Genomic DNA, 288,358 nt, shown 5'->3' with positions numbered 1-288,358 from the left:
GAACCCCCCATTTATTAGACACCCACTGGATTACTCCATTTATTAGACACTCATTAGAGCCCCTATTTATTAGACACCCATTAGATTCCTCTATTTATTAGACACCCATTAGATTCCCCCATTTATTAGACACCCATTAGATCCGCCATTTATTAGACATCCATTAGATTCCCCCATTTATTAGACACCCATTAGATTCCCTCATTTATTAGACAACCACTAGAGCCCCCATTTATTAGACACCCATTAGAGTCCCGTGCATTTATTAGACACCCATTAGAACCCCCCATTTATTAGACACCCATTAGATTTCCCATTTATTAGACACCCATTAGAGCCCCCATTTATTAGACACCCATTAGATTCCTCCATTTATTAGACACCCATTAGATTCCCCCATTTATTAGACACCCATTAGAGCCCCTCATTTATTAGACACTCATTAGATTCCCTCTTTTATTAGACACCCATTAGAGCCCCCCCATTTATTAGACACACATTAGAGCCCCCCATTTATTACACACCCATTAGATTCCTCCTTTTATTAGACACCCATTAGAGCCCCCCATGTGGCAGCTCCACATTCACCTCCTCTGGGGGCACAGATCCCACTAGGTGATCAGATTGTTCTGCAGCAATTTCAGCTCATCTGGACACGATACCTATAATGGAGGACCTACGATCTGACAAGAAATCCTTCCCTCCTATAAATAATTTCTCCTTCTCCACCAGCCTGATAGAAGGGGGCCACTTGTCCGCAGATAACAGAGGAGTCTGGGTGCCAAAAAAAATAAACTACTTTCCCCAAATTGTTACTCCACCACCTCGAAAGGAAGGATTACATTTTTTCTATTTTGCCCTCAAGAGTGGCCTTTCTGTTTCGATAAGGCCCCGCCACACATCCGTGTCTCCAGTACGTCTTTCACACATAGTGGAGACAGCTCGCACGCATGCTCACTAAAATATCTATTGATCTTCACACCTCCGTGTTTTCACACGTGTGTCCCAGTGAGCCACACCAAGACATGTCTGTTTTTTAGATAGATTTTACAGCTGTTTGTCAAATAAATATAATTATTTGGAAAAAGCGGTGTCACGTTTCTCTTATTTTTGATTACTAGCCAAGGTAAAGCAGACAGCTGGAGGCTGGTATTATCAGGCTGGAAAGGTCCATGGATATTTGGCCCTTCCCAGCCTAAAAATTGCAGTCGGCAGCCACCTCAGAAGTGGGTCATCCAGTAGATGCTCTGGTCTGGTGGAAGTTGGTGTAGTGATTTATGGGGCTGATGTCAGCTATGTAATGTCAGCTGTGTAATGTCAGCTGGTATCAAGCCCAGGTGTTAGTAATGGAAAGACGTCTATCAGACACCCTCATTACTAACCCAGTTATCTAAAAAAAAAGACACACACACGAAAAACTAATTTATATCAATAAACACTGCCCAAAACTTTCCCTTGTTTATCATTTTATTTAAAAAAAGGAAAAAAAATATGGAGCTCTGCTGTGGCCCATTGGATTCACCATAGTCTAAAAAAGGATATTGAAAATAATACAACCATACACAGAATAATAGGCAAGACACTGACTCTCGTTCACCACTTTATTCAAAATAAAAAATAAATTTGCAGTTGGTCCGACATAGTCCAGAGTAAATCCGATGAACAGTCTATAGAGCCTCGTTGTGACACTCCATAGACTTTGCTTATTTGATTACAGGCTGCGCCGCGGGAGACCCGAAGCATGTGAAGAGCGGTGACATCAGTAACGTTACCGCTCATCAGAGCCGCCGACTCACGCACAGCACAGAATATTTTTTCCAGTGGATCGTTGCTGGATCCGGTGTAACAGTAACGGACAATTACTGGACGTGTGACCTCAGCCTTACGCTGGATCTCCTGCCTCCGATTGTCATTGTCATCTGATTATGTGGCTACAGGTTTTGGATAGCGTCACTTTAAAGAGGCTGTGAGGGTTTAGAAAAACAAGGAAGCCTCTTTCCAGATACAGCGCCCCCAGCTGTCCAGTGACTGTGACTGGTATTGCACTATTGCTCAGTGGAAGTGAATAGAGCTGAGATGTAATGCCACAATAAACCTGCACATGTGGGGGGCGCTGTTCAGGTACAAAGCTAAATGCATAACTGTTGCTGCACAGACAGTAAAGTCTTCACCTTGTTGCAGGTATCAGTCTATCTCACTTTCATTACAGATAATTGTATTTTCTACACCAGATTCTCGCAGATCTATTTCTCTGAATATGGAACTGATCGCTGTAGGGGAAAATTTCCTTCTTTGCTTAGAAATGGAGCAGAGGAAGTGTCAGATCAGTGCGATCAGCGGCGGCTGCAGTACAAACAGACAATCTGCCATGTGTATATTACGAGAACACACAAGAATGGCGTCGCTGGTGGCTGTAATTTAAAGCAGATTATATCTATAGCATTAAAGGGAATATGATGGCAGCAGAACGCCGCGATGGATTTAATACGCCGGCTACCGGAAAACTGAAAAGTTTTATTATTACGACTCAAAAATAACTAATATTATAATAAAGCAGGTATAAAATCTCCAAACGTGGCCTATGGAGAAACGTCCGTGGCCGGATCGTGGCAGCCTTCACCGTCCACCATGGGGGAAGGCAGTCCTGAAAGACTGACTGATGAGGTGTCAATCAAAAGTCAAAACGGTCTTATTACTTGGGTGAGGGGCCAGATGTTGGGACTGAATGAATGAATGAATGAATGAATAAATGAAGAGAGAGAGAGAGAAAAAAAACCCCAAAAATAAACAGATCCGGATCGTGCGCCCCGGATCCCAGGTACTGGTCGGACTCGGATCGGAACCTCGAACCGTGCGGATCCGGATTTTTCAGATCCGGGTCCGCTCAACACTAGTCCTTATGGTTTCAATCCCGATGTTCTCCTGAATCCGGCAAGGGGTTTTTTTTGTGTTTGCTCCTCTCCATTCCTGAGATATGGCCGTCTCTTCCCTTTATATAAATCTCATCTTGTTAGCCAAGTGGGTGTGGTCATTGAGAAGACACCCAAATAAAATAATTGAGGCCACACCCACTTGCGGAAGAGGAAGGCAGTAGAGGCCATATCTCAGAAACATAAAGGCACAGGAAAAAAAAGAAAAACAATTTCAGATTTACAAGAAGAGCAACATTTGTAACAGGTAAAAGAATCAATATTTATAGTAAGGTTCTCTTTAAGAGGGCGGGTCTCTGCAGACAAGCAAGATGGGCTCTCAGTGATAGGCTGAACACAGCGGAATCAGGACCAAACTCCCTGCAGCGCCCCCCACAGGTGAAAGGATGCATTGCACCGCTCCTGCTCTCAGTGATAGGCTGAACACAGCAAAATCAGGACCAAGCTCCCTGCAGCACCTCCACAGGTGAAACGAAGCATTGCACCGCTCCTGCTCTCAGTGATAGGTTGAACATAGGTAAATCAGGACCAAACTCCCTGCAGCGCCCCCCACAGTTGAAAGGATGCATTGCACCGCTGCTGCTCTCAGTGATAGGCTGAGCACAACAAAATCAGGACCAAGCTCCCTGCAGCGCCTCCACAGGTGAAAGGATGCATTGCACTGCTCCTGCTCTCAGTGATAGGCTGAACATAGGTAAATCAGGAACAAACTCCCTGCAGCGCCCCTGTGTAGCCCCATTACCTTCAGGTCTTCAGGGACTTCACGTGTTGGGATTCTTCTGGCCACAGGTAGGTCAGGTTGACCTCAATGGGAATCGTGACGCCACTCTCGGTATTTGCGGTCAGGGGGTGACCGCCACTGCAGTTTAGGGAGCTTCTGGGGCTGATGGTAATGCAGTCTGGTGTTATGGCCTCCCGAGAGTGAGGCTGGACCCAGGGCTCAGTGTAAGTGTGTAGTACCACAGGTCACAGAAAAACTCACACACAAGCAGCAATGTCTTTCGGGTTTTTACTGATTTTCAGGTGGCAGGGGTGAGTTAACCCGGGCGATGCTATGATGAACCAGGTGGAACCAGGTATCCCTCCGGCTGATGTAGGGGTGACTGCTGACTCGCCTTCCTAACCCTTCTTGTTTTGAGGTGACCCCAACTTGGAGTACTGTGGGGGGTCACCCAGGGAAGTCGCAACTGCCGTTCTCCCCTTTCTGGCCCGTTTGCTGGCAGCGTGGACTAAGGTAAACATGGCTCCTGGCTCAATCCTCCATATGGGCCCCCTTGTTGCTGTTGATGCTGCGGACTCTGTGTAGGTTGGTGAGGCACATTCAGCACCCTCACCAGCAGGTTTAGCAGGCTGAGTAAATGGGTTCCTGCTCTGGGGACCTGTTTCCCCGTCCGGGCTCGGTCTACCGGCAGTCTCCTTACTCAGCCACCTCTGCACCAGGTGGATTTCAGGCAGCACTACACGGTAGCCGCTCTCCCCCGCCAGCAGCCACTACAGGTGCAGGGTCTGACAGTGTCCTGTTCCTCACCACACCTCAGACGCAGCTGCTCCACTACTTCTCCTCTGACTGCCACTGCACAACTCCTCGTCTCCAGTCCCACCACCCACCACTAGCTGGGATGCGAGGGCTACGCCCCCTACCTGGGTCTGCTCAGGGGTCCCCTCTAAGCTGTGTGTGTGTCCTGTTTACTAGTGTCTGTGTGTCCACACCCTAGTCAGCCTTTGGGATTGCCTGTATTGTACTGACCCAGCATGGGTGCAGTACTCAGTGGTTCCTGACCAGGTCAGGGGCGCCACACCCCCAGAGATGAAAGGAAGCATTGCACCGCTCCTGCTCTCAGTGATAGGCCGATCATAGTGGAATCAGGACCAAGCTCCCTGCAGTGCCCCCACAGGTGAAACGAAGTATTGCACCGCTCCAGCTCTCAGTGATAGACCGAACACAGTGGACTCCGGAAGTAAGCCCCCTGCTGCGCCCCCACAAGTGAAAGGGAGCATTACACCACTCCTGCTCTCAGTGATAGGCCGATCACAGTGGAATCAGGACTAAGCTCCCTGCAGCACCTCCACAGGCGAAACAAAGCATTGCACCACTCCTGCTCTCAGTGATAGGTCGAACACAGCGGAATCAGGAAGCAAGCTACCTGCAGCGCATCCACAAACAAAAACGAAGCATTGCACTGCTCCTGCTATCATTGATAGGCCGATCACAGCAGAATCAGGACCAAGCTCCCTGCAGCGCCTCCACAGGCGTAATGAAGCATTGCACTGCTCCTGCTATCATTGATAAGCCGATCACAGCAGAATCAGGACCAAGCTCGCTGCAGCGGCCCCAAAGGCGGAACGAAGCATTGCACTGCTCCTGCTCTCAGTGGCAGACCGAAAACGGCGGAATCAGGCAGCAAGCTCCCTGCAGCGCCCCCACAGGCGAAACGAAGCATTGCACCACTCCTGCTTTCAGTGATAGGCTGAACACGGCGGAATCAGGACCAAGCTCCCTACAGAGCCCCCACAGGCGAAATAAAGCATTACACCGCTACTGCTCTCAGTGTGCTGTTTCTATTTGTCTTAGTTAAAACTGTTATTTAATGTTTTTCATGCCTGTCTCTGCTGCCATCTACTGGTCAGACCTTTCGGCTCCTCTGTTTCTTTTGTCCAGCCCATGGGAGTGTCTGATGACCCTCTTGCATCACTTCCTGGCTTGTTCATTCCAGCCAGAGTTTTGTGAGAGCAACATCCCTTATTGGAGCTACTAGGAGCAAAGTCTTCTGACCACGTAGTAGCTTCAGAGGCAAGCATCGCAGGAGAATTACAATGCCAAGTACTTGGATTACTGCACTCTGCATGTCCTAACCTTTGGAGAAAATAAACCACCATTGTTTCATCTCAGCATGTGCATGTTTCACTCTGGAGTGCTCTGGTCCTGTCTGCCCTACCTATAGGAAAAACGAAGGTAAGATTCTCACAACCTCTCACAACTACGCACCTTCCATCGCCTTTAAGTGGGGACAGAACAGTCAGAAGACTGCTTAAGAGCTCAATACCCCGGCTACAGATCCCCAAGAACCCTGTAACTTCCCATATAATCTGCCTAGCAACAAGCCTTGTGCACTAGTCTGCCTGCACAGTGCATGCCTGGACAAGCCTAAGGGGAAACTCTCCCATCTGCCACGTCCTGTGTCACCTCTGCTTGCATTGTAAAAGGACAGTTTATGCACCTGCTGTTTCTCTCTTGCTATACTCCTTCTATAGACTTGCAGTACATTATACCTCATTACTGCACATTGCTGGACTGCGAACCCCAAGTTTTGGTAAAGACATCTTGGGAATCTCATCAGGGAGTCCTTGCAGAGCTGCACAACAATTTTTGGACCCCTATTCAAAAGTCAAGTTTCTTAAAGAGACAGTACACCTTAAATCAAAATGGCCGAAAAAGACCTTGGACAGTCCCCCACTGCTGAAACAGAGCAAATACAACCTGATACTGTCCATTATGAAGCCCAGGAGGCAGAGCCCACACTTTCAGCAGACCAACTTGTCCGACCGAAGCGCTCTTCCAAACCCACGATAAAAGTCACTGAAAACTATCACACTATGAAAGATGAGTCATGTGAACACCTGGAAGAACAGTGGGAACGAGTCACCTATTACATGTCAAGACTTGAATCCTCATCAGGTGATGCCACATGCTTACAAGCCGCTCTGGAACGGCTGAACACAGCTCATGAAAGATACAAGAGACTGTCAACAAGGTACATTACCTTTCTAAAAGACTCTAAAATTGATGAAGCTCTTTCAGACCTGAGCAAGGCAGAAGAGGTAGACAAGGAAAGAGATACCAAGGTGCAAGATGCCATAGACAAGGCCGAACACCGTATCTCTCACCAGCAAGAAACCAGATCACACCGATCAACCTCATCTAGACGTTCCTCTCGGTCATCCGGGTCATCATCCTCAAGAAGCTCAGCCCTGAGCGACAGGATACTAGAGGTCCGCATAAGAGCAGAGGAATCCAAGGTGAGACGTTCCTTCACAGAAAGAGAAGTAGAGGAAGAAGCCAAAAGGGCAGAAGCCAAAAGGACAGAAGCAGAAGCCCTTGCAAAAGCAGAAGCCGCTAAAGCAGAAGCCACAAGGGCAGAAGCGGAGGCTCGGATAAAGATTCTTCGGTCACAGATGGAAGAGGAAGTTGCGCTAGCTAAAGTGAGACTACTTGAGCAAGCATTGATCCAAGGTCCTGATTCAGCTGACTCGCCACCACTGGAAGCAGACAATCCAGTTGATCGCACAAGAGACTATGTACTGAATCAGTTACCTGTAGCAACCCCAGTTTGCAGTACCGTCCAAGCCGACAACACCGAAACCTCCAACTTACCTCTACCAGTGCCAGTGCCACCTAAAGCACCCGAGCAAATTAATAACAGTCACCAAAAGGTGCCCTCTCAAACACAGTCACCATGGCAAGATGGCAACCAACTGTTTCCTGACCCACTTCCACAGCTCAAGCAGCGGTCATCAGAATCTACAGAGGCTAAACCACAGCTCAACCCTGCAGCAACGTCATTTTACCCAGGAACATCTCATCCATTCACGCCAGGCAGCCCATACACCCCAGGGGCATCACGAGTCGTCGTGGCAACAAGTGGTGGGAAATCAGATATGTCTGAGTTTGCCAGGTTCATGGTGAGCAGAGAGCTAATCAACACTAGCCTCACGAAATTTGATGATCGTACAGAGAGCTACAGGGCCTGGAAAGCAACTTTCAAGGCAGCCATCGCCAATCTCAACTTCACTGCAGAACAGGAGCTCGACCTCCTGATCAAGTGGTTGGGCCCAGGCTCTACAAACCGTATCAAGAGCCTCAGAACCGTCTATGTGGGACAAGCAGAAGCAGGTCTCGCTGCTGCATGGCAGAGACTGGAACGCACCTTTGGCAGCGCAGAAGCAATAGAGAAAGCCCTATTCAAGAGACTGCAGGACATCCCAAAGATCAACCTTAAAGAAGTCCACAAGCTTCAAGACCTAAGTGATCTGCTCATGGAGCTGGAGCTCGCCAAAAGAGATCCTCGTCTGTCTGGGCTGTGCTACCTGGATACAGCCCATGGAGTGAACCCAATCGTGGTGAAGCTGCCATACAGTCTGCAGGAGAAATGGGCAACGTCAGTCTCAAGGTACAAAAGAATGCATGACGTCACCTTTCCCCCATTTATTCAGTTCTGCAAGTTCATCGACAAGCAGGCCCAGATGAGGAACGACCCCAGCCTCGACTTCCTAGAGTTCAACACTTCGGCAGCTGCAACATCATCATCATCAAGGTATGAAGGTGCCATACACAAACGCAGAGACATTAAGAACACTGTGAGTGTCAGGAAGACTGAGCTACCATCACCTGCAGCACGCACAGATAAACAGAACACCATCTCATCACAAGATAAGTCTTTCAATCAAGAATGTCCCATCCATAAAAAAACGCATTCACTGAACAAGTGCAGAGGGTTTAGATCCAAAACCCTACAGGAGCGCAAGAAAGTCCTCACAGAGCTTGGGATCTGTTTCAAATGCTGTGCATCACTTGAGCACATGGCCAAGGACTGTAAATCCATTGTCAAGTGTGAGGAGTGTCATAGTGAAAAACACGTTTCAGCCATGCACCCAACCCAGCTAGCTAGAGACACACCGGCTGCAGTCACCACCACTCCCACTCCAAGTCATGGCGGGGAGCCCAAGAATCAGACTGACACCACCACAGCCGTCTCCTGCTCATGCTCAGAGGTATGTGGAGAGGGCCAAACACAGAAATGTTGTGCCCGAATATGCCTCATCAAGGTTTATCCCGAGGGAGATCCAGAAAAGGCAATGAAGGTGTATGTCATCATGGACGACCAAAGCAACCGGTCCCTAGCAGGAACCAAATTCTTTGAAGCCTTCGGAATTAATGGACCATCAGAACCCTACACCTTGAACACCTGCTCGGGTCGCATAGAGACTAGCGGCAGAAGAGCATAGGGATTCATTGCTTCTCCTATCAATGGGAAGACTGAAATACCTCTACCAACGCTCGTTGAATGTGACCAAATACCCAGCCACAGGAATGAAATTCCTACCCCAGAAGCTGCATTTCATCAACCACACCTAAGACACCTCGCTAGTGTTATCCCACCTCTGGACAATAACGCAGAGATTCTACTCCTGCTCGGCAGAGACAATCTAAGGGTACACAAGGTGCGACAGCAGCGTAATGGGCCTGACTATGCACCATACGCCCAGAGACTGGACTTGGGATGGGTAGTCATAGGAAATGTGTGCGTTGATCGATCAGAAATTGATTCCTTCAAGACTTATGTGCATGGAGATGGGCGCACAACCTGCTTAAAGCCATGTCCTCATCACTATGGAGTGAAAGAGAAGTCTCCAGACACAATACAGCTACCTGACATCGCTTCTTCTCTGCATATCGACAACTTCGGAAGATCAGTCTTTCACACACCAAGAACGACGATAAAGTAGTCTTGTCAGTAGAGGACAGAGAATTCATCGGAATAATGGACTGTGAGTTTTCTAAAGACAAAACCAACCATTGGGTCTCTCCATTACCCTCCCGATCTACCAGGGGAAGACTCCCAAACAACCGAGATCAAGCTCAGACTAGGTGTAACTCTCTTCAGCGTTCCATGAACAGCAAGCCTGAAATGAGAGAACATAGCGTTGCCTTTATGGACAAGGAGGTCCGCAACAACCTAGCAGAACCCGTACCAGCTGAACTGAATCCAGCAGATCACGCAACTAGACCTACGTCTATAAGTTCTTTTGCTAACTCTTCTTGGCTTACAGGTCCAGAGTTCCTGCTGAGACAGTCAGAAGAAGGTGTCCAGGAAGCCTTCAGCATCCTAGATCCAGACAACGATCCAGATGTCCGAGCTGAAGTCAAAACCCTGGCCACCAGTGCAGAAAAAACTTCCAACCTCGGTTGCAAACGTTTTGAACATTTCTCCATCTGGATGAGGCTCGTCAGGACTGTCGCTAGGTTAGTGCATATCGCCAGATGCTGTCGTACTGACCTTAAAAACAAAGACTGTCATCGCTGGCATGTCTGCCACAAAGCCCTTTCTGCTGAGGACACCTCCCATAGCGAGTCCCTCATAATAAGCCACCTCCAACAGAGTGAATTCGCCATAGAATGGAAGTGTTTATACAACAAACAGCAGATTCCATTAAGAAGTCCTCTCGCCAATTTAAACCCAGTCATCGACAGTTTCGGCTTACTGAGAGTTGGCGGTCGTTTGAACTAGGCTCATCTTGGACTTGCAGAACAAAATCCTCTCATCATTCCCAACAAACACCATGTTACAGTCTTGCTGATCCGACACCACCATAAAAAGACTGAACACCAAGGCAGGCAAATTACAGAAGGTGCTTTACGGTCTGCAGGCCTCTGGATTGTTGGAATGAAGAGACGTGTAGCACAAATACTACATGATTGTGTGCACTGTCGTAAAGCGAGAGGAAAACAACTGTACCAGCAAATGGCTGACTTGCCTACAGACAGACTTTCTACAGAGCCACCTTTCACCTACGTGGGCCTAGACGTTTTCGGACCATGGATGGTGTCCACACGCAGAACTCGCGGAGGCCAAGCAAACAGCAAGCGGTGGACTGTGTAATTCACCTGCATGAGTGTTCGAGCCGTTCACATTGAGGTGTTAGAGTCCATGGATACCTCCAGCCTAATCAACGCCTTGAGAAGGTTCCTTGCCATCAGAGGACCAGTGAAACAGCTGAGGTCTGACCGTGGAAGCAACTTCGTCGGTGCATGTAGAGAACTGAACATCGACACCAAACCTATCCAAGATCAGCTGGCAGAGAAAGGTTGCACCTGGATCTTCAATCCCCCTCACAGTTCTCACATGGGAGGCTCCTGGGAGAGGATGATCGGGATTTCACGCAACATCTTGAACTCCATGCTAATGGACGTCAATTCCTCAAGACTCACACATGAGACTCTAGTCACTCTTTTAGCTGAAGTCTCAGCCATTATCAATTCAAGACCCCTTGTGCCGGTGACCATGGATCCAGAAACACCAACCATATTAACTCCTACAATTCTCATTACCCAAAAAACTGACAACGCGGTAATGCCCAGCAGAGAGTTCACCCACGCGAACACTTATCAAAAACACTGGAAACGGGTTCAATACTTGGCTGACTACTTCTGGAACCGATGGAGGAAGGAATACCTCACCATTCTTCAAGGAAGAAAAAAGTGGCGACATCCCAAGCCGAACCTCAAGGAAGGAGACCTAGTCCTCATGAAAGATCAGACCACAGAAAGGACTGACTGGCCTATGGGACTAATTACTAGGATACTGCCTAGTCAGGACGACAATGTTCGGAAGGTGGAGCTAAAGGTCATCAGGAAAGGTGAGACGAAGACCTTTGCAAGGCCAATCCACGAACTTGTTCTGCTTTTGCCCATAGAGAGCGTCCCTACAGGATGAACGCTACCGGACCTGAACTTTGAGCCATCCTTCTTGTTTTGGACTCAATTGAGCTTGTTTTTGCATTTAACATGCCTTTCCTTTCAGGTTGTATTATGTACTCAATAGTGAAATCCCCAAAGTGAATTTCAGACGGGGAGTGTGCTGTTTCTATTTGTCTTAGTTAAAACTGTTATTTAATGTTTTTCATGCTTGACTCTGCTGCCATCTACTGGTCAGACCTTTCGGCTCCTCTGTTTCTTTTGTCCAGCCCATGGGAGTGTCTGATGACCCTCTTGCATCACTTCCTGGCTTGTTCATTCCAGCGAGAGTTTTGTGAGAGCAACATCCCTTATTGGAGCTACTAGGAGCAAAGTCTTCTGACCACGTAGTAGCTTCAGAGGCAAGCATCGCAGGAGAATTACAATGCCAAGTACTTGGATTACTGCACTCTGCATGTCCTAACCTTTGGAGAAAATAAACCACCATTGTTTCATCTCAGCATGTGCATGTTTCACTCTGGAGCGCTCTGGTCCTGTCTGCCCTACCTATAGGAAAAACGAAAGTAAGATTCTCACAACCTCTCACAACTACGCACCTTCCATCGCCTTTAAGTGGGGACAGAACACTCAGTGATAGGCTGAACACAGCGGAATCAGGACCAAGCTCCCTACAGAGCCCCCACAAGTGAAACGAAGCATTACACCGCTCTTGCTCTCAATAATAGGCCGATCACAGCAGAATCGGGACCAAGCTCCCTGCAGTGCCTCCACAGGCGGAACGAAGCATTGCACCGCTCCTGCTCTCAGTGGCTGACCGAACACGGCGGAATCAGGCAGCAAGCTCCGTGCAGCGCCTCCACAGGCGAAAGGAAGCATTGCACCGCACCTGCGATCATCTATGATCTCTCCAGGTAATGCACAACATGTTGGGTCCTCCAGAGAAAGCAGCGGTCTGTGTAGGTTTTGATCCCATACTAGACAGGGACCCCACTGAAATGAGCTTAATAAGTGGCCACAATCAAGGAGGCTCGTCAGCTGAAGTCACAGGAAAGAAGATAACATTTTCAGCTAAAACTATAATTGCTGAATAAACGTCTAAATTCATTACCTTATACCACTTCTGCTTCAAAGCTCCAGAGCGTAATTCAAAATTCTGCTGCATGCAGCCTGGATGAGTCAACAACACAGACAAGAAGCAGAGATCTTAGTGCAATATTCTCTGAATTCACAAGTTTAGTATAAAGTGGAATTACTGCATCTCCTGCAAAGAAGTTAGTCTGGAGTAAAAATAAATTTATTTATTCAATTATTTTATTCACTTATTTAGCGCCATTACTTCCGCAGCGCTTTACAGGCGTGTTGTTCCGGTTCTTATAATAACTTTTATTATTTCATTTTTCCGTTTTCTTAAGGTAACTTTTGAGTTCCTCTCTTTTATTTTTTTTGCTCGCCATTATGGGTGCGGATTTTTTATCCAGATACCTTAAATAATTGCAACTTCTCAAAATATTGCAACATTTTTATTCCAGTTTGTTCCAGTATCTTACAAAATCAGTCTGGTCATATATTGTTATATTTATATATATTGTGCAACATTTTGCTTTAAAAATGCACAAAAACCATAGAACTAATCAAAGAGCATGTTTCATCCTACCTGAAATTCATCACCGTGCGTGCAGCAAAAAAAAAAACAAAATCAGTCTGGTCATATATTGTTATATTTATATATATTGTGCAACATTTTGCTTTAAAAATGCACAAAAACCATAGAACTAATCAAAGAGCATGTTTCATCCTACCTGAAATTCATCACCGTGCGTGCAGCAAAAAAAAAAACAGCAATAATAACTCAAGATAAAAAAGGACACTTGGAAAAAAAAACACGAACCGGAAACAGTTTTTTTCTTTTACCTTTTTATACGCCTTTTTAGAGTATAAAGCTGCTTGATCCTGTAAAATGTTACACGTTAGTTCTCAGCTACCCAAAAATATAAATATACTGATTTTCTAAGGATAAAATTTTGTAACATTTTAAAGATTTGCAACAACTGGATAAGGAAAACCACGAGGAAAACTAAATAAATGTATCTATGTACTGTATATACAGTGTGTCCACCCATATCCTGTCCACCGCCATTAACTTGAGAACGGCGACAGCTATAGGCATAGAAGTGGTGTCTAGGTATAGTAAAGTATCCATGCGCTACGCAATGAAACCACCTATAGCACCACCTGGTGGAAAACAATGGAGTTTGCATTTTTATCTCGAAAACGGAATGAGATAGAGAAAAAAAGTGAATTACAAAGTTGTAGGGCATCATCAAATGAATACGAATCGACACCTTGCATACAGAAATGCTATGATTAGAATTTGTAAAACTCACAAGGCTGCGGACGTGAAGCGATACCTCATGAAGACCTTTCTACAAGTCATTGGGTATGGTGGCTGTGTGGAGTGGCCTCCATGCTCACCTGACCTGACCCCATTGGACTTCTTTCTGTGAGGTCACATCAAACAGTAGGTGTATGCGACCCCTCCACCAACATTGCAGAACCTACGACGACGTATCACAGATGCTTGTGCAAACGCGTCACCTACCATATTGCACAACGTGCAGCAAGATACAGTATGCTGCCCAGAGTGCAGATGTGCATTGCAGCTGACGGGGGCCGCTTTGAGCATCAAAGATAAATGAGCGCCATATGCGTGACCAGCATTCAATGTTTTGGGGGGGTCATGGGTTTCATATCATAGCATTTCTGTATGCAAGGTATCGATTCGTATTGAATTGATGATGCCCTACAATTTTTAATTAATTTTTTTTGTCTATCTCATTCCGTTTTCGAGATAAAAATGCTAACTCCGTTGTTTTCCACCAGGTGGCGATATAGGTGGTTTCATTGCGTAGCACATGGTTACTTTACTATACCTAGACACCACTTCTATGCCTATAGCTGCCATTGTTTTCAAGTTAATTGCAGTGGACAGTATATGGGTGGACACACTGTACACACTGCACAATGTATATACGCTGTACATAGTCCGTTCCATGCTTATCCTCTCTCTCCCCTCTCGATGTCTTGCAGAATCTCACGGTGCACGGTGCATTTTCCGTCCACATTACGGCTTCTTTCCATTTGATCTTAGTACTTGTGTAGCTTCGGGACTGAGAAATAATCACCATCTGTTTTCCTTTAGAGAGGATGAATTCAGTGACAAGATGGACGGTAATTTGTAAGCCACATATGTAAAAGTTAAAAGAAAGACTTTGAGGATTTGAGGACAGCGGCCCCGGCCGATGAATGTGGGGCTTTAAGTTGTGTCATACTAATGGGGCCACCAGCACAGCGTAAGAAGAGGTGATTAATGCACAAGTCCTCCGTCATTAAAAATTAACCAACATATTGAATACATTTGAAGGATCAGCTCGGAGCCCTGGGATATTAGAAGTTACAGGAAGTTTCAGGTCCTGTTGGCAGGCGGCGTGTAAGCCGTATACAAGGAGCTGCCGGGATATAAAACCTATTTTCCCGTCCTTTGTTCGGGGATTCTGAGCTCATTTTACTGCACAATCCTCATCTACTCCATACCCTTACTTGTTTCTGAGTATGATGGACCCATAAGGCTTAGGCTACTTTCACACATAAGGTTTTTTCCATCAGGCACAATCCGGAAAAAAACGGGTAAAACGGATCCGGTACCGCATCCGTTTTATCCCTATAGATTTGCATTGTTACCGGATTGTGCCTGATGGCTTTGCGTTGCATCCAGTTTTTTCTGGATGCGGCAAAATTAATTAAAGCGACGGCCGAAGGCAACGTATCTTGTAACGTTTTTTTGTCCGGCAAAAAATACGCATTGCGCCGGATCCGACGAGTTTTACAATTGAAGCCTATAGACGCCAGATCCAGTGCAATGCGGAAAAAAACGGATGCGGCTGCCGGATCCGTTTTTGTAAACTGAGCATGCTCCAATGTTTTGAAAAAACGGATCCAGCAAAAAAAACGGACAAAACGGATGCAAAACGGCTCCAATGGATCCGTTTTTTTTACGCATCCGGCATAAAGGATCCGTTAAAAACCGGATCCGGTGGATACGGTTTTTACATTTTTTGCCAGATCCGTTGGATCAGGAAAAAAAAGGATTGTGCCTGAATGCAGAAAACTGATGTGTGAAAGTAGCCTTAGAAATAATGAGGAAATCCCATTGATTTTAATAGGAAATATGTAATACCCCTTTTTCCCTATGGAGGCGCCGCAGGGAAATGAATCACTTCTTTATGGATTCCCTGGTGATGTTTGGGAGCTCGTGAGAACAGAATGCTCCGATATCAGCAATGGTCAGAATACTCACCAAGCACAATCCCAGCACTCACATACGAGGGGCATAAAGACGAGGGGGGCTATATGTGTTGCCCCCATCCAAAGGCACCAGGGCACAAAGTCACCGACCGCTTCACATATCTTGCAGAATAAAACCGTAGTGTGAACATCTCCCTGATTCCAGCTTATGAGTTGGTAAACAAATTTACCAACACTACTGTAGGCAATGTAGGGCCATTAAAGTCCTGCCCGAAAATGCCCCTCACCACACACGGGAATCCCCTAATTACAAAGAAACCACTCACTTTTGGATGGGAGGGAGCAGTGACCAAGAACTCACAGGAAAGCAGAATCTTTCTTCTGTGGCCCATCTGCTATATATGTACCCTATTATGTGTGTGTGTGTGTGTATCTCACTTAGGGCAAATTTTCCATTCTCCATCGGAGTCCTATAAGTAAACACATAAGGTTGACCCCCAGTGGCGTATCTAGAGTTTGATGGGCCCTGATGCAAATTTTGGACCTGGGACCCCTCCCCCACCAACACTCTGGGTACGGGATAATGACGCTGACACTTGGCTCTTTCCCTCAGCACCCAGGTTTCCCATGATCTGAAATCCCTCTTTCTATCAGCACCCACCTTATCAGAGTGTAGCACCCCTGAGACCCTCAGGGTACTACAGGGAACTGCATCCTCTTGGGGATGCAGGACCTACCCCCTGGGACCTGGAGTACCAGTGCCGATTGCATCAAAACAAGACCAAAATTCTAGTTCTCCACTCCACACTGGGCACAGAGGGTTAACCATGTAAGGGGATGGTCGCAATGGGAACAAATCCCTGGGTATAGTCAGCCTGGTGGGAGGGGTCAGTCAGTCGGTAGTGAGTAGTGAGTCGAGTAGCACAGAGGAGAGGTGTGCGGACGTGCCTAAGCTGAGTCCATGTAACAGTGACCCCGGGGGCACAGAAGAGAGGTCGCCAGGACGGGTACCGGAGATACCGCTGGGACCGGAGCACGCACAGGGCACAGGGCCCTAGGTCAAGCGTCAGTTTCAAACGGTTTGATAAATACCTGCCCGGTGAGGACACCTTCACGGACTTCACCGAACCAAATAATATGGGGGCATCAGCAGTAAACTAGGATCGGGGTTCGGACATTTACCTCCCCGCAGGGTCCGCTCTGCACACTGTACGGAGGAGACTGTACCCCAAAGGGACAGTCAGGGCCCCCAAACGCTCTACACTACGGGGACCCAATCAACTGAGAGTGTCAGGGACAGAGCAACCATGGGTCACTACATTGGCACTGGTCCTCCAAGGCACCTGAACCAGCAACCCCTGGGTCCACAGTGAGTAGAGACTGTTAAAGACAACCTGGTGTGATCTCTGTTATTGCCCCCGTTACATCTCCCAAGCACAGCCCTACCTGCGGAGGGCATACCATCACAGCTGCTACTACCACCAGCCCTGGGAGTACCCACATTTAGCAGCGGCGGTTCTTCATCCTTAACCGCAACCAGCAGGTGGCGTCACATGACAAAAACTCTTAACTCCCCTGTAAATACCCCCCATTACAAAAGGGGCCCAGGGCATGGAACCGGGCAACGGCCACCAGAGTGACATTCCCATTTGTTACTGCCCAGGACCGAGTACCCCATATCCCTGGGCGCTACAAGAGCATGGGAAAGCTGGGTGTTGAGGGAAAGAAATGCTACTACCATCCGCCCCGGAGTACAGCGACAGCTAAATCACTGGCCGCATACCACAGGTGGCGTCACGACATTCATCCTACTACTATCCCCACCATCTTCCCTTCTTATTAGTGTACACCTCGGGGTACGAAGCCGGGTAGGCCACTGCGACATCCCAGATCATCACACCAGCCCGGTGATGAGTAACGCAGGTACGAGACACCCCGTGGCTGACAACCCCTGCCCTCTGGGTGCTACATCTACACTTTGGGGTTACTGATCTGTGAGTCTACACTTTGGGGTTACTGAGCTGTGAGTCTACACTTTGGGGATTCTGACCTGTGAGTCTACACTTTGGGTTGGGGTTACTGAACTGTGAGTCTACACTTTGTGGTTTCTGAGCTGTGAGTCTACACTTTGTGGTTTCTGAGCTGTGAGTCTACACTTTGTGGTTTCTGAGCTGTGAGTCTACACTTTGGCACACAGCTTCTTTTGTGAAGCTGGGAAGGCAGAATCCTACAACATGTATCACTCCTCCCTGTCGAGATGCCACTTGTCACCCCAAGACCATGGACAACACAAATATGACGTAGGCTGCAGGACACAATTGCCAACAAAATGCTTTGAAGGATCCGTTCTCTTCTCTTCGCCGTCTTGACAAGGAAATACTTATATAAACTCCATCACCAATTGCTTATTTGGGACGAATCCAAGAAAACTGTATGGTTTATTCCAAAATCATAAACATGGAATTTACCTCATTGCTTCCAACAGAAATAGATGCCTTTCTTGCTTTTTTTTTTACATGTGTTGTGGATAGTTCCAAGCTTCATGGCCGGTTAACAGGTCAGCGGAGATCAATGAAAAGCAGCTAACCTAAAGCCAAGCGCTGCGTGTGTGTGGCCTCAGCAAACCCAACCCGGTATACAAGACTTATGGGCCCTGCTTTACGAGCTTCAGTATGTACATACAAGACTCACAAAGACAGAGGAAAATGGGGTACAAAACGAAAACTGATTAGTGGAAAAGTTGGGTCCGTGAATTGTAATAATATTGTGATATTGTAAACAGGTTGCGAGGAAGGAACGGCACAGAAAGGACGATTCAGTGCAGCGTAAACAACAGGAATTTATGCTACAGAAAGAGAGAGTGCCTAAAAGATTCAACCAAGGCACAGCACAGCCGGTGATGCTAGAACAGGCTATTTCACAATAAGACATTCAGTTCCACAGATACACAATGTATAGATGCACTATAGTTTATACTTTATCACATACTACTAAATAACAGGTATCGTCAGCTTTAACTCAGTATTAGTCTCTCTGTCAAGGACATGTCAGTGTTATCTCTAGCAAGCAATACAAACAAACAGCATGCAGGCCCTAATGGTGTAGCAGCCATAACCCCCTAGACCATAAGTCCAACTTTAACTTTAGTGATTCATTTTCCCACTTAGTACCATACGCCTGGACAGGAAGCAATGGCCTGGCTCACATGGATCTTCTTCTGAATACAGTTTCACGGTATCTTCTTCTAATATCAGTGTTATGTCTCCGTATGGAACCAGTAAACAGTCTTCTTTTGGAGTTTGCATTCGGTCCTTTTCTGGAATCGGCGTACGGTCTTCTTTTGGAACTGGTCTATTGCCTTCTTGTGGAACCGGTGTATGGTCTTCTTCTAGAACTTGTGTTTTGTCTTCTTCTGGAGTTGGTATTCAGTATTCTTTCTTTTGGAGTCAGTATTCATTCTTCTGGGGTTGATATTTGGTCTTCTTCTGGAGTTGGTATTCGGTATTCATTCTTTTGGAGTCAGTATTCATTCTTCTGGGGTTGATATTTGGTCTTCTTCTGGAGTTGGTATTTGGTATTCAGTCTTCTTCTGGAGTTTGATCGCTCGCGGACCCTTCTATGGCAATGGTAGATGTAATCCCAATACATTATTAGTATTATCTGAAGAACTCGTCTAATGGAAAGGGCCACTGAAAGTGCGTGTAGCGGCATATGTTGCTTATAGTTCCTCGTAAAGAGCAGAACCATGTGATATAAATTCTTACTGTACGTCACAGAATAGCATTATCCACTATGTCGAGAAAGACACTTGTTCAGAAGATGTAGGGTGAATGGAGTCTCCTGGATACATTCAGCTCAATCGCTTTGAGCTTTCCAGTGGTGTCCGTGGTCTTCATACCAGCCTAGGTGGTCCATGCTTTGACTTTACGTAACCTCTTGATGCCTCTATGAATCCATTGGTCTCTGTGTTATCCACCATGACTGTAACCGACTGTACATTTCGATCTTCCTTAACAAGTCATTACCCGATGTGAAAGCTCATGGGAACAGTAGATATGACCATCACTTTGAAGATGAGTTAATGGATGTCTCTGTCATTGACTAGTCAGATGTCGAAGATTTACTCCGCAGCCCGCTGTGCAAATTCACCTTCCCTCCAACAACCCTGATGTATTGTCCAATAAATTATGGTCTAATGATTTTATCCACATAACATAGCGATTCATGACGATACGAGGGGGAACTTTTCAATAATTGTCCCACTCTCTTTCCCGCTGAGCTTCATTGTTGTTCGTTGAATGTTGTCAATCATGGCGGTTATCGGAGGCTGACAGCCCTTCATGGATCTAATGCGTCTGGTGGAATTAACAGCAGGACGGCAGCATCTTCTAAGAATGAGTTATTCTCTCCAAGAAAATTGAAATCAACCAAACCGGAGTTAGTAAGATTGTTTCACTCGGTTGATAGACAAAAACATTTCGGGTGACTGGATGTATTTTCTTTAAAACCCAATCGCCAAGACTTTTATTAATCCCAAATGAGGAAACGGAAGGACTAAAAATACAAATATATAGACTGGCTCCAAAGCCGCAGGTAAATTGACTGATTCGTATTCAGTTTTCTTTTTTTACATTTTTATTTATGGCTTAAAATCCGACGTAATATACTATGCATAGGAAAAATAGCACTTAGGTTCCGATATTATGTTTATATAACAGGTCCCCTACTGCACATTGCATATGGAATGATCTACCACCTTCTGTGCGTTATCTGAATATTCTGTCAACCCTGCAGTAAAAACACACGCCTGCAAGTCAAATTTTTATTAAGAGGGATCTAAGTTGCTATGGGTTATGTAAAATGTTTCGCAAGCAACAAAGTTCATGTTTAATTACACAAACTTTTTTTATAAAATGACAAAAATGTAAGTTACCTAGACGAGAGCGCGATTTAAGGGGACTTATCATCCGGACAGTGTCTTCATGTTAGGGAACGTGTATGATGTGCAATCAATGAATAACTACTAGGCATTATCATCATCATAGACAGTAAATTACATCCTGGACTCTGAAAGGGTCCATCAGGACAGTGAAAAAACAAGCCCTGCCCTATCCTGCCCACATACCCTACCCCTTCCTGTCCACAAGCCCTGCCCTTTCCTGTGCATAAGCCATATCCATTCCTACCCACAGGCCATGCCCCTTCCTGCCCACACAACCTGCCCCCTTCCTGCCCCATCCTGCCTACAAGTCCTGCCCTTCCTGTCCACAAGCCATATCCATTCCTACCCACAAGCTATGCCCCTTCCTGCCCACACAACCTGCCTCCTTCCTGCCCCATCCTGCCTACAAGTCCTGCCCCTTCCTGTCCACAAGCCATATCCATTCCTACCCACAGGCCATGCCCCTTCCTGCCCACACAACCTGCCCCCTTCCTGCCCCATCCTGCCTACAAGTCCTGGCCCTTCCTGTCCACAAGCCATATCTATTCCTACCCACAAGCTATGCCCCTTCCTGCCCACACAACCTGTTCCATCCTGCCCCATGACCTGCCCCTTTCTGTCCACAAGCCATATCCATTCCTACCCACAAGCCCTGCCCCTTCCTGCCCACACAACCTGCCCCATCCTGCCCACACAACCTGCCCCTTCCTGCCCACAAGCCATGCCCCTTCCTGCCCACATGACCTACCCTTGCTGTCCACAAGCCATGATCCTTCCCGCACACAATCCCAGCTTCTTCCTGCCCACAAGCCATTCCTCTTCCTGCCCATAGCCATGCCCCTTCCTGCCTACATGACCTGCCCCTTCCTGCCTACAAGCCCTGCCCCTTGCTGTCCACAAGCCATCTTCATGCTAGGGTCTTGGTCTACCCAAGGATCCTTTGGTAATCTCATGGAGCAGTTCGACCATGACTTAATAGGTATTTCCCACTTTGAAGGATATGCCCTAAATGACAGAGAGCTGCAGGTGGTAAATGGGTCCGTCAACATAACGGGTAAGTTGGAAAATATGCGAAAATGTGATGTGACTGCAGGTTTCCATTCATGACTATGGAAGTTGTCGAAAAAAAAACAAGCAATAGTGTTTCTTGAGGTGGCACCTGCCTCACCACTGAGGGACCAAGGTTCTCCACATTCGCTTCAGGTCCTAGAGGTGCGAATACATTTTTAAATCACCAGATTTTGGGTTAAACCCCTTACAAGCCTCCATCAGATGTTTAACTTTACATAGTAATGATCAGGCGCTCGAGATCCTAAGGTTGAGCTCTGGAATCTATTTTTGGCTAATCACTAGATGCAGATCAGCCATTTTACGTGTTGAGATCTACGGATGTAGTATGAAATAAACCCATATCTTCTGCAATGAGGTCCAGAGTAAAACAAATTGTATTCATCAGGCTGTACGCCACTTTCTGTTCGGATCAGACAGGCCGCTGATCTATTGATTGTTCTCATGAATTTTTCATATGGAAACAAAGTTCTGTTCATAGTTGAAGAGTTTAAGGACGCAGACGGTGATTTTCTGCTCGGATGAAATTAAGAGGATTGAAGGAGAATTAAACTGTTAATAAATCTGGGATCTGTGAAGTGGATATAGTCTGTGCGGCTGATTAATGTTCACCAAGGCACAGTTCATTATCGATTGCCACCAAAGAACATTTACAATATGGACACTGGATGTTGACTTCTGCGTCAGTCCAGGATTTTACAAATATCAGATCCTGAGGCTGCAAAAACTGAGATTATAAATTGTAGGTTGTAGAAAAAGATGGTTTACGAGTCACATCAAGCTCCATCACGACTTCCCCTCCTCCAGCGATAGTGAACAATGGTCCGTCCATTAATGAGAGCAGTCTAAATTCTGATTTTCACATACAGGGCATGATACAGATTGTAAGTGATATATGTATCCACTCCAAAAAGTGGCAAATAACAGCAAAAAGTGGTAACTGAAGGAGACAACTGGTGTGAGACTTTATTGGTTCTGGTCATCTGGATTTCTGGTCCTTGTGGAGTTTTTTAGTATGATAAAACTATGGGTAAAGGTGCTGTCACGGGGAGTATGGGGAGTACCAAGCGAACAGCAAAAATGAAGGCAAACCCTGCATCTAGGGAAGAGGGAGATGGTGACCCCTGACCAAACCTACTGCTGACCCTTGGGGTCCCTCACCACCCTACATGGGTTCCGCACCTATGCACCGAGCCGGGTACCTAACCCTAGGATGACCGTAGAGATGGACCTAGATAGGGACAGGGTGGGATGAGCTCTTTGTCAACGCCACTAAACACTAAAGAAGACAAGGAGGACACACGGAGGAAAAAGCATGAACTACTTATCCACAGATGTCTCAGGAGAAAGTTCAGCAAAGAGCAGCAATGATCCTACAGATGAGTGCAAGCCACCTGCTTGCATCCAGAACTTGTGATGGAACTGAGTATCACCAGCACAAGTCCAGGGAAAATGAGGGTATTTAAATCCAAGGGAGAATGCAGATGATTAGCAGCTGAAGGGAAGAGGAGCTCCGCAGGGTCCTAGAGGGAAAAGGATGAAAACGCAGCAGAGGATATACCTAGTACAATGAATACTAACAGGAATAATAGAAAGTCAGGGAACATTTTGCGCAGCCAAACACTGTGACCTTCTATTGCTGAACATCACAAGACTGTCTGTCACCTGTGACACACGACAGGTGCTTGTGCAGATGAAAAAAATGTAACGCGCTGCATGTATCTCGCCTCCCATCATTACTCTCTATTCCAGTGAAATCAGCCGCTTGAGTGTAAATCTTCACACTTGTGCAGATTACTAGGTAGGGAGGGAGGAAGGAAGTTAACAAGCTGAATAGACCTGCGCCAGAGAACAGTGGGAACGGAAGCGCAAGTGACTTGCCGGCACCAGCACAGAAGGCACTGGATGCTCATAGAAAGTAGAAGACTGGAGGAAGGAAGAGAATAGTAATCCACAAGCGAGATTTCTTCTCAAGCAGCCGATGTCATGTGTACGGAGTACTGCTGAAGGGGGGCGAGATACAGTTATGTCCAGAAATTTTTGGCCAGTGACCAAATCTTCATGATTTCAGCTCTGCAGGTCTCTATTTTTCATTTAAAATGAAACAACTGAAATGAAATTGAATTGGAGACTTTTAGAATTAATTAAAGGGGTTGAACAAAAATCTCCTGTGAAATGTTCAGGAATTGCAGCCATTTTTCTAAAAAGTCTCCTCATTTCAGAGGCTCAGAAGTAACTGGACAAATTAATTTTCCCATAAAAAATGTCCATGTTTAACCCTTTGTAGAGAATCCTTTGCAGCAATAACTGAAGTCTCCTGGCCGTGGACGTCTCGCTGTTATGTCTATTATGAATTTGGTCTTACCCCAAGAGGTAGCAATCTAACTTGAGGCACGGTGCTTTCAGAGAACTAAAAATTCTAAAGAGGAGAAACCTTTCTGGTGAATCCTCATCTCCTCGCGCCTCTTCTCCTGTCCAATTCATCCTTATTTCCAGCCTGTCTGAGCCTGTAATAAGATATATCCGTTCTTCATACTCCCGCCATGTTCACAATAGCGAACTTCACTTCCATTTCTCACAGGCCGGGAGTGATATTGACATTTTGGTGTCTACAGAATTTTCAGCCTCAGATATCATCTCCCTCTTCCTAATTTTAGCAACTTCTCATTCTTTAAAGTAGAGCAGTGGCCTAATGTGCGGATGCCGGACTTGATGTGAGATAGACGCGTCTCTGCAGCTTTCTTCACAGGCTGTCGGCTCAGCACCGGCGATATTAAAGCCATTCACACCTCTCTCGGAGGCCGCCTCTCACAATGGCTTAGTGTCCTGGGGCTCCACAAAGCTCCGAAAAGCTCTTGGAAAACATGACATCATGGAGTGACAGTTTAGATTCCTCTATGTATAGAGACACTGGAGACTTCAAGTAAAGATGGACCATCCTCCGGGGATAACGTCTCAAATGAGGCTTTGAAAAGAAATCTGAAAGCCTGAAAGTCGAACGTTTCTGTATTATATTTCATCGAGATAAAACACATTTCCCTCTGAACCCTAAGAGATTCAATGCTCCCTGGATAAAGGCCGGGGCAAAAAATAGGCCCAGAAGATTTTATCTCCCCATGATAAGAGGCCCAGAAGGTTTCATCTCCCCATGATGAGAGGCGAAGAAGGTTTTATCTCCCCTCATATGAGGCCCGGAAGGTTTCATCTCCTCATGATAAGAGGCCCAGAAGGTTTCATCTCACCATGATGAGGCCAAAAAAGTTTCATCTTTCCATGATAAGAGGCCCAGAAGGTTTCATCTCCCCCAATGAGAGGCTCAGGCTTCATTTCCCCATGATAAAAGGCCCGGAAGGTTTCAGCTCCCTATGATAGAAGGCTAAGAAGGTTTAATCTCCCCTTGATAAGCGACCCAGAAGGTTTCATCTCCCCATAGTAAAAAGCCCATAAGGTTTAATCTCAACATGATAAGAGGCCCAAAAGGTTTTATCTTCCCATGATAAGAAGCCCAGAAGGTTTCATCTCCCCATGATAAGAGGCCCAGAAGGATTTATCTCCCCATAAGGGCCCCAAAAGGTTTGATCTCCCCATGATAAGAGGCCCAAAAGGTTTAATCTCAACATAAGAGGCCCAGAAGATATCATCTCCCCATAGTAAGAATCCCAGAAAGTTTCATCTTTCCATGATAAGAGGCCCAGAAGGTTTCATCTCCCCCAATGAGAGGCCCAGGCTTCATCTTCTCATGATAGGAGGCCCAGTAGGTTTCATCGCTCCATCATAAGAGGCCCAGAAGGTTTCAGCTCCCCATGATAAGAGGCCCAAAATGTTTAATCTCCCCATGATAAGCGACCCAGAAGGTTTAATCTGCCCATGATAAGAGGCCCAGAAGATTTAATCTCTCCATAGTAAGAATCCCAGAAAGTTTCATCTTTCCATGATAAGAGGCCCAAAATGTTTCATCTCCCACAATGAAAGGCCCAGGCTTCATCTTCCCCATGATAAGAGGCCCGGAAGGTTTCATCTTTCCATGATACGAGGCCCAGAAGGTTTCATCGCCCCATCATAAGAGGCCCAGAAGGTTTCAGCTCCCCATTATAAGAGGCCCAGAAGGTTTAATCTCACCATGATAAGAGGCCCAGAAGGTTTTATCTTCCCATGATAAGTAGCCCAGAAGATTTCATCTCCCCATGATAAGAGGCCCAGAAGGTTTTATTTCCCCATAAGAGGCCCAAAAGGTTTAATCTCCCTATGATAAGAGACCCAGAAGGTTTCATCTCAAGATAAGATGCCCAGAAGGTTTCATCTCCCCATAAGAGGCCCAGAAGGTTTCATCTCCCCATGATAAGAGGCCCAGAAGGTTTCATCTCCCAAGATAAGAGTTTCAGAAGGTTTCATCTCCCAATGATAAGAGGCCCAGAAGGTTTCATCTCCCCATGATGAGATTTTCACCGCGGGAAATAAACTTTATAAAAAACATATTACACTTGCAAAAAAAATCATTTTTGAAATATTCTAATTTAAGAGAATTTATTATATTTTAATTCAGTCAGATATAGGGCTGTAGAAAAAAGAGCTTTTTAACTTATAAAAGAATATATATATATATATATATATATATATATATATATATATATATAATTTATTTATTTATTCATTTAAGAAAAAACGAAAAACTCTTTCGGGGCAGCCATATTGGATGTACGTGTCCTTCCCGTAGTGTTATTTAGCATAATAGTAACTGAAAAAAATGCTAATTACATACTTACCATAATTGCTGTGTGTAGTTTAGGACCTTTTAAATCCTGCCCCAGTCCTGCCCAGAAATGTCCAGGACCTGCCCAGGAACATGCTCCACCCACCTGGGAGCGCCCACTTTTGGGCAGGTATTACACAAACTCCGCCTCTATTTGGCCTGAGATAAACTTACTTGAACTGAATCTGAAAAATTGTAAATTCATGATTGTTAACATCTATGTAAATATGAACAAATTCCACCAGTGTCCAATAATCAATATATGTGTATATATATATATATATATATATATATATATATATATATATATATATATATATATATACATGCATATATATAAATATATATACATACATATATATATATATATATATACATACATACATACATATACATCCATATATATATATATATATATATATACATACATATATATATATATATATACATATACATACATACATACTTACATATATATATATATTGTGATAACACGCTACGGGATCGCCTTTGCTGGGTTCAAAGGGCACGTATTCACCTCAGGCAGACAGCCGAATTCAAGGTGTAACTGACGCTTGGTCAGGTTTATTGCAGTGAAGCATAAACAAAAAGAAAAAAAAACACCAACAAAATAAATCCTTGCCTGTCCGGCACTAACTATACACGGTGTTATCCTAACTACCAACTGGAGGGCTTCTCCCTTCCAGCTAAACAATACAAACATCAGGCACTGCTCCTCACAAGTGTCTCCTACACAGACAGGCTTACTGTGTTCCCAGATGGAGACCCTCCCCCAACTTCCCAGATTCCTTTTACCTCCGTCCTTCACCTCCCATTAATCCATTAGTAGCCAGGTGATCCTGGCCAGGCGAAGTCACATAGGACCGATACCGGGGTGAGATATACCTGCCCTCATCCACTAATCCCATATGAGTCTCACATATCCCCCCCCTCTGCTCAGACCACTGCAGCTGAGCAACAGCACCCACAAAACAGTGCACACGAGACAGGGCATCAGCATTCCCCATCCGCACCCCCGGGCGGTGCTCCACTGTAAAACGGTAGGCCTGAAGTGCAAGGAACCACCGGGTTACTCGGCCATTCCGTTCCCTATTCAAGTGCATCCACTTGAGAGGGGCATGGTCAGTGATCAGCCGGAACTTCCTTCCAATCAAGTAATATTTAAGGGACTCTAGAGCCCACTTAATGGCTAAGCATTCTTTTTCCACTATGGCATAGTTGCGTTCATGCTTATTAAGTTTCCGACTAAGATAAAGGACCGGATGTTCCTCTCCCTCCTTCAGTTGTGACAATACGGCCCCTATACCGGCATCAGAAGCGTCCGTTTGGACCACGAACTCGCTGCGGAAGTCAGGAGTCATTAGCACAGGTTGAGAGCAAAGAGCTAGTTTTAAGTTATGGAAGGCTTCTTCGGCTGCCGAGGTCCATTTGATCATGACAGAGTCTTTCCCTTTGGTAAGGTCCGTCAGGGGAACAGCGGTAGCCGCAAAATTGGGAATGAACCGTCGGTAGTAGCCGGCTATTCCCAAAAACGCTCTCACCTGCTTCTTGTTGACTGGTTGCGGCCATTTCTGAATGGCTTGTATCTTGTCAATCTGGGGTTTAACAATTCCCCTCCCAATTACGTATCCCAAATACCGGGCTTCTTCCAGCCCGATATGACATTTCTTGGGGTTTGCTGTTAGACCCGCCTCCCGCAGGTCCTCAATCACAGCCTCTAGTTTCTGGAGGTGCGTCTCCCAGTCCAGGCTGTAAATGACTATGTCATCCAAATACGCAGAAGCATACTGCCTATGGGGCATCAGGACTCGGTCCATCCAGGGTTTTATCAGATTCACGTGATAAATCTGTTCAGGCTTCCTTTTACCAGCCTGGTACACTTTGTAGTTTACCTCACCCACCCGTTCCTTAATTTCAAAGGGGCCTTGCCACTTTGCCAGAAATTTGCTTTCTGCCGTGGGGACCAGGATCAACACCCTATCTCCGGGTGCAAAAGTACGGATCTTGGCCCCCCTATCATAAATCCTTTTCTGTGCTCCTTGAGCCTGTATCATATGCTCTTTAACGATGGGCATCACCGCCGCAATACGGTCCTGCATTTGGGTTACATGGTCTATTACGCTTTTGAACGGGGTGACCTGTCCCTCCCAGGTTTCTTTAGCGACATCTAACAGTCCACGGGGACGTCGGGCGTACAGAAGCTCGAAAGGAGAGAACCCGGTGGAAGACTGGGGCACCTCCCGGATGGCAAAAAGCAAATACGGGAGTAAGTAGTCCCAGTTCTTCCCGTCCTTGTCTATCGCCTTACGGAGCATCTGTTTCAAAGTTTTGTTAAACCGTTCGACCAGTCCGTCCGTTTGAGGGTGATACACGGAGGTGCGTAACTGTGCTATTTGTAACAGCCTGCAGAGTTCTTTCATTACTTTAGACATAAAGGGGGTTCCTTGGTCTGTGAGTATTTGTTTTGGGACACCAACCCGACTAAACACATGGACCAGCTCCTTGGCAATGGTCTTGGTGGCCGTGTTACGCAAAGGGATGGCCTCGGGGTAACGAGTGGCATAATCCAAGATGACAAGGATGTGCTGGTGTCCTCGTGCAGACTTGGGGAGGGGTCCAACTAAATCCATCCCAATTCTCTCAAATGGGATCTCGATGATAGGCAGAGGTACTAAGGGGCTACAGAAACGGGGCCTAGGCACAGAGATTTGGCAGTCGGGACAAGACTCGCAATAGGTGCGAATATCGTGATGCATGCCGGGCCAAACAAAACAGTGTAATATCCTTTCGGTAGTTTTCTGGACCCCCAGGTGTCCCCCCATCATGTGTCCGTGTGCCAGGTCCAGCACTCTCCGCCTGTAGGCTCTCGGCACAACCAATCGTTGCACTGTGTCGTCCCCCTTCTTCTCTATCTGATAGAGAAAGTCATTCTCCAGTGCCATGTAGGGGTAAGACAGCCTAGTACCTGCATCCACCTGCACCCCGTTTATTATTTTAACATTTTTTATAGCCTGAGAAAGGGTAGGATCTCTCATTTGCTCACTTTGGAAGTCATCTTTCTGGACTTCCAAATTCAGCCAAGAGGAAGGGGGACAGCCACCCGTGTCCGCCTCTGCCCCGGGTTCATCGGAATCACCCGCCAGAACTGAAAAGGGGAACTGGGGGTTGTTTTCAGCGGATTCCTCCTCTGAACCCTCTTGTGGGGCATCCTCTAGTGGCTCCGGGCCCACACAAGGTGTGCGAGAAGGATCATCCGTGCGGCTACCCTGGGGTACTAATTGGTTCTCCCACAACTGCCAGAAGTGGGGAAAATCCCTGCCCAAAATGATATCATGCAATAGTGCTGGTACTAGTCCCACCTTATGATGCACAGACCCATAGGGCGTAGTAATGCAGGAGACCGTTGTGAGGTACGAGCAGGTGTCTCCATGCACACATGTCACAGAAAATTTATCTGACGGTCCCATCGGGACTGCTACCAGACTGGCCTTTACCAGAGTCACCACACTTCCCGAGTCTAATAGTGCAACAACAGTATTGCCATCAATGGACACTTCACACAGGTGTTTTTTCATATCGCCTTGACATGCAGCAACACACACTACCCGTGCAACCATAGCCCTGCGTTTTTCAAAGTCCGTGACATCACACTGCATCGGTTCTGCAGTTACTGGACAGTTTGCAGCAATGTGGCCCGCCTCCTGGCAGCGGAAACACCTCACGGGCCTCTTGCTAAGACCATAGTTTGGCACCTTAGCCCTCACAGGGCCAGCAGTCCTGTTTTCCTCCTCCACTGCCTTAGGATATTTTCCTCCTCCCCATGACCCTGGAACAGTCTTACCAGATCCTCGTCGAGAAGGGGAAGAGCGAGGATGTGTAGCATCGTCCATAAGTCCTTCTGCCAAGGAATAACGCTCCACTAGATCCACTAGCTGATCCGCTGTCGTGGGGTTTCCATGGCTTACCCACCTCTTCAGAGATGGCGGTAGAGCTCTTAGGTATTTATCAAGAACGATTCTTTGCACCATCTCTGGCGCCGTCAAAACCTCGGGCTGTAGCCATTTCTTGGTCAAGTGAATGAGGTCAAACATCTGTGACCGCGGTGGTTTATCGGGCTGATAAGTTCATTGATGAACTCTCTGTGCTCGCACGGCCGTCGTCACTCCCAGCCGGGCAAGGATCTCGGCTTTTAGTTTATCAAAGTCATGCGCTGCTTCAGGCTCAAGATCAAAGTAGGCTTTTTGGGCCTCACCTGCCAGAAACGGTGCAAGCAAGTCGGCCCATCGCTCCTTTGGCCACTTTTCCCGCTCCGCCGTCCGTTCAAACGTGGTCAGGTAAGCTTCCACATCGTCCTCTGTGGTTAATTTCTGCCAGCACCGACTCACATGAATCACCCTCTGGTCAGCCTCCGCATTACTCTCCGGTACGGTCGCCAGACGCTGCGCCACCTGCTGCAAAAGTTGGCGGTCTTTAACCGTCGATTCCACCAGTTCCTTCAACTGTGCCGACATCAAGCGATTAGCCTCCTGCTGCACAGCTGCGGATTGTACCAGCGCTTTCACCACGTCATCCATTATGATGCGCTGTAACGTGCTGCCCGCGTTCTCCACCACAATGTGATAACACGCTACGGGATCGCCTTTGCTGGGTTCAAAGGGCACGTATTCACCTCAGGCAGACAGCCGAATTCAAGGTGTAACTGACGCTTGGTCAGGTTTATTGCAGTGAAGCATAAACAAAAAGAAAAAAAAACACCAACAAAATAAATCCTTGCCTGTCCGGCACTAACTATACACGGTGTTATCCTAACTACCAACTGGAGGGCTTCTCCCTTCCAGCTAAACAATACAAACATCAGGCACTGCTCCTCACAAGTGTCTCCTACACAGACAGGCTTACTGTGTTCCCAGATGGAGACCCTCCCCCAACTTCCCAGATTCCTTTTACCTCCGTCCTTCACCTCCCATTAATCCATTAGTAGCCAGGTGATCCTGGCCAGGCTAAGTCACATAGGACCGATACCGGGGTGAGATATACCTGCCCTCATCCACTAATCCCATATGAGTCTCACAATATATATATATATATATATATATATATATACTCCATGCTAGATACACGGACGAGCAAAAGAGTAACAATGTTTCGCACTTTCGCTTTTCAGGCTCCATATATCACCGTCCTCTACAGCTTTGATCGTGAGACGACCTTCATTTTATAGACAATCATCCTGGCTATCTCATACATAAATGTGACTTGCAACAAATTTGTATATGATTAGTTATTCAGATTCTAGTCATTATTATTAATTATTATTATTATTATTATTATTATTATTATTATTGCGCCATCAATTCCATGGCGCTTTACATGTGAAAGGGGTATACATAATAGGGACAAGTACAATAATCATAAACAATACAAGACACAGACAGGTACACGAGGATAGAGGTCCCTGCCCGCGAAGGCTCACAGTCTACAAGGGATAGGTGAGGATACAGTAGGTTAGGGTAGAGCTGGTTGTGCGGCGCTGTATCAGACTCCAGAGATGTCTCTGCATTGTTACCGTTTTACTCTTAAAAATCAAATTTTTACTTTTTATCATTTGTTAGTATTTTGTAAATCCACCTTTGGCTTTCACCTCTGCTTGAATTCTTCTGGACTCCATCAGATTCCAGCATGTCTCCACCGATATCTGATCCCAGGTCTCTTCTCCACGTTCCCAGTTTTGGTGTATACTGGTCAGGTCTCTTCTCCACGTTCCCAGTGTTGGTGTATACTGGTCAGGTCTCTTCTCCACGTTCCCAGTGTTGGTGTATACTGGTCAGGTCTCTTCTCCACGTTCCCAGTGTTGGTGTATACTGGTCAGGTCTCTTCTCCACATTCCCAGTGTTGGTGTATACTGGTCAGGTCTCTTCTCCACGTTCCCAGTGTTGGTGTATACTAGTCAGGTTTCTTCTCCATGTTCCCAGTGTTGGTGTATACTGGTCAGGTCTCTTCTCCACGTTCCCAGTGTTGGTGTATACTGGTCAGGTCTCTTCTTCACGTTCCCAGTGTTGGTGTATACTGGTCAGGTCTCTTCTCCACATTCCCAGTGTTGGTGTATACTGGTCAGGTCTCTTCTCCACATTCCCAGTGTTGGTGTATACTGGTCAGATCTCTTCTTCGCGTTCCCAGTGTTGGTGTATACTGGTCAGGTCTCTTCTTCACGTTCCCAGTGTTGGTGTATACTGGTCAGGTCTCTTCTCCACATTCCCAGTGTTGGTGTATATGTGACACCCTGGGCAAGCCAGGGGTCACAGGTCACAACACCATACGCACCCCACATTCCCTGCAGGTACACACAAGGTCAAAACTAAAATCCTTGTTGCCTTCCTCCAGGGGCTGGTGTCCACACCAGGGGGTGGGCCAGGCGGGTGGCTCCGCCCACCGAGGAGTTCACAGCCCTGGAGGCGGGAGAACCAGGCAGATAGAGTTTGGACAGGAAGAAGAACAGAGTTAAGCTAGGGAAGTGAAGGAGTAAAAGTGCAGTTTAGGAGGAAGAGGTAGAAGGAAGTGAAGTGGTAGTGGAGCAAAGGAAAGGAGTTTGTAAGAAGAGTAAAGAAGTAAAAAGAAACAGTTAAGCAAGCCTGAAGTTGGTCCAGGTGTGTGCCCCGGACTGAGACAGCAAGTTGGCAGACGGCGGTGACCGTCTGCAGGCGAGACTGATTGGAGGTTGCCGAAAGGACCGTGGACGGGTGGTGACCCGGCGGTACCGGAGCGGTATACGAAGATTAGTCAGCACCAGGGCAGGGGCCTTTCGGATCCCGGCAAGGCTTGGAGTCGCCGAATTTGCCAAATCCGTCAGTAAAGGGGACGACTGTCTCCCAACAACCAAGTCCCGTTTGAAGGCAACAGTCCAACCGTTAAGGGGAGACACCGCCACCGCCAAGGCACCAGTTTCCCAGGGTCAGCGCCTGCGGGCAAGAGTGGAGCTCCTCCGGCTCATATCCAAGCTGGGGAGCGGGTTACCAGTGGGGACCCATCGCTACCAAAGAGACTTTCATAGGTGCAGGGAAGAGACCGTCACCGCTAACTGCAGGGAACATCAGCACCGTGAATCGTCCGAGGGACCCGTCCAACCAGCCGTTTGTTTACCGAGAACTGTGTCGTGTTTACTGGCTGAGTGAGTACCTCCGTGCCGTGCGGCACAGCGCTGCCCCTGCGCCCCTGCACCTCCACAGGCCCCATACTCACCTGTCCACCATCCCAACCCCATCACTGGGCCCCGGGATCACCAACCCCTACCCACGGAGGGGCAACACAACAACTGGCTCCTCCACACCATCACTCCCGGGATCCCCAGCCAGAGCAGCGGTGGTGTACATTCAATCACCACAACCGTGGGTGGCGTCACGGACAATAAACTATCCCAAATCCCAATCCCCTTTCACTCATGGGCGAGGAGCGCCGCTCGAGTCCCCGGGATCCGGTCCATCGCTCGAGCCACCGAGCAACAGAGGCCGCAGCAGCAGCGGCAGCCGGACCCGAGCAGTAGGGAGAGCGCGGCGTCCCCTCCTCCGCCCGCGACATATACTGGTCAGGTTTCTTCTACATGTTCCCAGTGTTGGTGTATACTGGTCAGGTCTCTTCTCCACGTTCCCAGTGTTGGTGTATACTGGTCAGGTCTCTTCTTCACGTTCCCAGTGTTGGTGTATACTGGTCAGGTCTCTTCTCCACATTCCCAGTATTGGTGTATACTGGTCAGGTCTCTTCTCCACGTTCCCAGTGTTGGTGTATACTGGTCTGGTCTCTTCTCCACATTCTCAGTGTTGGTGTATACTGGTCAGGTCTCTTCTCCACATTCCCAGTATTGGTGTATACTGGTCAGGTCTCTTCTCCACGTTCCCAGTGTTGGTGTATACTGGTCAGGTCTCTTCTCCACATTCCCAGTGTTGGTGTATACTAGTCAGGTCTCTTCTACATGTTCCCACTGTTGGTGTATACTGGTCAGGTCTCTTCTCCACATTCCCAATGTTGGTGTATACTGGTCAGGTCTTTTATCCACGTTCCAGTGTTGGTGTATACTGGTCTGGTCTTTTATCCACATTCCCAGTTTTGGTGTATACTGGTCAGGTCTCTTCTCCACATTCCCAGTGTTGGTGTATACTGGTCGGGTCTCTTCTCCACGTTCCCAGTGTTGGTGTATACTGGTCAGGTCTTTTATCCATGTTCCCAGTGTTGGTGTATACTGGTCAGGTCTCTTCTCCACATTCCCAGTGTTGGTGTATACTGGTCGGGTCTCTTCTCCACGTTCCCAGTGTTGGTGTATACTGGTCAGGTCTTTTATCCACGTTCCCAGTGTTGGTGTATACTGGTCAGGTCTTTTATCCACGTTCCCAGTGTTGGTGTATACTGGTCAGGTCTCTTCTCCACGTTCCCAGTGTTGATGTATACTGGTCAGGTCTCTTCTTCACGTTCCCAGTGTTGGTATATACTGGTCAGGTCTCTTCTCCACATTCCCAATGTTGGTGTATACTGGTCTGGTCTCTTCTCCACATTCTCAGTGTTGGTGTATACTGGTCAGGTCTCTTCTCCACATTCCCAGTATTGGTGTATACTGGTCAGGTCTCTTCTCCACGTTCCCAGTGTTGGTGTATACTGGTCAGGTCTTTTATCCACGTTCCCAGTGTTGGTGTATACTGGTCAGGTCTCTTCTCCACGTTCCCAGTGTTGGTGTATACTGGTCAGGTCTCTTCTTCACGTTCCCAGTGTTGGTGTATACTGGTCAGGTCTCTTCTCCATGTTCCCAGTGTTGGTGTATACTGGTCAGGTCTCTTCTACATGTTCCCAGTGTTGGTGTATACTGGTCAGGTCTCTTCTCCACGTTCCCAGTGTTGGTGTATACTGGTCAGGTCTCTTCTTCACGTTCCCAGTGTTGGTGTATACTGGTCAGGTCTCTTCTCCACATTCCCAGTATTGGTGTATACTGGTCAGGTCTCTTCTCCACGTTCCCAGTGTTGGTGTATACTGGTCAGGTCTCTTCTCCACATTCCCAGTGTTGGTGTATACTGGTCAGGTCTCTTCTACATGTTCCCACTGTTGGTGTATACTGGTCAGGTCTCTTCTCCACATTCCCAATGTTGGTGTATACTGGTCAGGTCTTTTATCCACGTTCCAGTGTTGGTGTATACTGGTCTGGTCTTTTATCCACATTCCCAGTTTTGGTGTATACTGGTCAGGTCTCTTCTCCACATTCCCAGTGTTGGTGTATACTGGTCGGGTCTCTTCTCCACGTTCCCAGTGTTGGTGTATACTGGTCAGGTCTTTTATCCATGTTCCCAGTGTTGGTGTATACTGGTCAGGTCTCTTCTCCACATTCCCAGTGTTGGTGTATACTGGTCGGGTCTCTTCTCCACGTTCCCAGTGTTGGTGTATACTGGTCAGGTCTTTTATCCACGTTCCCAGTGTTGGTGTATACTGGTCAGGTCTTTTATCCACGTTCCCAGTGTTGGTGTATACTGGTCAGGTCTCTTCTCCACGTTCCCAGTGTTGATGTATACTGGTCAGGTCTCTTCTTCACGTTCCCAGTGTTGGTATATACTGGTCAGGTCTCTTCTCCACATTCCCAATGTTGGTGTATACTGGTCTGGTCTCTTCTCCACATTCTCAGTGTTGGTGTATACTGGTCAGGTCTCTTCTCCACATTCCCAGTATTGGTGTATACTGGTCAGGTCTCTTCTCCATGTTCCCAGTGTTGGTGTATACTGGTCAGATCTCTTCTCCACATTCCTAGTGTTGGTGTATACTGGTCAGGTCTCTTCTCCACGTTCCCAGTGTTGGTGTATACTGGTCAGGTCTTTTATCCACGTTCCCAGTGTTGGTGTATACTGGTCAGGGCTCTTCTCCACGTTCCCAGTGTTGGTGTATACTGGTCAGGTCTCTTCTTCACGTTCCCAGTGTTGGTGTATACTGGTCAGGTCTCTTCTCCATGTTCCCAGTGTTGGTGTATACTGGTCAGGTCTCTTCTACATGTTCCCAGTGTTGGTGTATACTGGTCAGGTCTCTTCTCCACGTTCCCAGTGTTGGTGTATACTGGTCAGGTCTCTTCTTCACGTTCCCAGTGTTGGTGTATACTGGTCAGGTCTCTTCTCCACATTCCCAGTATTGGTGTATACTGGTCAGGTCTCTTCTCCACGTTCCCAGTGTTGGTGTATACTGGTCTGGTCTCTTCTCCACATTCTCAGTGTTGGTGTATACTGGTCAGGTCTCTTCTCCACATTCCCAGTATTGGTGTATTCTGGTCAGGTCTCTTCTCCACGTTCCCAGTGTTGGTGTATACTGGTCAGGTCTCTTCTCCACATTCCCAGTGTTGGTGTATACTGGTCAGGTCTCTTCTACATGTTCCCACTGTTGGTGTATACTGGTCAGGTCTCTTCTCCACATTCCCAATTTTGGTGTATACTGGTCAGGTCTTTTATCCACGTTCCAGTGTTGGTGTATACTGGTCTGGTCTTTTATCCACATTCCCAGTTTTGGTGTATACTGGTCAGGTCTCTTCTCCACATTCCCAGTGTTGGTGTATACTGGTCGGGTCTCTTCTCCACGTTCCCAGTGTTGGTGTATACTGGTCAGGTCTTTTATCCATGTTCCCAGTGTTGGTGTATACTGGTCAGGTCTCTTCTCCACATTCCCAGTGTTGGTGTATACTGGTCGGGTCTCTTCTCCACGTTCCCAGTGTTGGTGTATACTGGTCAGGTCTTTTATCCACGTTCCCAGTGTTGGTGGATACTGGTCAGGTCTTTTATCCACGTTCCCAGTGTTGGTGTATACTGGTCAGGTCTCTTCTCCACGTTCCCAGTGTTGATGTATACTGGTCAGGTCTCTTCTTCACGTTCCCAGTGTTGGTATATACTGGTCAGGTCTCTTCTCCACATTCCCAATGTTGGTGTATACTGGTCTGGTCTCTTCTCCACATTCTCAGTGTTGGTGTATACTGGTCAGGTCTCTTCTCCAGATTCCCAGTATTGGTGTATACTGGTCAGGTCTCTTCTCCATGTTCCCAGTGTTGGTGTATACTGGTCAGATCTCTTCTCCACATTCCTAGTGTTGGTGTATACTGGTCAGGTCTCTTCTCCACGTTCCCAGTGTTGGTGTATACTGGTCAGGTCTTTTATCCACGTTCCCAGTGTTGGTGTATACTGGTCAGGTCTCTTCTCCACGTTCCCAGTGTTGGTGTATACTGGTCAGGTCTCTTCTTCACGTTCCCAGTGTTGGTGTATACTGGTCAGGTCTCTTCTCCATGTTCCCAGTGTTGGTGTATACTGGTCAGGTCTCTTCTCCACGTTCCCAGTGTTGGTGTATACTGGTCAGGTCTCTTCTCCATGTTCCCAGTATTGGTGTATACTGGTCAGGTCTCTTCTCCATGTTCCCAGTGTTGGTGTATACTGGTCAGGTCTCTTCTTCACGTTCCCAGTGTTGGTGTATACTGGTCAGGTCTCTTCTCCACGTTCCCAGTGTTGGTGTATACTGGTCAGGTCTCTTCTCCATGTTCCCAGTGTTGGTGTATACTGGTCAGGTCTCTTCTCCACGTTCCCAGTGTTGGTGTATAGTGGTCGTCTCTCTTGTGGATGTATACAGCTTTTTCTTCTCCCCCAAGTGTTGGGTTGGCTTTCATCTCATTGCTCCAGATCACCTGTTTCCAATCTTCCACTTTTCGTCCTTCTTTGTAATCTGGAGCTGACGCTTCTTATGATGATATTCCAGTCGAGGCTTTTTCACCTTTTTTTCGGGCCACCATTCCAGACTTGTGTAATGTGAGTCACTCGGTGCTGGCATGGATGTCTGTGATCTCACTATTATGAGGCAGACAAGCCGCCTCCACTGCCGGGTGTCACCAGAACTGATAGACCTTGTGATGAGCGACTTGTTGACGCTGATATTTTGCCTGGACTACTGTATCTGTGCTGGTTATCAAAAATAGGGGGGACCCACATCATTTTTTTCATTTAATTCTGTATTTATCTGGCTAAATAGCTGTACAAGCTATGTATGTATCTATCTATTATCTATCTATTATCTATCTATTTATTTTCTATCTATCTATTATCTATCCTTCTATCTAGCTATCTATTATCTATCTAACATCTATCTCTTTATCATCTATTTATTTATCTATTATCTATCTATCTATCTATTATCTATCTATTATCTATATATCAATAATTCTATCTATCCTATCTATTATCTATCTATCTATTATCTATCTATATATCCTTCTATCTATCTATCTATTATCTATCTATCCTATCTATTATCTATCTATCCTATCTATTATCTATCTATCCTATCTATCCTATCTATTATCTATCTATCCTATCTATCCTATCTATTATCTATCTATCGTTTACCTATCTACGGTATCATCTATTTATTATCTATCTATCTATTATCTATCTACCTATCTATCTATCTATCTATCTATCTATCTATTATCTATCTATTATCTATCTATCTATTATCTATCTATTATCTATCTATCTATTATCTATCTATCTATCTATTATCTATCTATTATCTATCTATCTATCTATTATCTATCTATTATCTATCTATCTATTATCTATCTATCTATCTATCTATCTATCTATCTATCATCTATGTATATATTTATCTATTATCTCTCTATCTATTATCTATCTATCTATCTATCTATTATCTATCTATTATCTATCTATCTATCTATCTATTATCTATCTATTATCTATCTATCTATCTATCTATCTATCTATCTATCTATCTATCTATCTATTATCTATCTATCTATCTATCTATTATCTATCTATTATCTATCTATCTATCTATCTATCTATCTATTATCTATCTATCTATCTATTATCTATCTATCTATCTATTATCTATCTATTATCTATCTATTATCTATCTATCTATTATCTATCTATCTATCTATTATCTATCTATCCTTCTATCTATTATCTATTATCTATTATCTATCTATTATCTATCAATCTATTATCTATCTATTATCTATCCATCCATCTATTATCTATTTATTATCTATCTACCGTATTTATCTATTATTTCTCCCTCTTTACAAATTTTAACATATAACAGAACATTCATTTCAGTGTCGTGTTTTTTTCCAGAAGGTGTTTTTTCCACTGACGTGTGACATCTAACACAAATAAGTTTATGATAAAAATTGCATTTAAATAATGTGATACTTTTTATAGATTTCATTTAAGATGTGGATTTCCCGGTTCTGTGGAGTGAAGTGCAGTCTGTGTCTCCTGGGACTCAGGGGAGAGAACTGGATGAAGGGATTCCTGGTAAGTCTGTTCATACTGTGAGCATTGTACCTCAGGATCAAGGTAAAATCCGATCCTACACACCGCCGCCTCCGCTGCCGCCGCTCGCTGACTGGTGCTGGTGGCCGGATGCATCGCTACAGAGTATCTGCAGTTCATCTCTTAACCTTTCCTTGCTGAACCCCTGATGAGTCACAGCAGGAGGAAACGCGTAGGAGCGGTCCGAGGGCTTGAAGATAGACGCCGCAGTCATAGGCAGGTCAGAAAGTGTCTCTTTCTTGTTATTACAATCGTCGCTATCAGGAATTTCTCCCTGATTTATATAGAAAAGAAGAATATATAAAAAAGTGAGAATGTTTGGATCTGGATTATTTGGATCTGGATTGTTTGGATCTGGATTTTTTGGATCTGGATTGTTTGAAACTGGATTATTTGGGTCTGGATTGTTTGAGTCTGGATTGTTTGGGTCTGCATTGTTTGGGTCTGGATTGTTTGGGTCTGGATTGTTTGAGTCTGGATTGTTTGGATCTGGATTATTTGGATCTGGATTGTTTGAATTTGGATTATTTGGGTCTGGATTATTTGAGTCTGGATTGTTTGGATCTGGATTGTTTGGATCTGGATTTTTTGGATCTGGATTGTTTGAAACTGGATTATTTGGGTCTGGATTGTTTGAGTCTGGATTGTTTGAGTCTGGATTGTTTGGGTCTGGATTGTTTGAGTCTGGATTGTTTGAGTCTGGATTATTTGGATCTGGATTGTTTGAATTTGGATTATTTGGGTCTGGATTATTTGAGTCTGGATTGTTTGGATCTGGATTGTTTGGATCTGGATTGTTTGGATCTGGATTTTTTGGATCTGGATTGTTTGAAACTGGATTATTTGGGTCTGGATTGTTTGAGTCTGGATTGTTTGGGTCTGGATTGTTTGGGTCTGGATTGTTTGAGTCTGGATTGTTTGAGTCTGGATTGTTTGGGTCTGGATTGTTTGAGTCTGGATTGTTTGGATCTGGATTATTTGGATCTGGATTGTTTGAATTTGGATTATTTGGGTCTGGATTATTTGAGTCTGGATTGTTTGGATCTGGATTGTTTAGATCTGGATTGTTTGGGTCTGGATTGTTTGGGTTTGGATTGTTTGAGTCTGGATTGTTTGAGTCTGGATTGTTTGGGTCTGGATTGTTTGAGTCTGGATTGTTTGGATCTGGATTGTTTGGATCTGGATTGTTTGGGTCTGGATTATTTGAGTCTGGATTGTTTGGATCTGGATTGTTTGGATCTGGATTGTTTGGATCTGGATTGTTTGGATCTGGATTGTTTGGATCTGGATTGTTTGGGTCTGGATTGTTTGAGTCTGGATTGTTTGGGTCTGGATTGTTTGGATCTGGATTATTTGGATCTGGATTGTTTGAATTTGGATTATTTGGGTCTGGATTGTTTGGGTCTGGATTATTTGAGTCTGGATTGTTTGGATCTGGATTGTTTGGATCTGGATTGTTTGGGTCTGGATTGTTTGGGTCTGGATTGTTTGAGTCTGGATTGTTTGAGTCTGGATTGTTTGAGTCTGTTTTGTTTGGATCTGGATTGTTTGGATCTGGATTATTTGGATCTGGATTGTTTGGATCTGGATTATTTGGATCTGGAATGTTTGGATCTGGATTATTTAGATCTGGATTGTTTGGATCTGGATTATTTGGATCTGGATTGTTTGGATCTTAATTATTTGAGTCTGGATTGTTTGGATCTGGATTATTTGAGTCTGGATTGGTTGGATCTGGATTATTTGGATCTGGATATTTGCATCAGGCGTATAACCTAAGGATGGGCCGACAATAATAAACTCCCAGAAGCCCCTTTATCTCTGTTTATTTACTAATCCCGCCTGATACAGGTAAATCCAGGAAAGGAGGAAATACGAGTTTTTATAGTGCAAGCAATACATAATTTATTAATGACTATGGTGACAGAGACTTGAAAGGGTTAATATGAAAATTTAAAAGACCGGATCAAACAAGATATTAAATGCACCTGATAAGATGGGCCCAATGTATCCACAATGGATGTCCCTCTGTTTACAATGTATCTATACTTTAGAAGCAATAGTGCAACCAATAGAACATACATAAATGCACTCAGATATAATACAGAGAGAGCAATAGTAAAACACAAATGGATGATGGTTATATCAGGGCCAGTGGCAAGTCCAAGGGTATATAGCCAAAGCGTGTCACTATATTGCTATAATTCATGGTAAGTCCAGGGTTTTTGCAAGTATAATGTGAAGATCATGCCAAGGCAGGAATCATACCCTTTGTTTGCCAAAACAACGTTCCGATGACAGGTGCTGGAGTACAGCTTTGGTCCGGAGAGGAGGTCCCAAGACTGCCCGACGTACGTTTCGATGAGGATATTCAATCTTCTTCAGGGGATGGGATGCCATGAAGTGCGTACCAGGAGTGCCGGTATTTAAATGGTGGCGGTAATTTTCCGAACCCGGAAATCATGTAGTGGTGCATGCGCAGATCCTTCCGAGAAGTCTCGCGCGATGTACCGCCGTCACGCCATCTTGCGCATGCGCGGGAGCGGGGACGCGTCACCATAGCTCCCGCGCATGCGCGAAGCACAAGACGGCAGCGACGATCGCGGAGACAAGGCAGAGGACCTGGGCATGCGCACATGAAAGCCGGGAATGGATACAACATACAAAAGGTGCATGTGCATTAAAGTATTCAGGCCACGGCATGAAAGAGTTTTCCAAAAGGGTCCATAGTAACATCATTAGGTGAACAGGATGCCTATATGGAAAAAGGACCAGATAAAACCAGCATTAGAATAATGGGACCACGAAAACAATTAAAAGAATAAAAATCACACTAACAGTGACAAGAATTGCAGTAAGGCAAAGGGTGGTAACTCTGAGGAGATCAAAGCTAACTTGAATGAAAAATAAAAGAAATAATGGCTAAATTTTAATGATGACAATAATAGCTATATTATATAAAGGGAGCGTAGCTAATGGACTCATTAAGTCCCTTAGGGACCATGGTGTTCAATGTGAGGATCCATTTGACTTCACATTGTGCCAAGCGCTTTTTAAGGTCACCACCCCTGATCCCCTCGTCTATCATATTGATACCTCTGATTTTCAATTTGGAGGGGTCACAGGAGTGGTGAATCTTAAAATGCCTTGGCAAGGTTTTCAAGAGTGTAACGTCGGTTACTGTCCTAGCTGCAGCAATGTCCCTCACATGTTCTCTAACCCTGATGCGGAGCTCACGTGAAGTGAGCCCCACATATATCAGGGGGCAGGTACAAGTTGCAAAATGTAAAAACATCGTTAGGGCCACTACTTTCTGCTCTGCTGATGGCCTGAAAGAGTATTCGATCCGGGTTTATATTTCTTGCAACACATCTGGCGTAATTTATTACGCCACATGTGGTTGTGACAAGATATACATCGGATTAACCTCTCGGGAACTCCGTATCCGTACAAGGGAACATGTACGTGATATTTTGGCCGCCAAAGAGGCTATCAACCCGGAGACCCTCAAGACGATCCCCCGTCACTTCAGGGAGATTCACAACTGTGATCCAACCTCCCTGAAGGTCCGTGGGATCGACCGTGTGCATCTTGGTATCCGTGGCGGAGATTTGAAAAAACGCCTGGCACAGGTGGAGTGCCGATGGATATTTACCCTTGGTACCATGTCCCCACGAGGACTTAATGAACGTCTTACTTTTGCTCCTTTTTTGTAGTCCTCTTGGTTACTTAGGATAGTAATGACTCTTTGTCTTGTGCTGTCCGGATTTTCGGACTTGAACTTTTGGCTTTTAAAGGTATCTACTGGCAGCTGTCTTCATGAGTCTTAGACTTTTTAATAGGTTGATTGGTTCGGTTCTACTGCGTGGTTCTGTTTCTCGATTTTAACAGTGTTTTTTGTCTTTTCCAGTCTTGGTCCTACCCCTATTATGTCTTAGCCCCTACAGTTTTGGGACACCTGCTGTGGAAGATGGCAACTTCTCTTCTTATAAGTCACTTGAGACATGGAGTCTTTTGACGTCGGATCAATTTAAATACATGCATGTCTTACCATAATTATGAAATTGATAGATTTCTATTTATGTATATATGTGCTCATTATATATGTGATGCTTTATTTTTGTATATATAGTCTCACTATTTATGCATGTATGCGTATTATATATATTATGCCTTATTTCTGTACATGTGGTTTTGAACATGTGGTTTTGGAAGTGGCCGATATCATTCCCCTCCGTTTCTCTCTAATGTACCTTCTTCTTCTTCTTCTTTTTCTCTTATGTCCCATCTGTATTCATCCCCACTGGTGGTATATTGAGATCTTTTTACGGAACGTTCTCATAATATACTTCCCGTTCTTATTACAACTGTGGGCACTGTTGCCCTGTTTATTAATGGACGGGTTCGCGCCTTCTACCAAGGCGGACTTACCCGATGACGCATCAGAGGGAAGTTCCCACCTCCTGACGCGGCCGCGGCTGGCGTCCTTAGCAGCGGAATACCGGAAGTGCTGTGACGTCACAGGAAGTTTTCTTCCCCCCGGCTTCTGCTGCTGAGGATCCATTGCGGCGCGGTCCGGTATACCCTGTTTCTCAGGATTAACTTAATGAGGGGGCGTTTTTCATTGGGGTTGTACCCCCTATATAAGATCCACACTCTGCACTATTTTAGTCGTCCCCCGACGAAGCACACGGAGCGAAACACGTGTTGGGACGTTGGTCCCCTCGTGTTATCCTGGCCCTCGGCGACATATTCTCCTGGTAGGTTGCTCTGCCTTTGGCTACTATTTGTCTTGGTCTCTTTGGCCGCATTTACTCTTTTGAGCCCTGTCTGCCTGGAGTTACTAATTATGGTATGTCTGCCGTTACTCAGTAGAGACTTGTTCCTCTGAATGAATGCCTGGGACACGTGGGGTTTTCCCCTCCAGCACCAATTCCCTTGGTCCTATATTTATGTATGTATGCCTACAATTGATTTCCCTACAGCATTTATAATAAAATAATTTATATTTTCATAATATGGCTTGTGTGGGTACATTTGCTATTTGGCAAGTTTAAAGACTCTTTTTCCTTGGTGTCATACAAAAGGTGCATGTGCATTAAAGTATTCAGGCCACGGCATGAAGAGTTTTCCAAAAGGGTCCATAGTAACATCATTAGGTGAACAGGATGCCTATATGGAAAAAGGACCAGATAGAACCAGCATTAGAATAATGGGACCACGAAAACAATTAAAAGAATAAAAATCACACTAACAGTGACAAGAATTGCAGTAAGGCAAAGGGTGGTAACTCTGAGGAGATCAAAGCTAACTTGAATGAAAAATAAAAGAAATAATGGCTAAATTTTAATGATGACAATAATAGCTATATTATATAAAGGGAGCGTAGCTAATGGACTCATTAAGTCCCTTAGGGACCATGGTGTTCAATGTGAGGATCCATTTGACTTCACATTGTGCCAAGCGCTTTTTAAGGTCACCACCCCTGATCCCCTCGTCTATCATATCGATACCTCTGATTTTCAATTTGGAGGGGTCACAGGAGTGGTGAATCTTAAAATGCCTTGGCAAGGTTTTCAAGAGTGTAACGTCAGTTACTGTCCTAGCTGCAGCAATGTCCCTCACATGTTCTCTAACCCTGATGCGGAGCTCACGTGAAGTGAGCCCCACATATATCAGGGGGCAGGTACAAGTTGCAAAATACACCACATGTGTAGAGCCACACGTGATGTATTGCCGAATATTGTAATTTTTCCTGCCATCCGAAGAACAAAATTGTGTACTGCGGAGGACATTGCTGCAAGCCAGGCAATGTCCACAGGGAAAACATCCCTGTAATGGACCTCGCATGTGTACTTTAATGCACATGCACCTTTTGTATGTTGTATCCATTCCCGGCTTTCATGCGCGCATGCCCAGGTCCTCTGCCTTGTCTCCGGGATCGTCTCTGCCGTCTTGTGCTTCGCGCATGCGCGGGAGCTATGGTGACGCGTCCCCGCTCCCGCGCATGCGCGAGATGGCGGTACATCGTGCGAGACTTCTCGGATGGATCTGCGCATGCGCCACTACGTGATTTCCGGGTTCGGAAATTACCGCCACCATTTAAATACCGGCACTCCTGGTACGCACTTCATGGCATCCCATCCCCTGAAGAAGATTGAATATCCTCATCGAAACGTACGTCGGGCAGTCTTGGGACCTCCTCTCCGGACCAAAGCTGTACTCCAGCACCTGTCATCGGAACGTTGTTTTGGCAAACAAAGGGTATGATTCCTGCCTTGGCATGATCTTCACATTATACTTGCAAAAACCCTGGACTTACCATGAATTATAGCAATATAGTGACACGCTTTGGCTATATACCCTTGGACTTGCCACTGGCCCTGATATAACCATCATCCATTTGTGTTTTACTATTGCTCTCTCTGTATTATATCTGAGTGCATTTATGTATGTTCTATTGGTTGCACTATTGCTTCTAAAGTATAGATACGTTGTAAACAGAGGGACATCCATTGTGGATACATTGGGCCCATCTTATCAGGTGCATTTAATATCTTGTTTGATCCGGTCTTTTAAATTTTCATATTAACCCTTTCAAGTCTCTGTCACCATAGTCATTAATAAATTATGTATTGCTTGCACTATAAAAACTCGTATTTCCTCCTTTCCTGGATATGATCAGAAGTTTGTGCTACCCGTGTGGTTCCTGGGCATACAGGGACGCCGGGTATATTTCTAGTATGGTTCTCTGGAAATTTGTTATAAATACTGATACAGGTAAATGTAGGTGTTGAGGGGGTGGATGGACCCTGGACACCATCTATTCAAGACCTCATTCATTAGATGTGGGCTGCACCTGTAAGAACTGCATTTACCTCCAGAACCATCAGGTGCGGCTTCCTCTATTCATAAACTGCTGAAAAATGTTTAAAAAAAAAGTATACTTTATTTTTTTTCATAATACATAATACAGAATCTCCCCTGCATTATCTTGGCGGGGTGAAGAAGAGCAGCATTGTTATAGGAGTTAAAACTTTATTGCACGGCCATAGTTTTTCTACGGGAATCCGCAATCTTTCCGTGTGTGGGGCCTCGTCTTCTTGTCTTCTCCTCTTCAGTTTATTCCATGTGTCTGCTGAAATCCTAGGAAACTGTTCGTCCTTCACCAAAGACCCAGGAAAGTTTCCCATCTGCTTCTGATAAGTGTTACTCAGTGAGTGAGCTTTCCATTCGCCGGTATCTTCCCTTTCAGAAAATTAGCTGCCAATAATATAAATGTGGAGGCTCTTTCTACGCCAAACTCAGCCAGGAGGTGACCGAGCGCTCGCCGCGTCCAGCTGGATAAGGATCACCAGGAGACGACTACAAGGATGGCAGTATTCCTGGATCGGCACGGCCAGACTCACATGCCGAATGTTACCGGAGCCGTAATAAGAAGTGACACATCCAATCCATCCTTATTCCACTTTTCTGTTATTCTTTAGTAGAACTTTCTAGGGAAATAAGAACCTTCTGGAGAAGTTTAAGTTTCTCTTAAACTTAAACTCCAGTCAATGAGAAATATTTTTTAAAGTGTTCAGAGTAATCTGGTCTTTTCTTTACATGATTTATCATGTGATTTATACCTGTTTCAATTTCGGGTATTGGTGCCCTGGAAGTCTTTATCAGTAGATGCAGATTCTGTTACATAAACGCTGACTCCACCTATACACCGCTGCTACTAAATGAGGCATTTCTGTGCGAAACGTGCGTCGGGTGCGATGGGGCCCCGTATATATATCACCCGTCGTCCCGGTGTCTGTTACTTTCATAGATCATATCTAGCCTTTTACCACACATTTATTATTGTTACAGCCATGGCATATTTTCAGGCTTACATTGGCCTTGCATTTTCCCATAACATCTTATTTTATGGCTATTTTTTCCTTCCTTATTTCCTGTATGTATTTTCCTACAGGCGCTTATTTTGGCATTTTCATCCTTACTACTAATTTAACTATATACTAATTTGTACTCTTCACTTATGATATATTTACCATTTCTAACATATATATTTGTGCTATACTGTAAGGCCGGGGCCACATGGGGACTAATACGATCCTCTCATGACACTCGGCTCACGCTGGCAGCACAGCAGGAGCCGAGTGTCATGCGAGTGTCACTGCGACTGAGGTCCGATCATGCAACCGGACCTTAGCTGCGGGGGACGGGCCAGCCCTGAGGAGGGGCGGGCCAGCGCTGAGGAGGGGCGAGCCAGCACGGAGGAGGAGAGGTAGGGATTTATCTCCCTCTCTCCTTCATTACTGGCTATTGCCATTCTCGCCCTTCACTCGCGGTACACCGGTGTACTGCGAGTGCAGTGCGATCTTTCTCTCGCCCCGTAGACTTGAATGGGTGTGAGAGAAAGAGTCTCACATTACAGTTGCAGCATGCTGCGATTGTTTTCTCGGTCCGATTGGGGCTGAGAATATAATCGCTCATGGGTGCACTGCTGACACATAGATTAATATTGGTCCGAGCGGAATGCGATGTTTTATCGCATTCCACTTGGTCCGATTTTCATGCCGTGTGTCTTAGGCCTAATAGGGTGTCTAGTGCCTTACTGCCCCCAGACCGAAGTGGTGACTAGGGAAACTGCAATGTAAATGTTTGTGACTATTGTATGGAATGCTTGTGTTAATGTAATGCATTCTCCTGTAATATGGCCAGCTGCCAGCAGGTGTCACTGGTTCCCAGGCCCCTAAGTGAGAAGGGATGGATAGGGAGTGACAGGGCAGCAGGGGTTAAGCAAGGAGGTGGTTCACCAGCACAGGAAAAGGTATAGGGAGGAGTAACTTCCTGTTTTGTGAGATAGGGAGATGCAGAGCCAGAGAGCAGAACAAGAGAGAGAGGACCTACAGGGTCAGGACGGAGCGGAGTGGTGTGGATAGTGTGAAGGTGACAAGAAGCAAGACTGGAGCAGTGAGCAAAGAAAAGAATACAAAAAGAAGGGGGCTCATCTGCAGTGAAGGGTAAGTCCAGGGAACAGAGAAAGAAGTTGGACGCCCCTACATTAGGCCAGCACCTGCTAGTACTTGAGGGAACGCAGTCGCAGCGGGAGGGCATCAAATGAGTCCGACCCGAGCCGAACGAACCACCATCATGTTGAGAGACTAGGTCAGAAGCAGGAGGATAAGTCGCCCCATGGTGGCCATCACAGTAGAGCCGAGTCGGGTACAGAGATGAATTGTTAAAAGTGATGATGATGATGATGATGATGACGTCTCTGCCCTAAGAAAATGGAAAGCAATTGCAAACTGTTTTTGTAGTAAGTTTTGCAAGTTTTACCTTACTGGTCGTACAGGGCGCGAGGCCTATGGAAGTGAGCGGGACTCAGAAGTACAGTAGCATCCAGGTAGCACCTCCACACTCACTCCAAACACCACTCTGGCTCCCGTGTCTGTACTGTGCCGGGGTGGGTTGAGGATCACCATCGCCCTCGCTCACGAATGCCCCTCTCCGGCACTTTACAGTACAATAATCAGTTTACACATTAAATCCATTTTTTAGCACTACTTATTGCAGGTGCCCCCCGTTCCTCTTGTTGTCATTTCCTTTATGTGTCTCTTTACTTTGTATTTTATGAAATTGTCAGTAATAATAAAAACTGAATATTTACTTAATTTGGGGGTGTATTTTTTTCTCTTTGTTTTTTCTTTCTAATATAAACGAGTAAAATAATCGCTATTCACCCTCTCCGATCCCCTGCTGGTGAACATCCATGTCCACATGTCTTCAGTGGCCGGGAAGCTAAAGGCTGCTTTACACGAGTCGATCCATCGTGCGATTTATTTTGCAAAGTCTTTTTTTTTTTTTTTGTTTGTATCGCTGATAGGTAGTTGTCCATGTGTCACACGTTGAGTGTTGTCAAACGACCACAAAACGCTCATCGATATATTGATTGGCCATGGCGGACGTCCAAAAGGCTTCACACATGTTTTCCTTTGGTCAATCTGTCTTTTGCATGGGCGTAATTAGGCAAACTATACAGCCCTCCGTGACGTTGTCTGGATTGTTGCACGCCCTGAATTCTTCTGACCTGCTCAATCCAGTTCTGCTAATGTGGTTGATTGGTTAGATCCCATATATATAGTTTCTCTTCTGCGTCTGTCTTTGTTGCCTCGTGTGTCCTTAGCATCATTCTTGTTTGTTGTTTGTGGTCTGGTTAATGTCGATTTTGATCCAAAAAGGAAAGATTGGCATATAACAACTTACCACAAAAAAGGGATAACAAGGAGTGAGGGCGGAAAATCCAGCGAACAAACAAACGTAAGAAAAATTAGGAGTAATGCACTATAAAACACTGTGCATGACGCCAAGGCTGAATGTTCACACATCATGACTACAGCTCCGTATTTTATAACAGTAATAACCAATCAAAACGCATCTGCTACAACCAATCCGATTAGATTAGGCGTGATTATTTAAAACCACAAATACGCCCTGAACGTTTACTGACGTCACAAACAACTACGAGGATGGCCGATTACACGGTGTCACACTTTGCAATGTGTCGTTCATTAAGACTAAACTGACCGATTTTATGGAATTAAACGATGAGTACACGATGGCCGAATTTCAAACGATTAGGCATCGGTTGGACTCGCAAGGAGCTGTCACATGAGGAGATGTCGTTACGAATGACGGAAGTGCATCACAAAATCCGTGACCCCAACGATGCATCGCACAATATATCGACTCGTGTAAAGCAACCTTTAGACCAGCAGGGACTGGGCAATCATCAAAATGAAAACTGTGGAGGATAATGGAAAGAAAGGGTTGTTTATATTGTTTTGTGGGGGTTTTTTTGCACCCACTGAACGTTCCCTTTAAAAGATAGGGACAGTCCTCAGCCCTGTGTCCTATTACAGTATGTGGATTTTGTAGAGAGCACTCGATGACTTAAATAATTCTGGACAACATACTGTCATCTACGAGAGATTGTCTGAGACTTTGCTTAGGATGATCCATCAGTGTATAAGGACCTGTGCCCACGGGAGAGCGTACCAGCAGACTTTTCTGCAGGTATTTCCGCAGGTTCATACAGCTGCTCCACGGAATCCGCAGCTATCCATTGCTGCGGTATTTCTGCGGAATTGTTGCGGTAAACCTGCGAAAACAGTGCGGATTTCATGCAAAATTCCTGCGGAATTCCCACCCTGTATCTCCATAGTGGAAAGGCAGGAACTCCGCAGATAATTCCACATGAATAATTGACATGCAGTTATGTCGCGGGCGGAGGGGACGCGCTCGCCACGCTCGGGTCCGGGGCTTCCGCTGCTGCTGCTCGGTGGCTCGAGCGATGGGCCGGATCCGGCAGCGCTCCACACCCGTGAGTGAAATGGGGATGGTATGGTTAGGGAGATTGTTCGTGACGCCACCCACGGGACGTGGTGATGATGGCACCACCGCTGCTGGTAACGGGGTTCCCGGGAGAGATGGTAGGGAGCAGCGAGGATGTTGCCCCCTCCGTGGGTGGGGGGGTGGGGGGTTGGTGATCCCGGGGCCCGGTGATGTAACGGGGAGGCTGGATGCATGGGGTGCAGGGTTGCAGGGACAGCGCGGCGCGGTGCCGGATGGCACTGGTGTACTCACTCAGACAATCAATGACAGAGTCTCTGGTAAACCAAAACGGCCGGAGTCCCGCAGCTGGCTGCAGTGTTGTTGTTGTGCTCTCCCCGGACGGCTGATGGTGGCTGTCTTTCCCTGCACCTGTTAGAATGTTCTGACTCCTGTGGTTGCCCACCGGTAGACCGCTGCCCAGAGTATAGGTGCCGTAGGAGCCCGTTTTGCCCGCAGGCGCTGGCCCTTGGATCTCTAGCCTGTGGTGTGGGCTGTATATCCTCTCTGGGTGGACGGTTGCCTTCAATCGGGACTTGGTTGTTAGGAAACCCCTGGGGTTCCTGTCACCCTCGGATTTGACTATTGTCGGCGGCTCCAAGCCTGGTCGGGGTCCGATGGCCCTGCCTGTGTGCTTAGCTTCACTCCGCTTCCCGGCTCGGTACCGGCGGGCCAATGCCCAACCCCAGTCCTACGGCTCTGCAGAGTTCCGCTAACTCCTGCAGACGACCACCACCGTCTGCCAACCTTGCTGTCAGTGCCTGGGCTCCAACCCAGACACTTGCAGTTACTGTCCTCTCACTTCCACCTCTCAAACTACTCTGACTGCTTTTCCCGCCTCCAGGCCTGTGAACTCCTCGGTGGGTGGGGCCAACCGCCTGGCTCCGCCCCACCTGGTGTGGACATCAGACCCTGGAGGGAGGCAACAAGGGTTTTTGGTTGACTGTTGTAACTGTCTAGGGTGGGGGTGTGTATGTTGGTATGTATGTGACTACCTGGCTAGTCCAGGGCATCACAGATTCGGCTGTGGGAAATCCGCAGCATTTTCCGCAGCCGCAAATACCGTAGCATTGATACAGCACTCCCCAAATCCCATAGGATAACATGGGGAGTGTCTGTACTTGGGTAAACCCGCAGATTTATCTGGAAAATCTAGAAAATTTGCGGATGTTCCGCAGTAAAATCCGCAATTATTTTCTCCCGTGGGCACATGGCCTAATGGTGCATACGCTAGTCTAGAACAGGCTGAGCTGCAATACCTGTAGCAGCCACTACTGTGTATGGCACTGTGCTGGGATAAACAACACCTGGCGCCTTACGACTGATTGTCGGGAATCTCAGGGGCGGACATATCATTGGTGCAGCCTGTGCAGCCGCTCAGGGGCCCAAGGGGTGAGGGGGCCACAACTATCTCCAAAGCAGGTGGGACTGTGCAATATTATGAGCAATTGGACTGCAAAGGGCACATTTCGTATTCCAGCACGGGGCCCTTTTCCGTCTGTGTCCGGCAGTGGTCGGGATTCCATTGATTGGCGATGTCTGAGCGTGAGCCGCACTGCACAGAAGTTTGCAACATGTAGCACCGTGGACAGTGTTGGTGCCATACTAATAAGAAACAAACTTTCTGGCCATCGTCCACAATCCTCCATCCTCCACATAAGAGCTGAGATGATCCCGGGACGTGCGATCTGCACGCATAGAACTCCCGGCCTGTGAAAACAATCTAATCCAATTTTCCTGTTTTCAGACAATGGGAAGTTAATCAATAGCACATTGCGCAGTTCAGCAGATGTTCAGTGAGTCCACTGCTCGCCACCAAGTCAGTAAATTACTGTCATAGGCGATTCATCATCACTAAGTACAAATGAACCATGTCAGCATTTTCCAGGCTAATGACCGATGTAAACTCCGCTCTGCAAAAGTGAAATCCCGGCCCTGCGACTCGGGTCCTCTGCGAGGAGCGTCCAATGAGTCAGTGTCAATAGCTTGGTTGCTTTTTCCATTTCTTCTAGATCTTTGAGCAAAATCGTAATTATGTAGAGCTGAGGATTAGAGTCAGAAACCGAAAAATAGGAGACATAGGATACATTCCTAAAATCGAACTGCGGGGGCAGCGTGGGCCGCCAGCACCCGGGGCGAAGGACGTATCCTGCACCCCTCAACCCATGGACTGTCAGACATAAAACTTGATAACTAAACTTATACATTTTTATATTTCCTTAGTTTATATTGCGTTTTTGTGTTTTGTTATGTAGCTGTTCTATTATCCGATCACTGACACTAGCTGTATCCCTAACCTTTGTCCTGTCCTTACCCTTAGCCCTCAGGGGAATTTATTTTCCAGGGGTAAAATTACAAATTCAGCTGAAATCCAGAGAGCTGGAGGAGAGCACAGTGCAGCCTTCATAATCTCAGTCGCTACCTATGCAGAGCGCTGCAGTCATGTTGTTTCTTATCAGCGTTTTCACTCTGCATAGGCAACAACCACGATGACAAAGCTCACTTCAAAATATTGAGATCTTTGTCACCTTGTTGGCTTCCTATGCAGAGCACAACAGCCTATCACAAACTCCTTTTGACTGCTGCTCTTTGTATAGGAATTTTAGCAAAGAAGCCACTGACCGCTTTCATCAATTAGCTTTACCAGACATCCACTGCTTCTCAAACAAGAAGTTTCAATGGGGATAGGGTAAAAGTTTCCACACCCATAGAATTTGGCGCCCAGGGCAGCCGCCCCTGTGCCCCCCATACTATACCACTGCTAGAGCTATATGGACTCAATGGTAAACCAAGGTATCATAGCCTGGCTCCATACAGGTTCTTTGGGGACAATGGAGTGAGGCGTGTTCCTTTGGAAGTTGGTCTTATCCCCAAACTAATAAATGGTGAGAAATTGTAGCGAGAAGTTGTATCAACAAGTACCACAATGTTAGTAAAGTGTTAATGTACTACCACCTTTGGAGGTTCGGAGCATGCTAGTGTCCAGCAGCACCTGGAAAGCCCCGTATTTTTATAATTGCTGTATCCTCTATATCATACATCAAGGAGATTTCCTGGAAACTACAAATGTCCCGAGCACTGTTGAGGAGGTTTTTCCATTCGGGAAGGTGGGGAATGAGGCACAGAGGAGTTAAGCACAAGTGTGGCAGCGAAAAATGGCATGGGCGATTTTTACTGGCAGTTCACATACTGAACACTCTGAACTTACAGCGGGTGAAATAAGTGCTGAAGACGTCACCAACTTTCTAAATAAATATAGTTAATGACATGAATTTCTCACCATATGTCGGTAACAACCCATCCAATGCAAACAAGCAAAGAACTCAAACCGTAGATCTCCATAAATAAAGTTATGTGTAATAATGAGAAATTATACAAGGAAAAATTATTGAACACATGCAGAAAGAGAGATGCAAAAAAGCCACGGAATGTCCTGACACCCGCTGAAATCTATCAGTAATTAGAAAGCAATCTTGCCACTTTGTGAAAAATAATATCAACTGGTTCAACTGATGGCCGATAAAAAGGAGTTTCATTACCAAGGTGCCACACAAGAAACATCTCATGATGGGTAAAACCAGTGAGCTGTCTCAAGACCTTCACTACTTATTGTTGTAAAATATACTTATGGCATTGGGTACAGAAGAACTTCTAAACTATTGAAGGCTCCAGTGACTGTTGGGGCCATAATCCCAAAGTGGAAAGAATACAATTTCACTATAAACCAGCCACGACCAGGTGCTTTCCACAACACTTCAGAGGAGTGAACAAAACTATGAGAAGAGTTATCCAAGAGCCAAGGACAACTGTGGAGAGCTACAAAAAGACCTGGAATCAGCAGGTACAATTGTAATACACTCCCCCTCCATGACCTGTATGCACGCTCCTGTATGCAGGCTCACCATGCAAGATTTCATTGCTGAACAAAAAGCAAGTACAGAAGCCTTTAAAGTTTGCTCAACAACATTTAGTCAAGTCTGTGAAATTTTGAACTCTTTGGATGCCATAATACGCCATGTTTGGAGGTCAAAAGGCAAATCACCCCAAAAACTCCAACACCAGTGAAGTGTGGAGGTGGGAACATCATGGTGTGGGGCTGTTTTTCAGCAGACGACACTGGCAAACTTCATATAATTGTAGGAAGGATGAATGGACAAATGTACTGAGGCATTCCTGATAAAAATCTGCTGCCATCTACCAGGATGATGATGATGATGATGATGATGATGATGAAATGAGGGAGGACATTTCATAAGACAATGCTACCAAGTACACAGCCAAAATAACTCCCAATTGGAAATAAAGCTGCTAGAATGGCCGAGCTGATCACTGGTGCTGAATCTAATAGAAAATGTATGGAAGAAACTAAAGCTCAGAGTTCAAGAAGTAGCCAAGACCTGCAGGATGTGAGAAGTATGTGTGGAAAAATGGGCCAAAATCCACCTGAGCAATGCAGGCGACTAGTGTCTCCATACAGGAGGCGTCTGGAGCTTCATCACCAGCACTAATGTAACAAGACATGTTATTCCATCCATGTTTATACCCCCTTTACTAATGATACCCAAGATGAACCAGTTGTACTTCTTTTTCACTGTGAAACATCCACTAGGGGGCAGAATTACACATGGCTTTCATGCAGACCCGCTTCCTAACTTTCCACAAACTTTAGATGCCTAAAACAACATATAAACTGTCCATCTCTGATGGAAATTCGCTTGTTAATGACATTTATAGTATGATATTAGGATGTGTTACTGGTTCCAGCCAATATCATCAGTGTCTTTTCTATTCATTCTTATTATTTCTACCCAAATATCAAATATCCATTGACACCGTGCTGACTGCGATAACAGGCAAGGAAACCAAAATCGCATTATTCCCAAGCTACATTCAGAGATTTGTGATGATATTACATGATTCTGCAGAACGCTTTGTGTATAATCATTGAGAATATCTAGATTATGCATTTCCACAGCGCCGCGCCACCATCTCTAATTAATAATTACCGTCTAAACATTCCTGAGGAAATCTCCAGGATGATGGATCATGCAGGGTCTTCTCTTCACCATTTTATATTTTTAGGGGGCACCGAGCAGATCGTAGATCAAGGCTTAGATTATTCCACCACAGAATCCAGGATATGACATGAATCTGGCGCCACCCACGAGAATCTTCAGATCATCCCAATCCAATCAAAGTTCATTGACATATATATCATATACATCTGTCCCCACCCACAAGGATCTTCAGATCATCCCAATCAAAGCTCATTGACCTGTATATCACATGAATCTGTCCCCACCCATGAGGATCTTCTGATCATCCCAATCAAAGCTCAATGACTTATATATCACATGAATCTGTCCCTACCCAAGAGGATCTTCAGAACATCCCAATCAAAGCTCATTGACCTGTATATCACATTAATCTTGCCCCAAATATGAGGATCTTCAGATCAATCCAATAAAAGCTCATTGACCTGTATATCACATTAATCTTGCCCCACCCATGAGGATCTTCAGATCAATCCAATCAAAGCTCAATGACTTATATATCACATGAATCTGTCCCCACCCATGAGGATCTTCAGATCATCCCAATAAAATCTCATTGACCTGTATATCACAATAATTTGCCCCCACCCATGAGGATCTTCAGATCAGCCCATTCTAAATTCATTGACCTGTATATGACATGAATCTGGCTTCACTCATGAGGTTATTCAGAAAACCCTCCTATTCTAAGCTCATTGGCCTATATTTGACAAGCATCTGGCCCCACCCATGAGGATATTCAAATCAGCCCATTCAAAGCTCCTTGGGTTTTATGTAAAAACTAAACCTGAGGAACTGTAGCCCTTTTCTTTGTAGAGATATACCTCCATACAGTGTATAGGTGCTAGCAGATCCCTATGAATAATGCCAATGGGAATTCACAATGAACAGTGGCCATGAACACTGGCATCTAAACACAGTGCCAGAGTGACCCCTGAATAGTGTCTGGTGGAGAAGCCGCATTCATAAGGAAAAACTACGCACCGTCCCTTAAATAATGGCAGCCAGAGTGGTCCCACAAATATTACCAGCAGGGTATTTCATAAATTAGATGGCTCAGCTGAGTCTCGGCTCATATCTGCATCATTACTTCCAGTTTTCTATTCTATTATATGATACAACACACATCGATCACCAACCGCACCCCGAGGATCCCACTAATAGTATTCCATGCTCCAGTCTACAGCTGCCTTATCTTCTGTATATTAGAAATTGATGTTCCGAACACTTCTCACAACTGAGGATTTGTTACAATTGCATCAAATCTAGGCAATACTCTATGAGATACTCTCACTCTTGTCCTCCATGTTTGCTACAATGTAGAGGTGCAGGAAAAATATATTAGTCTGGAGTCCAGGCTGTTTAGTCTGATAAGGTACGATTGTTGCAAAACTTCAGCTGTGAGAAGTGTCAGGGGGTTGTCAGCTGGGTGACCGGCATTAAATATGTCGTCTGAAATCAGTTCATGAACGGATTGTAAAACCCTCCATGTTTTCTGTAGCCACAAAGAAGATAATGTAAAATCTATAACCTGGCAGCTAGAGGGGCCGGAGCAGACACATCTGTTATCTGCACCCCCAGAGCGACCCCCTAAAGATGACATCAAAATCTGTGAGGTTGGAACAAGAGGATATATATATATATATATATATATATATATATATATATCTATATCTATATACATAGATATATATATATATATGTATATATATATGTGAGCAAGGATGGTTGACCTTAGGGAGATCAACATGTGGATGGATACCATGTTTGGCATAGGTGGTCTCCTTGACTGGAGACTGCCCTTCCCGTGGTTGTTCCTTCCCGGTGAAAGACCTGGCTAGTTTCCTGCCAGCGTTGAGAAACATGTGATGGTGTCTCCGCAGGCCTTCTTGCTTTGAATATTTCCCAGGGGGCATTGCTCTAGAATCACTGCGTTGAGAAACACGTGATGGTGTCTCCGCAGTGGTGGATGTTGATCTCCCTAAGGTCAACCATCCTTGCTCACATAGTCTTTTACTAGGCAATGTCCCACTAGCCAGATTCCTACTCCACACTGATGAGGGGCAAATACCCCGAAACGGCTGTCTGTGGATGGATACCATGTTTGGCATAGGTGGTCTCCTTGACTGGAGTCTGCCCTTCCCGTGGTTGTTCCTTCCCGGTGAAAGACCTGGCTAGTTTCCTGCCAGCGTTGAGAAACATGTGATGGTGTCTCCGCAGGCCTTCTTGCTTTGTGTATATATATATATATATATATATATATATATATATATATATATATAGTATTATGTATAGTAACCGGCAGGCAGGAATAATACTGGACGGAGTATACACTGTGTGCAGAATTATTAGGCAAATGAGTATTTTGGTCACATGATACTTGTTATACATGTTGTCCTACTCCAAGCTGTATAGGCTTGAGAGCCAACTACTAATTAAGTAAATCAGGTGATGTGCATCTCTGTAATGAGGAGGGGTGCGGTGTAATGACATCAACACCCTATATAAGGTGTACTTAATTATTAGGCAACTTCCTTTCCTTTGGCAAAATGGGTCAGAAGAGATTTGACGGGCTCTGAAAAGTCTAAAAATTGTGAGATGTCTTGCAGAGTGATGCAGCAGCCTTGAAATTGCCAAACTTTTGAAGCGTGATCACCGAAAAACCAAGCGTTTCATGGCAAATAGCCAACAGGGTTGCAAGAAGCGTGTTGGGCATAAAAGGCGCAAAATAACTGCCCATGAAATGAGGAAACTCAAGTGTGAAGCTGCCAAGATGCCATTTGCCACCAGTTTGGTCATATTTCAGAGCTGCAACGTTACTGGAGTATCAAAAAGCACAAGGTGTGCCATACTCAGGGGCATGGCCAAGGTAAGGAAGGCTGAAAAACCACCCCCTCTGAACAAGAAACATAAGATAAAACGTCAAGACTGGGCCAAGAAATATCTTAAGACTGATTTTTCAAAGGTTTTATGGACTGATGAAATGAGAGTGACTCTTGATGGGCCAGATGGATGGGCCAGAGGCTGGATCAATAAAGGGCAGAGAGCTCCACTCCGACTCAGACTCCAGCAAGGTGCAGGTGGGGTACTGGTATGGGCTGGTGTCATCAAAGATGAACTTGTGGGACCATTTCGGGTTGAGGATGGAGTGAAGCTCAACTCCCAGACCTACTGCCAGTTTCTGGAAGACAACTTCTTCAAGCAGTAGTACAGGAAGAAGTCGGTATCGTTTAAGAAAAACGTGATTTTCATGCAGGACAATGCTCCATCACATGCATCCAACTACTCCACAACGTGGGCTGGCCACTAAAGGTCTAAAAGATGAAAAAATAATGACATGGCCCCCTTGTTTACCTGATCTGAACCCCATAGAGAACTTGTGGTCCCTCATAAAATGTAAGATCTACAGGGAGGGAAAACAGTACACCCCTGGGAGCAGTGTCTGGAGGCTGTGGTGGCTGCTGCACGCAATGTGGATCGTAAACAGATCAAGCAATGACAGAATCTATGGATGGTCGGCTGCTGAGTGTCATCATAAAGAAAAATGGCTATATTGGTAATTAATTTTTTTGGGTTTTGTTTTTGCATGTCAGAAATGTTTATGTCTAAATTTTGTGTAGTTATATTGGTTTACCTGGTGAAAATAAACAAGTGAGATGGGAATATATTTGGTTTTTATTAAGTTGCCTAATAATTCTGCACAGTAATAGTTACCTGCACAATCAGATATCCTCCTAAGATAGCCAAATCTAAAAAAAACCTACTCCAACTTCCAAAAATATTAAGCTTTTGGGTTGACTGAGAACATAGTTGTTGATCAATAATAAAAAAAATCCTCTAAAATATAACTTGCCTAATAATTCTGCACACAGTGTATATCTCTCCCAAAGACGTAACCTGGGCGAGATATTGCTGTAGTAGCCTAGCTCCTGGGCCAGCTCAGCTGAGGGAGTTTGCCTAATCACAGCCACATAAAAGGCTGAGGAAATCCTTCAGTAGAGTGGAGACGGCCTGAGGAGTAAGGCTGGTTTCACACTACGTTTATTTAACATCCGTTCAAAACGTTATTTTAGCGGAAATACGGATCCTGCTTTTACAGCAAAAAACGTATGCAAACGCATCTGTTATTTTGCAGGATCCTGCACTGGATGTTTAGGGGCGGGCATTGGAGTCATGTGATCGGGAGTGAGGGGAACTAGACTGGGAGGAGGCTTCTGACAGCTGCAGACGCTGGTAACCAAGGTAAACATCGGGCTTGGATACCCGATATTTATCTTGGTTACGAGTGTCTGCAGCTGCTAGGAGCAGGGCTGCCTGCACACGTTACCAACGTAAACATCGGGTAACTAAGAGAAGTGGTTACGCGATATTTACCTTGGTTACGAGTGTCCGCAGCTCTCAGGTGGGAGAGAGAAGAAGGGGAGGAAGGGGGAAAGACAGAGATAGAGAGAGAGAGGGTGAGGGAGGGAGGAGGAGAGTGAGACAGATCACGCGAGACTGGTTCTGGGCATGCTCAGTACTTTCTGGGCATGCTCAGTACAAAAGCAGGATCCTGTCTATCAGCACGCCAGCGTTCACCTGCATTTGCGTGCTGTTTAGTCAGGATCCGGTGACTTGCAGTATTTGGACGCAGCTCAAAAACGCTACAAGTAGCGTTTTTGAAACATGTTAAAAAACTGCAAGTCACCGGATCCGCACTATAACGCACGCAAACGCAGGTGAACGCATGTTAACGCGAGTCCATTGCAAATGCATTGAAATGAAAACGCATTTGCACTGGATCCGCTTTTCCGCTAAAAAAACGTTATGGACGGATGTTAAATAAACGTAGTGTGAAACCAGCCTAACATGTTCTGTTGTGAGCTGGAAATGGATGTCAGTGCCAACTAAAGACCAGTGGCTGGAGATTCAAGCCCCCTGATAGTGTGAGTCAGGGATACTGTATCTTAGTAAGTGCCCAGATGAGCAAGTGTTTATTGTTTTCTGCTGCATGTTTGTTTGCTGTTCTCTAGCTGAAAATAAAAGCCGCATTTACTTTATATGGACTGTTTTTTTATCTGTCATTGTCGTGCCGCCCTATAAAGCCGACAGTGTGTTACTGTTACATCACCACCGGAGTCCGCTCCATCGACTTCTACTCCGATCGCCAGGCGACGCCGTGTTCCTGCTGTGGATAGTGCTGTTGATAGCAGAGGAGTCGATGCCAGCGGCGCCGGTGGGCGCAGGCTCCGCTCATCCACTGGTCTGGATTTCCTGGGGATCTGCAGTACCACTGGCTGACTGTAGGTGGCGGGTGTCTCCCAGCTGAAGTACCATCATTCAGCTACAGCCTATGGGAAGACACCACACCCTTTTTAATGCCCCTCCTGTCTGCTGACCTCTGGCAGAGATAGTTCTGAAAATTCTGGTCCCTGTTCCGTCCTGTTCTGTGATTTCGTGTGCTGATTACCACTTGTTTCCTGACTACCCTTCTGCCTGCTGTTTTTGTACCTCGCTGCCCGATCCGGTTTTGACCTCTGCATGTTTCTGATTACGTCCTTGCCTGCCGATTCTGTCCCTGTTCTGCTTTTCCTGGTTTGACCCTGCCTGACTACTACTCTCTCGGACTGCAACCTGCCACAGGTAGTGATCACCTTGGCCCTGTGTAATTCCAAATCCCTGTATAGGGGTTAAAGACTTTCAGGGTTCTGTGGGTCCTGTTTGGTGAGTGGCTTCCCTCTAGCCTGTCCATTACAGCCCATCTGAGTCTGTGGATCCAGGCAGGCATTACAGTTACAGTATATAAACTGTGTGCGCATATACAGTATATCACAAAAGTGAGTACACCCTCCTTCACATTAATGTAAATATTTTATTATACCTTTTCATGGGACAAGACTGAAGATCTGACCCTGTGATACAATGTGCAGTGTCAGTGTGCAGATCCACTGTAGTTGTGCCCTTGGTGTGAATATTTTGTGTGGCCACCATTATTTCCAGCACGGTCTTAACTCTTTTGCCTGGAAGTCATTAGAGCTTCACAGGAGCTGTTGGATCCTCTTCATCCTCCATGATGACATTCCGGAGCTGGTGGATGTGAGACCTTGCGCTCCTCCACCTTCTGTTTGAAGAGTCCCCACACATGCTCCATAATGTTTAGGTCTGGAGATGCTTGGCTGGTGCAGCACCTTTACCCTCTGTTTCTTTTGCAAGGCAGTGATGGTCTTGGAGGTGTTTGTGGTCATTATCATGTTACATAAGTCGAAAAAAGCCCCCGCTCCATCTAGTTCAAACTTCACAATTTCTACATTTTGTCATTAAATCACTTATAACTGACAATGTTGTGCACTGAGGAAATTATCCGGCCCTGATGTAAAGCTGTTATCGTGCCGGCCATTACTGCCTCTTGTGGTAGAGCATTCCACAGTCTGACGACTGCTCTAACTGTAAAGAACCCTTTCCTATATAGCTATCGGAATTGCTTTTCTTCCACTCGCAAGGAATGCCCCCTGGTCCTTAGTATTGTCTTTAGAAGGAATAAGTCCTGTGCCGTCCTTTATATTGACCACACATGTATTTATACATATAATGTGATCTCCTCTGAAACGTGTTTTCCACCTCTCAATATACGGACGGCCTCCATTCCTTGTAAAAATCTAGTTGCCGCCTTTTTAACTGACTAACTTCTGAATATCCTTTTTTAAATGTGGAGCCCAAAACTGGATCCCATATTCCAGATGTGGCCTTACAAGTGATTTATAGAGTTAACAATACGTTGGAATTACGGGATCTTGTCTCTCTTTTCCTCCTCCCTTTTGCAGCGGCTGCTTGACATTGAGTGCTGCTGTTCAGTTACTTGTACCCAGAATCCCCCGCTCTTTCTCCTGTTCTGTAGTCCGGAGGTTACTTCCATTTAATGTATATGCAGCTGTAGGATTACTCTGCCCTAGGTGCATTACTCCACATTTATAACCATTACATCTCCTCTGTCCAGTGTCTTCCCATTCTGACATCTTATCCAGATAATTCTGTAATATTGTATCAAGGTCAGTTTTTAATATCCTACATAGTTTGCTGTCAAAAACAAAAAGCCGATAACGGAAAACAGTAGAGAGGGGTTTCACACCGCGCCAATGACCGACAACTCCTGAAATTTCAGATCAATGCTTCTTTATTTCACGCACAGGTCAAGTCAACGCGTTTCAAGAGTCTTGGCTCTCTTCATCAGGACAAGCTCCCACTGGCTCCCATGTGTTCACATATGGGAGCCAGTGGGAGCTTGTCCTGATGAAGAGAGCTAAGACTCTTGAAACGCGTTGACTTGACCTGTGCGTGAAATAAAGAAGCATTGATCTGAAATTTCAGGAGTTGTCGGTCATTGGCGCGGTGTGAAACCCCTCTCTACTGTTTTCCGTTATCTGCCAACCGGGGACTGCTGCCGTGACCTGGAGTTACATGCTTGCATAGGAGTTGTGACTTTCACAACCTGATCTGGTGAGTAGGATTACTTATCTTAAGACCCCTTATATACCGGGGTAAGACCCTATTGCGCTTCTTTTTCCACAGAAATTATTTTAAAAACAAAAAGCCAGCACTAAATGTGCACTTCAGCACTAAAAATTCCAAACTGTACTTATTATAAAAAATTTTATAGGCTATTTACTTCATGCAGCATTTGCTTGGACCTGTCCCGTCCACAGCCATGACTCAGTCATGGGTACGGGATTGAAATAGACCAGGTGAGTGCTGCTAAGAGCAGTTCTACTATTCATATGTGAGGCCGTATGGCACATTTTATAAAAATATTTTAGTGTAGGACTGCCTCAAATGAGATTTGCCGTAACGTGGCGAGGCAGCTCAAGAAATTGCAATTTTTTGCCAAAAATCTCAAAACATTTTTATAAGTACAGTTTGGAATTTGTAGTGCTGAAGTGCACATTTAGTGCTGGCTTTTTGTTTTTCATAGTTTGGTGTCATCAGCAAAGACTACACTTTACTCTCGATCCCATCGATAAGGTCGTTTATAAAGACCTTAAAAAGAATCAGTCCTAGCACAGATCCCGGCGGTCCCCACTGCTCACAGTACAACATGTTGGTTAGACACAACTTATCTTTCTTGAATCCATGCTGGTTATCAGTTAATATATTATTCTCTCTAATATATGTCATATCTTAAAATGCCCTAAAAAATCTTGCACACAACTGTCAGACTTACCGGACGGTATTTGCCAGGATCCACCCTCTTATCTATCTTAAATACCTGTGCCCTATCAGCTATTCTACAATCCTGAGGCACCAACCCTGTTACAAGAGAGTCTAAGAAGATGAGATGCAGCGGTCTGTTAATTACTGATCTCAATATCCATGGATGAATGCCACCTAGCATGGGGGATTTGTCAAAGTGTAATTTACTCAGATGCAGATGTACTTCTTGTGTTATATTACTTATATCAGGGGGGAATTTGACTTTTACCTTGTCGAATGATCCCTGAAAGTGTCAGTTCCTTAGTGAACACTAATGAAAATGGCCTTTTTAATATCTCACAATTTTCTTTGTCTTCTTTAATTACCCTGTTTTATGGAGCTGATACCATCATTTGGTTTGCTTTTGGCATTGATGTATTTATTACATTTTGGGGGGTTTATTTTAATGTCTTTGGCGATTTTTGTTCATTAGCTAGTTTTGGTGGCTTGATTTCTTTTTACATGTCCTGGGAAATTCATACTCCTGAAATGCTATTTCTGTATTCTGAGCCTTCAATATATTGAATGCCCTTTGTTTTTGGTTTATTATACTTTGTACTGTCTTATTTATCCATAGTGGTTTCTTTTTATTCCTCGACATTTCATTATCAGAGGGTATATGTTTTTTACAGGACTCTAGTAGTATATACTCATACATGGCCCATTTATGTTTGGTATCCTGTTACCATGTTGGAATATGAAGGAAGGGGATCATGCTCTGCTTCAGTATGTCACAGGACATGTTAGCATTCATGGATCCCTCAATGTCCATGACCCTCCACCATCATGCCGGACTATAGGCAAGATACACTTGTTTTTGTGCGCCTCACTTGGTGGCCACCACACATGCTTCACACCATCTGAGACAAATAAGTTTATGTTGGTCTCATCAGACCACAGGATGTTTCCAGTAATCCATGTCCTTAGTCTGATCTTCTTCAGCAACTGTTTGTGGTTTTTCTTGTGCATCATCTTTAGGGGAGGCATTTTTCTGGGACGATAGCCATGCAAAGCAATGTGTAGCATATGGTCTGAGCACTGACAGGCAAACCCTACATCCCTGTAACCTCTGCAGTGTGCGGTGAATGGTCTGAGCACTGACAGGCAGACACAACCCCCACCCCTCATCTCTGCAATGATGCTGGCTGTACTGATACGTCTAGTCTGAAAAGATGACTTCTGGATGTGACGCTGAGCTCGTGCACTCAGCTTCGTGGTTGGTCATGGCGAGGCCTGTTCTGAGTGGATCCTGTCTGGTTATACCGCTGTATGGTCTTGGCCACCGTGCTGCTGCTGAGATTCAGGCTGACAATCTTCTTATAGCCTTGGCCATCTTTATGTAGGGCAATTTATTTTTTTTAAATTTTTTTTTTCTTTCAGATACTCAGAGAATTCTTTGCCATTAACAGCCATGCTGAACTTCCAGTGACCAGTATGAGAGAGTGTGAGCGATATCACCGAATGTAACACTCCTTCCCCCATCCTCACCTGAGACCTTATAACACTAATGAGCTACATGACACTGGGGAGGAAAAATGGGTAATTGGGCACAATTTGGTCATTTTTAATTTGGCCATTTCTATGTGTGTGTTAGTGCAGAGTTTTCCCTTTACTTTTGCTTCTGTCTGTTAAACCATGGTGTGGAGTGTAATGCTAACCAAGAAAGCTTGCAAAAGAACAGCAGTGGTGCTCAGTTACCAAGTCCATAAAAAAAAGTCATTATGAAAAAGATGTAGTGGCGCTCATCATCTGAAGTATCAGTCTTTATTCCTTTTAACATTAATCCAGCATTTTTATTTTTTTTCAGAGCTGCAGTGTCGCTTTAAATCGAAGTCCACTGCCCCCTAAGATTATACTCACCTTACAGGGGTTTAATACTTTTTCAACGCCATCTTGTGCCTGTAACTTCTGAGTGGCTGGAAGTCAGAAGTTACGTCACAAGCTCCTAAAGCATCTCTAATAGATCCTGAACGAGACTCACATAGTTACATTTATTACTACTCTCAATCCATACACTGGAGCTGCCGGCAAGTCACAAATTGCTGGAAAAAGATGAAGATGGTGGCAGGTGAGTATAAGGCCAGGGGCAGGGACTTTTATTGCACCACTGGAGTGGTGCTATAAATTTAAGAAAATGTTGGAGTGTTGTTTTTAAGTCAGGGAGCTTGCAGAGTGCAGCCGGACGACGGCCGCATTCAGGTGTGAACACTGCATTTGGGACATACGATGACTTTGGTGCCATTCCCATTACGTTTACTAAATCATTGATTCTGCTTGTTAGGTTCGGAGCATCTTTGTGTTGTTGTCGCTCGCTACGTCACATTGTATCAGTTTAATCCACAGAAGTTTCTTTTTTCCATTCCATTCTGCAGAGCGCAGAGGAGGCGCGAGTTGCTGTAGGGATGAAACATCCATCGAGCTGCTTAAGGTTCACTATAGCTTCCCTCCGTGGGTGCGCCATCCAAATGCCAACAAAGAGCGGAGAGAAAGACAAGGCACTTCAGTAATCAGGAGCTAAAAGTTTCCAGCAGAACTTTCTGCACGTTGATGCTTCTTGTTAAAAAAAAATGGATTTCATTATGTGTCCGCGATGGGGACATCAGCATCACAAGAGGTGGAAGGGAGAACGGATGGGAGAGCACAACAACGTATGGGCTCCTGTGAGAATGGATGGGAGAACTGCTCAAAAGACAACTTCCTCAGATCCCCAGACCATTAGAGATGCTGGCATTAACCATTACACTACCCTAGACCACCAGGGGTGTTGACAGTATTAACCCCTGCACTACCCAGACTGAGGTGCGGGGCGGTAGCCATGGGTGAGCTAGTCATCTTTTGCACTCCAAAATAAATCACACAAAAATCTGTTATAGGTATACAGATATTAAAGAAGCTCAAAGAAGCCAAAAATTGTAAAATATAATTTTTTTATTCATTATTTATTAAAATTCATATATGAAAAAACTCCACTATATAATACCCTAGGACAAGGTAAAACAGGTCAGAAGGTTCAGCCAATGGTTCTACATTTAACATAGGGATTTAAGGATTCATAGTGCCCCATAGTTGAATACACATATACAAGGCTACAATGAAAATTCAATCTACTCTTTTCCAAGTGCAGAACCCATTACATAAACATCATCACGGTAACATACTATATGGTAACCAATAGCTAGGTGCCACATACCATAACTAATTTTAAGTCAATGAGGGATTCCAGGTAACATTGTTATATAACCTGCTATGTGGACATGTAACCGGAGTACCATAAACATATGGTTACCACATAATACACCACATAGCTTGATCGGTAGGAAGGTAACCCTCAACCCCTCAGGGAAACCATTAGTATGCAATTTACCTGTTAAAGACCTGATAACCACGTCCTGCGACCCCAACACGTGTTTCGCCTTTTTCTTCTTCAGGGGGCGTGTGTTGGGGTAGGGGGACTCGGTCTTTATATAGTACGCTGCCTGATTACGTGGATTGCACTCACCCGTGTTGTTTTGCGCGGCGTCGGGAGGCCGGAGTGCCGGAAATGAAAGGAACTTCCGCCCGGCGGCTCTGACCCGCATACTGCGTTCCATCTGTCACGTGACAACGGAAGCAGCGCCTGGTCAATTCTAGCCGCCGGGCCAAAGTTGCAGTCCAAGCCTCTCCAGACCCGCGCATCACACTGTGAGGGCAGTGCACATAAAAATACAAGACAGCACCGATTTTAACACGAGGGGACGACCCTCTTCATATGCAACACGTACATCAATATCTCTATGGGCTCTTAACGAATATAATGCATCACGAATTGTCAGAAAAACAATGTCAGAAGGCATCAATATGCATATATAAATAAATAGGTGCATATATAGAAAGTGCACATATAAAATAGTTGAATGCATGTACATAATAAATAGATGATACAATATACAAAAATGTATATATATAAATACATAATGAAGATGAAAAAGTGATAAGATGTGAAATTTACATGAAAATATGCACGTGAAAAAATATATATATACAAGAATATGTGACAGTGCTACTACATGCATAAATAAATTTTACATGAACCTTCATTATTAAATAAGTGCATATATAAAAATAGTGCACATATAAAATAGTTGATTACATATACATAACAATAAATAGATGGTACAATATACAGATATATAAATACATAATGAATATGAAAAAATAAATAAAAAATGTGAAATATTACATGAAGATATACATGTGAAAAAATATATATATACAAGAATATATGACAGTGCTACTTCATAAACATACATTAATATATATAATACATTGACCCTCATTATTCATCTGACCATAAATTCAAATCTAGATATCCTCACATAAAAATATAATTATCATAAGGGAGTATTTTTCCTATATCTATAGGTATAGCAATTTCATCATATACATTCCAAGTAAACCATACCCTCCGAAAAATGGTGAAGAAGGGTGATCCGCCTCCATCATCCCCAAAGGAAGATGATGGAAGCGGGTCAGCCAACCCACCCTACCTCATACACAATGAAGGTGCTGCTTCCGTTGTCACGTGACAGATGGAACGCAGTATGCGGGTCAGAGCCGCCGGGCGGAAGTTCCTTTCATTTCCGGCACTCCGGCCTCCCGACGCCGCGCAAAACAACACGGGTGAGTGCAATCCACGTAATCAGGCAGCGTACTATATAAAGACCGAGTCCCCCTACCCCAACACACGCCCCCTGAAGAAGAAAAAGGCGAAACACGTGTTGGGGTCGCAGGACATGGTTATCAGGTCTTTAACAGGTAAATTGCATACTAATGGTTTCCCTGAGGGGTTGAGGGTTACCTTCCTACCGATCAAGCTATGTGGTGTATTATGTGGTAACCATATGTTTATGGTACTCCGGTTACATGTCCACATAGCAGGTTATATAACAATGTTACCTGGAATCCCTCATTGACTTAAAATTAGTTATGGTATGTGGCACCTAGCTATTGGTTACCATATAGTATGTTACCGTGATGATGTTTATGTAATGGGTTCTGCACTTGGAAAAGAGTAGATTGAATTTTCATTGTAGCCTTGTATATGTGTATTCAACTATGGGGCACTATGAATCCTTAAATCCCTATGTTAAATGTAGAACCATTGGCTGAACCTTCTGACCTGTTTTACCTTGTCCTAGGGTATTATATAGTGGAGTTTTTTCATATATGAATTTTAATAAATAATGAATAAAAAAATTATATTTTACAATTTTTGGCTTCTTTGAGCTTCTTTAATATCTGTATACCTATAACAGATTTTTGTGTGATTTAACTTGAATAGAAGCTTTACCACTGTGGTGGTGGAAGTATGTTATAGTAGGCAAAACGTGTGAATTATTGATCTTTTCCTGTTTTTATAACAGATTGCCGTTATTTAAATGGATCTTCAGGCCAAACTTACGTCTTGGCAATCCAAAGCCACTAATATTTTTTGCAAAAACTCCACGTTTGTAACCCAAAGTACATCTATCTCAACTAGAGAACTTACAAAAAAATATAAAAACTTGATTTTTAAACAAACCAAACTATGGTGGACTAAGACGTCGATGGATAACTATCTGGACCAAAAAATCATACCCAGAGGACTCAGAATTCAGATATATCCTACCTTCGACCTTGAGGATGAGTCCCTTGTGCGTAGGTGGATGGATGCAGCTAATACCTGTTCCCTTGAATTTATAAAAATTATAATTGAAAAAAATTCCATAATGCTGAAAAAAATGGAGGAAGAAATCAAAATCTTATATGACAGCATTAAAAAGGAATTAGATGATGATACATTCAATGAATTTTCTATTGCGGTGGATAAGGAGTCTGAGAAGTGGGAGAAAAATATAAGTGCCAACAAAGCTCTGAAATATCAAAGGGATATAACAGACTTTGAAAAGAATAACATCTTTCATTGGCAAAATAGAAAAATGAGAGAAGGAACTAAAAGAGGCTCTATCACCTCAGCTTCATCAGTGTCGGATAATGAAAACCCGTCTGGCTCTACAGAATTTTCAAAAAAGCGTAAGATTCAAGGGAAGCTACCATCCAATAATAATAATAAAAAACAGTACAACATTTTTGACAAGGATGGTGGACCAAATCTTCGAGATCGGACTAAGGTAATTAATCTTTCTACACATGCATTGAATGACACCCATATAGCACTGTTGGAGAGAGGACTATCATTTTCTCCATCTATTCCCCCAGATCTCTTCACAATAATAAAAGATCTACATTTGTTTGGTAGAAAAATTCTACTCAAAAGATATCATTTCAAACCAGAAGAATTGACAATGTTTGATACAAAAGAAGAATTGGAGGCTATTGAAATTTTGCAACAGCTATCTGATGAAAATCAAGACACCACTACAAGTAAGTTTCCCCTTTCTCTTGTAACTAAATCCAAAAAATTTCCTTCACTCAATACAGTTCCAGCCATTGATGTTTTCATCAAAGTGGTGGAGGAGGAACTCAAAAAACAGTATAAATATAGAGGAAGGTCTAATTTAAACTTGAAAGAAAGGAAAGCTCTTGAGGAGCTGCAAACCTGGCAGGATGTGCAGTTTAAACCTGCAGATAAAGGGGGTAACCTGGTGGTGTGGCCTAATGAGCTTTATCTTAAACAGGCCCATAAACAACTAAACGATAGAAACTGTTATGCCAAATTAAGATATAACCCCATGTTGGAATTTCAGGACCAACTCGTTTCCATCTTGACACAAGCCTTTGATGATGGCATAATCCCTAAAAAAATGGTGGATGTTATTGCTGAATTACACCCGAAATTACCAACTCTCTACCTGATACCTAAAATCCATAAAAATATACAGGATCCACCAGGTAGACCAATAGTATCAGGTAAAGGAGGATTATGCGAGATCATTTGCTCTGTGATTGATTATTTTTTGAAACCCCTGGTAGCAGAACTGCCATCATATATTAGGGACACCACATCTGTCTTATGTAAGCTTGACAACCTTGAATTGGATGAAAATATGATCTTGGTCACGGCAGATGTGGAGTCCCTTTATACTTCTATAAAACATTCTGATGGCATAAAAGCAGCCGAATTCTTTCTTAACAACAGTAATATTGAGAGTCCTATGATCAAACTTTTGATTACTCTGTTAGATTTCATACTGACCCATAATATTTTTACGTTTGATCAAAATATATACATACAAACGCAAGGAAAAGCCATGGGGGCATCTTGTGCCCCCTCGTATGCGAATCTATTTATGGGAGCATGGGAGAGAGAGATTTTTTTCAACAGCGACATCCCGGGTATCAGCAATGTACACAATTGGATGCGGTACATTGACGATGTGCTGTTTATCTGGGATGGAACAACTTCAGAACTGTGTGATTTTATGGAATCTCTCAATAAGAATAATCGAAATATTAAGTTAACGTATAAATTTGGTCACAAAATTGAATTTCTTGATGTTCTTATTGACACTCTCCCCAGTGGTAGACTTTCGACCACTGTTTTCAGAAAGGAAACGGCTACAAACACTCTTCTGCACGCCAGTTCATCTCATCCTCAGAATACTATTAGAGGCATACCTATAGGGCAATTTCTGAGAGTTAAAAGAATTTGCTCTGATGATATTCAATTTTTTCATCAATCACAGAATTTGTCACAGAGACTATTAGAACGTGGATACAGCAAAAGATGGATAAAAAGAGGCTTTCAAAGAGCCGGGAATACCACCAGGAATCAACTTTTGTATAATCCTGCCTCCAAAAAAGGACAAAAACCAAATGATCAGGTACGTTTTATTACAAATTATCATAATCAATGGCTACCCATGATGAATATTCTTCAAAAACATTGGAAGATTCTTCAAGCAGATCCTATTCTGAAGAGATTTATTTCTGAAAAACCATCTATTGTGGCTAGGAGATCACCTAATTTACGGGATAATTTGGTCCATAGCCACTTTCAAAGAAAAAGGGAGAGCGGTGATAGATCCTTAACTCCGGGCTTTTTTCCTTGTGGCCTTTGCAAAGCTTGTGCAAATACAGTTAAAACGAAGACATTCCCCAATCATGATGGGTCCCGTATCTATGATATCAGGAAAAACATCACGTGTTCGACAAAGGGTATAATTTATCATGCCCAATGCCCTTGTAACAAGGTATATGTGGGCCTAACAACCCGAGAATTTAAGATCAGAATACGTGAACATTGCCGGGATATAATTAAAGCAAAAACCATTGAAGATGAGTCTCAATTAAAAACAATACCGAGACACTTCAAGAGAGAACACAATTGTAATCCTCATCTACTTAGATTTAGAGGCATAGATTCAGTGGATTTGGGATTCAGGGGGGGTGATTTGGCGAAAGCATTGGCCCGTGTAGAAAGCAGATGGATTTTTAGATTAGGTTCTCTGAGTCCCCAGGGTCTCAATGAAACCATGGGGTTTGGTGCATTTTTGTAAGTTCGAAGGGATTAAGAACCAGTGTCTTAGGGGTGGGTGGTCAGGTTTTTAAATATGTTTTAATTGTTATATTTTAACACGTTTTCTTCTCTCTTTTATGTAGAGTATCCATATTTATGAAAACCATATTGGATGAGAGAAGAATCGATATTTGATGAAGCTTTTTTATGTGCAATAAAGTTTATTTATGTGTATGAGGTAGGGTGGGTTGGCTGACCCGCTTCCATCATCTTCCTTTGGGGATGATGGAGGCGGATCACCCTTCTTCACCATTTTTCGGAGGGTATGGTTTACTTGGAATGTATATGATGAAATTGCTATACCTATAGATATAGGAAAAATACTCCCTTATGATAATTATATTTTTATGTGAGGATATCTAGATTTGAATTTATGGTCAGATGAATAATGAGGGTCAATGTATTATATATATTAATGTATGTTTATGAAGTAGCACTGTCATATATTCTTGTATATATATATTTTTTCACATGTATATCTTCATGTAATATTTCACATTTTTTATTTATTTTTTCATATTCATTATGTATTTATATATCTGTATATTGTACCATCTATTTATTGTTATGTATATGTAATCAACTATTTTATATGTGCACTATTTTTATATATGCACTTATTTAATAATGAAGGTTCATGTAAAATTTATTTATGCATGTAGTAGCACTGTCACATATTCTTGTATATATATATTTTTTCACGTGCATATTTTCATGTAAATTTCACATCTTATCACTTTTTCATCTTCATTATGTATTTATATATATACATTTTTGTATATTGTATCATCTATTTATTATGTACATGCATTCAACTATTTTATATGTGCACTTTCTATATATGCACCTATTTATTTATATATGCATATTGATGCCTTCTGACATTGTTTTTCTGACAATTCGTGATGCATTATATTCGTTAAGAGCCCATAGAGATATTGATGTACGTGTTGCATATGAAGAGGGTCGTCCCCTCGTGTTAAAATCGGTGCTGTCTTGTAGTTTTATGTGCACTGCCCTCACAGTGTGATGCGCGGGTCTGGAGAGGCTTGGACTGCAACTTTGGCCCGGCGGCTAGAATTGACCAGGCGTTGCTTCCGTTGTCACGTGACAGATGGAACGCAGTATGCGGGTCAGAGCCGCCGGGCGGAAGTTCCTTTAATTTCCGGCACTCCGGCCTCCCGACGCCGCGCAAAACAACACGGGTGAGTGCAATCCACGTAATCAGGCAGCGTACTATATAAAGACCGAGTCCCCCTACCCCAACACACGCCCCCTGAAGAAGAAAAAGGCGAAACACGTGTTGGGGTCGCAGGACGTGGTTATCAGGTCTTTAACAGGTAAATTGCATACTAATGGTTTCCCTGAGGGGTTGAGGGTTACCTTCCTACCGATCAAGCTATGTGGTGTATTATGTGGTAACCATATGTTTATGGTACTCCGGTTACATGTCCACATAGCAGGTTATATAACAATGTTACCTGGAATCCCTCATTGACTTAAAATTAGTTATGGTATGTGGCACCTAGCTATTGGTTACCATATAGTATGTTACCGTGATGATGTTTATGTAATGGGTTCTGCACTTGGAAAAGAGTAATTGAATTTTCATTGTAGCCTTGTATATGTGTATTCAACTATGGGGCACTATGAATCCTTAAATCCCTATGTTAAATGTAGAACCATTGGCTGAACCTTCTGACCTGTTTTACCTTGTCCTAGGGTATTATATAGTGGAGTTTTTTCATATATGAATTTTAATAAATAATGAATAAAAAAATTATATTTTACAATTTTTGGCTTCTTTGAGCTTCTTTAATATCTCTATACCTATAACAGATTTTTGTGTGATTTAACTTGAATAGAAGCTTTACCACTGTGGTGGTGGAAGTATGTTATAGTAGGCAAAACGTGTGAATTATTGATCTTTTGCACTCCGATGCGTTACATGAAAGAGGGGGGTCCTGGCTGGGTGTGTAGACTAGTGCTAGGGGGCCAATATAGGGAGGCGGTACACCTTTGCAGGCTGCATGTTGCCGATGACTCTGGCTGGCCAGGACCAGATGTTAGACCACCAGTTAAAAACAAACCTAATTTTACTATACAACCGCATGACGGTAACTATGTACAATAGATAGCGGGGTACACAACGTCTCAGATGTTTCTTCCTCAACACAGAGCGTCTCAATACACAGTCTATTTACCTCTTCCACCTCCGTTGTTTCTGCCTCCACTAGTTTTTCTTCCTTCATCACAACCCGGCTTAGTATCACAGTCCAGTCTGTGAAAGTCATTTTCTCCTCCCATGGTTCTGCATCTTCTCCCTCTTGAAGGGATAACTTCGTCCCGGGTGGGAGCAAGCTACGTACCGGCCATTAGTGGCAATCTCTTCATCTCACATTTCGTTCCGTCCCGTTCCCTCTCTGAGTTATTAACTCCAGGCTGTACTGCTCGGTGTCCCTTTCCAGGACCCATCTTCACTAGGTCACTTATAGTCCAGTCAAAATAAGGTTTGACCCGGAACAAATTCCAAGAAAGCGTTTTATGATTTTTTTTATTACTATTATATGTGATGAACAACATATTAAAAGTTTTCCAAAAATTGATCACCACAAAAGGTCCTAACTATGACGTCATAAGACGATGACAGCCATCACACTAAAAATAATGAATATTTCCCTATTTCAAAGCTGTAGCTGTAGGTTACAGAAGAGTTTGCATTTTTTTATATTATATATTTTCATATAACAATTTTTATACAAAGTTTTATACTAACTTCATGGACAGGCGAGGTCATGACGTCATCAATGATGTCATGACATACATGTAGATTTCTAGAAATTATAGAATTTATACACAGTGCATTTTAAGACCTACTTCATCACTGAATAACCGTGTCAGGTCAATAGTCACTATTTTCATCATCAGACACTGCTTCCTCACTCATATTGTCACAATGCCCTTCTTGACATGGTCCACGGAAGTGGTATCGCAACCCGTGAATGCATGCAGGAACAGAAAACTGCTGCAGAAATGGTTTCCCAGGAACTTCTTCATAACCTTAATGTCGTATACTGTTGCAGGACTCCCTCTATCCGAGTAGAAATAAAGCTTGTTGCCATTGCTGGTTGACGCGTGATGAAGTAACAACACCAAAACATCTGTATCTTCGCCAATGAGACTAGTACTTTTGTTGGATGACATTGACACTGCTGCCTTAACAATCACCACATCCGCATCCCCCTCTGATTGCATTACGTGGTAACCTCTGTCATTCATGCGCTGTGAAACGAGATTGATAAGAGACTGTTTGTTCTCCACATTCGAAAAGGAAGTCCTCCTTTTTACCGACAAATTTCGTTCCTTCAGCAATGTTCACTTTGTTACTTGTTCGATTTTTGCGCCGTTGCTGATGGGTAATGTCCTTAGTGTTTGGTCCTCCAATGTAACCATCAAATACTATTGTAGCCTTACCATAGTGCTTTACTGTGAAAGATGCATAGTCTTCAGCGATTGAACAATATGTCTTTCCTTCTGACCACTTCAGTCGATGGAGAAGAGAACATCCGTCAAGAACATAATGTTCCACTTCGGGTACATCCTTGAGTACTGCGTCATCTGAACTCTGTTCTTTTATAGCAGCCATCAGTTATGCTTTGTTTGGTTGGCGTAAGAGATGTTTTGCCTCAAAGAGGGATGGTGGGTATGGTGAAAGTTCATAGGGCATCACCTCATCAAGGGAAAGATCAGCAGTTTGAGACACCACAAGAAACCTCTGGTACAAAAGAGCAGGGTCTATTGTTTTGTCCTTAGCAACGTCAATTGCCTCACTGGATGCCAGGGTCTTGGCTTTCATTGACCGCTTGTACTTAACTGAAAACAGTGATTGACCCTCCATTGTTGCCACTATTTCTCTGCCAATGGTGAACAGGTTATGGACATTCACATCCTTATTTGCACTGACTCCGGTGATAATGTTGCGAAGAGACACTTCATCAGAGAAAGGTGAAAAGGTCTCGAGTTTATTTGCATTTTTCTCCAGGTCTTCACGATCTCTTCTTGTCCTTGACGTTCTTGCCTCCTTGTGTTGTTCACTGGTGACAAAGCTCTGGCGAGTGAAACCCTGCATTGCATCACTGTAGGAAGAGGACACTGGCACAGACAGAGTAAACAAGGCCCTCTGATGTTCGGACATTCCACTTCCTCTGGTAAAAGAAATATGATAGACACTGAAAGGTGAGTCACCTTTAACATTTTACAGTTTTGGCGGCCATATTTTTTGACGTCACATTTGGACCCTTTGTGGTAACCCTATCTTGGTAAACCTTTAGTATGTTTTTCCCTACATGTAATACTACAAAAAAAAACCAATAAAACGCTTTCTTGGAATTTGGGCTTTTTTTCGTATTTTGACTGGACTATTAGTTTTTCAGGCAGTCCTCTGACCCGGCTCGAATAAATCACTCTGTAACTCGGTCTCTCGCTTTCTTCGTTTTCTGGATCTCGCTACCTTCTGTTTTTGGTTTCCTCTCACTTCAGGAATACCCATGTCTTGCGGTCTCACCAACTACGAGACCTTAGGTCTGTCTCTGTCACACGTTGGGCCCTATCTGACCTCCTGATAGGAAAAATCCCTGGCCCTGCACTAATTTCCCTCCTACTCTGGCCCAGTGCCAAATAGTAACTGCTTGATGCTCTGCTGTCGCCATAACACAATACAACATTACGAACACATGTCACAATTCACATTACCAACACATCACATTATACATCACAACAATAAACATTGGCGTCTTCAAGGGGGAAGTGGGCAGCAATATGTCCATCTCCTTACAAAACCACCAAGGATGCTGGCATTAACCCTCTTATACTACCCTACACCACCAAGGATTCTGATATTCACACCTTCACTGCCTTAGACAACCAGGGATGCCGACATGCACAACTTTACTATCCTAGAGAACTAGGGATGCCGACATGCACCACTATACTACCCTAGACAACCAGGAATGCCGACATTACCCCTTCACTGCCTTAGACCACCAAGCATGCCATCATTAACTTCTTCACTATAGTAGATTATCAAGGCTAATGACGATAACGTCTGCAATTCTCAGACCACCAAAAGTGCTGGCATTGACACTGTATCTGCTCTGGCCCACTCAGTGTGTTGATATGACTTTTATCCTCTAGACCCAATATCGCATAGCATTTTTATTTGGTCTTTTTTGGGGGGTAAGGCACTGACTCTACTTACAGATGCCTAGCTCACATTGAATGGTAATTGCCCCCACATACAGTAAGCAGCTTGTAATGCCCGTGCCATGAAAATAGTCTGTTATATAAACCTTACAGTAATACCATAGCTGGGGCCCAAAAGACCTGTCTGTATGCAGCCTGGTCCCTGGTCTGGGGCCTACTTCTCGCCCACTGACTGGCACTTCATCAATGGCATGGCGGCACCCACAGTTTAGCGCAGAATTGTTGGCACTTGTGCCCTGCTGTACTTTGATCTATTACAGATTTTGAGGCTGGGTCTCCTCCATCGTGTCTGTATGTAGTCATTACTGGCCCAGTGCACAGATGCAGAGCCCCCGGCCTCATGTAGGTGGGCAATTCCCCCGCTGGGCTGTTCTGTGCCATACATTAGGGATAATAACATTACTGTGAATCGACCCTTTCAAAACACCAGAACTAAAAGCCAAAGAAATTTGAAACTCAGGATAATTTAGGAGAAATTCCGTGAATATTTGTTTGCTGAGACTTCGGCTATTTCCAGGACTGTGGCGGGTGCGGCGCTGCCGTCCGATAATGGCCGGCCTTCCCAAACAAAGTCATTTCCTTGTTTGCATTACAGTCCCAACCAATCAGTAAAAAAAAAATGGCCTGCTTCCATTTTAACAAAATAATTAAAGTGACCTCACTGTAATTACAGCAGAGGGGGTCCTGGAAATCTGAAGACATTGTGTAAGAGCTCCAACATTCCCACAAAAAAAATGAAAAAGAAGTAGCTGCGGGGCACAAGCCGTCTCCTACAATATATGATTGATCCCCCAATCACCGCAAGTCAACCAGACGGATTAATCATCTTTTTGTTAAGGCCGCTTGTCAGACGCTCTGGTAATGGTCCTTGTAAACATGCCTTCAGTAAACGACAGGAACGGAGACAGATGTAGTAGAGCTGAGAGCGCAGTGCGGTGCAATACGGGAGATTTATCAAAACTGGAACAGTTGAGCAGAGCGCGCGACCACCAACCTGTGGAGAAATCATTATTAAGGACCATGGAGCAGAAATCCGAGTGGTTTTACATAGGACTGTCATGGGACGGTGCTGCATTGTCACATCGCATCTAATGATTGCAACCTGTCACCAACACGACCCGGCTCGGATTATTAATTTACCCCCATAGATTGTAATGTGAGCCGCGTGCAACATGTCTGAAGCTTTGCTTCTATTTTTACAGAAAAAAATCACAGCCCTAAAAAGTTTTTTGTTTGTGTAACTTTTCTGAAAATTACCACGAGATCCATGTCACCCTGCAGCCCGAGACGTAAGGGGCAGTCCTATGCGGCAATATTGAGCTGCAGACAGGTAAAAAATGGTTAATTGGTGTAATGTTGACCCCTGGGACCCTCATCTATCTCGGGAACATTAGTGTAAGCAGAACTGTGGAAACAACAGGCGCAAATAGGGTCTTACCAGGTATAAAAGGGTGGTGTAGATGCGGGAGAAAGACTCACCTTATCAGGTTGTGCAAGTCACAACCCCTCAACTAGTATGATAGTAACGTGGTCGGCAGTAGTCCCGTAGTGTTGAGCTGGTTTGCAGAGTAGGAAGAAGAACGGGTTTGAATACCGTGCCAAAACCACAGATCCACCGAGAGTTTGGAAGAATCCCTTTATTTACATGTCTACGCGTTTCAGGGAAATTTCCGTCCCTTTCATCAGGACAAATATAATATTTGTCCTGATGAAGGGGACGGAAATGTCCCTGAAACGCGTAGACCTATGTAAATGGATTCTTCCAAACTCTCGGTGGATCTGTGGTTTTGGCGCGTTATTCAAACCCGTTCTTCTTCCTACTCTGCAAACCGTCTCGGGAACATTGTAAGGGATGATGTTGCATTAGAGTTTCGAAAATTGCCACCCATGGGGGCCCCATTCCCAAGGATATTGTACATTTACAGTACTATCTGTGGGACATATCGTTGGGTAATGCCACATTAACATTGGCTCTCCTACATCACCGGTAGCACCCTCCCCTGTCATTCGTGCGACATTTAGTGATCGCTGTCGTAGCGAACAATATCGCTACGACAGCGTCACACGCACATACCTGTTCAGCGACCTCGCTGTGACCGCCGAACAATCCCTCCTTCAAGGGGGAGGTGTGTTCGTCGTCACAGTGACGTCACAGAGGCGTCACAAAACGGCCACCCAATAGAAGAGGAGGGGAGGAGATGAGCTGCCGGAACATCCCGCCCACCTCCTTCCTTCCTCATTACCGGTGGACGCAGGTAAGGAGATGTTCGTCGTTCCTGCGGTGTCCCACATAGAGATGTGTGATGCTGCAGGAACGACGAACAACCAGCAGCATGCACCACCAACAATATTATGAAAAGGAGCGACATGTCAACGATCAACGATTTTTGTCGTTTTTGCGATCGTTGATCGTCACTCCTTGGTTTTACACGCTGCGATGTCGCTAACGACGCCGGATGTGATTCACAAACACCATGACCCCGACGATATATCGTTAGCGATGTTGCAGCGTGTAAAGCACCCTTTACACCTGCATCATTTATTCCTCTGTTACTCTCCCTGGAAATGTGCAAATATGTAAAAAGATGATGTCCCTCAGCTATTTTGTGGATAGACGATGACTAGGGATAAGCAGACCCGAGGAAGTTCAGGTTAGGACAAACTTTAGTTAAAAGTTTGGTTCAGGATCTGAACTTTACCCGAACTTGACCCCAGACCCCATATAAGTCAATGGAGACCCAAACTTTTGTGCTGTAGAAAGGAATAGTGGAATGCAAAAGGAAGCAAAGTGGGGGTAAGAGCAGGACAATTACCCTGCAGACAAATCTGGAGAGGGAATAAATAAAAGATTTACATGTGGTGCCGCCTATTTATGATAATCAGCCAAGTTAAAGCAGACAGCTAGGGACTGGTAATATCAGGCAGGGAAGGTCCATGGTTATTTACCCCTTCCCAGCCTAAAAAAAAAAAAAAGCAGCCCACAGCCGCCCCAGAAGAGGCGCTCTGATGCCATACACGACTCTTTCCAATTGTCCTGGTGCGGTGGTAATTGGGGAAATACTTTTGGAGTTTATGTCAGCTGACATCAAGCCCCGTGGTTAGTAATGAATAGGCATCTATCACTTCACCCCCATTACTAACCTGGCAAGTATTGAGTTAAAAACCACACAATGGAAAAAAAATATTTATCTGAAAAAAGACTCTGCCACACGCCCTCACTAACCAAGTTATTGAATTAAAAAAATCCTTGAAGTTCCAACGTAATTCAATGGTGTAATGATCGACAACATCCACTGATTCCTACGCAGCCTCGTCAGCTCCAAAAGAATCGACGGGCGTCATAGGACATTACTCTTTGGATTACGTCCGAACTTCGAGGATTTATTTTGAGGGAATAAACTGGTGAACAAGGGCATGTTGAGGAATCATTATTCAAGTAATTTTTTTCCTGGGTGTGTTTTTTTTAACTTTACACTTGCCAAGTTAGTAATGGGGGTGTCTCATGGATGCCTCTCCATTACTAACCCTGAGGCTTGATGCTAGCTGTCAATTCACAACTCACATTAACTCCAAAAGTATTACCCCGATTGCCACTGTTCCACCGCAATCGGAAAGAGCCGAGGGAAAGCGACAAAATTAGCACATCTAATGAATCCGCCAATTTTGAGGGTGGTTGCGTGTTGCTTTTTTTAGGCTGGGAAGGGCCCAATATCCATGGATCTTCCCAGCCTGATAACACCAGACCCCAGATGTCTGCATTACAGTGGCTGGTTATCAAAAATAAGCGGGAGCACGCTACGTTTTTTTAAAATTATTTATTTTAATAATTTAACAAAACCGAGTGGGGTCCCCTCCATTTTTGATAACCAGCCAAGGTAAAGGTGACAGCTAAGGGTTGCAGCTTGTAGTTGTCTACTTTACCGGTGCTGGTTATTAAAAATAGGCGATAGCCCAGGTAACTTTTTTTTCTTTATTGTTCACAACAGCGGTACATGCAAGTTCTGCATGCAGTAAAAGCTTGTTGATTGGTTGTGCTGCAGCCTTTCAACAAACTTTATTAGCAAACGAACAGCACCCGAACTCCAACTTCAGACCAATTCAAGACCCGGACACCCGGTACGAAATCCGAACTTTACCGTTCGGGTTCACTCGTGATGAGTTGTTTTCACTGGAGAAGGCCTTTAAAAAAATACATGGGATTTAAGGTTCTGGCGCTTATTGTATAAAATACACCAACCATCAATATTTTATTTTTTTTCATTATATTTCTCAGTCCCCATAATTTTTACTGAGCTCATGTCATATCTGTCCAGGCCAGTATGGCTACTTGTGCTCTCCATAGGAGACAAGGCATACCCAAAAAATAGGGAAGAGACCAGGATAATATTAGTGCTCGTGTTTTCTTAAAGATTTGTAGAAGACTGGTTCAGGCCCGGCAAAAAGTCCTGGAGACTGAGGCAGGTGTTTCTTAGGTGTGGTGCGGGCTCAGACGTGACGGCACCTGGTGAGAAGTCGCCTTGTGTGCGACAAGTGGAGGCCATTGCTAAAATCTGACACAGACAAGCAATACAGGAGCAGGCAGGATAAGTAGCACTAATTTTTATTTCGGAGTTTCTGATTACAGTGGCTATGATACAAAAGTCCCGGTAATCCTGAGGATGTTCTACTCTACAATGACAACTTTCTGATCAAGATCAATTTTTTGGCAAAAGAACAAGACAATCAAATCTTCCATAATACATAATAAAACCGAGCATCTGTGCCGTGACCCCCGACTGAGACGGCGGTTCAGTGGTTAGCACCATATCCTTGAGGTTTGCAACCAATGAGGGTGCAACATCTGCATTTTGTCCCTTCGGTGTCTCCTGCACATAGTGATACTTAGATCGGCCTTATGTATGAGTGCATCAAGGAGGGCTGATACGTCAGACCATCGGAAGGAGTAACACGTCCTACTGGGCACTCCGGGACTGAGAACTGAGCTCCATGGACTTTTCTTATGTGGTACCCCATCGCCATGTTCAGGTGTTTTGTCTGCAGGTGACACCTCAGGGACGAGGCAGGGAGACGGATAAACCAAAGCCAAAAGTGGCGCAAAATTAGTTATTCTGAAAAGATGACTGCATTCATTCAATTTTACCCACAAAGCAGGGATTAGATTATACAGGAAGGTCGCCACATATGAGGGGTCACGACACGTAGCATCACTTGGGCCTTTGCTGCCCCTAACTGGCACTTTTTTGGATGCAATTGGTGCATTTGCCCTCACTAGTTCCTCTCAAATAATGAATCAGACTGTGTCCCTGATCTGATTGTTCCTACATCCAGTGATAGGTTATTCCATCCAAAATCTATAATGGATGTATGGAGAATGCAGTGTCACAATCTGAGGTCTCAGCCTGTGAGCGCAGCCACATCCCGCTGTATGGAAGTCATGGCACAAGCCACGCAGCCCCATGTGAGTGCAGCCACCTCCCACTGTATGGAGAATGCACCGTCACAATCTGTGGGTCTCAGCCTGTGCGCACAGCCACCTACCGCTGTACGGAGAATGCAGCGTCACAATCTATGGGTCTCAGCCTGTGCGTGCAGCCACCTCCCGCTGTATGGAGAATGCACTTAAGGCCGCTTTACACGCAACGACATCGCTAACGATGTCGTTGGGGTTACGGAATTTGTGACGCACATCAGGCCTAGTTAGCGACGTCGTTGCGTGTGAAACACACGAACGACCGTTACCGAGCAGTTTTACTTACCTTATCGTTGATCGTTGACACGCTGTCCATTTCCCAAATATCGTTGCTGTAGCGGGACGCAGGTTGTTCGTCGTTCCTGCGGCAGCACACATCGCTACGTGTGACACCGCAGGAACGAGGAACATCACCGTACCTGCGTCCGCCCGCAATGAGGAAGTAAGTAGGTGGGCGGGATGTTCGTCCCGCTCATCTACGCCCCTCCGCTTCTCTTGGGTGGCCGCTTAGTGATGTCGCTGTGACGTCGAACGAACCGCCCTCTTAGAAAGGAGGCGGTTCGCTGGCAACAGCGACGTCCTAGGCAGGTAAGTAGTGTGACGGGTGTTAGCGATGTTGTGCGCCACAGGCAGCGATTTGCCCGTGACGCACAACCGACGGGGGCGGGTACGCACGCTAGCGATATCGATAGCAATATCGCTGAGTGTAAAGCGGCCTTTAGTCAATAGTAACTTTCCACTAAAAAATGTTGCAAAATTTTAGCTCAAAAATTTCAATAGGACATTTGTGCAAAATGTTTTAAAAAGATGATTCAATCAATCACATTTGGAAAACCCGAACTTCACCCATGGAAGAACATAAAAATAAACCATTGGACACATAAAATGGAATATGAAATGCAAAGTGAAAAGAAAAATAAGGCGCAAATGAAAAGCACCAAAAAGGCACAAATGCAATAAAGAATCGGGCCCAAAAATGGAAATCAGCGGGGAGGATATTAGGCTCCATAGTGATCACATCTGCTGTACGTACAAGAGACTGTGTGTGAGGCGAAGTCCTGTGCCACCTGAGATCCGAGCAGCTCCGGGGTGGCACAGTCTGGATCGATGGATATTTATGGGGGGGCCTATTCTGAATCGTGATCCGATGTGGCAGTCATATGGCAGTGCGTCACCTGCTGTACCATCATGGGCATGACCCCAGATGCCAATTATGGCAGGCGCCATATAATCATGGCCATGTGAGGCGCCTCAGGCTGGAATGGGAGGCACATGGCGGATTTCTTGACATGTATCTTGTGTGTGGTATTTCGGGTGCCGCTATCCTCCCATCTATGAAGGGTACAGCACCATGTCAGGCACACAAAAGGCCCTCTGGCGGTAATATGGATATGTATACCCTGCAGGCTCCGCACCCACTGCTTGTATGTCACGCTTTATTGAAGTTTTTTGGCCTATACAAAGAAATAAGAAGTAGAGTTGAGCGGACTGGTAATAATCAGGTTTCCGCGGATCCGCGGCGGGTTAACAAAGCAGTCCGGATCCAATCCGGAATCCGGCCCCATATATGTCAATGGGGGAGCGGAATCCGGGAGGGGGAGGAGAGAGAGAGACAGAGATAGAGAGAGAGAGAGAGAAAAAAAAAAAGGATCCAGATCGTGCACCCGGAATCCCGCGTCCGGGTCGGACTCGGATCTGCCGCTCAAACCGCGCGGATCCGGATTTTGCCGGTCGGGGTCCACTCAACACTAATAAGAAGTCATTTTGTAACTCAAATCGCTGGTATCACAGTATTGCCCTAAAAAAACGACTCCACCCACAAAATGGTGGCCTCTGTTTGGCGGACAGGAATCTCGAGTACGTGAATAAGCAGATTTTAACAGTAATACAGAATTTCCTGAGGTAAAAAATGGCAAATGGACATTGAAACAATCCTATAGTTATGGGGTCTGGTCCTCAGCTACTGAGGAATTGCATGAGCCGATTCTGATAACATGATCCTGGTTTAAGGTCCAGGAAAATTCCTTTAAATCAGGCATCCAATAATCCAAATTTCTGAGAGTCAGAAACAAAAACTGAATTACGGTAATTAAATAATTTCTCTCATAAAAACAGCGCCCCCGAGGTGCACATCAAACGCTTCTCCCTCAGCCAACTGAGGAGGAGCAGGAACACCAAAACAGCGACCCCAGACGGAGGCCACTTGCTGATATCTTGAACATGATTCTAGGGTCGGACATGGACTTACACAGCGACCTATAGGGGGCATAAGAGGGCGCTTTCTTCTCGGGGGAGCTCATTTACACGATTGGTGAAGTCCCCGTATCACTGCCATCTTGGTACTTCCGTGAAGCCCAGTAATGTGAAAAAGTACACACACAAAAAAAAAAAAAAAGAAAAATGTTTATGAAAATGTAGAGGAAAGTATAAAACTATAAAAATTATAATAATTATAATATAAAAATGTTCCTCTTTATAAATAAATAAAACAAACATTTGGTATCAGCACGTCCACAAAAGTCGGATTTACTAAAACAAAATCATTTAAGCCGTAAAGCAAGAAAATAGAACTCGAATTGAAACTGCAGAGTCGCAGTTTTTCAGCTACAACATTTCTCTAAAAACTGCAATAACCATATGTGTCACAAAATGGTGGCAATAAACACGGCCGCTCAGGGATCAGACCACCGTACATACCACAGAATGGTGGCAAAAAACATGGCTGCTCAGGGATCAAACCACTGTACATGCCACAGAATGATGGCAAAAACATGGCCACTCAGGAGGGATAAAACCACTGTACATGCCACAGAATGGTGGTAAAAACATGGCCGCTCAGGGATCAAGCCACTGTACGTGCCAAAGAATGGTGGCAAAAAACACGGCCACTCAGGGCACAATGAATGAGTTCTCCATCAGCTCCATCATGAGTAAATGTTTAATGTCGCAACTTAAACCTAATTTATTTAATTTTTGAATATTAAAATAGTATTCAATTCTATACACATATATATTATATATATATATATATATATATATATATATATATATATATATATATATATATATATATATATATTGAGGTTGGTATCGTCATTCATTGCACTGACCGGAGAACCATACTGCCTGGTCACTTTTAGCACAACTGCTTATTTTTCACGGTATTTGTATAGTTTTTTCCCAGTTTTTCAGTGATAATACACAGCTGCGTACAGTTTATCGCCCCTTCCCGGCGTCTGTGACGTAGGGCTCAGATGTGATGTGCGCAGGGCCTATAACTACTGTTTAGGCTCTTCCCTCCTTTACCAATACTTTGTAGTCTGATAATCCAGAACATTTGATAATCTGGTATTACAGATTCCACTGAGAAAGATTAAAGGGAATTTACTCAATTCTGTGTAACATTTATCTAGACATTTATCAGAGGCGTTGAATGCCGCATTAAAGAAATCGTTACTATATTTTATAAATGTCTCTTGACTGGTGAGGTGATAAATGGGGGCTTTATCTTCAGGGGGTCTGTGAAACAAATGAGAAGCAACCAATCAGGTCGCTGATCTCAGTCTCCAACAAGCTTCTGATAAATGAGAGTTGAATTCTGATTGGACAAGTCTTCCTACACAGCTTTCATTTCAGCAGGGCTCTGAGATGTTGCTACGGGCAACTGCTGAGTTGTTTTTATCCCTCAGGGCTTGAAAATGTACAAAATGGCTGATAATTGTGTTTTCTCACAAACAGATGAACTGACAATTGTTCTTCTGTTACGATTAATGCTACTCATCTACTTTAGACTTCTTTTGCCAGCATTTCAGCATGGTAAAGTGCACCTGTCACTTCACTGAGGTGACGGCGGCCATTTTGTGTGATGCGGAGGCTGGTCCATAAAAATGGATGCCTTTTTACAGCACACAAAATGGTGGCCGCTTCCATACTTACATACCGGTCGCATTTAATGTATTCAAAGGCAATATATAATAATACATAGCACGTCATTCCTATACGAGCAAAAAAATAAGTTAGCATTCTACGTTTTACACGCAGCAAAAGGCGCTAATTCGGTATCTAGACATTCAAGGATCCTGTAAACCACAAGCTTCCACCTGTTGTCAAACTACAACTCCCAGCATGCCCTGACAGCTAGGTTGAAAGCCGCCGGTTTACAGGATTCGCTCTATATGCCATCGGCGCTGCGTGATAGCTGTGCTTAGCACCGTGTGAAGGAAACTTGTACATTGTAACGCTATTATTTACAGGGCAAGAAATAAAAAAAAAACTATCCATGGCGACATTCTGGATCCGGTTCTTCAGTACTGCGGCGTGTATCGTGAGGTAAACACAAAGCTGGAGCGAGGCAGTCCGGACGAGCCAACGCTGGAAGACGCCATCTTAACACTGAACTGAGGGACCACCGGCAGTAGATACCTGCAACGATCAAACAGAAAACAACCAGTCAGAGAAAGACACAGAGTGAAATTCTGCAAGTTTCTGGAAAGATGGGTGACAACCATCATGGCGGCTATTAATGAGGCCACATTCTCAAATATCCAAATGCAGATTGGCTTCCCACAGACCATAGATTTTCCTGCAGATTCCCTTTTCAACGATCAGACTCGCCTCCAGAAGTAACCTGACTGCAGGGGTCTCTGGGCATGCTGGAGGTTGTTGTCCCACAGCGTCAAGAGGGTCACAGCGGAGAGACCACAGTCCCAGTGCATTATCTTCACCTGAAATACTCTCAGAACCAATTAAACTCTGCTACATCTGCTACACGGCAGTAACACACAAAGCTGCGGCCATACGGCGACTTTGGCTGAGACACCTGTTGCTATATCCCCGTGTACAATGAATGGGATCGGATTGCAACGGTGCTGTGACCGTGAAAAGCAATCCGGATTGGATCTTGTGTAACCTCGGATCACAATCTGACTCCATGTACTTGTACTGTACAGTAATCTAGCACCTAAAACACCAAAAAATCGTTGGTCATGCGACAGGTGTCGAGGCCAGAGTCGCCGGCATTTTCATATTATTTGGATGGGTCTGGTGTTTACTTTGATGATATCGAATGTGCTTATTTTTTAAAAAAATTCTATAATTTTTAATTGGGAAAAAGAGGTTATCTAAACCTTTACATAAATCTATGGGTTTTTTAGATTTTTTTTTAGAAGCATTTTTACATTATTTTGTGTTAAAATTTTTTGCTCTCATTACACTATTTGCCTGTCTACATAATGGCCGCCACAGCCTGGGACTCCAATGCACAGCAGGACGTTTTAGACCCGCTCTGATGGCTGTCTATCCTGGCCATGTCTTCTCTGGTCTGATGGTCAGGGGGAGGCTCAGCCTTCATGCTGTGCACTAGGTAGTCTGAGGAAGCGACAGCCATTTTGTAGACAGACAAATAGTATAAACGAGGGCAACAGTTTTTGAAAACAAAATAATGTAGCAATGCCTTAAAAGCAGAGTGCCAGGTATGAGCACTCTACACACCATACATTGTACGTGCAGTTTACACACATACAGTGTACAGTCTGTACAGTGCACATACAGTGTAAGTGCACTGTACACACAGTACACTGTGCACTGTACACACCATACACTGTATGTGCACTGTACACACCGTACACTGTATGTGCACTGTACACACTATACATTTTATGTGCGCTAATGATAAAAAAATAGATTCATAATTCAACACTATCCCCACAAATATTCCCTATTTGTGGTGATAGTGTTGAATTGTGAGCCTATTTTTTATATATATATATATATATATATATATATATATATATACACACACACATATATATATATATATATATATATATACTAGAAGGTGGCCCGATTCTACGCATCGGGTATTCTAGAATTTACGTATTGTGTAGTTCATGTATGATTTTTGTTATATATATGTGCGGTATGTGCGTATATTTGTGTGTGCAGCGTTGTCTGTGTGTGGGTGTCTGTGTAGGGCAGTTGTTTGTGGTTTCCAGTGTGTGTGTGTGGTGTGTTGTGCAGTGCGCGCGCGCGCGTGTGTGTGTGTTGGGGGGAGGTGTGCACTCTCCATCGTGCTCCATCCCCTATGCTGCGCACCCCCCATCGTGCTACATCTCCCATCCTGCGCACTCCCAAACGTGCTCCATCCGCCATGCTGCGCACTCCCAAACGTGCTCCATCCGCCATGCTGCGCACTCCCCATCGTGCTCCATTCCCTATGCTGCGCACTCCCCATCGTGCTCCATCCGCCACGCTGCGCACTCCCCATCGTGCTCCATCTCCTATGCTGCGCACTCCTAAACGTGCTCCATCCGCCATGCTGCGCACTCCCAAATGTGCTCCATCCACCATGCTGCGCACTCCCAAACGTGCTCCATCCGCCATACTCCACACTCCCCATCGTGCTCCATGCCCCATGCAGCGCACTCCACATCGTGCTCTATCCCCTATGCTGCGCACCCCCCATCGTGCTCCATCATCCATGCTGCGCACTCCCAAACGTGCTCCATCCGCCATGCCGCGCACTCCCAAACGTGCTCCATCCGCCATGCTGCGCACTTCCAAACGTGCTCCATCCGCCATGCTGGGCACTCCCCATTGTGCTCCATCCCCCATGCAGTGCACTCCCTATCGTGCTCCATCCCCTATGCTGCGCACCCCCCATCGTGCTCCATCTCCCATGCTGCGCACTCTCAAACGTGCTCCATCCGCCATGCTGCGCACTCCCAAACGTGGTCCATCCGCCATGCTGCGCACTCCCAAACATGCTCCATCCGCCATACTCCGCACTCGCCATCGTGCTGCATCCGCCATGCTGCGCACTCCCAAACGTGCTCCATCCGCCATGCTGCGCACTCCCAAACGTGCTCCATCCGCCATGCTGCGCACTCCCAAACGTACTCCATCCGCCATGCTGCGCACTCCCAAACGTGCTCCATTCGCCATGCTGCGCATTACCAAACGTGCTCCATCCGCCATGCTGCGCCAGCATCAGCCTCTCTACCCGCATCATCAGCCTCTCTGCCCGCAGCATCAGCCTCTCTCCTCCCAGCATCAGCGTCTCTGTCTCTAGCATCAGGCTCTTTCCTTCCAGCCTCCCTCAGCATCAGCCTCCCTTTCCCAGCCTTCCCAAGGATCAGCCTCTCTCTTCCCAGCCTCCTTCCTCCCAGCCTCCCCCTCCCAGCCTCCCTCAGCATCAGCCTTCCTCTCCCAGTCTCCCCCAGCATCAGCCTCCCAAAGCATCAGCCTCCACCAGCATCAGCCTCTGTTCTTCCAGCCTCCTCCAGCATCAGCTTCCCTAAGCATCAGCCTCCCTCGTCCCAGCCTCCCTCAGCATCAGCCTCTCTCCTTCCAGCCTCCCTCAGCATCAGCCTCCTCTCCCCAGCCTTCCCTAGGATCAGCCTCTCTCCTCCCAGCCTCCTTCTTCCCAGCCTTCCCATCCCAGCCTCCTTCAGCATCAGCATTTCCCTCTTCCCCATGATCAGCCTCTCTGCTCCCAGCCTTCTCCAGCACGCCCTGCTCCTCTGCCGACACTCACACACCCGATCGCATGCACTCACACACACACCCGATCGCATCCACTCACACACACACCCGATCGCATCCACTCACACACACACCCGATCGCATTCACTCACACACACACCCGATCGCATCCACTCACACACACACCCGATCGCATCCACTCACACACACACCCGATCGCATCCACTCACACACACACCCGATCGCATCCACTCACACACACCCGATCGCATCCACTCACACACACCCGATCGCATCCACTCACACACACCCGATCGCATCCACTCACACACACCCGATCGCATCCACTCACACACACAGACACTGACGATATCGCACTTACGCGCTCATACTCACAACATCCGGGGATATCACATGCTTCTGGCCATGTGATCCTCCGTCAGGTCCTGGAAGATCACAACAGCACATTTTCGCCGCCGAGAAGCAAGCGATATCCCAGGATGTCGTGAGTATGTGGATGCGATGTGAGGTGTGTGTGAGGTGTGTATGAGAGTGAGTGTGAGTGTGATCTGATGTGTGTGTATGTTTGTGTGTGTGCGTGTGGACCTTCCGGCGCAGCAGGACCTTGATGGGCTTGTAACCATGCGAGCATGGTTACCAACGTATCCACACCACTCCCACCACTGCCGTGGGAGCGGGGGCCGGGGGAGGGGGAGGGAGTACAGTACTCACCTCCGTGACAGCGCTTGTAACCATGCGAGTATCCACACCACCCCTTTGGGAGCGGGGGCCGGGTGGGGGGGGGGGGGGGGGGGGTTGGGGGGGGATAGGGAGTACCGTACTCACCTCCGTGACAGCCGTGTCAGGTAGAGAAATGCGCGGGGGGAGGGAGGGGGTGGGGCCAGAGCTAACGTGCATTGCGTGAGGGGGGCGGGGCGTGGCGTGGCTGAATTGCCAATGCCTGCAGGGTGCCGGGGCGAGAGGCCAATCTGTGGGGGGGCGGAGCCTGGGCGAGCGGCTGGCCAATCCGTGTGGGGGCGCAGCCTGGGCGAGCGGCCAATCCGTGTGGGGGGGCGGGGCCATGGCGAGCCCAGCGGCCAATCAGCTTTGTGTCACCGTAAGGACACAATTTTGGAGCATGACAGACAGACAGACAGACAGACAGACAGAATAAGGCAATTATATATATAGATTTATATATATATATATATATATATATATATATATATATATATAAAAGAGATTTTGATTACATTGTATGTGCACTGTACACACTGTACATTGGTGGCGGATTCTGATATTTCTACCTTAGATTTCTTGGTTGCCTTAAGAGATCACATAGATTGGCTGGTAAGTCTACTCTCACGTGGAGTTTTGGAGGTGGACATGTTCCATTTTTTGGAAGTTTTGGGGGTTTTATAGATTAAATTTATTTTTACAGCATTAGGCTGCGTGCCCACAATCAAGGTTTACAGTGTTTTGGACGCTCCATGTATTTGCTGCGTTGTACAGTACAAACACAGTAAATGGATTTATAGAAATCTCCGGGTCTCTGTGCTTGTTTTTCCCGCAGCGTAAACTGATCTGCGGTGCGGATTCCTGAGCTGCAGCATGTCAATTTATTGCTGCGGAGACCCGAGTGTTCTCTGCAGGGAAAACAGAGAGAAAGATATTCCAGTGATCCGGTCTCTAAAATCCGGTTCTGGGCCGGATTCCGGTCCCCATATAAGACCTGATCAATATCTGGAATCCCAGGCCAGGGTCTAGCACCCTGGCACCTTTGAAATCGCGCAGATCTGGACTTTTATAGTCCAGGTCCGGGAATCACTAATCAGGACCATTCATATGAGGAGTTTTTGCTTTCTTCCTTGTCTTATCCTGAAGTTTTGAAAAATACCTGGTGGAAAAGTGGAATAAAATAAAATGCATCTCACTTTTTTTATGTGGACCCTGAAGGAAACCTCTCCAAACTAGGTGCTGTCCAATCAAAAAAATGAAAAGGGAAAAAAAAATCCCCCAAAATCGAGCATTTCCTAAGTTTCCACTTTAAAAAACAAAACAGGTTTAGAATATTTCGAAACCCTCTGAGTATATCTAAAGTGGCACGAGCTTTTTATCTCCCACCAGGCGTTTATCAAAATCTCTTCAAGGTAAAAAAGCAAAGTTGAGAAGACGTCGTATATGAACGGCAAAGTTGAGGTCTCATAGAAGGAACAGGCATTTCTTTAAGAGGATTTTGGAGTGGATATGCTGAAAAACGCTCCATGTGAACATAGCCCTACCCAACTGTAGTGGTTTCCAAGCATACTAGGGAGTTGTGGTCTCCTAATTCCAAGAGAGTTGTGAGGTGGCCCCTATTATATTCGGTGCACAATCGCTCGCAGTGACCACGTCTTGCTCCACTGGACGATTACACACATAATTGACTCTTATGCTGACGCCCCCACATCCAAATTACTTCTGAAATGTTTCTAAGGATCCAGTCAAATCCACCCACTGAAATGAGGGGTTTATCTAAGAAAAAGCAGAGAGGCGGAGAGGCCGGTGGAGAATGGCCACGACGCCGGGACTTGCTGACTGCAAGGTGCGAACGAGACTGTAAATAACAGAGCACGGAAACTGCAGAAGAAAAGAGGAAAGTGAGGATTGTAAACAGAAATGGAGGCAAATCCAGAGACATGCTGGGGGTTAGGCTAGGGCCCCACTTTGCGTTTATCTACTTGCAGTTCAGAACGCACGTTTTGGGCTTAATTGATTTGACCAAAGTTGCCTTTTTCAGAAATTTAGCGCTGAAAACGCATGCGTATTTACCGCGTTTTAGATGCGTTTTCAGCGCTTTTTACCTGCTTTTCCACCGGCGTTTTGATAACTGCGTTTTGAACATCATGACACTGCTAAATAAAGTTTAACTAGTCAAACTCAATGAAAAAATTGGAAAACAAGTAACAAATCTATATTTTTGTGAAAAATAATGAAAATAGATTAATTTAATGAAATTATAGCGGTAATATGATATTTAATAATAATTTATTAAAAATCTTATTTTTAATTGTCGGACTATGTGTGTGTGTGTAAAGGGACATATGAAATCATTATTTTGAAGTCCAAAACGCATGTTTTCTGGACTGGAGAAGCAGGTAAAACGCAGGAATTTTCTGGAATCTTGGTTTTTGCCATTTCTCATAGACTTCAATGTTAGCAAAACGCACCCAAAATGGCAAAAACAATTGACATGCTGCTTCTTTGAACGCATGGTTTTTGCCACAAAATATGCAAATTAAACGCAGCGCTTTAAAACGCAAAGTGGGGTCAGAAATTTCACAATTTCCATAGGATAACATGGAAAAACAAAACGCAAGCCATTTGGCCATAAAACGCTGCAGAAACGCAGGTTCAAAACGCAAAGTGGGGCCCTAGCCTTATAGTTCTACGGTCCGACATTTCCGCCAGCATGGCAGACCGCAGCCTATTCACCTTACTGAACCATATTTTTATTGTAGAGGATTGCCACTAAAACCACAGAAAACATTCTGCAATCACTGATGCTTTTACACGCAGCGCTTTTACGAAAATTTCCCCTCTTTGCAGCGTTTTGAGCCCTTTTCTTGCAGGAAATAAGGATATAAGTCATTAGTGAACATTAAACGTAGTTTTATTCTGCAATATTTTCTTTTAGTCAGTGCAAAATGCTGTGGGTTTCGCATTTTTTTAGTTAGTGATGTTTTTTTCCCCCAAAAGACTATATAAGAATATCTTGGTTTTTTTTTTTAAGTTTTTCACATTAGTGCTTTTATGGTTTCTCAGGTATGTTCACACATAGTTTGTTTGCTCCTTTTTTTTTTTTTAGGCAAGAATTCTGGACCAAAATTGCCATTAAAATATCTCAAGTCTAAAAAAAAAAAAAAAAATAAAAAAAATAAAAATAAATATCTCAAGTCTGCTGGGAAACAGCTGCCTATTCATTGAAACCCTCCTACAGTTGCAGGATTTTTTTCAGTGGGTTTTTATTGTTAGAAAAAGCGTCATGTCCATTCTCTGGTGCAATCTCTATATCAGAATGATGGAACAATATGCATTTTTTGCTAGTTTTTTTTATTGAGGGTTTTATGTTCAATCTATTTTTATTGAAATTATTAAAGAAAATAACAGAAATAAAGGCAAAGACAAAATCATTTGAATAGAGCAATAAGCAGATATCCAAAATCATGTATGGAACCGGTCAATTATCATCATATCTTCTGATGCATGTGTTAATAATCAAACAAATCTCTCCGTTACTACAAAACAAATACTCATACTTTATTGAGGGTTTTAATGTGTTTTTGCACACAAAACTTTTTGAGTAGGTTTTGAAGTGTGGACAGAGCCTAAGATCCACTCTATTGCTGCACGCCAATTTATAATTAAAAATACTTAAAAATAATAAAAAAAACACATAAAAAAAACGTGTTCTTGTAAAAATTCCTGTTTTTTAGTACTTTTTTATGTGGATTTTTCTACCTGAATAAACTCTATGTGAACATACTATAGATGAGCGCAGAGATTTGTGGCCACCAGATCGGAGCTCTACAACTCCCTTCCTGGCCGCCGGCATCCTCTTCTGATTATCAGACCAGGCGGAACGTTATGACATCGCACCCAACTAACAAATCAAAGAGGAGGATCGAGTGGTTTCCATCTGGGAGCCGCAAAGTCCAGGGTCCACTCCACACCTCCTCCTCCTCTGCAGGGATTTTTCTTCTTGGCTTCATTGTGAATTGAGTGAAATCACAATCTAAAACCCGACAGAAGACAGAATTGGAGCTGCAGGAATTCTATGATCTGTGAGACCTGAATGTCCGTGGTAGAGAATTGCATGAATGGCGATCCCTCAGTAGAGCACTACGCTACATACATGCAGGGATGGTCGAGAAAAAGATGAAAAACGTCCAGTAAAGTGAAGCAAAACAATTCGCAGGGTCCACGTCAACACTCCGTGGCAGCCAGACCAGGACGGTCACAACTTCCTCCTCTGCCACTGCCAGCATCCTGGCCACCTCTTTTGGCTACTAATAATCCCTCCAGAGTTCAAATATTTTTGGAACAACTTTACGTGCAGGTTATTTAGCGTGCAGCTGTTGGGACAGTCATCCTGGACAGAAACCGCCATAAAGTGCAGCTTGTATTCTGCGGAGAGGTCTGAAGGCAGAAATGGGAAATCACTGACTCCAGAGCCGATGCATAAAATATGGCACTGAGGTGAAATCATGGCAAATGCAGAAGCTGCCAGCAGGACAGACCCCAGATCTACTAAAAAAAAAAAATGTGAATTAAGTGACCGCTATGTAAACTGGGAAAGTATCAGTCCTGCTGGCGGCTTCGAAAAGCATCGAGATGATTTATGGCTGATTGCATGTCTGACTCAGCAGAAGTAATGACGTAGAAATAGACGGAGCTTTCAAAGCAGAAGTGGACAGAAAACTACATGTCACAGGAGGGTGTACAAGAGCTGAGCCTCCTGCAACTGCCACAGGAGGGAGCACAAGAGCTGGCCTCCTACAACTGCCACAAGAGGGAGCACAAGAGCTGAGCCTCCTGCAACTGCCACAGGAGGGAGCACAAGAGCTGGCCTCCTACAACTGCCACAAGAGGGAGCACAAGAGCTGGCTGCCTGCAACTGCCACAGGAGGGAGCACAAGAGCTGAGCCTCCTGCAACTGCCACAAGAGGGAGCACAAGAGCTGAGTCTCCTGCAACTGCCACAGGAGGGCGTACAAGAGCTGAGCCTCCTGCAACTGCCACAGGAGGGAGCACAAGAGCTGGCCTCCTACAACTGCCACAAGAGGGAGCACAAGAGCTGAGCCTCCTGCAACTGCCACAGGAGGGAGCACAAGAGCTGGCTGCCTGCAACTGCCACAGGAGGGAGCACAAGAGTTGGCTGCCTGCAACTGCCACAGGAGGGAGCACAAGAGCTGAGCCTCCTGCAACTGCCACAGGAGGGAGCACAAGAGCTGGCTGCCTGAAACTGCCACAAGAGGGAGCACAAGAGCTGGCCTCCTACAACTGCCACAAGAGGGAGCACAAGAGCTGAGTCTCCTGCAACTGACACAGGAGGGAGCACAAGAGCTGGCTGCCTGCAACTGCCACAGGAGGACGCACAAGAGCTGAGTCTCCTGCAACTGACACAGGAGGGAGCACAAGAGCTGGCTGCCTGCAACTGCCACAAGAGGGAGCACAAAAGCTGGCTGCCTGCAACTGCCACAGGAGGGTGCATAAGAGCTGGCCTCCTACAACTGCCACAAGAGGGAGCACAAGAGCTGAGTCTCCTGCAACTGACACAGGAGGGAGCACAAGAGCTGGCTGCCTGCAACTGCCACAGGAGGACGCACAAGAGCTGAGTCTCCTGCAACTGACACAGGAGGGAGCACAAGAGCTGTCCGCCTGCAACTGCCACAGGAGGGTGCACAAGAGCTGGCCGCCTGCAACTGCCACAGGAGGGTGTACAAGAGCTGAGCCTCCTGCAACTGCTACAGGAGGGTGCACAAGAGCTGAGCCTCCTGCAACGGCCACAGGAGGGAGTACAAGAGCTGAGCCTCCTGCAACTGCCACAGGAGGGAGTACAAGAGCTGAGCCTCCTGCAACGGCCACAGGAGGGAGTACAAGAGCTGGCCGCCTGCAACTGCCACAGGAGGGAGTACAAGAGCTGAGCCTCCTGCAACTGCCACAGAAGGGTGCACAAGAGCTGAGCCTCCTGCAACGGCCACAGGAGGGAGCACAAGAGCTGGCCGCCTGCAACTGCCACAGGAGGGAGCACAAGAGCTGAGCCTCCTGCAACTGCCACAGGAGGGTGCACAAGAGCTGGCCGCCTGCAATTGCCACAGGAGGGCATACAAGAGCTGGCCGCCTGCAACTGCCACAGGAGGGTGTACAAGAGCTGGCCGCCTGCAACTACCATAGGAGGATGGACAAGAGCTGGCTGCCTGCAACTGCCACAGGAGGGAGCACAAGAGCTGAGCCTCCTGCAACTGCCACAGGAGGGCGCACAAGAGCTGGCCGCCTGCAACTGCCATAGGAGGATGGACAAGAGCTGGCTGCCTGCAACTGCCACAGGAGGGAGCACAAGAGCTGAGCCTCCTGCAACGGCCACAGGAGGGAGCACAAGAGCTAACCGCCTACAACTGCCACAGGAGGGAGCAGAAGAGCTGGCTGCCTGCAACTGCCACAGGAGGGCGCACAAGAGCTAACCGCCTACAACTGCCACAGGAGGGAGCAGAAGAGCTGGCTGCCTGCAACTGCCACAGGAGGGCGCACAAGAGCTAACCAAATGCAACTGCTACAGGAGGGAGCACAAGAGCTGACTGCCTGCAACTGCAACAGGAGGGAGCACAAGAGCTGACTGCCTGCAACTGCAACAGGAAAATGATATGTAGCTTTGTGGGAAAGGGTTGTGCAAAAACTTAACATAAAATCCTTGTTTATTCGATCGGCAATATGATATACGATTCTCAAGTTTCTGGGATGGAAGTAACAGGTAAGGAACGCCGTTCTTAGCAGAGGAGACAAATGGGGGGCACCAGGTAGGAGGACTATACAGGAAAATGGTCAGCTCAAGGGTGGAGGGTCACTTTAAATCTGTCTTTGCGGTGGATTTGGAGCGCTGATCACTATAAGTGGCAATATACATATGTACAGAGTGTAGATCGTGCAGCACTGCCCCCGCTGCCCGCAGCCTGTAAAACACAGGGATGGTCATACTGTGCACTATCAGGAGGGACAGCGAGATCTTCCTGGAATGCAGATTTCGTACAGATCTGTTTCTCATTAGCATCGTGTAACTTACAGCTCTGGACAAGACCCGTCTCTAATGTCTGAAATCTTTTATACAAGATATAAATGTGGTTTATTAGGGAGGAAGCTCTTCTTGCATTTTTTCACTTTGGGGAGAGGGCTGCACTTGCTTTCCAGGCGGTGGTTTTTCGGCCGCGGCGCAAGTATCTGTAAAATGATTTTAACACATGTTGGCGGTGTCCTGAGAGACGCGCTCCTCCGGACAGTGCGGTGCGTAAGCAGGGCAGCGCGGTATTTCCATCACCGAGACCCCGGCTGCGGCAGGATTTACAGGGAAGATATTTACGGTTATAATCAATACCTTGTGTCGCTCCCATCCGGACTTGCGCCCACCGCGGAGCCTCGAGAATCGCTTGCATATTTGTAAACCACGAGCAGGCAGTTTTTGCAGAGCTGGACCAGCCGATGACAACACTGGAGCTGATCAGGTGTCACGACCTCGGTGCTTTTGCTGAAGATCGTCTCCCACGAGGTGCTGCTGGCAAAGAAAACACAAATGACCTCATGTTCCCGGACACAAATGCCAAAACATGAGCGTTATACGAAACAGAAGGTTTAGCCGAGCGAGGGGAGGAATATGACGTGTGACCTCTCCGCGATCTGCTGGAACAGACCCATAGACACGAAGCCAAAGGCGACAGATGGAGAAAAGCTGCGAAAAAAACAATAAACATCACTAATTCAGCGCAGACTGGTCCGCTCCTAGGAAAGCTGAGTGACCACCAATATGGCCACAACGAGGGAGCTGCGGCATCCAGCTTTCCTATAGATATACACATGGTTGCCAACGGCGCCAAACCGTGGGCTGAAAAGAAGCAGGGCTCACGTAACACCCATCCAAAAGTGGAGGCCCTGCCCGATATTGGGGAATCCCAGGATAGGACTTAAATGGTCAATGTTATTTCAACAAGCTGCAGAAATCAATAGCAGAAGTGAAGAAACTGTGAATCCAAGATGAATTGGGTACTGACGGCTCAATGAGAGAGCAGATTACAGCTGTGTATGAAAAAGAAGGGTGAGAGAGATAAAGAGAGGGCAGCTGTGCTCTAGTAAGTGTTTATTGCACCCCAATGATGGGAAAGAGAGTACAGCTGTTCTCTAGTAAGTGTTTATCACACCACAATGATGGATTCACAACTACACTGCTCAGTACTGAGGTATATTGTCCTTCATGCTGATGATGATGATTTCTAGTAAGAATTTTTTTCAATCCAGATTAAAGGGGTTGTCCACTACTTGGACAACCCCTAGTCACTCCCCTTGTTCACCCTGTAAAAATAAATAAGAGTATACTCACCTTTGGTGCGGACGCAGTTCCAGAGATTACTCACCTCTAGTGCAGCCGCGGTTCTAGAGATTACTCACCTCCAGTGCAGCTGCGGTTTCTAGAGATTACTCACCTCCAGTGCAGCTGCGGTTTTCTGAGATTACTTACCTCCAGTGCAGCCGCGGTTCCAGAGATTACTCACCTCCAGTGCAGCCGCGGTTCCAGAGATTACTCACCTCTGGTGTGGCTGCGGTTCCAGAGATTACTCGCCTCTGGTGCGGCCATGGATCCAGAGATTACTCACCTCCAGTGCAGCCACGGTTTCAGAGATTACTCACCTCCAGTGCAGTCGCAGTTCCAGAGATTACTCACCTCCACTGCAGCCGCGGTTCCAGAGATTACTCACTTCCAGTGCAGCCGCGGTTCCAGAGATTACTCACCTCCAGTGCAGCCGCGGTTCCAGCGATGTCTGAAGTTGCGCCTATGTGATATTTGTATGACACGCGGGCCCCATGGCCAATCAGTCCTGGCTTTCTTCTCCCCGCCATCTGACATTTGAGAGCGCAGCGCTTACATCCTACTCAAACGTCTGAAGGTGAGGAAAGGAAGCCAAGACTGATTGGTCCCTGGGTTCACGAGTCATTACATTGTCACATGGGCCCCGAGAACGCGACTTCAGATATCACTAAAATCGCAGCCAATACTCACCTCTGGTGCGGCCTATTTATTTATTTTTACGGGGGTGAACAAGGGGAATGAGTAGGGTTTGTCCAAGTAGTTGTCATCCTGTTTAATGCTGAGTTCCCAACATCCTTGCTTAGAACTGCTGTATAATGGTTTTTATTCTGCTTTTTTCTAGTAAATGTTTTATCTCACACAAGAGCTGAGTTCACAGCTACACTGCTCAGTATTGCTAATAAGCGCACAATTTATTCTGAACAGTCACCTGAAATGACCGGTACACATTAAAGATCCCTATTTTGGAGGAGAGAGGACCCTGCCTGCAAGGGATCATATAGTCTAAAGGGGATGGGTGAGGGTACAGGAGGAGAGAGGACCCTGCCCACGAGGTCTCACAGTCTACAGGGGATGGATGAGGATACAGGAGGAGAGAGGACCCTGCCCACGAGGGCTCACAGTCTACAGGGGATGGGTGAGGGTACAGGAGGAGAGAGGACCCTGGCTGTGAGGGCTTACAGTCTACAGCGGATGGGAGAGGATACAGTAGGTGAGGGCAAAGCTGGTTGTGCAGTGGTGTACTGGTCTGAGGGTGACTGCAGGTTGTAGGCTTATCGGAAGAGGTGGGTTTTCAGGTTCCTTTCAAAGGTTTCCAAAGTAGGCGAGAGTCTGATATGTTGGGGGGTAGAACATTCCAGAGTATGGGGGAGACACGGGAGAAATCTTGTATACATTTGTGAGAAGAGGAGATAAGAGAGGAGTAGAGAAGAAGGTCTTGTGAGTATCTGAGGTTGCCTGCAGGTAAATACAGGGAGACTAGGTCACAGATGTATGAAGGAGACAGGGTGTGGATGGCTTTGTAGGTCATGGTTAGTGAACTGAAGTCTTTTGGCAATAGGAAGCCAGTGGAGGGATTGGCAGTGAGGAGAGGCTGGGGAATAGTGGGGGGACAGGTGGGTGAGTCGGGCAGCAAAATTTAGGACAGATTGGATAGGTGTGAGAGTGTTGATAGGGAGGCCACAAAGCAGGAGGCTGCAGTAGTCGAGGCGGGAGATGATGAGGGCATGCACTAATGTTTTTGTTGGTTCTTGGTTACGGAATGCACAAATCCAGGATATGTTGCCATATACTGTATATTAATTTTATACATATTATATGACTCAACAACAGTTGATCACAAATTGCTCGTCTGTTTTAGGCATCAGTGATCTGCAGTGATTTGCTTAGGGATCCATCAACAAGTGTTGAGTCTCACTGCAGCACCCGCACAGGAGAACTGAAGTATTACGTGACTCCAATGGAAATCAAGAGGCTCACTAATATATAGTCCTCCCAGAGGCTCTATAGCTAATATATTGGGGTCCTAAACAGACCCCTCTTTATAAATTCTGCATAAAATGGGGTTCCGGAAGCACACAGCCCTTTAGGATTCGTCGCAGCTTCGTTATTCACGTGTCCCCTGAAGCTCAGTGCACGGCGGCCATTCACAGCGATCACTCGGAGAGCAATTGTCAAAAGCTTTTAGTAGTTATGAAATATGACGAGAGAAAATCTAGATTGATTCCAAGTAAACTTCAGAATCCAGCGCGGCGTAATCACGGCAAAACTAATAACAAATATGTAACCGAAGAAAATTCAATTGTCCGATGTCGAGCGCTGATCAAAAGAGCGTAAAAGGAACAGAAAAAAAACATTTAAGTAAATAAATTTGGCGACTCCGGCCTGTTTCCAGTGTAATGAAAACTTAATGATTTCCATTTTCTTCTGACTGCCGGACCGGCTCCCAAATCTCACGTGTGTAAGAACATTTATGTACTCGAAATGACTCTGATTGAAGGGAAGTGCGCACCGCCGTCCCCACGGATCAATTTGCTTCTTCTCTATTTGATGTGTGTCAACAAAAACAAAAGAAATACTCTGTAAAATAAAACGAAAAAAAAAATCAACCTGATAGATCTGAGCCGCTTCTATCATAACTGAATTGTCAGAAGGTAAAAATCATCACTGATGAAGGCGCCGGTGTCTGGAAATTGGGAAATATGGCACCACCGGGCACAACGGAACCGGAAACAGTCTGCTCTATAGTGGTGCATGCAATCTTTTGCTTTCTGTTTTCAGCCATTTCTGTCTTGGGTGCCAGTATAATCGAGCGTCTAATAAGTCAGAAAACCTGAGAACCATCCAGGATGAGCGGAGTGGTTGGGCACAGGCACAGCATTGCCAGAAATCGTAGCCGTGCTGATGGCCCACTGCAGAGCACGGCGTCTCCACCTGTTCTCCGGCCCTCAGTGACTCTGTTACCACCTCCCCAAGGAGATGAACCACAAGAAACCTTCTGGAATCACTGTTTTTCTTAATGCTTTCAATGGGGCACAGGAAATTTGCCCACTCCTATGGGACTCAGAGATGACACCATTTTCTGGAGACTCCTGAGTTGAGAAGTTTAAAGGGGGCTTTACACGCTACGATATCGTTAATGTTTTATCGTCGGGGTCACATTGTTAGTGACGCACATCCGGCGTCATTAACAATATCGCAGTGTGTAATACTTACCAGCGACCTTAGGCGACCTCAAAAATGGTTCACCATGGAGAGGTCGTCCCAAACTCAATAATCGGTAAGGGTTGTTTATCCATGTTGTCCTTACCTGCCGCCGGCCGCAATGCAGAAGGAAGAGGTGGGCGGGATGTTTACATCACGCTCAGCTCCGCCCCTCCGCTTTCATTGGCCAGCCGCTTAGTGACGTTGCGGTGACGTCGCTGTGATGCCGAACGTCCCTCCCCCTTGAAGGAGGGATTGTTCGGCAGTCACAGCAACGACGACGACCAGGTAAGTATGTGTGACGCTGCGTAGCGATAATGTTCGCTACGGCAGCGATCACAAACAATCGCATGCGCGACGGGGGCGGGTACTTACACGCTCGCTATCGCTAGAAATTGCTAGCGATATCGATTCCGTGTAAAGCCCCCTTAAGTATACGGATTGCTATGACCATCTCATAATCCAGGACATCTGGTCATTTGGTAGTCATAAACGTTCATTCATTCTAGATATCTATGGATGGATGTAATCCAGATCTAATGATGCAGATACTAATCTGGTGTCCCCACCTCAAGAGACTATTCTGACTCCACACTTAACATCTGTAGACATTTAAATGGAGTTGGGCCTTTTTGCCCTTCATCCAGGTGAGCATTTGTGAGGTCAGACCCTGATGATGGGGAGAGGCCAGGCTTACAGTCTTCACTTTAGTTCATCTGTGATCTGTCACTGCGCAGAACACATCTCCTCCAGAGACCGGTGATGACGGCTTCACTTGGCATTGTGCTTGGTGATGTACGGCTGCTGCAGCTTCTTGGCTATGAAGCTCCCAGCGGGCGCAGTGTTTGTGCTGATGTTACCAGAAATCTGAACTCTGCAGTTTTGGGATCAGCATATTGGTGGTGACTTCTGCTCCTCAGCACTCGGCCCGCAGCTCTGTAGCATTACGGGGCATCCAGTTTGTGTCTGCTGACATCGCGCTACCACTCTAAAAGGCTATCCTGATGTAGAGCAAGATGGCAATGGAGGTTGGAGTTGACGTTTGTTTTCTTCAGCGATGAGTCCCACTTTTGTCTTAGAATTCAATGACCACCGGAGATTTGTCTGGAGACCACATAGGCAACGCCATTAAGAAGCCTTCAGGAGGGAATGTGAAAGTGTCCAAGGATCTTTTTTTTTTCTCTCAAAACACCAGACTACATGTTTCGTGTACTACTGTGAGCAGCCTGCGGTGCCTAATCATTCAACGATGGCTGCAGCGTCTCTAGACTTGTCTCCCATGGCTGCAGTGTCTCCGGACTTGTCTCTTGTGGCTGCAGTGTCTCCGGACTAGTCTCCTCCAGTTGCAGCCTCTCTGGACTTGTCTTCCATGGCTGCAGGGTCCCCAGACTTGTCTGCATCAAGCACAACAGGGGACATAATTGGTTGGTGATAACACAGGAGCTGCTGGCAGCATATCCTGGTAATTTGTACATTCAGTGGAAGAACCTTCTTCAGCCGACCATTAATGATCTCAGAGATAGCAGTCAAGGCCAAGTGCTGAGATTTCTGACAAGGCTCAGACTGGAGAAATCTACATGATTTGATAACATCACTTCCACTTTTTCATCACTTGCAGATCAGTAACGTCTCCATCCTGTGACTTCCATCACTCCACCACTTTAATTTCAATGTTGATCAGTTTGTGTGTGTGTATATACACTGTATATACATATATATATATATATATATATATATATATATATATATATTTAGATATCTTTTATTTTATATATATATATATATATATATATATATATATATATATATATATATATCTATATTTATTTATTTATTTAATATTTAATTCACTCATAGCGTTCCTCATCACTGTCCACATTGGCGAGCACAATCTAAATTCCCTATCAGTATGTCTTTGGAGTATGGACTTTATTAGCCCATACGACGTGGTGATGCTTCGGCTATGACCGTCTTTTATCGAGCACTATTGTGAGATACCAGGGATTATTTATAGGGGTGATACATAATTAGATTGAAATGTATCATTAAGACACAAATTCATTAATACATCATACTAATAAAGTCCACTTTTTCACTTTATTTTTGGATGCTGCCTTCCTTGTTTTGCTCAGATTTTGCTAAAGGAATTAATGTTTGTTGGGATTTTGCACCTGATATAATTTTTCTGTTTTTTATGTGCTGTTTTTATTATTAATAATAATAATAATAATAATAATAATATAAATAATATATATCTATATAGTGTATATATTTTATATATATATACAGTATGTTACAGGCAATGTATGAAAACCTGGCATTCTATTGAATACCTAGGCAATGTATACAATCCTTGTCATTTTCAGGGAAGGTATGAAATATCTGCGTTGTTTTTCTATATATATTTTTATTATAGATTTTATTTATTTATATATATATATATATATATATATATATATTTTTTACACGGGAGCAGTAAATTATTCCCGCATAGTGTCCCTCTGTGGCGGGTCCGGCTCCTGTAACACATAGCTGGGATCAGGCTCGGTGACTCGCTGTGATGTGACCTTGTTGGTGGCACCAGCGCGGCAGCCTGGCACGCTGACAGCCCGCAGCACAGAGAGGACAGATGGTACAATGGGAGGTTGGAGTTCAGTTCAGTGATCAGCATTGAGATAAAGACGCGCCGGGCACGGGGAATATTAAACACCCAAATCTGCCAGACAAATAAAAGGTCAATATGTTAAACTCCTTCTAAACACAGATTTACTGGTGGCCCAACGCACTGTTGACCAGGAGCTGGCGCATGTCTCAGCCATGTACACAGGATCATTCCGGGTGAAGATTGCTGCATCTCGGGAGATGGCGGCGGTGGTGGGGGAGTCTTATCCGGGGCTCGGGTTATTAGCTCATACATTGAAGACCTTCTTTACTGTGATTGGCATTTCCACTTTGGATTACCGGCGCCAGCCGCGGGCTTTCTTCTCCTCGGCTCGGGATTCTTAGCATTAGACTGAAGAATGTTTTCAAGCCCTTAATAATCCAATCAGAAAGTGAAAATACAGAACCATCTTGTCTGTCAGACACTTTTGTCCGGATACATCTGCCCCTTCACCGAGCCGGCTGTTGGCGTTTCCATTGGCTGATGACTTGCAGTAAGCCGCTGTCGTGTGCAATTTATTCAGACATTTCAATAGTCGCGGTTACAGCAGTTTATTCTATTTTCATTATTTTTGTCATTTCGTTTCTATATTTTTATATTTTTTTTTTTCTTCACACCGAAGCCTAAAAGATGAACTTATCTCTTCTCGAAAATGGACTTCAGGTCTGAATGTAGATCATGGCTGGCTTTCTTTTTCTTTTCTTTCTGCCTCTGATAAAAAGCCAATTCTTTAATATTCCCTCCTCCACATATTTGCCAAATCGCTCCACAAAGAAAAGAGTCATTGGAAGGAAAGTTTCACATAAAAAAAAATGCAGCGTATTATGCAGCGTGATATAAGTAAGGTAATTTTCTGGGCAACTTCCAATAGTCTCTAATGGAAAAATGTCATGACAGCCAAGATGGGAGGCAAGAAAATGTTCCGGGTGCTGAGTACGCAGCCGGCATCACAAACAAGAGGAAAGACGCTCAAAGTAAACAGTTTTCTCTTAAAGAAAAAAAAATATAATAAAATTGCCTGGAGGTTTAAAGCCATCGCAAGTGTCTCGGAAAGAAAAAGATTAAATGTACAAAAACTTCTGCAGAACTTGACAAAAAAAATTAGTAAAGTAAAACTTGTGAACTTTCCGAGCAGAGTAATCGCATTTGATCAATCTGACATATTGTAAAATAACCTCATAGTCCAAATTTACTGAGGGTCAATACGGGACCTCACCAAAAGCCAGAGAAGAAAGGGCCACACAGCAGTGAATCCTACTCTGGCAGGCACAGCCTGTCATACCACATTTCTACCCATAGTGGCCGCTGAACGGTGGGATGAAGTAGTGCGATCACTGGGGGACGATCCGCGGATCACCTGTATCAATCCTAAAAAAGAGCGTCTTGGTGCACAAACATCATGAAGATATTTACCGATACCCATGGTCTCTGTCATGATTCTCTGGTGGCTCTGCTTTCATGCAGAGCCAATATGTTTTGTGTGTGTTGTATTTTCTGGTTCTAGGCCCGGTGGGAGGAGCCTATTTGGTCGTGCCTCATTCCGAGTGATCGCTCTGCCCTATCTTGGAGCCTTTTCACCTGGAACGCTGCCGCCTGCTTCACAGTATGTGTTTCTGGTTCCCGTGAGTGGTTCTGATCTTGTCCTACTACCTTAGTTCTGTTCCCCATTCCCTCTCCTCCCCCTCCTTCTGACTGCACTCCCTGCTTCCCTGACCTTCGACTTTCTGTGATTCCGGCTCTGCGTGCTCCATGGTCCCTGACAAGTCCTCTTGGCCTCTGACTCCGGCTCATACCCTGACCTTGTTTCTGTTCCCCTCCGGTTATTGATGCGCCTTCCTGGCTACTGACCCCGAGTTCTCATGTGACTTCGGCTTCTCTCGCTCCCTCTGTATTGACGTTACCTCCTGGCTTCTGACTCAGTTTGATCAACTACTCTGCAGACCTCTCATACTAGGGTACTTATGGCCTCTAGCGGTCATACACCTCATTACACCTAGGTGCCTGACATCCTTCTTGCACATTTGTGCCCCCTAGTGCTTTAGCGTCACAGTCTCGCTATCAATGCAGGTCTACAATTACGGGGAGTGTGTTAGCTGCATGCTGGGACTCAGCACAAGGCATGGTGAATTTTAGGTGTGCACAAGGATAGAGTCGATCGCTACCCACTAAAATCAGAGAATGGTCTCCAATGAACCATTCCCCATCCCTCCAAACCAGAAGGCTGCAATGGGGATCAGGGATCGGTGGCCTTTCCTCCCCAAAGCTTGGGGCGAGCCTGTCGTGCTCCAGCTTCCACTTAGTGAAACTAGGGGCTCAGTCTAAATCGGCACTCCTCCCAGAGAAGAGCAAGAGGTTTGGAAACCTGATGACCATGCACTCCTCCCTCCTCCGATCCGACAAGGAGGGAACCACATGCAGAAACGTTCTTGTGATGGACACGCAGTAAAACCATTCAGCATAAACTGAAGGTGATCTCCATATTATACTGACCGGACCTTCAGCCTTAAGACTGTCCATCAGAGCCAAAAGCACCAGATTAAGAGAGTGCGCTGCTTAAAAGTATGAAAAGGCAACTTTGTGCATAGGTGCTGAAAATGCAAGTGAGGTCCCACATCCAGTGTGCTCAGACACCGCATGGTCAGCACTAGCCAACCCATGGATATACAAGGCAGCTGGAGAACATCCAGAAGCTTCCTTCAGTTTGCAGTAGAGTATCTGCTCTTCATCAGCAGAGAGCAAGACCTACACATGATCTCAGTCAAACGGTCATAGTTGCCGTCCAGTCTCCTGGGCTACGACTCTTGGGTCTTAGCCTATGTGGTGGTAAGAAGAAGGGAAGTGCCAGCGTACGGGCAATGCTCCATGGGAGAAACCTATGTAAATGGGATCTCTTACCAAACTCTTCATGTTTCGGGTGTTTGCCCCTCTTTAGTGTAGAGCAGATTTTGGCTGGCTGAGTCTGGAGCAATCTATATCTTGGCATTTATCTCTGTTCATGCTGCAAGGCCCGGACATTGCCTTATAGCGCAGTCACCTCTCCTAGGTTTGTTTATTGTGAGAGCGCTAATTGCAAATATATGAAACGACAGAAAAGCGGGAAGCAAAGGCGCCATCACAGGACAAGCGGCCGAATCACATCACTTATGAGAATGGAAGTCTGACTTGTCAAGCTGAATGCACGACACTAACTAATCTGAGTGTCCCCTAGACTCCACGCTCTCATGTACGTGGCATGTGGTCTCCCCTCATGCTGGACATGTGGATATCCACGAGCATGCACTACTGACCGCACCTTTGGCCTCACCTGCTCTCCTCCTCCTCAGTGACTCGCCTCTCTGGTCTTGCAAGAAGTGATTGATGCTTAGTCCACGTGGCCAGAGATAGAAGTATCAATCATTAGACAATGACAATAGAAGAAATGGTGTTGGATGCAGATGGAAGCCGTCACGGCACATGTCCACTTCATGTCACATGATCACCTCCCAGGATGGCAGAATGTAGAGATTACAGGGCTAAACCATAAGATAACTTCTCGAAAGGCAGGGGCCCCACACCAATCCTGGGAGTCAGACTCTGAAATGTCCCACCGGCCAGTGCCAGGCACCAATGCCTCACTGATTCCTTATGGGCCCGGAGATGATAGCGGAGCAATGCCATTGGCTGCATCTGGAAGACCCATAGAGTAAGGGGTACCTTACACGTTGCGACATCGCATCCGAAATATCGTTGGGGTCACGTCGTTAGTGACGCACATCTGGCGCCGGTAACGACATCGCAACGTGTAAATCCTTTGTGCGACGATAAACTATCGCCAATGCGTCGAAAATCAGTGATCTGTGTAGCGTCGGTCATTTTCATAATGTCGGGTCGACCGCAGGTACGATGTTGTTTGTCGTTCCTGCAGGTCCACACATCGCTGTGTGTAAACCTGCAGGAGCGACAAACATCTCTTTACCTGCGTCCCGACGGCAATGCAGAAGGGAGAAGGTGGGCGGGATGTTATGTCCCGCTCATCTCCGCCCTTCCGCTTCTATTCGTGACGTCGCCGAGCAGGTATGTGCGTGTGAAGCTGCCGTAGCGATAATGTTCGCTACGGCAGCAATCACCACATATCGCATGTGCGACGGGGGCGGGTACTATCACGCTTGGCATCGCAACGTGTAAAGTACCCCTAAGACTGGGACGGTGGCACTCGTGAGCAGCCACCACACCATTATTTTTGTTTTCTCATGCAGGTGGTATAATCCATGAAAGATCCGTACTCTCCATCCAATGTGTGCCATTCATTTTCAGCTCAAAACACAATAAGAATGAATAGAGATGAGAGACCGCACCTAAACCAGGTGTGCAGAGAACAGAACCGTGCAACGCCCGAGTCTGTGCAGCATTACTGGGGTCCGACTGTTTACATTTGGCGTTCACACAAATGCCACATCCATAAATTCAGACTAACATATATATACAGCTTGTGAAATAAGTATTGAACACGTCACACATTTTCTAAGCAAATACATTTGTAGAGGTGCTATTCACATGAATTTCTCACCAGATGTTGGTAACAACCCATCCAATCCACACAGGCAAAGAAATCAAACCATAGATGTATATACATAATGTTATGCATAATAATGAGAAATGACACAGGGAAAAAGTATTGAATACATTACTGAAATGTATTTCATACTTGGTACATTCAGCTTTGTTCATGATATATCTCCAGACGTCTCCTGTATGGAGACACTAGTTGCCTGCATTGCTCAAATGGATTTTGGCCCATTCTTCCACACACACTCCTCACATCCTGTATAGAGACACTACAACCCCTGGCAAAAATTATGGAATCCCTTGGCTCTGAGGATGTTCATTCAGTTGCTTACTTTTATTTAAAAAAAAGCAGATCACAGACATGGCACAAGACTAAAGTCATTTCAAATGGCAACTTTCTGGCTTTAAAAAAACACTAAAAAAAATAAATCATGAAAACATAATGTGCTAGCCAGTAACGGTTACTTTTCAAGACCAAACAGGTGGAAAAAAATATGGAATCACTGAATTATGAGGAAAAAATTATTGTATCACCTTGTAAATTTTCATTCCCAAAACTAACACTTGCATCAAATAAGATCTGCTCATTAATCTGCATCTAAAAAGGAGTGATCACACCTTGGCGAGCTGTTGCACCAAGTGGACTGACATGAATTATAGCTCCAACACGAGAGATGTCAATTGAAACAAAGAAGAGGATTATCAAACTCTTAAAAGAGGGTAAATCAAAACGCAATGTTGCAAAAGATGTTGGTTGTTCACAGTCAGCTGTGTCTAAAATCTGGACCAAATACAAACAATATGGGAAGGTTGTTAAAGGCAAACATACTGGTAGACCAAGGAAGACATCAAAGCGTCAAGATAGGAAACTTAATGCAAAATGTCTCCAAAACAGGAAATGCACAACAAAACAAATGAGGAACAAATGGGAGGAAACTGCAGTCAATGTCTGTGACCGAACTGTAAGAAACCGCCTAAAGGAAATAGGATTTACATACAGAAAAGCTAAACAATAAAAAGATGACTGCCTGAAGAGAACATGTAAATTTACTACAGTCATTGATGATATGGGGCTGCATGTCAGGTAAAGGCACTGGGGAGATGGCTGTCATTACATCTTCAATAAATGCCCAAGTTTACATTGAAATTTTGGACACTTTTCTTATCCCATCAATTGATGTTTGGGGATGATGAAATCATTTATCAAGATGATAATGCATCCTGCCATAGAGCAAAAACTGTGAAAACATTCCCTGAAAGAAGACACATCAGGTCAATGACAAATAGTCCGAATCTAACTCCAATTGAAAATCTTTGGTGGAAGTTGAAGAAAATGGTCAATGACAAGGCTCCAACCTGCAAAGCTGATCTGGCAACAGCAATCAGAGAAAGTTGGAGCCAGATTGATGAAGAGTACTGTTTGTCACTCATTAAGTCCATGCCTCAGAGACTACAAGCTGTTATAAAAGCCAGAGGTGGTGCCACAAAACACTAGTGATTTATTGGAGGGTTCTTTTGTTTGTTTGTTTTTCATGATTCCATAATTTTTTCCTCATAGTTGAGTGATTCCATAATTTTTCCCCCTGTTTGGTTTTGAATAGTAACCGTTACTGGCTGCACATTATATTTTCATGATTTTTTTTGTAGTGTTTCTTAAAGCCAGAAAGTTGCCATTTGAAATTACTTTAGTTTTGTGCCATGTCTGTGATCTGCTTTTTTTTTTTTTTTTTTAACAAAAGTAAACAACTGAATGAACATCCTCAGAGCCAGGGGAGTCCATAATTTTTGCCAGGGGTGATCCCCGACATCTGGCCTGTAGTCACCGTGTACATCCCTGCAGAGAAGAGAGTGGGCCGAGCGTACCTGGAGTCACAAAAGCAGCTCCACAATCCCTGGCCGTGACTCCACAGGAGACGATTGAACACACGGTTAAAACTCCGGTATAAGTGTAAACACTCCACGTCCGACACCCGCCAGACCCGCTGAAGAACCGAGCGAATATTCGACCTCACGATGTCCAAAATCTAAGGGGGAAAAAAAGAAAAAGTATCAGTCGTACCAAACAAATCCTAGAGATGACCGGCGAACAGAGCAGCTACTACCAGCAGGGGGCGCCACATAATAAAATACAAGAAAACCCAGGATTTTCCATGATATCACCCGTGGGCCCCTGTACATAAAGCCGTCACAGGGGCCCCTGCACTGCGGAAAAACAATCTCACTCCCGATTACAGGGTGTTGTCAGAATCTGGGCTCACAGGGGTTGTCATACTCACAAAATAAGATCTCTGCTTGCTTTCAGTGACTGAAATTCTTATTAATAGATGAAATCTAAAAAAAAAACCCTCAGAAATCTAACATTTCTCAGGCCCGAGACGTTGACACTTGTTTCAGTCAGTGCGGTCCTCTGTGAGCTGGCTACAGCAGCTTTACTGCCCTGTTTGCTACAATGTGTCGGTGCGGACGGTTCGGTGACAAATGATTGTCTAGACCAGTAGTTCTCAAACTCCAGTCCTCATGACCCCCAACAGGTCATGTTTTCAGGATTTCCTTAATATAGCACAGGTGATGCCTTGATAATGATACCATCATCTGTTCAATAGTAAGGAAATCCTGAAAACATGACTTGTTGGGGGCCATGAGGACTGGAGTTTAGGAAACACTGGTCTAGACTTTGTGCATTGCAGCAAAAGCTCAGCTGCGAGAAGTCTGACCGCCTGCGTGTATTCAGCCCTTGGATATTTGTATTTACTGACAGAAGGCAGAGCGTAGCAGGTTACTGGTATCTGACAGTCACTATATCTGCACTCCTGGACTTATTTACATTCATGATTTTTGCTGTTACTGAAGAGAATCCTGAAATAAGATTTGGCCAGAACTGTGGTATCGCAAAGAGCCGATACAGAAAATCCTCAGCGCAAAGTCCACTTTTCTTCCAAAGCCGGGTGGCGGAAGACGAGGGGCCTGGACCGGAGCTCGGAGCGTGAATGTTCAGAACAGGGCTTAGGTAGGTGGCACTTCTCTCATTATTTTGGGTCACTCTAAGGCTTCTTGCGGTTGTCTGGCTGCTCCTCTCGCCTAAAACTTCAAGTAAAAAACAGCAGAAGACTCATCGAGGCGGGCCAGCATGGTAAAGAAGGGAATTTTGTTTACTTACCGTAAATTCCTTTTCTTCTAGCTCCAATTGGGAGACCCAGACAATTGGGTGTATAGCTACTGCCTCCGGAGGCCACACAAAGTACTACACTTAAAAGTGTAAGGCCCCTCCCCTTCTGGCTATACACCCCCCCGTGGGATCACGGGCTCCTCAGTTTTAGTGCAAAAGCAAGAAGGAGGAAAGCCAATAACTGTTTTAAATACAAATTCAACCCGAGAAACAACCTCGGAGAACTGAACTGTTCAACATGAACAACATGTGCACCCGAAAAAAACAAACTTCCTAAGAAAACAGGGCGGGTGCTGGGTCTCCCAATTGGAGCTAGAAGAAAAGGAATTTACGGTAAGTAAACAAAATTCCCTTCTTCTTTGTCGCTCCTAATTGGGAGACCCAGACAATTGGGACGTCCAAAAGCAGTCCCTGGGTGGGTAAAAGAATACCTCGTGATAGGGCCGTCAAACAGCCCTTTCCTACAGGTGAGCCACCGCCGCCTGAAGGACTTGTCTACCTAGGCCGGCATCCGCCGAAGCGTAGGTATGCACCTGATAATGCTTGGTAAAAGTGTGCAGACTCGACCAGGTAGCCGCCTGGCACACCTGCTGAGCCGTAGCCTGGTGCCGTAATGCCCAGGACGCACCCACGGCTCTGGTAGAATGGGCCTTCAGTCCTGATGGAATCGGAAGCCCAGCAGAACGGTAGGTGTGAAGAATTGGTTCCTTGATCCAACGCGCAAGGGTGGATTTGGAAGCTTGCGACCCTTTACGCTGACCAGCGACAAGGACAAAGAGTGCATCCGAGCGGCGCAGAGGCGCCGTGCGGGAAATGTAGATCCTGAGTGCTCTCACCAGATCCAATAAATGCAAACCTTTTTCAAATTGGTGAACTGGATGCGGACACAAAGACGGTAAAGTGATATCTTGATTGAGATGAAAGGAAGATACCACCTTGGGAAGAAATTCTGGAATTGGACGCAGAACTACCTTGTCCTGGTGAAACACCAGGAATGGAGATCTGCATGATAACGCCGCCAGCTCGGACACTCTCCGAAGAGACGTGACCGCCACTAGAAAGGCCACTTTCTGTGAAAGACGAGAAAGGGAAACCTCCTTCATAGGCTCGAAAGGCGGCTTTTGGAGAGCAATTAGAACCTTGTTCAGGTCCCAGGGCTCCAACGGCCGCTTGTAAGGGGGGACGATATGACAAACCCCTTGCAGGAACGTGCGTACCTGAGGAAGTCGCGCCAGGCGTTTCTGAAAAATACGGATAGCGCGGAGACTTGACCCTTAAGGGAGCCAAGCGACAAACCTTTTTCCAACCCAGACTGCAGGAAGGAAAGAAAAGTAGGCAATGCAAAAGGCCAGGGAGAAACTCCCTGAGCAGAGCACCAAGATAGGAATATCCTCCACGTCCTGTGGTAGATCTTGGCGGAGGATGGCTTCCTAGCCTGTCTCATGGTGGCAACCACTTCATGAGATAAACCTGAGGCCGCTAGGATCCAGGACTCAATGGCCACACAGTCAGGTTCAGGGCCGCAGAATTCAGATGGAAAAACGGCCCTTGAGACAGCAAGTCTGGACGGTCTGGTAGTGCCCACGGATGGCCTACCATGAGGTGCCACAGATCCGGGTACCACGACCTCCTTGGCCAGTCTGGAGCGACGAGAATGGCGCGGCGGCAGTCGGACCTGATTTTGCGGAGCACTCTGGGCAACAATGCCAGAGGTGGGAACACATACGGTAGCCGGAACTGCGACCAATCTTGAACTAAGGCGTCTGCCGCCAGAGCTCGGTGATCGTGAGACCGTGCCATGAAAACCGGGACCTTGTTGTTGTGCCGTGACGCCATCAGGTCGACGTCCGGCATCCCCCAGCGGCGACAGATCTCCTGAAACACGTCCGGGTGAAGAGACCATTCCCCTGCGTCCATGCCCTGGCGACTGAGAAAGTCTGCTTCCCAGTTTTCTACGCCTGGGATGTGAACTGCGGATATGGTGGATGCCGTGTCTTCCACCCACGTCAGAATCCGCCGGACTTCCTAGAAGGCTTGCCGACTGCGTGTTCCCCCTTGGTGGTTGATGTATGCCACCGCTGTGGAGTTGTCCGACTGAATTCGGATCTGCTTGCCTTCCAGCCACTGTTGGAAGGCTTGTAGGGCAAGATAGACTGCTCTGATCTCCAGAACATTGATCTGAAGGGTGGACTCTTTCCGAGTCCACGTACCTTGAGCCCTGTGGTGGAGAAACACTGCTCCCCACCCTGATAGACTCGCATCTGTCGTGACCACCGCCCAGGATGGGGGTAGGAATGACTTTCCTTTTGACAATGAGGTGGGAAGAAGCCACCACCGGAGAGATTCCTTGGCTGCCTGAGAGAGGGAGACCTCCCTGTCGAGGGACGTCGACTTCCCGTCCCATTGGCGGAGAATGTCCCATTGTAGTGGACGCAGATGAAACTGCGCAAAAGGAACTGCTTCCATTGCTGCTACCATCTTCCCTAGGAAGTGCATGAGGCGCCTCAAGGGGTGCGACTGGCCCTGAAGGAGAGATTGCACCCCTATCTGTAGCGAGCACTGTTTGTCCAGTGGAAGTTTCACTATCGCTGAGAGAGTATGAAACTCCATGCCAAGATATGTTAGTGATTGGGTCGGGGTTAGATTTGACTTTGAAAAGTTGACAATCCACCCGAACCTCTGGAGAGTCTTCAGTGCCACGTTCAGGCTGTGTTGGCATGCCTCTTGAGAGGGTGCCTTGATAAGTAGATCGTCCAAATACGGGATCACGGAGTGACCTTGCGAGTGCAGGACTGCTACTACTGCTGCCATGACCTTGGTGAAGACCCGAGGGGCTGTCGCCAGCCCGAAAGGTAGAGCTACGAACTGCAGGTGTTCGCTTCCTATAACGAAGCGTAGAAAACGCTGATGCTCTGGCGCAATTGGCACGTGGAGATAAGCATCCTTGATGTCTATTGATGCTAGGAAATCTCCTTGAGACATTGAGGCGATAACGGAGCGGAGAGATTCCATCCGGAACCTCCTGGTTTTTACGTGTTTGTTGAGCAGCTTTAGATCCAGGACGGGACGGAACGACCCGTCTTTCTTTGGCACCACAAACAAATTGGAGTAAAAACCGTGACCTTGTTCCTGAAGAGGAACAGAAGTCACCACTCCTTCCGCCTTTAGAGCGGACACCGCTTGTAGCAGAGCATCGGCTCGGTCGGGCGGTGGGGAAGTTCTGAAGAAGCGAGTTGGAGGACGAGAGCTGAACTCTATCCTGTACCCGTGAGACAGAATGTCTCTCACCCAACGGTCTTTGACCTGTGACAGCCAAATGTCGCCAAAGCGGGAGAGCCTGCCACCGACCAAGGATGCGGAGAGAGGAGGCTGAGAGTCATGAGGAAGCCGTCTTGGTAACGGTTCTTCCGGCTGGCTTTTTTGGGCGTGATTGAGTCCGCCAAGAATCTGAGCCCCTCTGATCCTTTTGAGTCCTTTTGGACGAGTAGAATTGGGACCTGCCTGAGCCTCGAAAGGACCGAAAACCAGACTGTCCCCTCCTCTGTTGGGGTTTGTTTTGTCTGGGCTGCGGTAAGGATGAATCCTTACCCTTGGAGTGTTTAATGATTTCATCCAAACGCTCCCCAAACAATCGGTCACGAGAAAAAGGCAAACTGGTTAAGCACTTCTTGGAAGAAGAATCTGCCTTCCATTCTCTCAACCACAGGGCTCTGCGTAAAACCACAGAGTTGGCTGACGCCACCGCCATACGGCTCGTAGAGTCTAGGACAGCATTAATCGCGTAAGACGCGAATGCAGACATTTGAGAGGTCAAGGGTGCCACCTGCGGAGCAGATGTACGTGTGACCGTGTCGACCTGTGTAAGCCCAGCTGAAATAGCTTGGAGTGCCCATACGGCTGCGAATGCTGGCGCCAACGACGCTCCAATCGCTTCATAGATGGATTTTAACCAGAGCTCCATCTGTCTGTCAGTGGCATCTTTAAGTGCCGCCCCATCTTCCACTGCAACTAGAGATCTGGCTGCAAGCCTGGAGATTGGAGGGTCCACCTTGGGACACTGTGTCCAGCCCTTGACCACGTCAGGGGGAAAAGGATAGCGTGTATCTTTAAGCCGTTTGGAAAAACGCTTATCTGGATAAGCGTGGTGTTTCTGGATTGCGTCTCTAAAGTCAGAGTGGTCCAGAAAAGTGCTTAATTTACGCTTGGGATACCTGAAATGGAATTTCTCCTGCTGTGAAGCTGCCTCCTCCGCAAGAGGAGCTGGTGGAGAAATATCTAACATCCTATTGATGGACGCTATAAGATCATTCACTATGGCGTCACCATCCGGGGTATCTAGATTGAGAGCAGCCCCAGCATCAGACTCCTGATCAGTTACATCCGCCTCATCACACAGAGAGTCGTCCCGCTGGGACCCTGACCAGTGTGATGAAGTTGAGGGTCGCTCATAGCGAGCCCGCTTAGGTTGTCTGGGACTGTCGTCCGAGTCAGAGCCGTCACCCTGGGGTGCATGTGACACCCCCGGAGCTAGGAAGTGGTCCAGCTGAGGGGGACAAGGTGGCAATGAATCAACAGTGCCCATGGTCTGAGTTACTGGTCTAGACTGCAATGTTTCAAGAATTTTAGACATAGTCATAGACAATCTGTCAGCAAAAGCTGCAAACTCCGTCCCTGTCACCTGGACAGCATTCACAGGTGGTTCTCCCTGGGTCACCTCTAGCAGCGGCCCCGGCTGAGCAATTGCCACAGGGGCCGAGCACTGCACACAATGGGGGTCAGTGGAACCTGCCGGTAGAGTAGCCCCACATGCGGTACAAGCAGCATATAAAGTCCGTGCCTTGGCACTTTTGCTTTTTGCGGACGACATGCTGTTGTCTCCTTGAGAAATCTAAGGAGGGTATATAGCAGAAAATCACCAGCGACTGTACAGTGCAAAGTATTGCCAGCACAAAATACAAAGTACACTATGGCACAAGTGGGGGAGAGCCCTTGAGGGCTGCTTACCGCCCGCTGAAAAGCGGGTGTGAGGTCGTAGAATCCCTTGTCTGAGTCTCCCCGTCTCCCCTCTGCAGCTCAGCGTGCAGGCAGGAATGGCTGCCGGCGTCCTGTGAAGAGGGGCGGACCGTGGGCGTCACAAACAAAAGTGCGGGAAACTGCGTCCCACTGTGCCTAGTGTGAGGGCTGGAGTATGTAAAACAGACTCCAGCTCTTAGCGCTGCTGGTCTGTACAGCGTCCCGCCCTCCGCCTGACTGGCAGGTCTGGGGGCGGGAACGATACGAACTAGGCCGCAAAAGCCGGGGACTGTAGTAATCTAGCGCGGCCGTCATATATGCACGGCCAGCGCGGAAGTCCCCGGCGCACCACAAATCCCAGCCGCGACGCAGTAAAAACTGACCCCCGCGGCCGGATCGGCCGATCGTACTAAGTCACCTCACTCAGCAGAGCTGTAGTGAGTAACGGCACAAGCGCAGCAGCGCTGTTTACCCCGGCGCACTAACACACCCAGCAATGCTGCAGTGTGCGTGCGATAAGCACGGGGACACGGAGTACCTTGATGGAGCAGGGTCCTGTCCCTGAGGAAACTCCGCTCCGTATCCAGCAGATCCTCCAGGGGCTGTGGATGGAGCACGGCCTCAGTGCCCGGAGACCGGTAAAGTCCCACTTCACCCAGAGCCCTAATGGGGATGGGGAAGGAATCAGCATGTGGGCTCCAGCCTCCGTACCCGCAATGGGTACCTCAACCTTAACAAACACCGCCGACAGAAAGTGGGGTGAGAAGGGAGCATGCTGGGGGCCCTCGTATGGGCCCTCTTTTCTTCCATCCGACATAGTCAGCAGCTGCTGCTGACTAAACAGTGGAGCTATGCGTGGATGTCTGGCCTCCTTCGCACAAAGCATAAAACTGAGGAGCCCGTGATCCCACGGGGGGGTGTATAGCCAGAAGGGGAGGGGCCTTACACTTTTAAGTGTAGTACTTTGTGTGGCCTCCGGAGGCAGTAGCTATACACCCAATTGTCTGGGTCTCCCAATTAGGAGCGACAAAGAAAAACCCATGCATCCTCAGTAATCTGTAAAGCCATAATCTATCCTGTATACCTCCAGTTTTCCACATGATGGAGATATCCTACACTATGCTCACAGCACATGTCGCAGCATGGTGGGAGTTGTAGTTCTCCAACAGCTGGAGAGCAGCTTGGGATTACAGCTACATGGATTATCTCTGGGTGGTATTTGGTATGTGAGTGGCCTTCCTGTGCTCCGTCCTGTCATGTAGACCATTGTATATGACATTGACCTCTATGGGAAAGGGCAGATGACGGCCACATAACAGTACCACCTGTACATGTGGCGCCCGAGGCTTCCGTCACCACAGGAACATTGCACCCCAGCCAGAGTTGTGATGTCCCATCCTGGGTAAGGAAAGGAGTAAACGCCGGTCCACAAGCAAATCTGCAATATACCCATTGTTAGAAACACACAGGGACCAGGGACAGTGGCAGTAACCCCCCCAGGCTGCATGCTGGGGGCCGTAAGACCCATCCCTGCTCCCATAGGCTAGGTTTAAATAGTCAGTCTGCGGGAGGCAGAGGAGGCAGAGTGAGTGTGAGTTGAGAGGAGTTGAAGTAAGGAGGAGAGCTGAGACGAGTAGAAGAGAAGTGCTCTTGTCAGTCAGGAGCAAGAAGGAGAAAGTGACGCTTCCTGGTGAACACCCTGGGACTCAGCTAGGTCCAGGTGACACCACACCAGAGAAATACAGAAAGGATTCCAGGGCCACTGTAAAGCTTTTAAGCTGGTGGCCTGTTCCACAAAGTCATTCGGTGGAGGGATCAAGCTGCACACAGGGGACGGTCCCTAGAAACTGGAGGAAGAGAAGTCAATTCCAAAAGTAAAAACCGAGGCCCAGGGTGGTTGCAAGCCCCCAGGGCCACAGCCCACTGCAGAACCCCTGGGAAGAGGGTGAAGTTCCAACAGGCGAGCCCTCTTGTCCAGAACCTGTAGTGGAGGCCAAGCCAGGTTCATCCAGCAAAGGCAAGGCTTAGAAGACAGCTGAAGAGAGGAACACAATAGAGGGGTGCACCGGCTTTTATTCCCAGATCTACCAGGGATCGGCGGAGGTCCCTGACAGTGGGTTCCAGCTGTCCAAAGGCACCAGTGCACTACAATCCAGGAACTGTGAGTAAATATCTTGAAACTGCACCCCCTGGTGTCGCCTTTATTATTTCATCTGCACTGCACCATCTACAACACCCTCATTGTTACGGTTGCTGCGAGCACTGGAGACTATGTCCAGATTTCTTGCTACTGCACATGTGCGAGCGCTGGAGACTAAGTCCAGATTTCTTGCTACTGCACATGTGCGAGCGCTGGAGACTAAGTCCAGATTTCTTGCTACTGCACATGTGCGAGCGCCGGAGACTAAGTCCAATCTTGGAGCCATTGCACATGTGCGGGTGACATCATCGCTGACACGAGGTCACATGTCTCTGACACCTTCTATGCCGATTGGTCGCTGGTCATGTGCTTGTGACGTCTTGCTCGGTGATAGGCCAGCATGACGTCACTCCTGTCGTTCTGGCAGCGGATTGGCTCTGGTGTCCTCCATCTTGGATGGGGCACAGAGTCTATATGAGACCCTGACGCACGCCGCATGGTGCTCAGTCCTCTTGGTTCATGCATATGAGTAGACGCTCTGTGCGCGTTCCTCTAGGCATTCCTCTGTCTATGCTAGGTGAGCGCTACCGGCAGGGTAGCGTTCTTATACCTTACAGCTTCGGCTGCTGTCCGTATCCTTACCTCTTAGGGGAGCGGACATAGGCAGGTGCCTGAGGCACATGGTCTGGCTGGGCCTTGTGATTCTACTCGTAGGTGGACGTTGCCGCTAGGGTAACGTTCCTTATACTGCGTCTGGCAGTTGTTCGTATCCTCGCACACTAGGGGAGCGAACAGAGGTAGGAGCTTTGTGCGGCTTACGCTGCTGTTCGTCTCTTTTGCACCACTAGAAGAGCGGACCTAGGCAGGTGCCATATTTAGTGGTTCGTGTCCTCGCACACTAGTGGAGCGAACGCAGGTAGGAGCTTTGTGCGGCTTACGCTGCTGTTCGTCTCTTTTGCACCACTAGAAGAGCGGACCTAGGTAGGTGCCATTTCGCACACATTGCCTTTGTCTCTGTGATTATTAACAGAGATCATTCCACACACCCTCCAAGTAAGGGAGGAATTGCTTTACTTACTTATTATATCCTTCTGTGAGTTAACAGAGGTATTGCACTCTGCCATAGTCTGCAGCAAAGTCTTTGCACGGTGGACCCTGACTGTCTGATACTCCTTTCGGTTATTATCAGACAGCCCCCCGTAACATTAGGACTGAGCCAAGGGTCTGGCAGTTATGGCAGAATATCAGCAGTTACACCGTTACATACAAGTACTTGAGTCACGGCTCAAGAGTATAGAGGATAAACCTCAGACCATGGTGACATCTGCACATGATCCTCGACTTGCTCTGCCAAACAGATATTCTGGCGATGCCAGATCATGTCGTGGTTTCATTAGTCAGTGTCAGATACACCTAGAGGTCAACTCTTCTCGCTTCTCTACGGAGAGGTCCAGAGTAGGCTTTATCATCTCCTTACTTCAGGACAAAGCCTTAGAATGGGCGACTCCCCTATGGGAGCGCTCTGATGTGGTTACTCTGAGACATCAAGACTTTCTTGATGCTCTTAAGGCGGTATTCATGGGTCCGCAGGTATCCCATGATGCGGCCCTGAGACTGTTAGATCTATCTCAGGGTTCGTTATCCACTAGTTCTTATGCCATTGCTTTTAGAACTCTGGTGGCAGAACTAGATTGGCCAGAGAAGGTGTTGATTCCTATCTTCTGGAGAGGGTTGGCAGGCTATGTCAAGGATGCTCTTGCTACTCGTGAGGTCCCTGCTTCTCTGGAGGACTTGATCACAGTAGCAACGAGAATCGATGTACACCATAAGGAACGTAGACTCGAGGTCTCTTCCTCACGCCCTAAGCATCGGGCTATTCCAGTTGTTGAGGGTCCACTATCATCTTCCTCAGCATCTGAAACATCTCCCACTCCTATGGAGTTAGGTCATACGTTCTCCAGACTACGCAAATCTGGTCCTCCTATATGTTACGTATGTCGTCAGGCTGGGCACTATGCCAACAAGTGTCCTAGTCGTCAGGGAAACTCCCTGGCCTAGTAACCATTAGAGGGGGGTTACTAGAGACGTCTTCTGCACCCTCTAAGTGTTGTATCCCAGGTCAGCTCTCGTTATCTGAGAATACATGGCCTATTATGGCTTTTGTGGATTACGGAGCTGACGGGATTTTTGTGTCCTCAGGATTTGTAAAGGGACACAATATTCCCTCTATCATGTTAGAGGCGCCTATTCCTGTCCGTGTTGTTAATGGAACTATGTTGTCTGACTCCATTACATTGAGGACAGTTCCCTTGCGCCTTTCCCTGTCTCAGGGTCACATAGAGGAGATTTCTTTTCTTGTTTTGCCTGAGGGTATAGACGACGTCCTTCTGGGTCTTCCATGGCTTCGGACTCATGCTCCTCACATTGACTGGGAGTCTGACAGCATTATTAGTTGGGGTTCGAAATGTCAGTCCCGATGTCTTCCCTTACCACCTAAGGTCGTTGCGGTTGCATCCACTGATCTCTCTCCCATACCTACACCATATTTGGATTTCGCTGACGTGTTCTCCAAACAGGGTGCTGAGGTTCTTCCACCCCATAGGCCGTATGAATGTGCCATAGACCTTATCCCAGGTTCGGTTCCACCTAAAGGCAGGGTTTACCCCCTGTCGATACCTGAGTCGGAGGCCATGTCGACCTATATAAGAGAGAGTTTAAAGAAGGGGTTCATTCGTAAGTCTGTCTCTCCCGCGGGAGCTGGGTTTTTCTTTGTTCGGAAGAAAGAGGGTGATTTGCGTCCCTGCATAGATTACCGGGGTCTCAACGCAATCACAATAAAGAACAAATACCCATTACCTTTAATTTCGGAGCTCTTTGACAGACTGAGAGGAGCTCAAGTTTTTACGAAGTTGGATCTGCGGGGTGCGTATAACTTGGTACGAATTCGAAAGGGTGACGAATGGAAGACCGCTTTTAACACCCGAGACGGTCACTATGAATACCTCGTCATGCCTTTTGGGTTATGTAATGCACCCGCAGTATTTCAGGACTTCGTAAACGATGTGTTCAGGGATTTACTGTTATCCTCAGTAGTGGTGTATCTGGACGACATCCTGATTTTTTCTCCTGATCTGGAGACTCATCGTCAGGATGTCGTTCGTGTCCTTTCCCGTTTAAGGGAGCACTCATTGTTTGCTAAACTCGAGAAATGTGTATTCGAGCAATCCTCATTGCCTTTTTTGGGTTACATTATCTCACAAGAGGGTCTGGCTATGGATCCTGCGAAGGTCTCTGCTGTCCTGCAATGGTCCGAACCTCATTCCTTGAAGGCGGTGCAACGCTTCTTAGGATTCATAAATTATTACAGGCAGTTCATACCCCATTTTTCTACTTTGGTGGCCCCTTTGGTGGCCTTGACTAAGAAAGGTGCTAATCCCAAAGCCTGGTCTACTGAGACATCTCAGGCTTTTGAGGCAGTAAAAAGACACTTTTCAACTGCTCCCGTTCTTCAAAGACCCGATGAGAGTAAGCCCTTCCTCTTAGAGGTTGATGCCTCTTCAGTGGGTGCTGGTGCGGTCTTGTATCAAAAGAACGGTGCAGGTAGAAAAAGGCCGTGTTTCTTCTTTGCTAAAACCTTTTCACCAGCAGAGAGAAACTATACCATTGGGGATAGGGAACTGCTCGCCTTGAGATTAGCCTTGGAGGAGTGGCGTCACTTGCTGGAAGGAGCGAAACATCCTTTCCAGGTCTATACAGACCATAAGAATCTGACGTACTTACAAACCGCTCAGCGTCTGAATCCTCGCCAAGCCCGCTGGTCCTTGTTTTTCTCCCGCTTTCACTTCTCCATCAACTATCTGTCTGGGAGTAAGAATAACAAGGCAGACGCCCTGTCTCGCTCTATGCTTTCTACCGAGGAAGAGATTGACGAACCTCGTCTTATCCTTCCCTCCAGGGTTTTTCATACGCTCTCCCCTGTGACGTTAGACCAAATCCCACCGGGCAAGACCTTTGTTCCGCCTGATCGACAGAATGATATACTGTCATGGGCCCACACCTCAAAGGTGGGTGGGCATTTTGGTATTAGGCGGACACGAGAGTTACTGGAGAGGTGGTATTGGTGGCCACACTTAGCCAGCCACGTCAAGAGATATGTCGGTTCCTGCTACTCGTGTGCTCGCAACCGTCCATTACGGCAGAGACCGGCTGGGCTCTTGCATCCTTTACCAGTGCCAGATAGACCATGGGAGGTGGTAGGCATGGACTTTGTGGGTGATCTTCCAAGTTCACAGGGACATAGATTTGTGTGGGTCATTACGGACCATTTCTCCCGGATGGTTCATCTCGTACCGTTATCGAGAATCCCATCTTCCAGGGTACTAGCCAAACTATTCCTCAAGCATGTCTTTAGGCTTCACGGGATGCCAGATCGTATCATTTGTGATAGAGGCCCGCAATTTACTTCCCGTTTCTGGCGAGATCTTTGTAGCCTTCTGCAAATTGAGTTGAATCTCTCTTCGGCATACCATCCGGAGACTAATGGTTTGGTTGAACGTACCAATCAATCTATGATTATATACCTTCGACACTTTGTTGCTGAGAACCACGATAACTGGTCCTCCCTCCTACCCTGGGCAGAATTTGCCCTTAACAATTCGCTGGCTGAGGCCACTGGGCAGACACCGTTCGTACTCAATAATGGGCAACACCCTAGGGTACCGGTACCATTTCCCGCTGCTGCACCTCCTCCTCTTGTGGCCGACTGGGCAACTAATGCCAGAGAGGTTTGGGATCGGACTCAAGAGTCGATCCAAGCAGCTAAGGACCGTATGAAGACGGTGTCCGATCGGTTTCGTCGGCCGGCTCCTGTCTTTTGTCCAGGGGACTTTGTGTGGCTCTCTGCAAAACACGTGAGACTTAGAGTGAGCTCTGTCAAATTTGCTCCTCGCTTCCTGGGTCCTTATGAGGTTCTTCGACAGGTAAATCCTGTAGTCTATCAATTGAAGTTACCTGTCCATCTTAGGATTCATGACAAATTCCATGTCTCACTGCTAAAGCCGGCTATTTTACCTCACGCTCGTGAAGCGCACTCTCCTGCCTCTGATTCCTCTCGCTCTAGCTATGAGGTACGAGCCATAGTAGGTTCTAAGATGGTTAGAGGGCGCAGGTTCTTCTTGATAGATTGGGAGGGCTATGGCCCGGAACATCGCTCTTGGGAGCCCGAGGAGGCTGTCCATGCTCCCGACTTAGTTGCCGATTACCTGCGTCGCCGGGAGGGGGGCCCTTGAGGGGGAGGTACTGTTACGGTTGCTGCGAGCACTGGAGACTATGTCCAGATTTCTTGCTACTGCACATGTGCGAGCGCTGGAGACTAAGTCCAGATTTCTTGCTACTGCACATGTGCGAGCACTGGAGACTAAGTCCAGATTTCTTGCTACTGCACATGTGCGAGCGCCGGAGACTAAGTCCAATCTTGGAGCCATTGCACATGTGCGGGTGACATCATCGCTGACACGAGGTCATGTCTCTGACACCTTCTATGCCGATTGGTCGCTGGTCATGTGCTTGTGACGTCTTGCTCGGTGATAGGCCAGCATGACGTCACTCCTGTCGTTCTGGCAGCGGATTGGCTCTGGTGTCCTCCATCTTGGATGGGGCACAGAGTCTATATGAGACCCTGACGCACGCCGCATGGTGCTCAGTCCTCTTGGTTCATGCATATGAGTAGACGCTCTGTGCGCGTTCCTCTAGGCATTCCTCTGTCTATGCTAGGTGAGCGCTACCGGCAGGGTAGCGTTCTTATACCTTACAGCTTCGGCTGCTGTCCGTATCCTTACCTCTTAGGGGAGCGGACATAGGCAGGTGCCTGAGGCACATGGTCTGGCTGGGCCTTGTGATTCTACTCGTAGGTGGACGTTGCCGCTAGGGTAACGTTCCTTATACTGCGTCTGGCAGTTGTTCGTATCCTCGCACACTAGGGGAGCGAACAGAGGTAGGAGCTTTGTGCGGCTTACGCTGCTGTTCGTCTCTTTTGCACCACTAGAAGAGCGGACCTAGGCAGGTGCCATATTTAGTGGTTCGTGTCCTCGCACACTAGTGGAGCGAACGCAGGTAGGAGCTTTGTGCGGCTTACGCTGCTGTTCGTCTCTTTTGCACCACTAGAAGAGCGGACCTAGGTAGGTGCCATTTCGCACACATTGCCTTTGTCTCTGTGATTATTAACAGAGATCATTCCACACACCCTCCAAGTAAGGGAGGAATTGCTTTACTTACTTATTATATCCTTCTGTGAGTTAACAGAGGTATTGCACTCTGCCATAGTCTGCAGCAAAGTCTTTGCACGGTGGACCCTGACTGTCTGATACTCCTTTCGGTTATTATCAGACAGCCCCCCGTAACACTCATAGACTCTTACAAGCACCAACTGTTGCCCCGGGGCACCGCTCCACCTGTGGGGAGCAGGACCATCCAAGCTGCCATTCCACCAGCCCCAGAGGCCCCATACAGCAGCGGCGGCTTAATAGCCGCAAACCACAGGTGGCGTCACGAATACAAACTTTAATAATCACCCCCACTGAAGTCATATTAATTGACTCCCGCCAGGGTCACGGAGTCAGGCCCCGCCACCACTGACGACCCTCCGGACTAGTCCTGCCCGGCACCGGGTGTCCCATAGCCCTGGGGTGGGCGAGTCATACATATAATAAGCAGAGAGCAGAGCCAGGGTAATGCCAGACGTCTCTTACCTTTCTCTGTTTCACAGAATCCAGCTTTATCAGCCAGTAGGAGGCCACCTTGGGTTTGTGATATCGCCAGTTCTCCATTATCTGTACAAGAAGAGTGGACAAAATGTATTAGAAATCGTAGTGTTTGTACATATCACTTATAGTGAATGCGAAAAAAAGGAATGACACCATGAACAAGTGGTAGAATCGCACCAAGTGTATCTGTACAGTCAGCTTAACTGCTGCTACTAAGCAGGGGTGGGGCAGTGGGTGTGGCTAGAACACAATCGTCTGCCTGCCCAGGAGGAGCATCATCAGTGCACACAGAGCTCCATGATGGGGAATGGTGGGGCTGTAATTCCTGCACTAATGTGTTACTAAGGACACTATAACCCAGGAATAAAAGCGCAAGATAAAAGGGACTTATCTGTTGCCTTAAACCACGAGTGATAGTTACTAACCACATCTAATATAGTGTAAGCATGAAAAAAAGATCTAAGCAGGGGCGCAATAACATCCAGAACAATAGCATCCCTGCCTAGGATGGAGTAACAGGAGTAAATTGCAGCTCCATCAAGGAAGAATATAAAGTAGAGATGCAAGACACTACCCAACGCACACCAGGAGCTGTGCCAAAAAACACAAGATGCACAGGGGAACAATAGCAAAGGAGACTCTTTAGGCTCCAAGCTAATGGATACACCTAACTGGATGTCCAAGCTAATGGATCTACCTAACTGGATGTCCAAGCTAATGGATAAGGCTAACTGGATGTCCAAGCTAATGGATACGGCTAACTGGATACCCAAGCTAATGTATACGGCTAACTGGATACCCAAGCTAATGGATACGGCTAACTGGATACCCAAGCTAATGGATACGGCTAACTGGATGTCCAAACTAATGTATACGGCTAACTGGATACCCAAGCTAATGGATACGGCTAACTGGATACCCAAGCTAATGGATACGGCTAACTGGATACCGAAGCTAATGGATACGGCTAACTGGATGTCCAAGCTAATGGATACGGCTAACTGGATACCTAAACTAACAGATACGGCTAACTGGATGTCCTAGCTAATGGATACAGCTAACTGGATACCCAAGCTAACAGATACAGCTAACTGGATACCCAAGCTAATGGATACGGCTAACTGGATACCCAAGCTAATGGATACGGCTAACTGGATACCCAAGCTAATGGATACGGCTAACTGGATACCCAAGCTAACAGATACAGCTAACTGGATACCCAAGCTAATGGATATGGCTAACTGGATACCCAAGCTAATGGATACGGCTAACTGGATACCCAAGCTAATGGATACGGCTAACTGGATACCCAAGCTAATGGATACGGCTAACTGGATACCCAAGCTAATGGATACGGCTAACTGGATACCCAAGCTAATGGATACGGCTAACTGGATACCCAAGCTAATGGATACGGCTAACTAGATATCTGTATTTATTTGCTAGCTCACCCCAACTAACATGACTCGCTGGTAAGGGCCACTTTACTATTTCCCCTTGTCTTGATTTATTTTCCTGTTTTTGACTCACGGCAGCTTTAAAGAGTGGGGAAAAAATGTAAATTCTCTTATAGGATGTTCGGACTCCGGACTCCACAGGCAATGAGAAAGTCTCTGTATCTCGGCCTGTCCGTGGATTAGATGTAAGGGCTTCTGATGTCAGTGGCTATACAGTGCAATGCTCTGTCTCGCCTGCGGAAGTGCTGTAGGATACCAGGTCACTTGTTTCTGGGTTCCTTCACGGTGGATTGCTGGTGATCTGAGCAGCGGTACATCGGGTGATCGCCTAGGACTAACACACTGACACATTCCTACATCATCGTCACTATCCATCAGTGCAATGTCTGTTCTTCCGCCGTCATGGCTGACATGTTACTGCACGTGCTCCACTGTTCCAGATCCTGAATGTGACGACGGCCCAGAATAAATTATGTCACTATTTGCAGATAATGGGCTGATGGATGCGAGCCCGTGTCCTGCCGGTGGCGTGCGGGTCCTGACCTCCGCCGATCACCATTTCTATATTATGAGCTGCTTTCTCCGTAGTCAGATTCCAAGCGCTGAAACGTTTAGTGCCCGCGGCAGCGAGCACGGCGTTACTGGTCCCCGCAGCCGGAACACGATGCAGTCCTGACAGCTTTTGGACGCTGCTGCCGGTGATTTTTTTTCCGCCAGTAACGGCTGCCTGGGAAACATTCATCCTGAGTAAACGTTACCTCCGAAGTAAATGGTCCCTGCGGTCCGCTTCCACCAGAGCTGTAAACTAAGAAAACACTCTCCCTGCACCGCCATCTCCTCTCATTGGTGGAAGCGTCCGGCGCCCGCAGAGCTTTTCTTGAAGAGCGTCCAGAGGTTGTAAAAGGAAGAACATAAATCTTTCCCTGTTTTTTGTGGCACGTCAGACGGTGTAAGACGCGGGCAGTGGAGTGTCGGGCGGGTTACAACCCCAAGGAGAGAAGCAGCTGAATCCTAATTGTGTGAAGCCCTCGGAACATTGTGATTTTTGCTTTTTCCGCAGAATTAAGAAAAGCGTTTATATTAGGGGAATGTTCATTCGGATAATTTGATCTTCAATATGAAGGGCGAGGATTCTCCCATCGATGCAGGAACAGCGGGATCGTGTACTCAGCGATTTACAGGACAATCATAAAGACCGCGGACGACAAAGCGAACCTGCAGAGCGCACAGCAACTGGAGAGAAACTGCCGCAGCCAGAAACGCAGAGTTTATATAAACGCCGCCAAAAAATAGTTTATCAGCGATTTATAATTTTTTTTTTTAATGTAAAAAGTAATTATATTTATTTTTTGCCAGTCTACATTACACAGGATTTCTGGGTCTTTAACGGGAAGTCCAGGACTTCGATATAACAGATGAATCCTTAAGAAAGGTCATCAAATCAGAAAAATGCAGGTCCTGTACCCGACTGCCGCAACGATCAGCTGTTATCAAAGTGCAGAACCAGAACAGCTCCATGCACCGTGTAGTGGCCATTCTCAGTACTGCAGCTCCATACACCGTGTAGTGGCCATTCTCAGTACTGCAGCTCCATACACCCTGTAGTGGCCGTTCTCAGTACTGCAGCTCCTCACAGCTCCATACACCGTGTAGTGGCCGTTCTCAGTACTGCAGCTCCTCACAGCTCCATACACCGTGTAGTGGTTGTTCCCAGTACTGCAGCTCCTCACAGCTCTGTACACCATGTAGTGGACATTCTCAGTACTGCAGTTCCATACACCATGTAGTGGCCGTTCTCAGTACTGTAGCTCCTCACAGGTCCGTAAACCGTGTAGTAGCTGTTCTCGTTCTCAGTACTGCAGCTCCTCACAGCTCCATATACCATGTAGTGGCCACTCTCAGTACTGCAGCCCCTCACAGCTCCATACACCGTGTAGCGGCCGCTCTCAGTACTGCAGCCCCTCACAGCTCCATACACCATGTAGTGGCCACTCTCAGTACTGCAGCCCCTCACAGCTCCATACACCATGTAGTGGCCACTCTCAGTACTGCAGCCCCTCACAGCTCCATACACCATGTAGTGGCCACTCTCAGTACTACAGCTCCTCACAGCTCCATACACCGTGTAGTGGCTGTTCTCAGTACTGCAGCTCCTCACAGCTCCATACACCGTGTAGTGGCCGTTCTCAGTACTACAGCTCCTCACAGCTCTGTACACCATTTTGTGGCCGTTCTCAGTACTGCAGCTCCTCACAGCTCCATACACTGTGTAGTGGCCATTTTCAGTACTGCAGCTCAGCTCCATACACCGTGTAGTGGCGGTTCTCAGTACTGCAGCTCCTCACAGCTCCATACACCGTGTAGTGGCCATTTTCAGTACTGCAGCTCAGCTCCATACACCGTGTAGTGGCGGTTCTCAGTACTGCAGCTCCTCACAGCTCTGTACATTGTGTAGTGGTCGTTCCCAGTACTGCAGCTCCTCACAGCTCCGTACACAATCTAGTGGTCATTCTCAGTACTGCATCTCAGATGAAACTCGCTGTAATAGGAGCTAAGCTGCAGTACTGAGAACGGCCACTACACAGTATTTACGGCATGGGTGTCTTAGGTTTGAACGCTATTTACATGAAGATTTTGCTGGAGCTGACTCCAAACTCTACTATGGTAAAGACGAAAGAGCTGTCGGAGGACACCAGAAACAAATTTGTAGCCCTGCACCAGGCTGGGAACACTGAATCTGCAATAGGCAAGCAGCTTGGTGTGATGAAATCAAACGTGGGAGCAATAATTAGAAAATGGAAGACATACAAAACCCATTGATAATCTCCCTTGATCTGGGGTTCCACGCAAGATCTCACCCCGTGGGGTCAAAATGATCACAAGAACGGTGAGCAAAAATTCCAGAACCACAAGGGGGGACCTAGTGATTGACCTGCATAGAGCTGGGACCACTGTAACAAAGGCTACCATCAGTAACACACTACGCTGCCAGGGACTCAGATTCTGCAGTGCCAGACATGTTCCGCTGCTGAAGCCAGTACATGTCCAGGCCCATCTGAAGATTGCTAAAGAGCATTTGGATTCTCAGGAAGAGTATTGGGAGAATGTCATATCGGCTGATGAAACCAAAGTAGAACTGTTTGGTAGAAATACAACTCGTCGTGTTTGGAGACAGAATGGTGAGTTGCATCCAAAGAACACCATACCTACTGTGAAGCATGGGGGTGGCAACATCATTCTTTGGGCCTGTTTCTCTGCAAAGAGACCAGGACGACTGATCCATGTACTTTAAAGAATGAATGGGGCCATATATCGTGAGATTTTGAGTGCAAACCTCCATCCATCAGCAAGGGCATTGAAGATGAAACGTGACTGGGTCTTTCAGCATGAGAATTATCCCAAGCACACAGCCAGGGCAACAAAGGAGTGCCTTTGTAAGAAGCATATGAAGGCCCTGGAGTGGCGTAGCCAGTCCCCAGATCTCAACCCCATAAAAAACCTTGGAGGGAGTTGAAAATCCGTGTTTCCCAGTGACAGGCCCCAAACATCACTGCTCTAGAGGAGATCTGCATGGAGGAAAGGGCCAACATACCACCAACAGTGTGTGCCAACCTTGTGAAGACTTACAGAAAACGTTTCACCTCTGTCATTGCCAACAAAGGATAAATAATAAAATATTGAGATTAACTTTTGTTATTGACCAAATACTTATTTTCCACCATAATTTGCAAAAAGAAGGGGATTTTCTGGATTTGTTGGCCGACCTCATCTTTATAAGTGGGAGAACGCGCACAATTGGGGTCCGACTAAATACTTCTTTTCCCCACTGTATGTACACACGTCTATATAGCTACAGCTGTACACTTACTTCATCTATAATGGCGCATGTTTCATCTTCATCCATTTTCCCTGGAAACCTAATCCTCATATTCTGAAGAACATGTAACGTCTGTCTCGTCAGCTCCTCTTCTTGATCTCTGGACAGATGATGCAAAGCGGTTTCATTCTAAAGACAGAAAAAAAGCAGTAAAGATAAGAAAAAATAAGTCTGATAAAGAAAACAACTAATAAAAAATGGATCTGACGACAATGAGAGAATCATTGGAGCTCCCTCTAGTGGTGACGGCAGCGAGGATCATATCATGTATCTCTGTATACAGGGAGCTACAGCTAGTGGTGACGGCAGAGAGGATCGTATCATGTATCTCTGTATACAGGGAGCTCCCTCTAGTGGTGGCTGCAGACAGAATCTTATCATGTATCTCTGTATACAGGGAGCTCCCCCTAGTAGTGACGGCAGAGAGGATCTTATCATGTATCTCTGTATACAGGGAGCTCCCCCTAGTAGTGACGGCAGAGAGGATCTTATCATGTATCTCTGTATACAGGGAGCTCCCCCTAGTAGTGATGGCAGAGAGGATTTTATCATGTATCTCTGTATACTGTGAGCTCCCTCTAGTGGTGATGGCAGACAAGATCTTATGTATCTCTGTATACAGGGAGCTCCCCCTAGTGGTGGCTGCAGACAGGATCTTATCATGTATCTTTGTATACAGGGAGAACCTTCTAGTGGTGGCTGCAGACAGGATCTTATGTATCTTTGTATACAGGGAGCTCCCCCTAGTGGTGGCTGCAGACAGCATCTTATCATGTATCTCTGTTTACAGAGAGCTCCCCCTAGTGGTGGCTGCAGACAGAATCTTATCATGTATCTCTGTTTACAGAGAGCTCCCCCTAGTGGTGGCTGCACACAGAATCTTATTATGCATCTCTGTATACTGGGAGCTCCCCCTAGTGGTGGCTGCAGACAGAATCTTATTATGCATCTCTGTATACAGGGAACTCCCCCTAGTGGTGGCTTTTTAACGAGGAGATATTTAAGCATGCGCCTTGGGTCTCTAGTATTCAGTAAATGTAATGTGCTAAGTCTATTCTCCATAGTAGATGAATACTTTTGCACCCGGACAGCTGTTTTTAGGACTTTGTACACTAGATTACAGCAGAATTTATCCCTGGAGTATTTGCTATAAATGCCTGTAAATGTGTACAGCTCTCTAATACACTTGACCAACAGTACATTCTGGACACCTGCCATGGTGATAAGTCTTGGTGGCCACTCACCAGGGTGGGGTAGAGACTGCTGCACGTCCCCATGTGCGGCACTCGATGCGACGATGAGCTACGATTCAATGAATTGGTCCGGTTCCCTGAGGACGGCCTGGAGACTTGTGCAGACACCTTGGATGAGAGCGGCCGTTGCGGCTCCAGGTGCGGAGATTGTGCGTTCAGTGCGGTGATGGAGCGAGGGCAGCTCACAGAGCGCCTAATCGGAGTTGATGAGGAGGATCGGGATGAATAGGTAAATGGCCGCGATTTAGTGGGAGGCTTAAAATGAACTCTACCTGCAAAAGAAGCACAGAGCACAGTGAGGTCAGGAGGCAATCATCTGTAGGCTCAGGGGACAGGGTGACTATTGCTATGACACAGAAGAAGATGGTGTAATAAACGTAAATGGGGACACATAACGACTTCTAGGGTCACAAAATCTCAAAACCATTTAGATGTTTTCCGTCTCGCTTGTCACATGTTCTCGGGATCACCCTCAGTCGCCTGCATTATATGGAGATGACGCAAACTTCAGCCGTGCGACCAGTGCAGCTTAAGTCATTGGGTAACCCAAGTATTAATGCCGATAAATGTCGGTGCATATGTTTAATTCGGACATTTGTCATTGTTATTCTGCTTGGTTACAAGTCAGATTGTTTTGCACTCATGTCACGGTTCTTGTGGACGATCTATTCCCTGCGACAGGAGCAGACTCTGATTACTGCTGACACTGTCGGGCGTTGTCACCAATCGTTCTATAGATTGGGTCATTGTGACCGCCAAGTGTCTGTGCCTCACAGAGATGAACCATCAAATGTCACCAGCAATTTCACGCTTCTTTCCATGACTTTGTGTCACTCCATTCTCATGTGGGCAAAACAACAGCCAATGCCGCAATGTTTCCTACCACGCCCTGTGTATAGTAACGCAGGAAAGTGAAAAGAAGGCAGCCACAGGCTGCGGTGATCAAACTGTGTGACATAAGTGTCCGTAAAGGGGCCATGTACAGAGAGAATCCACAGCACAGAATGTCAGGACAGGTGCAGCACAAGAGAAGTCCTGGAGAGGAAAGTGAGCAATGGCGGAGGGATACATAGTGATAACAGGAGGCCGGGCCCAATAATGTTCTCTAATCAATCAGATCTAATATAAGAGGGGGGCTTTGGGTGGTCAGACAGTTCCACGGCTGGATGTAATAATAAATGGCTTTGTGTTTGTGTACACAGCCACGCTCCATTTCATCTGCTAAGGATTGTTCGTGATGAATGGAAACTGGGATGCCGGCTGTAAGAAGGACCGGAGCGGAGGATACACCGATACATGTGAGAGATCCAATGTATCCTATACTCCGCCGCCTTTATATCCACTCAATGGAAATATCCCGTTATAAACGGCCTCTATCCATAGACCTGCTCCTCTAAAGGGGGCTTTGCACTCTGCGACATTGCGAACGATATATCGTCGGGGTCACGTCGTTAGTGACGCACATCCGGCGTTGTTAGCGACATCGCAGCGTGTGACACCAAGGAGCGACGATCAACGAGCGCAAAAACGTGAAAAATCGTTGATCGTTGACACGTCGCTCCTTTTCATAATATCGTTGGTGGTGCATGCCGCTGGTTGTTCTTCGTTCCTGCGGCACATCGCTATGTGTGACACCACAGGAGCGACGAACATCTCCTTACCTTCCTCCACCGGCAATAAGGAAGGAAGGAGGTGGGCGGGATATTCCGCCCGCTCATCTCCACCCCTCCTCTGCTATTTGGCGGCCGCTTAGTAACGCCGCAGTGACGTCGCTATGACGACGGACACACCTCCCCCTTGAAGGAGGGATTGGTCGGCGTCCACAGCGACATCGCAGAGCAGGTATGTGCGTGTGACGCCGCCATAGCGATAATGTTCGCTATGGCAGCGATCACCACATATTGTATGTGCGACGGGGGCGGGTGCTATCGCTCGCGACATCGCTAGCAATCGCCTCAAGCACATTTCTGGTTACAATAGTGGTTGTCACGAAGGTCGGAGAATAAAACATTGTGCCACAAAGCGAAACACTTCCCATTCTGCTCTCTAGATTTAGCGGAAGGATCCCTTTAAGGAAGCCCCCTCTTTACTGCTGCTCCGCACGGTGGCGGGACCTGAACGTACTGGATCTCTCCAATGACTTGTACTTCTGCTCGTCCAGGTCGTAGGTGACCTTCTTCTCTTTCACCAGCTTCTCGTCCTCGGTGTCGGAGCTGCTGTCGCCTCCGGAGCTGCTGCTGTTGGAGCTGCTGTAGCTTTTCTTCTTCGAGGTCTGAGTGCACTCCGGCATGGATGACAACGTCTGCAACAAAAACAATCCTACATAAAGTATGGAAACTGGGCGCACATGACGCTCAGCAGCTAAACTGCTGGAAAACTCTGTATAATAAGGCCCTAAGATTCAGAACTGAATGGATCTGGTGCCGCCAACGCAATCGAGCCAGTCCTGACCCCTGAGGGAATCATCTTCAGCCAAGGCTGCAAAAAGCGCTTCAGGAAGAAATCCCTCAAGGGTACGTACAAACAACGGCTTTTTCAGGAGGAGTCCGCCTGAAATCCACCTGAAAACTGCAGCAAAAAACCTAACATAATGTAAAAAAAATGTAATTAAAAGGGTATGCATGGTGTTTGCATGGTTTCTGCAGTGTTTGCATGGTTTGCGCTGTGTTTGCATAATTTGCGCAGCGTTTGTATGTTTTACGCCATGTGTGCATGGTTTGCACTGTTTTGTACGGTTTCTGCATGCAGTAAACGTAGAGGTAGTCAGAGAGGCCGAGATCATAAACCAGGAGGGCACAACAGTACATAGGGGCAGACAGAGACGAGGTCAAGATACAAGCCAAGGTTCTGGGTTCCAGGAGAGTACGTACAGAATACAGGGAGCAGGCAGGGACGTGGTCAGGAGGAAGTCCGAGGTCAGAAGCTAGGAAGTCACAACAGAAACAGGGGAAGACAGGCGGAGACGGGTAAACAGCCATCCGAAATCAAGAGACCAAGATCTGAACACTGAGCACCACGAGTACCACTGTCGGCGTCCTGAGATAACACGCTCCCTAATGAAGCAGAGCAATCATCGGGAACGAGAAGCATCTGCGAGAGCACCTCCCAGGACCAGTGTGAAACCCAGTGCTGTGAAACAACCAGCAGAGTATTCATCCTACAAAACGCTCTGCACCATAAGCAACATATGCCGGCTCTGCAGGAGAGCATAGCAGAACAATACAGAATGTTCTGCACATCGGAATCGTGACACCATTAACTAATGAGCATTCGTGAGGTACAAACCCACCAAGATGAAACAGCTCCTGCATCTTCTGAAAGTCTAAAGCTTGGACAATGTGCCCCCCAAGAAAGACAAAAGACCCTCATACCAAACAGAAATAAAACCAGTTGATATCCATTCTGCGTTTATCTGACACCAGTTGCTGAGGCGGTGGAAGAACCTAAACGGTTCAGGGCTTTGTCTCCTTTTTCCATCGCCTTCACCACCTTGGATGTCGACCTCTGGAGCAGACGCCGCCGCAGGACCATTGCCTTGATGGTGGACCACTGAAGAAGCCGGTGGGTTAGTTGGAAACAAACCAATACTGATATGCACGGCTCTAGTGTAGACGACATCCTACAAGGAGCTTCTCCATCGATAGAAGTGATTATGTGATGACTGTCACAAGGTGGCGCTAGACACTACTAGTATTCAGTAAATGGAGAGGTAGTCAGACAGACAGAGATCATAAACAAGGACACGACAGTACACGGGGGGCAGACAGAGACAAGGTCAAGGTTCAATCCGAAGGTTAGGGTTCCAGGAAAGTACATACAAGATACAGGGAGGAGCTGAGGACGTGGTCAGGAGGAAGTATGAGGTCAGAAGTCACAACAGAAACAGGGGAGGACAGGCAGAGATGGGTAAACAAACAGTTCTGAGTTGAAAAACCAAGATCTGAACACTGAGCACCACGGGAGCCAACAGCACAACTGTAACCAGGAAGAACGACTGGCGGCGTCCTGAGCTAACACGCTCCCTAATGAAGCTGAGAAATCAGCAGAAACGAGTAGCATCTGCGAGAGCATCTCCCAGGATAGCGTGAAATAACCAGCAGAGCATTCATCCTGCAAAATGCTCTGCACCATAGGCAACATATACCGGTTCTGCAGGAGAGCATGGCAGAGCAATACAGAATGTTCTGCACAATGGAATCGTGACAGATTATTCTTACAAGCGAAGGGAACTGTGATGATTTCCTCCATGATAATCTCGACACGGAGAAGACGTTCTCTGTAATAACCTCATCAAGTCGTGGTCGTTTCATCAGCCGTAAACATCATGGAATCACAAGACCTTGGACGCGGCTCATGTCAGAGCGCCGCCATTTCCGGAGATCACACGTCTTCTCACGTCTGCGCTTTTTCATTTCTATTCAGGGGGAGTGAAATGTTCTACAAAGTTGGACTGAATCCGAAGTGTTTGTGAGAGAACATCATTGTCAGATGCCACAAATCCTTTCAATGTGGCGTCCTCGGAGCTCCATTAAACCTTTCATTAGCGCAGATGAGAGCGAGCAATATTCCAAAACACTCAGTGTTACTAATAAATAACATGTTCCGTCTCCCATGAAATAAAGACACAATATTAAATATTAATTGCGGCTCGGAGCGGTGTCATGAATCTTGATTTGGAAATTAATCTGGTATATAATTAGTTTTGGCTTTTTTTTTTCTTTTCTTTACATGTTGAAAATTCTGTGGAGTATAACGACTGCGGAGATTATAATGAAGAAAGTCGAAAAACCGGGCAGCAAAGAGCGAAAACCATAGAATCCGTGCCAAGATGCATGACTAACGACAAAGCCGGAAACCGGCGCCGCCGGGGGTCCATAGAAAGTCTCGCCAGGCGCCGCTGCTCCTCATCTCCGCCTCGCTCCTTCCTTCATTATGGAAATAGTCCGCTCGTTTGGCCTCAGATGTTTTTTTCATTGTAGTCTATAACAAAATTACTTAATGGCCTTTTCTTCGAATTGGTGAAGGTCCAACCTGTGTGACCCCCGGCAGTCAGCGCGGAGAGGGCTTACAGGCGCTCATATGGGTTATCCGCGGTGCTAAATGGCCGAGATCGGACCTCACAAATCAACATTCATTACCCAAACTAAGGAGAGACCATCAACAAGAAAGGGCAGGAAAATATATTTCGTCAACCACAGGAGACGCTGGAGCAGAAAGGGCTGAGAGCGGCCGCGCTAACAAGTCTCCAAAATTATTCTTCATTACTATGGGAGTTACAGAATCGGTGAATTTCAGCCGCTATCGACCGTTTCCATCTCTCCACCTCCCGTCTTCAGAGCTTGGATAGCCACCAAACAATGGATGCAACACCCGCCACCATGAATCACAGCCTTCACTTTTTCTTAATGACTCCTTTTTGCCCACAACCCTCTGCCACTCTCTGCCCTGACCCCGAGGGGCCGAGACCCTTCGCTCGCTGGCTGAGATCTGATCTGGAATTGCATCTTACATCAAAGCCTTAAGATAATTTCAATATTGCCACCTTAACTCAAATCCTGCACCGTTCTCATGCAGAAGCGCAGATATAACTCGACAGCCCGCACAGGAGGAGGAGGAGGAGGACAGGGTCCCGGTGTCAGCGGCTGATGCCGGCAGGATGAGCTCACCGCGTGACTGTCTCTTTAAAAAGAGTGGTTGCGTTTTATCTCAAGGAGCTTCTTTCACTTGGAAGGTCCCGTTGATATCAGAATGGAGGGCGGCCTCCCACTCATTTTCTTCTTAATTGCTTTCTTAAGTAGCTGCTGCTTTACTCATAGTTGATTTGTCAGGATTTGCTCATTTCGTTGCCTCGGAGCTCGGACAGAGATTGTTTTTTCAATCAAAATAAAAATGTTGTTTCTGGATCGGATCAGAGCAACAAAACATCACAAACCCGAGCGAGACGATCCAATACACGATCTTGTGCGCCAGGGTCAATGGTGCAGTAAATGGCGGCTCCTGCAATGATCTGCAGGTCCCGAGCAAACAGCAACCGCGCGTCATTCACTGTGCCCTACAAATCCCCACACACGTCCGTCCCCGCGGCACCACGTATAGACACCCCTCAGCATCACGTACAGATGCCCCCGCAGCACAAGGTACAGACGCTCCCGCAGCACCAGGTACAGACACCCCCGCAGCACCAGGTACAGATGCCCCCGCAGCACCAGGTACGGACACCCCCACAGCACCAGGTTCGGACACCCCCACAGCACCAGGTTCGGACACCCCACAACATCATGTACAGATGCCAACGCAGCACCAGGTACAGAAGCCCCCGCAGCACCAGGTACAGAAGCCCCCGCAGCACATATTTGTAGGAGGACTCAGCAGTAGCGGGGTTATGAGCATTGATCCAACATGTTAATACTTAGGCCAGAAAATGGTAAAAAAAAAAAAAATCATTGCTTTCAGGTTAAAAGTTAAAGGGTCTTCTGTAGATTTTACAGGCTCCTCTACTTTAATGATAGTGAAATATGTATCTATCTGGTTCAGAAGGGAAGAGGACGGGATCTCTAGCACCCCCCATTGGATATCGCAGAGGGATCTCTAGCGCCTCCCATTGGATATTGCAGCGGGATCTCTAGCACCTCTCATTGGATATCGCAGCGGGATCTCTAGCGCCTCCCATTGGATATCGCAGCGGGATCTCTAGCGCCTGCCATTGGATATCACAGCGGGATCTCTAGCGCCTTCCATTGGATATCGCAGCGGGATCTCTAGCAGCTCCCATTGGATATCGCAGCGGGATCTTTAGCAGCTCCCATTGGATTTCGCTGCGGGATCTCTAGCGGCTCCCATTGGATTTCGCTGCTGGATCTCTAGCGGCTCCCATTGGATATCGCAGCGGGATCTCTAGCAGTTCCCATTGGATATAGCTGCGGGATCTCTAGCGGTTCCCATTGGATATCGCTGAGGGATCTCTAGCGGCTCCCATTGGATATCGCTGCGGGATCTCTAGCGGCTCCCATTGGATTTCACTGCGGGATCTCTAGCGCCTCCCATTGGATATCGCAGCGGGATCTCTAGCGCCTCCCATTGAATATTGCAGCACTGACAGCATCACATCCACACGTGGTGGCTGCGGCATCCTGATCCGGTCCTAAACCTTATCATTCCTAATGATATCTGCTGAGAGCGCCGTGTCCCAGCATGAGAGGACGTAATGTCCCGATACAGAAGTGACCGGCACCAGATGAACCCGCTAATGTGCGAACCAATCATTCACGTTTCTGTAAAAGTAGAAGACCGGCCGAGAAATCCAGTCCACAAACCCAATGTTTCCAATTACAGCCCCCCGCTGGCCATACGATGCTGCCCTGAAGGGATCCACAGTGTGAGCATGGGCCGATATAGGCGCTGTACAACAAGAAAATATCCGGAGTCACCTACCCGAGGCTCCCGGTGCCGTGAGGATTTCCCAGACAGTTTCTCATCATCCAGCTCACATTGCTCGAGGAGGTCCAAGATGTCTTCTTCCTGCACAACACAAAGGAGAACATTTCACAGAACTGTCAATTCGCAAATCCTTCGAATACCCAGTCACGTGCCGCCATCATCGGTCCAACGTCCTGGGGCTCTACAAATGGAAAAGAACTTTATGGAATTTACTAAAAAGGCTTTATACAATTTGAGCACGGATGAGGACACGGTCAGTCTGGATCTGACTAACGGGACCCCCATCATTGCCCACGGCTGCTCAGCTTTACCTCCAAAGTAAGACCACCAGTAATCTCCAGCTGTGCATCCTATATAAGTAATGGGGGGATTCTTCCTGTAGGACCCAGTCTACGTGGTGAATGGGTATCCAGCAGTGGAGTGGATGAGGTGGTGTTCCCACATGTGCGGCTCTCCCCATCCAATGAACGCGGAGTCCAGGTCACCTGGTAGAAGGGGGATCGGGGTGCCCACATACTCCCAGTATGTTCCAGTTGGAATGGCTTTCCCCAATGGTACTAAATAACCAGAACACTGGGCCCGAATGGCTCCAACTGTGCCTCTTAACCTTCAGTTTTTGGTGCCAAAATAGCAGTCCATGGGACCCCAGGTACCTCGCTGTGGCACATGTAGTCAGCGCCTGAGCTGGGACGTTTCCCACCTTCCATACTTGTGGAATTGGGACGAAAACAAACTCGCTTGAGGGCAAATGGACTCAAGACAACTAATCCAGCAGGTTCCCCCCACTATTAGGCCCGATTAATAGGCTGAGCCCCTCCACTGTGCCAATCACCCCCGAGGATGGACCCCAGACATAAGACACAGACGATCTGTGCACAGGACCAATTTGCAGCCGCGTTATCCATTTTGCATCGTTACATAACCGTCTTTTTTCTTTGCATAAAGTGACACAAAACAATAAATTTCATAGATCAGATCCTGTTTCCCGAGCGGCGGGTGATCTGCGATTCTGTGTGGCTCCTCATCAAAGCGGCGGCACCAGACCGGCCCTAATGAATAATCCTCGGGGGGCGTGGCCTGGACGGCAATGTGAAGAGACGTGTTTGTGGAGCTCTCCTGCAAACTCCCTTGATAAATCCCTGAATACCGCTGTTATCACTGCCTCAGCCGGCTGTCAGGAAGATAAGGTGGTGAGGACTTATCTGGAGTGAGTCTGGTGGATGCAGAGAGGTGCCATGGTCCCTCACAGGCAAAAAGATAATGGAGGCGGGAAAGTCCCCAGCTCTCAAGATGGTGCCATGATAAGGCAGGAAGCTGAGAAAGTTAATGCAGCCTGTCAGGAGAGGATGCAGATCGCTGCAAGGCTGGAGAAATTTGCCCGGACTTCAGAGAAATCACATCAGCATACAGATAACAGAGGTGAGGAGGGAGAAGATAATGCCAGCTCTGATGATATGGGGGATGGTGAACAGCAGCAAGATAAGACAGGAGAAGTGGAGTAAGCACATAGTGCACAGGAGGCTCCAGAAAACCCCACTTTAAAGGACGTTTTTGCAGTGGTGTCTTTTTGTAAAGAGGCTCTGACTTCCCTGACGAAGCAAGTTAAGGGATTACAGGCAGAGGTTGCTGACATTAAGAAAGACCTCAAGAAAGCAGATCTGAGAACAACGGCTGTAGAGGAGAGAGTGGGGATAACAGAGGATCATATTACAAAACTACAAAAGTCTGAAAAAACATTTGCACAGCAGATAGCTGAAATCATGGCAAAAAAATGATGATTTAGAGAACCGCTCTAGAAGAAATAACATCCGAATTGTCGGCATCCCTGAGAAAGCGGAAGGAAGAAACCCCACTGAATATGTAGAAGACTGGCTCAGGGGGAAAATGGGTGCTAATGTCTTATCCAAGCTCTATGCCGTGGAACGTGCACACAGAGTCCCGATGCAGCCACAACCAGCAGGCAGGGGCCCTCGCACTATGCTAGCCAAGCTCCTCAACTACAGAGACAGGGACACTATACTGCGAAAGGCAAGAGACATGGAGGATCTTATGATTGACGGCCAGAGAATTTCCATATACCCGGATTACTCCATTTCTGTTCAAAAGCTACGTATGACTTTTACAGGAGTAAAGAGGCGCCTGCGAGAGATGGGGGTGCAATACTCAATGATGTTCCCGGCAAAGCTAAGAGTGACGGCGTTGGAGCGGGTGCACTTTTTTACAACTCCATAGGAAGCCATGCAGTGGTTGGACGCAAACGAAAAGCGGATCCGTTTGAAGGAATGAGCTGACTGTCTGAATCTGCAGTGTGTTGGAGAAGGCCGGCTGAGGCTCTACAACATCCTTAGGAGCTTACAGGGGACCCTTCTTGTTTTTTCTTTTTTTTTTTCTCCTTCCCTTTGGGATTGAGGTAGTATGCAGGGGGAATGCGAAGGGTTTGATGTGAGCTTCGCAGGACATGGGGACTGCCTAATTTGGCGCGGTGGTGGTATTTACAATTTGAGATTCCAGTTTAATTACTGTTCGCCATTTTACTGTTATATTGGTTGAGTGGAATATGATTCTACATAGAAAGGGGGGGAGTGGAGAATTGTTGGAAAAGGGACGAGTTTTAAAATGTGTCTAAGAGGGGAAGGCGAGGGAGGTAGGGGGGAATTTAGTAGGGATTATGGACCAGGTTTGGAAAACCCGATGCTTCACGGGAGTACTCGAAAACAGGAAGTGGTGGGGAGTAGGAGGGGAGGGGAGCAGGGGGGGAGGGGGGAAAGGGGTAGGGTGGAGGCAGCATGGGGAGATACTACAAGGTTTGATGGTTTTACTGGGTGGGATAATGGGGGATAGAATTAAGGTGTTGAGTTGGAATATTAGAGGGTTATCAGATAGGACTAGGAGAGCGGCAATAATTAAATATGTTCAAGACCAGAACCCGTCAGTAATATGTCTACTAGAAACGCATCTAACAAAGGAGACAACACATGTTTTAAATAGGAGATGGGTGCAGAAGGCCTATCACTCCACCTTTTCCAACTATGCAAGGGGTGTATCACTGCTGATCCATAACTCTGTGCAATATGAAGAAATAGAAGTGTATGTGGATAAGAGGGACAGTGTGTGGCCGTCAAGTGTAAAATATTTGGCAGACTCATGTGTATAGCTGCAATATATATACCACCTCCATATAAGTGCACCAAACTAAGGGAGATAAGGGAGTTCTCTGAGAAGTGGGGAGTAATCCCTTTTTTACTGGTGGGGGACTTCAATAATGTGATAGATCTGTACTGGGATAGGAGTAGTAGACCTCCAGGTATCCAGGATAGTTGTATGACTTCGTTTGGCACTCTTATTGGGGAACTTGGAATGGTGGATGCCTGGCGAGTGAGGAATGGGAGGGTATCCTGCTTCTCTTGTTATTCGGCTTCACATAACACTCTGTCCCGCATTGACATGGCTCTAGCTAGTGATCTGATGGATGCAATGATAAGCGACGTGCAATATCTGACAAGAGTGATTTCAGATCATAGCCCAATTCTAGTATCCATACGACGGGGGACCCTGACAGGGGGAAGGAGGGGAGAGTGGAAGCTTCATCCAGCATGGATCCGTCATATTAATATGGGGAATATAGAACGGGATCTTGGGGATTTCTTTATCCACAACGAGGGTAGCACTGGTCCGCTGGTGGTATGGGATGCGATGAAGGCATACCTCAGGGGGCTCCTGTTCAGGGATATCTGTAGACGTAAAACACAGACGAGGCAGGATGAGAAAGATAGCCTGGAGGCCTTAGATAAGGCAGAGCTGGAAGCAATCCGGAGTACTACTACGGACGCGAAGCAAAATCTTAGGCAGGCGCATGAACAGGTTAATAAGATGCTTTTGGAGAAGGCGGTAAGGAAGCAGGCATTCCAAAAATTGCATTTTTATGAGGAGGGGGAAAAAGTTGGTCATCTATTATCGGTCATAGCTGCAGCTCAAAGGAGTAGTTCATTTGTGCATGGTATGGACACGGTGGAGGGGGACACAGGTCACTGAGGTTGAGGAGATCCTTGGGGTCTTTAAAGATTTCTATCGCACGCTATATTCTTCTAGTGGAGAGATGAGGGTGGAAGAGGTGGACTCATTTCTTGAGCGAGGTGAGCTTCCGGTGTTGTCTGTGGCGGATAGAGATAAACTGGAGTCACCTATTACTATTGATGAACTGGAGGGCGCTCTGCATGGCATGAGCAATGACAAGGCACCGGGAGCAGACGGGCTACCAGTTGAAATTTATAAACAGTTAGAAGAAATCCTATTACCCAAACTATTGAAAGTCTTTGAGGTGGCGGAGGGGGAAGGTGTATTGCCTGAATCTATGAGAGAAGCAATAATAGTAGTAATTCCTAAGGAGGATAAAAATCCGAGGCTTCCAGACTCATATAGACCCATCTCGTTATTAACAGCAGACGTGAAGCTTCTGGCTAAGGTGTTGTCAAACCGGCTGACTGGAGTTATATCTAACCTAATCCATATGGACCAATCAGGGTTCATGGCCAATAGGTCGACAGCTGCTAATATCAGGAGATTGTACCTTAATCTACAGTTGCCGCCTGACAACCCTGGCCGGAGGGTGATCGCTTCGCTAGATGCCCAGAAAGCGTTCGATAGTGTTGAGTGGGGGTATCTGTGGAAAGTGTTGCAGCATATGGGTTTTGGCCCACGGTTTGTAAAGTGGGTGCAGCTGTTGTATAATAGGCCTGCTGCTAAAGTTAGAGTTAACGGTATGACCTCCTCAGCGTTTGAGTTGCACCGGGGAACGAGACAGGGCTGCCCACTTTCGCCGCTCCTATTTGCTATTGCAATAGAGCCTCTGGCGGCGGCCATTAGGAAAACAAAGGAGATCCATGGATTTAAGTATGGGCATTTAGAGGAGAAAATAGCTCTTTATGCTGACGATTTATTACTTTTCTTGGGGGATCCATCAGCCTCATTGGATCATGCCATGCAGATAATAAAGAAATTTGGAGAAGTTTCGGGACTGACCATTAATTGGTCTAAATCGAGCCTCTTTAAGGTGGATGGGGAAGTAGCCTGGACAAATGAGGATACTGGGGCTAACAAATTGAAGAATGTGGACGAATTTAAATATCTAGGTATCCAGATATCTCTGCCAGTAGAAAAATACATACAGGTGAACTTATGGCCGCTCCTTAAAAAATTGAGAACCAAGGTGGATGCCTGGAACAAGCTACATTTGTCAGTTGTTGGAAGGGTTAATTTACTAAAGATGGTAGTAATGCCTAAACTCCTATACATACTGCACAATGCCCCGGTTTGTATTTCAAGGAAAAGATTTAAAGGGATAAACTCGCTGTTTAGGGACCTGGTGTGGGGTAAAAAGCAGCCTAGGGTGCGATTAGAGACTTTACAAAGGCCGAAGGATGAGGGGGGTCTAGCAATCCCAAATCCGGAATTGTATTATATAGCGGCGCAATGTCAACACCTCAGGGGTTGGTCTGATCGAGAGAAAGATGGGGGCATTAAAGAAGTACTGGAATACATAGTGGGTAGAAGTCCATTGGTAATGGGACTAGAGGATGGTGCGGTGGGGCTCCTGGGTAGAACGTCTCCTACAAAGGCACTTATAAACAAGACCTGGGATAGGCTGAAAAGGGTGAGGGGTGACCCGGTTAACTAAGTTTACACCTATCTGGGATAACAGTAATCTCCCGGAGATTCAGAAAATGGGGAATATTGAGGAGTGGAGACGCAAGGGTGTGATATACATGCATCAGATATTGGACGGAGGAATTGTGAAATCGTTCCCACAGTTACAGAGTGTCAGTTACCGGCGTCCGGCTGGCTCCACTACAGTCAATTAAAACATGCAATTGCAGCCCAAGCGGCTAAACAAAGTGTGGCCATACAGACTGACCTGGTACTGGAGTATGTGTGTAAGGGCGGAGGAAGCACTAAAGGGATCATTTCTGGCACGTATAAAGATATACTACATACCTTTCTTTTAGAATACCCAATTAAAACTAAATCTAAATGGGAGGAGGAAGTTGGGCCGATAACAGAGGAGGTGTGGGAGAGTATCCTGGAGTATGTCCCTAAACTTTCCATGAGCGAACCGGCCAGACTGTCTCACCTATACGTGATTCACCGGGTATATAGGTCTCCCTTACTGATGTTTAAAATGGGGTTGAAAAGGAATTCGGAGTGTCCAAGGTGTCAGGGATCTGACGCAGGTATTTTTCACATGATGTGGTCTTGTCCGAGACTGGTCTCCTTTTGGACTAAGGTTATCCACAAGATAGGAAGAACATATGGGTGTGTCCTTCCCAGGGAACCATTGATATGCCTATTGGGATATGTTGAGGAGCTTGGAGTGGAAAATACTATCTGCCGCTATGACAGCGCTCTGCCGCTATGACAGTGCTAAGACAGCGCTCTACCACTATGACAGCGATCTGCCGCTATGACAGCGCTCTGCCGCTATGACAGTGCTAAGACAGCGCTCTGCAGCTATGACAGCACTCTGCAGCTATGACAGCACTCTGCAGCTATGACAGCGCTCTGCAGCTATGACAGCGCTCTGCAGCTATGACAGCACTCTGCAGCTATGACAGCACTCTGCAGCTATGACCAGGGCTGTGGAGTCGGAGTCGGAGTCGTGGAGTCGGAGTCGGAGTCGGAGCTCATTTTGGTGGAGTCGGAGTCGGAGTCGGTATAAAATGCACCGACTCCGACTCCTAAAATATATAATAAATTGGGGACAGGAGTGCAATGCAGAATGTGCTGAATATTTTACTAAATAATAACATTTAGTATAATGCTTATATTTAAGTGAAAAATTTATTGTAGTACAATGTGAACATCAGACATTTAATAATTTTTATGATACAATAATCAAGATATTTGGATAGAACATAAAATATTTATTGGAATACAACTTTAGAACACAAAAAACTAATAAATTGTAAATATGTAATATATATATATACATATATATATATATACAGTGTATATACACACACAAGATATATATGTAATCTACTGTATATTACATAGTGTATTACATATTTACAATTTATTACAGTTTTTTGTGTTCTAAAGTTGTATTCCAATAAATATATTTTATGTTCTATCCAAATATCTTGATTATTGTATCATAAAAATTATTAAATGTCTGATGTTCACATACACATATTCATGTACTACAATAAATTTTTCACCTAACTATAAGCAATATATGTAGGAGTCGGAGTCGGAGCCGGAGCCGGAGTCGGAGTCGGAGCCGGAGTCGGAGTCGGTGCAAGAGAATTTGAGGAGTCGGAGTCGGAGTCGAAGGTTTGGCTTACCGACTCCACAGCCCTGGCTATGACAGCACTCTGCAGCTATGACAGCACTCTGCAGCTATGACAGCATTACGAAAGCGCTCTGCCGCTACTATAACACTATGAAAACGCTCTGCTGTTCTGACAGCGCTCTACTGCTATGATGGCGGTCTGCCACTATGTCATGCCCATATCCACATGGGCTTCTATGGGTCCCTTTGAAACCAATAGAGGCCATAAAAGTCTTTGAAAATTTGCGCATGTGTATTAGAGCAACATTTTGTGCTTCCAGCTGCTATTTGCAGTCGGCTATTTTACAGGTTGTCACCTACCAGCATGCAGGAAAATTCACCCGGTGTCAGTGACTCCTGAAGTAATGCGCCTGTGCCCCCGAGCCCGACTAGTGCACTAATTGCAGTATGAGAGGCCACATACAAACAGGATCGTATCTGTAGACAGGGGCATACACACACAGGATCGTATCTGTAGACAGGGGCATACACACACAGGATCGTATCTGTAGACAGGGGCATACACACACAGGATCGTATCTGTAGACAGGGGCATACACACACAGGATCGTATCTGTAGACAGGGGGCACACACACACAGGATCGTATCTGTAGACGGGGGGCACATACACACAGGATCGTATCTGTAGACAGGGGGCACATACACACAGGATCGTATCTGTAGACGGGGGGCACACACACACAGGATCGTATCTGTAGACAGGGGCATACACACACAGGATCGTATCTGTAGACAGGGGCATACACACACAGGATCGTATCTGTAGACAGGGGGCACACACACACAGGATCGTATCTGTAGACGGGGGGCACATACACACAGGATCGTATCTGTAGACAGGGGGCACAAACACACAGGATCGTATCTGTAGACGGGGGGCACACACACACAGGATCGTATCTGTAGACGGGGGGCACACACACACACAGGATCGTATCTGTAGACGGGGGGCACACACACACACAGGATCGTATCTGTAGACAGGGGGCATACACACACAGGATCGTATCTGTAGACGGGGGGCATGGCCGGGCAGCTCGGTCACTATTGCAGAATAAGACCGATTTACTACAGAGCAGATTTACATCCTTCCATGTCCTAAAACAACTTCTTGATAAACCGTCCCGGAGCCGCCACTTCTGTTTTGTGATGGATTTTTAGAAAATGTGACAAATTTCCAGGTTAAATTGAGTTGAAATAAAATTGGAAATGTGATGTGCTGCAGACATTTTCCCTGACGCTGGACCCGGCCTCGTGGATAGAGAGAAGACTTCATTGTAGGTGTAATTGGCGTGAAATCAGTCCGGCTGGAAAGTTACAATCTATTGACAGGATTTTCTGCACAACTTCATTTCTTGGTGCCGGATATTTCTGCAATATCAGCAAATTGAGGAATAACTCAGGGTCTAATACACAAAACGTGTGCGGAGCCATAAAGCCGGCGAGGCAGAGATACACGTGCAGTCACAGGCGCACCCCCCCCCCCGGAAAGTTACCTATTACTGAAGTTTATAAACTTTATGCTGTTTGCAAAAAGCAATGAAAGAACAAAGTAAAAATCCAAACAGCTAATATAAGAGGAGGTTTCTCCAAAATTCTGCACAAAATGTCACTTCTACTGACGACTCCAATCTCAGAATTATTCACCTCTTCATGGCCAACGTCTTCACTACATGGTAGAGCGGCTCTGGCTGTTATAACCTGCTGCTGAAGTGATGAATAGCCGCCGCCGTGATTCACTAAAGACATGACCGAGCCCGCCGTGCTCCCCTGTAGATATCACCGAGCCCCCGTCATTCTTCATTGTAGATATGACCGAGCCCCCGCCATGCCTCACTGTAGATATCACCGAGCCTCCGCCATGCTTCATTGTAGATATCACCGAGCCCTCATCGTGCTTCACTGTAGATATCACCGAGCCCCTGCCGTGTTTCACTGTAGATATCACCGAGCCCCCGCCGTGTTTCACTGTAGATATTACCGAGCCCCCGCCGTGCTCCACTATAGGCATAACAGAGTCCCCGCCGTACTCCACTGCAGACATCACCGAGCCCCCACCGTGCTCCACTGCAGACATCACCGAGCCCCCACCATACTCCACTATAGGAGTATATAGGAGTATATATCAAAGTCCCCACCGTGCTTTACTGTAGACATCACCGAGCCCCCGCCATGCTTCACTGTAGATATCACCGAGCCCCTACCGTGTTTCACTGTAGATATCACCGAGCCCCCTCCGTGTTTCACTGTAGATATCACCGAGCCCCCGCCGTGTTTCACTGTAGATATCACCGAGCCCCCGCCGTGCTCCACTGCAGACATCACCGAGCCCCCGCCGTGCTCCACTGCAGACATCACCGAGCCCCCGCCGTGCTCCACTGTAGGTATAACAGAGTCCCCATCGTGCTTCACTGTGGATATCACCGAGCCCCCGCCGTGATTCACTGTAGACATCACTGAGCCCCCGCCGTGATTCACTGTAGACATCACCGAGCTCCCGCCATGCTCCACTATATACATCACTGAGCCCCCACCATGATTCACTGTAGGAATCACTAAGCCCCCACCGTGATTCACTGTAGACATCACTGAGCCCCCACCGTGATTCACTGTAGACATCACTGAGCCCCCGCCATGCTCCACTGAAGATATCACTGAGCCTCCGCCGTGCTCCACTATATACATCACTAAGCCCCCGCTGTGATTCACTGTAGACATCACCGAACACCTGCCGTGCTCCACTGTAGGCATCACTGAGCCCCGCCATGACGAGGGCGCGCTCAGTGTGGATCATATGCTCATACATGCTGAGGGTGCGCTCAGCGTGGATCATACGCTCATACATGGCGAGGGTGCGCTCGACACAGATCATACGCTCCACGTGGCCCTATTATCGCAGGCACACAGACATCACCTTCATCCGCTTCAGGGGATTATTCATCTCTCTCTGGAGGGAGGCCGCTCTGCCGGCCAAGAACGTCTGGAAGGCCGTGCTGAGGAGACCCTCGTACTTCTCTAGCAGCAGCTTATCCTCCGGTGGGTAGATACGCCTGCAAGAAAACAAAAAACAGAAAACACACATTACACCTCAACTCCATGGAAATCAAGAATCAGAGCAATACGCATATACATATGTTTAGCAGTGATCAAAAAGAAGCGGGCATCAGCCACGCAACGTGGCACCGGGGAAACCGCCGGGAAGACGATGAAGAGTTAGATCTTATTCATCGGAGTTTTTACCGAGTTTTCAAGATGCATGAGGTTGTGAAAAGAGCCTGCCTGACGCAACATTATGGACCAATGAATGCGAAAAAAAATGTAAAAAAAATCACACCTTCCCCCTCCACAGTGGCTGAGACTTGTAGTGCGCCCATGGGTGTAATGATAATATTGATGGCGCACCCCTCGCCGCCGTTGCCGCGCTCCATAATACATCGCCTGATAACTTTCAATCAGATATACTTGAGGAGCATTAACACTAGAACTACTGGACTTGTGACACCTATATAGAAATACATGGTGCAAAGTAGTCAAAATGACTACCTCAGTAGTTCTAGTGTTAATGAGAAATTAGAGGAGATTGCGCTCGTACCTGTGGAGGAGGGGGGGGATGCCGGCACAAAACTCACTGCAATCAGAGAACAATAAAGAGAGCGATGTTCACAGGCAAGATGGCGGCCAGGCGCTCGCTAATAGAGGGTGGTGCGTGCAGCCTAATGACGGACGTCCATAGCCCCCGGCACTCCATTACCGGCCCGAGCTGACGAGATGAGCGCGGATTTGCTTCTCAGTGGCTAATTACAAACTGTTTCAGCTCAGAATCCCAATCATTTTTTATCTAGTGTTACGTCTCGCACCGGCCGCCACCAAGGACGAGCCGCCGAACGGCATTAACCCTAAAAAATGCTACACCCCTCCTGCAACTTCTACTCCTCCATAGTGACTTGGTATCCCACCTCCTGCCAGTGACCCCTGGGAGATGATGGGGATATTCTTTACCTACTCCATCATTTTTTACTAAGATGATCCGTTCTAGAGGTGCCTAGCAGCCGCTTATCCCCCTCTTGGGGACCCCTCCCGCCCAACACCGCCGCAAATTGCGCCCGTACCCGCCGCACAGAGAGCCCGGCCCCGCCGCGCAGAGAGAGCCCGGCCCCGCCGCGCAGAGAGAGCCCGGCCCCGCCGCGCAGAGAGAGCCCGGCCCCGCCGCGCAGAGAGAGCCCGGCCCCGCCGCGCAGAGAGAGCCCGGCCCTGCCGCGCAGAGAGAGCCCGACCCCGCCGCGCAGAGAGACCCCGACCCCGCCGCGCAGAGAGAGCCCGGCCCCGCCGCAGAGAGAGCCCGGCCCCGCCGCAAAGAACGCCTGACACAGAGAGAGCCCGGCCCCGACGCAAAGAGCACCTGACACAGAGAGAGCCCGGCCCCGACGCAAAGAGCACCTGACACAGAGAGAGCCCGGCCCCGCCGCAGAGAGAGCCCGGCCCCGCCGCAGAGAGAGCCTGGCCCCGCCGCAGAGAGAGCCCGGCCCGCCGCAAAGAGCGCCTGACACAGAGAGAGCCCGGCCCCGCCGCAGAGAGAGCCCGGCCCCGCCGCGCAGAGAGAGTCCGGCCCCGCCGCACAGAGAGCCTAGCTCCGCCGCACAGAGAGCCCGGCCCCGCCGCGCAGAGAGAGCCCGGCCCCGCCGCGCAGAGAGAACCCGGCCCCGCCGCAGAGAGAGCCTGGCCCCGCCGCAGAGAGAGCCCGGCCCGCCGCAAAGAGCGCCTGACACAGAGAGAGCCCTACACGCGGGAGACACTGAGTTGACATGTGGGATTAATGTCACAAAGCATGAGAGCAGAACACGTCTTCCCTCTGCGCCGCTTACAGGAAACTTTTAATGATATTTAGTATAAAATAAATATCGACACCTCAGGACAGGCGCGCCCCCTACATCTACACTGTATAGCCAGGCGTGGACCCCGACACCTCCACTGATCACTCACATCCCCATACAGATTCAATCACTTTCCCGATCTTAGCACCATGAGGGTCGGTCTCACCCCCACTCTGTGTCGAGCGTTCCTGCGCAGACCTTGTGATCTTTATTCTGCGCCACTGCTATGTATTATGTATCTGGAGGTGTCCTCAGCCCTGGTGAGACATGGGAAGTAGGGTGCTGCATTACATCAGTCCCAGCGTTTCTGCATATTGTTTGGGATGAGAAGTAAATCTGCAGAAGGGCAATGTGCCGGCCTCGGCCTATGGACACCGGCTGCTCACTCAGCACAGGCCTCGGCCGGATCTAGGTGCCAAATGCAATTACAAAGCCGGAGGAATGTATCCGGTCCGGACACTATGGAAGGAGCGTGGAGGGGAACCTCAGTCTTGTGTAACCAGGTCTTATAGAACAAGCCCCGGAAACGGAAGACCCCGCACGTTCCACAGCCGCTGACTCTAATTCTCACATGCCATAAACGTAGGAAGGGCGATGAGATTTAGCAGAACGTTTCTTACCATCACTGGTATTATTGCTTTATGAGAAGTCTTTTCAGCAGTGATTGGTAACGACTAAAGCCTGCTTTACACCTTACTATATCACATACGATATCATATGTGATGTGACACGCCCCCATCGTATGTGCAGCACGTTCAATTTGTTGACCGTGTCGCACAAACGATTATTTCCTCTCACACGTACTTAGGGGTACTTTGCACATTGCGACATCGCTAGCATCGGCTAGCAATGGCGAGCGCAATAGTACCCGCCCCCATCGCACATGCGATATCTTCTGATAGCTGCCGTAGCAAACATTATCGCTACGGCAGCTTCACACGCACTTACCTGCCCTGCGACGTCGCTCTGGCCGGTGACCCGCCTCCTTCCTAAGGGGGCGGGTCTTGCGGCGTCACACGGCAGGCGGCCAATAGAAGCGGAGGGGCGGAGATGAGCGGGACGTAAACATCCCGCCCACCTCCTTCCTTCCGCATAGCCGGTGGAGGCAGGTAAGGAGAAGTTCCTCGCTCCTGCGCTGTCACACACAGCGATGTGTGCTGCCGCAGGAACTACATCGTATCTCCTATTGGTGCGACATTATGGAAATGACCGACACTACACAGATCACCGATTTTCGACGCTTTTGCGATCGTTTATTGGCACATCTAGGCTTTACACGTTGCGACATCGTTACCGGCGCCGGATGTGCGTCACTTTTGATTTGACCCCGACGATATCGCAGTAGCGATGTCGCAACGTGCAAAGTACCCCTTACCCTTCCATACAACCTCGATGCGGGCGGCGAACATCCACTTCCTGGAGTGGGAGGGATGCTCGGCGTCACAGCGACGTCACGCGGCAGCCGGCCAATAGAAGCGGAGGGGGGGAGATGAGCGGGATGTAAACATCCCGCCCACCTCCTTCCTTCCGCATTGCCGGCAGGAACTGCGGGACGCAGGTAAGCTGTGTTCATCATTCCCGGGGTGTCACACACTGCGTGCATGAGATGAACGTTTTTTCGTTCAATCGCAATCGCACGTAGGTTTCACACGCTACAATATTACTTACGATGCCGGATGTGCGTCACTTACGACGTGACCCCGCCGACACATCGTAAGATTTATTGTAGCATGTAAAGCCCGCTTAAGAGAACACAACGGTGAGAGTCACCACTTATCTGACGGGAACAAATCTCCCCATCACCGACGGAACGATCAGCCCCATGAAATAATGGCCATCACCAATCCACGGCCGCTTTGGGGTCGGAGCACCATGTTTATATTTTGCGTTGGCTTTAGGTGTGGTCCACACTCTGCACCACACAGTACTCTGCGCCACATGCACCACACAGTACCCTGCACCACGTGCACCACATAGTACTCTGCACCACATGCACCACACAGTACCCTGCACCACATGCACCACACAGTACCCTGCACCACATGCACAACACAGTCCTCTGAGCCACATGCACCACACTGTACCCTGTGCCACATGCACCACACAGTACCCTGCACCACATGCACCACACAGTACCCTGCGCCACGAGCACCACACAGTACCCTGCACCACGTGCACCACACAGTACCCTGCACCACGTACATCACACAGTACCCTGCGCCACGTGCACCATACAGTACTCTGTGCCACATGCACCACACAGTACCCTGCGCCACGTGCACCACACAGTACCCTGCACCACATGCACCACACAGTACTCTGCGCCACATGCACCACACAGTACTCTGCGCCACATGCACCACACAGTACCCTGCGCCACGTGCACCACACAGTACCCTGCACCACATGCACCACACAGTACCCTGCGCCACGAGCACCACACAGTACCCTGCGCCACATGCACCACACAGTACCCTGCACCACGTGCACCACACAGTACTCTGCACCACATGCACCACACAGTACCCTGCACCACATGCACCACACAGTACCCTGCACCACATGCACCACACAGTCCTCTGAGCCACATGCACCACACTGTACCCTGTGCCACATGCACCACACAGTACCCTGCACCACATGCACCACACAGTACCCTGCGCCACGAGCACCACACAGTACCCTGCACCACGTGCACCACACAGTACCCTGCACCACGTACATCACACAGTACCCTGCGCCACGTGCACCATACAGTACTCTGTGCCACATGCACCACACAGTACCCTGCGCCACGTGCACCACACAGTACCCTGCACCACATGCACCACACAGTACTCTGCGCCACATGCACCACACAGTACTCTGCGCCACATGCACCACACAGTACCCTGCGCCACGTGCACCACACAGTACCCTGCACCACATGCACCATACAGTACTCTGTGCCACATGCACCACACAGTACCCTGCGCCACATGCACCACACAGTACTCTGCGCCACATGCACCACACAGTACCCTGCACCTCACAGTACCCTGCGCCACGTGCACCACACAGTACTCTGCGCCACATGCACCACACAGTACCCTGCGCCACGTGCACCACACAGTACCCTGCACCACATGCACCATACAGTACTCTGTGCCACATGCACCACACAGTACCCTGCGCCACATGCACCACACAGTACTCTGCGCCACATGCACCACACAGTACCCTGCACCACACAGTACCCTGCGCCACATGCACCACACAGTACCGTGCACCACACAGCACCCTGCGCTACATGCACCACACAGTACCTTGTGCACCACACAGTACCCTGCGCCACGTGCACCACACAGTACCCTGCACCACATGCACCATACAGTACTCTGTGCCACATGCACCACACAGTACCCTGCGCCACATGCACCACACAGTACTCTGCGCCACATTCACCACACAGTACCCTGCACCTCACAGTACCCTGCGCCACGTGCACCACACAGTACAATGCACCACATAGTACTCTGCGCCACGTGCACCACACAGTACTCTGCGCCACATGCACCACACAGTACCCTGCGCCACGTGCACCACACAGTACCCTGCACCACATGCACCATACAGTACTCTGTGCCACATGCACCACACAGTACCCTGCGCCACATGCACCACACAGTACTCTGCGCCACATGCACCACACAGTACCCTGCACCACACAGTACCCTGCGCCACATGCACCACACAGTACCGTGCACCACACAGCACCATGCGCTACATGCACCACACAGTACCTTGTGCACCACACAGTACCCTGCGCCACGTGCACCACACAGTACCCTGCACCACATGCACCATACAGTACTCTGTGCCACATGCACCACACAGTACCCTGCGCCACATGCACCACACAGTACTCTGCGCCACATGCACCACACAGTACTCTGCGCCACATGCACCACACAGTACCCTGCGCCACATAGTACTCTGTGCCACATGCACCACACAGTACCCTGCGCCACATGCACCACACAGTACTCTGCGCCACATGCACCACACAGTACCCTGCACCACACAGTACCCTGCGCCACGTGCACCACACAGTACAATGCACCACGTACACCACACAGTACCCTGCACCACATAGTACTCTGCGCCATGTGCACCACACAGTACGCTGCACCACACAGTACTCTGCGCCACGTGCACCACACAGTACTCTGCGCCACGTGCACCACACAGTACCCTGCGCCACATGCACCACACAGTACCCTGCGCCACATGCACCATACAGTACCGTGCACCACACAGCACCCTGCGCTACATGCACCACACAGTACCTTGTGCACCACACAGTACCCTGCGCCACGTGCACCACACAGTACCCTGCACGTGCACCACACAGTACCTTGCGCCACGTGCACCACACAGTAACCTGCGCCACGTGCACCACACAGTACCCTGCGCCACGTGCACCACACAGTACCATGCGTCACGTGCACCACAGTACCATGTGTCATGTGCACCACACAGTACCATGTGTCATGTGCACCACACAGCACCCTGCGCCACGTTCACTACACAGTACCATGCACAACACAGTACTCTACACTACACAGTACCCTGCACCACGTGCACCACACAGTACCTGTAGTTCCCCAGGTGTCGGTTCTCGTATTCCTCCTTAGAGATTTGCTTCCGGACCTGAGCGAGTCGTTCTTTCTGTAGAAACACAAATTGAGAGGATTTAGACCCCAACATTAGGGAGTATCCTCTGGATGAAGGGTCTACCGGGGACGGATGACAGTGGCAGCGCAGGGATGGGGACTTCTATGCTATAGGGCATTCATGGACAAATCTGCTCCTGCCTTACTGGTCCTCGTCAGTGAGCGGCTGGGTATACTGGGACGGGGGTTATAAGACTGGAGGAGATCCACTGAGATATGCAGCAAGGGACAGAAGTGTGAACTATGCACATGGCAGCCATCAGAAGGTCACACGCAGGTTGTCGGCCTGTAAAAGAGTTGTCATGGATCTGAATGGTGCACAGCTGCAATACCACGTACGGCCTAAACACCGGGGTGGCACTGTTCTCCGAAGAAAAAAAAGTTATGTTGTCTAATCCTGCACAACCCCTTTAAGAATACAACCCGGACCCCTGGTTCTCATCACTATAGGTCTGTACAGTGTATAACGTACTTGCCTACGGGATTATGTACGAGCCCCGTTACCTACAGTGGCCCGTGAGGCCACACTGCACCGCTGATGTAGGCATGCTGGAGTGGACATTGTAGAAATGGCTGGTGTCTCCTCTAGAATCATTGCAGGGTAATAACTGTATTATATGGAGCACCATATGGCGGCACATTGGCTGCCGCAGAGTCTATGTATATGAGCAGTGGAGGGCGCCAGTCTCTTACCAGTTCTTCCTTCCTTCTCTCCAGCGTGTGGCGCTGTTTCTCCCACTCGGAGGACCCCGGTGACAGCCTCTTCATGGAGCCCTGACCGTACAGCCTCTTCTGCGCTTCCGCCTTCTGTTTAGCCAAGTTTTTCTTTTTATCACTCGCTCTGCGGAAAAGAAAAAGCCGAATGATCTCTCTGTAGTGAGGCGTTAAAGGAGCCGCTCTCCTGCTGAGAGGACGTCCGGGGCGGCTCTGCGTCCTGGGATAAAACAAGGACAGATTCACGAATCCCCTGAGAAACAAAACAGACGCGGCTCCTCCTGAAGCTGGCGCCAAAATACTACAAATCTACCGATAATTGGCCGAGCCTGAGCTCCTGAATGGGCAGAAGCTGGGGTCTGAGGCGGCAGCCAAGGAGCAAAGTCACCGTCTCTGATTCCAGGGAGAACAGAACATCAGGACGTGTAATAATATGTCTCCTGTTCCGCAGGGGTGGGGCTAAGTCACCTGCTCCGCAGGGGCGGGACTCACAATAAACATCATATTGGGAGTTCCCGATCAGAAGCCCCTTGAGTAGCCAGAGCAGAGTACTGACTCCAGACCTGACCGGTATTACACGCTTGCCCATTCATTTATATGGTGGCATGTAAAGGGGGCATCTGCAGGAGGAGACAACCCCTTTAATGGGGTGTTCCAATTTGAAGCATTTGTGGCACAGTTAAGGCAGGAGACCCCCAACACAAAGCAGCTGCATTGTCTTCACAGTAGAGGCTTCCGCGCGTCCACATAGAAGCAATCACCACTGACCCTCAAGAAAAGGCGGCATCCAACAAGTGGCCGACGGCGACCGCTGGGAATTACTATTACCATATCATAAATTATTCAGGGGGGGTATTCATTTAATTTATTAATTTCTTACTTTATTCATAATCCTCCGCATAGACAAAGACTTAAGAGGGGTTTACACGCTGCGACATCGCTAGTGTTTGCTGGCGATGTCGAGCGCGATAGTCCCCGCCCCCGTCGTACGTGCGATATTGTGTGATTGCTGCCGTAGCGAACATTATCGCTACGGCAGCGTCACACGCACATACCTGCGATGCGACGTCGCTCTGGCCAGTGAACCGCCTCCTTTCTAAGGGGGCGATTCGTGCGGCGTCACAGCGACGTTACACGGCAGGCGGCCAATAGCAGAGGAGGGGTGGAGATGAGCGGCCGGAACATGCCGCCCACCTTCTTCCTTCCGCATTGCCGGTGTAGGCAGGTAAGGAGATGTTCCTCGCTCCTGCGGTGTCACACATAGCGATGTGTGCTGCCGCAGGAACGAGGAACAACATCGTACCTGCAGCAGCAACGATATTATGGAAATGAGCGCCGTGTCAACGATCAACGATTTTTCATGTTTTTGTGCTTGTTGATCGTCGCTCATTTGTGTTACATGCTGCGATGTCGCTAACGGCGCCGGATGTGCGTCACTAACGACGTGACCCCGACGATATATTGTTAGTGATGTCGCAGCGTGCGTGGGCACTAAGGACCTGAAGAAGCTCAATCAATCACTCTTCCAGGAGAGTGTAACGGACAGGATCTGCAGAGGTGATTGTGCAGGGAGGAGAGGAGGTGAGCTGTGAAATCACCAGTTGTGGCAGAGTTTTGTGGACCTGCTGCGTGACATGTGCAGAGGCCATTGTGCAGGGAGGGGAGGAGGCGAGCTGTGAAATCACCTATTGTGGCACAGTTTTGTGGGCATGCTCTGTGATCTATGCAGAGGCTGTTGTGCAGGGAGGGGAGGAAGCGAGCTATGAAATCAGCTATTGTGGCAATGTTTTGTGGACATGCTGTGTGACATGTGCAGATGCCATTGTGCACGGAGGGGAGGTGGCGAGCTGCGAAATCACTTATCGTGGCAGAGTTTTGTGGACATGTTCTGTGACCTCTGCAGAGGCTATTGTGCAGGCAGGGGAGGAGGCGAGCTGTGAAATCCCCTATTGTAGCACAGTTTTGTGAACATGCTCTGTGACCTGTGAAGAGGCTATTGTGCAGGCAGGGGAGGAGGCAAGCTGTGAAATCACCTATTGTGGCACAGTTTTGTGGATATGCTCTGTGACCTGTGTAAAGGCCATTGTGCAGGGAGGGGAGGAGGCGAACTGTGAAATCACCTATTGTGGCACAGTTTTGTGGACATGCTCTGTGACCTGTGCAGAGGCCATTGTGCAGGGAGGGGAGGAGGCGAGCTGTGAAATCACCTATTGTGGTAGAATGTTCAAAAATATTTAATTATAGATTTATCACCAAAACTGTTGTATAGCAGCAGCTCGATTTCTGCAGGTGACGGCTGCTCTGAAATATCATTTCTTATCAAGCATATTTTGATTTCTACAAATAAAGCCTGCCAATCTCTGGCACGGCTCCGGTCCAGCACAGCGGTCGGGGTTATAGACAGAAAATGGCAAATACCAGCGCGACCCCCCGGACATGGCGACTGCAGACCCCGAGGACGGACATTACCTGATGTTCAGAAGCTTTAATGCATTTAGCAGAACCCCTTTCTTGACATCGTGGTCGATCTTCTGGTCTGTTCCAAAGCTGGGAGCGCGGTTGATCTGTGAAAAAAAGAAAAAAAAAGATGTCAAGAACAAAAGCCAATTAAAAAAAAAAAAAAACAAAAACAGGAACAGCCTGGAATTCACAGCTATACTCTATTCATGCTTAGTGCTTAAAAGCTTTGGACAATCCCTTTAAGTTAGACCCCCATAATTTGGTGCGTCTCTTTGGTGCAGTAAATCTGCGGTCTGTCCTAATGCCAGCAAAGTCTATGAAGTGCTGAGCGCACGCTGCTTCTTTTATCCTTAGTTTTTGGTGGAGGAATAAAGCAGCAGCAGCGTGTCATTTGTTGGTGCGTTTGTTCCTGCGTTTTTAGCCCTTCCAGCCACTGAATTAACTAAACCCTCAGACGTCGCGGTTATTATGGTCCCGGCCTCCCAGTCCGCGCCCAGTCCTGTCACAATAGCGCCTCCTAGGACTACTACCGGACGGTGAAGTAGAAAATCTTGGCACAAACTGACGTTTTTGCCTTAAAGTGATGCTTACACTTTTTGCGCAGTTAGTGACATTAGGATGAGTTACTCTCAGCATATCTTGGTATCACAGGCTGTTAGGGCATGCTGGGAGTTGTAGTTCACCACAGTTTGCAGCCGCCGCCTCTAGACTTCCCAGATGTCTATTGGCCGTGTTCTCGTTTGGGATTTGGGTGATGCTGGGAGTTGTAGTTCACCGCAGTTTGTAGCCTTGGGCTCTACACTTTCCAGACATCCATTCCTTGTGCACTCATTTGGGGTTTGGGTGATGCTGGGAGTTGTAGTTCACCGCAGTTTGCAGCCTCCGGGTCTATACTTCACTGATGTGCATTGCTCGCACAAATATTTGGAGTCCGGGTGATGCTGGGAGTTGTAGTTCACCGCAGTTTGCAGCCTCCGCCTCTAGACTTCCCAGATGTCTATTAGCTGTGCTCTCCTTTGGGATTTGGGTGATGCTGAGAGTTGTAGTTCACCGCAGTTTGCAGCCTCCGGGTCTATACTTCACTGATGAGCATTGCTCGCGCACATGTTTGGAGTCCGGGTGATGCTGGGAGTTGTAGTTCACCGCAGTTTGCAGCCTCCGGGTCTATACTTCACTTATGTCCATTGCTCGCGCACATGTTTGGAGTCCGGGTGATGCTGGGAGTTGTAGTTCACCACAGTTTGCAGCCTCCACCTCTAGACTTTCCAGATGTCCATCGGTCGTGCTCTCGTTTGGGATTTGGGTGATGCTGAGAGTTGTAGTTCACTGCAGTTTGTAGCCTCCGGCTCCCAGATGTCTATTGCTCGCTCACACATTTGGGCACTAGGTGACGCTGGGGGTCCGGATCCTCGGATTTCCCGCACGGGATGCGCCCTCCTCGCCGGCGCTCTTCTATAATGAGGCGCTCGCTAATGAAGCCGCTCTCGAGTGCCAGTCAATAACCCAATTTCTGTCCTTTTCTTAGATTTTAATTAACATCACAAAGCGCGCCCATACGACAGACACGGGGAACAGATTTAACTGTAAAACCAAACAGCGCCGCCTGAGCGAAAATCTATTTTTAATCATTATGTCAACATGCATAATTAAAAGTCCTCATATAAGCCGATACAAATGTACCCAGCATGTGCCGCCGACGCTAATTATGGCATTTAAATTTGCAAATGATTACAGTATTAGACTGGTAAAACTGGCAGCTAACAAGGGAAGGAACAGATCCAAGAATGTAATGTTCTCCCCATAGTCTCCCATCTACAGGAAAGCGGCCCATTAAGTGCGAGCGCTAATGGATGAAAAGAGGAAAATCACCCAAACGAGGACGGGAAAGATCAACCTAATGTATGCCCTCTATACACAACGGCCTCGCCAGAGACTCATACATCTCCCCGCCATTATACCCAATGGTGGCCATAACTGCTAGAAGCACAATCTCACCCTGACGTCATAATGAGCCCTACACAACATCCACTGGACGGGCGACACCACAGGAGTCCATAGAAGGGACTAGGCATTACGGCAACAGCTGCCGTCTCATCCAAAATGGATATTGTGAAGCCTCCACAGCTGTGAAAAGATCAACATGATGTCATCCAGGAGAAGACTGTGACCAGAACTTACAATGACTAAGAGGACCTTGACCAGAGGACCACCCATGAAATTGACTAGTAGAGGAACTCAACCAGGAAGACCACCCATGACCTTGACCAGGAGAAGACCACAAATGAGCCTGACTAGAGTTACCACTCATGAGATCGACCAGAAGTGGATAACTAGGAGGAAGACCATCCAAGACTGCAGCCAGACAAGAACCTCAACCATGAAGACCACCAATGACAAGATGTCAACCAGGAAGACCATCCATAATCTTAAATAGGAGAGGACCTCTACTAGGAGTACCAACTATGACCTCGACCAGGAGAGAGCCTCTACTCACGACAAGCAAACATACTCTTAACCAGGAGTACCACTCAAAGTCAACCAAGAAAGGACTTCGACCAGGAGAACTACCCTTGACTGCAACCAGGAACTTTGGAAGGAACTTTGTCCAGAAGACCAAATAATGACTGCGGCAAGAAAACGACCAGGAGAACCACACATGAAATCGACTAGAAGAGGAACTCACCCAAGAAGACAACTCATGATTTTGACTAGAATTACCACCCATGACATCAACGAATCAACCAGGAGTGGATGTCTAAGCGGAAGACCAGCCAACACTGTGGCTAGAAGAGAACCTCGACCATGAAGACCACCAATGACAAGACTTCATCCAGGAAGACCACCCATGATCTAAACTGGGAGAGGACCTCTACTAGTAGGATGGCCTACCACCTTGACCAGACAAGCATCCATACTTTTTAGAATCACCCATAACCTCATCCAAGGGAGGACATTGACAAGGAAGACCACCAGTGACAATAACCAGGAGAGAACCTTGACCAAAATGACCACGATGACCTCGACCAGGAGAGCATCATGACAAAAGAGACCACCTATAACAAGACCTCAACTAAGAGGACACCCATGACCTCAACCAGGAAGACCACCCTACCGTTATTCAGTAACGGCCTTCTTTATTAAGATCAGAGGTTTCCAACCAGTCTCTTGAGTGCCCCATGTGGCTTGTGACCACTAATATGTGGCTCATCATAGGAGTTCACAGTTATGCCTATACCCAGGACAATGTAAAACCACCAAAATCTGCCACATTGGCTCATATAACTGGATCAAACAGCCAACAGGCCGAATGTATTCTCCCACCCTCCCAACCGAATACTGATGGTCTACCCTAAGGATAGATTTCCAGTTTCAAAAGTATAACCCCTTTATTCATAGTTCCATCATATTTCAACATAATACTACCATACTACGCCGAAAAATAGCCACCATGTAATGCCTACATATATCGCCATACAGTATCCAAATGATATCCCCTATATATTGCCCCCGAAATGCTATAATAGATTGTCCACAAAATACTGCCATACTGTGTCTGAACATTACCATCTTACAATGTAAGATGGGGCTCATGGTGGAGGCCTTGGTAGTCTGTGATGGCAGTGAAGGGGTTAATGAGGAGTCTCTGGTGGTCTTTCGAAGTAAAGATTTTATTTTTGGCCTAACCACTTCCAGTAGAGGAACATTTTATTCCTACTGGATTAGTCAGTGGTGCGGATATGGACCTATCAAATTCAATGGCCATTGATTAACAACCACAGTCTACAACCAGAGGCCCACCAGGGCCCCATATAGTCATCATGGGCTGACCCTGACTGATCCACTATACGAGACAGCTGTATATGCAGGACACAATATGGCGGCGTACCTCCAGCAGCCACGGCTTCAGCTTCCGGTCCAATATAATATCAAAGCCAAGTACTTCAAAGCAGACGCTGTTGCTGGCGGGCTGCTGGCCGGGCCGGCACATCCGGTAAGCGTGGAGCACGTGCGGTTCAGCCACTATCAGCGTTTTCACCACCAATTCCTGGTAAAGAGAGAAAAAGGGATCAGTGCTTCGAAATCCTGAGCTAAGAGCGACAATCGTACGGAGAAGTCCAGCAGCTGTGTATGGGCCCCGAAACAAGGGGGCCCCGAGGCCCTGAAGATAATGACAATGGTTAGTAAGGAAAGAATAATGACAGGGTACAGACTGGAGGAAAGGGGGGGTATCGCAACTACAACTCCCAGCATTCTCTAATATCCTAGGCTCTTGACATGCCGGGAGTTGTCAACACTGAATACAGAGGGTAACGGTATATAAAGGCGGTAATAATGCTGGATACAGAAGTAACGGTGTATACAGGCAGTAATAATGCTGGATACAGAGGGTAACGGTATATACACGTGGTAATAATGCTGGATACAGAGGGTAACGGTATATACAGGCGGATATAATGCTCTATACAGAGGGTAACGGTGTATACAGGTGGTAATAATGGTGGCTACAGAGGGTAACAGTATATACAGGCACTAATAACGCTAAATACAGAGGGTAACGGTATATATAGATGGTAATAACACTGGGTACAGAAGGCAACGGTATATATAGGTGGTAATAACGCATGGTACAGATGGTATATATAGGCGGTAATAATGCTGGATACAGAGGGTAACGATATATACAGGTGGTAACGCTGGATACAGAGGGTAATGGTATATACAGAATGTAATAATGGTGGATACAGAGGGTAACGATATATACAGGAGGTAATAATGGTGGATACAGAGGGTAACGGTATATACAGGCGGTAACACTGGATACAGAGGGTAATGGTATATACAGGCTGTAATAATGCTGGATACAGAGGGTAATGGTATATACAGAATGTAATAATGGTGGATACAGAGGGTAACGATATATACAGGAGGTAATAATGGTGGATACAGAGGGTAACGGTATATACAGGCGGTAACGCTGGATACAGAGGGTAATGGTATATACAGGCTGTAATAATGCTGGATACATAGGGTAATGGTATATACACGCGGTAATAACGCTGGATACAGAGGGTAACGGTATATACAGATAGTAATAACCCTGGATACAGAAGCTAACAGCCTGTATTACTCACGGTTTTTGGATTTATCCTGCAATCTTACACTATCTCTGGTTCGAGCTACGTCGATCAAAGCACCTGAGATTTCCTCCTCCAGTACAAAAGGTCCTAAATCTGCTCTTTGTGAGGGTTCGAAGGAAAACAAGGCCTAAGCCATCCCTACTGGTACAAGCCAAGTCCTTGGATCAGACTTCCATCACATGTTAATCTCACAAGCAGCGGGGTAAATAAATATTGAACACGTCACCAATTTTGTAAGTAAATATATATTACTAAAGCTACTATTGACATGAATATATTACAAGATGTCAGTCTCAACCCATCCGATCCACACAGGCAAAGAAATCAAACCATAGAGGTTCATAAATTATGTGTAATCATGATAAATCACACAGGGGAAAAGTATTGAACACATGTAGAAAGAGAGGTGCAAAAGCTATGGAAAGTCCTGACACCAGCTGAGATCTATCAGTAATTAGAAAGCAAACCTGTCGCTTAATGAAAAATAATATCAGCTGGTTAAACTGATGGCCGATAAAAAGGTGTCCCATTACAAAAGTGCCACACAAGAAACATCTTATGATGGGTAAAACCAGTGAGCTGTCTCAAGACTTTCACAACCTTATGGTTGCAAAACATACTGATGGTATGGATGATGAAGATGAAATGAGGGAGGACATTTCAGTAGACAATGACCCTAACACACAGTGAAGGAAACTCCCAACTGGTTCCAAAGAAAGAAAATAAATCTGTTAAAATGGCTGAGCTAATCACCGGAGCTGAATCCAAGAGAAAGTCTGGAAGGAACTAAAGCTCAGAGTTCATAGAAGGAGCCAGGACCTGCAGGATGTGAGGAGTGTGTGCGCGCGGAAGAATGGGCCAAAATTACACCTCAGCAAAGCAGCCAACTAATGTCTCCATTCAGGAGGCGTCTGGAAGCTTCATCACCAACAAAGGCTTTTATACCAAGTATTATATAAATTTCAGTAATGTGTTCAATACTTTTTCCTGTGTCATTTCTTATTATTACACATCACTAAATGTATGGATATCTATGGTTTGATTTATTTTCCTCTGTAGATTGGATGGATTGTTACCAACATCTGGTGAGAGATTTATGTCAATAGCAGCTTTAGAAATACATTTACTTAAGCCTGCTTTACACGGGACGACCGATTGTACGATTTCACAATCGATCGTACCCGCCCCCGTCGTTTGTGCATCATGGGCAAATCGCTGCCCGTGTCGCACAAAGTCGTTTAGCCCCGTCACACGTATTTACCTGCTGAGCGACCTCGCTGTGGGCGGCGACCATCCACTTCCTGAATGGGGAGGGACGTTCGGCGTCACAGCGACGTCACACAGCAGCCGGCCAATAGAAGCGGAGGGGCGGAGATGAGCAAGACGTAAAAATCCCGCCCACGTCCTTCCTTCCGCATTGTCGGCGGGACGCAGGTAAGCTGTGTTCGTTGTTCCCGGGGTGTCACACGGAGCGATGTGTGCTGCCTCAGGAACAACGAACAACCGGCACAGAGAAGGAGGAACAATATTATGAAAATGAACGACGATAAGGTGAGTATTTTTGCTCGTTAACAGTCGTTCGGAGGTGTCACACGCTACGACATCTTAACGATGCCGGATGTGCGTCACGGAGTCCGTGACCCCGACGACATATCATTACATATATCGTAGCGTGTGACAGGGCCTTTAGATGATGCAAATATCCTTGAAGTATTTTCTTGTTTTTATACCATATTGTTACAATTCTTACTATAAGTAAATAGCAACTTTGGAAGATATTCTAAACTTTATAATATTTTGACTTGTCAGGACTGACCCGGGAATTTGGCTAAAGGGTACTTTACACGCTGCGATATCGGTACCGATATTGCTAACGAGCATACCCGCCCCTGTCGGTTGTGCGTCACGGGCAAATCGCCGCTCCTCCGCTTCTATTGGCCGACCGCTCTGTGACGTCGCTGTGACGCTGAACGTCCCTCCCCCTTCAGGAAGAGGATGTTCGCCGCCCACAGCGACGTCGTGAGGGAGGTAAGTATGTGTGACAGGGGTTAGCGACATTGTGCGCCATGGGAAACAAATTGCCCATGACCCACAAACGACGGGGGTGGGTGCGATCGCTCATGCGATCGCACGATATATCGAAGCATGTGACGGGACCTTTAGTCTTGATCCAAGCAAAAAGTAAAAAATCTTGGGTTCCTGTTTTGGCTGAAGACTAAAGGATGCTTTACACGCTGCGACATCGCTACCGATATATCGTTGGGGTCACATCTTTAGCAACGCACATCCGTTGCCGGTAGCGACATCGCAGTGTGCGACACCAAGGAACAACGATCAACGATCGCAAAATCGTTCAAAATCGTTGCTCGTTGACACGTCGCTCCTTTCCTTAATATCGTTGCTGCTGCAGGTGCGATGTTGTTCCTCGTTCCTGCGGCAGCAGACATCGCTGTGTGTGACACCGCAGGAACGACGAACATCTCCTTACCTGCGTCCACCGGCAATGAGGAAGGAAGGAGGTGGGCGGGATGTTACGTCCCGCTCATCTCCGCCCCTCCGCTTCTATTGGACAGCCGCTTAGTGACGCTGCAGTGATGTCACTATGACGCTGAACGCACCTCCCCCTTGAGGGAGGGCTTGTTCGGCGGTCACAGCGACGTCGCTGACAAGGTATATTCGTGTGACGCTGCCGTAGCGATAATGTTCGCTACGGCAGCGAGCACCAAATGTTGCACGAACGACGGGGGCGGGTGCTATCGCTAGCGATGTTGCAGCATGTAAAGCCCCCTTAAGGATTGCTACAAACAGATTGTACACAAAAGTCATAACGGTGAGGAGAGATTGTACACATACAGTGCAAAGTCTGTGCTATGATCTGTGCAATTCTATACGATTTTCTGTGGAAGTAACTTCACTTGAGACACAAAAGTATCAGGTGAAGGACAATCAGGAAGAAACAGCCACAAGTGATGCAGCCTGAGCTGTTTTGTGTGACATTATGTCCAATTTGCCTTTTTTTCCCTCAGTTTTTGTTATGTTGTTCCAATAAGCACAAGTAAGGCTGCTTTCACACTACGTTTTTTTAACATGCGTCATGAACGTTTTTTTAACGCAAAAACGGATCCAGTGCAAATGCATTTTTATTTCAATGCATTTGCAATGGACTCGCGTTATCAAGCGTTCACCTGCGTTTGCGTGCGTTATAGTGAGGATCCAGCAACTTGCAGTTTTTTAACTTTTTTCAAAAACGCTACTTGTAGCGTTTTTGAGCTGCGTCCAAATACTGCAAATTGCTGGATCCTGACTAAACAGCATGCAAACGCATGTGAACGCTGACATGCTGATAGACAGGATCCTGCTTGCTCTACTGAGCATACCCAGAAACCAGCCTCGCGTGATCAGTCTCTCTCTCCCCCTCCCTCTCCCTCCTCTCTCCCCCGCCTGAGAGCGGAGGACGCTCGTAACCAAGGTAAATATCGGGTAACTGCGGGCTTAGTTACCCGATGTTTATCTTGGTTACGTGTGCAGGGAGCAGGCAGCCCTGCTCCTAGCAGCTGCAGACACTCGTAACCAATGTAAGTATCGGGTATCCAAGCAAGTTACCCGATGTTTACCTTGGTTACGTGTGCAGGGAGCCGGCTCCTAGCAGCTACAGACGCTAGTAACCAATGTAAATATCGGGTATCCAAGCAAGTTACCGGATGTTTACCTTGGTTACGAGCCTCCGCAGCTGTCAGATGTCAGCTCCCAGTCTTTCACGTTCAGTTCCCCTCACTCCCGATCACATGACTCCAATGCCCGCCCATAAACTTAAAGTGACAGGATCCTACAAAATAACACATGTGTTTGCATGCGTTTTTCTTTGCAAAAACAGGATCCGCTTTTGCAGCAAAAAATGTTCATGACGCATGCTAAAAAAAACGTAGTGTGAAAGCAGCCTAAGATAAAACGGTGTAGAAAAAAACGTGTAACTGCAATAATTATCTGGGAGAAATACTTCATTTTCTGGAACAATTTTAAGGTGCCAAAATGTTCAGCCATGATGGTATAAGCTTGATGGTCCAACAAATGGAGGCCACCTCTGAAGAACAGGAGCAGAGCTTGTACCCATAAGAATAACCCCGCATAGGTAGGTGAGAATTGTCAGCAGACACCGGCGAGACCCTGGCTGCCCCAAGAGATGAGGACAGAACATATCACTAGGGAGGATTGTAGCTCTATATACACTGCGCTCAGACATCATGGCTTCATTGTTTTTATGAGAATTGGTGAGTGGGTGAGGATCAAACTATCCCCCCGACACATAGCGACTATAGGGCGCCCTCTGGCACATAGTGATTATAGCAGCCCCCCAGCACATAGCGACTAGAGTGCCCCCCCCGGCACATAGCGACTATAGCACCCCCCCCCCCCCCGACACATAGCGACTATAGTGACCCCCGGCACATAGCGACTATAGGGCGCCCTCCGGCACATAGTGACTATAGCAGCCCCCCAACACATAGCGACTATAGCACCCCCCGGCACATAGCGACTATAGCACCCCCCCGACACATAGTGACTATAGCAGCCCCCCAACACATAGCGACTATAGCACCCCCCGGCACATAGCGACTATAGCACCCCCCCGACACATAGCGACTATAGCACCCCCCCGACACATAGTGACTAGAGTGCCCCCCGGCACATAGCGACTATAGGGCGCCCTCCGGCACATAGCGACTATAGCACCCCCCCGACACATAGCGACTATAGTGACCCCCGGCACATAGCGACTATAGGGCGCCCTCCGGCACATAGCGACTATAGCACCCCCCCGACACATAGCGACTAGAGTGCCCCCCCCGGCACATAGTGACTATAGAACCCCCTCCGGCACATAGTGACTATAGCACCCCAACGGCACATAGCGACTATAGCAGCCCCCCAACACATAGCGACTATATAGTTCCCCCGGCACATAGCGACTATAACGCCCCCTGGCACATAGCGACTATATCACCCCCCCCCCGGCACATAGCGACTATAGAGCCCCCCCAGCACATGGTGACTATAGCACCCTCCCCTGGCATATAGCGACTATAGCACCCCCCCGGCACATAGCGACTATAGAGCCCCCCCAGCACATTGTGACTATAGCACCCTCCCCTGGCATATAGCGACTATAGCACCCCCCCGGCACATAGCGACTATAGAGCCCTCCCCGGCACATAGTGACTATAGCACCCTCCCTTGGCATATAGCGACTATAGCACCCTCCCCTGGCATATAGCGACTATAGCACCCCCCCCCGGCACATAGCGACTATAGAGCCCCCCCCCGGCACATAGTGACTATAGCACCCTCCCCTGGCATATAGCGACTATAGAGCCCCCCCCCCCCCTGCACATAGCGACTATAGCACCCTCCCCCGGCACATAGCGACTATAAAGCCCCCCCCCAGCACATAGCGACTGTAGCACCTCCCGGCACATAGCGACTATAGTGCCCCCCGGCACATAGCGACTATAGTGCCCCCCAGCACATAGTGACTACAGCGCACCCCGACACACAGTAACTACAGCGCCCCCCAACACACAGCGACCCCCCAGCACATAGCGACTATAGCGCCCCCTTCGGCACATAGTGACTATAGCAGCCCCCCAACACATAGCGACTATAGCAGCCCCCCAGCACATAGAGACTATAGCACCCCCGGCACAGAGAGACTATAGCACCCCCGGCACAGAGAGACTATAGCACCCCCGGCACAGAGAGACTATAGCACCCCCGGCACAGAGAGACTATAGCACCCCCCGGCACATAGACTATAGCACTCCCCGGCACATAGCGACTATAGCAGCCCCCCAACACATAGAGACTATAGCGCCCCCTCCGGCAAAGAGACTATAGCACCCCCGGCATGTAGAAACTATAGCACCCCTCCTCCCGAGGCACATAGCGACTGTAATGAGGAGGGTCTGGGGGATTGAGGGCAGGATGACGATTCTCCTGTAGGTGTGGATAATAAGGAAGTTACATTGTGTCACCCAGTTCCAGTGTCAGAGGGTACATCGTTATATCCATCATCCCCGCCAATATCTCATGTATCTGCAGTAACAGTTGATGGATCTTACAGAAATGTCGTTCCAGAACTTGGCCACGTCATGGTCATTGGCTCGCAGGAATTCGGTGAACCATCGGATGGAGCGTTTGCTGCCTCGATCCTCCGTCTCGTCGCGCTCAAAGTTTTCGTTGTGTTTGTTGACAGAGTAGTTCGTGAGATGCATGAAGAGCTGATTCTACGAGAAAAGCCACAAGGAGTTACAACAGCAACGGCGCCCACCGCTGAGGGTATGGGGAACTGCAGGGACATAACCATATAATGGGCGGATGGGCAGCAGCGGTTCCCAGGAGTAGCCCTCTAAACTGGGGTGCGATGCCCACTGCTGGGGGCACAGGTAACTGCAGGGACATAACCATATAATGGGCAGCAGCGGTTATCAGGAGCGGACCTCTAAACTGGGGTGCAATGCCGACTACTGGGGGCACATGGAACTGCAGGGACATAACCATTAATGGGCAGATGGGCAACAGCAGTTCCCAGGAGCGTCCCTCTAATAATAATAATAATCTTTATTTCTATAGCGCCAACATATTCCACAGCGCTTTACAATTCAGGAGGCTTATATACAGTACATATCATATACATAAACATATACAAACAAGTAACAATTATAGAAGATACAATATTTAAAGGGAAAAATGGCAACCCTGCTCGTGAGAGCTTACAATCTACAATGAGATGGGGGAGGGGCAAGGTACAAGTGCTTATTTACAATGACAATCCAGCCATCTCATGGGGGATAGATAGTGGTTTCCTGGACCAGTGGGCCCGAGCCTTGAGATGCCTTTGGGTGCCATGGAGTTTGATGTGGAGTTATGTTGTGAGAAGTTGAAGAGGGACTATGTGAATCGAATCTGATTAGGGAGTGTGATAGGCCGCCCTAAAAAGAAGCGTTTTTAGGGAGCGTCTGAAGCTGAGTAAGTTGTGATTTGTCCTAACTTCTTGGGGTAGAGTGTTCCAGAGGGTTGGTGCAGCTCGGAAGAAGTCTTGGATTCGGGAGTGGGAGGTTCGAATTAGTGTGGATGTTAGTCGAAAGTCATTTGCAGAGCGTAGAGAACGGGTGGGGTGATAGACAGAGAGGAGGGTGGAGATGTAGGGGGTGCCGCACTGTGGAGAGCTTTGTGGTGATAGACAGAGAGGAGGGTGGAGATGTAGGGGGTGCCGCACTGTGGAGAGCTTTGTGGGTGAGAACAAGCAGTTTGAATTGGATCCTGTGATATATGGGCAGCCAGTGCAATGACTGGCAAAGAGCAGAGGCATCCGAGTAGCGGTTAGCCAGATAGGTGACCCTGGCTGCTGCATTAAGGATGGACTGTAGAGGGGAGAGTCTAGTTAGGGGGAGACCAATTAATAGAGAGTTACAGTAGTCAAGGCGAGAGTGGATCAGGGCCACGGTGAGGGTTTTTGTCGTTTCCATTGTGAGAAAGGGGCGGATTCTAGAGATGTTCTTGAGGTGCAAACGGCAGGTGCGGGCAAGAGATTGTAGATAGGAAGTGAAGGAGAGATCAGTGTCAAGTATAACACCCAGACAGGACACAGAGAGGGAGATGTCAGGTTTAGGAAGGTTGGGAGATGGAGGGAAAAGCAGATGTTCAGTTTTGGAAAGGTTAGGTTTCAGATAAATAGCAGACATGACATTGCAAACTGCAGTCAGGCAGTCACTTGTGTTCTGTAGTACAGCGGGGGTGAGCTCAGGGAATGAGGTGTATAGCTGTGTGTCATCAGCATAAAGAAGGTACTGAAAGCCAAATCTGCTGATGGACATTCCAATTGGGGCAGTGTAGAGGGAGAAAAGAAGAGGGCCAAGGACTGAACCTTGAGGGACCCCAACAGTGAGAGGAAGAGGAGAAGATGTGGAGCCAGCAAATGATACACTGAATGAGCGGCCAGAAAGATAGGAAGAGAACCAGGAAAGAACAGTGTCCTTTAGGCTGATAGAATGGAGCATAGAGAGAAGGACACTGTGGTCAACAGTGTCGAAGGCGGCAGAGAGGTCAAGAAGAATAAGCAGAGAGTGGTCACCGTTACGTTTTGCTGTCAGTAGGTCATTGGTCACTTTGACAAGGGCAGTTTCTGTTGAGTGTAAAGGGCGGAAGCCAGACTGTAAAGGATCTAGAAGAGAGTGAGAGGAGAGGTAGTGTGTGAGGCGAGAGTAGACCAGGCGCTCCAAGAGTTTAGAGATGAAGGAGAGATTGGAGACTGGTCTGTAGTTGCTTGTGCAGGACGGATCAAGGGACGGTTTTTTTAATAATCGAGTAATGATAGAGTGTTTGAGGGAGCAGGGGAAGATACCAGAAGAGAGAGAGAGATTGAAGAGTTTAGTTAAGTGAGTGTCTGGAGTAGGTGTGAGGGGAAGGGATCAGTAGGGCAAGTGGTAGGACGAGAAGAAGAGAGGAGCCTGGAGACTTCCTCCTCTGTGACTGGGTCAAATGTGGAAAGTGAGCTGGATGGGATATGGGGAGGGATGGGATTCACAAAGCTTGGTGGCTGGGAGCTGATCTCTTGGCGGATGTTTTCTATTTTCTCTGTGAAATACGAGGCCAGGTCATCAGCATGAAGGTCTGTGATAGGGGTCTGTGCTTTGGGACTGAGGAGGGAGTGAAAGGTGTCAAAGAGCTTTTTTGGATTGTTGGCTAGTGAGGAGATAAGGGTGGTGAGGTAGGTCTGTTTGGCGAGGTGAAGGGAAGAGTTGTAGGTCCTTAACATGAACTTGTAGTGGATGAAGTTTTCTGGTGTGCGGGATTTCCTCCATAGGCGCTCGGCACTCCTAGAGCATCGTTGGAGAAATCGAGTTTGTGATGTGAGCCAAGGTTGTTCTACTCGGTGTTTGGAGGTTCTGAGGGTGAGGGGTGCTACTTTGTCCAGGGTGCTGCTGAGTGTGTCATTGTCGTGCTTTACAGCCAGATTAGGACAGGAAAGTGAGGAGATAGGGGATAGTGATAAGTGTAGAGAGTCTGTAAGCGTTTGAGAGTCAATGGCCTGTAGGTTTCTGAATGTGTGATAGGTGGGAGTGTGCTGGGGCGGACGAGGCTTTGTGAGCTTGATGGAGAGGATGTTGTGGTCAGAGAGGGGAAGAGGTGAGTTGTCAAAGTGAGAGATTGAGCAGAAGCGGAAAAAGACCAGGTCAAGGGTGTTACCATCTTCATGTGTCTCAGAGGATGAGAGCTAAACTGGGGAGTGGCGCCCACTGCTGGGAGCACATGGAACTGCAGAGACATAACCATATAATGGGCGGATGGGCAGCAGCGGTTCCCAGGAGCGACCCCCCCTAAACTGGAGGAAAAGAAGTCCCGGCAATGAAACCCTCACCGCAGGCCGCACCAGGGGTCTCAGCAGCAGGATACGAGGATCTATACAACCAATAGTCACCCTGTAAGGACCCCGAAACAATGTCCCCTTATTGGAGCGCCCACATATTTCATCAGGGACATTAATATCCTGGAAAACCCCTTTAAATAAGTGTTTTATGGTGGAAAAGTAGTGACGCTACAAAAGAAATCTACAAAAACATGGTATGTACAGACAATCAAGTTATTAAATTATAAAAACAATAGAAATAGCAGCAGTATAAGGGGGGACGGCCGCCCCTCCCCCACCTATACACCCTAAAATGGGGCCACTACAAATTACAATGAGTAGATGGAAGAATAAACAGTGCAGGATTCTCAGGGGCAGAGATGGGATTATGTCCCAACTTTACGATCTGAAAAAGCTCTAAACAAATGAGTGAATGGAAATGATCCTCCGCGATATCAGGTCATCCTCCAGGTCCTCTTTCTTTACTCTGAGAGTAAATAACGGTGATTCCCCCTCACAGAGAAAGTACCAGGACTGGGGACAGGCGGCGGCCATGACAGTCCCAGTGATCGCCACAGGGTGGACGTGCTGTTATTCCGTGCGCTGTGTCTGCCACTTAGTGGCCACTGCTGGAATTACACAATCCATTTCTACAGCGTTACATATTTTTCTAGATGATTCCGTGATTTCTGATTGGGATTTTTTTGCCTTTTATTTGGACTAAAACTTTAGATTTCAGGTATTTTCATACCACATTCATTTTGGTATTTTCCGCCCCCGTCACGTTCTGTCCGCTGTCATTATCCAGAGGTTTTCAGATCATTTATCATTTCGGGCTTTTCCAAAGAACATGTCCCTGCACGGCCGCGCCGATTCCCCGGTGTATCCCCCCGGTCTCATTTTATACCCCACAGATGAAGAATAACGTGCGACATTTTACTCTATAAAGCTGCAAAGAAAACAAATAAAAAGGAGCATGTTTTATTTAATTTGCGCCTCATCCTTCTTTGTGTTCTTTGTTTTTTGCAAAGACCAACAACAAAAACAGAACCATGGGACAGAAGAAAAAAGGTTTAAAAGACACAAGAGATGAACCCGGGTCGTTGTGTTATCCTGAACTTCAGAGCTGTATTCATAATACTTCTCCAGGACTGAAGACCAGCGCCGGTCTGCTCAGCTCGGCCCGTGTTTGCTGCTGACTGTACAGGTCATATCTCCACAGATATCAGATTATGAAACACTGGATTTACTCCGAGTTGTAAAAATTGTAGTAAAAAAGTGTCCGAAAAATTGTCAGGAGTCATAAAGGGTCATCCATCCTTTAAAATGGCCTTTACTTAGGACCAGCCATTGTTACACGGCACAAGAACAAAATACGTCTCCTACCGGGCAAATACCCAGCGTCCGGAACCAGATCGAGTCCGGCAGCAGATCGAGTCCGGCAGCAGATCGAGTCCGGCAGCAGATCGAGTCCGGCAGCAGATCGAGTCCGGCAGCAGATCGAGTCCGGCAGCTGATCGAGCCCCGCACCTGATCGAGCCCCGCACCTGATCGAGCCCCGCACCTCATCGAGCCCCGCACCTCATCGAGCCCCGCACCTCATCGAGCCCCGCACCTCATCGAGCCCCGCACCTGATCGAGCACGGCATCTGATCGAACCCCGCACCTGATCGAACCCCGCACCAGATCGATTCCAGCACCTGATCGAGTCCCGCACCAGATCGAGTCCCGCACCAGATCGAGTCCCGCACCAGATCGAGTCCCGCACCAGATCGAGTCCCGCACCAGATCGAGTCCCGCACCTCATCGAGCCCCGCACCTGATCGAGCCCCGCACCTGATCGAGCCCCGCACCTGATCGAGCCCCGCACCTGATCGAACCCCGCACCTGATCGAACCCCGCACCTGATCGAACCCCGCACCAGATCGAGTCTCGCACCTGATCGAGTCCCGCACCAGATCGAGCCCCGCACCTGATCGAGCCCCGCACCTGATCGAGCCCCGCACCTGATCGAGCCCCGCACCTGATCGAGCCCCGCACCTGATCGAGCCCCGCACCTGATCGAACCCCGCACCAGATAGAGTCCCGCACCTGATCGATTCCAGCACCTGATTGAGTCCCACACCAGATCGAGTCCCGCACCAGATCGAGTCCCGCACAAGATCGAGTCCCGCACAAGATCGAGTCCCGCACCAGGTCGAGTCCCGCACCAGATCGATTCCGGCACCAGATCGAGTCCGGCACCAGATTGAGTCCGGCACCAGATTGAGTCCGGCACCAGATCGAGCCCTGCACAAGATTGAGCCCTACACAAGATTGAGCCCTACACCAGATCGCATCTGGGGTCAGAATTGTTGGAGCGTCAGGAAGTTTTCTTACAGATAGGTTTGCGGTGAGTTTGGCATTTGTACAGACGCGTTTTACTCCGGATCTACGGCAGAGTTTTCATAGTAAACAGAATCTGAGACTGTAATGGAGGAACATTTCCCAGTCTGGAGTGCCAGTCTCACGGGATCAGCGCCCAGTACTGAAGCGTTTCCGGCATCGGCTTTTGCACTTGTCACATTTGCCCAATGCAATCACTGGCAGTCGCCCGTCCTCCATCATGTTGGGATCTCAGCCACCTGGATATCTGTTCTCCATTGTAGAAATATCTTTCTGATCAGTGCAGACCATTAATATGTGACTAATGGAGTCCAGCATCCCGGTAATCAGCTCACAGGAGGGTCTGCAGCCGCTCAGTGACAACTGCGCCCCCCTCACCGCTTACACAATGCCCGCCAACAGGTTTCCTTTAAATGAAGAGGGACGGGGGGCCATCAGAGTGATGGGGGGCCATCAGAGGGACGGGGGGCATCAGAGTGATGGGGGGGCCATCAGAGTGACGGGGGGGCCATCAGAGGGACAGGGGAGCCATCAGAGGGACAGGGGGGCCATCAGAGGGACAGGGGAACCATCAGAGGGACAGGGGAGCCATCAGAGGGACAGGGGAGCCATCAGAGGGACAGGGGAGCCATCAGAGGGACGGGGCCATCACAGGGAGACCGACCTCCACACTCCGCACACCGGAGCCTTTAATCACGACTTTGCCCTAAAACATCTTCACGTGATTAAACTCAGCGAGATCCATGAAAAATGTCACCGGCTGCTGAGCGTCCGTCACGGCCATCAATTACCGAGCCGTCAGGGCGATCACAGCCGCAGCCCCTGGTGTTAGGGGCCCCGATAATGAATGGCTCCTCGGGGAGCGCCGTCACCAAGACAAATCTCCAGATGGTTTTGCTTAGTGAATCTTTCCGGTTTCTCGTCTCCCCTCGATGATGGATCAGATTGTCGGAGGTTTCGTCCCCGTCCAGGACCTTCACTCATTTCTCACAATTATATTGTTTACTCGGCCGCGGCCATTTATGAGCCGTAATTACAATAAATGATACCGCGCCACGCTGTTTACCTGGAGACGACATGTAGGCACGGACGGGGCAGTGTGAGGGTGGGTGGTCCGAGCGGGCGCGGGTAATGAGCCGTGGGGTAATGCATTAGTTACATATTCATTCACTCTCAGACAATGCACACGGCGGCGGTGGCATCACACAAGTGCTGTCTATCCACAGAGTCCACAGCACAAAGGGTTACTGGGAGCAGAAGGGTCTGGGGGCTCCATGATAAGCCAATATCTGGGGCATCATAGCCAAACCAATGCTTATTAAAGGGAATCTGTCAGCAGGTTTCTGGGAGCAGCATGATGTAGAGATGGAGCCCCTGATTCCAGTAATGTGTCACTTAATGAGCTGTCTGCTGTCTCCTCTGATGATTCCAGTGATGTGTCACTTACTGGGCTGTCTGCCATCTCCTCTGCTGATTCCAGCGACATGTCACTTACTGGGCTGTCTGCTATCTCGTCTGCTGATTCCACTGATGTGTCACTTACTGAGCTGTCTGCTGTCTCCTCTGCTGATTCCAGTGATATGTCACTTACTGAGCTGTATGCTGTCTCTTCTGCTGCAGACCTCACAGTTATACAGAACTTAGGAATATACTGGACTACCTGGCAGGCTGCAGTGGTGACATCACAGAGCTGCAGCCAATCACTGGGCTGAGAAGTAAACAGCACGAGCCATCATGTCACCACTGCACCCTGTACACAATGACAAGAGCAGCGGCGGGGAGGCAGCACCAACCCCCGAGAGAGCAGCACCAGACCCCAGGGATGGCAGCACCAGAAGCAGGGGATGGCAGCACTAACTGCAGGGGAGGGCAGCACCAGCCCCAAGGGAGGGCAGCACCAGCCCCCGGGGAGGGCAGCACCAGCCCCCGGGGAGGGCAGCACCAGCCCCCGGGGAGAGCAGCACCAGCCCCCGGGGAGAGCAGCACCAGCCCCCGGGGAGGGCAGCACCAGCCCCCGAGGAGGGCAGCACCAGCCCCCGGGGAGAGCAGCACCAGCCCCCGGGGAGAGCAGCACCAGCCCCCGGGGAGAGCAGCACCAGCCCCCGGGGAGGGCAGCACCAGCCCCCGGGGAGAGCAGCACCAGCCCCCGGGGAGGGCAGCACCAGCCCCCGGGGAGAGCAGCACCAGCCCCCGGGGAGAGCAGCACCAGCCCCCGGGGAGAGCAGCACCAGCCCCCGGGGAGGGCAGCACCAGCCCCCGGGGAGGGCAGCACCAGCCCCCAGGGAGAGAAGCACCAGCCCCCAGGGAGGACGAGGATCAGTGGATTTTATTATTTTTAATATGGCCGGTACCAATTTGTAACAAAGGGTGAAACAAGGAAAACAAAACCCCTCCAAAAGGGAACCTGACAGTACATTTGTGTCATTGCTGCTCTCTATATTTTACGCTGCTGCATTTCAAGAATATTTGGCCGGGGACATTGGGACAGATTCAGAATTTGCAGGTTTTTTCCTGATTCTTCTTTTTTGACTTGTGATATTTGATATTTTTTGCTGTTCTGTGCAAAATCAAAAACACTATTTTGCTACGATTCATTACATTTGTGCCTGTTTTGTGTCTAGTTTTTCACCTTCTTTTAAGTATTCCCCTGTTGTTTTTGCTTGTTATTTTTTCTTGTTTGTCATTGTGAACAGGGTTAGAGGTTTCCAGATGTTTTCGGCAGATTCATCAATTGTGAAATTTTAAAAAGTCACTAATTTTTGTGTCCAGTCCATCCTTGGCCCGATTCTATGTTAATTTTTAAATATTTGTGCAAATTTTGTGCCATCTTAGCAGAACATTTGACTTATGGTGATAAAAACTAACAAAAAAAGATGAAAAAAAAAAAAACAAACATTTCTTATTTTACATAAAGTTAATGACTAATTGAGCCACTTTGGAAATAAACGTCCCCAAATACAAGGAAAAAAAAATAAAAAAAACTGACTTTAAAAAAAAAACAACAACAATGTAAAAGATGAAAGTGACTGGGAGGTAATTGCCCCAATATTACACATTCCTGATCTGTAGAGTGCTGCAATATTCTAAGTGTCCACTAGATGGCAGCAACAAACCAGGGCGGCCGCTATAGGGAACCTATACAGACTGTTCTTCCCAGAACCATAGAAAAAAAAAATGTCCTCAATGTTTCCTTTCTCAAGTTGTTAAAAATTCAGCCATTTTTGGAAGTAGGGAAGACTCATTACTGCACTGCCTTAGGGTCTATAGTCACAGTCCCCACCGCACCCCTCCGAGATTAGTTAGGTCAGAAATATACAGCTACCACGGGCACGACCATCATCCCGCCACCCATTACATCCCTCCCATAAATGGTAGCCCGTCCCCGGCAGCCTCCCGATTTCAGCTCCGGAGGCTCCACATCTTCCCACTTCTCCCGCGTTGTCTCCCTCACGTGCACTCACCAGGTTGGATTCGGAGGGCGGGTGATACTTCTCGGTGCCCATCCGCACCAGCCCGTCATTGTACAGGAATATCCTCAGCGGATCGCAGGACGTCACCAAGATGTAAATTCGCAAATCAAATTTGTATCCTTCCAGTAGGAAAGGTTTATCCAGATATTCCTGGACGATGAGATGGTCCTGAGCCTGCAGACGCTCGCCGTTCCGGATCAGAGAGATCCTGGGGGAAGGAAAAAGAGAAGATGCTGAGTGATCACAAACAGGTAACATAATCTGTGCACTAAGGCAGAGCCCAAGGAAAGGGGCCAGACGCCAGAGCAGAGCCCGAGGGGAGGGGCCAGGTGCTAGAGCAGAGCCCGAGGGGAGGGGCCAGGCGCTAGAGCAGAGCCCAGGGGAGGGGCCAGGCACTAGAGCAGCGCCCGAGGGGAGGGGCCAGGCGCTAGAGCAGAACCCAAGGGGAGGGGCGAGTTGCTAGAGCATAGCCCGAGGGGAGGGGCCAGATGCTAGAGCAGAGCCTGAGGAGAGGGGCCAGGTGCTAGAGCAGAGCCCGAGGGGAGGGGCCAGATGCTAGAGCAGAGTCTGATGAGAGGGGCCAGATGCTAGCAAAGAGTCTAATGGGAGGGGCCAAACACTAGAGCATAGTCTGAGGGGGAGGGTCCAGAGGCTAGAGCAGAGTCTGATAGGAAGGGCCAGACACGGGGGTAGGGCCTGAACGCGTGGAGAATGACATAATCACAGGGAAAAAAACTAGTGACATCATCAGAGCTCTGCCCATGGATTTTATAGGGTTTTTTTGTTTTCTGGTCACCCTGTAGCTTCTTACAGGCGTTTGCAAGATGTAACATTTGTGCCACTTGTAGGATAAAGACCGCACAAATAATAAAAGCACAAGACTGGTGCGCTGCAGTGCCAGACCCCGCTGTATGGATGAGACCCTCGCTGTATTGGTTACTCAAAGCCCCAGGAAGCTGTGTTTTTCCCCTTTTTCGGTTTGATTCCATTGTTCACAGATGACCCCCTGCAGTACACATCAGGAGCTTTTCCAGTTTTTAGGCATTATATATCAGGGTGTTATCAGTTTGCCGCCTGCGCTCCATTAGTAACGTGCAGACCACCAGAACAGCGGTGTGGATACGGCTTTCCTGAGCACTGGGGTCCTCCTACGGTGGGCACCACATCCCCCGGTCACACTCTACATGGGGTGATTACCCGTGGCCCATGGCTCCATTCGCCGGCTTGATGATGAAGGTTTTCTGCTTCCTTTTCTTCTTTAGCTCCTTCACGTAGTTCTGGTACTGGGTGTATTCTGCGGGGAAGATCCAGGTGCGGGGGATGAAGCCGTATTCATGAGGCTGACACTTCATCATCCTAGAAAATACGACGGGGAAACGTTCCACATTACAAAACCCCTGTAATTCTGCTCTACACAAGCGATATCAGAACAGAATCAGCGCCTCCTGCAGTCCAATAGAGCAGCAGCTGCAAGGGAAAGCGCTAGAAGGAAGTCCGGGCGAGAAGTAAAGGGTTAATAATGACCATATCATAAATGGTGGTAAAGAAATCTCTGCGCCTTCACCGGATCGAAAACTGATTGAGTGACTCTTCCCTTCTGCTCAATCAGGCCGCAAGGACTGATGACAAATCCTTCAATATCAAATGTTCCTACCGTTCTGAGCATGCAGCTCCCATGCAGAGCTATGCACCTCCACGGTACCAGACTTCAGACGCCGCCGCTCCTGCAGGCTCTCCATCTGTCACCTCCGTTTGGGAGCTCAGTCATAAGGACAGGACAGATGGACGGGAATCTGACTGCAGAGTTTGTAGTCTGTTACCATGGAGAAGCATAGATCTGCAGAGGAGCTGCAGGCACAAAACGGTCGGACATTTCTAATAAAGTTCAGTTGCACAGTTGCCTCCTTTTGCATATTTAATGCATTGGGATCATCTATATAACGAGGCCATGAAGGTATGGAGGCTTTCATCGTACACAGAGCCAACACCAGACCCGGATTTCAGCAAGACGACTTACTTGGTCATGTTTCTCGAGAGGCAATCCTTCCGGCAGATCTCTCCCATCCCCGGGAAATGGTTGATTCTCTGAAAAATGCACAAAAGTAGAAATACGTGATTGTGGAAGCTGCCCGATGCCCGCGGGGACCCCAGAGACCCCGGAGACCCCGGAGACCCCAGAGACCTTGGAGAATCCAGAAACCCCAGAGACCCCGGAGACCTCAGAGACCCTGGAGACGTCAAAGAATCCAGAGACCCCAGAGACCCCATAGACCTCCGAGACCCCAGAAACCTCAGAGACCCTGGAGACCTCAGAAACCCCGGAGACCTGAGACCCTGGAGACACCAGAGACCTCAGAAATTCCAGAGACCTCAGAGACCCCAGAGACCCTGGAGACTTCAGAGACCCCGGAGATCCCAGAGACCCCGAAGATCCCAGAGACCCCAGAGATTACAGAGATTACAGAGACCCCGGAGATCCCAGAGACCTCAGAGACCCTGGAGACCTCAGAGACCCCGGAGATCCCAGAGATTCCAGAGACCCCGGAGATTCCAGAGACCCCGGAGATCCCAGAGATTCCAGAGACCCCGGAGATCCCAGAGACCTCAGAGACCCTGGAGATCTCGGAGACACCAGAGACCTCAGAGACCCCAGAGACCTCAGAGACCCTGGAGACTTCAGAGACCCCGGAGACCTGAGACCCTGGAGACACCAGAGACCTCAGAAACTCCAGAGACCTCAGAGACCCCAGAAACCCTGGAGACTTCAGAGACCCCAGAGATCCCAGAGACCTCAGAGACCCTGGAGACCTCAGTGACCCCGGAGATCCCAGAGATTCCAGAGACCCCGGAGATCCCAGAGACCTCAGAGACCTCAGAGACCCTGGAGATCTCGGAGACACCAGAGACCTCAGAGACCCCAGAGACCTCAGAGACCCCAGAGACCCCAGAGACCTCAGCCCCCTAAAGACTCAGCCTGTTCAGATGTCACTCTTTGGGAAAGTTTTATCATTTTCACGTCTATATTTTCAGAATCCTGGTTTCCTCACTTTTCTGTAGACACCGCTCCGGCTCGCTGTAAACTGGAGGCGTTTTATTTGTGAAGCGATATGTACAACGTTTGAATATTTTTTATTTTTTGCAGAGTGAATAAAACAGCTATTCTGTCGCATTATGTGTTTAGGTCATTAAGGCAAAAACACGGTGATAACGTCGCACACAGGCCGATAGTACAGCGGGAACCAGTCTATGGACTTTACAGCTCCACTTTCAGATCAGCAATTTTTTTTTTTTTTTACAAAATAATTTTACAATAAATTTTAAATTCTTTTTGTATCACTACACGACATGTATATTTTCCACGACCCGCAAGAGAACTGGTTTGTTTTTTGCAAGATACATTGTAATTTTTATTGGAGCCATTTTGAGGGCACTGCGAAAGTCAGTGATCCCTTTTATTTCGGAGGGTTTTTCAGAGGCCGGATGAATAATTCTGGGATTGATTTTGCAATCAGGGGCGTTTCTTTAGGTGCGTCACTGGTAACAATTCATTCCAGGTCTTCACATATTTAGATTATTCTCCCATAGTACAGAACAGAATAAAAAAATATTTTAATTTATGAATTTCTCTAAAACTTTTACAGAGGTTTTTTTAGGGCTTTTTTCTTTTATCCCTTTTTGGCCACGTTCACACACAAAAAAAGAAACATGAAGTGTATTAGACTCCTCCACTTTTGGTCTTTGTCTATTTTTATCATTCAGGTTTGTTTTTTTCTCTAAAAACATAAATAAAAATAAAATAATGCTTATCCTGGAAACCAGTTTAAAACATCCCCCGATGCCGGCGCAGCACAGACCACTCACTGCACGTCTTCTCATCTTCTTGTCTTTTTCTGATCACTCATAAAACTGAAATCAAACTTGCAACTGAACTCGGGTACCAGTCCTGGTTGTTTTTTGAGTTTTTTTTCATAGACCATTGGTCCTCAACAAAAACAAGCAAGCAAAAGAAAACAACGGACAGGGCCTCTAAGGGGTACTTTGCACACTACGACATCGCAAGCCGATGCTTGCGATGCCGAGCGCGATAGTCCCCGCCCCCGTCGCAGCTGCGATATCATTGTGATAGCTGCCGCAGCGAATGTTATCGCTACGGCAGCTTCACATGCACTCACCTGTCGTGCGACGTCGCTCTGGCCGGCGAACCGCTTCCTTATTAACGTCACACGACAGGCGGCCAATAGCAGTGGAGGGGCGGAGATGAACGGGACGTAAACATCCCGCCCACCTCCTTCCTTCCGCATTGCCGGCCAGGACACAGGTAGGAGATGTTCCTCGCTCCTGCAACTTCACACACAGTGATGTGTGCTGCCACAGGAACGAGGAACAACATCGGACCGTCGCAGCAAGGCAATTATGGTTTTCGGCGACGCTACACCGATGATACGATTACGACGCTTTTGCGCTCGTTAACCGTATCATCTAGGCTTTACACATTACGATGTCGAGAGTGACGCCGGAAGTGCGTCACTTTCGACATGACCCCACCGACATCGCACCTGCGATGTCGTAGTGTGCAAAGTACCCCTAAGACTATAAGAGATACATTTCTATCTGCATAAAAAAAGATCTAGGGGTCTTCTGTAGCCCCTTAGATTGTTTCCTTCCACTGTATAACCACTTAGATGCAACAGTCAACCAGAACTGTGGCTTCCAAGGAGGTTAAATGGCCGGGACGATCTCTGAGCATTGTGTCAGCTGTGGCGCAGCTCCTGGCACCCGGCCATGATGGCGCAGCTCCTGGCACCCGGCCATGATGGAGCAGCTCCTGGCACCCGGCCATGATGGCGCAGCTCCTGGCACCCGGCCATGATGGCGCAGCTCCTGGCACCCAGCCATGATGGCGCAGCTCCTGGCACCCAGCCGTGATGGCACAGCTCCTGGCACCCGGCGAGAAGTCAGCAGTCTCGTCGTCTCCCTGACTCCTGTTCCCATGTCACTTCTGGACTATACTCTTCTGTAATAGCTTGGTCCAGAGTAGAAAGTGTTAAACCTTGGTCTCCATTACTATGTGGTAGAAGCTTTCCATACAGACTCCTCCATAGAACCGTGTGCACGGATCCAATGCAGCGGGCGCCATGTGAAGATGTTTCCCTCTAGAAACCTGGTGTCACTAATGTGTCCACGGAGCGTATCAATAATGTACGTATAAGTGCATCGTTTTACGTAACCCCCCCTCCTTAGCCGCCGCACCTGATAGTTCCTGAGCTCAGCAATTCTTTCGTGTTGTACAGCACAGTCGTTCCAGATGAGGTTCGCCGTCTCGTCTTCATCTCGGCTCTTCACAAAATGCATCTCCTCGATCACTGTGCGGACTGGGAGAAACCACGCCACATTAATTGTACATCACAAAGGAATATGGTACTACAAATCCCAGCAGGTCACAACAGCCACATGATATGGGTTACATTTCCAACATAAATCATGCTCATCCAGTGTATGTAGCAGGTCATAACAGCCACAGGTCACATTTCCAGTATAAAGCATGCTCATCCAGTGTATGCAGCAGGTCATAACAGCCACAGGTTACATTTCTAGTATAAAGCATGATCATCCAGTGTATGCAGCAGGTCATATCAGCCACAGGTTACATTTCCAGTATAAATCATGCTCATCCAGTGTATGCAGCAGGTCATAACAGCCACAGGTTACATTTCTAGTATAAAGCATGATCATCCAGTGTATGCAGCAGGTCATATCAGCCACAGGTTACATTTCTAGTATAAATTATGCTCATCCAGTGTATGCAGCAGGTCATAACAGCCACAGGTTACATTTCTAGTATAAAGCATGATCATCCAGTGTATGCAGCAGGTCATATCAGCCACAGGTTACATTTCTAGTATAAAGCATGATCATCCAGTGTATGCAGCAGGTCATAACAGCCACAGGTTACATTTCTAGTATAAAGCATGATCATCCAGTGTATGCAGCAGGTCATAACAGCCACAGGTTACATTTCTAGTATAAAGCATGATCATCCAGTGTATGCAGCAGGTCATATCAGCCACAGGTTACATTTCCAGTATAAATCATGCTCATCCAGTGTATGCAGCAGGTCATAACAGCCACAGGTTACATTTCTAGTATAAAGCATGATCATCCAGTGTATGCAGCAGGTCATAACAGCCACAGGTCACATTTCCAGTATAAAGCATGATCATCCAGTGTATGCAGGAGGTCACAACAGCCACAGGTCACATTTTCTGTATAAACCACTCCAATCATTACACGAGAATTACAATGGCTGGAAAGTAAGATCCATGTGAACACTCTGCTCCCAAGGATAGAAAGAGAATCCTGACAGTCGGCACAGTGTACAGGCTGCGCAGGCGGTTTTCCCGTTTTCCTCCCCTTCTTCCCGGAGCTAGATCTTTTTCATTTTTCCATCTCCATGCCCGCACAGCTGGGGGCCAAACGGCAGAGATGGCATCTCTCACACACACACACACACACACATCGCTGACACTTACCAATCTCATACTTGGTTCCAGCCACGTTGCCGGTGATGACGCCGGTTTTCCTTTTTTTCCGGATCTTTCTCCTGTTGGAGCCATTGGTCTGATAAGGCAATGCTGTACCGAGAGACAAGCTCGATGACGCGTCTACAAGACAAGAAGAAGACGTCTTACACTTCTGGATAACAAGTTCTAGAACGTTTACATAGAGAATGAGAATGGAATGAAGGTGAAAACACAAATGCCGTACCAGACTCATTAGGGAAGGATGGCATGATGGCCGGGGGCAAGGTGGAGTCAGGAGGGCACGGCGGAGGTCCGTACCCAGCTCACAGGAGCCGCTCGTCATATCATTGCTGGGAGGTGACGATCTCCGCGGTGAAGTCACGAGAGGCTGAAGAGGGCGATCCCCTGAAAAAAAGCAAAAAACATCAGATTGTAGTGAGAAAGACCCCACAAAGCCGGTGATGACCAACAGCTGCTGGCGAAACACCAAAATAAGTAACGCTCCAGTGTATATATGGACACAAGCAGACGGCCCTGTGCAAGAGCTGTAATGGTGGCCGTTCATCTCCTGCCTCCCCTACTCCAGCACATGCATGCTCAACTAGGACAAGTGTGCATGTGTTCTCAATGGGGATGAGGGAACCATTTATGAGGAGTCCATCCATACACATTGTTCCTTTGTCTATATCACTTCAATTCACTGCTCTCATGATAATGGCCGTCCAGATCACAGAACCAAAGTCTCATGAACCAGTCCTAGAAAAATGGGGGCACCAGTAAACGAGAAGGTGCCCATAACAAAAAATCAATATGGAGCCATTACTGGGGCAAAAAGTCAGAGTCCTCCCAGGATGACGCCCCTTGCTGCTCACAATGGCCATGAGGACAGTGACCGGGCCACCAACGTCAGGCGGGGGGTCCAGACTAAGGCGGGCACAATGTTGTCCCGACTCCATGACTTGATGATCAGAATCGCTCACAATGTGCAAGACTTCAGACTAATCCGTCCACAAATACTAATTGTTCCATCTGATCACCAAATATCAAGACCATGGGAAAAGGGCGGCTCTGGGAAGCCCTACTTGACCACAATAGCTTAGTTGGGGGGCACTTTTTGGATCCACAGTGCTACTTACCAACCCAAAATGGAGTCCTGACCTAAATTATCTGAGCAGGATGTGTAATCGCGAGTAACTGCAGGGGGGAGCGGGGAGTAGGAACATACGGGTCCTAATGCCGCTTGGGCCAAATGGTCCGATTAGAAGGACACTGGAAGGCCGGAGAGAACGGCACCAATTGCTTAAAAATTATGACAATATTAGAGATCAAGAGCATGTGTCAGCTGCGCACAGCGGAGGCCGCCATCATGTCAGCAATGAACAAGAAAACAAATCTATCGCCCAAGCATCAGGGATAAACGCAGCTCATGCAGAATCAGTCTCCTTTCCCTTCTGGCAGCTGACACTAGAGCCACTTCTTACTCCTCCGCAGAACAAGTCTTCTCCACTAGACTGCGCTGTACTGCTCCAGTCCTGACAAGCAGGAAAGAGATTTGCATTGGGTGCTGGAAGTGTGAAAAAGCATTTGTATCCTCATTAGGCGAAGGGGACTAAGCAATAGGGGAAGGTGACTGAACATGTGTGCCCTCCAGCACTCTGCTCATTAAGTGGGAGGAGACTGAGCGTGTGTGTCCTCCAGCACTCCGCTCATTAGGTGGTGGTGACTGAGCATGTGTGCCCTCCAGCACTCGCCTTATTAGGTGGTGGTTGTGGAGACACGGGGCTCAGTGGGTGCTCTCGTCCACTAAAACCCGCCGCCTTTAGAAAGACAGCGTGGCTCAGGGCTCATCCCAACTGAACGCCGGCCTCCTTAACCGTGGGCGTAACACTACTCAGACAACACAGGGTGAGGGAACCACAATAATTAGACTTTATTGGATCCCCAAACAATTAATGGCACATAACACATAACCAGAAAACACAAATGTAACAGGCAACAGAGTCTCACCCTTCCGCTGGCTCACCAGGGATTTAGAATGTCCATGCCTCAGAGGTTCCAGGGCTATTTACTCCAATCCAGCAGCACCCCGCTTTTGGCGGGCACCCACAGAGAAAGGAATAATGCCAGATTCAGGAAGCTGTGTGAGGTCTGCAAAGTCTGTAACAGGTGACTGAACTGTCCCAACCTGAGTGTCCTCCTTAGGTAGTCCTCGTATGATGTTACAATCCTGGCAGTCGGAGTCGAAATCCCTAGGCTGTGGATATGGTCTCCAACCGGAACCGGAGTCCCTAGATTGAAGCCATAAGATGTCCTGATCCTCTAGTCAGCTCCAAAGAGCTTAGACTGGATCCATCAGCATCCATCGACCTTCATCCACCCTGGTAGCTTAAAGAAGTCCCTTTTATAGCCATAACCTTCCCTTAGGATACACTGCGTCCTCATCGATTGGTTGGACAAGATTGCTTCTCCCATTGGAGGAATTTCAAGCTGCATGGATAATGTTCATTTAAATGATGTGCATAGAAAGACTCAGTATATCTACATGGAGTCGGCAAGTCACCGACTAGACAATGGCTGCTAAGGTAATTACATTATCAATTCACAACTACAATACAATGAATGCTCCAAAGGGTCTGGTCCCAAACAATAGTTAAGCAAACATGAGTTACCACACAGTAGAACAATACGTCTGGCTGAATTTTAAGAAACTTTAACCCATGAGAGTCCATGTCGTCACAGTGGTGACTGAGCGTGTGTGTCCTTCAGCACTCGCCTCATTGAGTGGAGGTGACTGAGCATGTGTGCCCTCCTGCACTCAGCTCATTAGGTGGAGGTGACTGAGCGTGTGTGTCCTGCAGCATTCAGCTCATTAGGTGGAGGTGACTGAGATTGTCTGTCCTCCAGCACACAACTCATTAAATAGATGTGACTGAGCATGTGTGTCCTCCAGCACTCGGCTCATTAAGTAGATAAGACTGAGCATGTGTGTCCTCCAGCACTCAGCTCATTAGGTCGAGGTGACTGAGCATGTGTGTCCTCATTAGGTGGACATAAATTAAATGCAATGCCACAGGCAAAAACAGTCCGCTCACCACACTCCACAGCGAAGGACATCATTGAAGATTCTTGTGCAAAGTCCAATAAGAATAATATGAGAAAAAGGGTATGCAATGATAAAGGACTCCATTGTCCGAAACCTGTTTGCCCTGACCTGAGATATATCTCTCTTTACCATGTCTTTTTTGCCATCATTTTAAATTTTTTGGAATAAACTTTTGTGGATTTTACAATGCAGGATGTTGGATCCTTTTTCTCATATTATTAAATGGAGATGACTGAGCGTGTGTCCTCCAGCACTCTGCCTATTAAGTGGAGGGGACTGAGCATGTGTGTCCTCTAGCACTCGGCTCATTAGGTGGAGGTGACTGAGCGTGTTTGTCCTCCAGCATTCGGTTCATTAGGTGGAGGTGACTGAGCGTGTGTATCCTCCAGCACTCGGCTCATTAGGTGGAGGTGACTGAGCATGTGAGTCCTCCAACACTCGGCTCATTAGGTGGAGGTGACTGAGCATGTGTGTCCTCCTGCACTCGGCTCATTAGGTGGATATGACTAAGCGTGTGTATCCTCCAGCACTCGGCTCATTAGGTGGAGGGGACTGAGTTTGTGTGTCCTCCAGCACTCGGCTCATTGGATGGATGTAATTGAGCGTGTGTCCTCCAGCACTCAGCTCATTAGGTGGATGTGACTGAGCGTGTGTGTCCTCCAGCACTCAGATCACTAGATGGAGGTGAGTGAGCGTGTGTGTCCTTCAGCGTTCGGCTCATTAGATGGATGTAACTGAGCATATGTGTCCTCCAGCACTCAGATCATTAGGTGGATGTGACTGAGCGTGTGTGTCCTCCAGCGCTCAGCTCATTAGATGGAAGTCACGGAGCTTGTGTGTCCTCCAGCACTCGGCTCAGATGGCTAGATGCCGCTGGGGCTGAGGAATTGGAGAACGATTGTTCTGGATATAGGTGCGGGTACCAGAGGTGGGGTCCCCAGGATATGCCATAAATCTCTGTACACACATTGGGTGGTCCTGGCTCTTTGTCACTGTATACGTGCTCTACCTATAGACCTGCAACATGTAAAATCCCCACACACGTCGCCCCTAGAGAGACAATAACAGAGGACATCACCGGAGACCAGGTAACTCCTCGCTCGTTGTATCACCAGGAAAACCTTCAGGATAATCTCCTCGTCCTCCTCCATCTCATCCAGGAAATCAATGATGCCTTAAAGCGACACGGATGCTTTTTCGATACAAGCAGATATTTCTCAATGGCCATAAAACTTCCTCCTTAATTGATCGTTGCCGGCCATAAATTCTGAGCAGTCACTATTCACTGGAAGCTGCAGGGCCGCAGTGCAGCACGAGCATCAATAGGACGGATACAGAGGAGTCTATGGGGGAGGGCACGAGGCCATAACGCCGGGAGAACTGACCAGCGCCCCCTGTAGGGAGGGCGTCACATCCCATACAATACCCCAGATAGAAAGGAAGCAGTGTCACTACAGAGACGACAAACCACATTCATAATTCATATAAACTTTTCAATGTATCCGATTATACTGAAAAGTGAAAATTTGTATCAATGTGGAGACTCCCAGCTGAGGGTCATCACATTCATTCAAGAGACGCTGGAGGTAACGCTAAGCCACTGGACCCCGAAAAATCCAAAACTTCTACGAAGGACCCAGTAACCACGTGTCATTTATCCTATGGGTCCTGTCAGGTGGCGGAGGGGCCCAACGAGGCAGCGGGGGCCGAGAGAGACTGCAGCCCTGCGCCCCGAGGGGCAATCATCTATTTTATGGTATTTCTTTAAAGAAGTCACATTAGACTAAATCCACTGAAGTTATACACTATTCACAAAAAGGTCCGAATATTTCATTTTTGAGTGAAATTTTAGGCTGAACCTACTATGCCCTCTGACCTTTCCAGGTGACCTTAATGTGACCTCTGCACTTTTGGAAGGTCTAGTTCAACTGTTCAATGTTTCAGGACTTTCTGCACAATTTGCTGTTTTCTATCAAGGCGCTTAATGGTAAAATTCACAACAAATATTTGATCCATGAGTCGCCCAATAAATTTCGGGGTTCAGTTAAACTTGATAATGAAACAAAACCAAAACGACAACTAACAATTGATCCGTAGCACCGCACCATTGTGAGGTTTCAAGCAGGAGGTTCTCACACGGAAGAGGCCACTGAGCTTAAAGTGTCACCAACAGGTTGTAGAGAGATACAGAGAGACTGGAAGAGCCACAGAAAGGCAGAGAAGTGGCCACTGAGCTTAGAGCGTCACAGAGTGTCACCAGCAGGGTGTACAGAGATACAGAGAGATTGGAAGAGTCACAAAAAGGCAGAAAAGTGGCCACTGAGCTTAAAGTGTCACCAACAGGTTGTACAGAGATACAGAGACTGGAAGAGTCACAGAAAGGCAGAGAAGTAGCCACTGAGCTTACAGTGTCACCAGCAGGTTGTACAGAGACACTGGAAGAGTCACAGAAAGGCAGAGAATTGGTCACTGAGCTTAGAGTGTCACCAGCAAGTTGTACAGAGATATAGAGAGACTGGAAGAGTCCGAGAAGTGGACGACCTCTGGCCACATCCCACATTAATGATGGCTTCACTGTGAACATTACCCTGCAAAACCAGATGAATGTCAAACAACTCCAGGCACATTTGAGAGAGGTGAGAGGCATCCCAAGTGTCACATCAGACCATGCAAAACTGTTCACATTAGTGTGGTCTGTGTGCTAGTATGGTACCTGACCACACACCAGGCACTGGTATCATCTACGCTGGACGAGGGACCAGTGGCCTTATTGCTGGTCACTGATAAAAGTCAATTCCCACTAAGCAGAAATGATGGCCGCCAATGAGACGTGAAGGAGAGCGTTGTGCATGAGCCGTTGCTGTCACCAGACGAGGCTTTGGTGGTGGTGTTATATTGTCCGCCGCTGTGTGTGGTCCATACAAAACGGCCCTCTACTGTTTGATGGTGCAGTGAGAGCTCCTAATACTGGAATAATATCATTACTCCAGTCATTGTGCCTCTGCGTGAACAGCACCAGCCTAATGTCATCTTCATGGAGGATAATGCTCCAGCTCATCATTAGGGAACGGCTGCTGGAGACTGGGGGACCTCAAATGGAGCGGCTGGCACTTTCTCCAGACCTGAATCCCATAGAAATATGAAATTACTTACCGGTAATGTATTGTTTCTGAACCCATGACAGCACCACGAGAAGGGATCTGCCCTTCAAGAACAGGAAACCTACAGGATAAAAAGGGTGGTCCCTCTCCCCGAATCAGTTGGTTAAAGAGCATGAAAGGACCTCCGGTAAAAGGAGCATTGTTATGACATAAAACTACCACCATCATATATCCACGTGAAGAGGAGTGAAAACAAAACACTGGGTAATACACCCGGGTGCAGTGAGAGAATGTAAGGGTCCTGTCATGGGTTCAGAAAAAACACATTACCGGTATGTAATTTCGTATTTTTCCAATACCCATGACAGCACCACGAAAGAATTACATAGACAGAAAATACTTTAGGGGGAGGACTACAGTCTGCAGAACCCTTCTCCCAAAGGTGAGGTCGGAGAAGCAGAAGTCCAACCTATAGTGTTTGTAGAAAGCGGAAGAAGACCACTGTGGCCGCCTTACAGATCTAGACCTCTAGATGGAGACCTCCGATCCTTCAGCCCAGGAAGATGCCATTGCCCTCATGGAGTGAGCTTTCAGACCTGCAGGCACCTCTCTACCACTAGCTGTGTAAGCGAAGGAAATGGCCTCTGTGATCCACCTAGCCAAAGTGGACTTAGAAGCCTTAAGACCCTTTCTACTACCATGAAACACTATGAACAATGACTTGTCCTTCCCCCAAGCACTGGTGACTAACAAATATCCAGGCAATGCCACCCTAGGTCTTCCTGATTTTGTAGGACTATCATAAAATGAAGGAAGAACAATCTCCTGAGACTTATGAAAATGAGAAGCTACTTTTGGGAGATAAGACGGGTCAGGTTTGAGGATGAATCTATCTTCAAAATGTGTAGGGTGATCTATGGATAGATTCTCAATGTCACTAACCCTGCGCACTGACGTTAAGGCGGTAAGGATAATAGTTTTGAGGGAAGGATTTCTGAGTTATGTAGACTCTAAGGGCTCAAACAGGGACTTTGTCAAGGCTGACAGGACTAGATTAAGATTCCATGAAGGCAATAATAAACTACGCTGGGGTCTGGATCTAGAGCAGGCCCTGATAAATTGGGAAATCCAGAGGTCTCCTGCTAGGTCATCATTATACAAGGCGGCCAAGGCAGAAATCTGAACTTTCAGGGTGCTAACTGACAGACCCAGCTCTAATCCTTTCTGGAGGAACTCTAGGATGACCCCAACTGATGCAGGGAGTAGTATCGCCCTTTTTATCCTGTAGGTTTCCTGTCCTTGAAGAGCAGATCCCCTCTCTCATCGTGCCTTCATGGGTGCTGGAAAAAAACAATGGATCAGCTGATTCACCGTGTAGAGGCTGTAACTCAGAACCCCAATGACCTGAGGGCCACCCTTCAAGAAGAGTGGGATGCCGGCCTCCGCAGACAATAATGCCACTGGTGACCAGCAGGAGGCGCCATTCTCAGTTGTAATTGATTCTCAAGGTCACAGGACAAGTTACTGAGACACTGACATTTTTGGGGGGGATACACTCATCACTGGTGTTGGCTTTTGTTTCAATACATTGTTTGAGATGAGAAATCTCCATTGCTGCTTCTCTGACATGCCGACTGTCCTGATAAAATATCACTGCGGGAACTTTTTACAAAGGCCAGATATCCCTAACGTTTTGTGAGCAGTGTAGATAACGGTAGGTATCTGTATATGATTGTATATTACTGCATAGGGTCGGGTATAACTATATAAATACAGCCCTGTACAGACAGCGATGTTTTCTCCGAAGCTGGAAGAAGAAACCATCGGACGGACGGACGGAGGCAGCCGACAGACGGGATCGCGGCGCTGGATGGGATTATCTCCATGGTTGTTATTCCCGATTTGTCCACAGTCGTGTATTTACCAAAATGCCCTTGTGGTGGCTATTGTAGGGCAGAGCATTCAACCATCGCTGTCTGGAGATAATCGGTGAAAAATCCAGCGTCCGGCCTGAAACTGCACCACATTATAAGAGCAAAAAAAAAGAAGCCCAAAAACACACAACGGATTAAAGGGAAGGCACGGGTTACCAGTACGACCAGTGATTCCTTAACTCATCCATTTTCTGCCGCTTTTCATCCGTTTTCTTACATTTTGCTTTCTACTGTATTGTTCTTACCGTAACTGAAAGTATCGGCAGCTGAACAACCGAGACAAGTCACTATGTCCTTATATCTGTCTGTCACCAGAGGAGACCCCCGAACGTGAAGCAAGTGTGCGGATGGAAGAACCCGTACGAGCAACAGCACTCGGCCGCCATGACGGTACCATCATATTTCCATAAACAGTGCCCACAATAATAAGTACCAGCAGAGGGTGCACCGTAAATAATGACAACAGAGGGACCATCACATAGAAGAGTACACAGCATAAACAGCGCCAGACGGCCCATCACACATAGTGAAAGGAGAGGGACACCATAAATGCTGCCAGAAGGCCCACCAGAGATACTGAGTGCAGAGGGCCCACCAGAGATACTGAGTGCAGAGGGCCCACCAGAGATACTGAGTGCAGAGGGCTCACCAGAGATACTGAGTGCAGAGGGCTCACCAGAGATACTGAGTGCAGAGGGCTCACCAGAGATACTGAGTGCAGAGGGCTCACCAGAGATACTGAGTGCAGAGGGCTCACCAGAGATACTGAGTGCAGAGGGCCCACCAGAGATACTGAGTGCAGAGGGCTCACCAGAGATACTGAGTGCAGAGGGCTCACCAGAGATACTGAGTGCAGAGGGCCCACCAGAGATACTGAGTGCAGAGGGCCCACCAGAGATACTGAGTGCAGAGGGCCCACCAGAGATACTGAGGGCAGAGGGCCCACCACAGATACTGAGAGCAGAGGGCCCACCACAGATACTGAGAGCAGAGGGCCCACCAGATACTGAGAGCAGAGGGCCCACCATAGATACTGAGAGCAGAAGGCCCACCACAGATACTGAGTTCAGAGGGCCAACCATAGATACTGAGAGCAGAGGGCCCACCATAGATACTGAGAGCAGAGGGCCCACCACAGATACTGAGAGCAGAGGGCCCACCAGAGATACTGAGGGCAGAGGGCCCACCACAGATACTGAGAGCAGAGGGCCCACCACAGATACTGAGAGCAGAGGGCCCACCACAGATACTGAGTGCAGAGGGCCCACCACAGATACTGAGAGCAGAGGGCCCACCAGAGATACTGAGGGCAGAGGGCCCACCAGAGATACTGAATGCAGAGGGCCCACCAGAGATACTGAGTGCAGAGGGCCCACCAGAGATACTGAGAGCAGAGAGCACACTATAGATACTGAGGGCAGAGGGCCCACCATAGATACTAATAGGAGAGAGCACACCAGAGATACTGAGTGCAGAGGGCCCACCAGAGATACTGAGTGCAGAGGGCCCACCATAGATACTGAGAACAGAGTGCCCACCAGAGATACTGAGGGCAGAGGGCCCACCAGAGATACTGAGTGCAGAGGGCCCACCATAGATACTGAGAGCAGAGAGCATACTATAGATACTGAGGGCAGAGGGCCCACCATAGATACTAATAGGAGAGAGCACACCAGAGATACTGAGTGCAGAGGGCCCACCAGAGATACTGAGTGCGGAGGGCCCACCATAGATACTGAGAGCAGAGAGCACACTATAGATACTGAGGGCAGAGGGCCCCCCACAGATACTGAGAGCAGAGGGCCCACCAGATACTGAGAGCAGAGGGCCCACCATAGATACTGAGAGCAGAGGGCCCACCACAGATACTGAGAGCAGAGGGCCCACCAGAGATACTGAGAGCAGAGGGCCCACCAGAGATACTGAGAGCAGAGGGCCCACCAGATACTGAGAGCAGAGGGCCCACCATAGATACTGAGAGCAGAGGGCCCACCACAGATACTGAGAGCAGAGGGCCCACCACAGATACTGAGAGCAGAGGGCCCACCAGAGATACTGAGGGCAGAGGGCCCACCAGAGATACTGAGTGCAGAGGGCCCACCAGAGATACTGAGTGCAGAGGGCCCACCAGAGATACTGAGTGCAGAGGGCCCACCATAGATACTGAGAGCAGAGAGCACACTATAGATACTGAGGACAGAGGCCCCACCACAGATACTGAGAGCAGAGGGCCCACCAGATACTGAGAGCAGAGGGCCCACCATAGATACTGAGAGCAGAGGGCCCACCACAGATACTGAGAGCAGAGGGCCCACCAGAGATACTGAGGGCAGAGGGCCCACCAGAAATACTGAGGGAAGAGGGCCCACCAGAGATACTGAGAGCAGAGGGCCCACCAGAGATACTGAGGGAAGAGGGCCCACCAGAGATACTGAGGGCAGAGGGCCCACCAGAGATACTGAGTGCAGAGGGCCCACCATAGATACTGAGAGCAGAGAGCACACTATAGATATTGAGGGCAGAGGGCCCACCATAGATACTAATAGGAGAGAGCACACCAGAGATACTGAGTGCAGAGGGCCCACCATAGATACTGAGAGCAGAGAGCACCCTATAGATACTGAGGGCAGAGGGCCCACCACAGATACTGAGAGCAGAGGGCCCACCAGATACTGAGAGCAGAGGGCCCACCATAGATACTGAGCGCAGAGGGCCCACCACAGATACTGAGAGCAGAGGGCCCACCAGATACTGAGAGCAGAGGGCCCACCATAGATACTGAGAGCAGAGGGCCCACCAGATACTGAGAGCAGAGGGCCCACCATAGATACTGAGAGCAGAGGGCCCACCACAGATACTGAGAGCAGAGGGCCCACCAGAGATACTGAGGGCAGAGGGCCCACCAGAGATACTGAGTGCAGAGGGCCCACCAGAGATACTGAGTGCAGAGGGCCCACCAGAGATACTGAGTGCAGAGGGCCCACCATAGATACTGAGAGCAGAGAGCACACTATAGATACTGAGGACAGAGGCCCCACCACAGATACTGAGAGCAGAGGGCCCACCAGATACTGAGAGCAGAGGGCCCACCATAGATACTGAGAGCAGAGGGCCCACCACAGATACTGAGAGCAGAGGGCCCACCACAGATACTGAGAGCAGAGGGCCCACCAGAGATACTGAGGGCAGAGGGCCCACCAGAAATACTGAGGGAAGAGGGCCCACCAGAGATACTGAGAGCAGAGGGCCCACCAGAGATACTGAGGGAAGAGGGCCCACCAGAGATACTGAGGGCAGAGGGCCCACCAGAGATACTGAGTGCAGAGGGCCCACCATAGATACTGAGAGCAGAGAGCACACTATAGATATTGAGGGCAGAGGGCCCACCATAGATACTAATAGGAGAGAGCACACCAGAGATACTGAGTGCAGAGGGCCCACCATAGATACTGAGAGCAGAGAGCACCCTATAGATACTGAGGGCAGAGGGCCCACCACAGATACTGAGAGCAGAGGGCCCACCAGATACTGAGAGCAGAGGGCCCACCATAGATACTGAGCGCAGAGGGCCCACCACAGATACTGAGAGCAGAGGGCCAACCAGATACTGAGAGCAGAGGGCCCACCATAGATACTGAGAGCAGAGGGCCCACCAGATACTGAGAGCAGAGGGCCCACCACAGATACTGAGAGCAGAGGGCCCACCAGAGATACTGAGGGCAGAGGGCCCACCAGAGATACTGAGGGCAGAGGGCCCACCAGAGATACTGAGGGCAGAGGGCCCACCAGAGATACTGAGAACAAAGGGCCCACAATAGATACTGAGAGCAGAGGGCCCACCATAGACACTGAGAGCAAAGGGACCCACCATAGACACTGAGAGCAAAGGGCCCACCACAGATACTGAGTGCTGAGGGCCACCATAGATACTGAGAGCAGAGGGACCACCATAGATACTGAGAGCAGAGGGCCCTCCATAGATACTGAGAGCTGAGGGCCCACCATAGACACTGAGAGCAGAGGGCCCACCATAGATACTGAAAGCAGAGGGCCCACCAGAGATACTGAGAGCAAAGGGACCCACCATAGATACTGAGAGCAGAGGACCCACCATAGACACTGAGTGCTGAGGGCCACCATAGATACTGAGAGCAGAGGGCCCTCCATAGATACTGAGAGCTGAGGGCCCACCATAGATACTGAGAGCAGAGGGCCCACCATAGATACTGAGAGCAAAGGGCCCACCATAGATACTGAGAGCAAAGGGCCCACCATAGACACTGAGAGCAGAGGGCCCACCATAGATACTGAAAGCAGAGGGCCCACCAGAGATACTGAGAGCAAAGGGCCCACCATAGATACTGAGAGCAAAGGGCCCGCCATAGACACTGAGAGCAGAGGGCCCACCATAGACACTGAGAGCAGAGGGCCCACCAGAGATACTGAGAGCAGAGTGCCCACCATAGACACTGAGAGCAGAGGGCCCACCATAGATACTGAGTGCAGAGGGCCCACCATAGATACTAAGAGCAGAGGGCCAACCATAGATACTGAGTGCAGAGGACCCACCATAAAAACTGTGGGCAGAGAGCCCACCATAAACAATACCGACATACAGTGCCATTAGAATCCCTCCCATAAATTTGCCCATCCTAAAATATGTCAGCACAGCGTTGCTTATGGGACAGATGACGGACGATCTTCAGAATCCCAGAAGAGCAGCTGTGTCTCCTTAAAGGGATAGTCTGAGATATGAATAGAATCTCATGCTACGGTTCTGGAGGAGGTCAGTCCCGGTTTCACCACATTACACATGCAAATACACACTAGGTTACCCTGTTCCCACTGGTGACTGGGCTAGGGTAGGGTAATAAAAAGGTCGCCGACAGAGTGGTATTTATAGGATGCCCTCAACAGGGGCCCCAGTCCCACTAGCTTAGGACCTGGGAGGGGGGAGGAGCAGCCATCAGGGGGAGTCAGGAGCCAACACAACAGTCAAAAGTTGTTCTCCAGCAGGAGAGCAGCGGAGCAGACATGCCTCACAGGTGCTCCGTTGGGAAGGAGGAGAAAGTTCACACGGTTTCCGTGGGGAGAGCGAACCTGCTCCCCTCGGAACCAACGTCACGCAGGGCGGCAGGACCTTAGGGAAGATCATACTTCATGTTGGTTTTCCAGAAACTGCCTGGAAGGGGAAAGTTTCAAGCTTCCATGACCACACAGCGCCCGACAGCACAGTGCCATATAGGATCTGGGGCTTCGCTTCAAGCCGGACCCCACATCAGAACCGTGGCACCTGCAGATACGGACAAGAGTACATCTCGTGAAACGCAGGGTCCCCTCGTAGCTTCAAGCCAGGGGATCCACAGACAGGCGTTACAAGGAGAAACCCACCGAACACCAAACCGGACTGATCTCTAAAGGGATTCGGATTCGACGGAGCCCATCACAGCAAGTGACCGGTATTACCTGGGTGAGCGGCATTGTACAAAAATGAGTAAACAACCTAGAACCGTAGCCATAGACTCTGACTCTTTATTACCTGTACTGCCGCTCCGAGCCGCCATCACTACTCCCCTCATCATCCTCCCCGAGGCCTGCTCCACCTGCGGAGAGCGATACTATCCCTGGCTGCTACTACCATCTTCCCCGGAGAACAGCGACAGCAGCATCAGCCCATTTCCTGGCCGCATAGCACAGGTGGCGTCACAACAAACACCTCACTACTACTCCCAACATCTCTCCCCTGCCATCTTCTGTATGCCTTGGGGCAACGGAGGCGGGCTAGGCCACCTGTGATAACGACAGTCGACGGCCCAGTTAAACGCACCTGCTCCGTGGGGCGCTACATCAGCACCATCATCACCTCTGAGGCCAGTGATTGGTTGGAGCGGCCATGTGACTGAACGGCACGTCATCATTGCAGGGGACAGTGGGGCGATCGAGTGTCATCCGGGGGCTGAAAGGGGGGAAATACTTTTCCTTTCTCATCATTTTTCAGCTGTTCACTGTGACGCCCTGGCCTATCAGGTCGTCACAAGGGTGCTATGCAATTTGCCCTTCTGCATGGTACCCGCTCCTCCTTGGTTACGGGTCCTGTCCTTTTGGTGTTGCTTAAGAACAGGTATGCACAAATCCTGAGGAACACTCTGCACCACACCCAACAGACACCCATTGGACAGCCTGAGGGGAATAGGGCCGCCCAAATGGAGGGATGGTAGAAGGAGGGCCAGAAGTGTCAGAAAGTAGAGAAAGTTTGTGCACAGCAGTGACAGGAAAAGGTCACACTGCGGAGCTGGGCTCCTGTACCCGTCCCAGGTGCCAGACGTTGGCCTGGCCTGGAAGGAGCTGGAACCCCGGTCGCAGGGGGTAGTGGCAAGGGGCACAGTACTGCCACGGAGGGCAGATCGGCGGCCTTGTGCTACAACCGGGCAGTGGCCAGGGCACGACGGGGTACGCAGACCCTAGGCTGGGAAGTAGCTTCACGCAGCCCAGTAATTTACCCGACGAGGATGGTGTCTTCACGAGCCGTTCTCCACCCGCTCCAAAATCGGGGTACAAGCGCAACGAGAGGGATAGGACTTCCCATGATCGTCCAGAAAATCCCAAGCTTGAACCCTGAGAGCAAGCTCACTCTGTTAGCCAGACGAGTGAGCGGGACTTGAGTAGTTTCAGGCAAAAGGGATTCGCACAGAGTAAACACAGTGCCAAGGGACAAGGCTTCAGACCAACCAGCAACGCCAAAAGGGCACGGACCCAGCGTGCTCCAACAACATCTGCAGGGCATTCAGGACTTTGGTTTACCCGTTGTCGGTGTCAGGATTTCTGGACTGTGTGAGTACGTTGTGCCCCTTTTCTCCCGACGGGTCCCCATCCTTACACTGCCGAGCCCCGGGACACCTTCCCCCTGCCCACGGAGGGGTTAACATCACAAGCTGCCATCCCATCGCTCCCGGGCGCTCCCCCAAACGCTGCAGCGGTGGTATCCCACGTTACCACGACCCGTGGGTGGCGTCACAAACTTTATTTTTCACCCCCCTTGTAAATACCACCTTCCATACCCCCTCACCCTTATTCATTTCGAGTGGCCATGCGACCCCGCCTCGGGTCCAAAGACCCCTCGAGCCACTGCGGATCCGGATCCGAGCAGCCCGTAGGCTGTCGCAGGGGCGGCACATTCACCATATGTTGCTTCCTCTGAGAACCCTTTAAGGGGTACCCGGTGGTTCTCCGGTCAGTCTATCCCTGTATGGCGGCTGAGCTGAATGTATCTAAGCTGCAGCACCGCACACGACCCGCCGCGCTGTGTCTTCCAGAAGTGATCGGCGCGGCGTCATCCGACCGTCGTCCTCCGGCTTTTCTGTGTTCACATTTCGCTCTTTCTTATAAGGCTATGTGCCCACGCTGCGGATTTTGCCGCGGATTTGCCGCGGATTTACCGCGGATTTTCCGAAAATCTGCAGCAGCGGCACTTCCAAGCCATTTCAATGGCATTTTGGAAAAGCTGTGTCCATGCTGCGGATTTTTCCGCGGTGGATTTGCCGCGGATTTTGATCCGGAAAAATCTGCAGCATGTCAATTATTGTTGCGGATTTTGGTGCGGATTTTGGGTATAGAATGGGGAAAAAAAAAAAAAAAAATCCGCATCAAAATCCGAGGCAAATTCGCGGTACTCCGCGGTAAATCCGCGGCAAAAATAAGGTGCGGATTTGCCGCGAAAGTCGCGGATTTTCATGCAGAAAAATCCGCAGGTACATTCTACCGTGGACACATAGCCTAAGTCTTTATATACACCCCGGCGTCTTGTCAGCAATAATTCTGCTATCACAGATAAGTGACACCCGGCGACACGAGCGGCTGCCGGCGGAGGGGGAGGGGGTCTTGTGATCGCGGCGTTCTTGATTACTATAATCCCCGGCGCTGAGCGCTCCTTTGTCTCCAGCTATTGTTATTTGTGAGGATCTCTCGTCTCTGCAGCAGTCACACATGGCCGCTCATCACACACAGATCCCTAATTATCCCGGGGCAGGAGCTGGAGCAATATACATACTATATACAGCGTGTATATGTAGTGGGTGGGCCTACCCCCTACTAGTCTAGCATAGATAACCCGGCACTGTTGTTATTAAAAATGTTTTACTATTGTTATATGATGTGTTAGGGCACCCCCTAGTGGCCGGGTGGGACGGCTGTTGCCACCGGGGAGGAGGAGTCGGCCGGATATCTAGGCAAGGTCTGAATGTGTGTGAGGGAGAGAGGATCCGGGGCAGCGGAGAGTGCACATCTGCAGCGGCAAGTGCGATTGTGTGAGCGGACCATCAAGGGACACCGGAGATCAGGAGGTGGACGTAACCTCAGAGCCTATTCTGCCGGTGTGGGTCCGGTGTATGCTTGGCTGAAGAGTGGGAGCCCGGAGGAAGTAGAGTACTTTGGGCATATCCCCACCAGAGGGTGCGTTTGGGCAGGTTGTCCCCAGCTCCACTAATATTGCCGGAATCCGCTGACCGGAGTGTTTTATCTTTGAGAATAAATGTCGTTTTTATTGCATCTGGACTTTTGCCTGCAGCCTTTTTGTGCATCGGCCGATGAAGACACCGACATACACTCTCTCAACATTAAAGAAGTGATGAAGCCAGGGATGTGCCTTGAATACAGTGCTGCCACGACTACACAGCCAGAGGCCTCCCTGGCTGGTCACTTCAAGTGGCGTAGTCGGCAGGATCCGAGTCCCTTGCCGGAGAACCAGGAGTCTGAAGACCAAGTAGTGCCTGAAGCACGGAATTCGGACGATGAAAGAAGATTCCCAGTCCCATGGTGGGAGGAAGAAGTGCCCAAGGCGTTGGACCGGGCACAAGATGGCGGCAAGATGGCCGACGTCTGTGAAGAAACAGAAAAGGCGCGGAAAATTGGCGCCGAAAGAAGAGCCTGGGGCTGGCCGGTGCCGAAGAGAAAGCATGGAGTACTCCGCCCAAAGAGGGGAGGCGCCAGCTCCAGGGCACGGAAGAAGAAAAGGAAAAAGAAGTACCTCAGCGGAGGAGTCAAGATGATGCGTGAGGCTGGGGGTGGAGTCCGTTTAAGAGCGGGAAACGAAGACCCGCCTCCACTTCCTCCAGCCTCAGCGTCGACACCACCGCCATTAATAGCGATTCTGTCGGAAACCGAGATGGAGAACTTTGGGCAACCTGCGGAGTTGGCGACGACGATGGCCCTCATCAGCCTCGGTCGAGGCCGACCTCGGTTCGCCCCTGCTAGCGAGGCCGCGATAGCGGACCTTCCCATTGGACCGGGAGGTTCTACGAGGCCAGACAAAGTTTCCTGGAAGACCTCATGGGATGCTCAAACCGGGAGCACCATCACAGAGGTGAAGGCGACCTATGCTACCCCGCCCATGCCAAGCCGTCCGGGGGTTGCTGTTTTCCCATGGGACACCCCGCAGCTTAACGCCGCCGCCACACCCTTTGTTCCGGCGCCAGAGTCGGCCGAGGAGTTAGCCGGGCGTCTAGAGAAGGACCACCTGGGCTTCTTCTGGGACCCAGTCATCGTCTCACCGGAGGAGTCGCGCCCCAGTGTTCCGCCCCCGAAGCCTGACCCCGTCCAAGAACGGCTCCTGGCTGAGACTGTTGCCCGGGAAATGCTGTTCGGTTCCGGTGGCGAGAAGTTAGCCCAGCAGTTTGTGACCGGGGTGGTAGTCAAGTTTAATCAGCAAGAGGGATACGGCTTCATCCGAGAAGTAGAGACCGGGGATGATTATTTTTATAACCGGGTTCATCTCGACGTCGAAGGACTCCCTAAGCGACTTCACACCCTTTGGCCGGGCGAAAAAGTCACCTTCCTGCCGGATGCCGGTAGCCGCGGCCTGTTTGCCGTCTGCGTCTCCCGCATGCCGACCACCCGGGAAGCGGAGCAGTGGCAGGAGGAGATAGAGTGGGAGGAGCAGCAAGAGCGGCGCCGGAGCCATGCCAAACCGCTCCCGCCCGCGCCTCCTCAGCCCCAGCGCGTCCTGGCTGCTGCCCCGGAAGCAGTGATGGAACCGGCTCCTGATCCGGAGAAGTTCCCAGCCGTGGTAGCGGTGACCCAAAACGTGACTAATAAGCCGGTCATTATGCTGGATGCACCACCACCATCCCGGGCAGGAACACCGTCACCGCCAAGAGGAGCTGCAGCAGCTGTGCCGGAGGAACCGTCCTACGCCCCGGTGTCTTTCAGGCGAATCCGCCGCCAACCGGGACAAACTCTGGGGGCCTACATCCAGGCTCAAGCGGAAGAATGGAAGAGAGCCTGGCCCCCAGAGTAAGTTGTTGCCTCCAGCACTTGCCGAGACCGGTGTTGTTCCAGACCGGCAGAAAGTTCCTCTGTTGTTGTAAAGTTTTACGGGCCTGTTACCTCCAGCGAAGACCGGGAGCGCTCTTGAAGCCTCCGGGCACCTCCAGCGAAGACCGGGAGCGCTACTGAAGCCTCCGGGCACCCATCTAAGACCGGGAGCGCTGTTGAGCCTCCGGGCGCTATCCAGAGACCGGGAGCGCTGTTGCGCCATCAAGCGCCCCTCAAGACCGGGAGCGCCGCTGAACTGGTGCCGCTGTTGAGGACTGAACCGAAAGGTTTTTATGTGTTTATGTTTTTATGTGTTTAAGAGCCTTGCCGGGAGGCTCGGATTTTAAGAGGGGAGGCATGTAGTGGGTGGGCCTACCCCCTACTAGTCTAGCATAGATAACCCGGCACTGTTGTTATTAAAAATGTTTTACTATTGTTATATGATGTGTTAGGGCACCCCCTAGTGGCCGGGTGGGACGGCTGTTGCCACCGGGGAGGAGGAGTCGGCCGGATATCTAGGCAAGGTCTGAATGTGTGTGAGGGAGAGAGGATCCGGGGCAGCGGAGAGTGCACATCTGCAGCGGCAAGTGCGATTGTGTGAGCGGACCATCAAGGGACACCGGAGATCAGGAGGTGGACGTAACCTCAGAGCCTATTCTGCCGGTGTGGGTCCGGTGTATGCTTGGCTGAAGAGTGGGAGCCCGGAGGAAGTAGAGTACTTTGGGCATATCCCCACCAGAGGGTGCGTTTGGGCAGGTTGTCCCCAGCTCCACTAATATTGCCGGAATCCGCTGACCGGAGTGTTTTATCTTTGAGAATAAATGTCGTTTTTATTGCATCTGGACTTTTGCCTGCAGCCTTTTTGTGCATCGGCCGATGAAGACACCGACATACACTCTCTCAACATTAAAGAAGTGATGAAGCCAGGGATGTGCCTTGAATACAGTGCTGCCACGACTACACAGCCAGAGGCCTCCCTGGCTGGTCACTTCATATATATACAGTGATCAAAGTGGCGTTCACACCGGACATTCACGTACTACAAGTCTCAGCAAACCATGCAAGCTACTAGAAAACAAAGGGAATATTCCCCAAAAATAAAAGCCAGGCATGTAAGAGTCACGCAGAATCTGTTCGCTCCCCAAAGATTTCTGGTTAATTTTGTGCTTTGCTGCCGTCCCCCGGTTATTCCACCTGGGGGAAAAAAAAGGAACCACGATCAGCCATCATTCCAGCAGAGATCCACTTCCTGGTGTTTGCTGCAGACAATCAGTGGCAGCAGCGGTCACATGCTCTGTTACTAGCATAATGGTTTCTGGTATGGTCACCAATCGGCTGCATGTCAACAAACCCCGAGTGGCCGGTGGGAGGGTCAGGGCCGGACCGCTGTGGGACAGACTAGATGGACTCCTAGATCCGGCCTGTGCACATTGTGGCGCTGTTTCTGCGAATAAAGCAACCTTTCTAAATGGTCCCATTTGGTGTGGCATGTAAAGCGTTAATTGGCACTAATTCTGCTGCCCGTGGAGAGTTATCAGCCCATTTTCTCCCCTCCAGACGCGGCTGCAGGAACATTAGGCCATTCTCGGTGCATTTCCGGAGAGCGGGGAGAGCGCTCGCTCCGAGCAGGATCAATAATACATTTGTGTCTGTGGAGGCGGTGATGCCATTATACGATTTGCACATCTAAACTCAGCTAAAAGTCTCCATTCATAGAACATGACAGATCAAAGCGGCAACGACAGCGGCAAAGACAACGGCAAAGAGGCGCTACACGAAGACACGGGAAACGCGGAAATCCTAGAAGGTAAATACCAGAAACCGTACACAGCCAAGTAACGAAAAGCGCAATCAGCACGAGCAACCTCCCCCGACTCCATAGTGCACATACTCCGCCATCATATAGTATCAGCCAATCATAATGCAGGAGGAGTCCTACACTTTTGTGCTGTCCCGCAGGCGCCACGGTATATCTTCCTTTGGCTATCAAATAAGAGGCAGAAAAGTAAAGCTCAACCTCCTGCAAGCTGAGAAATCCTGCTGCAGCCTCCAGTACAGGGAAACTGACCCTCCTGTAAGCTGAGAAAACCTGCTGCAGCCTCCAGTACAGGGAAACTGACCCTCCTGTAAGCTGAGAAATCCTGCTGCAGCCTCCAGTACAGGGAAACTGACCCTCCTGTAAGCTGAGAAAACCTGCTGCAGCCTCCAGTACAGGGAAACTGACCCTCCTGTAAGCTGAGAAATCCTGCTGCAGCCTCCAGTACAGGGAAACTGACCCTCCTGTAAGCTGAGAAAACCTGCTGCAGCCTCCAGTACAGGGAAACTGACCCTCCTGTAAGCTGAGAAATCCTGCTGCAGCCTCCAGTACAGCGAAACTGACCCTCCTGTAAGCTGAGAAATCCTGCTGCAGCCTCCAGTACAGGGAAACTGACCCTCCTGTAAGCTGAGAAATCCTGCTGCAGCCTCCAGTACAGGGAAACTGACCCTCCTGTAAGCTGAGAAAACGCTGCAGCCTCCAGTACAGCGAAACTGACCCTCCTGTAAGCTGAGAAAACCTGCTGCAGCCTCCAGTACAGGGAAACTGACCCTCCCGTAAGCTGAGAAATCCTGCTGCAGCCTCCAGTACAGGGAAACTGACCCTCCTGTAAGCTGAGAAAACGCTGCAGCCTCCAGTACAGCGAAACTGACCCTCCTGTAAGCTGAGAAAACCTGCTGCAGCCTCCAGTACAGGGAAACTGACCCTCCTGTAAGCTGAGAAAACGCTGCAGCCTCCAGTACAGCGAAACTGACCCTCCTGTAAGCTGAGAAATCCTGCTGCAGCCTCCAGTACAGGGAAACTGACCCTCCTGTAAGCTGAGAAAACCTGCTGCAGCCTCCAGTACAGGGAAACTGACCCTCCCGTAAGCTGAGAAATCCTGCTGCAGCCTCCAGTACAGGGAAACTGACCCTCCTGTAAGCTGAGAAAACCTGCTGCAGCCTCCAGTACAGCGAAACTGACCCTCCCGTAAGCTGAGAAATCCTGCTGCAGCCTCCAGTACAGGGAAACTGACCCTCCTGTAAGCTGAGAAAACGCTGCAGACTCCAGTACAGTGAAACTGACCCTCCTGTAAGATGAGAAATCCTGCTGTAGCCTCCAGTACAGCGAAACTGACCCTCCTGTAAGCTGAGAAATCCTGCTGCAGCCTCCAGTACAGGGAAACTGACCCTCCTGTAAGCTGAGAAAACCTGCTGCAGCCTCCAGTACAGGGAAACTGACCCTCCCGTAAGCTGAGAAATCCTGCTGCAGCCTCCAGTACAGGGAAACTGACCCTCCTGTAAGCTGAGAAATCCTGCTGCAGCCTCCAGTACAGGGAAACTGACCCTCCTGTAAGCTGAGAAATCCTGCTGCAGCCTCCAGTACAGCGAAACTGACCCTCCTGTAAGCTGAGAAATCCTGCTGCAGCCTCCAGTACAGGGAAACTGACCCTCCTGTAAGCTGAGAAAACCTGCTGCAGCCTCCAGTACAGGGAAACTGACCCTCCCGTAAGCTGAGAAATCCTGCTGCAGCCTCCAGTACAGGGAAACTGACCCTCCTGTAAGCTGAGAAAACGCTGCAGACTCCAGTACAGTGAAACTGACCCTCCTGTAAGATGAGAAATCCTGCTGCAGCCTCCAGTACAGGGAAACTGACCCTCCCGTAAGCTGAGAAATCCTGCTGCAGCCTCCAGTACAGGGAAACTGACCCTCCCGTAAGCTGAGAAATCCTGCTGCAGCCTCCAGTACAGCGAAACTGACCCTCCTGTAAGCTGAGAAATCCTGCTGCAGCCTCCAGTACAGCGAAACTGACCCTCCTGTAAGATGAGAAATCCTGCTGCAGCCTCCAGTACAGCGAAACTGACCCTCCTGTAAGCTGAGAAATCCTGCTGCAGCCTCCAGTACAGGGAAACTGACCCTCCTGTAAGCTGAGAAAACCTGCTGCAGCCTCCAGTACAGGGAAACTGACCCTCCCGTAAGCTGAGAAATCCTGCTGCAGCCTCCAGTACAGGGAAACTGACCCTCCTGTAAGCTGAGAAAACGCTGCAGACTCCAGTACAGTGAAACTGACCCTCCTGTAAGATGAGAAATCCTGCTGCAGCCTCCAGTTCAGGGAAACTGACCCTCCCGTAAGCTGAGAAATCCTGCTGCAGCCTCCAGTACAGGGAAACTGACCCTCCCGTAAGCTGAGAAATCCTGCTGCAGCCTCCAGTACAGCGAAACTGACCCTCCTGTAAGCTGAGAAATCCTGCTGCAGCCTCCAGTACAGGGAAACTGACCCTCCTGTAAGCTGAGAAAACGCTGCAGACTCCAGTACAGGGAAACTGACCCTCCCGTAAGCTGAGAAATCCTGCTGCAGCCTCCAGTACAGCGAAACTGAGCCTCCTGTAAGCTGAGAAATCCTGCTGCAGCCTCCAGTATGGCAAAACTGACCCTCCTGTAAGGTGAGAAAATGCTGCAGACTCCAGTACAGTGAAACTGACCCTCCTGTAAGATGAGAAATCCTGCTGTAGCCTCCAGTACAGGGAAACTGACCCTCCCGTAAGCTGAGAAATCCTGCTGCAGCCTCCAGTACAGGGAAACTGACCCTCCTGTAAGCTGAGAAAACCTGCTGCAGCCTCCAGTACAGGGAAACTGACCCTCCTGTAAGCTGAGAAAACGCTGCAGACTCCAGTACAGTGAAACTGACCCTCCTGTAAGATGAGAAATCCTGCTGTAGCCTCCAGTACAGCGAAACTGACCCTCCTGTAAGCTGAGAAATCCTGCTGCAGCCTCCAGTATGGCAAAACTGACCCTCCTGTAAGGTGAGAAAATGCTGCAGACTCCAGTACAGCAAAACTGAACCTCCTGTAAGGTGAGAAATCCTGCTGCAGCCTCCAGTACAGCGAAACTGACCTTCCTGTAAGGTGAGAAATCACCTCACGCAAGCAGAGAAAACCTGCTGCAGCCTCAAATACGGCAAAACTGACCCTCCTGTAAGCTGAGGAAACACTGCAGCCTCCAGTACAGAAAAATTGACCCTCCTGTAAGGTGAGAAATCCTGCTGCAGCCTCAAGTACGGCAAAACTCACCATCCTTTAAGCTGAGAAATCCTGCTGCAGCCTCCAGTACAGCAAAACCGGCCCTCCTGTAAGCTAAGAAATCCTGCTGTAGCCTCCAGTACGGCAAAAGTGACCCTCCTATAAACTGAGAAAACCTGCTGCAGCCTTCAGTACGGTAAAACGGGCCCTCCTGTTAGCTGAGGAAACGCTGCAGCCTCCAGTACAGCAAAACTGACCCTTGCGCAAGAAGAGAAAACCTGCTGCAGCCTCCAGAACGGCAAAACTGACCCTCCTGTAAGCTGAGAAAACGCTGCAGCCTCCAGTACAGCAAAACTCACCCTCCTTTAAGCTGAGAAAACCTGCTGCAGCCTCAAGTACGGCAAAACTGACCCTCCTGTAAGCGGAGAAATCCTGCTGCAGCCTCCAGTATGGCAAAAGTGACTCTCCTGTAAGCTGAGAAAACGCTGCAGCCTCTAGTATAGCGAAACTGACCCTCCTGTAAGGTGAGAAAACGCTGCAGCCTCCAGTACGGCAAAACCGGCCCTCCTGTAAGCTGAGAAAACCTGCTGCAGCCTCCAGTACGGCAAAACTGAACCCTCCCGTAAGTTAAGAAATCCTACTGCAGCCTCCAGTACAGCAAAATTGACCCTCCTATAAACTGAGAAAACCTGCTGCAGCCTCCAGTACGGCAAAACCGGCCCTCCTGTAAGGTGAGGAAACACTGCAGCCTCCAGTACAGAAAAATTGACCCTCCTGTAGGGTGAGAAATCCTGCTGCAGCCTCCTGTACGGCAAAACTGAACCCTCCTTTAAGCTGAGAAATCCTGCTGCAGCCTCCAGTACGGCAAAACCGGCCCTCCTGTAAGCTGAGAAATCCTGCTGTAGCCTCCAGTACGGCAAAAGTGACCCTCCTATAAACTGAGAAAACCTGCTGCAGCCTTCAGTACGGCAAAACCGGCCCTCCTGTTAGCTGAGGAAATGCTGCAGCCTCCAGTACAGCAAAACTGACCCTCCTATAAACTGAGAAAACCTGCTGCAGCCTCCAGTACGGCAAAACCGGCCCTCCTGTAAGCTGAGGAAACGCTGCAGACTCCAGTACAGCAAAACTGACCCTTGCGCAATCAGAGAAAACTTGCTGCAGCCTCCAGAACGGCAAAACTGACCTTCCTGTAAGCTGAGAAAATGCTGCAGCCTCCAATACGGCAAAACTCACCCTGCTTTAAGCTGAGAAAACGCTGCAGCCTCCAGAACGGCAAAACAGACCCTCCTGTAAGCTGAGAAAACGCTGCAGCCTGCAGTACGGCAAAACTGAAACTCCTGTAAGCTGAGAAATCCTGCTGCAGCCTCCAGTACGGCAAAACTGACAGAGAGGAATTTGCTGCGGATTTTTCGTGCTCCCTAGAATTACCTTGGACGTTCCCATGGACAAAATTTTACATGAAATTTTTGCAACTAAAAATCTGTTGTGTTCAGCGGAACAAGCTAATTTCTGCAGCGGGAGCAGCGATTTCTGCAAACCCAATTTAGATTAATACAACGGTCACAAAAAATACTGCAACAGCTGAGAAGGGTGTAAATTCACCGTATCGATATAATATGGACGAATATAACGTCCACCCGACCATTGCAGCAGCGCACGGTGCAGACGCTGTGTCCTCCCACCGCCAGGGCAGACCAGAGGCCAATAATGGCCACCACTTCCCAGAATCCCCCAGACTCCCGGACCCTTTGCTCATGGGATTATGTCCGGGAAGAGCTGGAGCCATAGCAACAAATTTGCACTAAACAGATAAAAGTCTAAGCTGCGGATCTGTGGTCATGTTCAAACCTAGCACCGTGCCGTGAGGTTACCAGCAACCGTGCCGTGTGAGGAGGGAAACGCGGCTGCTGCTCCCGGAAAACCCAATCACCAGTCACTTGTACTCAGGACACCAGATTTTTAGGTGGGTTTTTTTTACATTCCTGTATCCAAACATTGGATTTGCCGTATTTCTACAACTTAGTGACCCCACGACTGCCGAGATGATAAGCAGCCGGCACAGGACCCCTCCGGACAGCACCGAAATACCAGATAAAATGACCCCACGACGGCGGAGATGATAAACAGCTGGCACAGGACCCCCTCCGACGACAGCACCGAAGCACCAGATAAAATGACCCCACGACTGCCGAGATGATAAAGAGCTGGTACAGGACCCCCTCCGACGACAGCACTGAAACAGATAAAAAGACCCCAGGACTGCCAAGATGATAAACAGCCAACACAGGACCCCCTCCAAGACAGCACTGAAACACTAGATAAAATGACCCCATTACTGCCGAGATGATAAACAGCCAACACAGGACCCCTCCAAGACAGCACCGAAACACTAGATAAAATGACCCCATTACTGCCGAGATGATAAGCAACTGGCACAGGACCCCTCCGGGACAGCACCGAAACACCAGATAAAATGACCCCATTACTGCCGAGATGATAAACAGCCGACACAGGACCCCCTCCGGGACAGCACCGAGACAACAGATAAAATGACCCCACGACTGCCGAGATGATAAACAGCTGGCACAGGACCCCTCCGGGACAGCACCAAAATACCCGATAAAATGACCCAACAACTGCCGAGATGATAAACAGCTGGCACAGGACCCCTCCGACGACAGCACCGAAACACCAGATAAAATGACCCCACGACTGCCAAGATGATAAAGAGCTGGTACAGGACCCCCTCCGGGACAGCACCGAAACACCAGATAAAATGACCCCATGACTGCAGAGTTGATAAGCAACTGGCACAGGACCCCCTCCGGGACAGCACCGAAACACCAGATAAAATGACCCCATGACTGCAGAGTTGATAAGCAACTGGCACAGGACCCCCTCCGGGACAGCACCGAAACACCAGATAAAATGACCCAACGACTGCCGAGATGATAAACAGCTGGTACAGGACCCCCTCCGGGACAGCACCGAAACACCAGATAAAATGACCCCATTACTGCCGAGATGATAAGCAACTGGCACATGACCCCCTCCGGGACAGCACCGAAACACCAGATAAAATGACCCCACGACTGCGGAGATGATAAGTAGCCGGCACAGGACCCCCTCTGGCGACCACACCGAAACACCAGATAAAATGATGCGTTCTAGATCCCCTCCCCCGGGGGACAGTCCATTCCTCTGGGGTGAGCTCATCTCCCCTCTGGATGTCCCGGCTGCGTCATCCTCCGCAATGTGTGAACACGCCGCAAAGCGTACATGTCTGGGCGATCTGATGCACATACAGTAGAAGCCGAGGGGCCGCACGCATTTCAATGGGGGCCACATGGTCGTAAACGTTCTGCACTTTTCATCCATTTTAAAAACAGTTGTCATCATTAATGGGCCCGCCGCTTCTGACCACATCAATTACCAAGACCCGGCCCTACAGATTGTCCCATCACCGCCAGACAAGGCCGATGCAGCCCCTCTGATCAGGAGGGAAACACCTGCCAAATTTATAGTAAAATTTAGGGTTGTCATCACAATATCCCCTGTATATTGGAGCTTACCCGTACTGCAGCACTGCGTCCCCCCAGCCCTAATCAACGGTGGCCGGGGTCTCGCTGCAGGGAAGAAGGGGCTGCAGTGCTACCCCAGTGCAGTGAGCCCTTTAATCTTAGATCAGTGGGGTCAGAGGTCAGACCCCGACCTGATCATAGGGGACAGCAGCTCGTCGTGGCACAACATCACACAAATCCTGTTTATGGAGCGTCTATTCAGGTCCGGTGACCACCGCTGATCCCGGCTGCTCTCGGATCAGTGGGGTCCCCGTTATCAGAAGAGTCAAATTCATCCCCCCACCAGTGATCTGATGAGTGCACTCACGAAAACCACCAGCGACACAAAGAAAAAAGAAACCACCGGGAGCAGGAACGTGGCCGCACGTTAGGCACCGGAGGAAGTGAACTCCTGACTTGTGTGCACAACAAATACAGTTGTTAATACACAGCGGAGCGTTTGTTACATTGTAACGGCCGGGAAGAGGCAGAAACAACGTCTCCTGACAACTGCAACATGCCTAAGAAAAGGACTCACGACAACCAGGCTTAAAGGGGAACTCCCACAAAGAGCAGGACGGATGATGGATGTCTGATGGCGGCCGGGGTCCAGAGGTGGTCTTGCTGGACTGCGCTTGGGCAGAGAGGATGAATGATAACAGGGGTCCTCCTGCACAAGCCCCTCTGTAGTCACTCAGCAGCTGTGGGCCACCAGGACTAGTGCCAGAGATAGGACCCCCGCCCACCAGATGTGGACACGACAAAATGTCATAGAACAAAATACTTTTTTCATTCCTCTTTAATTCTTGCAGGACTAAAAGTCAGATCTCTGCCCCCGTCCTGTATCCAAATGCCCGGGCGATGGCAGAGAGGCACCGGGGGCACATACAGAGAGGGGCACATACAGAGAGGGGCACATACAGAGAGGCACCGGGGGGCACATACAGAGAGGGGCACATACAGAGAGGGGCACATACAGAGAGGGGCACATACAGAGAGGGGCACATACAGAGAGGCACCGGGGGGCACATACAGAGAGGGGCACATACAGAGAGGGGCACATACAGAGAGGGGCACATACAGAGAGGGGCACATACAGAGAGGCACCAGGGGCCACATACAGAGAGGGGCACATACAGAGAGGGGCACATACAGAGAGGGGCACATACAGAGAGGCACCGGGGGCCACATACAGAGAGGGGCACATACAGAGAGGGGCACATACAGAGAGGGGCACATACAGAGAGGCACCGGGGGGCACATACAGAGAGGGGCACATACAGAGAGGCACCGGGGGGGGGGGGCACATACAGAGAGGGGCACATACAGAGAGGGGCACCGGGGGGCACATACAGAGAGGCACCGGGGGGGGGGGGCACATACAGAGAGGGGCACATACAGAGAGGGGCACATACAGAGAGGGGCACATACAGAGAGGCACCGGGGGGCACATACAGAGAGGGGCACATACAGAGAGGGGCACATACAGAGAGGCACCGGGGGGGGGGGCACATACAGAGAGGGGCACATACAGAGAGGGGCACATACAGAGAGGGGCACATACAGAGAGGGGCACATACAGAGAGGCACCGGGGGGCACATACAGAGAGGGGCACATACAGAGAGGGGCACATACAGAGAGGCACCGGGGGGGGGCACATACAGAGAGGGGCACATACAGAGAGGGGCACCGGGGGGCACATACAGAGAGGGGCACATACAGAGAGGGGCACATACAGAGAGGCACCGGGGGGGGCACATACAGAGAGGGGCACCTGGGGGCACATACAGTGAGGGGCACATACAGAGAGGCACCGGGGGGGCACATACAGAGAGGGGCACATACAGAGAGGCACCGGGGGCACATACTGCGCCCCTAAATTCAGCGTGACTCTCCAGAGGAGCCCATCGTACTCCACACCCCCGAGGACACCGCTCATATTCAGAAATAAGAACGCAATCACACCCAGATTCTCCGATTCCCGTCATCACAGGCGCTCTCCTCATCTGTACAGAACACAAGCTTTTAGGACGCGACGAGCAGCAAATAACCGCGTGTAATGGGCCCCGAAGGACTAATTCTAAGCAGCATCAGATGGGAGCTCATAAGGAAGAAAGAGCAGCGGCGTCCAGGATACACGGCGGCTTCTGCTCCAATGTGCAGGATGGAGTGAGGGGGCCTTAAAGGGCCCGTCCATGAAGATGACTGAGCAGGGGCAGCTTCTCTACCCTCCGGGCAGCTGACATTACTGAGCCACAGTCACCTCTCCTGCAGGGAAACGTCCCCCAGACGAGCCTCAGACCTGCACATAGGGGGTCCATATATTGTCCATCGGCCCAGGTGAGGTTTATACAGAGGGGTTATAACCAGTTGTGCTTCAGTCGCTACGACCAACAGGTAATGAATCACGTCCGGGTATCACTGGCGGCCAAGCTGCACCATCTAACGGAAGTGTATCTATACCTGCGTTCTCCTCAGATTCAAATGGTGTGACTCTGTCTTTCCTCCATGCTTTACACTGCAGTTCTGCTTGCTAAGTATGAAAACAGAATTATAAAACTATAAAGAAAAAATAATACAAATGTGACAAATGAAGTATGAAGCGCACAGGCCGCAATAAGGTGAATCAGAGAGGAGCTACTTATCCCCCAGCTCAGCAGATAACCTACCTCTGTCAGGAGACAGTCAGCAAGGATGTGGGTGACACCAGGGAGCGGACACCTCAAAACAATATGTCCTAGAACAAGACGACTATAAAACTAAAAGATTTTCCAAAACGATCTAGAAATTATCAATGATGAGTAAGATCTGGACATGGAGATGCAGGGAACGTGCGATAACTAAGCCACAAGCATATAGAAGGGTCACCACCGGACGAGGGGCCATGAGCGGAGACATATCCCCAGATATATAGAAGGGTCACCACCGGACGAGGGGCCATGAGCGGAGACATATCCCCAGATATATAGAAGGGTCGCCACCGGACGAGGGGCCATGAGCGGAGACATATCCCCAGGTATATAGAAGGGTCGCCACCGGACGAGGGGCCATGACCGGAGACATATCCCCAGATATATAGAAGGGTCACCACCGGACGAGGGGCCATGAGCGGAGACATATCCCCAGATATATAGAAGGGTCACCACCGGACGAGGAGCCATGAGCGGAGACATATCCCCAGATATATAGAAGGGTCACCACCGGACGAGGGGCCACGAACGGAGACATATCCCCAGGTATATAGAAGGGTCACCACTGGACGAGGGGCCATGAGCGGAGACATATCCCCAGATATATAGAAGGGTCACCACCGGACGAGGGGCTACGACCGGAGACATATCCCCAGATATATAGAAGGGTCACCACCGGACGAGGGGCCATGAGCGGAGACATATCCCCAGATATATAGAAGGGTCACCACCGGACGAGGGGCCATGAGCGGAGACATATCCCCAGATATATAGAAGGGTCACCACCGGACGAGGGGCCACGACCGGAGACATATCCCCAGGTATATAGAAGGGTCACCACCGGACGAGGGGCCACGACCGGAGACATATCCCCAAGTATATAGAAGGGTTACCACCGGACAAGGGGCCACGACCAGAGACATCCCCAGGTATATAGAAGGGTCACCACCGGACGAGGGCCACGACCGGAGACATATCCCCAGGTATCTACAAGGGTCGCCATCGGACGAGGGGCCACGACCGGAGACATATCCCAGGTATATACAAGGCTCGCCACTGAAAGAGGGGCCACGACTGGAGACATATCCCCAGGTATATACAAGGCTCACCACTGAACGAGGGGCCACGACCGGAGACATATCCCCAGGTATATAGAAAGGTCATCACTGGACGAAGAGCCACGACCGGAGACTTATCCCCAGGTATATAGAAGGGTCACCACCGGATGAAGAGCCACTACCAGAGGCATTTCCACAGATATATAGAAGGGTCACTACTGGACAAGGAGCCACAACCAGAGACATATCCCCAGATATATAGAAGGATCAGCAGCGGACGAGGGGCCACGACTGGAGACATATCCCCAGATATATAGAAGGGTCACCACCGGACGAGGGGCCACGACCAGAGACCTATCCCCAGATATATAGAAGGGTCACCACCGGACGAGGGGCCACGACCGGAGACATATCCCCAGGTATATAGAAGGGTCGCCACCGGACGAGGGGCCATGACCAGAGACATATCCCCAGATATGTAGAAGGGTCACCACCGGACGAGGGGCCATGAGCGGAGACATATCCCCAGATATATAGAAGGGTCACCACCGGATGAGGGGCCATGAGCGGAGACATATCCCCAGATATATAGAAGGGTCACCACCGGACGAGGGGCCATGACCGGAGACATATCTCCGGGTATACAGGACGGTCACTACCGGACGAGGAGCCACAACCGGAGACATATTCCCGGGTATATAGAAGGGTCACCACCGGACGAGGGGCCACGACCGGAGACATATCCCCAGGTATATAGAAGGGTCACCACCGGACGAGGGGCCACGACCGGAGACATATCCCCAGGTATATAGAAGGGTTACCACCGGACAAGGGGCCACGACCAGAGACATATCCCCAGGTATATAGAAGGGTCACCACCGGACGAGGGCCACGACCGGAGACATATCCCCAGGTATATACAAGGGTCGCCATCGGATGAGGGGCCACGACCGGAGACATATCCCAGGTATATACAAGGCTCGCCACTGAAAGAGGGGCCACGACCGGAGACATATCCCCAGGTATATACAAGGCTCACCACTGAACGAGGGGCCACGACCGGAGACATATCCCCAGGTATATAGAAAGGTCATCACTGGACGAAGAGCCACGACCGGAGACATATCCCAGGTATATACAAGGCTCGCCACTGAAAGAGGGGCCACGACCGGAGACATATCCCCAGGTATATACAAGGCTCACCACTGAACGAGGGGCCACGACCGGAGACATATCCCCAGGTATATAGAAAGGTCATCACTGGACGAAGAGCCACGACCGGAGACATATCCCAGGTATATACAAGGCTCGCCACTGAAAGAGGGGCCACGACCGGAGACATATCACCAGGTATATACAAGGCTCGCCACTGAACGAGGGGCCACGACCGGAGACATATTCCCAGGTATATAGAAAGGTCATCACTGGACGAAGAGCCACGACTAGAGACATATCCCCAGGTATATAGAAGGGTCACCACCGGATGAAGAGCCACTACCAGAGGCATTTCCACAGATATATAGAAGGGTCACTACTGGACAAGGAGCCACAACCAGAGACATACCCCAGGTATATAGAAGGATCAGCACCGGACGAGGGGCCACGACTGGAGACATATCCCCAGGTATATAGAAGGGTCACCACGGGATGAGGGGTCACGACCAGAGACATATCCCCAGGTATATAGAAGGATCACCACCGGACGAGGGGCTACCACTGAAGACATACTGTATCCCAGGGTATATACAAGGGTCACCATCGGATGAGGAGCCACGACCGGAGACATATCCCCGGTTATGTAGAAGGGTCACCACCAGATGAGGGGTCACGACCAGAGACATATTCCCGGGTATATAGAAAGGTCACCACCGGACAAGGGGCCACGATCGGAGACATATCCCCAGGTATATAGAAGGGTCACCACCGGACAAGGGGCCACGAACGGAGACATATCCCTAGATATATAGAAGGGTCACCACTGGATGAGGGGCCACAACCGGAGACATACCCTGGGTATATAGAAGGATCACCACCGGACCAGGAGCCATGGCCGTAGACATATCCCTGGGTATATAGAAGGGTCACCACCGGATGAGGGGCCACGACCGGAGACATATCCCCGGGTATATAGAAGGATCAGCACCGGACGAGGGGCTACCACTGAAGACATACTGTATCCCAGGGTATATACAAGGGTCACCACCGGACAAGGGGCCACGACCGGAGACGTATCGTCGGTATATAGGAGGGTCACCACCAGAGGAGGGGCCATGACCGGAGAGATATCCTCAAGTATGTACAAGGGTCACCACTGGACAAGGGGCCACGACCGGAGACATACCACGGGTATATAGAAGGATCACCACCGGACCAGGAGTCACGACCGGAGACATATCCCCAGGTATATAGAAGGGTTACCACTGGGTGAGGAGCCATGACCGGAGACATATCGTCAGTATATAGGAGGGTCACCACCAGACGAGGGGCCACGACCTGAGACATATCCCCGGTATATAGAAGAGTCACCACCGGATGAGGGGCCACAACCAGAGACATTTCTCACTATTACACGAGCAGGGTATATAGCATACAGCACGAGCAGGGTATATAGTATATACAGTAGTATACTGTACACAGCCCGAGCAGGGTATATAGTATACAGTCCAAGCAGGGTATATAACAGAACACAGTCTAGGCAGAGCATATAGTATACACAGTAGTATACTGTACACAGCCCGGGCAGAGTATATAGTATATACAGTAGTATACTGTACACAGCCCGGGCAGAGTATATAGTATATACAGTAGTATACTGTACACAGCCCGGGCAGAGTATATAGTATATACAGTAGTATACTGTACACAGCCCGGGCAGAGTATATAGTATACACAGTAGTATACTGTACACAGCCCGGGCAGAGTATATAGTATATACAGTAGTATACTGTACACAGCCCGGGCAGAGTATATAGTATATACAGTAGTATACTGTACACAGCCCGGGCAGAGTATATAGTATATACAGTAGTATACTGTACACAGCCCGGGCAGAGTATATAGTATATACAGTAGTATACTGTACACAGCCCGGGCAGAGTATATAGTATATACAGTAGTATACTGTACACAGCCCGGGCAGAGTATATAGTATACAATCCAAGCAGGGTATATAACAGAACACAGTCCAGGCAGAGCATATAGTATACACAGTAGTATACTGTACACAGCCCGGGCAGAGTATATAGTATATACAGTAGTATACTGTACACAGCCCGGGCAGAGTATATAGTATATACAGTAGTATACTGTACACAGCCCGGGCAGAGTATATAGTATACACAGTAGTATACTGTACACAGCCCGGGCAGAGTATATAGTGTACACAGTAGTATATTGTACACAGCCTGGGCAGAGTATATAGTATATACAGTAGTATACTGTACACAGCCCAGGCAGAGTATATAGTATATACAGTAGTATACTGTACACAGCCCAGGCAGAGTATATAGTATATACAGTAGTATATTGTACACAGCCTGGGCAGAGTATATAGTATATACAGTAGTATACTGTACACAGCCCGGGCAGAGAATATAGTATACACAGTAGTATACTGTACACAGCCCGGGCAGAGTATATAGTATATACAGTAGTATACTGTACACAGCCCAGGCAGAGTATATAGTATATACAGTAGTATATTGTACACAGCCTGGGCAGAGTATATAGTATATACAGTAGTATACTGTACACAGCCCGGGCAGAGTATATAGTATACACAGTAGTATACTGTACACAGCCCGGGCAGAGTATATAGTATATACAGTAGTATACTGTACACAGCCCGGGCAGAGTATATAGTATATATATACAGTAGTATACTGTACACAGCCCGGGCAGAGTATATAGTATACACAGTAGTATACTGTACACAGCCCGGGCAGAGTATATAGTATATACAGTAGTATACTGTACACAGCCCGGGCAGAGTATATAGTATACACAGTAGTATACTGTACACAGCCCGGGCAGAGTATATAGTATATACAGTAGTATACTGTACACAGCCCGGGCAGAGTATATAGTATATACAGTAGTATATTGTACACAGCCCAGGCAGAGTATATAGTATATACAGTAGTATACTGTACACAGCCCGGAATGGGGATATAGTATACAGCCCGGGCAGGTTATATAGTGTACAGTATATAGTATATAGTACACAGTCCGGTCAGGTTATATAGTGTACAGTATATAGTATATAGTACACAGTCCGGGCAGGGTATATAGTGTACAGTATATAGTATATAGTACACAGTCCGGGCAGGGTATATAGTGTACAGTATATAGTATATAGTACACAGTCCGGGCAGGGTATATAGTGTACAGTATATAGTATATAGTATACAGTCCGGGCAGGTTATATAGTGTACAGTATATAGTATATAGTACACAGTCCGGTCAGGTTATATAGTGTACAGTATATAGTATATAGTACACAGTCCGGGCAGGGTATATAGTGTACAGTATATAGTATATAGTACACAGTCCGGGCAGGGTATATAGTGTACAGTATATAGTATATAGTACACAGTCCGGGCAGGGTATATAGTGTACAGTATATAGTATATAGTACACAGTCCGGGCAGGGTATATAGTGTACAGTATATAGTATATCGTATACAGTCCGGGCAGGTTATATAGTGTACAGTATATAGTATATAGTACACAGTCCGGTCAGGTTATATAGTGTACAGTATATAGTATATAGTACACAGTCCGGGCAGGGTATATAGTGTACAGTATATAGTATATAGTACACAGTCCGGGCAGGGTATATAGTGTACAGTATATAGTATATAGTACACAGTCCGGGCAGGGTATATAGTGTACAGTATATAGTATATAGTATACAGTCCGGGCAGGTTATATAGTGTACAGTATATAGTATATAGTACACAGTCCGGTCAGGTTATATAGTGTACAGTATATAGTATATAGTACACAGTCCGGGCAGGGTATATAGTGTACAGTATATAGTATATAGTACACAGTCCGGGCAGGGTATATAGTGTACAGTATATAGTATATAGTACACAGTCCGGGCAGGGTATATAGTGTACAGTATATAGTATATAGTACACAGTCCGGGCAGGGTATATAGTGTACAGTATATAGTATATCGTATACAGTCCGGGCAGGTTATATAGTGTACAGTATATAGTATATAGTACACAGTCCGGTCAGGTTATATAGTGTACAGTATATAGTATATAGTACACAGTCCGGGCAGGGTATATAGTGTACAGTATATAGTATATAGTACACAGTCCGGGCAGGGTATATAGTGTACAGTATATAGTATATAGTACACAGTCCGGGCAGGGTATATAGTGTACAGTATATAGTATATAGTACACAGTCCGGGCAGGGTATATAGTGTACAGTATATAGTATATAGTACACAGTCCGGGCAGGGTATATAGTGTACAGTATATAGTATATAGTACACAGTCCGGGCAGGTTATATAGTGTACAGTATATAGTATATAGTACACAGTCCGGGCAGGGTATATAGTGTACAGTATATAGTATATAGTACACAGTCCGGTCAGGTTATATAGTGTACAGTATATAGTATATAGTACACAGTCCGGGTAGGGTATATAGTGTACAGTATATAGTATATAGTACACAGTCCGGGCAGGGTATATAGTGTACAGTATATAGTATATAGTATACAGCCCGGGCAGGGTATATAGTGTACAGTATATAGTATATAGTACACAGTCCGGGCAGGGTATATAGTGTACAGTATATAGTATATAGTATACAGTCCGGGCAGGGTATATAGTGTACAGTATATAGTATATAGTACGCAGTCCGGGCAGGGTATATAGTGTACAGTATATAGTATATAGTACACAGTCCGGGCAGGGTATATAGTGTACAGTATATAGTATACAGTACACAGTCCGGGCAGGGTATATAGTGTACAGTATATAGTATATAGTACACAGTCCGGGCAGGGTATATAGTGTACAGTATATAGTATATAGTATACAGTCCGGGCAGGGTATATAGTGTACAGTATATAGTATATAGTACACAGTCCGGGCAGGGTATATAGTGTACAGTATATAGTATACAGTACACAGTCCGGGTAGGGTATATAGTGTACAGTATATAGTATATAGTACACAGTCCGGGCAGGGTATATAGTGTACAGTATATAGTATATAGTATACAGCCCGGGCAGGGTATATAGTGTACAGTATATAGTATATAGTACACAGTCCGGGCAGGGTATATAGTGTACAGTATATAGTATATAGTATACAGTCCGGGCAGGGTATATAGTGTACAGTATATAGTATATAGTACACAGTCCGGGCAGGGTATATAGTGTACAGTATATAGTATATAGTACACAGTCCGGGCAGGGTATATAGTGTACAGTATATAGTATACAGTACACAGTCCGGGCAGGGTATATAGTGTACAGTATATAGTATATAGTACACAGTCCGGGCAGGGTATATAGTGTACAGTATATAGTATATAGTATACAGTCCGGGCAGGGTATATAGTGTACAGTATATAGTATATAGTACACAGTCCGGTCAGGTTATATAGTGTACAGTATATAGTATATAGTACACAGTCCGGGTAGGGTATATAGTGTACAGTATATAGTATATAGTACACAGTCCGGGCAGGGTATATAGTGTACAGTATATAGTATATAGTATACAGCCCGGGCAGGGTATATAGTGTACAGTATATAGTATATAGTACACAGTCCGGGCAGGGTATATAGTGTACAGTATATAGTATATAGTATACAGTCCGGGCAGGGTATATAGTGTACAGTATATAGTATATAGTACACAGTCCGGGCAGGGTATATAGTGTACAGTATATAGTATATAGTACACAGTCCGGGTAGGGTATATAGTGTACAGTATATAGTATATAGTACACAGTCCGGGCAGGGTATATAGTGTACAGTATATAGTATACAGTACACAGTCCGGGCAGGGTATATAGTGTACAGTATATAGTATATAGTACACAGTCCGGGCAGGGTATATAGTGTACAGTATATAGTATATAGTATACAGTCCGGGCAGGGTATATAGTGTACAGTATATAGTATATAGTACACAGTCCGGGCAGGGTATATAGTGTACAGTATATAGTATACAGTACACAGTCCGGGCAGGGTATATAGTGTACAGTATATAGTATACAGTACACAGTCCGGGCAGGGTATATAGTGTACAGTATATAGTATATAGTACACAGTCCGGGCAGGGTATATAGTGTACAGTATATAGTATACAGTACACAGTCCGGGCAGGGTATATAGTGTACAGTATATAGTATACAGTACACAGTCCGGGCAGGGTATATAGTGTACAGTATATAGTATACAGCCCGGGCAGAGCAGACAGGAGGCGGCGGCGCCGTGCTGCACGATGCTGATTCATGCCGCCCTCTCTCGCTCCTCTGCTGCAGGTTGCTCAGGGCTCAGGCACTCACCAGCGGCGGGATGCTGGGATGATGGCGGAGATGCCGGGGCCGCGGTGCGGGGTCTCCCTCTGCCCCCCTTCAGCTCCGCACACTGGAGGTTACTGCAAAGCGAGACTGTACCACTGCCACCTGCGGGGAGGGAAGAGCCTGGGATGTGAGGACGCCACCGCTCCGGAGAACTCAGCTTATTGTACTGTGGTACCGGCCCTATAGATGGTAATGGTCATCATCAGAGAGCCAATCAGAGAGTGCGGTGATATGTAAAGGGAGGCACCCCTATTGATGAGTGTTACATGGTACACTCTGTGAGTCACGGCTTGGAACGCAAACACGGAGCCTAGCAACAAAGACGGAGGAGGAAAACGTGTGTGACGTCACTGTACAGGTGTGACCTCACCTGTATATATAGTGTATGGAGGGGTAATGTCACCTGTGTGACGTCACTGTACAGGTGTGACCTCACCTGTATCTATAGTGTATGGAGGAGTAATGTCACCTGTGTGACGTCACTGTACAGGTGTGACCTCACCTGTGTATATAGTGTATGGAGGAGTAATGTCTCCTGTGTGACGTCACTGTACAGGTGTGACCTCACCTGTATATATAGTGTATGGAGGAGTAATGTCTCCTGTGTGACGTCACTGTACAGGTGTGACCTCACCTGTATATATAGTGTATGGAGGGGTAATGTCACCTGTGTGACGTCACTGTACAGGTGTGACCTCATCTGTATATATAGTGTATGGAGGGGTAATGTCACCTGTGTGACGTCACTGTACAGGTGTGACCTCACCTGTATATATAGTGTATGGAGGGGTAATGTCTCCTGTGTGACGTCACTGTACAGGTGTGACCTCATCTGTATATATAGTGTATGGAGGGGTAATGTCACCTGTGTGACGTCACTGTACAGGTGTGACCTCACCTGTATATATAGTGTATGGAGGGGTAATGTCTCCTGTGTGACGTCACTGTACAGGTGTGACCTCATCTGTATATATAGTGTATGGAGGGGTAATGTCACCTGTGTGACGTCACTGTACAGGTGTGACCTCATCTGTATATATAGTGTATGGAGGGTTAATGTCTCCTGTGTGACGTCACTGTACAGGTGTGACCTCACCTGTATATATAGTGTATGGAGGGGTAATGTCTCCTGTGTGACGTCACTGTACAGGTGTGACCTCATCTGTATATATAGTGTATGGAGGGGTAATGTCACCTGTGTGACGTCACTGTACAGGTGTGACCTCACCTGTGTATATAGTGTATGGAGGGGTAATGTCACCTGTGTGACGTCACTGTACAGGTGTGACCTCATCTGTATATATAGTGTATGGAGGGTTAATGTCTCCTGTGTGACGTCACTGTACAGGTGTGACCTCACCTGTATATATAGTGTATGGAGGGTTAATGTCTCCTGTGTGACGTCACTGTACAGGTGTGACCTCACCTGTGTACATAGTGTACTAGCTGTAGTACCTGAGCGTTGCCCGGGATAGTAACTGTCTTTCTCCCAGTCTCTGTCTGTCTGTCTCTCTCCCAGTCTCTGTCTGTCTCTCCCTGTCTCTGTCTGTCTCAGTCTGTCTGTCTGTCTCTGTCTATGTGTGTCTCTGTCTCTATTTGTGTCTCTGTCTCTATCCATGTCTGTTTGTCTGTGTCTATCTCTCTGTCTCTCTATCTCTTTGTCTGTCTCTATCTCTGTGCGTCTCTCTCTCTGTCTCTCTCTGTCTCTCTCTCTATGTCTGTCTGTCTCTTTCTATGTCTGTCTGTCTCTCTCTATGTCTGTCTCTCTATATCTCTGTGTCTGTCAGTCTCTTTCCCTGCCTGTCTCTTTCCCCATCTGTCTCTTTCCAGGTCTGTCTCTTTCCAGGTCTGTCTCTTTCCGTGTCTGTCTCTTTCCCTTTATGTCTGCCTCTGCCTGTCTCTTCCCCCGTCTGTCTCTTTCCCTGTCTGTCTCTTTCCCCACCTGTCTCTTTCCAGGTCTGTCTCTTTCCAGGCCTGCCTCTTTCCCTGTCTGTCTCTGTATTTCTTTGTTTGTCTCTCTCTGCCTGTCTGTCTCTTTCCCTGTCTGTCTCTTTCCCTATCTGTCTGCCTTTTTCCCCTGTCTGTCTCACTCTCTCTGTCTCTCTCTGTCTGTCTCTTCCCCTGTCTCTCTGTTTCCTTGTCTGTTTCTTCCCGCCTGTCTCTTTCTCTCTGTCTCTTTCCCTGTCTGTCTCTTCCCCTGTCTGTCTCTTCCCCTGTCTGTCTCTTTCCCTCTCTGTCTCTTTCCCTGTCTGTCTACCTTTTTCCCATCTGTCTCTGTCTTTTTGTCTGTCTATTTCCCTATCTGCCTCAATCTGTCTCTTTCTCTGTTTGTCTCTCTCTGTCTGTCTGCCTTTTTTTTCCCTGTCTATCTCTCTCTGTCTCTTTCCCTGTCTACCTCTATCTGTCTGTCTGTCTCTGTCTCTTTTCCCGTGTGTCTTTCTGTCTGTCTTTCTGTTTGTCTGCCTGTTTTTTCTATCTGTCTGTTTGTCTCTTTCCCTATCTGTCTGTGCCTGTCTGTCTGTCTCTCAGTCTGTGTCTGTCTGTGTCTGTCTCCCCACTGACATCATATTACCTCACACATAAACTTCTTATAATATGAATGTCCTTTGTTCCTATAGCAACCAATCACAGCTGCTATTAATAACTTGCAGCTCCCAGCTCCATTCAGTTTAATGGAGGCAGGTTTTTTGTACAATAACTGTAAAGCGCGGGGTTAACTTTTCCTGTCAAGACATAGTCTACGACGTTCCCTGAGTCACATGAGGCGTCTGTGAAAAATTTTGTGATTGTAAATGCGACGGTGCGGATTCCTTTAGCGGACACATACACACGCACACACACACTCAGCTTTATATATTAGATGGAGGCGTAATGTCTCCTGTGTGATGTCACTGTACAGGTGTGACCTCACCTATATATATTTAGTGTATGGAGGGGTAATGTCTCCTGTGTGACGTCACTGTACAGGTGTGATCTCACCTGTATATATAGTGTATGGAGGGGTAATGTCTCCTGTGTGACGTCACTGTACAGGTGTGACCTCACCTGTATCTATAGTGTATGGAGGAGTAATGTCTCCTGTGTGACGTCACTTTACAGGTGTGACCTCACCTGTATATATAGTGTATGGAGGAGTAATGTCTCCTGTGTGACGTCACTGTACAGGTGTGACCTCACCTGTATATATAGTGTATGGAGGGGTAATGTCTCCTGTGTGACGTCACTGTACAGGTGTGACCTCACCTGTATATATAGTGTATGGATGGGTAATGTCTCCTGTGTGATGTCACTGTACAGGTGTGACCTCACCTGTATATATAGTGTATGGAGGGGTAATGTCTCCTGTGTGACGTCACTGTACAGGTGTGACCTCACCTGTGTATACAGTGTATGGATGGGTAATGTCTCCTGTATGACGTCACTGTACAGGTGTGACCTCACCTGTATATATAGTGTATGGAGGGGTAATGACTCCTGTATGATGTCACTGTACAGGTGTGACCTCACCTGTATATATAGTGTATGGAGGGGTAATGTTTCATGTATGACGTCACTGTACAGGTGTGACCTCACCTGTATATATAGTGTATGGAGGGGTAATGTCTCCTGTATGACGTCACTGTACAGGTGTGATCTCACACACGTTTTCCTCCTCCATCTTTGTTGCTAGGCTCCGTGTTTGCGTTCCAAGCCGTGACTCACAGAGTGTACCATGTAACACTCATCAATAGGGGTGACGTCACTGTACAGGTGTGACCCACCTATATATATAAATATATATATACATCTATATATATATATATATATATATATATATAGTGTATGGAGGGTTAATGTCTCCTGTGTGACGTCACTGTACAGGTGTGACCTCACCTGTGTACATAGTGTACTAGCTGTAGTACCTGAGCGTTGCCCGGGATAGTAACTGTCTTTCTCCCAGTCTCTGTCTGGCTGTCTCTCTCCCAGTCTCTGTCTGTCTCTCCCTGTCTCTGTCTGTCTCAGTCTGTCTGTCTGTCTCTGTCTATGTGTGTCTCTGTCTCTATTTGTGTCTCTGTCTCTATCCATGTCTGTTTGTCTGTGTCTATCTCTCTGTCTCTCTATCTCTTTGTCTGTCTCTATCTCTGTGCGTCTCTCTCTCTGTCTCTCTCTGTCTCTCTCTCTATGTCTGTCTGTCTCTTTCTATGTCTGTCTGTCTCTCTCTATGTCTGTCTCTCTATATCTCTGTGTCTGTCAGTCTCTTTCCCTGCCTGTCTCTTTCCCCATCTGTTTCTTTCCCCATCTGTCTCTTTCCAGGTCTGTCTCTTTCCAGGTCTGTCTCTTTCCGTGTCTGTCTCTTTCCCTTTATGTCTGCCTCTGCCTGTCTCTTCCCCCGTCTGTCTCTTTCCCTGTCTGTCTCTTTCCCCACCTGTCTCTTTCCAGGTCTGTCTCTTTCCAGGCCTGCCTCTTTCCCTGTCTGTCCCTGTATTTCTTTGTTTGTCTCTCTCTGCCTGTCTGTCTCTTTCCCTGTCTGTCTCTTTCCCTATCTGTCTGCCTTTTTCCCCTGTCTGTCTCACTCTCTCTGTCTCTCTCTGTCTGTCTCTTCCCCTGTCTCTCTCTTTCCTTGTCTGTTTCTTCCCGCCTGTCTCTTTCTCTCTGTCTCTTTCCCTGTCTGTCTCTTCCCCTGTCTGTCTCTTCCCCTGTCTGTCTCTTTCCCTCTCTGTCTCTTTCCCTGTCTGTCTACCTTTTTCCCATCTGTCTCTGTCTTTTTGTCTGTCTATTTCCCTATCTGCCTCAATCTGTCTCTTTCTCTGTTTGTCTCTCTCTGTCTGTCTGCCTTTTTTTCCCTGTCTGTCTCTCTCTGTCTCTTTCCCTGTCTACCTCTATCTGTCTGTCTGTCTGTCTGTCTCTGTCTCTTTTCCCGTGTGTCTTTCTGTCTGTCTTTCTGTTTGTCTGCCTGTTTTTTCTATCTCTGTCTGTTTGTCTCTTTCCCTATCTGTCTGTGCCTGTCTGTCTGTCTCTCAGTCTGTGTCTGTCTGTGTCTGTCTCCCCACTGACATCATATTACCTCACACATAAACTTCTTATAATATGAATGTCCTTTGTTCCTATAGCAACCAATCACAGCTGCTATTAATAACTTGCAGCTCCCAGCTCCATTCAGTTTAATGGAGGCAGGTTTTTTGTACAATAACTGTAAAGCGCGGGGTTAACTTTTCCTGTCAAGACATAGTCTACGACGTTCCCTGAGTCACATGAGGCGTCTGTGAAAAATTTTGTGATTGTAAATGCGACGGTGCGGATTCCTTTAGCGGACACATACACACGCACACACACACTCAGCTTTATATATTAGATGGAGGCGTAATGTCTCCTGTGTGATGTCACTGTACAGGTGTGACCTCACCTATATATATTTAGTGTATGGAGGGGTAATGTCTCCTGTGTGACGTCACTGTACAGGTGTGATCTCACCTGTATATATAGTGTATGGAGGGGTAATGTCTCCTGTGTGACGTCACTGTACAGGTGTGACCTCACCTGTATCTATAGTGTATGGAGGAGTAATGTCTCCTGTGTGACGTCACTTTACAGGTGTGACCTCACCTGTATATATAGTGTATGGAGGAGTAATGTCTCCTGTGTGACGTCACTGTACAGGTGTGACCTCACCTGTATATATAGTGTATGGAGGGGTAATGTCTCCTGTGTGACGTCACTGTACAGGTGTGACCTCACCTGTATATATAGTGTATGGATGGGTAATGTCTCCTGTGTGATGTCACTGTACAGGTGTGACCTCACCTGTATATATAGTGTATGGAGGGGTAATGTCTCCTGTGTGACGTCACTGTACAGGTGTGACCTCACCTGTATCTATAGTGTATGGAGGAGTAATGTCTCCTGTGTGACGTCACTTTACAGGTGTGACCTCACCTGTATATATAGTGTATGGAGGAGTAATGTCTCCTGTGTGACGTCACTGTACAGGTGTGACCTCACCTGTATCTATAGTGTATGGAGGAGTAATGTCTCCTGTGTGACGTCACTGTACAGGTGTGACCTCACCTGTATATATAGTGTATGGATGGGTAATGTCTCCTGTGTGATGTCACTGTACAGGTGTGACCTCACCTGTATATATAGTGTATGGAGGGGTAATGTCTCCTGTGTGACGTCACTGTACAGGTGTGACCTCACCTGTGTATACAGTGTATGGATGGGTAATGTCTCCTGTATGACGTCACTGTACAGGTGTGACCTCACCTGTATATATAGTGTATGGAGGGGTAATGTTTCATGTATGACGTCACTGTACAGGTGTGACCTCACCTGTATATATAGTGTATGGAGGGGTAACGTGTCCTGTGTGACATCACTGTACAGGTGTGACCTCACCTGTATATATAGTGTATGGAGGGGTAATGTGTCCTGTATGATGTCACTGTACAGGTGTGACCTCACCTGTATATATAGTGTATGGAGGGGTAATGTCTCCTGTATGACGTCACTGTACAAGTGTGACCTCACCTGTATATATAGTGTATGGAGGGGTAATGTCTCCTGTATGACGTCACTGTACAGGTGTGATCTCACACACGTTTTCCTCCTCCATCTTTGTTGCTAGGCTCCGTGTTTGCGTTCCAAGCCGTGACTCACAGAGTGTACCATGTAACACTCATCAATAGGGGTGACGTCACTGTACAGGTGTGACCCACCTATATATATAAATATATATATACATCTATATATATATATATATAGATATATATATATATATATATATATATATAGTGTATGGAGGGTTAATGTCTCCTGTGTGACGTCACTGTACAGGTGTGACCTCACCTGTGTACATAGTGTACTAGCTGTAGTACCTGAGCGTTGCCCGGGATAGTAACTGTCTTTCTCCCAGTCTCTGTCTGTCTGTCTCTCTCCCAGTCTCTGTCTGTCTCTCCCTGTCTCTGTCTGTCTCAGTCTGTCTGTCTGTCTCTGTCTATGTGTGTCTCTGTCTCTATTTGTGTCTCTGTCTCTATCCATGTCTGTTTGTCTGTGTCTATCTCTCTGTCTCTCTATCTCTTTGTCTGTCTCTATCTCTGTGCGTCTCTCTCTCTGTCTCTCTCTGTCTCTCTCTCTATGTCTGTCTGTCTCTTTCTATGTCTGTCTGTCTCTCTCTATGTCTGTCTCTCTATATCTCTGTGTCTGTCAGTCTCTTTCCCTGCCTGTCTCTTTCCCCATCTGTCTCTTTCCCCATCTGTCTCTTTCCAGGTCTGTCTCTTTCCAGGTCTGTCTCTTTCCGTGTCTGTCTCTTTCCCTTTATGTCTGCCTCTGCCTGTCTCTTCCCCCGTCTGTCTCTTTCCCCACCTGTCTCTTTCCAGGTCTGTCTCTTTCCAGGCCTGCCTCTTTCCCTGTCTGTCCCTGTATTTCTTTGTTTGTCTCTCTCTGCCTGTCTGTCTCTTTCCCTGTCTGTCTCTTTCCCTATCTGTCTGCCTTTTTCCCGTCTGTCTCACTCTCTCTGTCTCTCTCTGTCTGTCTCTTCCCCTGTCTCTCTCTTTCCTTGTCTGTTTCTTCCCGCCTGTCTCTTTCTCTCTGTCTCTTTCCCTGTCTGTCTCTTCCCCTGTCTGTCTCTTTCCCTCTCTGTCTCTTTCCCTGTCTGTCTACCTTTTTCCCATCTGTCTCTGTCTTTTTGTCTGTCTATTTCCCTATCTGCCTCAATCTGTCTCTTTCTCTGTTTGTCTCTCTCTGTCTGTCTGCCTTTTTTTTCCCTGTCTATCTCTCTCTGTCTCTTTCCCTGTCTACCTCTATCTGTCTGTCTGTCTCTGTCTCTTTTCCTGTGTGTCTTTCTGTCTGTCTTTCTGTTTGTCTGCCTGTTTTTTCTATCTATCTCTGTCTGTTTGTCTCTTTCCCTATCTGTCTGTGCCTGTCTGTCTGTCTCTCAGTCTGTGTCTGTCTGTGTCTGTCTCCCCACTGACATCATATTACCTCACACATAAACTTCTTATAATATGAATGTCCTTTGTTCCTATAGCAACCAATCACAGCTGCTATTAATAACTTGCAGCTCCCAGCTCCATTCAGTTTAATGGAGGCAGGTTTTTTGTACAATAACTGTAAAGCGCGGGGTTAACTTTTCCTGTCAAGACATAGTCTACGACGTTCCCTGAGTCACATGAGGCGTCTGTGAAAAATTTTGTGATTGTAAATGCGACGGTGCGGATTCCTTTAGCGGACACATACACGCGCACACACACACTCAGCTTTATATATTAGATGGAGGGGTAATGTCTCCTGTGTGATGTCACTGTACAGGTGTGACCTCACCTATATATATTTAGTGTATGGAGGGGTAATGTCTCCTGTGTGACGTCACTGTACAGGTGTGACCTCACCTGTATATATAGTGTATGGAGGAGTAATGTCACCTGTGTGACGTCACTGTACAGGTGTGACCTCACCTGTGTATATAGTGTATGGAGGAGTAATGTCTCCTGTGTGACGTCACTGTACAGGTGTGACCTCACCTGTATATATAGTGTATGGAGGAGTAATGTCTCCTGTGTGACGTCACTGTACAGGTGTGATCTCACCTGTATATATAGTGTATGGAGGGGTAATGTCTCCTGTGTGACGTCACTGTACAGGTGTGACCTCATCTGTATATATAGTGTATGGAGGGGTAATGTCACCTGTGTGACGTCACTGTACAGGTGTGACCTCACCTGTATATATAGTGTATGGAGGGGTAATGTCTCCTGTGTGACGTCACTGTACAGGTGTGACCTCACCTGTATATATAGTGTATGGAGGGGTAATGTCTCCTGTGTGACGTCACTGTACAGGTGTGACCTCATCTGTATATATAGTGTATGGAGGGGTAATGTCACCTGTGTGACGTCACTGTACAGGTGTGACCTCATCTGTATATATAGTGTATGGAGGGTTAATGTCTCCTGTGTGACGTCACTGTACAGGTGTGACCTCACCTGTATATATAGTGTATGGAGGGGTAATGTCTCCTGTGTGACGTCACTGTACAGGTGTGACCTCATCTGTATATATAGTGTATGGAGGGGTAATGTCACCTGTGTGACGTCACTGTACAGGTGTGACCTCATCTGTATATATAGTGTATGGAGGGTTAATGTCTCCTGTGTGACGTCACTGTACAGGTGTGACCTCACCTGTATATATAGTGTATGGAGGGTTAATGTCTCCTGTGTGACGTCACTGTACAGGTGTGACCTCACCTGTGTACATAGTGTACTAGCTGTAGTACCTGAGCGTTGCCCGGGATAGTAACTGTCTTTCTCCCAGTCTCTGTCTGGCTGTCTCTCTCCCAGTCTCTGTCTGTCTCTCCCTGTCTCTGTCTGTCTCAGTCTGTCTGTCTGTCTCTGTCTATGTGTGTCTCTGTCTCTATTTGTGTCTCTGTCTCTATCCATGTCTGTTTGTCTGTGTCTATCTCTCTGTCTCTCTATCTCTTTGTCTGTCTCTATCTCTGTGCGTCTCTCTCTCTGTCTCTCTCTCTATGTCTGTCTGTCTCTTTCTATGTCTGTCTGTCTCTCTCTATGTCTGTCTCTCTATATCTCTGTGTCTGTCAGTCTCTTTCCCTGCCTGTCTCTTTCCCCATCTGTCTCTTTCCAGGTCTGTCTCTTTCCAGGTCTGTCTCTTTCCGTGTCTGTCTCTTTCCCTTTATGTCTGCCTCTGCCTGTCTCTTCCCCCGTCTGTCTCTTTCCCTGTCTGTCTCTTTCCCCACCTGTCTCTTTCCAGGTCTGTCTCTTTCCAGGCCTGCCTCTTTCCCTGTCTGTCTCTGTATTTCTTTGTTTGTCTCTCTCTGCCTGTCTGTCTCTTTCCCTGTCTGTCTCTTTCCCTATCTGTCTGCCTTTTTCCCCTGTCTGTCTCACTCTCTCTGTCTCTCTCTGTCTGTCTCTTCCCCTGTCTCTCTGTTTCCTTGTCTGTTTCTTCCCGCCTGTCTCTTTCTCTCTGTCTCTTTCCCTGTCTGTCTCTTCCCCTGTCTGTCTCTTCCCCTGTCTGTCTCTTTCCCTCTCTGTCTCTTTCCCTGTCTGTCTACCTTTTTCCCATCTGTCTCTGTCTTTTTGTCTGTCTATTTCCCTATCTGCCTCAATCTGTCTCTTTCTCTGTTTGTCTCTCTCTGTCTGTCTGCCTTTTTTTCCCTGTCTATCTCTCTCTGTCTCTTTCCCTGTCTACCTCTATCTGTCTGTCTGTCTCTGTCTCTTTTCCCGTGTGTCTTTCTGTCTGTCTTTCTGTTTGTCTGCCTGTTTTTTCTATCTCTGTCTGTTTGTCTCTTTCCCTATCTGTCTGTGCCTGTCTGTCTGTCTCTCAGTCTGTGTCTGTCTGTGTCTGTCTCCCCACTGACATCATATTACCTCACACATAAACTTCTTATAATATGAATGTCCTTTGTTCCTATAGCAACCAATCACAGCTGCTATTAATAACTTGCAGCTCCCAGCTCCATTCAGTTTAATGGAGGCAGGTTTTTTGTACAATAACTGTAAAGCGCGGGGTTAACTTTTCCTGTCAAGACATAGTCTACGACGTTCCCTGAGTCACATGAGGCGTCTGTGAAAAATTTTGTGATTGTAAATGCGACGGTGCGGATTCCTTTAGCGGACACATACACACGCACACACACACTCAGCTTTATATATTAGATGGAGGCGTAATGTCTCCTGTGTGATGTCACTGTACAGGTGTGACCTCACCTATATATATTTAGTGTATGGAGGGGTAATGTCTCCTGTGTGACGTCACTGTACAGGTGTGATCTCACCTGTATATATAGTGTATGGAGGGGTAATGTCTCCTGTGTGACGTCACTGTACAGGTGTGACCTCACCTGTATCTATAGTGTATGGAGGAGTAATGTCTCCTGTGTGACGTCACTTTACAGGTGTGACCTCACCTGTATATATAGTGTATGGAGGAGTAATGTCTCCTGTGTGACGTCACTGTACAGGTGTGACCTCACCTGTATATATAGTGTATGGAGGGGTAATGTCTCCTGTGTGACGTCACTGTACAGGTGTGACCTCACCTGTATATATAGTGTATGGATGGGTAATGTCTCCTGTGTGATGTCACTGTACAGGTGTGACCTCACCTGTATATATAGTGTATGGAGGGGTAATGTCTCCTGTGTGACGTCACTGTACAGGTGTGACCTCACCTGTGTATACAGTGTATGGATGGGTAATGTCTCCTGTATGACGTCACTGTACAGGTGTGACCTCACCTGTATATATAGTGTATGGAGGGGTAATGACTCCTGTATGATGTCACTGTACAGGTGTGACCTCACCTGTATATATAGTGTATGGAGGGGTAATGTTTCATGTATGACGTCACTGTACAGGTGTGACCTCACCTGTATATATAGTGTATGGAGGGGTAATGTCTCCTGTATGACGTCACTGTACAGGTGTGATCTCACACACGTTTTCCTCCTCCATCTTTGTTGCTAGGCTCCGTGTTTGCGTTCCAAGCCGTGACTCACAGAGTGTACCATGTAACACTCATCAATAGGGGTGACGTCACTGTACAGGTGTGACCCACCTATATATATAAATATATATATACATCTATATATATATATATATATATATATATATATATATATATATATATAGTGTATGGAGGGTTAATGTCTCCTGTGTGACGTCACTGTACAGGTGTGACCTCACCTGTGTACATAGTGTACTAGCTGTAGTACCTGAGCGTTGCCCGGGATAGTAACTGTCTTTCTCCCAGTCTCTGTCTGGCTGTCTCTCTCCCAGTCTCTGTCTGTCTCTCCCTGTCTCTGTCTGTCTCAGTCTGTCTGTCTGTCTCTGTCTATGTGTGTCTCTGTCTCTATTTGTGTCTCTGTCTCTATCCATGTCTGTTTGTCTGTGTCTATCTCTCTGTCTCTCTATCTCTTTGTCTGTCTCTATCTCTGTGCGTCTCTCTCTCTGTCTCTCTCTGTCTCTCTCTCTATGTCTGTCTGTCTCTTTCTATGTCTGTCTGTCTCTCTCTATGTCTGTCTCTCTATATCTCTGTGTCTGTCAGTCTCTTTCCCTGCCTGTCTCTTTCCCCATCTGTTTCTTTCCCCATCTGTCTCTTTCCAGGTCTGTCTCTTTCCAGGTCTGTCTCTTTCCGTGTCTGTCTCTTTCCCTTTATGTCTGCCTCTGCCTGTCTCTTCCCCCGTCTGTCTCTTTCCCCACCTGTCTCTTTCCAGGTCTGTCTCTTTCCAGGCCTGCCTCTTTCCCTGTCTGTCCCTGTATTTCTTTGTTTGTCTCTCTCTGCCTGTCTGTCTCTTTCCCTGTCTGTCTCTTTCCCTATCTGTCTGCCTTTTTCCCGTCTGTCTCACTCTCTCTGTCTCTCTCTGTCTGTCTCTTCCCCTGTCTCTCTCTTTCCTTGTCTGTTTCTTCCCGCCTGTCTCTTTCTCTCTGTCTCTTTCCCTGTCTGTCTCTTCCCCTGTCTGTCTCTTTCCCTCTCTGTCTCTTTCCCTGTCTGTCTACCTTTTTCCCATCTGTCTCTGTCTTTTTGTCTGTCTATTTCCCTATCTGCCTCAATCTGTCTCTTTCTCTGTTTGTCTCTCTCTGTCTGTCTGCCTTTTTTTTCCCTGTCTATCTCTCTCTGTCTCTTTCCCTGTCTACCTCTATCTGTCTGTCTGTCTCTGTCTCTTTTCCTGTGTGTCTTTCTGTCTGTCTTTCTGTTTGTCTGCCTGTTTTTTCTATCTATCTCTGTCTGTTTGTCTCTTTCCCTATCTGTCTGTGCCTGTCTGTCTGTCTCTCAGTCTGTGTCTGTCTGTGTCTGTCTCCCCACTGACATCATATTACCTCACACATAAACTTCTTATAATATGAATGTCCTTTGTTCCTATAGCAACCAATCACAGCTGCTATTAATAACTTGCAGCTCCCAGCTCCATTCAGTTTAATGGAGGCAGGTTTTTTGTACAATAACTGTAAAGCGCGGGGTTAACTTTTCCTGTCAAGACATAGTCTACGACGTTCCCTGAGTCACATGAGGCGTCTGTGAAAAATTTTGTGATTGTAAATGCGACGGTGCGGATTCCTTTAGCGGACACATACACGCGCACACACACACTCAGCTTTATATATTAGATGGAGGGGTAATGTCTCCTGTGTGATGTCACTGTACAGGTGTGACCTCACCTATATATATTTAGTGTATGGAGGGGTAATGTCTCCTGTGTGACGTCACTGTACAGGTGTGATCTCACCTGTATATATAGTGTATGGAGGGGTAATGTCTCCTGTGTGACGTCACTGTACAGGTGTGACCTCACCTGTATCTATAGTGTATGGAGGAGTAATGTCTCCTGTGTGACGTCACTTTACAGGTGTGACCTCACCTGTATATATAGTGTATGGAGGAGTAATGTCTCCTGTGTGACGTCACTGTACAGGTGTGACCTCACCTGTATATATAGTGTATGGAGGGGTAATGTCTCCTGTGTGACGTCACTGTACAGGTGTGATCTCACCTGTGTATATAGTGTATGGAGGAGTAATGTCTCCTGTGTGACGTCACTGTACAGGTGTGACCTCACCTGTATATATAGTGTATGGAGGGGTAATGTCACCTGTGTGATGTCACTGTACAGGTGTGACCTCACCTGTATATATAGTGTATGGAGGGGTAATGTCTCCTGTGTGACGTCACTGTACAGGTGTGATCTCACCTGTATATATAGTGTATGGAGGGGTAATGTCTCCTGTGTGACGTCACTGTACAGGTGTGACCTCACCTGTATATATAGTGTATGGAGGGATAATGTCTCCTGTGTGACGTCACTGTACAGGTGTGACCTCACCTGTATATATAGTGTATGGAGGGGTAATGTCTCCTGTGTGACGTCACTGTACAGGTGTGACCTCACCTGTATATATAGTGTATGGAGGTGTAATGTCTCCTGGGTGATGTCACTGTACAGGTGTGACCTCACCTGTATATATAGTGTATGGATGGGTAATGTCTCCTATGTGACGTCACTGTACTGGTGTGACCTCACCTGTATCTATAGTGTATGGAGGAGTAATGTCTCCTGTGTGACGTCACTGTACAGGTGTGATCTCACCTGTGTATATAGTGTATGGAGGGGTAATGTCTCCTGTGTGACGTCACTGTACAGGTGTGACCTCACCTGTATATATAGTGTATGGAGGGGTAATGTCTCCTGTGTAACGTCACTGTACAGGTGTGACCTCACCTGTATATATAGTGTATGGATGGGTAATGTCTCCTATGTGACATCACTGTACAGGTGTGACCTCACCTGTATATATAGTGTATGGAGGAGTAATGTCTCCTGTGTGACGTCACTGTACAGGTGTGACCTCACCTGTATATATAGTGTATGGAGGTGTAATGTCTCCTGTGTGATGTCACTGTACAGGCGTGACCTCACCTGTATATATAGTGTATGGAGGGGTAATGTCTCCTGTGTGATGTCACTGTTCAGGTGTGACCTCACCTGTGTATATAGTGTATGGAGGGGTTAATGTCTCCTGTGTGATATCACTGTACAGGTGTGACCTCACCTGTATATATAGTGTATGGATGGGTAATGTCTCCTATGTGACGTCACTGTACAGGTGTGACCTCACCTGTATCTATAGTGTATGGAGGAGTAATGTCTCCTGTGTGATGTCACTGTACAGGTGTGACCTCACCTGTATATATAGTGTATGTATGGGTAATGTCTCCTATGTGACGTCACTGTACAGGTGTGACCTCACCTGTATCTATAGTGTATGGAGGAGTAATGTCTCCTGTGTGATGTCACTGTACAGGTGTGACCTCACCTGTGTATATAGTGTATGGAGGGGTTAATGTCTCCTGTGTGATATCACTGTACAGGTGTGACCTCACCTGTATATATAGTGTATGGAGGGGTAATGTCACCTGTGTGATGTCACTATACAGGTGTGAGCTCTAGTAATGAGCGTATCTGTGGATGTTTGGGTTCGGCTGGATTTTAAAAAAGTTCTGTTCTGGACCCGAACTTGACCCCGAATGTCAAACCCCATTTAAGTCTATGAAGACCTGAACTTTTGTGCTTTAAAATGGTCATGCTAAGGGCTAGGGGGCCGGAAAAGGAAGCAAAATGGGGTAAGAGCAGGACAATTGCCCTGCACGCAAATGTGGATAGGGAAATTACTTAAATGGGATCTGTCACCTGGGCATTCATGGTTACATAGGAAGTAAATGAAAAAACTAATAATTTTAAGAGTGCCTTCGCAGAGACTGATTTCATAGTTCCCCCACAGAGCAACAATTCTCAAAAAGGCCCCTACATAGCCTGCTTTCCTAGTTCACCCATCAACATTGTTAGAATTCCCACACAGAGCAATAATTATCAAAAAGGCCTCTGCAGAGCCTATTTCCAAATTCACCCCCAGAGTCAGGATTATTAGTGCCCCCCCACAGAGCAACATGTCTCAAAGAGGCCCGTACATAGCCAGTTTTCAGAATTTACCTGTCATGCTTTGATCTGACAGTGTCCTGTACTGTGGTCCGTTTTCCTCTCCACTGAGCATAGCATAGGTTCTGTCGCTGTCCTGGTTCTGAACTTTTTGTTTGTGTGTTCATTGCCTTTCTGCCAACAGGTGTTTCCAATGCTGTAATTCAGTCTTCTCAAACGTCCCCGGCTTGCATTTCCCACGGGTGATATTTCTGAAGTGGATCCAGCTTGTTACAGCCTGTTTGCAAAGTGTTTAGGGACTGCATAGCTGGGACCTCGAGTCTATACAAGAAGCGGGCAGGTCAGGGGCAGTATTTTTGAGCTGAACCGTAGTTTACTTTACTTTCCACATGTGCACTAGAGTGCACATAACATTATCACCAGCCCACTCCATTTTTCGTGTGTATCGAGACATCATTATGGATGCTATGAACGCCTTGGCCAGATGATTGCAATTCCTAACTTTGGATGTGGAAAAGATTAAACACCAACAACAAACACTTTCCTCCATTGTGCAGGTTTCATCCCATCCAAAGGTTGTATCTGAACCTAAAGCCCGCTTTACACGCTGCAATGTATTTTACAATGTGTCGGCGGGTTCACGTCGTAAGTGACGCACATCCGGCATTGTAAGTACATTGCAGTGTGTGACAGGTACGTGCGATTGCGATTGAACGTTAAAACGTTCATCGCATACACATCGTACCTGTCTCTAGAATTGCACGTTAGATTGTTCATCGTACCCGGGGTAGCACACATTGCAGTGTGTGACACCCCGGGAACGATGAACAGATCTTACCAGCGTCCTGCGGCTCCCGGCCCACAATGCAGAAGGAAGGAGGTGGGCGGGATGTTTACGTCCCGCTTACCTCCGCCCCTCCGCTTCTATTGGCCGGCTGCCGTGTGACGTCGCTGTGACGCCGAACGCCCCTCCCACTCCAGGAAGTGGACGTTCGCTGCCCACAACGAGATCGTATGGACGGGTAAGTACGTGTGACGGGGGTTACTCGTATGTGCGGCACGTTCAACAAATTGAACGTGCCACACATATGATGGGGGCGTTGCAAATCGCATACGATAGTGTATGCGAAATTGCAACGTGTAAAGCAGGCTTAAGATAAAATTGCTAGACTGCTTTGACGGGGACCACAGTAGGTTTTCCATTTGTTTCCTCTTTGTGTAAACCGTATTTTTGCCTCCATTCAGTGTCTTCTGGAGGGAAGGTTCAGCGTGTAGGCAAACCACAATTTGAGATGGAATTAAAAGTGGAAAGTATAACTTAAATAAAAAATCAATAACTCCTAAAAAGTACAATTTATTATATATACATTAAAAAAAGAGCTATAGCCTCATAAATCAAACATAAAAAACCACCATGTGTAATAATAAATAACAGAGAAAGGTAGGAAAATTCTTGCCCTATATGCCCTATTTCTTCCCCTACCTAACCGCAAAGGTTGGCATTATTATTATAGCGCCATTTATTCCATGGCGCTTTACAAGTGAAAGAGGGTATATGTACAACAATCATTAACAGTACAAAACAGACTGGTATAGGAGGAGAGAGGACCCTGCCCGCGAGGGCTCACAGTCTACAGGAAATGGGTGAGGGTACAATAGGTGAGGACAGAGCTGGTTGCGCAGTGGTGTACTGGACTGAGGGCTATTGTAGGTTGTAGGCATGTTGGAAGAGATGGGTCTTGAGGTTCCTCCTGAAGCTTTCCACGGTAGGGGAGAGTCTGATATGCTGAGGTAGGGCGTTTCAGAGTATGGGGGAGGCACGGGAGAAAACTTGTACGCGATTGTGTGAAGAGGAGATAAGAGAGGAGTAGAGAAGGAGATCTTGTGAGGATCTGAGGTTGCGATCCTACGCATATGGCGCACCACTCACCGACGGCTAGTCCTTAGGGCCCTAATAAGCCCTGTGGATAAGAAAAGGATAAGAGAGAAAACACACAGTGCAAAAACACAACAGTGTACCATAAGCAACAATCAAAAGGCATTATCATGTCTTTGCTTCATGGGGATCCTCAGGCTTTTGCATCTTGTTTGTCGGAGAATTTTCCAATATTCACCTCTGTAGACGTTCTCTTCTCTGCACTTGGTCTCATTTATGATGACCCCGATAAGGTTTCAGTTCCTGAGTCAGTGATCCATAGGATATTTCAGGATAATTGTAAAGTGGAGGACCATTGCTCCATGTCCAGACATTGGGCAATGGAGACCTCCTGGAATGTTCCAGCTCTCCGCAATCAGTTTTGTCAGGGATTTTCTAGTAAGATCAGAGACATGATGGCTTATAATCCCTCCTGGTTGTCACCGGAGAAGGCACTGTCACTGGCTGTTCATTTAGACAGACGTCTTAGGGCTAAGGTCAAATTTAAGGGTGTTTTTATGACTCTTTCCTCTCTTTCAGTGGACATGGATTAACCTGTGCAAAGTGGGGCCTGCCGAGAGTCCAAGAAGGCAACTGAACTGGGAACCCCTGCTCGTTTTTTTTCTTATACTGTGGTTGTTCAGGTCATGTTATGATTCAGTGTTTCAAGAACAAAAATGAAGTTCCTAAAGAAGAAAACAAAAGACCCAGGTCCTAAGTGTCTGAAATTATCTGTCATGCATACATATGGGTTTTTCCTACAAGTGTCTTTCAGTTCAAAATCAAAAACCATTCCTGTTTACAAAACAATTCCAGTTCAGTTAAGTTTGATGGTCGCCGAGCATGGACAGCCCGCTTCAAATCATCCCACAGATTTTCAATGATATTCAGGTCTGGGGCCTGGGATGGCCATTCCAGAACATTGTAATTGGTCCTCTGCATGAATGCCTGAGTAGATTTTGAGCGGTGCTTTGGATCATTGTCTTGCTGAAATATCCATCCCCTGCGTAACTTCAACTTCGTCACTGATTCTTGCACATTATTGTCAAGAATCTGCTGATACTGAGTTGAATCCATGCGACCCTCAACTTTAACAAGGTTCCCGGTGCCGGCATTGGCCACACAGCCCGAAAGCATGATGGAACCTCCACCAAATTTTACTATGGGTAGCAAGTGCTTTTCTTGGAATGCCGTGTTTTTTTGCCTCCATGCATAACGCCTTTTTGTATGACCAAACAACTCAATCTTTGTTTCATCAGTCCACAGGACCTTCTTCCAAAATGTAACTGGCTTGTCCAAATGTGCTTTTCTATACCTCAGGCGACTCTGTGGTGTGCTTGCAGAAAGTGCTTCTTTCGCATCACTCTCCCATACAGCTTCTCCTTGTGCAAAGTGCGCTGTATTGTTGACCGATGCACATTGACACCATCTGCAGCAAGATGATGCTGCAGGTCTTTGGAGGTGGTCTGTGGATTGTCCTTGACTGTTCTCACCATTCTTCTTCTCTGCCTTTCTGATATTTTTCTTGGCCTGCCACTTCTGGGCTTAACAAGAACTGTACCTGTGTTCTTCCATTTCCTTACTATGTTCCTCACAGTGGAAACTGACAGTTTAAATCTCTGAGACAACTTTTTGTATCCTTCCCCTGAATAACTATGTTGAATAATCTTTGTTTTCAGATCATTTGAGAGTTGTTTTGAGGAGCCCATGATGCCACTCTTCATAGGAGATTCAAATAGGAGACCAACTTGCAAGTGGCCACCTTAAATACCTTTTCTCATGATTGGATACACCTGTCTATGAAGTTCAAAGCTCAATGAGGTTACAAAACCAATTTAGTGCTTTAGTAAGTCAGTAAAAAGTAGTTAGGAGTGTTCAAATCAAGAAATTGATAAGGGTGCCCATACTTTTTCACCGGTCAAATTTTGTTTAAATGCGGATTGCACATTTTCTGTTAGTATAATAAACCTCATTTCAATCCAGAAATATTACTCAGTCCATCAGTTATTAGATATATGAAACTGAAATAGCTGCTGCAAAAACCCAAATTGTTATAAAGAAAAAAGGTTAACATTAATAGGGGTGCCCAAACTTTTCATATGACTATTTATACACAACAGGACATAGAATAGTGCAGTGAAAAAAAAACAAAAAAAAAAAAGTTATGTGAAGCAGAATTATCACTATGGCAAGGGGGCAAACAAAAACAAGTTATGTGAAGCAGAACTATCACTATGGCAAGGAGGCACTTCTGAGTAATTGCACACTGGCCATTTAAGTGAGAAGGAACTCGCACATTCACCTAAAGCACACGCGCCCAAAGCACACTCCTGGGAGACCTGTACAGTGTGCACAGGCCCCAGGAGTAGCAGGCAGCAGGGGAGTACGTGTGTGGCGTGGAGAGGGATTGAGGCGCGTAGTCCTATCACGGCACTAACTATGCTGGCGTCCCTGCTGCAGGGGAGAGGCAGGATAGCGCAGAGACACTGGCATTACAGTACCCCCAATGCCCTCTTTTCACCAGGCCTGAAAGAAGTCTCTTCTCCAGAAAGATGTCTTCAAAGTTGGTAATGTAGGAATACCAGGTGGAAGGGGTAGGCCAGATGGCTGTTGCTTGGGAGACTTTTTTCCAGCTCCTGAATGGCAGATGGATCTGGTCACCATAGTAGTCCTCTCAGAAGATTCAGGGACACATTGGGATTCCTCTCATTGAAGTCAACAGCATCAGGATAGTGGGCAGGGAGCAACTCAGTATGGCAAGATGGTACCTTAGAAGACATGGATGAATGAGCACGAGCCAGACACTTCTTGTAGCAATTCTGCCCCCAAAGTAGCACCTCTCCGGATTTCCAGTCCAAAACAGGCTCATGGTACAGATCGAGGCGAAGTGGGAAAGACAAGTTTGAAAGCACCAGGAATGAGATCCTCTCCAAACGTGAAGTTTCTATCCATAACTACACTGATTTATACACAAAGAATATGGGTTCTGACAAGAGCACACCATCTACAGACGACACCATCAACGGAATCTGAAGGTGTCTGACAGGAATCTGGTACCGATCCACCACAGCCTGTTGTATGAAGATTCCAGCAGATCCGGAATCAAAGCGGACCATCTCAGAGAACTGAGCACCCCCATACGACAATTAACAGAGAAGAGGAATTGTTCTCGCCTAGAGTAGCCCTTAAAATGGACCCAAGGCAAGAGAGTCCCAGCCTCACAGGACATTCACAGATGAAGTGTGCTACACCCCCGCAGTAGAAGCAGTAGAAGCACAGACCCTTGACTCGACAATGTTCTCGTCATCACTCTGACATTTTGATATAGTCAACCTACTTAGGTTCAGTAGCAGGAGAGGCAAGTGGAAGCTGGTACACGAGCGACCTCTGGAGCGATTGAGCCAGACATATAGGTCCTCTATCACGTGTCACCTCCATGGATCACTCCTGGAACCTAAGATCGATGCGGGTAGCCAAGAAAATCAGATCATCCAGCATAGCGGGAATATTATTAGATAAACCTTCCCAAGAGGCAGCCACCAGCACCTGATTATTCCATCTCAGTTTGGACAAAAGGGTGCAGAATTGAACCGCATACTGTACAACAGTCTGAACTCCTTGACGCAACTGCAGAAGAGGATGTCGGGGAGGTAACTCGACCCGGCTCATCAAAAACTTTCCGGAAGGCATCCAGGAAGTCTAGAATGTCAGAGGTAACCGGGTCTCTTCTCTCCCACAGGGAGTTGACCCAAGGGGGAGCCACCCCATCGACATGTGACATTAGGAATGCCACTTTGGCCCGATCCAAAGAAAACTGGTGGGCCAACAGTTCAAAGTGCAGAGTGCACTGATTAATGAACCCTCGGAACTGCTTTGGGTTGCCGTCAAAACATGGTAGAGCACACAGACGAGGCACGGATGCAGTCAGTATTGGAGCTGCAGGACAGATGCAGAGGAGACACTGGTCCCAAGTTGTTCAAACGGGTGTTCACAGATTGCAGAAAGGACAGAATCTGATCCTGCTGGTCTTCCATGTGCAACATCTCCTGGTATAACAGTGGAAGCTAAAGAGTGTCAGTCAGTGGATTCTATGGCCTGTGCAAACTGTTACGCTCGCTAAGGTTGCGGTGGCGAGGGGGAGTAGACCCACTGGACCACAGGTAGAACCTGGGCTTACCCTGATGTGGGAGGAGATTAACTAAGTGCCTACTGGGTATACGCCATAGCCTCAGATGGTGAGGATGGGCTTGGCTGCTGGTATACGCCAAATGCCTCTCCCAGGACAGTGTTTGGGACTGTAGCAGCTGACCCCCAGGGCAGGGACAGGCTCAGGTATGGACAGGTAGAGTCTTTAGTGCAGGTGGGATGGGTGATGTAATAGTAGACGGAGGAGGCAGGCAGGCACGGAAGGCATGACAGGTAAAGACAGGTGTGTGAAGGCGGACACAGGGTCAGGTAACGGGTACAGAAGACAAAGGACCTGACAAATAGTTAACTAGACAGTAACTAACTAGCTGACCATGTGGCGCAGGCACCTGTCACACTAGGTACGGGGAAGTACCAAGTGAATGGCGAAAGGGAAAGTAAGGGAAACCCTGTGTCTAGGGAAGGGAGAGATGGTGACCCCTGACCAAACCTACCGCTGGCCCCTGGCTCCCGTGACTACCCTAAATAGGTTTCACACCTATGCCTGAGCAGGATATCTGTCCCTTACTAACCCTGAGCTGGGCCCTAGGTAGGGAACGGATGGGATGAGCGCTTTGACAACCCAACTAAGTGCTAAAGCACACAAAGGGATCACAAACAGGGAAAAATACACAAATAACTTATCAACAGATGACTCAGGGAGAGGATCTGCAGCAACAACAACAAAGTTTCTCCGGATGAATGCAAACCGACTGCTTGAACTGAAGACCTGTAAAGGGTTTTTAAACCTATCACCAGCAAAGAACAAGTGGGAAATGAGAGTATATAAAGACACAATGGGAAGTGCTGATGATTAACAGCTGAAAGGTGAGGAAATCCGCAGGGTCCTAAAGAGAAAGGGATTAACCCTGAGCAAGGTAAAAGGGAAACCAAATTAAATGCTGCGACCTTCTACAGCTGGACACCACAGGACTGTCCTAAGGGAAGGATGCCTTAAGTACCTAGTGCCTCTCAGCTATAGGCTGAGAGGAACTTGAGTAATTGAGGGCTGGCCCTTTAACAGGCAAGGAGCGTGTGTGCACGTCCTAAGTGTACTCCCAGTAGACCCGTGCAGCATGCACAGGCCCCTGAGCAGGATGCAGCAGGGGAGCACGTGGGTGGCGTAGAGAGGGAACAAGACATACTGTCCTGCCATGGCAGTGAGTATGGCGGCGTACCTGCTGCAGAGGGGAGACAGCATAGCTCAGGGACACCGGCATTACACTGTGTATTGTAATGCCAGATGATTGGTTACTATGCATTGATGCAGATGATCGGGGGTTACTGTGTATTAATTCTGATGCTTGATAGTTACAGTGTATTGATGCCGATGCTTGATGGTTACAGTGTATTGATGCCAAAGCTTGATGGTTACAGTGTATTGATGCAGATGCTTGATGGTTACAGTGTATTGATGCCGATGCTTGATGGTTACAGTGTATTGATGCCAAAGCTTGATGGTTACAGTGTATTGATGCAGATGCTTGATGGTTACAGTGTATTGATGCTGATGCTTGATGGTTACAGTGTATTGATGCTGATGCTTGATGGTTACAGTGTATTGATGCCAAAGCTTGATGGTTACAGTGTATTGATGCTGATGCTTGGTGGTTACAGTGTATTGATGCCGATGCTTGGTGGTTACAGTGTATTGATGCTGATGCTTGGTGGTTACAGTGTATTGATGCTGATGCTTGGCGGTTACAGTGTATTGATGCCGATGTTTGGTGGTTACAGTGTATTGATGCTGATGCTTGGTGGTTACAGTGTATTGATGCCGATGCATGGTGGTTACAGTGTATTGATGCTGATGCTTGGTGGTTACAGTGTATTGATGCTGATGCTTGGTGGTTACAGTGTATTGATGCTGATGCTTGGTGGTTACAGTGTATTGATGCTGATGCTTGGTGGTTACAGTGTATTGATGCCGATGCATGGTGGTTACAGTGTATTGATGCCGATGCATGGTGGTTACAGTGTATTGATGCTGATGCTTGGTGGTTACAGTGTATTGATGCTGATGTTTGGTGGTTAGAGTGTATTGATGCCGATGCTTGGTGGTTACAGTGTATTGATGCCGATGCATGGTGGTTACAGTGTATTGATGCTGATGCTTGGTGGTTACAGTGTATTGATGCCGATGTGTTACGAGGGGGACCCGGGGAAGCGTGCCAAGATGGGAAATTGACAGCTTCCGCCGGTCAAGGTCCACTGTGCGGTGTAAGGGACCGCCGCTATGGTGGGTGAAGAGTGAGCAGGTTGCTGCTAGCGATCGTCTGGAATGTCACAGACGATCTATGTACACCGATCTGCCCTAACCCGTGAGGGTTGTATGGCAGGGATCTCACGGCTCGGTGTACCTGTTGCACGGGGAAGCACAGAGGTGCCCACGCACGTGTGCCAGTGGAAGTCACGAGAATATGGCACGAGGGTAGCACAGAGGTGCCCACGCACGTGTGCTTTCAATAACCAGGTGAGTCCGGTGGAGGCTTGAGGAGCTCACCTGGGACAGGAACACGGCCTGTTGAAGGGGATACTGCCCGAGCAGCAAGGCAGGAACACGGCCTGCAAACGAGGTACTGCCTAAGCAGCAAGGGCAAAGCCCACAGAAGACAGTAATGCTTGAGCAGTGGCGTGGCAGCACGCTGCCAGACATCCAAACATAGAAGGACGGTCACGCACCGCCATGATGGCAGGGGGAGCTTTTAAGGAGGTGTAGCTCCACCCAAGGGCGGGCGCGAGACGGGCGTGACCCAATCAGGGTTCGTGACGTCCTGGCCCAGCCAGTCAGGATTCAGCACATCACCAGCCTCGTCATGGGGCCGTGTGATATCAGTGAGCGAATCAGAAGACGTCACGTGGAGCACATGCTCCTCTTCCTGCCTCTGGGTCATAAAGGCAGGATCCTCGGTTTCACAATGTGCAGAGACATGGGAAGTCTTGCTGCTTCCCTGAGCATCTATTCTTTGCACACTGCGCAACCTCCCAGAGCCTCCATGATGCTGAGCAGGAGAGCTCGTGGAAGGCAAGGGATGGGAGACCGCTCCATTTCTTGCAAGGGGAGAACCACTAGGTGTCACCCTTCTGCTGAATCTCTGAGGAGGCAACTCCTGCAGACTGCACAGTCTCCCAGACCAGTGGCGTAACTACCGCGGTCGCGATCGCGACCGGGCCCCGGGCGGTTTGGGGCCCGCGGGGACCCGGCAGATCAGCAGCCAGCTCCTCTCAGTGAGAGAGAAGCTGCGCTGATCTATCACAGTGCACGCGCCCACTATATGACCCGTTGCCGCCCCCGACACTGGGCCCTCCTGCCCGATGTCAGCGGCGGCACCGGGGCCCCCCTCCCCCGTCACCGCGCACAGTAATAATGAAGCAAAGAGCGGCCGGCGCCGCTCTGCATCATCATTCTGCCCCTGTGCCTGTGCGGTGACGTGACTGCTGTGCTGAGTGCACAGAGCGCAGGGAGGGAGGACGCCGCCGACCGCAGCACCGGGAGGACGAGCAGCAGTGGAAGGAGGAGAGCAGGGACTCGGGAGTACAGCATCAGTGGAACAAGGAGACGTCAGGACAGAGCAGCAGTGGAAGGAGGAGAGCGGTGAGTACTTGTTTTTTTTTTATATATATATATGAGTACACGGTGGTCAGAGGCCTGGAGTGGGGAGGCTGCATTATACTGTGCATGGAGGCCTGGGGTGGGGAGGCTGCATCTGTACATGGAGGCCTGGGGTGGGGAGGCTGCCTGATACTGTACAAGGAGGCCTGGGGTGGGGAGGCTGCCTGATACTGTACAAGGAGGCCTGGGGTGGGGAGGCTGCATGATACTGTACATGGAGGCCTGGGGTGGGGAGGCTGCCTGATACTGTACAAGGAGGCCTGGGGTGGGAAGGCTGGATGATACTGTACATGGAGGCCTGGGGTGGGGAGGCTGCATCTGTACATGGAGGCCTGGGGTGGGGAGGCTGCCTGATACTGTACAAGGAGGCCTGGGGTGGGGAGGCTGCCTGATACTGTACAAGGAGGCCTGGGGTGGGAAGGCTGGATGATACTGTACATGGAGGCCTGGGGTGGGGAGGCTGCATCTGTACATGGAGGCCTGGGGTGGGGAGGCTGCCTGATACTGTACAAGGAGGCCTGGGGTGGGGAGGCTGCCTGATACTGTACAAGGAGGCCTTGGGTGGGGAGGCTGCATGATACTGTACATGGAGGCCTGGGGTGGGGAGGCTGCCTGATACTGTACATGGAGGCCTGGGGTGGGGAGGCTGCATGATACTGTACATGGAGGCCTGGGGTGGGGAGGCTGCCTGATACTGTACAAGGAGGCCTGGGGTGGGGAGGCTGCCTGATACTGTACATGGAGGCCTGGGGTGGGGAGGCTGCCTGATACTGTACATGGAGGCCTGGGGTGGGGAGGCTGCATGATACTGTACATGGAGGCCTGGGGTGGGGAGGCTGCCTGATACTGTACAAGGAGGCCTGGGGTGGGGAGGCTGCATGATACTGTACATGGAGGCCTGGGGAGGCTGCATTATACTGTACATGGAGGCCTGGGGAGACTCCATTATACTGTACATGGAGGCCTGGGGAGGCTGGCAGCATTATTATACATGGAGGCCTGGGGAGGCTGGCTGCATTATTATACATGGAGGCCTGGGGAGGCTGGCTGCATTATTATACATGGAGGTCTGGGGAGGCTGGCTGCATTATTATACATGGAGGCCTGGGGAGGCTGGCTGCATTATTATACATGGAGGCCTGGGGAGGCTGGCTGCATTATTATACATGGAGGCCTGGGGAGGCTGGCTGCATTATTATACATGGAGGCCTGGGGAGGCTGGCTGCATTATTATACATGGAGGCCTGGGGAGGCTGGCTGCTATATTATACATGGAGGCCTGGGAGGCTGGCTGCTATATTATACATGGAGGCCTGGAGAGGTTGGCTGCATTATTATATACGGAGGCCTGGTGAGGCTGCATAATAAACATGAAGGACACCTTATACATTGAATATAGAGGTGTAATATATATAGAGGTCTATGAGGCTGCATTATACTGGAGGTCTATAGGGCTGCATTAAAATGGAGGTCGAGGGGGGGTTGTATAATACAAAATGAAGGGACACCTTATACATGGAATATAGGGGTGAATTATACATGGAGGAGTATGGGGCTGCATAATACCATCTGAAGTTTTATGGGGTTGTGTTATAATACATATAGGACTATGGGGGCTGCATTATAATATATGGAGGACTATGGAGGCTACCTTATACATGGACTATGGAAGTGCATTATAAAACATGGAGGACTATGTGGTGCAGTATAATATATGGAGAACTATGGGGTGAATTTTAATACATGGAGAACTATGGGAAATGCATTATAATTGAAGGGCTACTTTATACATGGAGGATTATGGGGGTGCATTATAATATATGGAGGGCTATGTATCTGCATTCTAATATATGAAGGGTTATGTGAGACCCTTTATACAATTATTTGGAAGGCTATGTGGGGGCTGTTATAGTATTTTGAGAACTTTATACAGGGGGGACAAAGATACAAGTATGGGATGGAAATGTTTTGTGCTGAGGGAAAAAGGCTCTTTCCCTCAGCAGCCAACTTTCCCATGCTCTGCTATACATCTCTCAGCACCCAGCTTTCCCATGTTCTGATATACATCTCTCAGCACCCAGCTTTCCCATGCTCTGCTATACATCTCTCAGCACCCAGCTTTCCCATGTTCTGATATACATCTCTCAGCACCCAGCTTTCCCATGTTCTGATATACATCTCTCAGCACCCAGCTTTCCCATGTTCTGATATACATCTCTCAGCACCCAGCTTTCTCATGCTCTGATATGGGAAAGCTGGGTGCTGAGGACAAGATAAATATCAGAACATAGGAAAGCTGGGTGCTGATAGAGGGATTTCAGGGTGCTGTGGGTGAGAGCCAAGTGTCAGCGTCATTATCCTGTACCCCGAGTGTCAGTGTCATTATCCCTTACCCCATACCTCCCAACCGTCCCGGATACAGCGGGACTTTCACGCTTTACGTTGTTTGTCCCGTTGCCACGATCGGGACGGCCGGCTCCCGGGCTCCGCCCACCCACTCTCTCTCCGCCTCCCTGCTTTTCCCTCCTACCATCCCAGTAGACGTGGCATAACAGAGAGGAGCGCTGCCTGTGCTGCTGCTGGTACAGTAAAATCTCCCCAGCGCTGATTTCCCTCCCTCCCCCCCCTCACCCCCGGCCGGAGCCTCTCTGTGCGGTCGGCCGGCCGCCTGTCTGTGCGGACGCCCCCCGGCCGCCTGTCTGTGCGGGCGCCCCCCGGCCGCCTGTCTGTGCGGGCGCCCCCCGGCCGCCTGTCTGTGTGGGCGCCCCCCGGCCGCCTGTCTGTGCGGGCGCCCCCCTGCCGCCTGTCTGTGCGGGCGCCCCCCTGCCGCCTGTCTGTGCGGGCGCCCCCCTGCCGCCTGTCTGTGAAGGCGACCGGCCACCTCACTGTGTGGGCGACCGGCCGCCTCACTGTGGCTGCCTGCGTGTCCATGCTGGAGGCCCGCCGGCTGCCTGCGTGTCCATGCTGGAGGCCCGCCGGCTGCCTGCGTGTCCATGCTGGAGGCCCGCCGGCTGCCTGCGTGTCCATGCTGGAGGCCCGCCGGCTGCCTGCGTGTCCATGCTGGAGGCCCGCCGGCTGCCTGCGTGTCCATGCTGGAGGCCCGCCGGCTGCCTGCGTGTCCATGCTGGAGGCCCGCCGGCTGCCTGCGTGTCCATGCTGGAGGCCCGCCGGCTGCCTGCGTGTCCATGCTGAATGGGTGTGGATGGGGAGTGGATATGGGCGTGACTGTGAAATGGGTGTGGTTAGGGGGCGTGGCCTAAACTTTGTCCTTCTTTTCCTTCTTTAAAAGTTGGGAGGTAGGCCTTACCCCAAGTGTCTGTGTATGTGGAGGGGGGGCCAAGGTCTAGACTTTGCACCGGGGCCCATCCAACTCTAGTTACGCCACTGTCCCAGACCTTTGGCGCTGCTGAGCAGGAGGGCTCGTGGCAGACAAGGAATGGGGGACCACCTCATTCCTTGCAACAAGAGAGCCACGACGTGTAACACCGATGCTTGGTGGTTACAGTATATTGATGAAGATGCTTGGTGGTTACAGTGTATTGATGCTGATGCTTGGTGGTTACAGTGTATTGATGCCGATGCTTGGTGGTTACAGTATATTGATGAAGATGCTTGGTGGTTACAGTATATTGATGCCGATGCTTGGTGGTTACAGTATATTGATGAAGATGCATGGTGGTTACAGTGTATTGATGCTGATGCTTGGTGGTTACAGTGTATTGATGCCGATGCTTGGTGGTTACAGTATACTGATGAATATGCTTGGTGGTTACAGTATATTGATGAATATGCTTGGTGGTTACAGTGTACTGATGATCTTGGTGGTTCCAGTGTATTGATGCAGGTGCTTGGTGGTTACAGTATATTGATGAATATGCTTGGTGGTTACAGTGTATTGATGCTGATGCTTGGTGGTTACAGTGTATTGATGCCGATGCTTGGTGGTTACAGTATATTGATGAAGATGCTTGGTGGTTACAGTGTATTGATGCCGATGCTTGGTGGTTACAGTGTATTGATGCTGATGCTTGGTGGTTACAGTGTATTGATGCTGATGCTTGGTGGTTACAGTGTATTGATGCTGATGCTTGGTGGTTACAGTGTATTGATGCTGATGCTTGGTGGTTACAGTGTATTGATGCCGATGCTTGGTGGTTACAGTATATTGATGAAGATGCTTGGTGGTTACAGTGTATTGATGAAGATGCTTGGTGGTTACAGTGTATTGATGCTGATGCTTGGTGGTTACAGTGTATTGATGGCGATGCTTGGTGGTTATAGTATATTGATGAAGATGCTTGGTGGTTACAGTGTATTGATGCTGATGCTTGGTGGTTACAGTGTATTGATGCCGATGCTTGGTGGTTACAGTGTATTGATGAAGATGCTTGGTGGTTACAGTGTATTGATGCAGGTGCTTGGTGGTTACAGTGTATTGATGCCGATGCTTGGTGGTTACAGTGTATTGATGCCGATGCTTGGTGGTTACAGTATATTGATGAGGATGCTTGGTGGTTACAGTGTATTGATGATCTTGGTGGTCACAGTGTATTGATGAAGATGCTTGGTGGTTACAGTATATTGATGCCGATGCTTAGTGGTTACAGTATATTGATGAAGATGCATGGTGGTTACAGTGTATTGATGCTGATGCTTGGTGGTTACAGTGTATTGATGCCGATGCTTGGTGGTTACAGTATACTGATGAATATGCTTGGTGGTTACAGTATATTGATGAATATGCTTGGTGGTTACAGTGTACTGATGATCTTGGTGGTTACAGTGTATTGATGAAGATGCTTGGTGGTTACAGTATATTGATGCCGATGCTTAGTGGTTACAGTATATTGATGAATATGCTTGGTGGTTACAGTGTATTGATGCCGATGCATGGTGGTTACAGTGTATTGATGCTGATGCTTGGTGGTTACAGTGTATTGATGCTGATGCTTGGTGGTTACAGTATATTGATGAATATGCTTGGTGGTTACAGTGTATTGATGCCGATGCTTGGTGGTTACAGTGTATTGATGCCGATGCATGGTGGTTACAGTGTATTGATGCTGATGCTTGGTGGTTACAGTGTATTGATGCTGATGCTTGGTGGTTACAGTGTATTGATGCTGATGCTTGGTGGTTACAGTGTATTGATGCCGATGCTTGGTGGTTACAGTATATTGATGAAGATGCTTGGTGGTTACAGTGTATTGATGCTGATGCTTGGTGGTTACAGTGTATTGATGGCGATGCTTGGTGGTTACAGTATATTGATGAAGATGCTTGGTGGTTACAGTGTATTGATGCTGATGCTTGGTGGTTACAGTGTATTGATGCCGATGCTTGGTGGTTACAGTGTATTGATGAAGATGCTTGGTGGTTACAGTGTATTGATGCAGGTGCTTGGTGCTTACAGTGTATTGATGCCGATGCTTGGTGGTTACAGTGTATTGATGCCGATGCTTGGTGGTTACAGTATATTGATGAGGATGCTTGGTGGTTACAGTGTATTGATGATCTTGGTGGTCACAGTGTATTGATGAAGATGCTTGGTGGTTACAGTATATTGATGCCGATGCTTGGTGGTTACAGTATATTGATGAAGATGCATGGTGGTTACAGTGTATTGATGCTGATGCTTGGTGGTTACAGTGTATTGATGCCGATGCTTGGTGGTTACAGTATACTGATGAATATGCTTGGTGGTTACAGTATATTGATGAATATGCTTGGTGGTTACAGTGTACTGATGATCTTGGTGGTTACAGTGTATTGATGCAGGTGCTTGGTGGTTACAGTATATTGATGAATATGCTTGGTGGTTACAGTGTATTGATGCTGATGCTTGGTGGTTACAGTGTATTGATGCCGATGCTTGGTGGTTACAGTATATTGATGAAGATGCTTGGTGGTTACAGTGTATTGATGCTGATGCTTGGTGGTTACAGTATACTGATGACGCCACCTCATCAACACAGTCAGTATAACCCCCTTATTTTGTGCACTTTCCGTCCTGTACACAATACAAACATCATCATTAACAGTAAATTCACTGGATCTGGAAGGTAAATCCGAATTTAAATAAATAAATAAAAATAGCGCGTATACCCACTGTCATAACTGTAAAGTACATTGCCATAGTACAATAATGCAAGTAATTCAGTGGTGTTTGCAAACAGTTCAAATGCACAGTAATTAGACAGCTCAGTCGCTCATCGCTCCTTTCAAGCAAATCCATAAACCAAGTAAAGTGCAATGACCTAACGTCACCACTAGATGGTGGTAGCTGCATTCTTCACGCAGGAGCTCGATGAGATGACTTTTTGATGGAGTTTAGAGTATTTTTGCACCTGTCAGCGAATCCATATGACCTATTTTATAAAGAAGGCTCACACAGCTACTAGTACATTTAATAAGAATACAAGCCTGATAGTGAAATATAGTAAAAACTATTACCAGCAATGACAAAATATAAACATAGAAAGAAAGATGGAGCTTGCAAGGCAGTTAGTGTAAAAATATCCAAAATTTTATTATACCAATTTCTTATTATATTAAAATAGTTTCAATCCATATAGAAAAAGTACATATGCAGTGCTAATAGAGAACAAGGTGAATTACCACACATAAGTGGGAAAGCAGAAGTGATAACACCCCAAGTAGACATAAATAACTAGCAAGGGCAAAGGGTCATAAATAAGCGTAAGTGGCTGGCTATTACCTATGGCGTCTCTGTCCTGGCGGGAAACGTAATTATATATAGCCAAATCAGCATAGATCCCTAAGGCAGGACAGAGATTCCAAGAATCAAGCCAATCATGAAAAAAGTCACAAAACAATGACTAAAAAATGTGGCGCCTCCACCCTGACCGGGCACATGAAGTTGTGCAGCCAAATCGGCACAAGTCCGTTTAAACAGGGCAGGGGTCACCAGTAACAAGCCAGTCACATACAAAAGACCCTAAGAACCCATAACTTACACATAGTTAAGAAGGGGGGTGAACACCAGAGCGTCCCACGACAGTGCAAGGAGCCTTCCTACGCGCGTTTCGCACGGATTACATCTGCTGGCTTCATCAGGGAAGGTGATGGAGGTGACAGGAGCTGCAGAAGACACCGCCGCTCCGGTCACCTCCACGCAGCAACTGAGGTGAGAAGCGCGATCAGCTGAGCTGTCACTGAGGTTACCCGCTGTCACTGGATCCAGTAACAGCGGGTAACCTCAGTGACAGCTCAGCTGATCGCGCGGCTGTCTTCATTTGCCGCGTGGAGCTGTCGGGAGCGGCGGTGTCTTCTGCAGCTCATGTCACCTCCATGCAGCAGAGATGGATGCGACGCTGGACCATCCTGGATTACGCCGGACATGGAGGGCTTTTTCGGGCTGATTAAATTGTTGAACCAGGGTATATGTGTGTGTTTTTTATTTCTAATAAAGGATTTTTTCTGGTGTGTGTGTGTTTATTTACTGTAATTTACAGATTAATCATGAAAGGAATCTCGGGGAGACGCCTGACATGATTAATCTAGGATTTAGTGGCAGCTATGGGCTGCCATTAACTCCTTATTACCCCGATTTGCCAAAGCACCAGGGCAAATCGGGAAGAGCCGGGTACAGCCCCAGAACTGTCGCATATAATGTATGCGGCAATTCTGGGCGGCTGCTGACTGATATTGTTAGGGTGGGGGGCTCCCCATAACGTGGAGCTCCCCATCCTGAGAATACCAGCCTTCAGCCGTATGGCTTTATCTGGCAGCCATTACAATTGGGGGGGACCGCACGCCGTTTTTTTTTTAATTATTTATTTATTTATTTTACTGCACAGTATAGACACGCCCACCGGCTGCTGTGATTGGGTGCAGTGAGGCACCTGTCACTCAGTGTGGGGGCGTGTCTCACTGCAACCAATCATAGGCGCCGGTGGGCGGGGAAAGCAGGGAATAGGAGATTGTTTAATGAGCGGCCGGCTTTTTCAAAATAGTAAAAGCCGCCGCAGCAGTGTGAATGCCGTGCAGCGCCGCGCCGGGGATCGGGGAACGGTAAGTATGAGAGAGGGGGGAAAATGACCGACAGACTGTGAGAGAGGGGACAGACAGACAGAGAGACCGACAGAGAGACAGAGAGACTGACCGACGGACTCAGGGAGATTGACCGACATACACAGAAATAGAAAGAATAGCCGACATCACTAGAAATAAAAACACCAAACGGACACGGACTATAGGTAGATGCATACGTGTTTACTAACGTGTGTGCACATACCCATAGACTTTCATTGTGTCCACGTGTGCGTGCTCCGTGCAGATAACGGACATGCATCCGTGCAAAACGCAAACACATACGGATCACGGACACGCACACACGGACATAATGAAATAACGCACGTGTGACCACAATCATAGATTAACATTGGTGCACGTTTGGCCGTGTCTCCGGTATATACGGAAACGGACCAAACACGCACGTGTATCACGGACGTGTGAAGGGGGCCTAAGACGTAGAATTTTTTATAAAGTCAAATGCATGTACAGAACGTCCGAATTCATTCCGCTGTACTAATTTATGAGTTTTCCATCTCTGCTGTTTTGTGAGAGCGTCCCCTATCTCCACTCCGGATTCCTCATCACTGGTTTCCACCTCGGCCGGTGTGAGAGGGTCCGAAGGAGATACAACGGGAGTTACATCAGCCACCATACACTATCCTTCCAGGCCTTCAGATTCACATGGTATATCTGTTCTGGTTGCATCTCATAGGGCCCTGGTTATTTGACTAAGAACTTACTTTCAGCAGTGAGTACCAGCACTAATACGCAATCCCCCTTTTGAAGGACCTGACAGTAGCCTTTCTATTATACCTAGAACTTTGAACCGCCTGGGCAACCAACAGATGTTCCTTAACAATCGGCATTACCGCTGTAATCCGGTCCGGCATGCCCATGATGTGCTCAACTATGCTTTTATGGGGGTAGGTTCTTATTCCCATGCCTCTTTAACAATGTCCAACAGACCCCCGGGGATGTCTACCATACAATAACTCAAATGGCGAAAACCCTGTGGAAAACTGTGGCAGTTCTTGGATGGTGAACACTAAATACGGTAACATGTCTCAGTCCTTCCCATCCTTGGAAACCACCCTTTTTAACATAGTTTTCAGCGTTTTATTGAACCGCTCTACTAGTCCATCTGTCTGCGGCTGGTACACCGACGTGTGTAGCTGCTTAATCTGGAGAAGTTTAGACATAAACGGGTTCCCTGATCGGTAAGGATCTCCTTACGCAACCCAACATGAAAGAACATGGCAAATAACTCCCGAGCAATAAGCTTCGCCGAGGTGCGACGGAGGGGTACCACCCCAGGGTAACGATTACCGTAATCCATTACCACCGATATACAGTATGTTGGTGGCCCTGAGCTGATTTCACAATTGGTCCTACCAGATCCATGGCAATCCACTCAAAAAGAACCTCTATTATAAGCAACGGTACCAAAGGACTACGGAAATTTGCCGTGAGTGCAGTCAGCTGACATTCTGGGCACGATACACAATACACTTCTTAACCTCAACAACAACCCCGGGCCAATAGACACACTGCCGGATACACTCTAGCGTCTTTTTCTCCCCTGGATAGCCACTCATTATATGTTTATGAGCTAATTTGAGTGCCTTTTGGCGGTACGGCTGTGGTACTATAAGCTGCTCCACAACTTCATCCCCGATCTTATCAACCCGGTAGAGCAACTGCCGCTTGAGCGCAATGTGGGGAAAACTTGTGTCTGCACCGAGCTGCTGTACCACCCCATTAATCACTACCACCATTCCCATGCCGAGACGAGGCTGGGATCCTGGAGCTGGGCTGACCCAAAATTATCTGGAGACACCTCCAGCTCCGGGATTGGGTCAGGCACTTCAGCCTCTCCTGCCATTACCTCTAAAGCCAGCTTTACACGTTACAATTTGTTGTGCAATCGCATTTGCGATGTGACACGCCCAGGTTGCATACGGGATCTTATGAGATTGCACGTAGGTCGTTCATTTGCTGTTACACGTGCGTTAGTAGTCTATGTTAAATTGATCAATTTTGTGTGCGATCCTTTAGATCATGTGTTCTGTGACGTATGCATTGGGCACCCTTTTTTTTTTATTTATTGACTTGTCAAGCGTGTGTAATGTGTAGGGATGCGTTTTTACTATGTCATCTGCCATTCAGCTCTGCTACATGGCCGCTGACAGCAGACACAGACAGCCATGTAGCAGAGCTGAATGGCAGATGACAGCAGACACAGACAGAGCCGCACTGTCAGAATGAACTCGGGTTAACTTCACCCGACTTCATTGTCATGCTGCGGCTCTGTCTGTGTCGCGTCCTGATTAGCGGTCACCAGTGAAGGACTCACCGGTGACCGCTAAACTCCTGAGTTACTGAATTGAGCAGCCCTCTCTCATATACTCACCGATCCTCGATCTCCGGCGCGGCGCTGCACGGCATTCACACTGCTCCGGCGGCGTTTACTATTTTGAAAAAGCCGGCCGCTCATTAAACAATCCCGTATTCCCTGCTTTCCCCGCCCACCGGCGCCTATGATTGGTTGCAGTGAGACACACCCCCCACACTGAGTGACAGCTGTCTCACTGCACCCAATCACAGCAGCCGGTGGGCGTGTCTATACTGTGCAGTGAAATAAATAATTAAATAATTTAAAAAAACGGCGTGCGGTCCCCCCAATTTTAATACCAGCCAGATAAAGCCATACGGCTGAAGGCTGGTATTCTCAGGATGGGGAGCTCCACGTTATGGGGAGCCCCCCAGCCTAACAATATCAGTCAGCAGCCGCCCAGAATTGCCGCATACATTAGATGCGACAGTTCTGGGACTGTACCCGGCTCTTCCCGATTTGCCCTGGTGCGTTGGCAATCGGGGTAATAAGGAGTTAATGTCAGCCCATAGCTGCCACTAAATCCTAGATTAATCATGTCAGGCGTCTCCCCGAGATACCTTCCATGATTAATCTGTAAGTTACAGTAAATAAACACACACACCCGAAAAAATCCTTTATTAGAAATAAAAAACACAAACTTATACCCTCGTTTAGCACTTTAATAAGCCCGAAAAAGCCCTCCATGTCCGGCGTAATCCAGGATGGTCCAGCGTCGCATCCAGCGCTGCTGCATGGAGGTGACCGGAGCTGCAGCAGACACAGCCGCTCCTGCAAGCTCCACGCAGCAACTGAAGACAGCTGCGCGATCAGCTGCTGTCACTGAGGTTACCCGCGGCCACCGCTGTATCCAGTGACAGCGAGTAAGCTCAGTAACAGCTCAGCTGATCGCGCTATTCCCTTTATTAGCTGCGTGGAGCTGACAGGAGCGGCGGTGTCTTCTGCAGCTCCGGTCACCTTCATGCAGCAGAGCTGGAAGCGACGCTGGACCATCCTGGATTACGCCGGACATGGAGGGCTTTTTGGGGCTTATTAAATTGGTGAACCAGGGAATTTGTTAGCGTTTTTTATTTCTAATAAAGGATTTTTTCGGGTGTGTGTGTTTATTTACTGTAACTTACAGATTAATCATGGAGGGTATCTCGGGGAGACGCCTGACATGATTAATCTAGGATTTAGTGGCAGCTATGGGCTGACATTAACTCCTTATTACCCCGATTTGCCAACGCACCAGGGCAAATCGGGAAGAGCCGGGTACAGTCCCAGAAATGTCGCATCTAATGTATGCGACAATTCTGGGCGGCTGCTGACTGATATTGTTAGGCTGGGGGGCTCCCCATAACGTGGAGCTCCCCATCCTGAGAATACCAGCCTTCAGCCGTATGGCTTTATCTGGCTGGTTTTAAAATTGGGGGGGACCGCACGCCGTTTTATTTAATTATTTATTTCACTGCACAGTATAGACCCGCCTACCGGCTGCTGTGATTGGTTGCAGTGAGACACCTGTCACTCAGCGTGGGGGCGTGTCTCACTGAAACAAATCATAGGCGCCTGTGGGTGGGGAAAGCAGGGAATACGAGATTGTTTAATGAGCGGCCGGCTTTTTCAAAATAGTAAAAGCCGCCGGAGCAGTGTGAATGCCGTGCAGCGCCGCGCCGGGGATCGGTGAGTATATGAGAGAGGGCTGCTAACTTCAGTCACTCAGGGGATTAGCGGTCACCGGTGAGTCCTTCACAGGTGACCGCTAATCAGGATGCGGCACAGACAGAGCCGCAGCATGACAATGAAGTCGGGTGAAGTTCACCCGAGTTCATTCTGATCGTGCGGCTCTTTCTGTGTCTGCTGTCATCTGCCATTCAGCTCTGCTACATGGTTGTCTGTGTCTGCTGTCAGCGGCCATGTAGCAGAGCTGAATGGCAGATGACATAGTAAAAAATACGCATTACACACGCATTACACACGCATTATACACGCTAGTAAAATCATTAATTTATTCAGAAAAAGCATCTCACTTGCGTTGCACTCGGACCTAACGTGATCTAAAATCAGCCGAGTTTTTTTCAGCCAACTCGGACCGATTTTACTCGCATAGATGTGTTTCCAGCCCAAGGGAGTTGATACACACGTTACTTCTGGGGTGGTGCTCAAGTAAGATCCAAAACCGTCTCAAGTAGATGTAGAAACTTGGCACTCAAGATCAATGTGAATAGTGGTCTTTTATTGAGAAGAACTTGTAGGACCAGCACAAGCACAGACATTTCGGTCAAAGACCTTCATCAGTGTGGCATTGCCACATAGACAGCGGTGGACACCGCGTGATACCTGACTACGCCAGTTGCTACACCTTCTGAGAACCCCCTGCACGCACACTGATGAAGGTCTTTGACCGAAATGTCTGTGCTTTTGCTGGTCCTACAAGTTCTTCTCCATAAAAGACCACTATTCACATTTATCTTGAGTGCCAATTACCTCTAAGGGAGACCAGTTGGGATTACACGCTGTCCCTATGTTGACGACCCCTAAGGCCTCTTTCACACGTACGTGAAAAACCACGCACGTTTTTCACGGACGTGTCAAAGGTGCGTTTTGCCCTCCGTGAGCCGTATTTATGGCACACGTGTGTTCTCTGTGTGTTATCTGTGATAACACACGAAGAATGGGAACTTTCTGCTCACCTGTCCCTGTTGTTGCTGTCTGTGGTGCTGATCTTCGGTCTCCGGTCCTGCCGACTCCCTGCTGCTGCTTCCGGCCGCAGTGAAGTGAATATGCAATGAGCATAATGAGCGGCGGTCGGAAGCAAGTGACAGCAACGGCAGAGACAGGAGGGCTGGAGAAGGTGGGTAAAGATTTATTTTTTTCGCAGACACGTGTGTTTTCTCCGGCGCGTGTCACACGGAACACCTCCGTGTGGTCAGCTTGCGTTCCGTGTGACACCCATGGTGCCGGAGAAAAACGGACATGTCTACGTGTGGAGCAAACGGGCACACGTATGCTCCACATGTACACACGGTCCATGGCAGAATACGCACGTGAGCGCAGACCCATTGATTTAAATGGGTCTACGTGTGGCCGTGTCTCCGGTACGTGAGGAAACGGACCAAACAAGTGCCGGAGACACGGACGTGTGAAAGAGGCTTAAGGCAGATATCCCTGAATAGAGATCGTTAGGTTCAGGCCCCGGTCAAACCATTACCTTGGGAGGGCTACACGGCTTTTCCCACAGAGTCCAGAACAAGGCCAAGTCTCTCCCAAATATAGCGCCATAGGGAAGAGGTTTTATCACTCCCATCTCATGGAGCACTTCTCTGCACGATGTAGAAAGGGTGAGCATTTCTGTAGGGTACTCTCTGAGATCACCATGGATGCAGAGGACCCCTACCTTTCGTCCCATGGGGTTCAGGCGTGAGATCAAAGACGCATGGCTGAGAGTCACTAGGCTTCCTGAGTCCAAGAGAGCCTCCACGAGGTGCCCATTTACACGTACCTGACACAGAGAGGGGTCTCCCGCCAGTAGCAAAGGAGTCTGCGGTACATACAGTCTGGGCATACGACACCCTGCAAGAGGACCCTCAGTCCATAGGTTCAGACGTTAGTGGGCACTAAGCAGCCATATGCCCCAGCTCTTGGCACCGCCAGCACCTAACAACGGAGGCGATCCTGCTCCATGCGTCCGGTTTAGGGGAAACAGGATTCCGGACGTCCTTAGACAGGGGTCACTCTCAGCAGGAGCACGAGACGGAAGCAACCCAGCAGAAAAAACGGAAAACGGGACTGAACCTTCCCGCAAAAAAACCCTCAATGCTCTATACGCAGAACCCTGATGAAGGCTTCTTTGAAGCCGAAACGTTGTTTTGCATAGGTGGAGTTGCACCACTTTTTACAGAAAATAAAAAAATGTAAAATGTAATTTAACCCTTTGTTGTCTCTTGAGTTCTGGCGTTACGTTTTATGATTACTTATATTTTCCTCCAAAGCACCTACTCTATATATGTTGAGCCAGACCCTATCTTTTATATTGGTGTAGAATAGAGGCTGGGGTGACGGGACAGGTCGGTGTAGAGTAGAAACCAGTGTGACGGAGGAGGCCGGGATGATGGAGGAAGACGGTGTAAAGGCCGGGGTGACGGCGGAGGTCGATGTGAAGTGGAGGCCAGGGTGACTGAGGTTGGTGTAGAGTGGAGGCAGAGGTGACAGGGAGGTCAGTGTAGAGTGGAGGCAGGGGTGATGGGAAAGGCCAGGGGAGGTCAGTGTAGAGTGGAGGTCAGCGTGACTGGCAAGGAGTGGAGGACGAGATGATGGGGGAAGTCAGTGTGGAGTTGAGGCCGGGGTAATGGGGGGGTCGATGTGAAGGCCAGGGTGACGGCGGAGACTGGGGTGACGGGGGGTCACTGTAGAGAGGAGGCCAGGGTGAAGCGGAAGGGTGGTGTGAAGTGGAGGCGAGGTGACGGTGGAGGTCGGGGTGATCCAACTCTACCATTCTATGGTGGATGTTAGATGACGGGGAGGTCGGGGTGATGTTGGAGGTCAGGTGACGAGAGGTCGTTGTGAAGTGGAGGCCAGGTGACGGTGGAAGTTGGGGTGATGGTGGAGACCGGGGTGAGGTCGGTGTGGAGTGCAGGTCGGGGTGACGGTGGAGGTGGTGTAGAGTGGAGGCAGGGGTGACAGTGAAGGTCAGGGGAGGTCGGTGTAGAGTGGAAGCCAGGGTGGCAGGGAAGGTCAGGGTCATGAGGGAGGCTGGGGTGTTGGGAGAGGTCTGTGTCAAGTGAAGGCTGGGGTGATGCTGGTGGTTAGGGTGATAGTGGAGGCGAGGTGACGGGGAGGTCGATGAGAAGTAGAGGCCAGGGTGATGCGGGAAGTCAGGTGGAGGCCGGAGTGATGGGGGAGGTCAGTGTGGAGGCCGGGGTGATGGGGGAAGTCAGGTGGAGGCCGGGGTGATGGGGGAGATCAGTGTGGAGGCCAGGGTGATGGGGGAGGTCAGTGTGGAGGCCGGGGTGGTGGTGGAGGTCAGTGTGGAGGCCGGGGTGATGGGGGAGGTCAGTGTGGAAGCCGGGGTGATGGGGGAGGTCAGTGTGGAGGCCAGGGTGATGGGGGAGATCAGTGTGGAGGCCGGGGTGATGGTGGAGGTCAGTGTGGAGGCCGGGGTGATGGGTGAGGTCAGTGTGGAGGCCAGGGTGATGGGGGAGATCGGTGTGGAGGCCGGGGTGATGGGGGAGGTCAGTGTGGAGGCCGGGGTGATGGGGGAGGTCAGTGTGGAGGCCGGGGTGATGGGGGAGGTCAGTATGGAGGCCGGGGTGATGGGGGAGGTCAGTGTGGAGGCCGGGGTGATGGGGGAGGTCAGTGTGGAGGCCGGGGTGATGGGGGAGATCAGTGTGGAGGCCCGGGTGATGGGGGAGATCAGTGTGGAGGCCGGGGTGATGGGGGAGGTCAGTGTGGAGGCCGGGGTGATGGGGGAGATCAGTGTGGAGGCCGGGGTGATGGGGGAGATCAGTGTGGAGGCCCGGGTGATGGAGGAGATCAGTGTGGAGGCCGGGGTGATGGGGGAGGTCAGTGTGGAGGCCGGGGTGATGGGGGAGGTCAGTGTGGAGGCCGGGGTGATGGGGGAGGTCAGTGTGGAGGCCGGGGTGATGGGGGAGGTCAGTGTGGAGGCCGGGGTGATGGGGGAGATCAGCGTGGAGGCCCGGGTGATGGGGGAGATCAGTGTGGAGGCCGGGGTGATGGGGGAGGTCAGTGTGGAGGACGGGGTGATGGGGGAGGTCAGTGTGGAGGCCAGGGTGAAGGGGGAGGTTGGTGTGAAGTGGAGGCCAGATGACGCTGGTGGTCAGGGTGATGGTGAAGGTCGGGGTAATGTTGGAGGCCGGGGTGACAGGTGAGGTCGGTGTGGAGTGGAGGCCGGGGTGACAGGTGAGGTCGGTGTGGAGTGGAGGCCGGGGTGACAGGTGAGGTCGGTGTGTATTGTAATGGAGGTCGAGGTGACGGGGCAGGTCGGTGTGGAGTGGAGGCCGGGGTGACGGGGGAGGTCGGTGTGGAGTAGAGGCCGGGGTGACGGGGGAGGTCGGTGTGGAGTGGAGGCCGGGGTGACAGGTGAGGTCGGTGTGTAATGGAGGTCGAGGTGACGGGGGAGGTCGGTGTGGAGTAGAGGCCGGGGTGACGGGGGAGGTCGGTGTGGAGTGGAGGCCGGGGTGACAGGTGAGGTCGGTGTGTAATGGAGGTCGAGGTGACGGGGGAGGTCGGTGTGGAGTAGAGGCCGGGGTTACGAGGCGGTCCTCGTTGTCTCCCGTAACAACGCCCCGCCCCCCGCACTCTCGGGCCGCCAGGACGTCACTTCCGGTGAGCGGCTGTAGACTTGTGGCGGCGGCTGCAGGACGGGTCTGTGGAGCGGAGATAGGACAGAGCCGGGAGCGGCCCCAGGAGACAGCGCCAGCCCCGCCCGAGCGCCCGACCATGGGGAACGCCGCCACCGCCAAGAAGGGCAACGAGATAGAGAGCGGTGAGTGCGGCCTGGAGGCCCCGGACACAGGGGAGAAGGAGCGGGGGCGAGGGCCGGGAAACACCGGGGTCTGAGCCCTGCCCAGGCCGCAGCCTCCTAGAAATCACGTCTGTATATATGAGGCAGTGTGGCCGGTGGATATGCGGCTGTACTGTGTATAGGGGCAGTGTGGTCGGTGGATATGCGGCTGTGCTGTGTATAGGGGCAGTGTGGCCGGTGGATATGCGGCTGTGCTGTGTATAGGGGCAGTGTGGCCGGTGGATATGTGGCTGTACTGTGTATAGGGGCAGTGTGGCCGGTGGATATGTGGCTGTACTGTGTATAGGGGCAGTGTGGCCGGTGGATATGCGGCTGTACTGTGTATAGGGGCAGTGTGGCTGGTGGATATGCGGCTGTACTGTGTATAGGGGCAGTGTGGCCGGTGGATATGTGGCTGTACTGTATATAGGGCAGTGTGGCCGGTGGATATGCGGCTGTACTGTGTATAGGGCAGTGTGGCCGGTGGATATGCGGCTGTACTGTGTATAGGGGCAGTGTGGCCGGTGGATATGCGGCTGTACTGTGTATAGGGGCAGTGTGGCCGGTGGATATGCGGCTGTACTGTGTATAGGGGCAGTGTGGCCGGTGGATATGCGGCTGTACTGTGTATAGGGGCAGTGTGGCCGGTGGATATGCGGCTGTACTGTGTATAGGGGCAGTGTGGCCGGTGGATATGGGGCTGTACTGTATATAGGGCAGTGTGGCCGGTGGATATGCGGCTGTACTGTGTATAGGGGCAGTGTGGTCGGTGGATATGCGGCTGTGCTGTGTATAGGGGCAGTGTGGCCGGTGGATATGCGGCTGTGCTGTGTATAGGGGCAGTGTGGCCGGTGGATATGCGGCTGTACTGTGTATAGGGCAGTGTGGCCGGTGGATATGCGGCTGTACTGTGTATAGGGGCAGTGTGGCCGGTGGATATGCGGCTGTACTGTGTATAGGGGCAGTGTGGCCGGTGGATATGCGGCTGTACTGTGTATAGGGGCAGTGTGGCCGGTGGATATGCGGCTGTACTGTGTATAGGGGCAGTGTGGCCGGTGGATATGCGGCTGTACTGTGTATAGGGGCAGTGTGGCCGGTGGATATGCGGCTGTACTGTGTATAGGGGCAGTGTGGCCGGTGGATATGCGGCTGTACTGTGTATAGGGGCAGTGTGGCCGGTGGATATGCGGCTGTACTGTGTATAGGGGCAGTGTGGCCGGTGGATATGCGGCTGTACTGTGTATAGGGGCAGTGTGGCCGGTGGATATGCGGCTGTACTGTGTATAGGGGCAGTGTGGCCGGTGGATATGCGGCTGTACTGTGTATAGGGGCAGTGTGGCCGGTGGATATGCGGCTGTACTGTGTATAGGGGCAGTGTGGCCGGTGGATATGCGGCTGTACTGTGTATAGGGGCAGTGTGGCCGGTGGATATGCGGCTGTACTGTGTATAGGGGCAGTGTGGCCGGTGGATATGCGGCTGTACTGTGTATAGGGGCAGTGTGGCCGGTGGATATGCGGCTGTACTGTGTATAGGGGCAGTGTGGCCGGTGGATATGCGGCTGTGCTGTGTATAGGGGCAGTGTGGCCGGTGGATATGCGGCTCTGCTGTGTATAGGGGCAGTGTGGCCGGTGGATATGCGGCTGTACTGTGTATAGGGGCAGTGTGGCCGGTGGATATGCGGCTGTACTGTGTATAGGGGCAGTGTGGCCGGTGGATATGCGGCTGTACTGTGTATAGGGGCAGTGTGGCCGGTGGATATGGGGCTGTACTGTATATAGGGCAGTGTGGCCGGTGGATATGCGGCTGTGCTGTGTATAGGGGCAGTGTGGCCGGTGGATATGCGGCTGTACTGTGTATAGGGGCAGTGTGGCCGGTGGATATGCGGCTGTACTGTGTATAGGGGCAGTGTGGCCGGTGGATATGCGGCTGTACTGTGTATAGGGGCAGTGTGGCTGGTGGATATGCGGCTGTACTGTGTATAGGGGCAGTGTGGCCGGTGGATATGCGGCTGTACTGTGTATAGGGGCAGTGTGGCCGGTGGATATGGGGCTGTACTGTGTATAGGGGCAGTGTGGCCGGTGGATATGCGGCTGTACTGTGTATAGGGGCAGTGTGGCCGGTGGATATGCGGCTGTACTGTGTATAGGGGCAGTGTGGCCGGTGGATATGCGGCTGTACTGTGTATAGGGGCAGTGTGGCCGGTGGATATGCGGCTGTACTGTGTATAGGGGCAGTGTGGCCGGTGGATATGCGGCTGTACTGTGTATAGGGGCAGTGTGGCCGGTGGATATGCGGCTGTACTGTGTATAGGGGCAGTGTGGCCGGTGGATATGCGGCTGTACTGTGTATAGGGGCAGTGTGGCCGGTGGATATGCGGCTGTACTGTGTATAGGGGCAGTGTGGCCGGTGGATATGCGGCTGTACTGTGTATAGGGGCAGTGTGGCCGGTGGATATGCGGCTGTACTGTGTATAGGGGCAGTGTGGCCGGTGGATATGCGGCTGTACTGTGTATAGGGGCAGTGTGGCCGGTGGATATGCGGCTGTACTGTGTATAGGGGCAGTGTGGCCGGTGGATATGCGGCTGTACTGTGTATAGGGGCAGTGTGGCCGGTGGATATGCGGCTGTACTGTGTATAGGGGCAGTGTGGCCGGTGGATATGCGGCTGTACTGTGTATAGGGGCAGTGTGGCCGGTGGATATGCGGCTGTACTGTGTATAGGGGCAGTGTGGCCGGTGGATATGCGGCTGTACTGTGTATAGGGGCAGTGTGGCCGGTGGATATGCGGCTGTACTGTGTATAGGGGCAGTGTGGTCGGTGGATATGCGGCTGTACTGTGTATAGGGGCAGTGTGGCCGGTGGATATGCGGCTGTACTGTGTATAGGGCAGTGTGGCCGGTGGATATGCGGCTGTACTGTGTATAGGGGCAGTGTGGCCGGTGGATATGCGGCTGTACTGTGTATAGGGGCAGTGTGGCCGGTGGATATGTGGCTGTACTGTGTATAGGGGCAGTGTGGCCGGTGGATATGCGGCTGTACTGTGTATAGGGGCAGTGTGGCCGGTGGATATGCGGCTGTACTGTGTATAGGGGCAGTGTGGCCGGTGGATATGCGGCTGTACTGTGTATAGGGGCAGTGTGGCCGGTGGATATGGGGCTGTACTGTATATAGGGCAGTGTGGCCGGTGGATATGCGGCTGTACTGTGTATAGGGGCAGTGTGGCCGGTGGATATGCGGCTGTACTGTGTATAGGGGCAGTGTGGCCGGTGGATATGCGGCTGTACTGTGTATAGGGCAGTGTGGCCGGTGGATATGCGGCTGTACTGTGTATAGGGGCAGTGTGGCCGGTGGATATGCGGCTGTACTGTGTATAGGGGCAGTGTGGCCGGTGGATATGCGGCTGTACTGTGTATAGGGGCAGTGTGGTCGGTGGATATGCGGCTGTACTGTGTATAGGGGCAGTGTGGTCGGTGGATATGCGGCTGTACTGTGTATAGGGGCAGTGTGGCCGGTGGATATGCGGCTGTACTGTGTATAGGGGCAGTGTGGCCGGTGGATATGCGGCTGTACTGTGTATAGGGGCAGTGTGGCCGGTGGATATGCGGCTGTACTGTGTATAGGGGCAGTGTGGCCGGTGGATATGCGGCTGTACTGTGTATAGGGGCAGTGTGGCCGGTGGATATGCGGCTGTACTGTGTATAGGGGCAGTGTGGCCGGTGGATATGCGGCTGTACTGTGTATAGGGGCAGTGTGGCTGGTGGATATGCGGCTGTACTGTGTATAGGGGCAGTGTGGCTGGTGGATATGCGGCTGTACGTGTGTGTATAGGGGCATTGCCAGTTGTATATACACCATTGACACTATGTATTTAGGACATGTATATACGGTCACTTGTGAAATTATACACAATCTGAAGATTTAACTCTTTGCTGCCTCATCTGTTCAATTCTGAAATTTGCAAAGTTGTGATTCTGAATATATAACTGTTCCTCTATGTGCGGGTTCATTATGTGGCTCCATCAGGTTAAAGGGCCTCTGTCAGCACAAGATGACTGTTCAGACAAAGCACAGGCGCTAGGTGCGTCGTGCTGAGGCTAATGATTTATACACCAGTCTCGTCACAGTGATGTGGCGGTTGGGGGCCCGGCGTGATGGCGGTTACGGTTGGTCGCTGCCGGTGTTGTCACCTCTGGGGTTTAGTGAATTGCTACATTGTAAAATTGTAAACTTTGTTTTTTATTCTGATTTTCCTCCCTTGCGCTCATGGCGACCTTATTACTGTCAGTAACACCAGCAGGAAATTCTTACTTTGGGTGCCGTCGGCCTCTATCGAGAGCGATCTCAGCGGATTTTTAGCAGATATATTGATGGCCGTGCTTCTCTTATAAAGGTGTCTGTCGGATTTCCATGTTGACCCATGTGCAATATAGAATGTCGCGGAGGATGATTATGCTTTCTTGTGTATCCCCAACGTATTCACAGGACCTGTCTGTGCTAACCACTGAGCCACCGTGTCGCCCAGGACCACAGATGTGACACGTGTGACCAGATGCACCCACGTTCTCTCTTTAGCAGTCGCTTCCAGCAGATCTCATGATGGCTCCTGGACCTGGATCCCCTTTTCTTTTCTCCCGATGTCGTTTCCTGTTTGTGCGCGTTTTCCGCCCTGTTTTGTACACTGCCCATAAACCAGTTTGTGCGCCTGGCGTCATTGTCTACAAAACAGATAAGTGGACAGACGGCGGGCACTTGGCACTGGCATTGCTCTGGCACTTCGTCGTTGATGGGGTTGGCGTACAGTCCTGTTATGCCTCCATCTCAAATAAGTTTACCAATGTGCAAGCTGTGAATTTCACGCCGCTTTCCTGGGGGAATATGGTGCCAAAGGCGGGGAATTCTGCGGCTTCGTCTTTTATTTGAATGTCGCGCTGTTTTCATGGTGGGCCTGTGTGTGTGCGTGCGCAGCCTTGTCTTACAGCACGGGGTGAAGCTGCCAAGACCCTCCCATATAATAAGGCCCGTTCACACAGTGTCTGCATATGTGCTATCCAAAGGGACTCCTTCACTCTGCAGAAGAATGTCCTGTAGATTCCTGGATTAGAAAAACGTGACTTTTGGCTTTCAAAAAGTGGACGCCTTCTTAGGCTAAGTTCACACATCCGGTTTTTGCAGTGCGGCTCAATCCGGCTCAAAAACCTATGCAACGGATGCGGCAAAAAAACAGGATCTGTTGCATACGTTTTGTTTTTTTTTCTTGCGGCCCGTCCGTTTTTTGACAGATGCGCCTTGATACTGAGCATGCGCAGTTCAAAGTATCGCATCCGGCGGCCAGATGCGTTTTTTGCCGCAGGACGCCGCATGCGGCGTCCATGGGCTTGGATTGTAAATCGTGCCGGATCCGGCGCGATGCAATTTTTTTTTTTTCCCCCGCCGCACAAAAAACATGCCAGGCAACGTTTCATCCGGCCACCGCATGGGCTAAATATGCCGGATGCAACGCAAGGCCATACGGCACAATACGGCGCTAATGCAAGTCTATGCGTAAACAAACGCAACCGGCGGCAAAAAAAAAAAACAGTTGCGTTTTTTCTGCAAAGCGCCGTATTGTGCCGCTCAGCAAAAACCGGATGTGTGAAAGCAGCCTTAGGATATGCGCGATATTGCAGCCAGACTCCTGGTAACTGAATTGGGTTTAGCTGCAATACAAGACATAACCTGTGAGCTGGGGTGGCGCCATATTTAGAAAGAAGCCATGTCTCTTGTTTTTAAGGCTAGTTTCACACTTGCGTTGAACGGTATCCGTTGCATTGCGTTGTGTAACGGATGCAACGGATGTGTTGCATATAGTGGCACAACGGATGCTGCAAAACAACGCAATTCGTTTTTGATTTTTTTTTTTACCAGCGGCAGACTATTGTGAGGGATCAGCTGATCGTTCCCTGCAGCCGGGGGATCAGCTGATCGCTCCCTGCAGCCGGGGGATCAGCTGATCGCTCCCTGCAGCCGGGGGATCAGCTGATCGCTCCCTGCGGCCGGCCGCCGGGGGATCAGCTGATCGCTCCCTGCGGCCGGCCGCCGGGGGATCAGCTGATCGCTCCCTGCGGCCGGCCGCCGGGGGATCAGCTGATCGCTCCCTGCGGCCGGCCGCCGGGGGATCAGCTGATCGCTCCCTGCGGCCGGCCGCCGGGGGATCAGCTGAGCGCTCCCTGCGGCCGGCCGCCGGGGGATCAGCTGAGCGCTCCCTGCGGCCGGCCGCCGGGGGATCAGCTGAGCGCTCCCTGCGGCCGGCCGCCGGGGGATCAGCTGAGCGCTGTCACTTGCCGGCGCCCGGGCATGCGGGCGCTCAGCTGAGCGCTGTCACTTGCCGGCGGCCGGGCATGCTGGCGGCCGGTCGCTCAGCTGAGCGCTGTCACTTGCCGGCGGCCGGGCATGCTGGCGGCCGGTCGCTCAGCTGAGCGCTGTCGCTTGCCGACGGCCGGGCGCTCAGCTGAACGTTTGGCCACCGCGAGCCAAAATAAAGTTTGATTTAAAAAAAAAAAAAAAAAAGAGCATGCGCAGTGAAATCCAGACAATTCCGCTGCTCAAAATAACGTTACATGCTGCGTTCCTCCCGCTGGGCGGAAGCAACGGAGCATCACCCAGCGGAAGCAACGCAGGTCCTTTTGGTACAATCCGTCACCCATACAAGTCTATGGGAAACAGCGGAATCCGTTAACGGATTCCGCTGTTTTCCAAAAGGGCGGATTGTAACGGAAGGAAATAAACGCAAGTGTGAAAGTACCCTAACAACCCCTTTTGATAAAAAATAAATTAAAAATGGCCCCATTATTATAGTTTTTTTTCTTTATTTTTTTAACATGTTCCTGTGGTCAGTGTCTGCCATTGTAGAGCTATACAGTGGCAAATATTGGAGTAAATATCTGAACCAAACGAGGAGTGAATGTGGTGCAAGACTGTCAACTTCTTGCTATTTATGTATTGTACGGCGCGTGAAACAAAAAGTAAATGGATGACAGAGCCATTAGCCACCTCTCGTTGTGTGTACACAGCTCCTACGTCTGGGTCTGATCCCTTACACCCCCATTTTAGCATTTGGCAATCTAATTTTTTTTTTTTCTCTCCCTCAGGCCCAATTTACATGTACATGTAAAATGTGGTACTGTGGTCGGGGTCCGGTCCGAGTCTCTTTACCATCAGTCATCTGGGTACGGTCCGTGTCTCTATACCGTCAGTAGTCTGGGTCCGGGTTGGGTCTCTTAACAGTCAGCTGTCGGCGTCCGCTCCGTGTCTCTTTACCGTCGGCGTCCGCTCCGTGTCTCTTTACCGTCGGCGTCCGCGCCGTGTCTCACAGTAATATTGACAGAACTGAACATCATTTATTGCCACATTTTCTAAACTTGTGTAAATTCCTATTAAACCTGCCACATTCGATGCAATTATTAATGCATGATAGCTTAATACTCTGTTCACACACTGCATCTTTTCTTAACCACAAAGATGCAGCGTTTTTGGCCCCAAAAAACGCACTAGCAACAAAAAACACATGCATTTTTGACACGTTTATACCGCAAATCTCAATCTCAGACTGCTGGGGGAAGGAAATGCATCTATTTAGGTGCATCTATGTGACCTAAAAAATGCACCAAAAACACAGTAAGGGTACTTTCACACTTGCGTTGTTTTCCTTCCGTCACAATCCGCCCTTTTGGAAAACAGCGGAATCCGTTAACGGATTCCGCTGTTTCCCATAGACTTGTATGGATGACGGATTGTGCCAAAAGGACCTGCGTTGCTTCCGCTGGGTGATGCTCCGTTGCTTCCGCCCAGCGGGAGGAACGCAGCATGTAAAGTTTTTTTGAGCAGCGGAATCCTTAGGATTTCACTGCGCATGCTCTCTCTGGCTCCCTGCACTTGTAACCAAGATAAATATCGGGTAACCAAGGAAAGTGCTTTACCCGATATTTACCCTGGCCACGTGTGCAGGGAGCCCGACACTTCCCCGCTCGACACACACACACACACACACACACACACACACACACACACACACACACACCCTATCCTCAGCGCCATGGCCCCGCTCGGCACTCCGCCCCGCGCACACATTCTCGGCGGCCGGGAGCGATCAGCTGATCGTTCACAATAGTCTGCCGCCGGTAAAAAAAAAAATAAATAAAAACGGATTCCGTTGTTTTGCAGCATCCGTTGCATCTGTTGTGCCACTATATGCAACACATCCGTTGCATCCGTCACACAACGCAATGCAACAGATGCCATTCAACGCAAGTGTGAAACTAGCCTAAAAGATGCAGTGTGAACATAGCCTTAATATTATAGAAGTCTGTCCCGGTCTCTGAGTGTCCAAGATGTGTAGTCCCCTAGTCCATGTCGTCCCCCCCTCCCCCGTGAGCAGAATTCTGCTTTCATTATTTGCCATGTTAAATTTAGCACCACTGCCACATTTAGGAATTTCCCCTGTGAAGAAGAATCCTTTTTTCCTGTCTAGTTGTAAGCAGGGCATTATATCTCAGGGATGGCACGATCATTGTGCCAGCTGAGCTGTATGGCGGAGCACACACTGCGAGAAAAACGGTGCAAGTGGAATGCGATAAAAAATCGCCTTCCAACTGCACCCATTTTTTTTTTTTTTCCTTCTCAGCCCTAATAGGACTGAGAAAACAATGGCAGCATGCTGGTGGAGGAGTCCGATTCAGTTTCACTCACACCCATTCAAGTCTATGGATGCGAGAGAAACATCACATTGCACGCGCATTAAACCAGGGGGATGTGAGTATCGCATCAGCTGATAATGGAGGAAATGGGGAGATTAATCCCTCCCTGTCCTCCGCGGCTGTGCTGCGATTGTAGCACAGTGGCCTGACAGTCGCATGATACTTGGCTTACACTCCAGCAGAGCAGTAGTCGTGTCATGCGATTTACTCGCATTAATGCCCGTGTGTCCCCGGCCTAATTGGCAGTAAGGCCCACGACTGGTGCAGTCACTGTCGCATTGCAATGGAGTGGAGTTTGCACTTTTATCTCTGCCCTCACCCCGGCTTCTGACTGCACCGTCCTTGTTGGTCTGTGCTTCTTGTGGGTGCAGAACATCCTGCATCTCAGCAGCAGAACAATGTGCTGACCTTTCAGGGGAAAGTGACCTGTGCACTCGGGTGATCTTCTGAACCGACATGATCAAGGTGTGAGCATCATTTCCCAATCATCAGGCTTCTCCTTTATCCCTCACCAGCCTGTTATCTTGTGAGCTGAGCGGTGTGTGCTGCAGGCGTCTTCCTTCTGGTGCAGGGTGACGCTGAGCGGCGGATGCTCGGAAGTGTCCGGCAGTAATCCAGAAGGGAGGAAGTAGCTAACTTCCCTGGAAAGCAGTCAAGATCTTCTCTTCAGCGGGAGCATCAATTTTACTCAGTGGATGGGATTATTACTGTCCTATGGAGCACTGCTGCACATGGCCACTTCTTGGGCAAATGATCACTCTGATGTGTGTGGTCGCGGAGGCATTGCTATCCGCCTAGTGGACGTAGTCACCGCTGGGAGCAGTCGGGTCACACAAGGCGGTGCACCATGAATTGTACGCTTCTCATTGGGGCCATTTTTGTTTCTGAAGGTTTTAGTAAAAAAGTTATTTTTGTGCTCCAAAGCAAAGAGTCAGGCACCGTGTAATGTCCTCTCTGGATAAAGGCGTTTGACTGTAGTTTCTGGCAGGTTCTTCAGAGGTTTGGTCCCGGGGCCACAGCTCGGCTGCTTATCTTTCAGACTGATTTAGGCTCGGCAGATGTACGAGTCCGGCCCTTTATCTCCTTTTGCGATGGCAGCAGATCTCTTGATGGCTTTATTCACAGAACATCGGGACCTTCTGGGTTTTAAGGGTACCGTCACACTTTAGCGACGCAGCAGCGATCCCACCAGCGATCTGACCTGGTCAGGATCGCTGCTGCGTCACTACATGGTCGCTGGTGAGCTGTCAAACAGGCAGATCTCACCAGTGACCAGCCCCCAGCTAGCAACGACATGGAAGCGATGCTGCGCTTGCAGGGAGCCGGCGTCTGGAAGCTGCGGACACTGGTAACTAAGGTAAACATCGGGTATTGTTACCCGATGTTTACCTTAGTTACCAGCGCACACCGCTTAGCGCTGGCTCCCTGCACTCGTAGCCACAGCACACATCGGGTTAATAAGCAAACCTTTGCTTATTTACCCGATGTGTCCTCTGGCTACGTGTGCAGGGAGCCGGCGCTGGCAGCGTGAGAGCTGCAGACGCTGGTACCGAAGGTAAATATCGGATAACCACCTTGTTTACCCGATGTTAACCTTGGTTACAGCTTACCGCAGGCTGTCAGACGCCGGCTCCTGCTCCCTGCACATTCAGGATTGTTGCTCTCTCGCTGTCACACACAGCGATGTGTGCTCATCAGCGGGAGAGCAACAATAAAAAAATGAACCAGGGCTGTGTGCAACGAGCAGCGATCTCACAGCAGGGGCCAGATCGCTGCTCAGTGTCACACACAGCGAGATCGCTAATGAGGTCACTGCTGCGTCACAAAAAGCGTGACTCAGCAGCGATCTCAGTAGCGATCTCGCTGTGTGTGAAGCACCCCTAACAAAGTGGGCAATGATGGCTCCATGTTGCCCGCCTTCGGCAGGTCCGGCAATGACGGCTCCATGTTGCCCGCCTTCGGCAGGTCCGGCAATGACGGCTCCATGTTGCCCGCCTTCGGCAGGTCCGGCAATGATGGCTCCATGTTGCCCGCCTTCTCCACTGAAACTCGTACGTGTGGCATGGAGGAGGTTCGATATCTTTTTCCTCTACCTTCTCTTTGGGGAATGCGGCCATTGATTCTGACGGCGACACAACAACGACACTTTCTTGCTGAAACTCTGATTTATAAGAATTTTTTTTAATTTGAATTTATAGATGATACAAATTATTTTGCTGTGTTTTTTCTTTTTTTTTTTTTTTTTAATTTGGTTTCTTGCGTTTTCTAAATTTTTTTTCTTGATATATAATTATATTCAATCAAAGACGTGCAACTAAAAATAAGAGTGCGATGTTGCATGGACCGGCACCGAGCGAGCGCTGCAGACAGTCTTACAGCACCTTTGCTGGCACCTGTGTTTGTATGGTCACTGTCACACCTAGGTATAGAATTGAGGGGTTCTGGAGAAACCCTTTACGCTGGCAATAAACTAATCAACACAACACCCACTGATTCCTCAAGCCGATGTCCTGGGGCACCCACCACCCAGGGGTTCCAACAACATTGGGGGTTCAGCTGGTGTTTGTCTACTGCAATCCGTGGCCCAAAATCTGCCCGGCAGGGTTGTCACTTTGTCTCCCCACACCGTCCTGAAGTTTCAGCCTGATGGTAGGTGATATTGTGATCTGGCCTCTGCCACAATGTATCATGGCCAAAGAATTAAAAATCCCCCAATGTGTTATGGGCACTGACGTCTGTAGCAGAGCGGGGAAACCTCAGTTGTGACATATTCCCGTTTTACCCCCGTTCCTCAGGGTTCGCAGCTCCTCCTGTGATAGATGAGGACATGGCCTTGCAGCTCTGGGGCCCCGCTGTATTGTGTGCGTGTTCTCTGCCTCCTGACGTCATTGTGCGCTGTTCCTCCATCTCTCCTGCGCTCTCACATTTACATTCTGTTAATTTGTTACAGTGTGTCAGTGTAGGTCTCCACAGATAGCCAGGAGCGGCATCAATCTCCCCCTGTCCAAGACTCTGCTAATGGCTGTAACCGAGGCTAGCGAACATTAGAATAAGCCCTTGTGTATGAAACGTCTCGTGAGCAGGCAAGACATGCCCAACATTGGCTACCCAAGACTATCAACTATGAAGCTAAGCTAATAAGGGGTCCCGGATTGGGGAGGGGGGGGGGCCTTCTGGATTGGGGCGATATAGGGGGGGGGGGTGGGGGTCATCCTGAATTGGGGTGGTTGGTGGTGGGGGTCTTTCTGGATTGGGGCGGTCGGCTCGCTTGACCTGCGTTATTTGGGGGCCTGGTCATCTATCTGTAAGTTTTTGCTGACCCTTCTGAATTCTTGATGCTCTGCTCCATGTTTTCCTTTTCCTTCCCGAGCCGCGGGCATCGCATTGTAGGGCGGTTAGTTTGCAGACTCGTGTTTTCGTCTGCCAGACACTCTTCATGCATTTGTATATGGAAAGTTCTCCTCCCGGCGGTGGTGACCCCGGGGCGTGTTTACTTTGCCAGAGCCCTGCTCATTGACAAACTGACAAGTGAGACCGTTGTGTAGAATGGACCCTCATCACTTCTATCGGAGGCAGCATCTTTTTTTTTTTTTTTGTCTGATGAAATGCATCGTAAAATATCCCTCATCACGGCACGTTGTGATCTTTATAGCGTTACTTCTGGTGTTTCTATCTATGGGATCAGTTTGGAGGATTTTTCCTGTTCTGGTTTTTATTGAGCATGGACTCCGGGCTATAAGCCATGTCGGGCGCACACGCTCTGCACATATTTTTTTCTTTAACGCACTCAGTTATGTCCTGGTGGTCAGCCGCTCATCTCATAGTCCACTATGGATCCTTCGTATCTTTTAGCAGAACAAATCTGACATCGGTCATGGTTCTTCCTGTAAGGCCAGCGTGACTGGAGCCCACTGAAGCCTCTGCAATTCGTGTGTATTCAGGCGGGGGGGGGGCGCACAGTGTGATAGGGGGGCCCCCGCCCGGTGTATATTCAGGTGGACGGGGGCTCACTTTGTCGGGGGGCCCGATGCAGTGTATATTCAGGTGGGGGGCCCAGTGTGGTGTATATTGATGGGGGGGGTGTCTGGTGCAGCAGGGGGCCCCGCCCGGTGTATATTCAGGTGGGCGGGCGCTCACTGTCAGGGGGGCCCGGTGCAGAGTATATTCGGGGGGCCCGGTGTGGTGTATACTGATGGGGGGGGGGGGGGCACCTGGTGCAGCAGGGGGCCCCGCCCGCTGTATATTCAGGTGGGCGCTCACTTTCGGGGGTGCCCGGTACAGTGTATATTCAGGTGGGGGTCACTCTTTGTGGCGGAGGGCCTGGTGTGGTGTACATTGATGGAAGGGGGGGGGGGCCTCGTGCAGCGGGGGGGGGCGCAGCCCGGCCTGGTGCATATTTAGGTGGGGGGCCCGGTGCATATTTAATGGGGGGGACCCGGCCCCCCCCCACCCGTGGTGCATATTTAGGTGGGGGCACTCTATGGGGTCCCCTGTCCCATCCAGTAACCACATAGTAGTCCGCATAGTACTGAAAGCCATGTCTTGTAGTTTGCGCCCCTTCTGGGCAGGTGAAGTGTTTTCTTCCCACTTTTTGGGCCACATATATTGCTCTGTGCCTCTGCAGATCAGAAGTTGGTGAGTCTGGTGATCACTGCAGTGTGGGCCATAGTGATGGTATTACTTGTTACACAGCTTTTTCATAAAACTAGGAGGTCTCTGGCTCAAACTTATTTCCGAATCGTCATTACAGTAAGGTCTCATCCACACACTGCATTTTTTACTGCATTTTTTCTGCATCTTTGTGGACACAAACATGCCCCCAAATGCATGCGTTTCCTTCCCCCAAAGTCTGACATCTCTATTTTGCTGTTCACAAAATGCATCTTTTTTTGGCTTCGTTTTTGAAGATGCAGTACTAAGAGTACTTACTCTTTTTGGGGTTTGTCCCTGCATTTCTCACTAGTGATGGGAGGACTTACAGATCAGTCCCTCGATGGGTAGACGGGGGATTGATCCCTGGTATCTGGCCGGATGCTGGTCCTTATATAAAAGTCTATGGGGACCAGAATCTGGTGCAAAGGGGTTAGGAGCAAGTGCTTCATACTTACCGAGTCACCGGTGCAGCTGTCACACTGCTCCCGCAGTCGCTCATTCACTTCCTGGACCTCTCATTATCTTCTTCATTGAATGTGCACTGCTTCCCCTGCCCATCAGCGTCTGGTTGCAGTCAGATGTACCCCCACGCTGAGTGACGGCTGTCTGACACTCCCAATCACAGACACTGGTAGTCAGGTCTATATCGTACAGTAAAATAAATACCGTAAATTGGCATAGGGTCCACCCCCCATATTATGATACCCAGCACAAATAGTCACGGCCACAGACCCCAGCCATGCACTTATCTTGGCTGGGTATCAAAAAGGAGGAACCGCATGCAACTTTTTTAAAAATATTAACATTAAAAAAGGCGTGCGGTCCCACCCAATTTTGATACCCAGCTCTATAGAGCCCAACAGCTGGGGGCTGCTATTCTTAGGCTGGGGAGACCCATAGTTATTTGGAGCCCCCCAACCTAAAATGATCAGCCTGCAGCCACCTGGAATTGCCACATTCATTAGATGGAACAGTCCTGGCACTTTACCCAGCTCATCCTGGTTGCCCTGGTGCGGTGGCAGTCGGAGAAATAAGGCTACTATTAAGCCCTAGATTAGTAATGGGAGGTGTCTTGGCACCCCCCCTTCCCTCCCGTTACAAATCTGTACGTGAAAGTAAATAAACACAAACACTGAAAAAATCCTTTAAATAAAAGACAAAAAAAGCACCCTCTTTCACCACTTGTTTAACCGCAAAAACACCCCTGCAGGTCTGACGTAATCCACACGACGTCCTATGACTCTTCCAGCACTGCTACAACTGAATTCACACCAAGCGGCCATAGAAGATGACTGCCCGCTGTGAGGTTCAGGCAGCGACTGAGGTGAGCCGCGCAATCAGCGATGACCGTGGAAAACTTCAGCTGTGGCCGCGGCTAACCTGAGTGATGTCACCGCTGTTCTTGGCTCAGTCTCTGCCTGAACCTCACAGCAGGCGGTCATGTTCTATGACGCTCGCTGTGAGCTTCAGATGTAGCAGAGCTGAATCGTTGTGGGACCTTGTGTGGATTATGTTGGACCTGGAGGAGTGTTTGGGGGTTTAATAAAGAGAGTGTTTTTTGTCTTTTATGTCAAAGGATTTTTTGGGTGTTTTGTGTTTATTTACTTACAGATTAGTGATGGTGTCTCATAGGTGCCTACCATCACAAAGCTAGGACTTGGTAGCAGCTGTGGGCTTTTAATAACTATTATTACCCCGATTGCCACCGCAGCAGGGCAACGGGAAGAGTCGAGTCCAGCGCCAGAATTGGAGTATCTAATGAATGCGTCACTTCTGGTGTGGCTGCGGGCTGCTATTAGGTTGGAAAGGGCCAAATACCCATGGCCCCTTCCCACCCTAATATCAGCCCCCAGTTATCTGCTGTACCTTAGCTGGTTTTAGAAAAATGAGGCGCCCTACATCATTTTTTTTTTTTTTTTTTTTTTTTAATAAATCAAATCAATAAAAAAAATTAGTGTGGGTTCCCCATAACTGGCCAAGATACAGCTGAGGGTTGCATCCTGCAGCTGCTGCTGTTCCTATGCTTGATATGTATAATGGGGGGACCCAACATCATTCCCCGCCCCCCCCCCCCCAAAAATAATAATAAAAAAACAGCCAGCCAAGCTCTCAAGCTATTCTATTATCTTTCTATATTTTCTATCTATTCTTTCTTATATATTCCAGCTATCAATTATCCTATCATATTTTTTCTTTTTTAAAAAACACGGCAAAAATGCATACACGCCTGTGTTTTCGTGTGTTTTTTGGGCCACAGGATATAAAGATGCCGCCAGATGCCGCGTGTGGACGCAGCCTCAAGCTACAAGGCATAAAGTTTCCGGTGACACCTGTAGGTTTACTCATCAGCACCGATATGCGTAACACGAGCCGGGGAGCCATTACGGTAATTACATCGGGCCGCTCCTTTTCAGAGTGTGAATTAATTTCCTCTTTTCTTCCCTGTTATCTGCTATTCTCATCTGGATAATTTAATCTTTTGGGAAGTTGTCACAACAGACCTGTGTGCGGAGCCTCCCTGCGGGCGAGGTGCGGAGCGTGGTGACGTCACATGGACGTAATGTCAGAAGTGAATTTTGTGGAGCTGCTAGAGGCCGGGTCCAAATGTCGCAGGGGGGGGGGGGGGTCTGGAGGGGGCGCAGGGACTTTGGGGCTATTTACATTATGGTTTGCAGTTTTATAAACTCCACTGGACGCATCCCCTTCAGTGTAATCCGGGCGGAGCGACCTGGGGAACGTTCTTCCAGGAGAGCAGATGCGATGGCTCTGTATGTACACAGCGCACACCCAGCAGATCGCCGACTCTAAATGAGGCCATTGTGGTGTCCGTGCCCTGAACGCCAGCCAGCGGCCGCAATACCAGACTCATCATTCACTGTCCTCTCTACCTCCTTGCAATGTCTTGTCTTTGTGGTTTGACCGCCAGTCCTCACTTTAGGGTCTGGACTGGGGTCACTGAGACTTTCTCTACTGCTATGGATTGATTTTAATGGGATTGTTTGAATGTTCTTTATTATAAGACGTGGGGGCATAGTCATTCTCCAGCAGCCTCCTGCTCCAGCACTGGCTGTTCTGGAAGGTGTGTTCCTCATCTGCAGGATCGCTGCAGCAGTCAGGTGACTAAAAGAGTGTGACATCATCAAAATATCACCTGCATGCTGCAGCCAATCACAGGCTTTAGCGATCTTGTGACTCCTGAGTGGGCCGATCTATCACATGTCCAGTGCGGCCTATGCTGGGTCCTTGGGGGCTGCTCGGAGGCTATGACCCTGCTATATTTGTAAAGCATTGGTGTCTCTTCTTTTTCCTCTTTCAGACAATCCCTTTACTTATATTAGGTGACAGCTGCCATCCACAAGGTGACCTGTGTCTGTGTATCCCTGTGGACGGCAGCTGTAGCTCAGTGTGGTCCAGGACTGCCTGTGTATCCCTGCGGACAGCAGGTGTAGCTCAGTATGGTCCGGGACTGTGTCCGTGTATCCCTGTGGACGGCAGCTGTAGCTCAGTGTAGTCTGGGATGGTCTGTGTATTCTTGTGGACGGCAGTTGTAGCTCACTGTGGTCCGGGACTGTGTCTGTGTATCTCTGCGGACGGCAGCTGTAGCTCAGTGTGGTCTGGAACTGTGTCCGTGGATCCCTGCAGACTGCAGCTGTAGCTCACTGTGGTCCGGGACTGCGTCTGTGTATCCCTACAGACGGCAGCTGTAGCTCAGTGTGGTCCGGGACTGTGTCCGTGTAGTCCTGCAGACGGCAGCTGTAGCTCAGTGTGGTCTGGGACTGTGTCCGTGTATCCCTACAGACGGCAGCTGTAGCTCAGTGTGGTCTGGGACTGTGTCCGTGTATCCCTGCAGACTGCAGCTGTAGCTCAGTGTGGTCTGGGACTGTGTCCGTGTATCCCTACAGACGGCAGCTGTAGCTCAGTGTGGTCTGGGACTGTGTCCGTGTATCCCTGCAGACAGCAGCTGTAGCTCAGTGTGGTCCGGTACTGTCTGTGTAGCCCTGCGAACTGCCGCTGTAGTCCAGGCCTTGAGGTCACCGCTCATTCAGATGTCGGGACTGCTGAGGACCTCACCAGTCGGACCCCCAGCAATCAAGCCCATTCCTTACCCTGTTACAATGCGGTAGCTTTTTGGGGTGTGGATAACCCTTTAGTTTTCATATTTCTTCCTGGTTTATCTATGCTTGCACAAGATCGCTCATCCATTAAGTCTCCGGGGCTGGAGATGAAGCTGAAGGCCTGTAATAATAATAATAATTACACGCCGGCTGAGCTGCTCCTCCCTGGAGAGATCCGACACCTTCTTGTTAGGTTGGGAAGGGCCGGAGCCGACATTCGCCTCTGGCACCGGAGATTTCGGGAGGCTTTCATGTTATTCTAACAAACTGTTTCTAAAGTCCGCAGCCACCTCTGCCGCTGAGCATTACCATGAAATAACCTCTCACTGGTCCTGAGGTCCAGTCCATTGCCATAACATAACCTCTCACTGGTCCTGAGGTCCAGTCCATTGCCATAACATAACCTTTCACTGGTCCTGAGGTCCAGTCTGTGCTATGGTGCGAGGTGCATTTACAATTTGCAGTCTCCAGAGCTGAAATCTTCTAGTGTTCCTTTCAGGCTGTCTGTGGCCTGGCGGCCCGAACTTTGGCCTTGCGCTTTCTGGCATGCTGTGATGTCTCTGGGTGGCAATGTCACATTGGACGGGGATTACAGCAGGCCAGTCCCTTTAATTCATGAGCATTAATCCTTGGTTGTACACATCCGAGGAAAGCCAGGAAAAATGGCCGAGTCAAGTGGCAGATTTGTGCTCTGCTCTGACTGCCAGGGCTGGTGTGGTCGTGGGCTTTTTTAGAGGTGTATGTTGGAGAGATTTCCTGATGTTACCCCTAACCAGAGGCTCCGACATGTGACCCTGCATCCATACATCCCCTATTGACTGCATTTGTGCTGTCTGCTGCACTTTCTATACAATAGAAGGGTGTGATGGTGTATATACTGACAACAAGCGTTTTCTGAATATTGGATCTCAGTAGCTCGCTGCACAAAGTCTCTCTCGGATTTAATGTAAACATGTCATTGTCCGCTTCCTACAATGGTGCATGCTCCGTCATTTTGCTGATTCTTTTGGAGCAGAAACTGCAGATTTTTTAGGAGTATTTTGAGACTTTATTTTTTTCTTCTCCAAGAACTCGTTAAAACAAAAAAAAAAAGCTGAGTGCACACAGCCTAAGGGCTGCTTCTCACTTGCGAGTTTCTCGCAGTAGAGCAATGCGAGAAAAACTCGCATTGAAATCGGACACATGTTAGTCAATGATTCAGCTCTCATCTGCGATTTTTTTTCTCAGTCCAAATCGGACCGAGAAAAAAATCGCAGCATGCTGCTTTTTTGCGAGTTTCTCGCACCATTTGTCCCAATGATTTCCTATGGAAGGGGATTAAAAGTAGCATCACACACGCGCACCACCGTTCACATTTGCGAGTGTGGCAGTAACTTCGCACATTAGATGAATGTGACAGCACATTCCCATAGGTTAATTAAATGACACATGTGTAATAGCTTTTATCTAATTAAGATGTTGCATGAAACTAGCATCGCAATCGCAACACACACGCGAGCAAATAGCATCGCACTTGCGTTGCACTCGCACCTAACGTGAACTAAAATCAGCCGAGTATTTTTCAGCCCAGTCGGACCGATTTTAC

General features: G+C 48.3%; 2 protein-coding genes across 4 annotated transcripts in view; one reads left to right on the top strand and one right to left on the bottom strand.

Annotated features, from left to right (window-relative positions):
* Positions 1 to 82,834: 82,834 nt before the first annotated feature.
* Positions 82,835 to 227,268, bottom strand: TTLL7 (tubulin tyrosine ligase like 7). Of its 3 annotated transcripts, XM_075320226.1 has the most exons (21): positions 227,185 to 227,268; positions 189,170 to 189,256; positions 188,861 to 188,992; positions 187,581 to 187,702; positions 184,348 to 184,415; positions 183,528 to 183,686; positions 182,322 to 182,538; positions 173,189 to 173,353; positions 165,821 to 165,979; positions 161,944 to 162,038; positions 159,454 to 159,601; positions 158,682 to 158,755; positions 152,089 to 152,224; positions 141,820 to 141,906; positions 136,513 to 136,690; positions 134,380 to 134,660; positions 133,127 to 133,264; positions 127,787 to 127,867; positions 112,585 to 112,745; positions 99,330 to 99,506; positions 82,835 to 88,142 (listed from the first exon to the last, which is right to left on the bottom strand). In XM_075320226.1, exons 2-21 carry the CDS (start codon positions 189,192 to 189,194, stop codon positions 88,025 to 88,027), a joined length of 2,721 nt encoding a protein of 906 aa, XP_075176341.1. In that variant the 5' UTR covers positions 189,195 to 189,256; positions 227,185 to 227,268; the 3' UTR covers positions 82,835 to 88,024. The 3 variants fall into 3 exon arrangements, with proteins under 3 accessions (XP_075176341.1, XP_075176340.1, XP_075176342.1); XM_075320225.1 differs by lacking the exon at positions 227,185 to 227,268 and having other exon boundaries at positions 189,096 to 189,251; XM_075320227.1 differs by lacking the exon at positions 227,185 to 227,268 and having other exon boundaries at positions 99,330 to 99,503; positions 189,096 to 189,251.
* Positions 227,269 to 269,084: 41,816 nt separating this feature from the next.
* PRKACB (protein kinase cAMP-activated catalytic subunit beta) overlaps positions 269,085 to 288,358 on the top strand; it is a 58,711-nt gene continuing 39,437 nt past the window's right edge. Inside the window, exon 1 of the mRNA XM_075320222.1 lies at positions 269,085 to 269,255. Within this exon, the coding sequence (XP_075176337.1) occupies positions 269,210 to 269,255 (46 nt within the window). The 5' untranslated portion in view covers positions 269,085 to 269,209. The remainder of the gene's footprint in view (positions 269,256 to 288,358) is intronic.

Source organism: Anomaloglossus baeobatrachus, chromosome 8 (genome assembly GCF_048569485.1).
Source record: "Anomaloglossus baeobatrachus isolate aAnoBae1 chromosome 8, aAnoBae1.hap1, whole genome shotgun sequence".
Taxonomy (NCBI): domain Eukaryota; kingdom Metazoa; phylum Chordata; class Amphibia; order Anura; family Aromobatidae; genus Anomaloglossus; species Anomaloglossus baeobatrachus.
The sequence above is the reverse complement of the archived record's forward strand: the minus strand, read 5'-3'. Positions and strand labels throughout refer to the sequence as shown.

Excerpts from the sequence above, each read along its gene's own strand:
- TTLL7 (XM_075320226.1), bottom strand. The coding sequence starts at position 189,194 with ATGACGAGCGGCTCCTGTGAGCTGG. Across the intron at positions 127,868-133,126 it reads CATGCGCCATTATAGATGAA|ATAATGGAGAACTGGCGATA; the intron begins GTAAGTGTACAG and ends CTTCTTGTACAG. Across the intron at positions 99,507-112,584 it reads AGCTGCTTTTGTGACTCCAG|CAGCACCTCGTGGGAGACGA; the intron begins GTACGCTCGGCC and ends TTTCTTTGCCAG.